General features: G+C 45.0%; 9 protein-coding genes across 21 annotated transcripts; 5 read left to right on the top strand and 4 right to left on the bottom strand.

Moving 5' to 3' along the window:
* Positions 1 to 22,382: 22,382 nt before the first annotated feature.
* LIPE (lipase E, hormone sensitive type) lies at positions 22,383 to 51,984 on the top strand. Of its 9 annotated transcripts, XM_039352204.1 has the most exons (13): positions 29,176 to 29,234; positions 32,691 to 32,772; positions 33,011 to 33,112; positions 33,884 to 33,950; positions 34,070 to 34,602; positions 38,906 to 38,996; positions 39,890 to 40,035; positions 40,792 to 40,977; positions 42,015 to 42,309; positions 44,509 to 44,736; positions 46,248 to 46,418; positions 48,154 to 48,524; positions 51,186 to 51,984. In XM_039352204.1, the coding sequence occupies exons 4-13, from the start codon at positions 33,917 to 33,919 to the stop codon at positions 51,738 to 51,740; spliced, it is 2,610 nt and encodes an 869-aa protein (XP_039208138.1). In that variant the 5' UTR covers positions 29,176 to 29,234; positions 32,691 to 32,772; positions 33,011 to 33,112; positions 33,884 to 33,916; the 3' UTR covers positions 51,741 to 51,984. The 9 variants fall into 9 exon arrangements, with proteins under 9 accessions (XP_039208136.1, XP_039208134.1, XP_039208133.1 ...); XM_039352201.1 differs by lacking the exon at positions 33,011 to 33,112 and having other exon boundaries at positions 29,149 to 29,234; XM_039352205.1 differs by lacking the exon at positions 33,884 to 33,950.
* Positions 51,985 to 57,229: 5,245 nt separating this feature from the next.
* Positions 57,230 to 77,109, top strand: LOC120312010 (zinc finger and BTB domain-containing protein 26-like). 2 transcript variants are annotated; one of them, XR_005557773.1, is made up of 2 exons: positions 57,230 to 57,804; positions 75,088 to 77,109. XR_005557773.1 is itself a non-coding variant. In XM_039352198.1 (2 exons), the coding sequence occupies exon 2, from the start codon at positions 59,712 to 59,714 to the stop codon at positions 60,987 to 60,989; it is 1,278 nt and encodes a 425-aa protein (XP_039208132.1). In that variant the 5' UTR covers positions 57,264 to 57,804; positions 59,702 to 59,711; the 3' UTR covers positions 60,990 to 62,840. The 2 variants fall into 2 exon arrangements, 1 of the variants encoding a protein (XP_039208132.1); XM_039352198.1 differs by lacking the exon at positions 75,088 to 77,109 and adding an exon at positions 59,702 to 62,840 and having other exon boundaries at positions 57,264 to 57,804.
* A 31-nt stretch (positions 77,110 to 77,140) lies between these two features.
* On the bottom strand, positions 77,141 to 132,158 carry MEGF8 (multiple EGF like domains 8). Its single transcript, XM_039352197.1, has 43 exons — positions 132,043 to 132,158; positions 129,919 to 130,123; positions 128,902 to 129,065; positions 128,543 to 128,749; positions 127,207 to 127,387; positions 125,109 to 125,197; positions 123,693 to 123,909; positions 123,057 to 123,237; positions 121,492 to 121,637; positions 120,548 to 120,667; positions 120,044 to 120,210; positions 118,474 to 118,581; positions 118,186 to 118,333; positions 116,755 to 116,918; positions 114,978 to 115,169; positions 113,637 to 113,837; positions 112,539 to 112,778; positions 112,137 to 112,255; positions 111,395 to 111,526; positions 109,908 to 110,021; positions 109,001 to 109,249; positions 107,563 to 107,759; positions 105,521 to 105,731; positions 101,947 to 102,166; positions 101,598 to 101,730; positions 100,194 to 100,408; positions 98,493 to 98,603; positions 97,818 to 97,936; positions 97,521 to 97,725; positions 95,528 to 95,699; positions 94,107 to 94,270; positions 92,636 to 92,780; positions 90,499 to 90,733; positions 89,058 to 89,190; positions 87,729 to 87,939; positions 86,116 to 86,330; positions 85,587 to 85,794; positions 84,559 to 84,721; positions 83,061 to 83,253; positions 81,790 to 81,960; positions 81,081 to 81,211; positions 79,542 to 79,674; positions 77,141 to 78,704 (listed from the first exon to the last, which is right to left on the bottom strand). Exons 2-43 carry the CDS (start codon positions 130,103 to 130,105, stop codon positions 77,502 to 77,504), a joined length of 8,214 nt encoding a protein of 2,737 aa, XP_039208131.1. The 5' UTR covers positions 130,106 to 130,123; positions 132,043 to 132,158; the 3' UTR covers positions 77,141 to 77,501.
* Positions 132,159 to 135,325: 3,167 nt separating this feature from the next.
* On the bottom strand, positions 135,326 to 159,624 carry TMEM145 (transmembrane protein 145). Of its 2 annotated transcripts, none has more exons than XM_039352195.1 (15): positions 159,419 to 159,624; positions 149,945 to 150,019; positions 149,722 to 149,799; positions 146,404 to 146,490; positions 145,087 to 145,188; positions 144,914 to 144,998; positions 144,209 to 144,280; positions 143,659 to 143,727; positions 142,261 to 142,341; positions 141,708 to 141,786; positions 140,311 to 140,404; positions 139,411 to 139,583; positions 138,574 to 138,694; positions 138,164 to 138,364; positions 135,326 to 136,535 (listed from the first exon to the last, which is right to left on the bottom strand). In XM_039352195.1, the coding sequence occupies exons 1-15, from the start codon at positions 159,551 to 159,553 to the stop codon at positions 136,314 to 136,316; spliced, it is 1,674 nt and encodes a 557-aa protein (XP_039208129.1). In that variant the 5' UTR covers positions 159,554 to 159,624; the 3' UTR covers positions 135,326 to 136,313. The 2 variants fall into 2 exon arrangements, with proteins under 2 accessions (XP_039208129.1, XP_039208130.1); XM_039352196.1 differs by having other exon boundaries at positions 136,397 to 136,535; positions 138,115 to 138,364.
* A 4,307-nt stretch (positions 159,625 to 163,931) lies between these two features.
* On the top strand, positions 163,932 to 171,351 carry LOC120312007 (toll-like receptor 13). The gene is made up of 2 exons (XM_039352194.1): positions 163,932 to 164,467; positions 168,192 to 171,351. Exon 2 carries the CDS (start codon positions 168,241 to 168,243, stop codon positions 171,133 to 171,135), a length of 2,895 nt encoding a protein of 964 aa, XP_039208128.1. The 5' UTR covers positions 163,932 to 164,467; positions 168,192 to 168,240; the 3' UTR covers positions 171,136 to 171,351.
* Positions 171,352 to 173,660: 2,309 nt separating this feature from the next.
* LOC120312049 lies at positions 173,661 to 182,931 on the bottom strand. 2 transcript variants are annotated; one of them, XR_005557778.1, is made up of 4 exons: positions 182,823 to 182,931; positions 179,749 to 180,750; positions 175,959 to 176,184; positions 173,661 to 175,337 (listed from the first exon to the last, which is right to left on the bottom strand). XR_005557778.1 is itself a non-coding variant. In XM_039352253.1 (4 exons), the coding sequence occupies exons 2-4, from the start codon at positions 180,734 to 180,736 to the stop codon at positions 174,213 to 174,215; spliced, it is 2,286 nt and encodes a 761-aa protein (XP_039208187.1). In that variant the 5' UTR covers positions 180,737 to 180,750; positions 182,823 to 182,931; the 3' UTR covers positions 173,661 to 174,212. The 2 variants fall into 2 exon arrangements, 1 of the variants encoding a protein (XP_039208187.1); XM_039352253.1 differs by having other exon boundaries at positions 175,959 to 176,131.
* A 6,785-nt stretch (positions 182,932 to 189,716) lies between these two features.
* LOC120312043 (histone-lysine N-methyltransferase PRDM9-like) lies at positions 189,717 to 202,442 on the top strand (the record flags this gene model as incomplete). Its single annotated transcript, XM_039352247.1, has 8 exons — positions 189,717 to 190,271; positions 191,547 to 191,670; positions 192,407 to 192,511; positions 195,456 to 195,596; positions 196,141 to 196,412; positions 197,711 to 197,778; positions 199,790 to 199,971; positions 201,946 to 202,442. Coding segments are annotated over exons 1-8 (1,851 nt in total), but the record flags the coding sequence as incomplete, so codon positions are not given.
* A 1-nt stretch (position 202,443) lies between these two features.
* On the top strand, positions 202,444 to 203,892 carry LOC120312005 (zinc finger protein 135-like). Its single transcript, XM_039352191.1, has one exon. The coding sequence runs from the start codon at positions 202,548 to 202,550 to the stop codon at positions 203,574 to 203,576; it is 1,029 nt and encodes a 342-aa protein (XP_039208125.1). The 5' UTR covers positions 202,444 to 202,547; the 3' UTR covers positions 203,577 to 203,892.
* Positions 203,682 to 219,184, bottom strand: CD79A (CD79a molecule). Of its 2 annotated transcripts, none has more exons than XM_039352192.1 (5): positions 219,030 to 219,184; positions 210,551 to 211,036; positions 207,635 to 207,753; positions 205,334 to 205,402; positions 203,682 to 204,960 (listed from the first exon to the last, which is right to left on the bottom strand). In XM_039352192.1, exons 1-5 carry the CDS (start codon positions 219,082 to 219,084, stop codon positions 204,838 to 204,840), a joined length of 852 nt encoding a protein of 283 aa, XP_039208126.1. In that variant the 5' UTR covers positions 219,085 to 219,184; the 3' UTR covers positions 203,682 to 204,837. The 2 variants fall into 2 exon arrangements, with proteins under 2 accessions (XP_039208126.1, XP_039208127.1); XM_039352193.1 differs by having other exon boundaries at positions 205,334 to 205,399.
* Positions 219,185 to 229,895: the final 10,711 nt, after the last annotated feature.

Here is a 229,895-nt window from a genome sequence, read left to right as displayed (position 1 = left end):
GACTCTCTTGAATAGAGTCTAATTCTGTTGGCTTTCAAAAGCCAATAGGAATTGTCCAGGCTGTCTCTGCCCTGCTGAGCCCGCCAAAAGTCCCATTCTGTAAATGGTGCTGCACCAGTTGAGTAGTCCTCGACTTATGACCGGTTGAGTAGTCCTCGACTTATGACCGGTTGAGTAGTCCTCGACTTAGACCGGTTGGGGGTCGTGGCATTAAAAAGGTTGAGAACCACTGACCTGGAGTAATTTGTCAAAATAATAAAGGTGGGCTACAAATAATGGATAATTAAATTAGGTCGCAACGCCCTTTGAGATGAGCGCCCGGCCTTCCACAAAGTCTGTCCTTTCCAATTACTGTGCACAAATTTTAGGGCCATTTAGGAGGGGAAGAAATGGAGAAACTGGTAGCTATGAGACGAAGGGAAGTGTCCCTATTTTTTCAGGAATGTCACCACCCATCATCCTGCATTGACGTTGACAGTTTCCTTTGTTACACGTGAATCAGTAAATTTCGATCAAGACTATTGACTCTGTTGTCTCTTTGCAGGTGAAGGATGGCAAAGCGTGTCCTACCTTTATGATAATCTATTTGTTTTCCCCTCAACTTCCTGCTTCCCTCTCTCTTCTTCTCCCAGAACGGAGCCGGGACTGCATGTCCCGTCTGTCCATCTTGGCAAATTCCTTCGTAGGCCATTTTCTAGAACTTTCTAATGTTCCTTCATTCCAAGATCCACCGAGATCAGGATGGGGAGGAAGACAACCTCTCCCTCCAGAGAAGACCAAAGTTGGAAACCAAAGACAGGAGAGCTGATACTACTTAGAGTAACTCTGATCTTGCAAGCCTGAATGTGCTACTCCATCTCATCCCTTATCTTTCTGAGAATTAGGGAAAGTCTTATCTGAGACACCTTCTTAAATTGCAGTCCTGGGCCTGACTCAGCTTACTTTAATCTCATTGTTATATTACAGAAGAATACTCTGGCACTTCCTCCTGACCTTCAAAGTTATGGACGGAAACTAACCAAGGAGAGAAACAACCTAGAACTAAGGAGAAATTTCCTGACTGTGAGGACAATTAACCAGTGGAACGATTTGTCTCCAGAAGTTGTGGGTGCTCCAACAACAGAGGCTTTTAAGAAAAGACTGGACAGCCTTTTGTCCGAAATGGAACAGGTAGTCCTCAACGTACGGCCACAATAGAGCCCAAAATTGACATTGCTTCCTGCCTGAGCAAAGGTTTGGACTTGTGGAAAACAAAAAACATTGGCTATTGTTCTTTTATGCAAGGTTTAGGCCCAGGTAAACTGAATCAGGCCTCGTGGGCAGAGTATTGAACCAAAGTTTGTGCTGTGCTTAATTTTGTAGTTTGCCATTGTATTTTATTTAATATGATTTTGTTAACGTTTGTTTGCTTCAAATATATTTAGAACATAAGGACTGGAGCAGTAAGAAATAGGGAACTGAAAGTAGCTGATGGATGTGGCTTCCAATGTACATGGTGTATGTGGAAAGTTATGTTCAGCAGGAGGTCAGCAGGTCAGTAAAAAGTCCAGGAGGTCAGCAGGTCAGTAAAAAGTCATTAAAAAGTTAGCAAAAGTCAGAGGACCGTCTGACAACAGTCTTAGAATGAGAAAGGGTTGGGACTGGACCTGATTGATTTGCCATTAGCCTATAGCTATCCAATGGATTTGCTATGGCAGTGGACCTCATTGCAATGGATTATTAATGTAAGTGATGTTGTGTTATAATAATAATAAAGTGGGAAGGGACCTTGGAGGTCATCGACTCCAGCCCCCTGCTCAGGCAGGAAACCCTACACCATTTCAGACAGATGGCTGTCCAGTCTCTTCTTTAAAACTTCCAGTGTTGGAGCATTCACCGCTTCTGGAGGCAGGCTGTTCCACTGGTTCATTGTTCTAAACTGTCAGGAAGTTTCTCCTTAGTTCTAGGTTGCTTCTCTCCTTGATCAGTTTCCATCCATTGCTTCTTGTCCTGCCTTCAGGCACTTTGGAGAACAGCTTGACTCCCTCTTCTTTTGGGCAGCCCCTGAGATACTGGAGGACTGCTATCCTGTCCCCCCTCGTCCTTCTCTTCGTTAAACTAGACATACCCAATTCCAGCAACCGTTCTTCATATGTTTTAGCCTCCAGTCCCCTGATCATCTTTGTTGCTCTTCTCTGCACTCTTTCTAGAGTCTCAGCATCTTTTTTTACATCGTGGTGACCAAAACTGGATACATTATACATTATTACCAAAGCATTGTAAAGTGGTATTAATACTTCACGTGATCTTGATTCTATGTTCCAAATCATGAGCAAAATAAATCTCCGAATCTTAAAGTAAGAATTATTGTTTTGTGTTGCTGTCTCTTGTCTTTTCCATTGGGTTTTTCCACGACAGACTAGATGACCTCGGAGGTCCCTTCTCATCTGTCTTTCCTATTGATGTTGCTTGTCAGAAGGTTGCAAAAGGAGATCACACAACTCTGGGGCACTACAGGTGTCATAAATATAAATCAATTGTCAAATTATGTCTGAATTTTAATCACATCATCATCATGGGGATGCTGCAATGGTCGTAAGTTTGAAAAACGGTCATAAGTCACTTTTTCAGCGCCACTGTAACTTGGAGCGGTCACTGAATGAATAGGGCTGTATAGGGCTTCCAGCCTGAGCAGGAGGTTGGACTAGAAGACCTCTAAGGTCCCTTCCAACGCTCTTATTCCTTCTGCCCAATTCAACCTCGCACTCGGGATGATTTTTCAACGTTCATTTCTCTTTTTGGAGAAGCGAAAGTGAAAATAATATACTTTCTGGAAAGAAGCTCTAGAACCGTGGTGGCGAACCTATGGCACGGGTGCCACAGGTGGCACTCAGAGCCCTCTCTGTGGGCACGCACCCCATCGCCCCAGTCCTAGGCCTTCAGCTGGGTTTTATAAAACCTTTTCGCTTTCGGCCTCCGCTGCCGTGTGCAAAAAAAAAAAAAAAAGGTTCAATCAATCAATCAATTTCAACTTCTCGCAGGAAAAAAAAAAGATCTAGCAAAGTTGGGATTGATTGATTGAACTTTTTAGTCCTACCCAGTCTGCCATTACCACGGCAGCCACGCCCACCCAATGGCCACACCCACCCGGCACCCGACGATGCATAAGTGGGTTTTGGGTTGCAGTTTGGGCACTCGGTCTCTAAAAGGTTCGCAATCACTGTGCTAGGAGGAAGAGGATGAAAATGCACCAAGAACGACTGATTTAATTATATTTGCATGCTTGTTTGTTTTTTTAAAAAATATATTATTAGGAATTTTTTCATACAATAAAAGACTCAATCAATTTCAACTTCTCGCAGGAAAAAAAAGATCTAGCAAAGTTGGAATTGATTGATTGAACTTTTTAATTCCCACCCACTTTGCCATTACCACCGCAGTCATGCCCACTCAATGGGTGACGCTCACCCAACTGGGCACAGCCACCCAATGGACTATGCCCACCCAGCACCCGACGATACATAAGTATCAATGTCCTCGACTTACGGTGACAGTTGAGCCCAAAATTTACGTTGCTCAGTGAGACATTTGTTAAGTGGGTTTTGCCCCGTTTTATGATCTTTCTTACCACAGTTGTTAAGAGAATCGTGGCGGTTAGCCACACGGTTGTTAAGTGAACCTGGTTTACCCACACTGACGTTGCTTCTCGGAAGGTCGCAAAAGGGGATCACGCGACCCCCGGGGACGCTGCGACCGTCATAAATGTGAAGCAGTTGCCAAGCATCTGAATTTTGATCGCGGGGATGCTGCAATGGTCGTAAGTGTGAAAAATGAACGTAACCAAGAGGAGAGAGACTTTACTTTTTTTTCTGATAGACACCAATCTTTTTCAAGAATTGACTTTTTCTTGATTACCACGGACTTGTATAATAAAGTAAAGAATGTAAAGATTTTTCCTAGATCACTGACGGATCATAGTCCAGTTTGGATGGAGCTGATTCAAGAGAAAGAGGAAAGAAGATCCTGGAGAGTTAATGAAAATTTGTTTAGACAAGAGAAGAATGTTCAAAAATTAAAGGAGTCTTTAAAGGACTATTTTGCTTTGAATATGTACAAGGGGACTTCAATGTCAATGGTATGGGATGCAGGTAAAGCATTTATGCGCGGTGTTTTGATAAAAATGAATAATTTTTATAAGCGAAATCAGATTCAGAAACGTAGAGAACTTGAAGATGAAATTAAATTAAAAGAAAGGGCTTTGATTCTAAATCCTTCTGATGAAAGTACTAAAGAATCTGTAAAGTTATTAAGGTCACAATTTAATATGTTGATAGCAGATCAAGCTGCAACCAACTTATTATTTATGAAACAAAATACATTTTGTAATGCTAATAAGCCGGGGAGATGGTTGGCTTATCAATTAAGAAAGAAACAGAGACAGAGAATAATAGAGAAAATAAATTACAAGGGTAAACTAGTTTCTCAGAAGGAATTAATTAAAAAATCTTTTTTGGATTATTATCAAAACTTATATAAATCTACTAATGTACAATTGTTAGATATAAATAAATATTTAGCTGAGGCAAGTTTTCCTAAATTGACTGAGGATCAGAAATATGAAATTAATGGCTTAATTACTAAGGAGGAAATTGCCTCAGCAATTCAACAATTGAAATTAGGGAAAGCACCGGGTACGGATGGGTTAACAGCTGTTTATTATAAAGCTTTAATGGAGGAGATGATCCAACCATTAAATGATCTTTTTAATGGTATCTTACAGGGTTTAGAGATTCCTCCTTCATGGCGTAGTGCCTTTATATCATTGATTCCAAAGGAGGATCAAGATCTTACTTTACCAAAAAATTATAGGCCTATATCTCTTTTAAACGTGGATTATAAGATATTTGTAAAAATTTTGGTAAATAGGCTTATGAGGGTGGTGCATCATCTTGTGCATAAAGATCAATCAGGGTTTATAACAGGAAGGTATATGAAAAACAATGTTAGACAAATTATTAATCTATTAGAATACTTAGATAAGAACAACCAAGTTCCTGCAGGGCTCATATTTTTAGATGCTGAAAAAGCATTTGACCAATTGAATTGGCATTTTATGCTAAGAGTAATGGAAGAAATGAATTTTGGTGAAAACATATTACAAGCCCTTAAGGTAATATATCAAAAACAAACAGCACAACTTATTGTTAATGGAGGTCTTTCGGAGGTTTTCACAATAGAGAAAGGTACTAGACAGGGGTGTCCTTTATCGCCATTGTTGTTTGTTTTAACATTGGAAATATTATTGATCAAAATTCGAGAGTCTCAGGAAATTAAAGGAATATATGTTAATAAAAAAGAATATAAGTTAAGAGCTTTTGCGGATGACTTGGTTGTTACTTTGTCGCAACCTGATTATTCTGTAGTAAACTTATTACAGTTGATTCATCATTATGGCTTGGTCTCGGGTTTCAAGATTAATGTAAATAAGACCAAAATTTTACCTAAAAATATGTCTAGTCAGGAGAAGCAGATTTTGACTAACCTGACGGGTTTTGAGATTGTTAATAAGGTAAAATATTTGGGGGTGATGTTGTCTGTTTCTAATGTAAAATTATTTAAAAATAATTATGAAAGGTTGTGGGTCAGGGTACAGAAGGACTTGAAGAACTGGGAAAAGTTGCAATTATCCCTCATGGGAAGAATTGCAGTGATAAAAATGAATATTTTACCCAAGTTTCTTTTTCTGTTTCAAATGTTACCAATTTTGAAAAATGAGATTAATTTAAATGAGTGGCAGAAGGGTCTTAATAAATTTATCTGGGCAGGGAAAAAGCCAAGGGTTAAGTTTAAAATTATGCAAGACTTCCGTGAGAGGGGTGGACTTAAGGTACCAAATTTGAAATTATATTATGATGCGGTGGTTTTAACACTAATCAGTGATTGGGTAAATTTGACAAACTCTGAGATACTTTATCTAGAGGGATGGGACTTACTTTATGGGTGGCATGCCTATTTAATATTCAATAAAAAAATGGATTGGACTTTTAAATCTCATATCTTAAGAATCTCTTTACTTAGGATTTGGAGAAAATATTATAAAAGTGATTTCAAAGTACCATTATGGGCTATACCTTGGCATGCGATAGAAGCAATAAAAAGAGGGGTTAAAATGGATATGGTGTCTTACAGACAGTTACTTAAATGGGATGGACAAAACTGGCAATTAAAATCACGGGAAGAGTTAGCACAAGAAAATTTTATTTATTCTTGGTTCCAATATAGGCAATTATTAGACAGATGGAAGATGGATTGTAAGGTGGGTTTTCTTAGAGAAGATGAAAATCTTATTAAGCAAGTGAAGGATTCAAGACAAACCCACATTAAGAGAATTTATGCGGTTTTAGTTGAATTGGATTCAGAAACGGAACTAATCAAAGATTGTATGATAAGATGGGCGCAGAATTTTGGTGAGCCAGTTTCATTGGACACCTGGGAAAAAATTTGGGTGAGAAATGTCAAATTTACACAAGCACAGAATTTAAGGGAGAATTTTTATAAAATGTTTTATAGATGGCACCTTGATCCACAAAAAATGTCTTATATGTACCCTGACGTGCAACCCAAATGTTGGAGATGTGGTTATAAGGAGGCTTCCTATTATCATATTTGGTGGTCATGCAGAGAGATAAAAGCATTTTGGATCAAAGTATGGTGGAATATCCAGAGAATTTTTAGAAGGAGGGTAAAATTTACTCCGCAACTATTTTTGTTAGGTATTGTTACAGATTGTGATACAAAGGAGGTTGTACTGATGTTAAATTTGATCACAGCCGCTAGGCTGTTAGTAGGACAATATTGGAAGAAGGAATCCTTGCCTACATTGCAGGAATGGTTTCTTAAAGTAGCTTATCTGGCGGAAATGGCAAAGATTTCGGCTTTCTTAAAGCAACCAACGCAAGAGAAGTTTTTGCTGTTTGGGACAAATGGATAAAATTTATACAATTTAGATTGGGTATACAAAAATATTATATAGTTTTTTCATAAGTTTTATTTTTATATATATTATAGATAATCTTTTTATATATATAAATATAAAGTTCTTAATTTAATTTTTATTTTTACTTTTTAAGCCTATATTCTGCTCTGGGAAGCTCAGGGGGGGGGGAAGGGAGGGGGGGGGTTTGGGAGGGGTGGGGGGTTTTTTTTTTATATATGTATTGTTTAGTTTTATTTTTTTGTATATGTTGTCTCTTGTTTTGTATTCTTTTTTCTTTTTTGTAAAATTTATAAAACTTTTAATAAAAAAAAAAAAAAATGAACGTAAGTCACTTTTTTTCAGGGCCGTTTTAACTTTGGAGGTCACTAAATGAACTGTTGTAAATGGGAGCTATCTGCAGCTGGTAGATTTGGTAGAAATATCTGTATTTGATTCGGTGTCCCTTTGTAGAAATAGAGAAATAATCGGCATATTTTTTTATATTTGATGTTGGTCTGCCTCCTAGTGGCCATACCTGGACCTGCAGCCTAAAAAAACTTCCTTTCTTAGGGTTTTGATTTTCCTTTTCCGTTCAAAGTAAATGGTTCTGAAACTCCCTTTTTACAGCCTTGTAATCCCTTAATTCGGATTAGAGTCTTTCAAAGCGACTGGGATTTGTCTCTGATAGGAACAGCCTTCTGTTTGGTTTATATTGTGCATTAAACCCCACACTGTAATGAATACCCATAGAGAATCCATAATCTAATCAGACAGCGTGAGATAAAAAAAATTCATAAGAGAATTTTGCTGCTTTGCCCTCTAAGACACGTAACAGCGAGTCAACGAGCTGTCATTCCATATTAAGTGGTAGCAGGTATTCATTCTGCACATGGGATGTATACATATCACAAAGAAGACAGGGTCAAGCTGTTCTCCAAAGTACCTGAAGGCAGGACAAGAAGCAATGGGTGGAAACTAATCAAGGAGAGAAGCAACCTAGAACTAAGGAGAAACTTCCTGACAGTGAGAACAATTAACCAGTGGAACTACCTGCCTCCAGGAGCGGTGAATGCTCCAACACTGGAAGTTTTTAAGAAGAGACTGGACAGCCATTTGTCTGAAATGGTATAGGATTTCCTGCCCGAGCAGGGGGTTAGACTAGATGACCTCCAAGGTCCCTTCCAACTTTATTATTATTATTATTATTATTATTATTATTATTATTATTATATACATACATACATACACACACAGAGAAACAAATGATGAAACTCAGGATTTACTAGATGCCAGATATATTGGAATCAGATCCCTAGAACACCCCCCCCCCAAGGTTTCTGGGCATTTTAGAAGTACAATTGTAAAACATCTGGATAATAATACTTAAATTTTAAGCCTGCCTAGTCCACCTGTCTCCAACCTTTGCAGCTTGGCAGTCCAGCGGGGGAGGGGGGGAGGGGAATTGGACCATGTGAGTGGCAGGCCAATGCACAGGTGGGCATGCATGCAGCTCAACTTGCGCAAGTTGAGTTACATGTGAGCCAGTCTGCCATTCACGCAAGTTGAGCTGCACATGCATGCATGCCGGCCAGCTGCTTGTGTGGCCCGGTTGCAAATAGGCCACAGCCCGGTAGCGGCCCACAGGCCAGGGGTTGGAGACCTCTGTTCTAGTCCAACCCCCTGCTCAAGCAGGAGACCCTGTATCAGGGGTAGGCAACCTTGGCTCTTTTACGACTGGTGGACTTCAACTCCCAGAATTCCTGAGCCAGCATGGCTCAGCTGGGAACCTCTCCCTTTCCCCTCAGCATGGCTGGCTCAGGAATTCTGGGAGTTGAAGTCCACCAGTCATAAAAGAGCCAAGGTTGCCCACCCCTGCCCTAGACCATTTCAGACCAGTGGCTCTCCAGTCTCTTTTTAAAAGACTTTGGGCTGATCGCCAGGAGACTGTGAGTTCAAGTTCCACCTTAGGCATGAAAGCCAGCTGTGTGGGCCAATTGCCAGGAGACTGGGTGTTCTAGTCCCGCTTTAGGCATGAAAGCCAGCTGGGTGAATTTGGGCCAGTCCCTCTCTCCGAACCCAACCCACTTCACAGGGATGTTGTTATGAGGAAAGGCGGAAGAGCATTACGTATGTTCGCTGCCTTGTGTTGTTTCTAATAAATGCAGCATATAAATTTAAAAATACCATGCACTTTTCTTAGAGCAGTGGTTCTCAACCTTTTTAATGCCGCGACCCCCAACCGGTCGTAAGTCGAGGACTATTCAACTGGTGCAGCACCGTTGGCAGAATGGGACTTTTGGCGGGCTCAGCAGGGCAGAGACAGCCTGGACAATTCCTATTGGCTTTTGAAAGCCAATAGAATTAGACTCTATTCAAGAGAGTCTATTCTATTGGCTTTCAAAAGCCAATAGAATAAAAGGGAGTAGCACAGCTAAGGAAAAGGGGAAAAAATGGCGGACTGCGTTGTTTGGCGACCCCCGTGAAATGGTCGTTCGACCCCAAATGGGGTCCCGACCCACAGGTTGAGAACCACTGTCTTAGAGTATAGCAGTTACAGAGCTAGAGAGGAAACCCTGATTCTTATTAATTGCGAAACCGGGTTTGGTTACCTTAATGGTTCTTCTGGTCACTGCTTGGGAGAAGAATCAAGGAAATACTTGTAAATTCTCCTTTTGTGAAAATACCGATTCCTACTCTTAAAGGCAACACCCTATGCAAAATACACAGAGCGGCCTCACCTATTTCCCTTCAGGGCACCTGATCTCACAAAGAGATTGTCCCTAAAGGAACTAAAGGAGGGGTGGAAGAAAGGATTCTCATACCAACCGTCTTTCTCCTCCGTCTTTATCTGAGAACGTCTGCTGGTCCAGGGTCTTAGTGGTCCTCCGTTCTGTTGTTTTTGCAAAATCACGGAGGCTGGACATTGCGCCAAAGGGTGAGAGAAGGACAGCTGCTGTTCCTATCTTCAACAAAGGGAGAAAAAGGAAAGGTGAATACTTATAGATGGGTCGGCTTCATGTCAATACTGGGCAAAAAGTCTTGTACAGTTGGTTTGTGAGACATGATAGGGGGACATGATAGCAGTGTTCCAGTATCTCAGGGTCTGCCACAAAGAAGAGGGAGTCAAGTTCTTCTCCAAAGCGCCTGAAGGCAGGACAAGAAACAATGGATGGAAACTAACTAAGGAGAGAAGCAACCTAGAACTAAGGAGAAACTTCCTGACAGTTAGAACAATTAACCAGTGGAACCACCTGCCTCCAGAAGCAGTAAATGCTCCAACACTGGAAGTTTTTAAGAAGAGACTGGACAGCCATTTGTCCGAAATGGTGTAGGGTTTCCTGCCTGAGCAGGGGGTTGGACTAGATGACCTCCAAGGTCCCTTCCAACTTTACTACTATTACTATTACTAAATTAGGTAGGGGAAAAAGTCAACAGATAAATTATAAAGCCACTCAGAGTCGCCTCAAACCCCGAGATAGAAGGGAGGGAGAAAGAAAGAAAGAAAAAAAGAAAGAAAGAAAGAGGGAGGGAGGGAGGGAGGGAGGGAGGGAGGGAGGGAGGAAGGAAGGAAGGAAGGAAGGAAGGAAGGAAGGAAGGAAGGAAGGAAGGAAGGAAGGAAGGAAGGAAGGAAGGAGATCTATACTGGACAGTCAAAAAAAATCAAACTCTTTTGCTGGATCGTAAGTTTAAAAAACATCAGTAATTAGATCAGAGGAATTACTGAAGTTATACAATTAATGTTCAGTGCAACATTCATTAAAGATAAACCATACCCAACAAGATACATTGAGTTGTTTTGATATCAAAAAGATGCATCTATCTTTGAGGTTAGGGTCAAAATCTCCGTTATATTATTTGCAGATAATAATAGAAGGAAAAGAAAAAAGAAAAACAATGAAGAGAATATAAGTATTTAATTTCTGAGCTTCCCTTCTTCATGCGCCAACAGATTTACAGATTTTTAACGTAAACTTTAGAAAAACCATACCCCGTTTTGAATTTGCCTTGCTGCCTGTTATAAGATAGATAGATAGATAGATAGATAGATAGATAGATAGATAGATAGATAGATAGATAGATAGATAGATAGACAGACAGACAGACAGACAGACAGACAGGTGGGTGGATGATAGATAGATAGATAGATAGATAGATAGATAGATAGATAGATAGATAGATAGATAGATAGGTGGGAGATAGATAGATAGATAGATAGATAGATAGATAGATAGATAGATAGATAGATAGATAGATAGATAGACAGACAGATCGGTGGGTGGGTGGGTGGGTGGGTGATAAGATAGATAGATAGATAGACAGACAGGTGGGTGGATGATAGATAGATAGATAGATAGATAGATAGATAGATAGATAGATAGATAGATAGATATAATAGCTATATAGATATAGATATAAGATAGATGATAGATAGATATAGATATAATAGCTATATAGATATAGATATAAGATAGATATAGATATGATATAGATATATAGATAAATATAATAGATATATATATATAGATATATAGATATAGATGGATATAATAGATATAGATATAGATAGATATAATAGATATATATAGATATATAGATAGATATAATAGATATATAGATATAGATATATTGCATACAGGCTTTAAGGTTTAAGGATTTTTGATCTGGCTTCTCTCAACTTGTCTAAACTGGAGGTAGCATCTGGCCTGATTTAGAAATTCAACAGGGCAGGGTTTGGTTTGTACTGGGTGAGACTTTGCCAGTAAACCCTGGGGATTTAGGATAATAAATGGTTGCTATGAAAACTAAATGGCCATGCCCATAAACTCACCGGGTGTTGAAAGAGGCTGGATTGTTTCTATTGCTGCTTACAGCTCCATAAAACATTTCACGTTTAATTCATGCGTTGAAGTCCCTTCCAAAATCAGGTTGAAGGTCCAACTGTCTTGGAACTAGCACGGCGTCTTCTGTTGGATCAGACTGGCCTCTGACAAGGGACCCTGGAGATCTTCTAGTCTAGCTTTAGACTGTGCCGTTGTAACTTCGAACTGTCACTAAATGGACTGTTATAAGTCGAGGACTACCTGTGTTACTATTCAGCCAGGTACTGCCTCTTCTCTACCTGTGCGTTTGGGGCCTTGCCAACAACTGTCCAAAAACCAACCCAATTATTCTATTGTTTTCTCTCTCTCTCCTCGTCCCAGAAAGTAATATTTGGCAGCCCTGTAAATCAGTAAATATTAAGGTAGAGTTACAGGAAGAAAAAAGCTTGCACAATGGATTGGGGATTGCCCTGATATGATTTTCTTATTTTTCCCCAAGCACTTCCCAGAGGTATTAGCCGGGAAGAAAAAAAAAAATTTTTTTTAAATAAAATAAATACGTCGGTTGGTTTAAGTACAAAAGGTTATTAGCCGAAGCAGTGGCCATTGACGGAGAGAGAGCCAAGGACGTCGCTGGCGAAATGGACAGATTCTTTTTATTTTTGATGTCAGCGCTCCTCGTTGGCCTGGTCTGCAGCTCAGAAAAAGGTAGGAGTTGGAGAGAGTTATTGGGAATTGTTGCACGGGAAGAAAGGAGAGGAAAGTGAGGGAGGTCTCTGGATTGGCACCAGACAAGAAATGTCCCCTCAGCAACATTAACCTGGTCATTAAATTAACCCTTTTTCCTCTAGATTTACACAATACCCTGAGCCATAAAATGGCTAGGAAGAAATAACAACTCCCTAAGTTTAGTATATTGTAGAAAGCCATCATGGTGGGAGTGGAGCTGGTCCAACCTGTGCTTGAACACCACCCAGGTCTTCTCACTGATCTTTGACCAAGGATCTGTAGACTGTCCAGAGGTCTGTAGTGAAGAGGAAGGAAGGAAGGAAGGAAGGAAGGAAGGAAGGAAGGAAGGAAGGAAGGAAGGAAGGAAGGAAGGAAGGAAGGAAGGAAGGAAGGAAGGAAGAAGGGAGGGAGGGAGGGAGGGGAGGGAAGGGAGAGGAAGGAGGGAAAGAAGGAAAGGAAAGGGAGGGAGGGAGGGAGGGAGGAAGGAAAGAGGGAAGGGAGGGAGGGAGGGGAGGGAGGGAGGGAAAGAAAGAAGGGAGGGAGAGAAAGAAGGAAGGGAGGGGAGGGGAGGGAGGGAAAGAAAAAAGGGAGGAGGAGGGAGGGAGGAAGGAAGGAAGGAGGGAGGGAGGAAAAGAAGGGAGGGAGGGAGAAAGGGAGAGAAAGGAGGAGGGAGGGAAAGAAGAAAAGGGAGGGAGGAAGGAAAGAGGGAGGGAGGGGAGGGAGAGAAAGAAGGAAGGGAGGAGGGAGGAAAGAAGGAAAGGAAAGAAGGAAGGGAAAGAAGGGGGAGGGAGAGGGAGAGAGGGAAAGAAGGAGAGGGAGGGAAAGAAGGAAAGGGAGGGAGAGAGGGAGGGAAGGAAGGAAGGAGGGAGGGGAGGGAGGAGAGAAAGAAAAGGGAGGAGGGAGGGAAAGGGAAAGGAAAGAAGGGAGGGAGGGAAAGAAGGAAGGAGGAGAAAGGGAGAGAGGGAAAGAAAGGAGGAGGGAGGGGAAGGAAGGGAGGGAGAAGGGAGGATGAAGGAAGGGAGAGGGAGGGAGGGGAGGGAGAAGAAGGAAGGGAGGAGGGAGGGAAAGAAGGAAAGGAAAGAAGGGAGGGAGGGAAAGAAGGGAAGGAGGGAGAAAGGGAGAGAGGGAAAGAAAGGAGGAGGGAGGGAAAGAAGGAAAGGGAGGGAGAGAGGGAGGAATGAAGGAAGGAAAGAGGGAGGGAGGGGAGGGGAGGGAGAGAATGAAGGAAGGGAGGAGGGAGGGAAAGAAGAAGGAAGGAAGGAAGGAAGGAAGGAAGGAAGGATGGATGGAAGAAGGAAGGAAGGAAGGAAGGATGGAAGAAGGAAGGAAGGAAGGAAGGAAGGAAGGAAGGAAGGAAGGAAGGAAGGAAGGAAGGAAGGAAGGAAGGAAGGAAGGAAGGAAGGAAGGAAGGGGACAGATTGGAACAGTGGGGTCCTTGGGGGTTCCCTGACCTTGCTTGCTTTCTTGCAGACGTTTCATTACCCAAACTAGTTAACATCACCAGTGCTAGATTGAAACAGTGAATGAATCTACGTACCTCACCTAGAATGGAAACTGGTTTTAATTTGATAGCTGGAGGTAAAAGATTTAGGCTGCACTCCTCCGTGGTTCTCTCAGGTCCCCCTTTTCTCACCTGCTCCCCATGGGATGATGTGAAAGGAAGAGGGACGAACTGGGAAAACCACCCCCAAAGAAAGGCACCCCCCCTCCCCTACCTCGGTTGAAGGCAGTGGAGACCATTGGCGATCCTTCCTCCAGGATCATCAAGTCCACAAGAGCTTCTTGAACCTCATCGGTAGAATCCTTCATCCCTCGTAGCCCCTTCTGAGCTGCTCTCACCTTTCGCCTTTTGGGCTTAGGTGGAAGGTCCGACCAAGCGAGTTTGCTGAGCAGGTCGAAACGAAGCAGGCTGGAGCCTCGGTCCTGCCCTTGTCCAGGTGAGTCCCATCTCTTGATCTCCATCGGGGAGCTGGAAGAAAATTTGCCTGCAAGTTTACTTTGGGTTCTTCTGGCATCCAGGATCACGTGGTACAAGTGCAAAGAAGAGCAACTAAGATGATTAAAGGCCTGGAGACTAAAACATAGGAAGAACGGTTGCAGGAACCGGATATGGCCAGTCTAGAGAAAAGAAGGACAGGAGGGGGGGACATGATAGCAGTGATCCAATATTTGAGGGGCTGCCACAAGACGGAGGGGGGGGGGTGAACTTATTTTCCAAATCACCTGAAGGCAGGATAAGAAGCAATGGTTGGAAAGTAATCAAGGAGAGAAGCAGCCTGGAATTAAGGAGAAACTTCCTAACAGGGAGGACAATTAACCAGTGGAACAGCTGGCCACCAGAAAGCGTGGGCGCTCCATCATTGGAGATTTTTAAGAAGAGACTAGACAGTCACTTGTCTGAAATGGCATAGGTTCTCTTGCTTGAGCAGGGGGGTGGACTAGAAGACTTCCAAGGTCCCATTCTATTCTATTCTATTCTATTCTATTCTATTCTATTCTATTCTATTCTATTCTATTCTATTCTATTCTTCTACTTCATTCCATTATTCTATCCTATCCTATCCTATTCTACTTCATTCCATTATTCTATTCTATTCTATTCTATCCTAGCCTAGCCTAGCCTAGCCTATTCTTCTACTTCATTCCTATTCTATTCTATTCTATTCTATTCTATTCTATTCTATTCTATTCTATTCTATTCTATTCTATTATTCTATTCTATTCTATTCTATTCTATTCTATTCTTTATTCTATTCTATTCTATTCTATTCTTTATTCTATTCTATACTATTCTATTCTATTCTTTATTCTATTCTATTCTATTCTATTCTATTCTTCTACTTCATTCCATTATTCTATCCTATCCTATCCTATTCTACTTCATTCCATTATTCTATTCTATTCTATCATAGCCTAGCCTAGCCTAGCCTATTCTTCTACTTCATTCCATTATTCTATTCTATTTTATTCTATTCTATTTTATTCTATTCTATTCTATTCTATTCTATTCTTTATTCTATTCTATTCTATTCTATTCTTTATTCTATTCTATTCTATTCTATTCTATTCTATTCTATTCTTTATTCTATTCTATTCTATTCCATTCTATATTCTATTCTATTCTATTCTATTCTATTGTAAAGGACTGGGGTCACATGATAGCAGTGTTCTGATATTTGAGGGGCTGCCACAAAGAAGAAGGGGTCAACTTATTTTCGAAAGTACCAGAATGCAGGACAAGAAGCAATGGATGAAAACTAATCAAAGAGAGAAGCAACCTAGGAACTAAGGAGAAATTTCTTGACAGGAAGAACTATTAATCAGTGGAACAACCTGCCTCCAGAATATCACTAGAGGTTTTTAAGAAGAGACTGGACAGCCACTTGTCTGAAATGGCATAGGTTCTCCTGCTTGACTAGAAGACCTCCAAGGTCCCTTCCAGCTCTATTTTGATTGATTGATTGATTGATTATGGGTTGTCTCTTTGGGTCTTTTCTCTCTGTTCCAGGTGTCTGACTTAAAAACAGACAAGCCTTGTTGTTATCCTTGTTACTCTTTTGAGGATTGCATTTCTTCAAGGATGGCTTATGGGTCAGGAGGAAAAACCTTGCGATCTTTTTCTGATGCCCCATGTTTTCCTGGCGTCCTTCTAATGCTGGTTCCTAATCATTTTTAGATTTAAGTGAACTGCAATACCCCCACAAAGACAAACATCCTTGCCCCTGTGATGGATTCACCTTAAGTAGTTTGTCAGGTAAGAAAACACTCCCGGGTGTAACTCCTGTGGAAGGTAAATGAAGAAGGGTGTGTGGGTGTGGGTGGCTGTTGTGTAGCCTAAGCATCTTATTAGGCCTGGGTGAGAAGGAAAACTCAGAAATCACCCATTGGGATTTTTCTACCATCCCCATTTATTTTCATTTTGTCCACCCATTAAAATCACTTCTTACTTTGCAGGACACTACAGGTAATCCTCGACTTACGATCACAGTGGATCCCATAATTGCTGTTGCTAAGTGAAACATTGGGTGAGTCTTGCCCCCATTTTACGACACAGTTAAATGAAGTTGGTAACAAAGCTGTTAAGTGAAATTGGCTACCCCATTGACAGAAGGTTGCACAAAGGGTCCCAGGATGCTGCAACCGTCATAAATATGAGTCAAAAATTGGAAAAAAAATGGACTTATTACCGTTTTTCATACTCACAACCCTTAGGGCAGGGGTAGGCAACCTTGGCTCTTTTATGACTCGTGGACTTCAACTCCCAGAATTCCTGAGCCAGCATGGCTGAGCTTGGAAACCTCTCCCTTTCCCCTCAGCGCGGCTGGCTCAGGAATTCTGGGAGTTGAAGTCCACAAGTCATAAAAGAGCCCAGGTTGCCTACCCTAGGATTAGACTAACATCATCTACATCATCATCTAACATCATCAGTAAAATAATAAAATAAACTAGACATATATGAATGTATGTATGTATGTATCTACCTACCTACTATCTATCTATCTATCTATCTATCTATCTATCTATCTATCTATCTATCTATCTATCTATCTATCTATCTATCTATCACAGGGCTAAACAGAAAAACTCTGACACTGACATCCCCTAAACCCAGGGGTAGGCAACCTTGGGTCTTATATGACTGGTGGACTTCAACTCCCAGAATTCCTGAGCCAGCATGGCTCAACATGGAAACCTCTCCCTTTCCCCTCAGCGCGGCTGGCTCAGGAATTCTGGGAGTTGAAGTCCACAAGTCATAAAAGAGCCAAGGTTGCCTACCCCTGCCTTAGGGCATCCCTGTGGTCACGTGATCAAAATTCAGAGGCTCGGCAACTGGCTTGTGCTTATGACAGTTGCAGTGCCCTGGGGTCCATGGGATCACTTTTTATGATCTTCTGACCAATGGGGGAGCCAGATTCACTTAACAACCATGTTACTAACTTAAAAGCAATGATTCACTTAACAACTGTGGCAAGAAAGGTCGTAAAATGGGGCAAAGCTCACTTAACCACTCTCTCACTTAGCAACGGAAATGTTAGGCTCAATTGTGGTTTGTATGTCGAGGACTACCTCTATACCTTTTGGTGTTCAATTGACCGATTAAAAGATTCTTTTTTTTTTCTGTTTCTTTTTAGAACACTCCAGTCATCATCATCATCCTCCTCGCAAGAACAAGCAACTTGTGCTTCATAAGAAAAAATGCAGGAGATTTTTGAGACACTGCGCTTTTAAAGGGATCCATATTCCCTTATAGCTTCTCCCAAGGGAATTATCCGTGACGCCATATTGATTCTTTGCTTATGTACCTTTCTCTTTTTTTAAATATCATTGTTTGCTCTAGCAAACTGCTTGCTCGGTTGGACATAAAGCTCCAGGCTCGAGGCCTTTGTGGAAGTGAACGGCCTGTAAACAACTGTATTAAATAATAATATGTTACTATATGTGGGGCAAGCTGCCCACGCCGCATATTTTGCAATCCCTTGTAAAACCGGGAGAGGTGCAGAAAATAAGGGGAGTTTCAATGGGATTGCAGTCTTTAGCCTACCTATCTCAGGGATTGCCACAAAGAAGACAGGGTCAAGCTGTTCTCCAAAGCGCCTGAAGGCAGGACAAGAAGCAAAGGGTGGAAACTAATCCAGGAGAGAAGCAACCTAGAACTGAGGAGAAATGTCCTGACAGTGAGAACAATTAACCAGTGGAACAACTCGCCTCCAGAAGTTGTAGATGCTCCATCACTGGAGGTTTTCAAGAAGAGATTGGACAGCCATTTGTCAGAATGGCATAGGGTCTCCTGCTCGAGCAGGGGGTTGGACTAGATGACCTCCAGGGTCCCTTCCAACGTTGTTGTTGTTATTACTACTACTACTACTACTACTACTACTACTACTACTACTACTACTTCAGATATTTGTGCTGAAGGTACATCTGAGTCAAGTACAGAGTAGGCAACCTTGGCTCTTTTATGACTCGTGGACTTCAACTCCCAGAATTCCTGAGCCAGCATGGCTCAGCTTGGAAACCTCTCCCTTTCCCCTCAGCATGGCTGGCTCATGAATTCTGGGAATTGAAGTCCATGAGTCACAAAAGAGCCAAGGATGCCTACCCCTAGGGCTAGGCCTGTATTTCTCAACCTTGGCCACTGGAGATGGGTGGACTTCAACTCCCAGAATTCCTGAGCCAGCATGGGGGAACTATGGCCCCCTCATGACTCGTGGACTTCAACTCCCAGAATTCCTGAGCCAGCATGGCTCAGCCTGGAAACCTCTCCCTTTCCCCTCAGCATGGCTGGCTCAGGAATTCTGGGAGTTGAAGTCCACGAGTCATAAAAGAGCCAAGGTTGCCCACCCCTGGTCTAGTACAAGAACATGGATTAACTGCCAGAATTTGCGGTTCCTATTCACAAAAGGAAGTTATAAGCTACCTCAGCCATATCCAAGGGCTTTCTTCATCAAAATATCTGGTGGAGAACACTTGAAATAGCCCTCCTCACGCACTCTGCAGCTCAGTTCATCCCGTTCGAACCGTTGCCACTAGAATAGCATTGCAAGTTAGAACAAGAAGTTAGAAACAGGTTACTCAAAACACCGGCCTGAGTTCCTGATATATACTAAATAGGCCTAACACAATGGGTTTAATCAGACTGATTACAAACCCAGGAATTCACACAGCTAAGGAGGAGCTGAGGAAAACTGTCACAACTGTTTGGCTAGCAATAGCAATAGCACTTAGACTTATATACCGCTTCACAGTGCTTGACAGCCCTCTCTAAGCGGTTTACAGTGTCAGCACATTGGCCCCCCCCCCAACAATCTGGGTCCTCATTTGACTGACCTCGGAAGGATGGAAGGCTCAGTCGACCTTGAGCCGGTCAGGATCGAACTGCTGTCAGTGGGCAGAGTCAGCCTGCAATACTGTATTCTGTGCCACCAGGAAGGAGAATGAGAAAGGGGAAAAGAGAGGGAGGGAAGGAGGGAGGGAGGGAGGGAGGGAGGGAAGGAAGGAGGGAAGGAAGGAAGGAAGGAAGGAAGGAAGGAAGGAAGGGAGGGCAATAGCACTTAGATTTATATACCGCTTCAGTGTTATACAGCCCTCTCTAAGCGGTTTACAGAGTCAGCCCCAACAATCTGGGTCCTCATTTTACCGACCTCGGAAGGACGGAAGGCTGAGTCAACCCTGAGCAGGTGAGAATCGAACTGTTGGCAGTGGGCAGAGTCAGCCTACAATTTACTGCATTCTAACCACTGCGCCAGACTTTTCTTGCCCCAGTTGTTAAGTGAATCACTGCAGTTGTTAAATTAGTAACACAACTGTTAAGTGAATCTGGCTTCCCCCTTGACTTTGCTTGTCAGTAAGTCGCAAAAGGGGATCACGTGACCCCGGGACGCTGTGAACGTCATAACTATGAATCCTCCAAACGTAAATCACATGGTTATGGGGATGCTTTTACGGTCATAACTGTGAAAAATAGTCATAACTTAGTGACTTTTTTCAGTGCCATTGTAACTTCAAACAGTCACTAAATGAACTGTTGTAAGTCGGGGATGACCTGTACCATTTCAGACATATGGCTGTCCAGTTTCTTCTTAAAAAACTCCAGTGTTGGAGAAGCCACAACTTCTGGAGGCAAGTAGTTCCACTGGTTAACTATTCTCACTGTCAGGAAATTTAGTTTTAGTTTTAGGTTGGTTCTCTCGTTAGTTAGTTAGTTAGTTAGTTCTCTCTTTAGGAAAAGGTGTCTAACTGCAAGACACTTCCTTGAGTTCCCCTTCACCTCCTTTAACCTCATCTGTCATGTTTGTCAATAGGCAAAGCCTCTTTCAGTCAAGCTCACCTGATTTATCCTGATTTACAGCAAAGGCTGAAGTGAACTATAAAGCTGGGACAGAAAAGGCAGGCTCTTTGTACAAATATGACCAGCAAAGGAAAAAAAAAGATTCTAGCTGGATACTTCATGAAAAACCAAGGAAGACCCTTGTGAGGGAAGTTAGCCCAGAGAAGGAAATATTAAAAAGGGCAGAAAAATATATTTTTCCTCAAAAGGACTTTTTAAAACCAAACCTGGCCCCAAATCTATCTCTCTGCCCCAAACAAGAGCTAGCCCCATACAAATGCAGATGTAAAACCATCAGAAAGTTGAAGCCAGAGCACTCAAAAAGACAAAGAGAAAATCTGCATGCCCCACCCAAACTCTAGGAGTCATGAGCCCCATCACCTGGGAAGCAGGATATGATAATAGGATTAAACCACAGATATCAAGGCCTGGAAAAACAGAAATAGCCTCAAGGTTCATGCCACAGGAACAGGAAACTATTCCAAACAAGGCTAGAGAAGGTATAAAAACCTACTGCCCATGTGCTCAATTCCTCTTTTTTTCCTCTCCTCTGCTCTTTCTTGCAAGGACCATCTTTCTGCTTCTTCAATAAACTGTAACCTTATTCCCAAAGCAGTCTCCATATTGTTTATTTATTCCCGGCTTGGATGAACCAGGATGAAGATTTACTTCTGACACTTGGAAATGGCTGGCATTTCAAGAGGCCTTTTTGCCCAGATGTGGCATGCGGATCCTTTTGAAAAGAGATGCATTAAAACCGGTTTGATGTTCATTGTCCATTTCTTTTCCTGTGTGTAGGTGGACTCCACAGCCACACACAGGCTAATTTCTATCCTCCCTGCATTCCTGCTAAAGCTAAGTAGGATCTCATTTTTTAATTACAAAATATCACCTCTCACTCTTAAGCGAGCCGTATGGCAGCTAGATGGTCACGATAAACCTGAACATTTATTAGTTTTTTTATGCATAGCATTTTATGCTCAATAACAAGTTTAGCATGTTGTGAGAAACCAAGCAAAGCGGAAGACTGTGTTAGTCTTTAGCAGCAAAAATAAATAAGTAAAATAAAAATCAGTGGTCTAGTAGTTGCACCTTTTCTGACTAACGCATATTAAACTACTTATTTAATTTCAATTATTTTATGAGACTTTATTAAAAAGTAAAAGGTTCCATGACCTGGAGCTCACAAAAGCTTCTGTTTCTTAATAAACTTGATTAGGCAGAAAATATGCTGGTTCTGATTATTTACAGCCCCAAATGCTTACTTCTGAGGGAGGTTGCAATGTTACAATCTTTTACCCCAGAGATTTCCAAACCTGGCAACTTTAAGATGGGTGGACTTCAACTCCCAGAATCCCCCAGCCAGCTTGCTTTAAGATGGACTTCAACTCCCAGAAGTCCCCAGCCAGCTTGCTTTAACATGCATGAACTTCTGCTCCCAGAACTTCCCAGCCAGATTGTTTTAAGATGGATGGACTTCAACTCCCAGAATCCCCCAGCCAGCTTGCTTTAAGATGGATGGACTTCAACTCACTTCAACTCCCAGAATTCCCAGCCAGCTTCCTTTAAGATGGATGGACTTCAACTCCCAGAAATCCCCAGCCAGCTTGCTTTAAGATGGACTTCAACTCCCAGAAGTCCCCAGCCAGCTTGCTTTAACATGCATGAACTTCTGCTCCCAGAACTTCCCAGCCAGATTGTTTTAAGATGGATGGACTTCAACTCCCAGAATCCCCCAGCCAGCTTGCTTTAAGATGGATGGACTTCAACTCACTTCAACTCCCAGAATCCCCCAGCCAGCTTGCTTTAAATTGAGTGGGCCAACTCCCAGAATCCCCTAGCCAGGTTCTTTTAAGATGGGGTGGACTTCAACTCCCAGAATTCCCCAGTCCACCCATTTTAAATTTGCCAGGTTTAAAGCACCGTTCTACCCGAACTCTTAATACCCACCGGGACACGTGTCCCTTCGCCGCAGAAGCCGGAGGGCGCGCGGCCCCTTTAAGAAGGGCGGCCAAAAAAAGAGGAGGAGGCGAGCTCAGGCGCTGTCTTCAGGGGAACTGGCGGGATGACGTTCCAAGGGGGCCCCTCGCCGGCTCCGCCCTCCGCCCATTGGTGCGCGGCTGTCATGTGGCGCCTCCGAATGTTCGGGCTAAGGCGGAAACCGGTCCGTAAAGGGGCCACCTGTAGGCAGAGGTGGACGGCAGCCCCATTGGGTGAGTAGAAGGCGAGGGAGCGGGACGGTTGGGCAGATGCAACCCCCCCAAAGAGGAATGGAACATCCCGCCTTGTCAGCCCTGGATCCGCGGACCAGACGATTCCATTGACGAGGGAGGGGGGGAACTTGACAGCTGCCCCCCACCGCCAAGGAAGCGCGGAAACAAGTGCCTTTAGGAGGGCAGAAGGTGGTGGTGGGGGTGTCGCCCAAAAGGTAGGAGAAAGAAATCGGCGCAGACTTAGCTTAAATGAGTCTGGCACGATTCTTTGCCCTTCGAGGAACTTTTCTGGGGGATTCTGGGAGTTGTCCTAGGGAGATGCAGAGGGAAGCTGGAAGGAGATGAGCCTCTTTAGGACAACAAGTTTGGGGGGAGGGAATTGGAGGGAAGAGATTCATGATAGACCCCACAGTGGGCATAGGGGGTATGAAGATGGGCACTGACCTTCTTGGGAGTTCTCCAGATATTTTTGGACTACTGCACCCATAAGCCGCAGCTTGCAAAGTCTCTCTGCAGGGATTCTGAGAGATGTAACCCAAAGTGTCCTGGGGACATCTGGGCAGACTTGCTAGAAAGGCAAAGAGGCTAGGACAGGAGTGCTGGGGTAGAACTTATGGAGTTCAATTCCCAGAATCCCTAAGCTAGCCAATGCTGGCTCAGGAATTCTGGATATTGAAGTCTACAGGTCATAAAGTTGCCCACCCCTGGGATAGAAGAGGCTGCTATGTTGGAGAAAGTCCACTTTCTCCAACATGGTGCATCCCAGGTGGACTAGACTCAGTTCATAACTTTCTAGGAGTTTGGCTTAGCAAATGGGGGGGGGGGGGGCAGTTAGTGTAAATCAATTTTTCTCAAAAGCTTGACTGGGGAATTCTGGGAGCTGAAATCTGCACATCTTAAAATGGCCAAGTGGATGTAAATGAACTGATGTAAAGGAAGGAGAGATTTAGCCTATAATACACCAGCTGGCTTTTTTGATGTTTTGGATCACAGATCCCATTGTCCTTGCCAATTAGAACAATTAATCAGTGGAACAACCTGCCTCCAGAAGTTGTGAATGCTCCAACACTGGATGTTTTTAAGAAGAGACTGGAGAACCATTTGTCTGAAATGGTATAGGGTTTCCTGCCCTGGGTAGGGGGTTGGACTAGATGACCTCCAAGGTCCCTTCTAACTCTGTTGTTCTATTCTAGTCTATTATTGAAGCTGTGTAACTGGACCAACATTTATAATCATGGTGCTGCACCAACTAAGACAGTGGGATCATTGCTGTCAAAATTACTTAACTGGAAAGATCCCTGAAGGCCACCGTAAATAGAGCTTACTAGATTATGTATAAATCAGTGATTTATTCTTTTAGGCTGCATCAAGTGACGTTGGTAGTTTGAAGGTTTTTGAAAGTGGCCTCTGACTATAAAATGTTAGGAAAGGGGACAGCTTGCTTTTTTTTTTTTAAATGTGCTAAGAATTGTTGGATGACATTTAGCGCAGCTTCCTATGATTTCTGTATTATTTTACACTAGCTGTAGTTGACTCAACAAACACAGATTCTATCTGGGATACGGGAAAACAAGACAATAAAATCATCAAGCGTTAAAAGAACAAATCAAGAAACATAAAAGGAAATTCCACGGGAAGGGATTTGGCCTTGTGTCTTCCTGGAAAAAGAGAGATAAGCTACATCCATTTGAAAATCCAGAGAGAGGTGTATGTGTTTTACAATGTAAAGTTGAGGTTTAGGATTATCTCTCAATCATTCAGGTCATGATTTGTTGTTGTTTTTTTCCAAAAGGCAGCTGGAATTTCGCAGTTTTTCCTCCTTGAAAACATTTTGCTTCTCATCCAAGAAGCTTCTTCAGTTCTTCAGAACATTTTCCAGGAAAAAAAATAAATCAAGAAAGGCCAGTCGCCTTTTGAAAAACACTTTTGGAAGTTTTCAACTTTAAAATTCTGAAATGGGGTTTAATTCCCAAAGTAGTTAGTGATGTGCTACTTGGATGACAACTTGTGTTTCAGCTTCCTGCTCAGAGTACTTTTGATCTTTTATTTGTAAACATACTTAATTAGAATCAAGCCCAGAGTTAATAGAACTATTCCCCACATAGGATTGCACCATAAATATTGCATTGTTGTGGTATCTATGCTCTTGAAGGCCTTCCTACTTGCTCTTAATATTTTGAACAAAGATGAATGTTGGGTGAGACTGCCTCAGAGTCTCAACTTTTGCTGAATTCCTTGTGTGTTGCTTGCTTAGTTCCTTATAAACAAAATTATTAGTCAAGTTATCTGTTGTTAACTGATTTTGCGCAAGAAATAATTGCCACAGAAATAACTCAATTACATAATAAAAGTATTTCTCAGTCAAGTAACCACAACATTTCATTTAATCTTGTCCTACCACACAGCAATACTTCTTCTTAATTTATGTGCTTTTGGATGAAACTGGAGGAAGTCAATCTTTCTGTTGTACGGTATATCCTCTTTTGATGTGTAAGCGTGAAGCATTGTTCCTTGAGAAATTGCTGCTGCCTTAGGATAACAAACTTGCAAATATATCAAGATTGCCACAAACTCTCCATCCAAGCAGATGTTCCCACTACTATTTAATGAATCATTTTTCCACGTCCTTGCATAATAAGGGATAATCTGATATATTTTCTCTCTCCGTCCAAATTCAGAAGGCTGCCTCTCTCTCTTTCAGCCTTCAATTTCAATGCAGTCTTAATTTCTGGGAGACTTCCCTTATCTACCAGGGGTCTCCAGAGGTGGCAACTTTGAAGAGGACTTCAACTCCCAGCAAGGCTGGCTGGGGAATTCTGGGAGTACCCAAGTCTTAAGTTGCCACATTTGGAGACCTCTGCTCTATATTGAACCAGCGTTTTTGAATACGAGCACTGTAAGTCACGCTCAAGCACTCTGTCCCAGAACGAAAATTGGCACCAGTGCTAAAACAAATGGGGTGTAGAAAACCCACACTGGTGCCAGCTTCCTTCAGCATTTGTTTTTCATTTGTCATTCCTGTTGTCATCACCGTGAGGGCAGGAGACTTTTGTGTTTCTGTTTTCAATTGGCAGTTCGGTTTGGTAACTTGCAAATCAGCTGGCAACGGTGTTGTTGCAAGCCTTAATTCCTTTTTTTCCGAGAGACGCGTCCGTCCGTTCGTCCTTTGGGTTTTTGCAAGCTTCCTGCCACTACATCGCAGCTGTGTTTCTCCGCTATTTGGCTGTGGACTGGTTTAAGTGCGTGTTGGGTAAGCTGCGCTCACTCGCAGGTGCCACTAAGTTACCTGCCCTGTTATTATTATTTGCCCAGGTGCTCCATTTTCAAAGAGTGAAGCAGGCATCCTGTATGTTCCCTTTTAGGGAGATCTTGGCTCCCACGTACTCCTTGTTTCTGTGTGAGTCCCACAGGGAAAGTGGAGGTTGATACCCCAGCTGGCAGACACAAAGAACAGTTTGTAGGCTGTGTGCCTGGTACAGCCGGCTTCGGAGGCATCTCCTTGCCATCTGGGGCCTCCTAATTAACGCCAGGGATTAAAGAAAAACAGGCTGAGCCCTAGGAGAGGCTGATGTTCTTTTGCCTCGTATAACCGGCGGGGTGGGAGGGGGAAGGGGGGGGGGCAGAAAATTGGGATGCTTTGAAGGACAGGCGCAGAATATTCACTCCAAGCCCAAGGCTGGGTGGAGCTGACACGACGGCTTGAACCCTGACTCAGAATACAGATAGTCCTCGATTTACAATCATAATTGAGCCCCCGGCACTTCTGTTGCTAAGCAAGACCGTTGCTAAGTGAGCTTTACCCCCATTTGGTTACCTTTCCTGCCACGTTTGTTAAGGGAAGCACTGCAACTGTTAAGTTAGTAATCCGGTTGTTCAACGCCTCCGGCTTCTCCTACCAATTTTGCTCGTCGGAAGACCACAAAAGGTGATCACATAACACACCCACACCCCCACACCCAAGGACATCGCAACCGTCGCAAATAGGAGTCAGTGGCCAAGGCTCTGAATTTTGATCCCGTGAGCACCGGGATGCTGCCACAGTCGTAAGTGTGGGGTCCTTGGTGCTCTCTGAGCTTGGTGGTTTTCTCGCAGGCGTTTCAGGAGCCAAACTAGGTAACATCGCACAAGCTAACACCGGGGCGGATGATGTTACCTAGTTGGGCGATGAAACGTCTGCGAGAAAACCACCAAGCTCAGAGCGCTCCCAAGGACCCCACAGTTCAACCCTGTGCTACGAGTATTCCCCTTTATTGGTCGTTATGTCTGAAAAACTTTAGTGCCGGTTCTTGTAACTTAGAAAGTTTGCACAGTCTTGTCCTTGTTTTGTTTGCTTCCCTTCTTTCCCTTCTTGGCAGCAGAGGTCAAAGGGCAAAGGGTCCCAGGGCTTTGAGGATGGAGAAGCATTGGCGTTAACGTCTGTGTTCTGTAGGTTTCCCAACCCATTGGGCCATCCTCCCTATCAGCCTGTCCCTTGCCCTCTCGCCCACTGCCTGCCTTCCTTTCGGTTTCGCGGGAAATGTGCTGACAGCCCCCTTCGCTGTTTATGGCCCCTGCCCTAATCCACCCCCACCAGCTGTAGAAACAAGAGTTTTCCCCAGTTCCCCGAGATGTTGTTTTCTTCCAGCTGCCAAAGGGGTGACTCAGCCCATGCTAAATTCCACTTCTGGAACTGCCAGGCACCGGTGGAATTCGTCCCCGTGGATGTGTCAGTTCGGGCCAATTGGTCATTTTCCGAGAAAGAGAAATGGGGTCCTTAGAACAATGAACCAGCGGGACCGCTTGCCTCCAGACGTTGTGCAGCGTTGGAGGTTTTTAAGAAGAGATTGGACAACCCTTTGCCTGGAAGGGTAGAGGGTCTTCTGCTTGACTAGAAGACCTCCAAGGTCCCATCCAACTCTGATACTGTGTTGTTTCTCCAGGCGGCCTGGGATCTCCACTTGGGATTTCATCTTGCTCTCCTGATTCTTACATAGCGGATGCCGTGGGAGAGAATTAAGGCAGGGATCAGAATTGTTGTCCGCTTCTGTATGGTAATGTTGCATCTTTCCAGGAAGAGGACACCATCATTAGTTTGTTTGTTTGTTTGTTTATATCCTGCCTTTATTATTTATACAAGTGACTCGAGACAGCAATATATCCAACACACCTTCCTCCTCCACTTTTCTCCACAGCAACAATCCCGTGAGGTAGATTGGACCGAACGAGGGAGGACTGGCTTAAAGTTCCTCCAGTTGGCTTTCATGCCTAAGGCAGGACTAGAACTCACCGCCTCCTGGTGATTGGCCCAAGGTCACCCAGCTGGCTTTCATGCTTAACATAAGACTAGAACCAACAGTCTCCTGGTGATTGACCCAGATGGCTTTCATGCCTAAGGTGGGTCTAGAACAGTAGTTCTCAACCTTTTTAATGCTGCAACCCCCAACCGGTCGTAAGTCGAGGACTACTCAACCGGTCGTAAGTCGAGGACTACTCAACTGGTGCAGCACCGTTTGCAGAATGGGACTTTTGGCGGGCTCAGCAGGGCAGAGATAGCCTGGACAATTCCCATTGGCTTTTGAAAGCCAATAGAATTAGACTCTATTCAAGAGAGTCTATTCTATTGGCTTTCAAAAGCCAATAGAATAAAAGGGAGTAGCACAGCTAAGGAAAAGGGGGGGAAAATGGCAGACTGCATTGTTTGGTGACCCCCGTGAAATGGTCGTTCGACCCCAAATGGGGTCCCGACCCACAGGTTGAGAACCGCTGGTCTAGAACTCCCTGTCTCCTGGTGATTGGCCCAGAAGGCTTTCATGCCTAAGGTGGGACTAGAACTCACCATCTCCGGGTGATTGGCCCAAAGTCACCCAGCTGGCTTTCATGCCTAAGATAAGACTAGAACCAACAGTCTCCTGGTGATTGACCCAGATGGCTTTCATGCCTAAGGCGAGGCTAGAACTCCCCGTCTCCTGGTGATTGGACCAAAGACACCCAGACAGCTTTCATGCCTAAGGCAAGACTAGAATTCACCGTCTCCCAGTTTCTAGTTTGGTGCCCTAACCACTACACCAAGTGGCTCCAGCTATATGCATTCCTTCCTGGGATTTGGAATTCAGTACCCACGACTTTTCATAGCTGAGGAAGCCAACTGTGATGTGTGCAACATCTTCTCCATAGATAAGGTCTCTATTTGTCTACCCGCACAGCACAGTTGTGGCAAATTATCCTTCTGGGTGCTTCTAATTAATGGTAATCATAAACAGCGATGAAGCCTTGATTTTCTGACAGTACCTGGTGTGCCTCTTAAAGGGCGTCTAGCCTTAGGTGACTATCATAGGTTGTGCTTCTGTGGAAGCACACCTGTTGCATAACTGTAGCTTGCTTGGAGGAATCGGCGATCTGTAGCTTTCCGTCTGTTCTGAGACGGCATTGCAACCCACCCATTGGCTCCGTGGAGAAGGATCCGGCGGTTCATTCGTGAATTATGAGAATCTCACCTGGTTGGATGTGGCAGAAGCTGGCTGTCCACAGCGGTGATTGGCCGACACCTGTGACATCACAATTGCACCCATTCCTGGGAGTCTGGCTGTGTTTGGGTTTTGTTTGTTTTTTTAATGGCAGGGTTTCCACACATGCAAAGCAGAAGGAAGGAGATGAACCCCGGCTCAGCTTTCCAGCTGCTGATATATAGGCCTGCGTGACAAATTGGGAAGGTGGGATAAGAAAGCATAATCTTTTCTTTTTTTTTTTCCTTCCAGAAGACCCCCAAGGAATGGCCCGTCCTGCCTATTTAAGGCAAACACACTCTCTGAGTTTGGGTTTGGGGACTGTAGTGGGTGTAGACCCGTGTTTCTCAACCTTGGCGATTGGAGATGGGTCACTTCAACTCCCAGAATTCTCCAGCCAGCATGCTTATAACCCCAACTGTCATAAGCGGAGGGCTACCTGTACAAATCAAAAATCCTTTAAATGGATAGAAATGAATATTAAAGTACGTAATAGATATTGAACCAGGCTTAAAATGTAAATCCGTCCTTTTCTTCCCTCTTCTCCAGATAGCAGCCTTCCAATATTTGAGGGGCTGTCACAGAGAAGGGGGGGGGTGTCAGCTTGTTCTCCAAAGCCCCTGAGGGCAGGACAAGAAGTAATGGGTTGGAAGATCATTAAAGAGAGATCCAGTCCAGAATTAAGGAGAGGTTTCCTAACAGTGAGAACAATTAATCTGTGGAACGGCTTGCCACCGAAAGTTGTGAGTGCTCCATCAGGTTTTTTTTTAAAAAGAGGTTCAAAAGCCATTTTTCTGGAACGAGATAAGATTTCCTACATGGGCAGGGAGATGGACTAGAAGATCTCTAAGGTTCCTCCCAACCCTGTCCTTCTGTATTCTTTATGTTGGGAAGATCAACATGGAGCTTCGAGATTGAAAGCCCAATGAATTAAAAGAATCAGGATCCCTTTCCAAACCTGTCCAATTCTAGAATAGTTATTCCTTCTGGTTAAAAAGCAGTGTGAGGTTACAGGTAGTCCCTTCAAAATTACAACAGCACGGGGGAAAAATGGATTTATGAACATTTTTCACACTTACGACCATTGCAGCATCCCCACGAACGGGGGACCAAAATTCGGATGCTTGACAGCTGGTTCATATTTATGACGGTCGCAGCATCCCCGGGACCATGGGATTCCCTGTTGCGACCTTTTGACCATGGGGAAGCCAGATTCACTTAGCAACTGTGTGCCTCACGGAACAGCTGCAGCGTTTCACTTAACAACGGGGGCGAGAAAGGCTGTAACACAGGACAAAATTCACTTTAACCAGTGTTAGCCTCCGAAACTTTGGGCTGAGTTGCGGACGTAATCCGGTCCCTCTATAAAGGCTCCAATTGCTTCCCCACCATGGGTAGCTGCAGCCCCTCAACTGCAGCTACCCATCCGTGGGGCAGAATGTGCCCCACTTAAAAAAAACCTGATTCCTCTTCATTTGATCTGGACTCGTGAACGGAAGAGGGTCAAGAGCTAAGGCAGCGTGCCAGGTATTGAGAAAGGGCCCTGTTTTGTATAGGGATGAAAACAACACAGTTCCTCTTTTCTTAGAACTAAACTTCATGGGCTTGGAATGCAGGGGATGTGGGGCAAGTGTCTGATCAACTTTCTCTTTGCAAATTAGACTAGAATAAAGCTGGAAGGGACCTTGGGGGGTCTCCTAGTCCAGCCCCCCGCTCGAGTAGGAGAATCTATACCATCTCAGACAGGTGATTGTCTAGTTTCTTCTTAAAAATCTCCAGTTTTTAAGTCTATGATTTCTGGTGGCCAGCTGTTCCACTGGTTGATTGTCCTCGCTGTCAGGAAGTTTCTCCTTAATTCCAGGTTGCTTCTCTCCTTGATTAGCTTCCAACCGTTGTTTCTCGTCCTGCCGTCTGGTGCTTTGGTGAACAACCCGGCCCCCTCTGCCTTGTGGCAGCCCCTCAGATACCTGTGCTCAGCTGATGGGAAAAATGATTGAGCCTTATAGGAGAGATGTGTGTAGGTAGTCCTTGATTTACTAATGGCTGTAAATCGAGGATTACCTGTAGGAGAGTGTTTTCCAAGCCACAGAATTTGAGCTCTCTATTCTCTACAGTACAGGTAGGCCTTGACTTAACAACGGTCCATTTAGGGACCGTTCTAAGTTATAACAGCACTGGAGGGGGGAAGTGATTTAGGACCTATTTTTGCACTTAGGGTTGTTGCAGCCTCCCTGTGGTCACGTGATCAAAATGGAGATGCTTGGCAATTGACTCATATTTATGATGGCTGCAACATCCTGGGGTGGTGGGATCACCTTTTGTGATCAAGCTGTTCTCCAAAGCGCCTGAAGGCAGGACAAGAAGCAACGGAGGGAAACTAACCAAGGAGAGAAGCAACCTGGAACTAAGGAGAAACTTCCTGACAGAACAATTAACCAGTGGAACAACCCACCTCCAGAAGCGGTGAATGCTTCAACACTGAAAGTTTTTAAGAAGAGACTGGACAGCCATTTGCCTGAAATCGTATAGGGTTTCCTGCCTGAGCAGGGGGCTGGACTAGATGACCTCCAAGGTCCCTTCCAACTTTATTATTATTATTATTGTTGATCATCGCACAGTCAACTAGATGTTCAGACTGGATTTGGCATTTTTGTCTACCTATCTACCTATCCTTGCCTATCTACCAAGGACCCGGGATAGGCAGATGTGGATGTTTGATGGTATTACAGATATCGTCGCAGGATGGAAGCATTTCCTAGTAAAGCCGCCTTTTGCAATTGACTAATGACAAATTTGTCAATGCCAATGGTGTGCAAGTGGTGCTCCAGTGGTTTTGGGATTGCACCCAAGGCACCTATTACTATTGGTACCACCCTGCTTGCTTTTACCACAGTCTTTCTATTTCTATTTGTAGGTCTTTGTATTTTGTTATCTTCTCCCGTTCTTTCTCGTCTATACTGCTATCTCCAGGCACTGCCACGTCCACTATCCAGACTTTTTTGTCTTTCTTATCGACAGTTGTTAAGTCCAGGGTGTTACGTTGCAGGTGCTTGTCTGTTTGAATTCTGAAGTCCCAGAGCAGTTTAATTTTACCATTTTCTATGACTTTCTCTATTTTATGATCCCACCAGTTCTTGCTTGCAGGCAAATGATATTTCTTGCAGATCTTCCAATGCACCATTGTTGCTACTTTGTCATGCCGCTGCCTGTAGTATGACAAAGTAGCAACAATGGTGCATTATTATTATTATTATTATTATTATTATTATTATTATTATTATTATTATTATTATTATTTAATCTTCTGACAAGCAAAGTCACTGGGGGGGAAGCCAGAATCACTTAACCATTGTTATACTAACTTCACAGCTGCGGTGATTCGCCTCACAAATAATGGCAAGAACGGTTGTAAAACGGGGCAAAACTCACTTAACAAACGTCTCACTTAGCCACAGAAACGTTGGGATCGGTCGTGGTCGTAAGCCGAGGACCACCTGTTAAGAGTCTGGCGGGTTTTCTTTCCCAAACCGTCTCCCCCATTTGATCATTCCTGATCCTCCTGCGCCCCAAACTTTTCGCTTCCCCTTGGTCCCCCCCCCCTCCCCACAATGGGCACCCAGATTTCTTCTTAAAGACCTGTTGGTGGCACCTCGTGTATTCCAGAAATGGCATTTCAGAGGAAAGCTGATCTCCTGCCCCAAAATTCCTGTCTCCGGAGGAGATGATCGTCTTCTCTGGAAAAACAGTAAGTTCATGTAGAGGAGAGAAAGAGAGAAAGAGAGAGAGAGAGAGAGAGAGATGGATGCCCGTCCTTTCATCCTGTTTATCTCAGTCTCCAGATCTCCTTGTGGTGGGTTAAATTCAGACATCTCCTTTCAGCCTGCACCCCTTCACCCAGCAAACCTGGGGGAGCAGGGGGGGGCTCCTTCTGCTTTCCTCCTCCCCCCCTCTTCTGGACTGACCCCTCCTCTTCGTCCTCCAAGGCGGAGTCAGTTTCTCCAGCGGTGTTTTAAGTCAGCCTCCGGTGCTTGTAAGGCAACTCGATCCCTTCACCAGAAGGCTGGATGCCGGTTAGTTGACACCGGGTGAGTGTCCTGTCCTTGCACAGGATTCCCCCCCCCCCTCCTGAGGTGAGGTGACCTTGCACGGGGAGATTTGTTAGCAAAATGGGGAAGGGTCTCAGCTGTGGGCAGAGATGCCCGCCCTTGCTCCTTTCCCGAACTCCAAAAGGGGAGTCATTTATCTTTGTCTCCTTGGCGGGATGAAGGGTGGGTCTCCCTGGCAGAGAGCTCGTAAATTTCTTTGGGGGTTTGTGAGGAGGGGAACAGAAGGGTCTTCCAGGGTCTGAAACTAGACCACCGTGACTATTGCTGTTCCTGAGGAGCTGAAATGGGGCTGGGAGGAGGACGTGGGGAGAGAGGGGGGGGGTACGTGTGTGTCTCGCACTGGGGTGGTGGGAAAGAGCAAAAGGCAATCTGGCAAAAAAAAAAAAAAATTGTTGTGTGTTGTGGTTTGCGCCTTCCCTCCCACGGGAGGGAAAATATGGTCAGTTGTACTTTTTTTTGTGGAGCGTTGAGGAAGGAAAGTAAAAACAGGTTGAGAAATGTGATTTATAAGGTATGGGCTAAGCCGGAGGCTGCGTCCAAGCTTTGTCGATTTTGAAGACTTGTGGACTTCAGCTCACACAAACACACACACACATACACCCTTGGCCTAAACTTTCCCTCATTTCTGTGACCAATTGTCCTCTCCTGCTTCGTCCTGTTTAGTAGGGTCTCCTGTCTACTCAAAGGGGGGGAGAAGAGTTGGGGGCTGGGGATTGCTGCTGTATTAAGCCATGCCCCCTCCCCTTATAGGGCCAGCAGTCTTCCAGAAGCTACGTGGGCTTTATGGAGTACTTAGCTGAGACAGAGGCGGGAGAATGTAAGTAAAAAGCTAGGAGTTGGGACCACACTGTCCTTCTGCCTCCAAAGTGGCCTCCTCAATCTCTTCTCTCCTTTCTTCTTGGAACGGTTTCATCCTTTCTCTTCCTCCCACCTTAGGCTCCCCCAGTTCCAGCACCATGGACGCCCGGCCGCTGTTCCAAACCTTGCTGATGTTGGCCGAGGATAACGTGGCTTTCTTCCAGAACGTCCCCACCGAGACAGGTCAACGCTTCCTGGCCACCTTCACCACCATCCAAGAACATGCCCGGAGCCTTGAGCCGATGCTGGACCACTTCTCCGCCGTCTACCACGTCTTTGACCTGGACGAGCACACGCCGGCCAACGGCTACCGCAGCCTGGCCCAGACGGTGCGCTGCTGCGTGGCTCACATCATCCACAAAAGCCGCTACGTGGCCGCCAACCGCCGCAGCATCTTCTTCCGGACCAACCACAATTGCGCCGAACTGGAAGCGTACTGTGTGGCCTTGACCCAGCTCCGGGCCTTGGTCTACCTAGCCCAGCATCTGCTGACTCAGAACCGGCCCGGGTACCTCTTCAACCATGAGGATCGGGGCCTTTCGAGACAGTTTCTCCAGGAATACATGACGATGCAGAAGGGCTGTTTTTACGGGCGCTGCATGGGCTTCCAGGTAAGGACCACTGAGGCAGCCATCTTGCAGAATTGGAGAAGTGTGTGGGGGGGGGAGATCCAAGGGTTTTGCCTCTCTTTCTTTTAGAAGACGTGTTTTTATTAGGATTATTGTAGGTAGGTAGGTATGTTTGTGCCCTGCCTTTTATTATCTTTACAAATAAGGGGGCAGGCATATCCAACAATCCTGCCTTTATTGTTTTTACAAATAACTCGAGGTGCCGAACATATCCAACCTTGTGTGTTTTCCCCACACAAACAATTCTGTCAGGTGGGCTGCACTGAGACGGACTGGCCCAAAGTCCCCTAGCTGGTTTTACTTGCCTAAGACAAAGCTAGAACTCACCATCTCCTGGTGATTGGCCCAAAGTCACCCAATGAGCTTTCATAGCTCGGGTGGGACTAGAACTCACCATCGCCTGGTGATTGGCCCAAAGTCACCCAAGGAGCTTTCATGGCTCAGGTGGGACTAGAACTCCAATCGCCTGGTGATTGGCCCAAAGTCATCCAAGGAGTTTTCATGGCTCGGTTGGGACTAGAACTCCAATCGCCTGGTGATTGGCCCAAAGTCATCCAAGGAGCTTTCATGGCTCGGGTGGGACTAGAACTCACCATCGCCTGGTGATTGGCCCAAAGTCACCCAAGGAGTTTTCATGGCTCAGTTGGGACTAGAACTCCAATCGCCTGGTGATTGGCCCAAAGTCACCCAATGAGCTTTCACGGCTCAGGTGGGACTAGAACTCCCAATCGCCTGGTGATTGGCCCAAAGTCACCCAATGAGCTTTCATGGCTCAGGTCGGACTAGAACTCCCAGTCACCTGGTGATTGGCCCAAAGTCACCCAGCCAGCTTTCATAGCTAAGACGGAACTTGAACTCACTGTCTCCTGCTTTCTAATCTGGTGCTTTAACCCAGGGGTCCTCAACCTTGGCAACTTTCAGACTTGTGGACTTCAACTCCCAGAATTCCTCAGCCAGCTGAGGAATTCTGGGAGTTGAAGTCCACAAGTCTGAAAGTTGCCAAGGTTGAGGACCCCTGCCTTAATCACTAAAATACAAGTGAAAATAAAAATAGTGGGGAAATGGGAAAAGGGAGAAAGGGAAAGCGTAGGGCAAAGAAAGAAAGGGGGGGGGGGAAACTTCGTCTTCCAACTTTTTTTCAGCGCGGTAAAATACAAGATAGAATTGCAACCTCAGCTTTTTTTACTTGACCACCTTAACAAGGACAAGCCACGTTTATCGCGACAGACTAGCTTAATCAGCAAAGCCTAAAATCAAAAATGTTATATATTTTTTGCTGTCTCGAAATGCATCCCGATGAGTCCTATTTTTAGACACACACACACACACACACACACACACACACACACACACACACAGAGAGAGAGAGTAATTGGCAAACCCAAAGAAATTTGCACGGTTCTTCCTTCCCTCTCTCCCGGCCTCTGAGCTGATCGCTTTAACCAAGTTTGGGATTTAATCTCTTTGATCTCCTGCCCAGATGGATTTCTTAAGAGAAACTAGACTTTGCTTTCTTTCTGTTGATTCACTTTAGGTCGGGGGGGGGGGGGTGTCTCCAACCTTGGCAACGTTACCACTCGTGAACTTCAACTCCCAGAATTCCGCGGCTGGCTGAGGAATTCTGGGAGTTGAAATCCACAGGTCGTAAAGTTGCCAAGAACGGAGACCCTTGTTTTTGGTGGTATTTTCCTCCAGGAAAGAGCTTCTGTTTGTTCCTTTTTTTGGAACGCACGCAAACATGAGACTGGTTGAGGAAACAAAGCAATTTGCTGAAATAGTTTGGTGGAGGGCAAAAAAAACATCCTGGGGAAGTCAGTTTATTTTAATATTATTATTATTTGTTAAACAAATTTACACAGCCACCCAAGTCATACATAGTAATTCCGGGCGGTGTACAATATTAAGTCATCGTTTCCTGGAGAGAAGACATGTTTATCACTGAACGTTTAATTTGACAGCAGTGTTTTCTCACTTTAAGAGGGCTGGACTTCAACTCCCAGAATTCCCCAGCCAGCCATGCTGGCTGGAGAATTCTGGGAGTTGGATGTCCAGTCTCTTAAAGTGGCCAAGGTTGATAAATCACAGCTCTACAGACGTCAGAGCTCATGTTATTTCCTATCAGTGATGAATCTCCTCCCCAACACACATAGACACACACACACACACACACAGAGAGAGAGAGAGAGAGAGAGAGAGAGTTGCCGCTTGCATTGTCATAGCCTTAGACGTAGCTTCCCTGTCAACCAGACGCAGCTCTGACCTTCCTGTTTAATTTTTTTTCCCCACTTTTCCCCCCGGACAAGTTGCAGCCTTGACCAGCTGGCCCTGAATGGTCAGCCACATTCCTATGTTTTACACACACACACACACACACACACACACACACACACACACACCCCTCCTGTCCCCAACTCTTGCCTGTCACTCTTCAGCCTTGCTGCAGCATGTTGTTTGTGCATTTGTGTGTGTTCCCAGCTGAATTTGGAGCCAGCCCTGTCTCAGATCTAATCCAGCGTCCTGGCTGGCAGAAAATGTCAAAAGGGGCTGTGGGATTTCTTTGTCCAGCTAAACAGCACCGTATCCAGGGGTGGGATTCAAATAGAGGAACAACCGGTTCTCTGTGTGGATGCCGCTTCCGGAAGTCCGTTCTGGGCCTGGGCAACCAAAAATTAGCTACTGATTCTGCCAAAGTGGTGGGAACCGGCTGAATCCCACCACAGGAAGGGAGGGAGGGAAGGACGGAAGGAAGAAAGGAAGGAAGGAAGGAAGGAAGGAAGGAAGGAAGGAAGGAAGGAAGGAAGGAAGGAAGGAAGGAAGGAAGGAGGAGGGGGGAAGGAAGGAAGAGGAAGGCAAGGAAGGAAGGAAGGAAGGAAGGAAGGAAGGAAGGAGTGGTGGGATTCAAATATGGGAACAACCAGTTCTCTGTGTGGATGCCGCTTCCGGAAGTCCATTTTGGGCCTGGGCAACCAAAAATTAGCTACTGATTCTGCCAAAGTGGTGGGAACCAGCTGAATCCCACCACAGGAAGGGAGGGAGGGAGGGAGGGAGGGAAGGAAGGAAGGAAGTGGAGGGAGGGAGAGAGGGAGGAAGGAAGGAAGGAAGGAAGGAAGGAAGGAAGGAAGGAAGGAAGGAAGGAAGGAGTGGTGGGATTCAAATATGGGAACAACCAGTTCTCTGTGTGGATGCCGCTTCCGGAAGTCCATTTTGGGCCTGGGCAACCAAAAATTAGCTACTGATTCTGCCAAAGTGGTGGGAACCAGCTGAATCCCACCACAGGAAGGGAGGGAGGGAGGGAGGGAGGGAAGGAAGGAAGGAAGTGGAGGGAGGGAGAGAGGGAGGAAGGAAGGAAGGAAGGAAGGAAGGAAGGAAGGAAGGAAGGAAGGAGGAAGCAGTGGTATTCAAATATGGGAACAACCGGTTCTCCGTGTGGATGCCACTTCCGGAAGTCCGTTCTGGGCCTGGGCAACCAAAAATTAGCTACCGGTTCTGCCGAACTGGTGCGAACCGGCTGAATCCCATCACTGACTGTATCCCTCCAAAAGGAATCAATCTGTTGTTGGTTGTTTTAGTCCAGCTGGGAGGGAAGAAAAGACTTCAAGGATCGATCAGTTCCTGTCTACAAATAGTCCTCAACTTACAACAGTTCATTTAATGACCATTTGAAATTACAACAGCACTGAAAAAAGCGACTTAAGAACCTTTTTTTACACTGATGACCTCGGGGATGCTGTGTGAAAAATGGTCCTAAAGCACTTTTTTTCACTGCCGTTGTAACTTTGAATGGTCATGAAAGAAAAAGTTGTAAGTCCAGAATTACTATTATTTCAGTAATAAATCAAGGCGTTATTTATTTATTGCCGGGGAACAAGATCCAGGGACTCTCTGAACAAACGGTGCTATCCGGTTGCTTCTGCTCTTTGCAGTTGTGGTGACATACAGACAACAACACATACAACAACACACACATGTGTGCTCTTTGCAGTTGTGTCCTAATCGGTGTGCACTTGAGGACCTCAGCGCAGCGCGACAGGCAACACGATGTTGCTAGTTCCTGGGCAAGACCTGTTTGATTTGTGCACATTTTAATCTTGTATTTTACAGTTTCAGTTTTAGGGTATACCCTGTATTTTGCCTTCTTTTAATGGATACGCTTCTGACGCGAATAAATAAATAAAAGAAGTACATTCAGCTCTTGGCTTGGAGCTGTGGACAGTCTGGGTTCAAATGTCAGGGGAAAAAAAGCAGGATTGCTCACCATTTCTCTTGTCAATTCTTGATCCTGCAGTTTGCTCCTTCGATCCGGCCTTTTCTGCAGACCATCGCCATCAGCCTGGTCTCCTTTGGGGAGAATTACAAACGGAACATCTCCGGCATCGGTGAGTATCAGGACTCAGATGCACCCTACAGTAAGAGTTACGTGTTGGTTGCACTGCCCTTGCAGATCTTTTCCTTCCCCTAATGTGGAATTTCTCTGGATGTAATCAGGCAGGAAGCTTTTCTGATCTCTCTCTCTCTTTCTCTCCTTCCTTCCTTCCTTCCTTCCTCCCTCTGTCCTTCCCTCCCTTCCTTCCTTCCTTCCTCCCTTCCCTGACTGTTCCTTCCTCCCTCCGTCCCTCCCTTCCTTCTTTCCTTCCTTCCTTCCTCCCTTCCCTGACCGTTCCTTCCTTCCTCCCTCCCTTCCTTCCTTCTTTCCTTCCTTCCTCCCTCCCTTCCCTGACTGTTCCTTCCTTCCTCCCTCCGTCCCTCCCTCCCTCCCTTCCTTCTTTCCTTCCTTCCTTCCTCCCTTCCCTGACCGTTCCTTCCTTCCTCCCTTCCCTGACTGTTCCTTCCTTCCTCCCTCCTCCCTCCCTCCCTTCCTTCTTTCCTTCCTTCCTTCCTCCCTTCCCTGACCGTTCCTTCCTCCCTCCCTTCCTTCCTTCTTTCCTTCCTTCCTTCCTCCCTTCCCTGACTGTTCCTTCCTTCCTCCCTCCATCCCTCCCTCCCTTCCTTCCTTCCTCCCTTCCCTGACCGTTCCTTCCTTCCTTCCTTCCTCCCTTCCCTGACTGTTCCTTCCTTCCTCCCTTCTTCCCTCCCTCCCTCTTCCTTCCTCCCTCCCTCCCTCCCTTCCTCCCTCTCTTCTTCCTTCCTCCCTCCCTCCCTCTCTCCCTTCCCTGACCCTCCCTCCCTCCCTCTCTCCTTCCTTCCTTCCTTCCTCCCTCTTTCCCTCCCTTCCTCCCTCCTTCCTTTCCTTCCTCCCTTCCTTCCTTCCTTCTTTCCTTCCTTCCTGTAGGCGTGGCGGCTGGCTCTCTCTTCATGAGTGGGAAGTTTGCCATTGACCCTGAACTGCGAGGATCGGAGTTTGAGCGCATCACTCAGAACTTGGATGTCCATTTCTGGAAGAGGTTTTGGAACCTCACTGAGACGGAATTGCTGGCGGTGAGTCCTGCTGCTGGGAAGGGGCGTCCCTCACCGGATCCCCACCAACAATATTTTCATGGGGGGGAAAAAAGAGAGATAAATCAGAAGAAAGAGCAGATCTGAAAAAGATTCATAAGGATAAACACAACTTTTGCTATAACTTTTACTATGCAGGTATAGTCCTCGACTTACCAACACACCTGAGTCCAACACTTCTGTCACTAAGCGAGACAGTTGTTAAGCGGACTTTGCCCCATTTTACGACCTTTCTTGCCACAGTTGTTAAGTGAATCACTGCACTTGTTAAGTGAGTGACCCGGTTGTTAAGTGAATCTGGCTTCCCCATGGACTTTGCTTGTCAGAAGATCGCAAAAGGGGGTCACATCACACACACACACACACACACACACACCAGGATCTGCAACCGTCATAAGTACATGCCAGTTGCCCAGCATTTAGCTTTGGATCATGTTGCCAGGGGGATGCTGCAGCGGTCGTGGATGCAAAAAATGGTCATAAGTCACTTTTTTTCAGTGCCGTTGCAACTTTGAACGGTCACTAAATGAACTGCTGTAAGTCGAGGACAGCCTGCAAGTGTCAAATAAGGGTCCTCATGGACAGAGAAGGAAAACGTGGAGGGTATCTAAAGTCCATAACCTGGCGCCTTGTTCCTCAACGAGGGACGTGCATCGACTCCTTATGGAAAGATACTGGATATTTGAGGACAGGCCAATGTTTGTTTAATCTCTGCTTTATCTTTCCCTCCCTCTGCAGTCGCTAGCCAGCATGGCTTCCTCTCAGGTCCGGCTGTCCCGAGCCTTGCTGGTCCCACCCCATTCCTTTGACCTGCCTCTGGTTTCTAACCCCCAACTGAGCGTCACCATCACACCTCCGGTGGCCCACACCGGGCCAGGAGCCGTCCAGATGAGGCTCATTTCCCACGAGCTGCGTGAAGGACAGGTATGGACAGGTGTGAAAGTTGTCCAGCAGGCTGAGGAATAGCATGTTCAAAGCGTAGCAGTCTGGGGACTGTTCCCTCCTGTTGACGAAGCCAAAACTATATTTGGCCAATAAGGAAACCTCATTTTGAAAGAATAGGAATAGAATAGAATAGAACAGAACAGGAATAGAATAGAATAGAATAGAATAGAATAGAATAGAATAGAATAGAATAGAATAGAATAGAATAGAATAGTGGAATGGAGGAATAGAATAAGAATAGGATGGAATGGAATAGAATAATGGAATGGAGGAATAGAATAGAATAGAATAGAATAGAATAGAATAGAATAGAATAGAATAGAATAGTGGAATGGAGGAATAGAATAAGAATAGGATGGAATGGAATAGAATAAGAATAGGAATAGAATAGAATAGAATAGAATAGAATAGAATAGAATAGAATAGAATAGAATAGTGGAATGGAGGAATAGAATAAGAATAGGATGGAATGGAATAGAATAATGGAATGGAGGAATAGAATAGAATAGAATAGAATAGAATAGAATAGAATAGAATAGAATAGAATAGAAAATGGAATAGAGTAGAGTAGAATAGAATAGAATAGAATAGAATAGAATAGAATAGAATAGAATAGAATAGAATAGAATAGATGGAAATTAATCAAGGAGAGAAACAACCTGGAATTAAGAAGAAATTTCCTAACAGTGAGAACCAACATTGGGAGGTTTTTAAGAAGAGACTGGGCAAACATTTATCAGAAATGGCATAGGGTTTCCTCCTTGAGCAGGGGGTTGGACTAGAAGGCCTCCAAGGTCCCTTCCAGCTCAATTCTGATCAAATCAGCCTTCCCTGTTTCCCTCCTCTGCAGCTTGTCAAGATGCTTCCCAGAAACAGATGCTCCTCTTTGTCACAAGATCCCTGGAGAGTTCGCCCTCTGGGGCTGGCACCGTAGGGAGGAAGCAAGCGACAGGAGGCCGGCCCTGGGCCTTTGGGATCTCTAGATCTCACCTTGCCATCTGTTTTCTTCTCTCTAGGACAGCGAGGAATTGCTCAAATTGATGCGGCCGGAAGGAACTCTGGCCCTGGAGCTGCCCTGGAAGACCAAGACCTTGCCTCGCTCCCCCTACCTCCTGGTGCACTTTCACGGAGGCGGTTTCGTAGCGCAGACGTCCAAGTCTCACGAGCCTTACCTGAAATCGTGGGCTCAGGAACTGGGGGCCCCTATTCTTTCTATCGACTACTCACTGTCCCCGGAGGCTCCCTTCCCACGAGCGTTGGAGGAATGCTTCTTTGCCTACTGCTGGGCCCTTAAGAACTGCCATCTCTTGGGTAAGGAATTGGGGGGGCGCAGCCCCTCCCTCCGGGGGGGGAGGCCCAGAGGACAAAGCAGTACAGGTAGCCCTTGATTTATGGCCGCAGTTGACCCCCCCCCCAGATTTCTCCTGCTAAGCAAGACAGTGAAGTAAATTTGGCCCCATTTTACAACTTTTCTAAGTGAACCTGGTCACCAAAGGGGGATCACGTGACTCCGGGGAAGCTGCAACCGTCATAAATACATGTCAGTTGCCAAGCATCTGAAATTTTATCAGAGGGATGCAGTGAAAGTCCTTTAATGTGAAAAAAAAAAACGCTCGTGATAAGTCACTTTTTCAGTGGCATTATAACTTTGGATGGTTAGTAAAGGAGCAGTTGTAAGTCGAGAACTACCTGCTGTGTTTTATTTTGTTTTCTACTGCTTTTGAAATAATAACCGAAAAAGAAAAGAACATAATCTAACAAAATGAAATTCAATGGTGAAAAAAGTGAAGTTCTACATTTAGGCAAGAAAAACCAAATACACACCTATAGTATAGGGGATACCTTGCACAATAGTAGCAACTGTGAGAGGGATCTCAGAGTCCTAGTGGACAATCACTTAGATATGAGCCAGCCGTGTGCTGCAGCTGCCAAAAAAGCCAACACAGTGCTAGGCTGCATTAACAGAGGGATAGAATCAAGATCATGTGAAGTATTAATACCACTTTACAAGGCCTTGGTAAGACCACGCTTGGAATATTGTATCCAGTTTTGGTCACCACGATGTAAAAAAGATGTTGAGACTCTAGAAAGAGTACAGAGAAGAGCAACAAAGATTATTAGGGACTGGAGGCTAAAGCATATAAGGAATGGCTGCTGGAATTGGGTATGTCTAGTTTAACAAAGAGAAGGACAAGGGGGGACATGATAGCAATGCTCCAATATCTCAGGGGCTGCCCCAAAGAAGAGGGAGTCAAGCTATTCTCCAAAGCACCTGAAGGCAGGACAAGAAGCAACAGATGGAAACTGATCAAGAAGAGAAGCAACCTAGAACTAAGGAGAAACTTCCTAACAGTTAGAACAATTAACCAGTGGAACCACCTGCCTCCAGAAGCGGTGAATGCTCCAATGCTGGAAGTTTTTAAGAAGAGACTGGACAGCCATTTGTCTGAAATCGTATAGGGTTTCCTGCCTGAGCAGGCGGTTGGACTAGATGACCTTCAAGGTCCCTTCCAACTTTATCATCATCATCATCATCATTATTATTATTATTATCCACCATTGGCCAATTTCAAAAGGCCGATTTACTCGAAGCAGCTTCTATCCCACAACAATACCTCTAAACTCCATCCAACATCCACATCTGCCTATCACAGGTCCTCGGGAAGGACTGAATAGATGGACAAAAATGCCAAATCAAGTCTGAACACATGGCTGACTGTGCAATAAACCTTACTAATAATTAGGGTAGAGGTACATTGTCGAAAAGCAAAGGAGTTTAAAAAGAAGTGGAAAAAAATGCAACAGAAAATGGTATCCTTGCAACAATAGATGGTTTCAATGCTCTATCTCAAGGGTCCTCCAACTTGGCCAATTTTAAGACTTGTGGACTTCAACTCCCATGCATGGCTGGCTGGGGAATTCTGGGAGTTGAAGTCCACAAGTCTTAAAGTGGCCAAGTTGGAGGGCCCCTGCTCTATATCTACTTGTCTAAGGCAAATATGATTCAAGTCTGCATATATTTCTAATGCCCTTGATAGTTCCCTGTTTCTTTAACCTACTCTATTTCGTATAAACGAGTCTCATATTTCATTATATTTGTCCATACAAAATCTACATTCGTTGGGAATCAGTTCATAGCTTGGCCACCTACAAGAGGAAAAAGTCAGTCATAAAAAGTGAGTGAGCCTGGGAGACAGCGACAAACAGGATAGGGGGATGTTGAATGTTGCCCTTTTTTTCCCTGAGAATTTTCTAATTTTGTACATGTGTGTGTGTACTCCAATCGTAAGATTCATCAGACACTTTCAGATGCGTTTCTTATCCTCGAAAGAGCTGGGAACATTACAGCTGATTTTCAGCAGATGGTGAACAACGGTCAGATCGTAACATCCAGGCCACCATTTTGATTTTGTTGATCGCAGCCTGCAGAACGCAGACGCTTTGATCCTTCTGCTTCTTTTCTCTTTTCGTCCCAGTTCTGATCCCTTCTTCCTTTCCGTCCCTTGGCAGGCTCCACAGCGCAAACGGTCTGCCTTGCAGGGGACAGCGCTGGCGGCAACCTCTGCATTACCGTCTCCATGCGTGCCGCCGCCTTTGGGATCAAGATGCCGGATGGGATCATGGCGGCCTACCCCGTCACCCTCTTGGAGATTGCCGCCTCGCCTTCACGGCTTCTCGCCCTGCTGGATCCGCTCCTGCCTCTCAGCGTCTTGTGCAAATGCCTCAGTGCCTACGCAGGTGAGGAAGCTCGCTGGAAAAAGGGGAGGGGGGCCCTTGAGGTTAAGGAGGTGGGCCGAGAAGGGAGGAAGATGGGGCTGGCGACGGGCCACCAGGATGTGTCAGAACTGGAGGATTTTTAGGAAGGATTGGCCCCAGGGTGGAGGAGGATGAGCTATATTTCAAGGTTGGCTTCCAGGTGCAGTTCAGAATGCTGTGTCATGGTTCCGACAGAGGAAACTCTTCAAAGAACTTTGAGGCATTGTTTACCTTAAAGAATCTTGATGGGAGTAGCATAGCTTCGGCAGTAACATAGTTGAAGCCAAAATCAGAATTCCCCTCCCCAGAGCACATAGTATCAAAGCACAATTCCCTCCTTCAATTAACAGTCGTAAATCACATTCTCCAATTCCTTTGAAATGCAGGCTTTCCCTTCTGTTCTGCTACCCGCCAATCCTTATCATCTCTCATTTCACACACTGGTACAATAATGTTATGTCTAACTAACTCCCACCCCATTCCGCCTCCTCCCCCAGCATCATCTAATTCTAAGAGTAAAGCATAAGAAAGAAAAAGGCTGCATCTCCATATGTTGTCAAAGCAAGAACATCCGATGTTAGCAGTGTTGACGTGCTGGTTATCAGCTGTAAAGCTCCTCCCCCCCATTGGCATAGGGCCTGGTTATGGCCATTCAGTCTTCAAAAGTTCTTCCCCAGCTTATGAAGTTGGGCACAGTGAGGGCACTTTGGATCCTATAGATCAGAGGTCCCCAACCTTTTGGGCACCAGGGACCGGTTCCGTGGAGAGAGTTTTTTCCACGGACCGGAGGGTGTGTGGTTTTGTGTGCTGCCTGCATTCCACGGATGGGGCTTTGCTTGTTTGTGTGGACCAGTTGCTGGCATGCCATGGCCCGGTACCGGTCCACAGACCGGGGGGGTTGGAGACCCCTGCTATAGATCAAGTAATGCCATCTTTGGGGAACCAGGAAGTGTGCCTTTTCTTCCCTCTGGCATAGCTTCCGGCCAGAGATCCCGATGGCTCCTGTCTTGATGACATTCAAGAAGATATAATGAAGGCCTAGCTATTTTCCCAAGCTTTGAGGCATGGCCACTTTAAGATCTGTGGACTTCCAACTCCCAGAATTCTCTTCCCCTCCTTTAAGCCACTTGAGGTTCCTTTTTTTGTTTGTTTGTTTTTATTTTATTTTTTCTTACTTGTCATTATAAGCCACGCAGAATTTTTGGGAGCCCTGGTGGCACCCGAACTGTACTGCACAGGTAGTCCTCGGCTTACAACTGTTCATTTAGCGACTGTTCGAAGTTACGACGGCACTGAAAAACGTGACTTATGGCCCTTTTTTCACCTTTATGACTGTTGCAGCATCCCCCACGGTCACGTGACTTACATGCTGCTGGCTGGCTGGGGGATTCTGGGAGTTGAAGCCCCCCCAGTTTTAAAGTGGCCAGGGTTGGATGCTCCTGATCGAAATACTTCCCTCCCCCCCCCTCATTTTTGTTCCTCCCAACCCGAAGGAATGGAGTCAGAGCAGCCTGATGACTCGGCCTTGGAGAAGTTGGACCCCATGAACATGATGCGCCGGAACACGGCCCTCCTGTTCCGAGACTTACGCCTGGGTGCGTCCGCCTTGGTTGGCTCTTTGATGGACAAGACAGGCAAGCGCAACAGGGCGGGTGCCGTAAATGGTAAGAAGGGCCTCCCCCGGGCTCCGTGCTGGCAGCTTCTGTGCTCCTCTGCTCCTGCCTTCCTCTTCTTCTCGCCACAGACATGGCACCTACTGGAGGCTAAAACATACAAAGAACGGTTGCTGGAATTGGGTATGTCTAGTTTAACGAAGAGAAGGACGAGGGGGGACATGATAGCAGTGTTCCAATATCTCAGGGGCTGCCCCAAAGAAGAGGGAGTCAAGCTATTCTCCAAAGCGCCTGAAGGCAGGACAGGAAGCAACAGATGGAAACTAACCAAAGAGAGAAGCAACCTAGAACGAAGGAGGAATTTCCTGACAATGAGAACAATTAACCAGTGGAACAACCTGCCTCCAGAAGTGGTGAATGCTCCAACACTGGAAGTTTTTAAGAAGAGAATGGACAGTCGTTTGTCTGAAATGGTATAGGGTTTCCTACCTGAGCAGGAGGATGGACTAGATGACCTCCAAGGTCCCTTCCCACTTTATCATTATTATTATTATTATAACACAACATCACTTACATTAATAACCCATTGCAATGAGGTCCACTGCCATGGCAAATCCATTGGATAGCTATAGGCTAATGGCAAATCAGTCAGGTCCAGTCCCAACCCTTTCTCGTTCTGAGACTGTTGTCAGATGGTCCTCTGACTTTTGCTGACTTTTTAATGACTTTTTACTGACCTGCTGACCTCCTGGACTTTTTACTGACAGCCGTTTGTCTGAAATGGTATAGGGTTTCCTACCTGAGCAGGAGGTTGGACTAGATGACCTCCAAGGTCCCTTCCCACTTTATTATTATTATTATCAGATTGGAGAACCACCCGGGGCTCCGTAAGGCGCCCCGTGGCCAGCTGGTGGCGATGTTTCCAAACGCCTTACTAATTCCAGCACTTGGTAGGAACTGTCCGTTTTTTCTCTTGCCTAAATTATGTGCTGCTGCTTAAAACATAAATGCAGGTAGTCCTCAACGTACAACTGTTCGAAGTTACAATGGAACTGAAAATGTGACTTACGGCTATTTTTCGCACTCATGACCGTTGCCACCTCCCCGTGGTCACGCGATCAAAACTCCGGCGCTTGGCAACTGGTTCATATTTACGACGGTCGCAGTGTCCCAGGGTGGTGGTGGTGGAGTGTCACGTGATCCCCTTTTGCAACCTTCGGACAAGCAAAGACAATGGGGGAAGCCAGGTTCACTTAACAACTGCTGTGATTCAGTTAACAACCGAGGCAAGAAAGGTCGTAAAATGAGGCAAAACTCACTTGGCTGCCTTCCTTAATTTTTTGCCCGGTGGTGGTTGTTAATAAATGAAATCTTGCAAAAATTGGGTGGCCAAAGAGGCCATGAGCCGGGGGGGGGGGTTCGAAGCAGGGCTGAAGGTCCCTGCCTTTGCCCAGGGGTGAGACAGTAGCAGTCTTCCAATATTTGAACAGCTGTCACAAAGGGGTCAACTATTCTCCAAAGCACCTGAAGGCAGGAAAAAAAAGCAACGGATGGAAACGAATCCAGGAGAGAAGCAACCTAGAACTAAGGAGAAATTTCACAACAGCGAAGACAATTAACCAGTGGGACAGCTTGCCACCAGAAGTTGGGGGTGGAGGTTCTTGAGAAGAGATTGGATGTCCATTTGTCTGAAAAGGTGTAGGGTTTCCTGCTTTAGCAAGGGGGCGGGGTGGGCTAGAAGACCTCAAGGTCCCTTCCAACTCTGTTCCTCTCTTCTTCTGTGCAGAAGCCTTGAGGAAAAGTGCATCGGAGACGAGCCTGAAATTGAAGCCATTTGCCAGCCACAAAGATTCCCGGAAGAAGAGCCAGACGTGTCAAAATTTCTTAGGGTCCTCCGATGTCCAGCGAGACACAAGCTCTACCACTCCGGACTCTGAAGATCAGCCCACCTTTTTCCTCTCTGACCAGGACCAAGAGGCCTTCTCCTCCAGCAGTGCCCAGGGCTTGGTTTTTCCCGACGGCTTCCAGCCGCTACGCACCAGCCAGCCTGCCGCCAGCCTGCCTTTAGAGCTGTCGCCCATCGTCAAGAACCCGTTCATGTCGCCCCTTTTGGCCCCGGATGAAATGTTGAAGGGACTCCCTCCGATCCACATCGTGGTGAGCACACACCTGCCTGTGTGGCTGGAGGGAGGTGTGGTGGGTGGGAAGGGGGTGGGTGGAAGTAGGGTTGAGTAGATCTGGAGGTTGGGGAGCGAGCTCACACATAGCCTCACCCAGGTAGCTCTCCAGTGGGTGGGTGTAATGGCATGTGGGAATGACCTTGGGAGATAGAGGGAAGAGATACTGCCTAGGGCAGGGGTCCTCAACTCCTGGGCCTTGGACCGGCACCGGTCCACAGCATGCCAGCAACCGGTCCGCACAAACAAGCAAAGCCGCATCCGTGGGAGGCAGGCAGCACACGAAACCACGCATCCTCCGGTCCGCGGAAAAACCTCTCTCCACGGAACCGGTCCCTGGTGCCCAAAAGGTTGGGGACCCCTGGTCTAGGGAACAATTAGACAAGGTGGAGGGGAGCCCACAGCTGCATAATGGGCAGAGAAAGAAACTCAGAAAGGAATCTTCTTAACTTAGGTCGTCAAAAGAGACGGCAGCTGATTTGTACTTACAGATTTGCGAGATTCTGTTAATGTAAAGCAGTGGTTCTCAATCTTTTTAATGCCGCGACCCCCACCCGGTCGTAAGTTGAGGACTACTCAACTGGTCCTAAGTCGAGGACTACTCAGTTGGTGCAGCACCGTTTGCAGAATGGGACTTTTGGCGGGCTCCATGGGCTTTTGAAAGAAAGAATTAGACTCTATTCAAGAGAGTCTATTCTATTGGCTTTCAAAAGCCAATAGAATAAAAGGGAGTAGCACAGCTAAGGAAAAGGGGGGGAAAAATGGCGGACTGCATTGTTTGGTGACCCCCGTGAAATGGTCGTTCGACCCCAAATGGGGTCCCGACCCACAGGTTGAGAACCACTGATGTAAAGGTTTCCCCTGTCCAGTCATGCCCGACTCTAGGGGGCGCTGCTCACCTCCATTTCGTAGCCGAGGGAACCAGCATTGTCGGAAGACACTTCCATAGTAATGTGGACGGCATGAGTATATGCCAAGGTGCATGGATGCTGTTGCCTAGCCACCAGAGTGGCATCCACACTATTTATCTGTTTGGATTTGAATGCTTTCAAACTGCTCGGCTGGCAGGAGCTGGAGCAAGGAGCAGGAACTCACCCCGTCATGCGGCACTCGGGTCTCAAACTTCTGACCTTTCGGTCGACAAGCCCGGCGTCTTAACCACTAGGCCAGGGGTAGGCAACCTTGGCTCTTTTATGACTCGTGGACTTCAACTCCCAGAATTCCTGAGCCAGCATGACTCAGCATGGCAACCTCTCCCTTTCCCCTCAGCATGGCTGGCTCAGGAATTCTGGGAGTTGAAGTCCACCAGTCATAAAAGAGCCAAGGTTGCCTACCCCTGCACTAGACTAGGCCACCGCGCCCTCTTTCTGTTAATGTAGCCTTACAATAAAGTAGCCTTAGTTCACTGGTCATGTCTGCTACCTGGGAACAGCCGATATATCAATCTTGCAAGTCTAAAAGGACAAATCTCCCAGCTTTTCTTTTGACAGCCTGCTGGATTAGAGCTTCCTAAGGTTTTTTCTCTGCCCATTATGCAACTGAGGATTTTCCTCCCACACACACACACACCCCTTATCTGCTTTTTCCCTAGGCAGTCTCTTCCTACCAAGTCCCAGGTCATTCTGACATGACATTCTGAGAGCATTAGTGGGTGCTTGCGTGCAGTTCAAAAAAAAAAAATCGCGGCTGTCTACACTGGGCACAATTTGGGCTGAGTGTAGGTGGAGGACAGGAGTGGCTCTGAGGAGAGAAGAGAAATTGGGGAAGGAGAAACAGGGAACTGTCCATGACTTGGTCACAATATGGTGGCAACTAACTTCTGGGGTGGAGATGAAAAACTGGAGAGAGCTGTTTTTAAGAATGGTTTGTTTAGCCCAGGGGTAGGCAACCTTGGCTCTTTTATGACTGGTGAACTTCAACTCCCAGAATTCCTGAGCCAGCATGGGGGAACTATGGCCCCCTCATGACTCGTGGACTTCAACTCCCAGAATTCCTGAGCCAGCATGGGGGAACTATGGCCCCCTCATGATTCGTGGACTTCAAATCCCAAAATTCCTGAGCCAGCATGGGGGAACTATGGCCCCCTCATGGCTCGTGGACTTCAACTCCCAGAATTCCTGAGCCAGCATGGGGGAACTATGGCCCCCTCATGACTCGTGGACTTCAACTCCCAGAATTCCTGAGCCAGCATGGGGAACTATGGCCCCCTCATGACTCATGGACTTCAACTCCCAGAATTCCTGAGCCAGCATGGGGAACTATGCCCCCTCATGACTCGTGGACTTCAACTCCCAGGATTCCTGAGCCAGCATGGAGGAACTATGGCCCCCTCATGACTCGTGGACTTCAACTCCCAGAATTCCTGAGCCAGCATGGGGGAACTATGGCCCCCTCATGACTTGTGGACTTCAACTCCCAGAATTCCTGAGCCAACATGGCTCAGCATGGAAACCTCTCCCTTTCCCCTCAGCATGGCTGGCTCAGGAATTCTGGGAGTTGAAGTCTACGAGTCATAAAAGAGCCAAGGTTGCCTACCCCTGCACTAAGCCTAACTAGCTTGTAATAGGGTACGTGAGGGTTAGGAGTGCACGGATTTCCCGAATCCTAGGATTGACAGGATCCAACCATCTCTTCTCCTTAGGCCTGTGCTCTGGATCCCATGTTGGACGACTCCGTGATGTTTGCCCAGAGGTTGAGGGCCCTCGGTCAGCCAGTCACTCTGCGCGTGGTGCAGGATCTCCCCCACGGCTTTCTCAGCCTGTCCCAGTTGTGCCGCGAGACCCGCCAGGCCTCAGCTGTCTGCACAGAGATCATCCGGAACATTCTGGTTCCTTCCGATGCCGCCCCCCCACAGCCCCCGGCCACCCTCCACAAACATCGCAAACTGGAGCGAACGTCTCAAGTCGTGGCTAATAATGCCGACCACCCTCCCATCCAGGAGAACGGGGTCCCCCCTCAACAGAAAGCCTCGCATAATCCAGCGGCAGAGTGCAGGACCACTAGGCCCAAGGAGCAGATGCAGACCACCAGCAAAACTCCAGACCCCCCAAATGGGGGACATTCCTTGGACCAGCCAAGCAAAGCCAAAAACATCAGCACCCCTTCCACAGCCGATCCCATCTTAAATGCTGCTATCATTCCCGGCCAGGATTCTGGTCCTTCAAATAGCACCTCGGGCAGAGGGGTGGGGGCCTGAGCCCCACCCCCACCCCCATCTATTCCCCCGACCTTGTGGCTTGAAATGGTGTGTCATTTGCAGTGGTGCTTTTTTTTGCTTCACACTCTGGATGGATGCCTCCGAACCTCGTGAGGAAGGGCTCTCGCTGCCGTCTCCGTTGCTAACCGAACGTTGGGGGGGGGCGACCGTTTGTCCCAGAAGTCTCCGTTCTTTTCATCTCCTGGAATGATGCTTTTATATACCTGTTTGGATTTTTTAAAAAGGAAAAAACAAAAACAAAAAGCTGCATCAAACTCTTGCAGCCGATCTCTCTCTGTTTTGTGTTGGGCCCGAGCAGCGTCCAGGGGTTCTCGGCTTTCTTGTTTGCAACTCACCTTTGCACTGCCTGACCTTTTTCTCACATTTTTGATCTCAGTAATAGGGAAACATTTTTAGGGAGATGTATTGGGGTGGGGTGGGGGAGGTATGGGGGGGTGACTTTCTTATCAAATTCTAAGAATCCATTCCTAGCCACCAGAAGCACAATGTTGGCCTTCCTCTTGCCCCCCCACTTCTTGGAGGGGAGGATGGTGTTTGGTCCACCCAGGCCAGCTGAGTCAGTTCTCCAAACACGGAGTCTTCCGCTCATTTGCACAAAAAGTATTCACAGCCGTTGCCTTGCCTCATCGCCACTCTCTGGTGTCGGCCATGTTTTGTTAGAGGAACACGTTGCATTGCACTGAGATTTTTTTCCCGTCCTCACAACCCTCTTCTTTATCCACCTCACCTGGTTTGCCTTTGGGGAGTACTGTTTTTATAAACCAAGGGGGAGGGAAAGTTTTGGGAACTTCACAGGGACAGGGACCTCTCAGAAAAGCTGCAGTTTTCACTTTCCTTCTGGGGCTAAACAGAACAACTGTTTTTGTGAATAAAAGCTGGTTTGATTTTGAATGACGTATTCTCTGTACTTGGAAGCTGAGACGGGGGGGGGGGGAGGATGTTGTGTGGAAGTAAATTCCAGGTAAAATTGAAGAAGAGAAGCTGTGGGCTATACAGGGAGTTCTCGATTTACGACCAAAGTTCCGATGGACCCAAAACAATGGTACTTGTGAACTTATAAGAAGTTCTGATCCACCTCTCCAGGTGCATGTGATCACATTTTGGGCACTTGGCAACTGGCCTGGAAGTTTTTAAGAAGAGACTGGACAGCCATTTGTCTGAAATGGTCTAGGGTTTCCTGCCTGAGCAGGGGGTTGGGCTAGATGACCTCCAAGGTCCCTCCCAACTTGGCAGTTTGCAGCACTCTGCAGTCACGTGACAGGAACTTAATGATGGTCTTTATTTCCAGTGTTTATTTCTTGTTCATATATGTCATTTCCCATTTTCCTGGATCAAGGCTGGTCAAAACAGGGATTTGCAGGGCGAGATGAGCAGTTAACAGTATGAAATATATATAAATAAGTATGTAAGCAGGTTACACCGTAAACATGATATATTTCAAAAATGAAGTTTCTCAAGTCACGGTTGTCCCAAAGATGCTTCTTCAAAAGATAACTGGACTTTCTGGGGTTTTCTTTCTCCTTGAAGACATTTTGCTTCTGACACAAGAAGCTTCTTCAGTTCTGACTGAATGGTGGAGAATGGATTTGTATTCCTTGCAATCATCTGGTCGTTAGCGCTCTTTCTGAGAGTCATCGAGTCATTACAGGGCACAAGATAGGGCAGTGATGGCGAACATTTTAGACACCGAGTGCCCAAACTGCAACCCAAAACCCACTTATGTAGCGTCGTGTGCCGGGTGGGCATGGCCCATTGGGTAGGTGTGGCCCATTGGGTGGGCATGGCCCACTGGGTGGCCGTGGCTGCGTTGGTAACGGCAGACTGGGTGGGACTAAAAAGTTCAATCGATCAATTCCAACTTTGCGAAATCTTTTTTTTTTCTCTTGAGAAGTTGAAATTGATTGATTGATGGAACTTTTTTTTTTTTGTACATGGCGGCGGAGGCCTAAAGCGAAAAGGTTTTATAAAACCCAGCTGAAGGCCTAGGACTGGGGCGATGGCGTGCATCTCTACAGAGAGGGCTCTGCGTGCCACCAGTTTGCATGCCTGCCATAGGTTCACTACCACGGAAATAAGGGAACAAACCCATCGGGACAAGATTCAGCAGCCCACCTGCATTTGAAAGACAAAGATCACTCTTTTGAAGGCAGCCAAATCCACATTCGGGACAGAGAGGACCACTAGTTTGAAAGACTAGGTCAAAGTCTTTAAGACTGAACGGGCCTCTCTCAGCAGAGGGGGAAGTTGAGGACATCATCTATTTCCTGTCTACGACACCATTCTTTTGGCAGTTCCAAAAAAGGTTCCAGACCTATTTGCACCAATTTGCACACCTGTTCAGGTGACCCAGAGGGCACAGATAAATAAGGTGACCAACTTTTTTACAATGAAAAGGAGGACACAAATAAATTGAAGAAAAAAATATCGTAAAGAAAAGAAACATGTTATTCATTGCAACAATAATACAGACAACTTGCATGTGCCAAGTTTGCCAGCCGGGTGTTTTGGCGCGCTCAGCAGCAATTCCTATTGGCTTTCGAAAGCCAATAGCGGGAGTAGCCCAGCTCATGCAAAAGTTGAAAAAAAAACCATTTAAAAAAAAGGTGCCGGAATGTCGTTCTGGGCCTTCTATGAGAAAAAAAAAAAAGCCCTGCAGATTAGTCTTCAAATATCGAAAAGGAGGACATGTAGGAGGACATTTTTCGAGGGAGGACAAAACCTACAAAAGGAGGACTGTCCTCCCTAAAGATAAACCTCCAAGTGGCCTCAAGACTCTCAGAGTACTAAGGACCAGATGATTGTGAGAAATATAAATCTTTCTGTCCTCCACCATTCAGTCAGAACTGAAGAAGCTTCTGGATGAGTAGCGAAGTGTCTTCAAGGCAAAACAAAGTCCAGTTGCCTTTTGAAAGAAAGCACTTTTGACATTGCAGAAAAAGATTTGCACTTTGGAGAATCCCTGAGGTATTGTGTCTTGCCGGTTGGGATGTAAACCCTAAATATAGTTCCCAAACTGACCGTTAATCCAAACCTAGGATTAAGATAAACTTCAGTGAATCAGAATATGAATGCTGGGTTTGGTTAAAAAAGAAAACCAAAAAAATTTCCATTTTCAATCACACCCCATTTCTTTCTGCCTTTTGAAGCTCTCTGCAGCCAAGGACTGCATTCAAAGGCTTTGTAGAACCACAGAAATAGTCATGAATCTTATTTATGGCTGATTTTGGATTTATAAAGATTTATAAGGATTTTTCTCCCCCTAAACAATTTCAGTTCAGGATATCTGGGCTGGAGAGTGAGGAAGGAAGGATCAAAATATGAACATTATCTTCTGTGGGGTGGGGGTTTCACAAAACTGTGCCCGCTATCTTGAATTTTATAACCTCCATGAACATCTGCAGGATACGCAAGCTCTATTTTTTTTTTTCTGAAACATCTGATCTACCAGCTTTTTGTAGGACAGGGCCAGCCCAATAACTATTCCTGCTTGTACAAACCGCACAAGAATTGTGGTTTTGTGCGAAATGGAGAAGGATCTGTAAAGGAGGAAGCATTTAGCTATCTTGTAATTTCAAGCCGGTTGTTATTTCTCAATTCAACATGCCTCACTGGACTGTGATGGGGGAAAAACTGAGGGGAACAGATCCAGTGTCTTGATCTGGTGGTGGGTCAGAACCAGTGGTGCGATTCAAATAGGTGAACAACCGGTTCTCTGTGTGGATGCCGCTTCTGGAAGTTCGTTCTGGGCCTGGGCAACAAAAAAATTAGCTACCGGTTCTGCCGAACTGGTGCAAACTGACTGACTCCCACTACTGGTCAGAACATCAGAAGAAGCAACGGATGGAAACTAATCAAGGAGAGAAACAACCTAGAACTAAAGAAAATTTTCCTGACAGAACAATTAATCAGAGGAACAACTTGCCTCCAGAAGTTGTGGATGCTCCATCACTGAAGGTTTTTACGAAGAGAGGTTGCAAGCACTTTCTTAAATGGTCTACGGCAGTGGTTCTCAACCTTTTTAATGCCGCGACCCCCCAACCGGTCGTAAGTCGAGGACTACTCAACCGGTCGTAAGTCAAGGACTACTCAACTGGTGCAGCACCGTTTGCAGAATGGGACTTTTGGCGGGCTCAGCAGGGCAGAGACAGCCTGGACAATTCCTATTGGCTTTTGAAAGCCAATAGAATTAGACTCTATTCAAGAGAGTCTATTCTATTGGCTTTCAAAAGCCAATAGAATAAAAGGGAGTAGCACAGCTAAGGAAAAGGGGGAAAAAATGGCGGACTGCGTTGTTTGGCGACCCCTGTGAAATGGTCATTCGACCCCAAATGGGGTCCCAAACCACAGGTTGAGAACCACTGGTCTATGGTCTGCTGCCTAAGCAGGGGGTTGGACTAGAAGACCTCTAAGGTCCCTTCCAATTCTGTTGTTCTGTTATCAAGCCAACCATATATTACTATCCTGAAGAACTTAAGGATTCAGGGTTCTGTTTTCTTTCTCATTTGCACTCCTGACTCCACAGATTGCTCCATTATTTAATTTTGTAAGTCTTTCTAGTTCAGGAATCTTTTCAACTAAAGAACAGAAAAAGTGTACAGCATCTCTATCAGTCTGTTTGGCCACGTACAGCCTGATGGAGGTGGCAGGTAACTTTGGGTCTGAATTAGGGACAAAAAAGCTCATATCCGTCCCGTTTTCACCCTCCACTTAACCAGCTCAGCTGAAGAAACGGTGGTTATATTTCCATATGAGTTCTTTTCAACCAGGTTAATTCAGATAGCTCACAGTTCAGCGGACTGGGTCATGCAGAAAAAAAAAAGTTAAGCGCAATCCAGGGAAATCATAACAACAGATTGGGAGGACTGGGGGTGCATTGTGGCCTTCTGTTTATCCCCAAGCTGGTGCCATGCAGTTACATTGGACTGCAACTCCCATCCCGCTAGCTAGGGAGATGGGAGTTGTAATCCAATCCTCTGGAGGCATCGGCTTGAGGGATGTTGCACTAGAGAGACAGGAACAACTGGAGGGGAGAGTTCAGCTTCCCACGGGGGGGGGGGGTGTCAGAAGGCCTGAGTAGATGCCTTGGACTGGAATTCCGAACTCCCATCCTTCTAGCTAGGGAGATGGGAGTTGTAGTCCAGCCCTCTGGAGGCACTAACTTGGGGGAGGTTGCAATAGAGAGACAGGAACAACTGGAGGGGAGAGCTCAGCTTCCTATGGGGGGGGGGGCGTCAGAAGGCCTGAGTAGATGCATTGGACTGGAACTCCCATCCTTCTAGCTAGGGAGATGGGAGTCGTAGTCCAGCTCTCTGGGGGCACCTTGGGGGAGATTGCAATAGAGAGAGAGGAACAATTGGAGGGGGGAGCTCAGATTCCTATGGGGAGAGGGTGTCAGAAGGCCTGAGTAGATGCATTGGACTGGAATTCCGAACTCCCATCCTGCTAGCTAGGGACATGGGAGTTGTAGTCCAGCCCTCTGGAGGCACTAACTTGGAGGAGGTTGCAATAGAGAGACAGGAACAATTGGAGGGGAGAGCTCAGCTTCCTATGGGGGGGTGTTAAAAGGACTGAGTAGATGCATTGGATTGAAGCTCCCCTCACCCTGCTAGCTGAGGAGATGGGAGTTGTAGTCCAGCCCTCTGGAGGCACCAACTTGGGGGAGGCGGCAATAGAGAGACAGGAACGACTGGAAAGGGGGGGAAAGCTATGCTTCCAATGGGGCGTCAGAGGGACTGAGCCTTGGGACTCTTTCCCGCGGAGTGATACCCACGCTTCGCATGACCCTTCACTCCCCCACCCGCTCTCGGAGGTCCCCCTTATGCTGCGCCCCGGAGGCGGGTGGCGGCGCGGAGCAATCCCTGCCCTTGCCCGCCTGGGAGGAAAAAGTCCCGGACCCTTTGAGAGGCGGATTCCAAGATGGCGGCGCAGTCGAGGTGCTGTGAGCAGGCCTAAAGGAGCCGATGCGGAGCGGCCGTCTTGGGGGGCTCCAAACGCGAAGGTGGCCCCTGGAAGGAGGCAGTTAGGTGCCCGAGGCGGCAGTGAGGTGAGTGGCTCCAGAAGCGCGACGTACGTCCTGGGATAAAGAGCCAGCACCCCTTAGGCGGCGAGCGTAAGTGGCGTCTCTGAATAGGCATTTCAGGACCCAGAAGGGACGCAAATAGCGTACTGGGACGCCTCTAGGGGTCGCTCTACGAATAGCTTTGGAATGCAAAAGGACCCCGCGCCAATAGCGCAACGGGCGACGGCTAGCCCCCGCAGGTTGCGTACGGGAGCGGGGATCGTAGCGCAAGGGGACGCGCGCTCGTGGCTCCGACTGCGTAGGTCTCTTTCGGGAATGGTAGTAAGACACGTGGGGGACGAAATCAAAATAATTCGCTGCTTCAGCGAGATTTTAGTCAACAAAAGCGGAGTTTTGGAAAATAAAAATAAAAGGCCCGGTGTAAAATAATCCAAGCCTCCCTATCCAGTTAGGCAAACCCTTCACAGTTATTAACCTTTTGACACTCCTTATTTTTCCTGCTAGATTTGTCCCAAGCGGGAGGACATCTCAGTTTAGTTGTGAAATGAACCAGGATTCAACCTAAACAAGGACCAGATTCGGCTGTTTTGTGCCCACATCAGCCAGGTTTGGCTAAAATGATTAAGACAAGTTCTGTAAAACTTGAGTTTCTCAGGATAGCTGAACTTGGAAAACAAATTACTTTATAAACCCTTGCCTTCATGGAATTGTTGATGGGGAAGTTGTCCATACACAAAAGTTTAAATCAGCCACCTTTATTTCATTTTTATTTATTTTATAGCCCGCCTTGACTTACAACAGTTTGTTTAGTGACTGTTTGAAGTTCATAACGGCGCTGGAAAAAGGGACTTGGGGACCATTTTCCACACTTGTGACGTTGCACAGTCCCCGTGGTCATGTGATTAAAATTCAGTTAGCAGCTGACTCATATTTATGACGGTTGCAGTGTCCTGGGGTCATGTGATTCCTCTTTTGGGACCTTCTGACAAGCAAAGTCAATGGGGAAGCCATATTCACTTAACAATTGTGTTATTAACTTAACAGCTGTAGTGATCCACTTAACAACTGTGGCAAGAAAGGTTGTAAAATGGGGCAGAACTCAACAATGTCCTGCTTAGCAGTGGAAATTTTGGGCTTTGTGGTTGTAAGTCGAGGACTACCTGTGCTCCTTTTTCCTCCTATTTTACCCCAGCACAACAACCCTGTGAGGTAGGCTGGGCTGGGAGAGAATGAATGACCGAAGATCATCCAATTTTTTCATTCCTAAAGCAGGACTAGAATTCACCGTCTCCTGGTGATTGGCCGAAAGTCACCCAGATGGCTGGACTAGAATTCACCACCACCCAGTTTCTCGTCTGATGCCTTAACCACTAGGCCAGGGGTAGGCAACCTTGGCTCTTTTATGACTGGTGGACTTCAACTCCCAGAATTCCTGAGCCAGCCGCGCTGAGGGGAAAGGGAGAGGTTTCCAAGCTGAGGTATACTGGCTCAGGAATTCTGGGAGTTGAAGTCCACCCATCTCCGAGTGGCCAAGGTTGAGAAATACAGGCCTAGGCCAGGGCTAGGCAACCTTGGCTCTTTTATGACTGTTGGACTTCAACTCCCAGAATTCCTGAGCCAGCCGCGCTGAGGGGAAAGGGAGAGGTTTCCATGCTGAGCCATGCTGGCTCAGGAATTCTGGGAGTTGAAGTCCACCAGTCATAAAAGAGCCAAGGTTGCCTACCCTTGCACTAGACCAAACTGGCTCTCCATTGATCAGGCCCTCTCCATCAAATTATTATTTTTTATTCAGCCTACTCTTTTTTTCCCCCTTCCATGTTATCCGTGCTTACTGAAACACTCCTCCAAATAGGCCCTCCTCCTCTGGCATTTCTGCCTGTCACTCACAGTTCTTCCGTCTCCTCCATCTTGTCTCTTCCAGGCGTATCATAATGGCCCCGGCCTGCGAGCGGCTACAGTTCCGCTTTCCCGGTTACGGAGACGATGTGCTGCATCGCATGGACCAGCTGCGGGAGCAACGCCGCTTCTGCGACGTGACGGTACAGGTGAACGAGCTGCGGGTTCCCGGCCACCGCGTGGTCTTTGCGGCCTGCTCCCCTTTCCTGCGTGACCAGTTCCTGCTCAACGATTCGCAAGAGGTGACGGTTTCCCTCTTCCAGAGCCCAGAGATCGGGCGCCAGCTTCTGCTCTCCTGCTACACCGGGTGCCTGGAAGTGCCTATCAAGGAACTGGTCAACTATTTGACGGCGGCGTCCTTCTTGCAGATGGGCCACGTGGTAGAGCGCTGCGCTCAGGCCGTCTCCCACTACTTGGTCCCCAAGGCGGACGCCCTGTTGGAGAAGCAGGAGGAGGAGAGCAGTGAACAGCAAGACGGAGAGGAAGAAGAGGAGGAGGACGACGAAGAGGGGAGAAAGCCACCATCTTCCAATCCAGGCAAAGCAGACTGCGAAGAGAACAAAATGGCTGTGGAGTTCACCCCTCGCGGCTCCCACGGCCCAGCCTCTCCCGCCATTTCCCTCTCCCTCATCAACTCCGCCGTGGAGATCACCCGCAGCTACCTGCAGGGCTGCTACGACGATGAGATGAGCGGCAAAGGGCTCCCCTTCCCCTCCACAACCTCCTCCCCCACTTCTCCGTGGAGGAACTACCCCTTGCACCGCCACCGCCCGGCTATCAACTACCGGGAATGGCGGACGGGCAGCGGGGTGGCCTCGTGGAAGGTTCCGGGCCTGGAGCGCCCCTACCGCTGCCCCCGCTGCAGCCGGGTGTTCCAGCAGCTGGGCCACTTTGTCAGCCACGTGCAGGAGCACAAGCTCTTCCTGTGCCTGCGCTGCGGCAAGGTCTTCTCGCAGAAGAGCAACCTCACCCGGCACATCCGGGTGCACACGGGCTTCAAGCCCTTCCAGTGCCCCATTTGCCGCAAGTGCTTTACCCAGAACGCCACCCTGCAGGACCACCTCAACCTCCACAGCGGCATCAAGCCCCACAAGTGCAACTACTGCGAGATGCACTTCACGCACAAGCCGGGCCTGCGGCGCCACCTGAAGGAACTGCACGGGAAAAGCACTGTCCAGAACAGCCACGAGGAGATTGAGGAGGTCACCATCGGTTTCGACGTGCGGGGGGGACAGGAGGGTGGCTACACCCTGAACAGCAGGTTCTTCTGCGAGCCCAAGGGGGGTCTTCCGGCCCCAACATCCTCTCGATGAGAAACAGCCTGGGGACCTTCGTAGGAGATTTGCAGTAGAGAGTAGTAACGGTTGGGGACAGGCCGCCGACCGACCAAGTTGTTTCTTTGTCGAGTAGTGAGGCAAAGTCCTGGAGTAGTAGGACGTCAGAAAACTGGATGGCGTTGTGTTCTCTGTAGAAGTGGCCTGGCTACCAGGTGCTGTGGCTGCGTTGGCTGCCGTAGGGCATATTTGGTTCTCCAGAGCTGGTCCACCTTTGAGGTGAGATGAAGCGTCCCTGCAGAACCACAGTACTCCTGTCCTGTACCTCCTATTCAGAGCAGTTGGCTTTGTGAAGGAGAACTTTTTGTGGTGGATTGATGGCTGCAGAGCACCCTCTTTGGTTTTCCTACCTCAAGCACTTCAAGGTCTCACGTCAGTCTTAACTTCAGAAAAGCTGAACAACGCAGACATGAGAGAGAGAGAGAGAGATGATGTTGGAGAAGGAGCAGACCTGCTTGTGAATTGACGTCAGCGCGACCACGTGGCGTACAGCACAAACGAGGGTTTGGGGATTCTGAAACGGCTCGTCGCTCTTAATAAAAGGATGCCACTTGTCCCCACGGTTACAAAAGCTTGAGATAGCCAGTGTGATGCTGATTACTTACTGGTGTATTTGAAAAGGGGTTTGGGGGGGGGGAGAAGGCAGGATAGGCAACGGGCATGCTTAATCCCAACCCAATGAAAGATAAAGAGTTACGTGTGAGGGCTTAATCCCAGCCCATTGAAATATACATTTCTCTGAAAAAAAGGGAAAGGGAAGAGGGAGTGTGAGGTAAACTGCTCACTCTTTGCATCTTTCTGGCCTTCTATTCAAGGCTCTGAGGAGCATCTTTGCTCTAGAACAGTGATTCTCAACCTTTCTAATGCCGTGATCCCATAATACAAGTCCCCATGTTGTGGTGACCCCCAAGTGGGTGTGGCCACCAATAAGAGGGAGTAGGACAGCTAGGGAAAAGGGAAAAAAATGGCGGACAGCGTGGTTTGGCGACCCCCGTGAAATGGTCATTTGACCCCAAATGGGGTCCCGACCCACAGGTTGAGAACCACTGCTCTAGAACCAGCACTCCCTTCTCAGGACTCTCGTCCTTCGTTGCTTTCCAAATGACCTTTGTGGCCCGTTCTTACCATCGTCAGCCAGTCTTAACTCTGTCAACAGCTGTATTGGGAAACAACCCAGCATCTGGGGGGATAAATCTCACATCCTATAATCATGATTTCAAGGAATGTGGGAGCTTCTGAAGCCAGTGCCAGGGTGCATTTTAAGTCCTGCTTAAGACATTTTGCTTCTCACCCAGGAAGCTTCTTCAGTTCCGATTGAACAATAGGGAATGGAAGGATTTATACTGAACACATTTATATTTTATAAATGTGAAGGATCTATAGTTATATCAGTGAGAGCTGGAGAAGCTTCTTAGATGAGAAGTGAAATGCCTTCAAGGAAAAACAAAATCCCAATTGCCTTTTGAAAAAGCACCTTTGGAACAACCATAGTCTGGATGACTGAGAATCTCCACAGAAACTTCTAGAAATAGATTAACCTTACAGACGTGCAACATCTCTGTTCTGAGGGAATGTATTTCCCAAGGCCATATTAACTTGTAACTCCTTCCCTGTTTTTGAATTGGTGGTGGGATCTGGTTAAGATTCAGTAGTACGAATCTCCATAGAAACTTCTAGAACAGGGGTGTCAAACTGCCAGCCGGCGGCCTGGACATGTCACGCAGAAGCCGCACCCACCCCATTGTTGGCAATAGTAAAATACATCATGCGACCTCGCGAGTTTGACATGTGTGTTCTAGAAGTAGATCAGTGTTTCTCAACCTTGACAATTTTAAGGCATGTGGACTTCAACTCCCAGAATTCCACAGCCAGCAATGCTGGCTATGGAATCCTGGGAGTTGAAGTCCACATGCCTTAAAATTGTCAAGGTTGAGAGAAACTGAAGTAGATTAACCTTACAGATGTGCAACATCTCTGTTCCGAGGGAATGTAATTTCCCAAGGCCATATTACTTGTAAATCCTTCCCTGTTTTTGAATTGGTGGTGGGGCCTGGTTAAGATTCTAGCAGTACAATTCTCAAAAACGAGGCAAGAACGTGTGAATTCTTCAGGGAACAGACTGAATGCAACCTCAGCTACTTTTAAATCTCCCAATTTGGTATTTTTTAAAAGTCAAGAATTTGCTTTTATAGAATAAAACGAGGCAACCTCGCCCTCTTCGCTCGGCTTGCAAGTACCGCACCTGAAAATGAGTAAAAATCAGTATTTTCTCACCTATCAAGAAAGCTGCTTAGTGCTAGGTCACCCCATTTTTCATAGGACTGCAAACTCGGCATTATTTCCCACCGTGGCTCTTGGGTATTCAAGCTGCTTTCCTGCAAGGGGGGGGGGGGAAGCTTGTTCGGCTGGGCTAGGAAATGTGCTGACATCAACAGGCCGCCAGGTTTTCATGAAACTATTGGTTACAACAAAAGAGTTGGTCTTTTTTTTTATCGTTTTATTTTTTATTTGCTTCCCCCCCCCCCGCCCCTTCCATTCGTGGAAATGCTTCGTTGGTTTTCTTGTTTTTAAAACCTGTTTGGAGTGCCGCAGTGACATCAAAGGGATGAAAAATTTTAATCTACCAGAACTTTTGTGGGATGATAATGTGCAGTCTGAACACAAGATCACAACACACGAAGCTGTATTAGGGGTGCCAAGAAAATCAGTATATTGTACCAGAAAGTCCATCAGCGAACTTTCAAAAGCTGAGAATTAATTTTAGGATTGTGGGGTTTTTGCTAGTTGTGCCATGGAATAAGACCTGCCTTGTAGGAGCCGGGGATGGCGATGGATGGAATGCAGTATTGCAGGCTGACTCTGCCCACTGCCAGCAGTTCGATCCTGACCAGCTCAAGGTTGGCTCAGCCTTCCATCCTTCTGAGGTCGGTAAAATGAGGACCCAGATTGTTGGGGGCAAATATGCTGACTCTTTAAACCGCTTAGAGGGTGCTGTAAAGCACTATGAAGCGGTATATAAGTCTAAGTGCTGTTGCTATTGTATCGTTTCAGAGGACAATGCTGTTTTTCTCAGGCCTGAAAAAAGAGATTTTATCTCCCAAGGATAAAATTTTCCCCTTCCTCAGATTTGAAAGGATCTCCACTGGGGTCAGGAGAGGCAGTGTTAAAAGCACGTCGTTGTGTGATGTGTGTTTAGCGGTGCCTACAGCTAAGCAAGAAAAGCGTTGCCCAATGCTACATCTTCCTTTTGATTTCCTCTTTCAGATAGCCTCAACTGATATCCACATTCTTGCTCAGGGTATATTTTTCTTTATTTATACCTCGCCTTTATTATTTCTTACGAATAACTCAAGGCAGTGAACGTCTTTTCACCACCACCGCAACAACCCTGTGAGGTTGGTGGAGCTGATCCAACATCTCCCAGCTGGCTTTCATGGCTAAGGGACTCGCCGTCTCCTGCTTTCTAGCTTGATGCCTTAACCTCTAGACTAGACTGGCTGGCTGTACTTTGGAAGGTTGTGATGCTGACGGATCTTTTCCAGCCACGAGTTCAAATCTTGTTTGGTATTCCAGGACGGAGAAGTCTGCAATTGGTGGTTCTGCGTTGTGAGTAACTTCCGGATTGCCGTGCGCTGTTAGTCCCAAACAGGCTCGCTAATTTGTGTAGATGACACCACAAGTGGAGTTTAATCACACAAAGCATGCCAGGCAAATGGGAGACACTTAACTTTAGGGCAGCTTGGACTCCCATTTATTTCTGCATGTCTTTTTTTTTTTTAACCTCAGAAGAGAAGATGGTTTTGATTTCCATCCGTGGCCTTTTAAAACGAGCATCATCCTCAATTATGCTGAACTTGACTCTGATGCCCATGTGTTTTGAGCTCTCCTTCCCCAGAGGCGCCTTGGTCCTTTCCAGCAGTCCCAAAGAGGGAGATGCTTAGGCTTAGGAAGTTTATTTTCCTTGGTACCTCAGGTCAGAATAAGCAGCTTAACAACTGTGGCATTGAACAACGATGGCACTCACTTAATGACAAAAGCATTCGCTTAACGATTGCTGCAAAAAGGCCATAAAACCAGGTGGATCATGTGGGTACCTCAAGTTACATCCGTCTTGACTTAACGACAAAAATTCTAGGTTTCATTACGGTCGTTACCTCTAACTGCAAAATGTACATCACATATTCTTGGTCTGATCAGATTCCCCTGTTGAGTTACAGACTCTCTTGAGCTTCTGGTCTTTTATGCTCACAGATGTCTCTCTTCTAAGTTCTGGATTTCTAATATTTAGGTAACTTGCACAATGGGCTTGGTTTAAGACACAGCTTGCCGTATAGGGTGGAAAGAAACACATGCACACACACACCACTGTGCCTGTGTGTGTATAAGGAATATTATTGGCAAGGGATGATTCAAACAGGTGACAACTCTCGTCTAGAATTGGGTAGAGGTGACTGTGGAAATAAGCAAGTTCTATTATTAAAACAGTGAGGAGGGAAATACATCTTAAGTCTGTAACTGCTCAAACCAGAGACCCTTTATCATTTCAGACAGGTGGCTGTCCACTCTCTTCTTAAAAGCCCCAATGATGGAGCACGCACAATTTTTGGAGGCAAGTTGTTCCACTGGTTAATTATTCTTACTGTCAGGAAATTTCTCCTTAGTTCCAGGTTGCTTCTCTCCTTGATTAGTTTCCATCCATTGCTTCCTGTCCTGCCTTCAGGTGCTTTGGAGAATAGCTTGACTCCCTCTTCTTTGGGGCAGCCCCTGAGATATTGGAACACGGCCATCCTGTCCCCGCTGTTTCTTTTCTCTAAACTAGCCATATCTGATTCCTGCAGCCGTTCTTCATATGTTTTTGTCTCCAGGCCTTCAATCACCTTAGTTGCTCTTCTCGGCACTTTTTCCAAAGTCTCTACATCTTTTTTGTAATGTGGGGACCAAAACTGGATGCCGTAGTCCAGGCGTGGCCTTACTAAGGCTTTATAAAGCGGTACTAACACTTCACATGATTTTGATTCTATGCCTCCGTTTATAATAAACGGAGGATTGTGTCGGCTTTTTTGGCTGCTGCCGCACACGGCTGGCTCATGGCTAAGTGATCGTCCACTAAGACTCCAAGGTCTGTCTCTAAGTCGAAGACTGCCTGTATGCTTCCCCGTTGGAAAGCGTGCTACATTTGAAATAGATTTCAGCAAGAAAGGTCTCTGTGCATGGGCGAAATGGGTGACCTGCACACCTTTGGAGACTGCACATCCGGTTGTGGGGCAAAAGGGAAGTGGTTGTGCTTCGTCCTGCTCTACGTGTCACCTGCTGAGGTTCGGCGAGCGGTTGAAGATGGAGGCGAGGAGGAAGTCCTATTAAAAGCACAACCCTTTTGTCCTTCGTAACCACGTCAAGCTTTTGAATGTCTATCAACTAACCAACTGGCGAGTTCCTTTTATTAGAACATCTGTGGATTCTAGTGCTTTGCACCAGGCCTAATTCCTGGAAGATGCTCCAGAAGCCAATTGCTAAGACAATCTTACATGCTTTTTTTTTCCCCCTTCCTTTTTTTTTTTTTTTTTTAGAAAATTGCCTGAGCTGAAGAGTGAGGAGAAAACTGATGTTCAGGTTGGTGAGGCCTTTGCAGGGTCAGCAAAATGCAAATTTGGCTGCAAAGTAGCTGCATTTTGTCGGCTTGAGGTTTATTTATTTATTTATTTTATGAGACTTATATACCGCTTTAAGTGCAAGCACTCTCTAAGCGGTGTACACCAGTAAGCAATGTATATATATATTTACATTGCCCCCAACAATCTGGGTCCTCATTTTACCTACCTCGGAAGGATGGAAGGCTGAGTCAACCTTGAGCCGGTGAGATTTGAACCGCTGAACACAGTCAGCTAAAGTGGCCTGCAATATTTTATTTTATTTTGTCTTTTTTTTTTTTTTTTTTTTTTTAGCTAATCGCTTTGACAGCACGTCTGGCTTCTGGGTCAGCCAGCCTTTGTAGCAGTTAATTAAGATGATAAAGCTGAAGTCCTGCCTTTGAACCATCCTTCCTCCTTTTCAAAGAAGTCAGAAATCCGAAGGGGTGTTTTTAAAGGTAGCTTATTCCCTTTGCCCATCTTTGAACTTGTATCCTGCATAAAAGGCTGGCTTCGAACTAATAAAATACTTGATTGGAAACCACCCCAAAGGACCCAGGCAGGATATTGGACCGGTTGTTGCCTTACTTTGTTAAAAACAAATTTTTCTCCGTTACAGGTGGTCCTCGACTTACGACCACAATTTCAGTCCAAAACGTCTGTTGCTGAGCAAGACAATGGTTAAGTGAGCTTTGCCCATTTTACGACCTTTCTTTAACCACAATTGAATCACTTCAGTTGTTAAGTTAGTAACGTGGTTGTTAAAATGAATGTGGTTTCTCCATGGACTTTGTCAGGTCACAAAAAGGGATCCCACGACCCGGGGACACTGCAACTGTCATAAATATGAATCAGTTGCCAAAAGATCTGAATTTTGATCACGTGATCATGGGGATGCTGCAACAGTCACGTTAAAAATGGTCCTAATTTATGTGCTCCCCAACTCAGGGTGAACTTTTTAAGATTATGCTCCGTGCAATGGATCTGCAGCAGAAATTCTTTCAGCCCAATTCAGGAAAACTACTATACTAGCTGAACTGGAGCCCATTTGAGCAGTAAACAACTCCCCATTCTGAAGATCAGTACAGAACCGGGATCAATTTATGACTAATACATTTCCTGATTTAAAAAAAAATAAAGTTTATAGACCCCACTTTAAAACAATTACTTTAACCTCCCTGTTGTAATTAATTGTATCGCTCAGTATATATTGCACAAGCATATTTCTGTTATCGACAATATTGCTGCATTTTTTTAAGCTGAGAGTAAATTGGCCGGCTTTTTAATAAACATGCGTGGGTGTATAGGTTTTACACACGGGCAGGAGACACATCTCGTAAATCTTGGTGTGCGGACCACAGTCTTCCTCAGCTGCATGTTTACAAGCAATCAAGCAAATTTGCTAAGCCACAAAAGAACCAGAGGTAATATCGAGGAAGCACAGTTGCTGTAATTTCACTGACTTGTTAAGCACGTTGAGTAGGCCGCAGCCTGAGGGCAAAGCTACAGCTGGCCGATGTTTCCTGCCACACAAGCGCGTGCAATTATTTCATACGATCTATTCTGCCTGCACACATCCCTTCGGTGTCAAATGGTTTGAATCTCTGCAGTTCAGCTGCCAAATTAATAAAGCACATTTTAAGACCCAAAGGTGCTTTTTTTTTCCCCCACGGGGGAAATGGGACTTTCTCGATTCTTCCTTGAAGATGTTTCGTTTCTCATCCAAGAAGCTTCTTCAGTTCTGAGGGGCTTTAGAGATTCCATTCACTCAGAACTGAGGAGGCTTCCTGGATGAGAAGCGAAACATCTTCATGGACAAAGTCCAGTTGCCTCTTGAAACACCTATGACCTGGATAATTGAGACTCTCCAGATCAGCGTTTCTCAACCTTGACAATTTTAAGGCATGTGGACTTCAACTCCCAGAACTCCACAGCCAGCATTGCTGGCTGTGGAATTCTGGGAGCTGAAGGCCACATGACTTAAAATTGTCAAGGTTGAGAAATGCTGCCCCAGATATTCATTAAAGACCCTAATTCCAGAGCTAATTCTTGATCTTACAGCTATAGGGGTTATAACCCTGTCTCCCCAATGGGGCTTTTTGCCTGATTCATATATGGCACTAAACCATAGTTTGTAGTTTATTGAACCTGCTCAACAGTAAACTGGCTCAGCAGTATCGGTGAAAGGGATCTTAAGTGTCCTACTAGTGGACAACCATTTAAGAAGGAGCCAGCAGTGTGCTGCAGCTGCCAAAAAAGCCAATGCGGTCCTAGGCTGAATCAACAGGACAGTGTAAAGATCACATGAAGAATTAGCCTTGGTAAGACCATATTCCCCTTCATGGATTACTGCCTTGTCATGGCAAAGGGGCTTGTGCAACTCAAGGAAGCTATGAGCTATGCCGTGCAGGGCCACCCAAGACAGACATAGCAGAGAGTTCTGACAAAAGGTGATCCACTGGAGAAGGAAAATGGCAACCCATTCCAGTATCTGCCATGAAAACTCCATGGACAGTACCAAAGGCAAAAAGATATGATGCTGGAAGATGAGCCCCTCAGATCGGAAGGTGTTCAATATGCTACTGGGGAAGAGCAAAGGGCTAGTACTAGTAGTGCCAGAAAGAGTGAAGCGACTGGGCCAAAGCCAAAAGGACGCTCAGCTGCGGATGCATCTGGTGGTGAAAGGAAAGTCCAATGCTGTAAAGATTTTGGCCATCTAATGAGAAGGAAGGACTCGCTGGAGAAGAGCCTAATGCTGGGAACGATGGAGAGCAATAGAAGAACGGGACGACAGAATGAGGTGGCTGGATGGAGTCACTGAAGCAGGAGGTGTGAGCTTAAAGGGACTCCAGAAGATGGTAGAGGACAGGAAGGCCTGGAGGAACGTTGTCCATGGAGTCCCGATGGGTCAGACACAGCTTTGCAACTAACAAGAAGATGACCATACTTGGAATACTGCATCCAATTCTGGTCACTGTTATACAAAAAAGGTGGTGAGACTTTGGGAAGCGTGCAGAGAAGAGCAATAAAGACGATAAAGGGGTCGGGAGACTAAACTGCACAAGGAATAGTTGAGAAAACGTGATATGTCTACTCTAAGAAAGAAAAGGACTGGAACAACAGGATAGCCATCTTCCAGTTCTTGAGGGGCTTGACCTATTCTCCAAAGCACCTTAGGGCACAACAAAAAAGTAAATGTAGGAAGATCATTAGAGAGAGCTTCAACCAGACCAGGGGTAGGCAACTTTGGCTCTTTTATGACTCGTGGACTTCAATTCCCAGAATTCCTGAGCCAGCTATGCTGAATTCTGGGAGTTGAAGTCCACAAGTCATAAAAGAGCCAAGGTTGCCTACCCCTGAACTAGACTGAAGGAGAAATTAATCAGTGGAACTGCTGGCCTCCAGAAGTTGTGGATGCTCCATTCCTGGAGGTTTTTGAGAAGAGATTGGATCACTATTTGTCCCAAATGAATTGGACTAGAAGATGCCCAAGATCCCTCCCAACCCTGTTATCTTCTTCCATGTTCTAAACTGGCTGAGAAGTCACTGCCTGCCGTCAGGTCACCATGTGGCCACTGAGAAAAGGATGGGAACGGAATTTCTTCCGCTGACCCAAACCGAGGACAGCGTGATCTTAATTGACCTCCGGGTACAGCCAGCAAGCCGCTTCCTCTGAGCTACCCTCCCTTTGGACCAGCTTAATTGCAGCACGCATTCTCGTGTGCTGAAAATAACTAATGAAACGAGCATGAATTTAGGTGTGGGCTGTTGCATTTTAATTTGGTGCTATGTTGCTGTTGTCAGCATCCTAATTCTAATGGATTCATCGTGTAAAAGAAGAGACTGGCGTCCTTGGGCTGCATTCTGCCCAAGCAGGATGGAGAGGACTTTAAGATTACCCCAGTCCACCCACTCACCCCACCTCCAATCCAGTAGAGAGGAGAATTAAAAACCCACCTTGGGGATATTTTGATTTTACTACGTGCAACCAGCTTCACAAGTACTTCTCGATTTACAACTGCTCATTTCGTGACTGTTCAAAGTTGCAAATGGCACTGAAAAAAGGGACCGATGGCCGTTTTTCGCGTGACCGTTGCACAATCCCCACGGTCACGTGATTAAAATTCAGTTAACAACTGACTCATATTTATGACGGTTGCAGTGTCCCGGGGTCATGTGATTCCCCTTTTGGGACCTTCTGACAAGCAAAGTCAATGGGGCAGCCAGATTCACTTAACAGTTGTGTTATTAACAACTGTAGTGATCCACTTAACAACTGTGGCAAGAAAGGTTGTAAAATGGGGCAGAACTCAACAATGTCCCGCTCAGCAGTGGAAATTTTGGGCTTTGTGGTTGTAAGTCGAGGACTACCTGTGCTCCTTTTTCCTCCTATTTTACCCCAGCACAACAACCCTGTGAGGTAGGCTGGGTTGGGAGAGAATGAATGACTCAAGACCATCCAATTTTTTCACTCCTAAAGCAGGACTAGAATTCACCGTCTCCTGGTGATTGGTCCAAATTCACTCAGATGGCTGGACTAGAATTCACCGCCACCCAGTTGCACAATCCCCACGGTCACGTGATTAAAATTCAGTTAACAACTGACTCATATTTATGACGGCTGCAGTGACCTTTTGACAAGCAAAGTGGATGGGGAAGCCAGATTGACTTAACAACTGTTGTCACTAACTTCACAACTGCAGTGGTTCACTTAACAACTGTGGCAGGGAAGGTTGCGAAAACGGGGCAACATTCACTTAATGGCAGTCTCACTTAGCCACAGGACATGTTGGGCTCAATTGTGGTCGTAAGTTAAGGGCTACAAAACATTTTTCCAGAAACCCACCAGTTGCTTTCTCGTTGTGCCTCATCGTTTCTGTCTTAGCAGCTTTAAGTTGGGGGGGGGGACTTCAACTCCCAGAATTCCCTGGGCGGGGCTGTGGCATTCTGGAAGTTGAAGTCCACCCAAATAAAGCTGCCCAGACTGAGAAATACTAGCGCAGAGAGCATTAAAAACAGATAACCGTTCAGTCTTCCACAAAGAGTAGCAGCTCTTCCTAATTCTCTAGTACTGTGCCAGCCACTTTTACTCATATTATGGTTGGTCAAAGTATTGTTTTGAAAGAGGTGTAAATATGGAAATATTAATTAGCTCTCCCAGGGGTAAACAGTCGTGACTAATAGATGTTGACTAAAGAACCATGTTCCGTTGTCTCATTTATCGGAAAGATCTCTGTGGTGAACTTCAAGCTTTGCATGCAGGTAGACTTCCCTTCTTGTCCAGATTCAACCTTATTAGATCATTTGCAAGGGATCTCCTTTCAACCGTGCTTTCCAGAGAGTTCAGAGGCATCACAAGGCCGATCTCTTTTCATACAATCCTTGCCGTCGTTTTCCAGCTTCCAAAGTTATCGCGACGTTCAATACAATTGTAAAACATGTGTCCCGTGATGATTTTGGGAGGACTAAATGTTTGCAAAAAATAGGAAAGTATTCATGGGCCATCCAGCTCTTTGTAGATTCCTTTAAAGCAGGGGTCCTCAACCTGGGCAACATTTAAGACTTGTGGACTTCAACTCCCAGAATTCCTCAGCCAGCAAAGCAAGGAGGAATTCTGGGAGTCGTGGTCCACAAGTCTTAAAAGTTGCCAAGGTTGAGGACCCCTGCTTTAAAGGATGATCATCAATAGAAGAGAATCTTTGTAGCTCAAGGTTGAATGATGAGGTCCTTGGTGCTCTCTGAGCTTGGTTATTTTCTCTCAGATGTTTCATTACCCAAGTAGATAAGATCATCAGTGCCAAGAATCAATACTAGCACTGATGATGTTACCTAGCTGGGTAATGAAACGTCTGCAAGGTGCCCTGGAGAGCACCAAGAACCCCACAGTTCAACCTAAGCTGCAAATGTTTTCTTCCATTGGATCTTTTGCCAAGCTGATTTCTACATATTGGAAATCAGAATAACAGACTTGGAAGGGACCTTGAGGTCTTCTAGTCCAACCCCCCACTCAAGCAGGAAACTCTTATTTCAGACAAATCCACTGTGGCTCTGGAACACCCAGGGACTTATGACTTGGCACCAGGTTTTTGTTGTTTCAGTATTTTTAATGTGCTTAGTTTTATACTTTTACTGCGGTTTTTATGCTGTTTTTACTTTGGATTGGGAGCTAGCCAGAGCTGGTTATAAGAGAGGGGACTATATAAATGTTTGAAGTAAATAAAAAAACCTGAGATAAATAAAACCATAACCAGTAAACTCAAAATTCAATATTAATAAATAAAACTCAAATAAATAATACACCTCCAGCCTCCAACCCCACATTTGCATTGTCTGCCAGTTTTCCCACTCTGGGAAGACACAGGGACCAACCGTGATCTGAGCACAGGCAGCCCTCAACTTATAACCATTTTTTAAGTGATGGAAGTTACAACATCATTGACAAAATGAGCAATGAGCAGTCCTCGCATTTACAACTGTCGCAGCGTCCTTATGAGCATATGATCAAAATTCAGGGGCTTGGCAACCAGCGTGTGTATTCACAATTGTTTCAGAGTCCCGGGATCACGCGGTCACAACTTGTGATTTTGTCAGCCAGCTTCCTACAAAGCCACGGGACAAGCCGGATTTGGTTAACCACCTTGTGACTTGCTTAACAATGGCAGCGATTTGCTTAACAACCAGGGTCGAAGAGATCATAAAATTGGCTGTGATTTATTTAACCGCTCCATGCTTAAGTGGAGGAAATTTTGGTGGCCAGTTTGCGGTCACCAATCAAAGAATACCAGCACTGGATTTCATCGCAGTCATTAAGTAATTACAGCCCACCTCTGCACGCTTTGCAGAAGGGAAGGCAGGGCTTCGGAGATGCACCCCGCCCCTTTCCCCAAAAAATCAGCCATTGATGTTCCTGGACTAAATTGAGCAGAGGGTGTTCCCAAGTTGGTGGTTTACACACCCACTCCGTGCCTACTTTTTCCAATGCTTTTTAATCCCAGCTGCAAGAAGAACAGGAACAGCCAGAGGTTCCTCGCAGCCCTCCACCTCGATTTGATTGCTCGCAGGCATCTTCAGGTTGTTGGGATAAGCACTGGAAGACCTGACTGGGAAGACACCCAAGGACAACTAGCAGCTACAAGCGGTTTAGGAGCCGGACATTTAGACACCAGCCTCCAATTCTCTTGAGCATCACTTAGAGCATCTGTGCGATGGCCTTCAGCTCTTTTCCCGTGGTCTCCTCCCAGCCTTGCACCACCCAGCCGTCCTGCTGCGATCCTTCGACCAACACCACATGCTGCCCGCCCCCATACCGGGACTGGAAAAGCGACCTGACGGACTGCTGTGCAGACAAACAGATTTGTGAGTAACTCCTGAGGATTGGAGCAGGAGGGAGAGGTTCCCAGACACCCCCCCCCCCCAAAACAACTTTTTTCCGTTAGACCAGGGGTGTCAAACTGCCAGCCCGCGTTCCGGATACGTCATGCCGAAACCATGCCCATCCCAGCTCCGGCAATGGGGAAAAAGTCACGCTACGTCGCGACATGTGACATGGCGAGTTTGACACCCCTGCATTAGACCAAAGCCCCCCTCCCCTTCCATTTGGTCTGGCATCCACTTTTGGGCCTGGCTCCACTGGGAGAGTAAGATCAATCTTATCATTGGAGATTCTGCTAAAAGATTCTGCCTAGGCCAGCCATCCCCACTGCAGACATGCTACTACAGCAAGTCCTCAACTTACGGCCCAATGGAGCCTAAGGTTTCAGTGGCTGAACGAGGCCGTCGTTCAGCGAGTCAGTGCTCATCTCACCACCTTTCTTGCCACCGCTAAGCCAAGTGCTGCAGTTAAGCTAATCATTTGGTCATTAAGCAAATCATTTGGTCGGTAAGCGAATCTGGCTTCTGTTGCTAAACGAGGTCGTTGTCAAACGAGTCACGCCTATCCCCTTTTTGCCAAGCGAATCCCTGCAATTGTTAAGTGAATCGTTTGGTCACTCAGCGAATCATTTGGCCCTTACATTTGAATTTGGCTTCCCCATTGGCTTTGCTAGTTGGGAGCCGGCTGGGAAGATTACAAAAGTTGATCACGTGATCCCAGGACTATGCAACCCGCCATAAATACATGCCGGTTGCCAGGTGCCCAAATTTTGACCACGTGATTGTTGAGGATGCTGCAACGGTTGTTGTGAAAACAATCCTAAGTCGCTTTTTTCAGCGCCGTTGTAAACACTGAACGGTCGCGAAACAAATGGCTGTAAGTGGAGAACTACTAATCACTTTCCCCAGACGTGCCCTTGTTTCACAACTCATTATCCAGGAGATGAGATCTGTGTCCTCACAGGAGCATCTTGCTGCTTTACGTCGCTCTCCTGAAAGCGGACGCTAAAATAGCGCGGCGGGGGGGGGGACGAGTGTGGCTTCTCCAAATTCAAAGGCTTCCCTTCTGCCCCCTCCAGGCATCTGCGGGACTTTCGCTCCTTGCGTCCTGGCCTGCCAAGTGGCGGCAGGCCTTGGTGAATGCTGCTGTCTGCCGTGTCTCCCAGGAGCTATGGTAGCCCTCCGGACAGGTCTGCGAGAACAGCTCCGCATCAAGGTACCGTCGGCTTCCGCGGGCTGCAATTTTATCCGGAGAGATTTTTTTGAGCCGAGAGGACTGGGCGAGAAGGCGAGGTTGAGAAGCAGACGGGAGGGAGGAATCGCTCCAGCAAGAGTCGGAAGAGGAGATTTAATTATTTCAACTTTGCAGCGGTGGCAGTTTTCCTGCTGATCTTTAAGTCCTGGGGTGGGGAGGGAGGGATGGCTAAGATCTCTCCTTCCGTCCTGGAGCTGGCTCCGTGGATCGTTTAAAATGCAAAATGAAGCCAGGAAGCTGAGATTGGTTGCTGTTGTTGTTTTCATTTATTTTTAATCGGAGCTGGTTGGAACCGGAAAGGCGGAGGCACTATGGAGCGTAGGTTAACTAGAAGACATTGCCCTGGGTAATTTATAGCAGTCTTATTCAACCTCGGGAACTTTCCGATGGGTGGACTTCAACTCCCAGAATTCCCCAGCCAGCTGTGCTTCAACTTCATTTCTGGGAATTGAAGTTCGCACATCGGAACGCTCCCCAGGTTGAGAAACACGGATTTACGCTCGTTGTCTTTTCCTTCTTTCCAAGGGGGATGTGTGCTGCGATTGGCTTGCTGCGTGCTGTTGTTGCCCCTGTGCCACCTGCCAGATGGCGCGTGAGATAAAGGATTCCTGTTAAGCTGCCTTGGAATCCCGGAAGCCCTCTTCACAATGAACCCAGGAAAGAGAAACTTACACGTCGGGAAGGAATGACAACACCAGAAAGCTGAAAATGAGCTTAAAACAAGAGACACGGGAATACGACGGGAAGCATCAGCCCCATGCTTTGGTCAGAAATGAAACACACACACACACCCAATCTTCCTGCCTCCTCCACACCACCAAGTTTTCGACACCACACCTGGACTCTAATTCTGATCAGTTTAGCTGCCTGGAATTCACACGCTTTTTTCTACCCAGCTTTCCATTCATTTGCTCCCATCCAGCACGGGATTAACAACTTTAATGACCGCACAACCGCTGGTCCGGTGTTGCAACAAACCAGCCGCTCAAGATCAAGAGGCTACGCAAAAAAAACCAAGCGCTGATTATCTCCCAGGCATCAAAGGGACGTCTTCTGTTTCTTCTTCCAATTTGCAAGGGAGATGACTATCAACACAAAAGCTCATTAATGTTAAACAAAACCACAGGCCGGGAAGAAGAATTGCCCAGCATGCATTTCCCTGTTGTTCAAAAGAGAGTTCTTGCTCCTCCACCCCAGATTAACATGATTCTTTCTAAACCAAGTTTTCTCCTTCTCAAACAGAGACATCTGATCCAAGAATGACAGCCATCTATCTTAAAATGTGTTTCAGGGCTTGTTGTATCCAGTGAGTTGGATGATTAGGAGTTCTGGCCAATCTGCAGCAACACCGGGTAAGAAGCAAACGACTGAGATCTAGACAACTATGAACGATCAAGCCGAAACGCCCTCCGTCCTCCATCCTTACACCCACTTTTTGACAAACCTGGCCCAGGACGCAATCAGAGGCTACCTTCGCACAGTCTGCTCCATTGAAACGGCGGAAATAATTCGTCCCCTGGGTTTCCATCATGTACGGAAGCATTAGCTCAACAAACGGGTAGGGTTGACTCATATGAAGACACAGAAGAGCGTACCAGTGAATATTAACCAAGCTTAGCATGTTGCACCAACGCGGACTCTAGGCTTTGGTTAAGCGTGTCGGGTGAACGCAGACATTAAGAGCTAGGCTGAGGGCTAGGCTTCCCCTATAGCGGAGTCGCCAACCTTGGCAACTTTACGACCCATGGCTGGCTGAGGAATTCTGGGAGTCGAAGTCCACAAGTCGTAAAGTTGCCAAGATTGGAGATCCCTGTGGCCTATTCCAGGGGTCCCCAACCCCCGGTCCGTGGATCAGTACCAGTACCAGGCATGCCAGCAACCGGACCGCACAAACAAGCAAAGCCCCATCCGCGGGATGCAGGCAGCACACAAAACCATGGTCCATGGAAAAACCTCTCTCCACGAAACCCATCCCTGGTGCCCAAAAGGTTGGGGGCCTCTGGCTGACCCCAGGACCTTCCCGAGCAGGAGGGCAACGGAACAGGCACGAAAGCCCCAGAGACCAACTGTGGCTTTTCCACTCCAGCTGGCAGGAATGTCTGTACCGAAGATACACAAGCTGGAGCGACTTTTCACCCTTGTTCTACTGAGGGCTCTGCCCTTCTCCGCCCCTCCCCAAGGCAGATGGAGATCGCTGAAGCCCCTCTCAGCCCCAGCAGGGCGGAGTTCTCCGCCAACTCATAGGGACATGCTTGTGATGTTCTCGTGGCTGAGCAGGCCCTTGCGGGAGCTGCTGACGCCATGGCTGCTGCTGCAGTAGTCCTGGAGATTGTGGCGCAGGGTGACCAGAGCAGAGCCAAGGCAAGCGCGGTTGGGAGCCTGCAGCCCACCCGGTAGCTGGAAGAGGACGGTAGCCACACCAGCCATGCCATCGTCCGTTGGCTCCAAGGTGATCGGTCCCACCCGGAAGCTGGAGTAGGAGTAGCCCATGAGATGAGACAGGAAGGGCTCCGAGCGGCGGAAATGGGCCACGGGATAGGGGACCTCGTGGTAGGGTTTCAAGCGACTAGTCAGGGGCTGGGCTGCTGCCAGGGATGGGAGTTTGTGGGGGCGAGCGGGGAGGAAAACCAGCTCGGCAGGCGCCCCCAAATTGTCCGGCTCAAAATAGATGGTCACTTTGGCAAAAGGCCGGCTGGCCATCTTGGTCATCTCCTGCAGGTGGCGCCGTTGCTCGTGTCTCAAGTCCAGGAACTGCTTGACTTTCCAAAGCAAGACGCAGACGGAGAGGAAGAGGAAAAAGCAAGAGAAGAAGACGGAGAAGAAGACGAAGAGGTCAATGTGGGCCTGGTCTTGGCGGAAGAAGAGGAGGCCCTGAGACTCGGTGACGTTGGGGCGGCTCCCGCCGATGCCCAGCAGGATGACGTAGAAGCGGCTGGATTTCAGGGCGTGGATCTCGTGCGGGTAAGTGATGACCACGCGATCTCGGACCCCGCGCACGATCAGCACCGCCTGCTGCTCCCTCACGGTGATGTAGGTGATCAAGCCGTAGGCCTGCGCCTCTCGTACCAGGGGGGAGGACTGGCTCCCGTTGCTTAAGCCGCTGCGCGCCCCCGGGTCTTCTCCCGAGGGGACAATCCTCACCAAGTGGATGCCAGTGGCCCGGTCTACGTCCACCACAAACGTTTCGTAGGAGGTAGAGATGTAGACGTCCACTCCGCCGAAGGTAACATCGATGGTGATCCGGATGTCCACGTTGGTAAATTTGGGCTGGACTCCAAAAAAGACGGAGCGTCCATACGGCAGGTTCTTGATGTTCGGCTCATGAAAGCAGTTGAGTTGGGACATGGGGTCAAAGCAGCTCTCCTGATCAACAATGATCAGCCGATAGCATTGGTGGCCACCCACCGGATTCCCGTGGAATAACTCCCGGCATTTGGCACACTGTGGAAAGGAGAGGAAAAAAAGACCAGCAGGCAGATTTATACGAAGCGATTCCAACTTACCTTAAACTGCTTCTTCCCACTCCCAGTTGGGAGCCGTATTTTAAGACAGGGGTCCCCAACCTTGGCAACTGTAAGACCTGTGGACTTCAGCTCCCAGAATTCCCCAGCCAGCCCCGTTTTACATGTTTTAACCCCAATCTTGGCAACTTTAAGACCTGTGGACTTCAGCTCCCAGAATTCCCCAGCCAGCCCCGTTTTACATGTTTTAAGAGATGCTGGTGAAACGGCATGCGTCATTTCCCACACCCCAGTAATACTCATTAGCGGACCTTATATTTATTTTGTTTCTTTGATCAGTGCAAAGGCGCCTAGCAAGCTGATGCAGTCCCGTAATGTTTGTTTTCTGTGCTTGCAGCAACTGCAGAATACCGTGGCTCCGTTACTCCAGCCACAAAAATGGGTCTAGACACCATAAAAATGTCAGTGTGTCTTTCCCTTCCAGCTACCATTCCCTAATCTTTGAAGAAATGTAACGTGCTCCAAGTTATTGTGATTGTGGGCTTTCAGGACTGTGCATGACTAGCTCCACCAATAAAATATACGTGCTAAGTCGATAAATGTTTGTTGGGAAATGAATGTGTGGTTGTTCAGCTTCCATTTATCCCGGGGGAGGGGGGATCAGGAGGGCGTCCAGAGAAACCGTGTCTGATTTCGTGTGGCCGATTATCCACCCACTGAACGAGGTTCTCTTTCTCCTGGTTTTAGCACAACTGCTTTTCTTTGGGGTCCCTTCCCTATCAGCCTGGACCTAGCGCCCCCCCGCCCTCCCCTTCACCTGTTGTTTGTAGCAGTCCTTCTTGTCAGCTTGGGCATTGTTCTGACAGCCTCCAGTCTCCGTGTTGTTTTGGCATGGGCAACCCGTCCCGTCCAGTTCGTGGCAATAGTCAGCGTGGCCATTACATTGGCACCTGGAAGAGGAGGAGGTGGTGAATGATTGCTCCAGCACTCTTATTATCATTCCATCGGAACGACAAGTAGTCCTCAACTTATAACCAGGATTGGAATGGGAATTTTGCTCACTACACGAGTCTTCACCCGATCAGGCCTGATTTTACAACTAATCACACCGTAGCCATTGGCTCCTGGAGTCATTAAAGGCTTCCCAGGTTGACTTGGCTTGTTGGAAGCTGGCTGGCAAGGTTGCAAATGGGGGTTGTGGGACCACAAGATGCGGCCACCGTCCTAAATGTAAGCCTAGTGCCTGAGTTACAATCACACGACCACGGGAATGGTGCGACGGTCATTAAATCTCTAGACAGATCGTCAGTCGCTTTTTCTGAGACTGTCAGAAAAAAAACTTGGAACCATCGTTAGGTGAACAATTGCAAGGTGAGGGGACTCCCTGTGCTTTGATGGGGACTAGTGCTGAACGGGGAGAAATCTGCAGATGGGGGTTAGTTCAAGAACTGTCCACTTGGCCTCATCTGGACAAACACCATCCACAAAGAACCAGTTTGGTCTAGTGCAGGGGTCTGCAACCATGACAACTTTTAAGACTGGTGGACCATCATAGCTGGCTGAGGAATTCTGGGAGCTGAAGTCTTAAAAGTTGTCAAGGTTGCAGACCCCTGGTCTAGTGGTTAAGACACCAGGCTTAGTGGTTAAGAACCCACCTTAGCCATCCAAGCCCAGTCGGTGACTTTGGGCCAATCACCAGGAGACGGTGAGTTCTAGTTCCGCCTTAGCCATGAAGACTGGCTGGGTGACTTTGGGCCAGTCCCTCTCTCTCAGCCCCACACACCTCACAGGGTTGTTGTAGGAAAAATAGAAGGAGAATGTGTTGGATATGTATGAATGTACATACACATACACACATCCATGTTGGAGGGAGAATAAAAGGACGGTGTCATGGTTCTGACAGATGAAACTTTTCTAAGAACTTCGAGACATTGTTTACCTTAAAGAATCTTTATTCGAGTAGCATAGTATCAGCACGTACATAGGCAAAGCCAAAATCTGAATTCCCCTCCCCTGAGCACAGAGTATCAAGCGCAATGCCCTCCTCTGATTAACTGCCATAAATCACATTCTCCAATTAGTTTGAAATGCAGGCTTTCCCTCCAGTTCTCCAGCCCAGCCAATTCTTATCATCTCTTATTTCAATAATCTTGGTTCACACACTAGGTCTAGTATTGTTATGTCTAGCTAAACTCTCATGCACCTTCCTTTCCTCTGCATCATCTAACTCTAATTCTAAGAGTAAACCATAAGAAAGAAAAGGGCTGCATCTCCATACGTTGTCAAAGCAAGAACATCTGATGTTAGCAGCGTTGACAGAGGGTGCATTTACATACATATATCCCAGAGGTCTTACTTGGTACATTTGCCCTCCAGCAGGAAGTAGCCGTGGAGGCAGCTCTCACACTTGTCTCCAAAGCTGTTGTTCTGACAGTTCACACACATCGCCACGTCCTCGGCAGGACCTTCCGCCACCCATGTGGGAATCTATGAATAAAGAAAGACAACCCACACACATTCTCTCCCTCTTCTCCATATTCCTGAGGAGGTATGAGCCACAGATCCGTGATCAAATTCAGTGATCTCATCTCAGCCACGCTGAAGCTGCAGAGTCTTCCTACTCTCTCTGCCTCTCCCATTCCACCCTTTGGCATGGCTGATGTCCGTACCTCTTAATGCAAAGGAAAGCAGAGAGCAGAGTGATTAGGTTTCACTTAGCGACTGCTTTTTTATTTATTTATTTATTTATTTATGAGATTTATATACCGCTTTAAGTGCAAGCACTCTCTAAGCGGTGTACACCAGTAAGCAATGTATATATATATATATATTTACATTGCCCCCAACAATCTGGGTCCTCATTTTACCTACCCCGGAAGGATGGAAGGCTGAGTCAACCTTGAGCCGGTGAGATTTGAACCGCTGACCTGCTGAACACAGTCAGCTAAAGTGGCCTGCAGTTCTGCACTCTAACTGCTGCGTCACCTCGGCTTTGTAACAACCGAGTTGCCGGCCTCGATTAGGGTCGCTAAAGGAAGACTGCGGTCTATGATCGTTCCACTCACCAAGGCCGGCTCCAGGGGGAAGCGGACTGGGTCCTGCTGGGCTCGCTTGTATTCTTCCCGCGTGATGCACATGTTGCTGTTCCCTCGGCAGAAAACGTGGCAAGGCCGGCAGGAGCCGCCGTTCAGGGCTGACCCGACAAAGAGCGGCTGACATTTTTCACAGTGTGGCCCCTAAGGGGAGGAGCAGAAGGGGGAAGAGTTAAGGGTGAATTTATGGGTCTCTGTGATGGAACAGAGTAGTAAGCAGATGGACTCCCAGAAGGGAGAGTGGGGAGGGGGGCACTGCAGAGGAAGAAGAGGCAACTCAGCCCAGATATTGTGAGAAAGAGGGTGAGGACAGCCCCTCCCTAACAGTTCCCAGAGTATATAGATCCGTGATGGCGAACCTATGGCACGGGTGCCACAGGCGGCACACAGAGCCCTCTCTGTGGGCACACGCACCGTCGCCCCAGTCCTAGGCCTTCAGCTGGGTTTTATAAAACCTTTTCGCTTTAGGCCTCCACCGCCGTGTACAAAAAAGAAGGTTCAATCAATCAGTCAATTTCAACTTCTCGCAGGAAAAAAAAAAATCTCGCAAAGTTGGAATTGATTGATTGAACTTTTCAGTCCCTCCCACCCTGCCGTTACCACCGTAGCCACGCCCACGCAATAGGACACACCCACCCACTGGGCCACACCCACCCAATGGGCCACCCGGCACCTGGCGATACGTAAGTGGGTTTTGGGTTGCAGTTTGGGCACTCGGTCTCTAAAAGGTTCGCCATCACTGGTATAGATAGTTGAATCTGGCAAGATTCCGTCTATAGGTAAGCAACAATAAAGACGTCAAGCTGGAAGAATTACCACGTGCAATTCTCGGTTTGGGGCCTGAGACCAAGAAAGCCTTTGCCCTGCTCCATTTGATGCACCAGCTGGGTCCTTTCCTGGATCGGTCAACTCTTCTGAAGACAGTTTTGGACCATTACATTTGGTCCATAAACTTTCGTCTCAAGGGTGGTTGTTAAGTCGAGGACTGCCTGTACTCTATTAGGGAGGGGCTGTCTACACTCTCTTTCTCTCACACATCATATCCAGACTGAGTTGCCTCTTGCTCCTTCGGAGTGCCCCCCCCGCCCCCGGCAATCCACCTCCTTTACTACCTTCCATCCCAGCCTCAGAGGGAAGAAAAGGGCTGAGAACACAAAACCTGCGAGCTGAAAATCCAGCTCAAATTAGTCCCTTTCGGTCTCTTCCCCTTTGCCCCCACCCCTGCTGTTCTCCGCCCTTCTCACCATGGTGTTGTTGAAACACTGCAGGCACTGGTCTTGGGCCCCCACGCCCCGGCAGTTGCTGTGTTTGTTGCACTGGCACTCCACCGAGCAGTTCTGACCCACGTAGCCAAAATGGCACTGGCACGCATTGGGCTCCACGCAGGTCCCGTTCACGCAGCCTTGCTCGCACACCGGCTTGCACAGTCCTGTAATGCTGCAAAGGGGGGAGGGGAGGACAGGCAGAATCACAAAAGGGTCTTCAGCACGCCGGTGTAACTTTGTCAGAAATAGCAGACCTAACAACACCGATTCTCCTTCCCCTATCTATCCCCATCCATACTTGCGATTGCTTAGGACATTAAATGAAAGCAAGTTAAGCCAAGAGCTGAAACTGGAGCTTAGTAAAGGAAAATCAAATAATTCACTCCCTGGACAGAGAAAGACTAAGTATAAGGAACGGTGGCTGGAATTGGGTATGTCTAGTTTAAGGAAGAGAAGGACGAAGGGGGACATGATAGTAGTTTTCCAGTATCTCAGGGGCTGCCACAAAGAAGAGGGAGTCAAGCTATTCTCCAAAGCACCTGAAGGCAGGACAAGAAGCAACGGGTGGAAACTAAACAAGAAGAGAAGCAACCTAGAACTAAGGAGAAACTTCCTGACAGTGAGAACAATTAACCAGTGGAACAACTGCCTTCAGAAGCAGTGAATGTGCCAACACTGGAAGTTTTAAAGAAGAAACTAGACAGCCATTTGTCCGAAGTGGTGTAGGGTTTCCTGCCTGAGCAGGGGGTTGGACTTGATGACCTCCAAGGTCCCTTCCAAGTTTATTATTATTATTATTATTATTAAGTCTAGACTGCAACAGGCATAGAGATCGCAGAGGGGACTATTCCAGCGCAGAGAGACAAAGCAGGAGGTAGTGCAGAGCGGAGCGGAGCATCAGCAAATCTGGAGGCAAAGCTGTGTCCTTTAGAACAGGGGTCTCCAACCCCTGGTCTGTGGCATATCAGAAACCAGTCCGCGCAAACAAACAAAGCCCCATCCACAGGATGCAGGCAGCACACAAAACCACACACCCTCTGGTCCGCGGAAAAAACCTCTCTCCAAGGAACCGGTCCCTGATGCTCAAAAGGTTGGGGACCTCTGCTTTAGAAGGCTGGGTGTTAACAGCCTGAGATTGTTTGCGTGTCCATGCACAGACATTCCCAGCACCAAAGACTGCCTGAGCACCCCATGCCCATAGGAGACTAACCAGGTTTGCTTAGGCCTCTTAGCTTTGCCGCACGCCCCTTCCCGCTACTTTACACAATCAAGTGAAGGCCAAGGTTTCAAAAGCAAGCCACAGGTGGGGAAACCAGCCCAAAGGCTGGATGCAGGTATGCAGGTAGGGAGAAGGACCTTCAGCCAGTTTAATTTCCCAGGCTGCGGAATTGGGATTTCTTCTCCCTGGTTAAGAGAGGCCTCAAAACAAGAACCAGACGCGAGCTACAAATACAGCTGGGGCATTTCTCATACTGACTTGTCTAAGGTGTAGCCGTTTTTGCAGGTGCATTTGTAACTGTGAGGCAGGTCGCTGCAATTTTGGGTCTCGTTGCAGTCGTGATGCCCATTCAGGCATTCGTTTTCTGGCGGGCACGACATGAAGGCCCAGTCTGCTTTCAGGCCACACAACTCCACCAGTCCTGCAGAGCAGAGAGGAAAAGAGAGAGGGGGGGGGGAGAAATCTGAGCTGCAGGGATGTATTTGGGAAGGAGATCCTCACTTTGGCGCAGAGTTGCTCCATCTTAGAGCTGGGTGGACTTCAACTCCCAGAATTCTCCAGTCAGCATGCAGGTAGCTCCCTCGTAGCCCGGCGAAGGCCCTGTGTATCTGCCCACCCACCTGCTGTACAATCTATCCCTTTACAAAGATTTCAAAACAACTTTGGCCAGAAACACGATACTTCTCCACATATAGATATATAAATATAGATATTTTTTATCTCTTTCTCTCCTGTGGCTAACAAACCTGATGCTCCTTTCCTCTTCAGTCCTGTGAATTGGGTTGGGCTGAAAGAGAGTCGCTGACCCAAAGTCACCTAGCCAGCTTTTATGCCTAGAGCAGGACTAGAACTCACTGTCTCCTGGTGACTGGCCCAAGGTCATGCAGCCAACTGTCCTGCCTAAGACAGGACTAGAACTCACCGTCTCCTAGTCTCCACCGGCTCAAGGTCACCCAGCCAGCTTTTGTACCTAGAGCGGTACTAGAACTCACCATCACCTGGTGATTGGCCCAAAGTTATCCAGCCAGCTTTCCTGCTAAGCCGAGACTGTGACTCCCCATCTCCTGGTGATTGGCCCCAAAGCCACTCAGCTGGCTTTTGTGCCCAAGATGGCACTGGCAATTGGCCCAAAGTCATCCAGCCTGCTTTCCTGCCTAAGGTGAGATTAAAACTCATAACCTCCCAGTTTCTAGCCATAACCACTGTTTCTCACCCTCTGCGTCCCACTGCTCAGCACCCATTCAATACTCCCCTCAGAAGGTGCCAGCCAAACCCCAGGGACCCACCGTGGCGAGGGCCACTCCGCCCGCCCTCCAGACAGCGCCCTTTGCCATTCTCTCCCTGGAAGCTGCACCAGCCACACCGAGGCTGCTGGATGCAAAGAGCGCACTGCTGGAAATGGGAACAGGATGGCGTGCAGTTTTCTGACCCGCTCAGGACCCGGCCACACATCCCAGCCGCGCAGCGCATAGGTAGGTAAGTTGGACTCATACACTGCAGAGAAAGGAGAAGAGAGAGAGAGAGAGAGAGAGAGAGAGAGAGATAGGAGAGAGAGGGAGAGAAAGGAGAAGAGAGAGAGAAAAAGGAGAGAGAGAGAATACATTAGAGGTCTCCAAACTTGACCACTTTAAGACTTGTGAACTTCAACTCCCAGAATTCTCCAGGCAGCCCTGTTGAGGACTTCAACTCTCAGAATTGGACGCGCTGGCCTGGGAATTCTGGGAGTTGAAGTCTCCAAGTGGCCAAATTTGGAGACCCCTGTATTAGAGTCTCCCTGGCAGAGCTGGCGTACGCTGACTGCCCAAATCATTTTACCTGCTGCAGGCTGACACTCCAGACACACTGCTGCCAGCCCCCATCAGCCCCCTTGGAGCTGAGGCAGTCCCCGCAAGTGCTGTGGTTGTGGCAGGGTGTGGGGCAGGCCAGGGGAGGCGAGGACTCCACGGGCATCGGGGAGACATTGAGGAGCGAGTGGCTGAAGCAAGTCCAGTCGTAGGTGGGCTGCACGCTGAGGATGCGGCGGGTCTCCCCTAAACATTGGGGGGGGCGGGGGGAGGAAGAAGGGTGAATACAAAGAGCTTTCAAGGCCAGGATCTGTCAACCGTCTGACTAGCAAATTCAACTAGCCGAAGAAACTCTACGGCTTTGAGGTGCCATAAAAGATAAGCTTTATTGAACACACATCTCGGTATTGAAGAAGCAAAATCAGCTCTAAGTTTCCTACGCGAAAATCTGGCTCGTTAACAACAGCTCTCTATAACCCCCCACCCGTCAAGTGCTCACGTTGGCCAATCGTATTTCTTTGGCTTGTTATGAGAAAGGTCCACTTCTTCGTCAGACACCTGCTTTTGTGACCTTGGTTCTCATGGTCCGTAGACGGCTTCTTTAAAAAAATCCCATTTCTCCCAAGCTTCCTCTCCCATTGCTATGGCAAGTTGAGCAACGACTTGACCAGATCATTCCCCTTAGTTGTCTGCCCCCAACCACTCTACCAGGAGACAAGCATGGTGGGCCACCATATTCAGGAGGAGAACACTGAGAAAGGAAGAAGAGGAAGATTCAGTTTGGGAGAAATGGATGTGTCTTCTCCATAAACTCCACTGAAATGAACAGACGTTCGGGAGAACTTGGGGAGGTGGACATCAACAGGGCTGATGTCTAGATGCTCTCCAGGGACCAAAGCTTCTGGGTCCGAGTCTCTCTTGGTCTCCCAAGCTATGGTGCCCTCAGCCAACTCTTCATGGTTAATTTTACAGTCATTAGCCCCATCTTCCCCAACAATCAAAGCAGACACCAGCCAGAGCATAGAAAAACTCAAAGAAGTACAGGTGGTCCTCAGCGTACGACTACAATTCAGCCCAACATTTCTGCTGCTGAGACGTTTGTTAAGTGGGTTTTGCCCCATTTTACGACCTTTCTTGCACAGCTGTTAAATGAATCGCTACAGCTGTTAAGTTAGTAACATGATTTGTGAGTGAACCTGGCTTCGTTGACGTTGCTCGTCAGAAAGGTCGCCAAAGGGGATCGTATGACCCCCAGGACACAGCGACCATCATAAATAGGAGTCAGTTGCCAAGCATCTGAATTTTGATCCCACGACTGTGGGGATGCGGCAGTGGTTGCGCGTCCCTTTTTTCGGTGCCGTTGTAACTTCAAACAGTCACTAAATGAATCTGTAATGTGAGATGCAAAGAGGTGGAGAGACCTGGTCCACAGATTAGCCGAGAGTCAGCCATGACTGAATGGATATTGTCAACATCATCTCATCATCATAATTACTCCAACAGTTGTCTTTCTATTCTTGTCTCTTTGTCGTCAGAGCTCTCCGCCCCTTGATCCTCACCCCAAAGCTCTTTCCTCCCCCCCTTCTCTCCTCCCTAGCCCCCTCTTCTCGCCCGACCTCCGCCAATCACGGGCCAGTCCCTCACCGGTGCGCTTGAACTGTCTTGTCCACATGCACTTCCCGGAAGCCGTGCACTTGGCGCAGTCGGACGCCTCGCACGAGATCTCAGAGCAGTTGCTGGCCACGAAGATCTCGCGCTGGTTGATGCGGCAGTCGTTCTCCGAAGTGCAGCTGCCGCTGCTGCCGATGCAGGCGCCCTCGGGGCAGTTGGTGCACCATTTACACTGCGGCGAGGGCTGGGGAGCAGAAAGCAGTCAACAAACCTGGCGGCGCTAATGCACCCAAGTGTTTGAATCCTCAAGCCTTCGATTTGGATCCCTCTTTCACGGTTGGGAACCCGTTCTCCCTCCATACTTTATTCCCATAAACCACGCCTGTCTCGAAACCAGGCGATTCTCGATCTCAGCCAATTTAAGATGGATGGACTTCAACTCCCAGAATTGGTGCCTGGCTGGGGAATTGTGGGAATTAACGTCTGCACAGCTTAAAGCTTGTCAAGGTTGAGCAATACTGATCTAAGAGGCTCTGTGGGTTTTGCCAAAATGACCAAATGCTTCCCTGGTTTGGAAAAAGAATAGACTAGAATAGACTAGAATCGACTAGACTAGACTAGAGTGGAGTAGAGTAGAGTAGAGTAGAGTAGGGTAGGGTAGGGTAGGGTAGGGTAGGGTAGGGTAGAATAATGAAAGAACAGAACAGAACAAAACAGAACAGAACAAAACAGAATAGAATAGAATTAATTCCAGGCTGCTTTTTTCCTTGATTACTTTCTATCCATTGTCTTGCCTTCTGGTGCTTTGGGAAATAAAGTTGACCCCTTCTTTTTGGCAGCCCCTCAGATACTGGAATACTGCTATCATGTCTCCCCTATTTCTTCTTTTCTTTAAATTAGCCATACCCAAATCCTGCAGCCGTTCTTATGTTTTGGTCTCCAGGCTTTGATTATTTTAGCTGCTCTTCTCTGCGCTTTTCCCAAGGTCTCAACATCTTTTTTGTAGTCTGGTGACCAAAATTGGTTGCAGAACTGTATTCCCAACAGTTGGAGGCTCTTTATAAAGAGATACTGCCCATACGCAATACACACACCAGCCCATTGTTTCTCAACCACGGCAAATTTAAGATGTGTGGACTTCAACTCCCACAATCCCCCAGGGCCTTTATTCTCCCACCGTCAAATTCTCTCTTTCCAGAGAGGTCCTGGCTACACTGGGCCTACGTGCTCCCATTAACCCATCTCTCTTACTTCTTCTTGGAAAGCCGAGTGCAGGATCAAATGGTTTACGATCCCCTCTCTCTATTCAAGTTCTGCCTCTGCATGGGCTCGTTGCCAGAACATGGGTGAGTGGCTACTTACAGGAATACCCAGGCTGTGGGCCATGGACCGAGGATGCTGGGCGAGGCACTCGCTGCAAGTCCTCAGCCGGCGACACTCGTCTGCAGATCTTGGGGTGGGGAAGCAGGAGATCCCCCCAAAGGCGCAGCCTTGTCTGCAGGAAGAAGATCAGCTGTGAGCTTCAGTCGTGAACCAAACTCCCCATCCATTTTAAACCCAGAAGTCATTTGCCATTGCTGCCTTCCTAGGGCTACGGGAAAGGGACTGGCCCAAAGTCACCTAGCTGGCTTCTAGGCAGGACTAGAATTCATCATTGTCCTGGTGACTGGCCAAAAGTCACCCAGTCGGCTTTGAAGCCCAAGGCGGCACTAGAACCTGAGTCCTTTGGGATTGGGCGGCATATAAATAAAATTAATTAATTAAATAAATAAATTCATGGTCTCCCGAGGACTGACCCTCCCCAAGTCATCTAGCCACCTTTCATGGCTAAAGCGGGACTAGAACTCCCAGTCTCCTGGTGATTGGCTCAAAGCCACCCAACCGGCTTTCATGCCTAAGATAGGACTAGAAGTCACCATCTCCTGATGATTGGCCCAAAGTCACCCAGACAGCTTTCATGCCTAAGGTGGAACTAGAACTCACCGCCTCCCAGTTTCTAACCTGATGCCTTAACCATTACACCACACTGGCTGTTCCCTTTCTTTTACACCTCTCCTTTCGTTATCACAGGTGCCCATGGATTATTCCCAAATTCCTTTGAGGATTGGCTATTTCAAAGGAGAGTTGCAATGGAGGTCCTCTAGGGCAGGGGTAGGCAACCTGGGCTCTTTTGTGACTCGTGGACTTCAACTCCCAGAATTCCTGAGCCAGCCATTGCTGAGGGGAAAGGGAGAGGTTTCCAAGCTGAGCCATGCTGGCTCAGGAATTCTGGGAGTTGAAGTCTGCCAATCATAAAAGAGCCAAGGTTGCCTATCCCTGATCTAGACCAAACACAACACACAGAAAACCACAGAAAGAAGCCCTCCACCACTTGAGGATCATCCTGCCCTCCTGAGAATTAGGTACCCTAACTATAGGCAGTCCTCAGCTTACGACCACAATTGAGCCCAAAAATGTTGTTGCTAAGTGAGACAATTTGAGTTTTGCTCCATTTTACAACCTTCCTGGCCACAGTTAATCACTGCCGTTGTTAAGTTAGTAACACAGTCGTGAAGTGACTCCCCCCCCCAGTCACTTTGCTTGTCAGAAGGTCACAAAAGGGGATCACGTGAGCCCGGGACGCTGCGACCGTCATAAATATGAGTCAAGTGTCTGAATTTTGCTTGTGTGATCTTGGGGAGGCTGTAATGGGCGCTGAGTGTGAAAAATGGTCCTACGTCACTTTTTTCGGTGCCGTTGTAACTTTGAATGGTCACTAAAACGAACTCTCTGTAAGTTGAGGACGACCTGTATGCTCTTGTACCTTTCAGCCGCGTCGGCAGAGACGCAGCCGGCGTGGCACCAGACGCAGCTGGCATTTGAGCCATTGCAGGCTTTCGGGCTGGAGAAGATAAGGCAGGGGTCCACGGGCACCGAGAGGGCCAGCATGCGCCCCAGGGCCACCCCGCTGAAGCCCCCCGAGAGGTAGAGGCGGCCTCCCACGGAAGCCACGGCGTGGGCAATGGACTCGGTCATGGGCTCCCCCACCACGGCGCTGGCTGCAGAGAGGAAAGACAAAAAACTTCAGTGAGAAAAACTGACCGGGGGAGGAAAGGGGGCGGGGGGGGGGAGAAAGAACACCAGCCCCTGGCTGTAGAAAGAATATTCCTTAACTTGCTTTGTAATCAGCACTTTGAGGGGCATGAAGAGAAAGGAAGATATTATTTTAGACCAGGGAGTTCTCAACCTTGGCAACTTTAAGACTTGTGGACTTCAACTCCCAGAATTCCTCAGCCAGCTTTGCTGGGAGTTGAAGTCCACAAGTCTTAAAGTTGCCAAGGTTGAGAATCCAAATGCCCCTCAAAGTGCCGATTACAAAGCAAGTTAAGGAATATTCTTTCTACAGCCAGGCAGTTGGAAATGTTACCCCCAAATAGGTTAGTTAGTGTATACAAAAAGTCCAGGGCAGACCTACTTCCCTTCCCTTCGCAATTATGTGCACATACCTACACGCCCAAGAATATTTCCTTCCCTTCCCTCTTCAGACTCAAGCACCTAGTCCTTAATGTTGCTTCACAAACACTGCCACTTCTTTCATTGGCCCAAACAGTCTCCCGGTTTCTAGTCTGGCTCTTTAACCACGACACCAAACTGGTTATCAAAAATATAATGCAATGCAGATATATAATATTATAATAATATAATAATGTAATGTAATGTAATATATAATATAATATAATAATGTATAATATAATATAATAATATATAATAATATATAATAATATATAATAATATAATATAATATAATATAATATAATATAATATAATATAATATAATATAATATAATATAAATGTTCTATGACAATACATTTAACACTATCAGGCCTCAGCATCTGCCTATCCCAGGTCCTGGGGAAGGATTTGTTAGCTAGACAAAAATGTCAAATCCATTCTAAATATCTGACTGGCTGTGACACGAATCACAATAATAACATAAGCTGCCCAGAGTTCCTTAGGACGGGTGTCCATATGAGGTAGATGAAAAATTGCCATTAAGAGAAATGATAAAGTACTTCTGAATTATATTTTAATTAATAGGAGTGATGTTTAGCAAGCATTAACTAATATTATAAACTGGCTGAATGTGATAGCCTGTGTGCAATTCTATGAAGAAACGTGCCAACCGAAGAGGTGCCAACTGAAAGTCACAAATGGTGTAAGATATTACGCGTGTAGGGGAGTGTTTATTTATTTATTTATGAGACTTATATACCGCTTTAAGTGCAGGCACTCTCTAAGCGGTGTACACCAGTAAGCAATGTATATATATATATAGTTCCATTGCCCCCAACAATCTGGGTCCTCATTTTACCTACCCCGGAAGGATGGAAGGCTGAGTCAACCTTGAGTCGGTGAGATTTGAACCGCTGACCTGCTGAACAGTCAGCTAAAGTGGCCTGCAGTACTGCACTCTAACTGCTGCGCCACCTCGGCTCAGTGTGGTTTTCTGCACATTGTATAAACTTCCCTTTTTCCTATGTGTGTAGTCTCAGGACATGAACGTCTCTCTTTTAGTGTGTTAAAGGTAGATAAGAAGTCATCCATTAGGTTAAGCGTGGGCGGCAAGCTGTATAAGAATGACACCCTGGACATAACCCAGGGTTCAGAATTTGTCATATGAATACTCTGAACCTTTGCGCAAATAAAACCTGTTTTCTCCAACCCTTCGTGGTCTTGTCTTCTGATGTAAGTATCGTGGTTTTTCCACAACACATATATTTTGATCACATAATCACGGGGATGCTCCAACAGTTGTTAAGAGTAAGATTGGTCCTAAGTCCCTTTTCTCAGCGCCGTTGAAACTTTGAACGGTCACTAAAGGAACGAAGGAAGGTGAACGTACCTATCCCGTTGACTAAAGTAACGTTTGTAAGTCAAAGACCACCTGGATGTCCTTTACCTGTGCTGTTGGGAAGGATCCAAGTATTGCAATTCAGCTGGTAGAAGAAAATGTGGTTGGTGAAGTTCTCCCGTTCGTTTCGCCCGCCTATAACCACCATGGTGTCCTTCAGCACAGCCGCCACGTGGAAGAAATGAGCCAGGGGCTGGAGAGGGATGGAGAGATGGGGATGGTGAACACAGCATCCATTTTTGTTCACCGCATTACCAAAAAGATGTTGCGGCTTTGAAAAAAAAAGTGCATGATTAAAGGCCTGGAGACTAAAACATAGGAAGAACGGCTGCAAAAAAATACTGGTCTACAATAAGAAAATGGATCCAAGAAATAATAGACCAACCTGTAGACTGGAAACCAGAGATCTTTTTGTTGGGTATTTTAAATAAAAAATATAGTAAAGAAATATGGTACTTAATTTTACATATAATAACGGCGGCAAGAATAGCATATGCACAGTGCTGGAAAAATGAGAATATACATCAGAGGAAGAAGTAATAAGAAAAATCCTGGACTGTGCTGAGATGGACAAATTAACAAAAGAGATAAAAGAAAAGGAAGACACAGAGTATTATATAACATGGAACAAGTGGTATGTCTTGTTGGAGACTAGAAATAATAGAGGAGAATAAATATGGAAAGGTCAAAAGTGAAAATATGTGTACACATGAAGGAAGAAAAATGTAAATAAGAAATAATGGGGCTATAAGGACAAATATTTAAAGAAGAATAAGGGGGAAATGTAAATATTAGATTACCGTTACGTAATTGCTGCAAAAAAAAAAAGAGGTTTAAAAAAAAAAAAGACCTGGGCGTTTTACGGCCTGCGGGCCACATCCAGCCTGTGGATTGTCCCCGTTTGGCCCACGGGGTCAGCCGGGCGTGGGGGGGGGATCAGTATGATGGTGTTGGGACAGCAGAAGTGGAGGGGGCAGAGCCGTGGTGGCCCTCCACAACAGTCCCAGCACAGGTGGTCCTGGATTTACGACCGCAGCTGAGCCCAAATATTTCTGTTGCTGACATTTGTTAAGTGAGTTTTGCCCCGTTTTATGACTTTTCTCGCCACAGCGGTGAAGAGAATCCCTGCAGTTAGTTAAGCTAGTCACACCGTTGTTAAATGAATCTGACTTCCCCCGTCAACTCTGTTCGCCAGAGGGATGCAAAAGCGGATCACATGACACCCGCCTCCCAGGACACTGTGACCGTCGTAACTGTGAGTCAATTGCCAAACGCCTGAATTTGGATCACGCGACGGGGAGGCGGCGACGGTGTTAAAAGTCTGAGAAACGGTCCTAAGTTCCTTTTTTTCTGTGCTGTGGTAACTCTGAACGGTCACTAATTGAGCTCTTGTAAACTGAGGACTGCCTGTATCTTATACGGTCGCTAGAGAAAACTGAGGGTCCAAAATTCTGTGTCCTCCCTCCCTCTGAAGACCATCCTAGGCCTCCATGTTAGTTCTGCTGCCAGGGGCTCTCACCTTTGGGCCTTGAGATGGGGCCAGTAAACTCCAGGTCAGGTTGGGATAGTAAAGGCTGTAGAGTTCAGGAGAAGCTGAAACCATCTCCACGTGGAAGCGGTGGCCACCAAAGACGTAGATAGCGTCCGTGCTCTCGTGGTACACAGCCGAGTGGCCGTACAGACCTGAAAAGGAAATCTAGAATACCAGGTGTTCCCCTGTATGGCTTGGGGCCGGGGTAGGCAACCTTGGCTCTGATGACTGATAGACTTTAACTCCCAGAATCCCTGAGCCAGCATGGGGGAAACTTTGGTCTCTTCATGATTTGTGGACTTCAACTCCCAGAATTCCTGAGTCAGCATAGCTCAGCCTGGAAATCTCTCCCTTTCCCCTCAGCGTGGCCGGCTCAGGAATTCTGGGAGTTGAAGTCCATCAGTCATAAAAGAGCCAAGGTGGCCTACCCCTGGTCTAGGTCGGTCGGTCGGTCGGTCCGTCCATCCATCCATCCATCCATCCATCCATCCATCCATCCATCTATCATCTAGGTCAGGGGTAGGCAACCTTGGCTCTTTTACGACTGGTGGACTTCAACTCCCAGAATTCCTGAGCCAGCATAGCTCAGCTTGGAAACCTCTCCCTTTCCCCTCAGCATGGCTGGCTCAGGAATTTCAGGAGTTGAAGTCCACCAGTCATAAAAGAGCCAAGGTGGCCTACCCATGGGTTAGGGGGACTAATACATTCCTCTCGGCGAGGTGATTTTCCATGCATTCATTTAAGGAAACGGTAGTTGGTGGAGAATTCTGGGAGTTGAAGTCCACAAGTCATAAAAGAGCCAAGGTTGCCTACCCCTGGCTTGGGGGAACCTACTTAGGCCAGAGTTTCTCAACCCTGGCAACTTGGCTGGCTGGGGAATTCTGGGACTTGAAGTCCACACATCTTCAATGTTGCTAAGGTTGAGAAACGTTGACAAGCTATGGAGTTGTCCACCTTTCTTGCACTGGCTGGTGAATCTGCCTGAAACATGAGAGATTAAAGACATTTTGGGTGCACTCATGAACCTCTACCATGCAGTCTGGGGAATTTGGAGGGCTTCCTTTTTTTGCAAAAAGAGAGCTGGCTTATACTTATAAGAGCCGAGGTGGCGCAGCAGTTAGAGTGCAGTACTGCAGACCACTTTAGCTGACTGTGTTCAGCAGGTCAGCGGTTCAAATCTCACCGGCTCAAGGTTGACTCAGCCTTCCATCCTTCCGGGGTAGGTAAAATAAGGACCCAGATTGTTGGGGGCAATGTAAATATATATATATACATTGCTTACTGGTGTACACCGCTTAGAGAGTGCTTGCACTTAAAGCGGTATATAAGTCTCATAAATAAATAAATAAATTTCAGTAACTGCTAGTCTCTCCCCCGGATTCCCTGCTGACCTTGTCCGGATCATCTACCTGTCGGAGGTGTTCCAGCCTGGTTCCCAGCATGCCAGCTCTCCGACGCCACGTTATATTCCAGCAATTTCTTATTGAAGCCGTTCTCAGGAGAGTAGCCACCGATCAGGATCAAGGACGAGCCGCGCCGCGCTGTGAGGGTGTGACCAGCTACAGCTGGGATCAGAGGATCCTAGTGTGGGAAGGAAGCAAAGATAGAATGTCTGCTAAGCCTAAAGAGAAACACTGGACAGCTCTGTTCTCCATCAGCTGGAGCCGTGTTCAGATGAATGATGTAGGAATGAGGCATTTTCAATTATCAATCGTAAAAGAGCTGGAAGGGAGCCTGGAGGTCTTCTAGTCCAACCCCCTGCTCAAGTAGGAGACCCTGTACCATTTCAGACAAGTGTCTGCCCAGTCTCTTCTTAAAAACTTCCAGTGTTGGAGCCCCCACAACCTCTGAAGGCAAACCATTCCACTGGTTAATTTTTCTCACTGTCAGGAAGTTTCTCCTTAATTCCAGGTTGCTTCTCTCCTTGATTAGTTTCCATTCATTGCTTCTTGTCCTGCCTTCAGGTGCTTTGGAGAATAGCTTGACTCCCTCTTCTTTGGGGCAGCCCCTGAGATACTGGAACACTGCTATCACGTCCCGTCTACTCCGTCTTTTCTCTAGACTAGCCAAACCCAAATCCTGCAGCTGTTCTTCGTTTGTTTTAGTCTCCAGGCCTTTAATCATCTTAGGTGCTCTTCTCTGCACTTTTTCCTTTATAGTGGAGAATCATGTCGCTGTTTATCAATGGAGAAGACTAAGACAGGGCCCAGATTTTCGACTGGATAGGGACACCCCCGCTGCTCAGGAAGATGATGTCACGCAGCGAACCAAGCAGTCTCTCTTCACCCCTTCTGCTTTTCTAGATTATTAGTTGCTCAAGAGTTAAGGGGAAATGAAGAGGGCTCACTCTCTCTTTCTCTCCGGCGGGAACAGCCAGACCTCAGCAAAACAAGCGACTTTATGGTTTTCTGCCTATAATACAGGAATCTCCCCCAGACTGGCAGACCAGATAAGGCTCTAAGGCAGCGGTCCCCCACCTTTGCATCTTTGCGGAACCAGTGGGAAAGGGGGATGATATAGAGCCGAGGTGGCGCAGCAGTTAGAGTGCAGTACTGCAGGCCACTTTAGCTGACTGTGTTCAGCAGGTCAGCGGTTCAAATCTCACCGGCTCAAGGTGGACTCAGCCTTCCATCCTTCCGGGGTAGGTAAAATGAGGACCCAGATTGTTGGGGGCAATGTAAATATATATATACATTGCTTACTGGTGTACACCGCTTAGAGAGTGCTTGCACTTAAAGCGGTATATAAGTCTCATAAATAAATAAATAAATGATTCTGTGTGAGCTGTGGGGGAGCACATGCATGAAGCATTGCTTGAGCAGGGTCCGCAACATTGTCTTGGGCTCTAAACATCCTCTTCACAACCTGTTTTCCTTGTTACGTTCTGGGAGGAGGGGGCTCCGTGGTATCCGAAGCAGAACATCCAGATATTCAATCACTGTTTTGTGCCATACACTATTAACTTTGTGAATTCTAAAGCTTCCTCCTTCCGTTATGTATTCAAGACGGACCGTGATTAATATTTATATGTTACGTATTTGTAAGGGTGCAGGACTACACATAGGTTGTATATAGCATGTTTAAATGTGTGTTATGGATGTGTGCACTGTGAGAGCCAGCAACTAAATTTGATTTTTAATGTGTGCCTTTGTGCCCACGGTAGAAAAATGACAATAAAGGTTACCTCTCTATCTATTCGTGTTTGAAGACCAGGAAGGAGCAGAACCTGGAGAAGATGGTCAGTTCTGGATAGTCTTTATCCAAAAGAGGATTGTTTCCATCATGTTTTGGGGCACAGCTTTCCAGGAGATACTCGTGGAAACAGAAGCAGCTCAACACACCCAGGGACTGACTAAGGAGGGGTGGCGTTCATGGGATCTCACCGAGAAGGGGACATCTTACCGGCAGAAGCCTCCACTGCAAAGTGGTGAGGTTCAGCAACCAGAAATCGCTGGCCACTCCGTCCGCGGTCAGTCCACCGAGGACGTACATGGCTTTGCCCGAGGATATGTAGGCAGCCGCATGGAAGTACCGGGGGTTAGGCCCTGGCCCTCGGTCCTCTGTTCCTGCCAGCATCTGAGTCCAGCGACGTTCAGCGATGGAGTACCTGTGGAGTCACAGCAGCACCTTTGGCTGTCGTGCCAACAAAGGCGTCACAGGTGTTTGGGGAGGCCCTTTGAGGACGGAAGAGTCTCTTACCTGTACACGTTACCCAGCATTCCTTCACGCAGCGACATGCCTCCAAACATCCACAGGGTGGAGTCAGGACCCTCCACCATGGTGTGGCCTAAACGGTGAAGAAAGCGGCTGGCTGTGTCCTTGAAACCAAAAACAGGGAGAGAGGATGAGGCTGCCGTCTCTCACTTTTCAACCCAAGATTGAAAATTGTTGTAGGAAGAGCTTCCACGCCTTGCTCCCTGTCATCCTGGTGACTTCAAGGTTCAGAAGACAGGAGACTGTCCTCAAGCTCCTTTCGTTTATCCATTTAAGGATGTGCGTTTGAAGAGCTCTCTGGGCACCTCACAGATGAAATACCCATAAGAATCTAACTCTGGGACGTTAAATATAATTTAAAACTTTTGAGAAAACAAAAGAAAGAAAAACATTTGTTCTTGGAGCAATTCTGCCTGAAAGGGCTTTCAAGTCTGGCCTATCAAATATCCCCTACAAACTGTACAGTCAATTGTTCAGGAAGCTTACAAAAGGGACTCTAGTTAAATCTCTGCCAGAGGCAATCAAAGAATGAAACAGCTTCTGGAATTGGCAATATGGCAGGAAGGAAGGAAGGAAGGAAGGAAGGAAGGAAGGAAGGAAGGAAGGAAGGAAGGAAGGAAGGAAGGAAGGGACTACTTCTACAGGACGGAAGTAACTTACAGCAGTCAATTGGGTGTCAATCAAAGTTTCCCAAATGATCTTGTCAGCTTGCAGTGGGATGGTGCAGTCAGCCCCAGCAAAGCCATCGCTGCAGATGCACAAACCCAGTCTCTGGAGAAAAAGTGAAGATAAGACAAGGAGGCTCGTAGCAGGAACACAGAGAGGGCTGGTTCTGCTTTGCCTTTGCCTGGGATTTGTGGGGAAAAAGCACCCAAAATGTCAACGTCCATCTCAGATTGGCTAAACACAATTGCTAATGTAACAGACTCTTAGCGTGTCTAAAACGTGAGTCAAACAGCACTTCATTACTCAGACTAGGTAACATCATCAGTGCTAGTCTGATGACGTTACCTAGATAGGTCATGAAACGTCTGCAAAAAACAACCCTGGGAGTAGCAAGGACCCCACAGTTCAGCCCTGAGCTACAAATATCCTCCTTTTATTGATACCCTGATCTTCTAATATGACTTTCTCCACCAACTACCATTTCCTTAAATGAATGCATGGAAAATCACCTCGTCGAGAGGAATATATTAGTCCCCCTAACCCAGGGGTAGGCAACCTTGGCTCTTTTATGACTCGTGGACTTCAACTCCCAGAATTCCTGAGCCAGCCACGCTGAGGGGAAAGGGAGAGGTTTCCAAGCTGAGCCGTGCTGGCTCAGGAATTCTGGGAGTTGAAGTCCACCAGTCATGAAGGGACCAAAGTTTCCTCTATGCTGGCTCAGGAATTCTGGGATTTGAAGTCCACGAGTCATGAAGGGACCATAGTTCCCCCATGCTGGCTCAGGAATTCTGGGAGTTGAAGTCCACGAGTCATGAGGGGGCCATAGTTCCCCCATGCTGGCTCAGGAATTCTGGGAGTTGAAGTCCACGAGTCATGAGGGGGCCATAGTTTCCCCCATGCTGGCTCAGGAATTCTGGGAGTTGAAGTCCATGAGTCATGAAGGGGGCCATAGTTCCCCCATGCTGGCTCAGGAATTCTGGGAGTTGAAGTCCACGAGTCATGAGGGGGCCATAGTTCCCCCATGCGGCTCAGGAATTCTGGGAGTTGAAGTCCACGAGTCATGAAGGGGCCATAGTTCCTCCATGCTGGCTCAGGAATTCTGGGAGTTGAAGTCCACCAGTCATGAAGGGACCATAGTTCCCCCATGCTGGCTCAGGAATTCTGGGAGTTGAAGTCCACGAGTCATGAGGGGGCCATAGTTCCCCCATGCTGGCTCAGGAATTCTGGGAGTTGAAGTCCACGAGTCATGAAGGGGCCATAGTTCCTCCATGCTGGCTCAGGGATTCTGGGAGTTGAAGTCCATGAGTAGCGTAAAAGAGCCAAGGTTGCCTACACCATGCCCTAACCTCTCTGATAGACTGGGAGGGTTTTCTACATTTTGTTGCATCTAAATAAGGTGACCTAGGTGTGGAACTCTCCCCCTGAATATGCATTAATGGCATGAAATTAAACCCCAAGAAAGGACAAATTCCTCAATTCGCAACGGGTCTTGCACGGGTCATAGAAAAAGTCCATGGACATTGCATGCATTGGGAAATGCACCTTTGCAACCATAGGGAGGGAGTTAACTGCAGACCATTATTCAGTACCTCCACGCACTTTGGAAAGCCAGCTCAAGGACATTATGGGAGAAATTATTTCAATAATGGTGTGATCTTTCTCCTGTTAAACAGATGTCCACAGTGACCCACTTACCCTGTTGCAGAGTCCCTGCCCAGTGAGAGCGCTGCAGTTGCCTGGACAGACCTGGAACTTGCAGCTGGGCCCGGTGTAGCCAGGCTTGCAAACACAGCGGCCTTCTTGGCATTCCTGGTTGATGTGACAGCTGGGCCGGCAACGGTGCACCGTGTAGGTGGCATTAAAGCCTGAGGCCTCGCTAGAGTTGGCTTCGTAGTAGATGACCAGGAGGCCTGCAAGTTTGAACAAGGACAAAACCTAACAAGGATCCCATAGCTGTGGGGTGCCGGGAGGGAGAGAGGTTCTTTGAAGGCCATATTTGTCGAAGTCGGCAACTTGACGATGGGTGGACTTCAACTCCCAGCATGCTGGCTGAGGAATTTGGGGAGTTGGAAGTCCACCTGTCTTCAAGTTGCCAAGGTGGAAAAACACCGCATTAAGGAAATGAGCTTAGCAGTGGCCTTCAGACCTTCATCTGAAGTGGGAGAACACAAGAAGCAGAGTGGAGAAGACACAAATAGAGACAAAACTAGCTTAGATTAACTCATCCTGCACAGGATTCCAACCCCTTAGAGCAGGGGTAGGCAACCTGGGCTCTTTTATGACTCGTGGACTACAACTCCCAGAATTCCTGAGCTAGCGTGGGAGAACTATGGCCCCTTCATGACTCGTGGACTTCAACTCCCAGAATTCCTGAGCCAGCATGGCTCAGCATGGCAACCGCTCGCTTTCCCCTCAGCATGGCTGGCTCAGGAATTCTGAGAGTTGAAGTCCACGAGTCATAAAAGAGCCAAGGTTGCCAACCCCTGCCTTAAGGGTAAACACACTTTTCCAAACAAGGCTCTTTTGTCTTTTGCTAACTCCCACCCCCAAATGCCAAATGCCTAAGGATCTGATGAGCCATAGAGACTGAAGGCCGAGTCTGACTGTCATTACACACCTTCCTCAAATTAAGAACAAATTGAAATCCTCACTTTGTCTTTAATTCAAATTTATATGTTGTCAGAACTCCTACTTACAGAGTGGCCTACAACTCAAAATGGTGGACAGCATTGTCCTTCCTCGTACTGTAAAAGCAGTCAAAAGATTCCCGTGTTTCATTCTCCCAATGTAATTTTAATGTTTCTTATATTTTAAAAAAATTACTGTTTTTATATTCTTGTCCTGCATGGACTTTCGAAGGAAGGAAGGAAGGAAGGAAGGAAGGAAGGAAGGAAGGAAGGAAGGAGGGAGGGAGGGAGGGAGGGAGGGAGGGAGGGAGGGGAGGGGAGGGGAGGAAGGAAGGAAGGAAGGAAGGAAGGAAGGAAGGAAGGAAGGAAGGAAGGAAGGAAGGAAGGAAGGGACTTCCATAGGACAGAAGTGGGATGGGCAGGGATATAAATTTAATAAATAAACCAACTTCCACAGAATTCTTTTTCTTACCTGATACTGCTTCTACAGTGATGGGGCAGGGATGACCTTGGCCGCAGAACGCCCCAATGAGGGTCCGATCCAGCTGGATCAGTCCTGTGTCCAGGAAGTCAGGGACTCCATCAAAGACGTAGATATAGTTATGCTAAGGAGGAATTGAGGAGGAGATGAGATCACACCAACAGAGATCCATATAATACCTCTGTGAGATGAGTGGATATGTACAGGTAGCTCTCAACTTAACAACCACCCATACAACCGAAAATTTGTGCCTCTTCGAAGCACAAAGGCAAAATCCACCCCACCGGTCACCACAACTTGCCCGTTGACTCGCAGGTGCGTCATTATCCTTCTGGCTTACCATGCAAAGGGTGTCTGGCTGAATCGTGAGTGTGATTGTTGGGCAGCTTTGTTCTGGCCGGCAAGGCTGGATGTCCGCCTCGGTGGACAAGACCCAGACGCAGTAGGAGAGCCCGTTAGAGGGCGGCCCCCCGACCCGCTGAGAGCTCAAGGAGGAAGAGGAAGAGAGGCTGAGGAGTGAGGTGCGCCCCACACATTCCTGATAGCAAACGCCGCCATTTCTGCGGAACAAAAAGGAAGTGGGCTCAGCTCACGCGCTCCAAGGCTTAGACCAGGGGGTAGGCCACCTTGCCGCTTTTATGACTGGTGGACCTCAACTCCCAGAATTCCTGAGCCAGCATGGCTCAGCTTGGAAACCTCTCCCTTTCCCCTCAGCATGGCTGGCTCAGGAATTCTGGGAGTTGAAATCCACCAGTCACAAAAGAGCCAAGGTTGCCCACCCCTGGCTTAGACAGTTTAAGAGATGGCTGCTGTATCAGCCAAGTTCTTGGAAGACTGCCAGCTTCACGTGGGAAAGAAACAGGCAGGAGACTTAAGGCTTATTCAGGATTAAAAATATTTCTGTATTAGCCAAAGTTTCCATCCAGTCTGACTCGGATTAGAACCGGTGATAAAAGCAAGGCTAACCTATCATTAGCCTCCACCAGATTCCAACCCAGTTGTAGTAGCCGAGTTCAAGTAAAGAGAGCAGAGTTAGCCCTCCTCTCCTCACTTCCCCAATACCTGCAGTGGCCTCGAGCTATATTCAGATGCCATTTCAACTTCCACAGAAGCACAGGAAAAGGCATCCAGTCTCAAAAACGGAAGGTGTTGCTGACTAACCCTGAGCCAGATGGACAAGCCCAAAGAGAGCTGTTCCTTCTTCCTGGCCTCTTGTAGAGAAGGGGAAAGGGAAAGGGAAAGGGGAAGGGAAAGGGGAAGGAGGAAGGAAGGAAGGAAGGAAGGAAGGAAGGAAGGAAGGAAGGGGAAAGGGAAGGAAAGGGGGAGGAAGAAAGGAGGGGAGTTTCCCCTTCCCTTTGCATTTCCCACTGAATTAGAAAGAAATCTCTTCCTGCTCTTTAAAGGCTAGTGGGAGTTTATATTTATTAATATCAAAAACAGGAAAGAAGGAAGAGAGGGAGGGAGGGGAAGTGGAAGGAAGGAAGGAAGGAAGGAAGGAAGGAAGGAAGGAAGGAAGGAAGGAAGGAAAAGGGATGGAAAGGAAAGGAAAGGAAAGGAGGAAGGAAGGAAGGGAAAAGGAAAGGGAAGGAAAGGAAGGGGAAGAGGAGGGGGAAGGGGGAAGGGAAGGGAAAGGAAGAAGGAAAGGAAGGAAGGAAGGAAGGAAGGAAGGAAGGAAGGAAGGAAGGGGAAAGGGAAGGAAAGGGGGAGGAAGAAAGGAAGGGAGTTTCCCCTTCCCTTTGCATTTCCCACTGAATTAGAAAGAAATCTCTTCCTGCTCTTTAAAGGCTAGTGGGAGTTTATATTTATTAATATCAAAAACAGGAAAGAAGGAAGAGAGGGAGGGAGGGGAAGTGGAAGGAAGGAAGGAAGGAAGGAAGGAAGGAAGGAAGGAAGGAAGGAAAAGGGATGGAAAGGAAAGGAAAGGAAAGGAGGAAGGAAGGAAGGGAAAAGGAAAGGGAAGGAAAGGAAGGGGAAGAGGAGGGGGAAGGGGGAAGGGAAGGGAGGAAGGAAGGAAGGAAGGAAGGAAGGAAGGAAGGAAGGAAGGAAGGAAGGAAGGAAGGGGAAAGGGAAGGAAAGGGGGAGGAAGAAAGGAAGGGAGTTTCCCCTTCCCTTTGCATTTCCCACTGAATTAGAAAGAAATCTCTTCCTGCTCTTTAAAGGCTAGTGGGAGTTTATATTTATTAATATCAAAAACAGGAAAGAAGGAAGAGAGGGAGGGAGGGGAAGTGGAAGGAAGGAAGGAAGGAAGGAAGGAAGGAAGGAAGGAAGGAAAAGGGATGGAAAGGAAAGGAAAGGAAAGGAGGAAGGAAGGAAGGGAAAAGGAAAGGGAAGGAAAGGAAGGGGAAGAGGAGGGGGAAGGGGGAAGGGAAGGGAAAGGAAGAAGGAAAGGAAGGAAGGAAGGAAGGAAGGAAGGAAGGAAGGAAGGAAGGGGAAAGGGAAGGAAAGGGGGAGGAAGAAAGGAAGGGAGTTTCCCCTTCCCTTTGCATTTCCCACTGAATTAGAAAGAAATCTCTTCCTGCTCTTTAAAGGCTAGTGGGAGTTTATATTTATTAATATCAAAAACAGGAAAGAAGGAAGAGAGGGAGGGAGGGGAAGTGGAAGGAAGGAAGGAAGGAAGGAAGGAAGGAAGGAAGGAAGGAAAAGGGATGGAAAGGAAAGGAAAGGAAAGGAGGAAGGAAGGAAGGGAAAAGGAAAGGGAAGGAAAGGAAGGGGAAGAGGAGGGGGAAGGGGGAAGGGAAGGGAAAGGAAGAAGGAAAGGGAAGGAAGGAAGGAAGGAAGGAAGGAAGGAAGGAAGGAAGGGGAAAGGGAAGGAAAGGGGGAGGAAGAAAGGAAGGGAGTTTCCCCTTCCCTTTGCATTTCCCACTGAATTAGAAAGAAATCTCTTCCTGCTCTTTAAAGGCTAGTGGGAGTTTATATTTATTAATATCAAAAACAGGAAAGAAGGAAGAGAGGGAGGGAGGGGAAGTGGAAGGAAGGAAGGAAGGAAGGAAGGAAGGAAGGAAGGAAGGAAAAGGGATGGAAAGGAAAGGAAAGGAAAGGAGGAAGGAAGGAAGGGAAAAGGAAAGGGAAGGAAAGGAAGGGGAAGAGGAGGGGGAAGGGGGAAGGGAAGGGAAAGGGAAGGAGGAAGGAAGGAAGGAAGGAAGGAAGGAAGGAAGGAAGGAAGGAAGGAAGGAAGGAAGGAAGGGGAAAGGGAAGGAAAGGGAAGGAAAGGAAGAGGAAAAGAGGGAGTTTCCCCTTCCCTTTGCATTTCCCACTGAATTAGAAAGAAATCTCTTCCTGCTCTTTAAAGGCTAGTGGGAGTTTATATTTATTAATATCAAAAACAGGAAAGAAGGAAGAGAGGGAGGGAGGGGAAGTGGAAGGAAGGAAGGAAGGAAGGAAGGAAGGAAGGAAGGAAGGAAAAGGGATGGAAAGGAAAGGAAAGGAAAGGAGGAAGGAAGGAAGGGAAAAGGAAAGGGAAGGAAAGGAAGGGGAAGAGGAGGGGGAAGGGGGAAGGGAAGCGAAAGGAAGAAGGAAAGGAAGGAAGGAAGGAAGGAAGGAAGGAAGGAAGGAAGGAAGGAAGGGGAAAGAAAAGGAAAGGAAGGAAAGGAAAGAAGGAAAGGGAAGGAAAGGAAGAGGAAAAGAGGGGGGGAGAGTTTTCCCTTCCCTTTGCATTTCCCACTGAATTAGAAAGAAATCTCTTCCTGCTCTTTAAAGGGTAGTGGGAAAACAGGAAAAGGAAGAGAGGGAGGGGAGTGGAAGGAAGGAAGGAAGGAAGGAAGGAAGGAAGGAAGGAAGGAAGGAAGGAAGGAAACGGAAAGGAAGTCTATTCTTCAGAAAAAAACGTAACCCATCAACTTTCAACTACCTTTCACCGCCAGCGGGACTTTATGCCAAGCGATTGCAGAGATGGGGTCCCAGTCCCGCCCTCTCACCTGGGGTCCCCCGAGTAGCCGGGAGCGCAGCGCTCACAGTGCAGCCCTTCGGTGGGCGGGGTGCAGTAACAGGCCCCCGTGGCGCTGTGGCAGTAGCCCCTCTCCTCCAGGCCGTGCTCATGGCAGGCACACTGGCGGCAGCCGCTCTGGGTGGTGGCATTGCCGTAGCTGCCTGGCCGGCAGAGATGGCAGCGTTCCCCATGCGTCCAGTCTGGGCCGGCCGGTCCAGAGAAAGACAATTGCAGAGAGAGAAAGAGAGAAACGGGGAGAGTGAAACACAAAGGAAGGGGACGAAAGACAGAACGAGCCCCTTGCCTAGAATCTGCAAGGGTTGCAGGGCCCTGCCTGAGTCCAAGGCCGCCTGCCACTGCTAAAATTTAGCCCCTGAGGCTTCCAATCAAACTGCAACGATTACAGGAAGGCCTCGACTTATGACCAATCGCTTAAAGGCCGGCCGAAATTTTCACGGACCCACCTGGGGGGATAATTACAACCTGGATTTGACGTTCTGGCGGTCAGGCCCCTCCCCTGCGGTCACGTGACTGCACTGCCGGCACTCAGCAACTTAGCCACTGTGGAGTCCCTTAGTGAGCACAATGATTCATTTAACGACCAGCGTAAAAAGGCCCACCCTAACTGAGTCAGTTGTGCGACTGGTCAGTTTTAAGACTTATCACGTTACAGCCGTGATGGGCAGGCTGCATTAGGGTCTTAACAGAAAGACTTTGTTGTGAGTCCGTGCCAGCCACTGGACCCGGCAGCTGAGTCCAGGGAATCAGAGGAGGAGGAGGAGGAGAAGGAGGAGGGGCCTGGAGAGCCATCAGAGTCGGAGGAAGGCTCTGATGAGCTCCAGGATTTACAATCTGATGAAGAGCCTGGCCCTTCCAATCGTGCTCAGGCTGAGACTCAGCTGTGCAGGGAAGCTGAGTCAGACTCTGAGGACTCAGTGCTGGAAGTCATCATAGAACAGTGGCGGTGAAGCTATGGCACAGGTGCCAGAGGCGGCACTCAGAGCCCTCTCTATGGGCACGTGTGCCGTCACCCCAGTCCTAGGCCTTCAGCTGGGTTTTATAAAACCTTTTCGCTTTAGGCCTCCGCCGCCGTGTGCCCTCCCCCCCAAAAAAGGTTCAATCAATCAGTCAATTTCAACTTCTCGCGGGGAAAAAAAAGATCTTGCAAAGTTGGAATTGATTGATTGAACTTTTTAGTCCCACCCAGCCTGCCGTTACCACCATAGCCACGCCCACCCAGTGGGCCACACCCACCCGGCACCCGACGATGCATAAGTGGGTTTTGGGTTGCAGTTTGGGCACTCGGTCTCTAAAAGGTTCGCCATCACTGTCATAGACGCTCGCAAACGCAGATAGGCAACAAGAGCAGGACAGAGGGAGGCAATGAGGCGACTCCAAGGGAGGAGGAGAAGGCATTGAGAAGCCAGGCCTGGGGGCTGCATAATAAAAAGGGAAGGTGTGGGCGGTGCTGGTTGCCGAAGGCAGCTGTTTGCAAAAGACTCAAGCTTCATGGAATCCTGTTTTGTTTGCCTTGTTTGTGAACGATTCTCCATTTGAATCGTGTTTTGGTTGCCTTGGACAATTCTCCGTTTGCATCGTGTTTTGGTTGCCTTTGCTTTTGGGACATTTTGCAGGTCTGTACCTAACTAATAAAAGAGGTTTGTTTTCCCTGCATTTCCAGCCTACTTGTTAAAAGAGGGGCTTGTCCTTGTGAATTAACAAGAACTCACATAGGTTGGGACAGAACAGACTTGTATAACCCAACGGGAAAACCACACTAAATGCAGACCAGGAGAAAAACCCCGTCCTTCATTTTAATTTTCGTTAAACGTGAATGGAGAGGCGACAGACCCCAAACCATGTTTTTAGGCTACTTATCCATTAGGCCTAGGAGTGTGGGGGGGGGGTCTTCAGCTCTAAATCGCACAGGCCTGTTTTAAACTCCTGTGTCCATTGACGGTGCTCCCTAAAACTAGAAACACGACACAGCCGTGGCTTCCTGAAAGAATTGCTGAGGAGGTTGACACTCACTCTGACACTCATCGCAAAAACCCGGGCCCTTGATGTTGCAGGTGCTGTGGAAGTGGCACCCGCAATCCAGGTTGCACTGCACTCCGCTGGGTGGAGGGGTCGCCCCGGTGATGAGCTCGGTGGTCCAGCCTAAGTCGCACAAACAGGTGAAGTTGGGGGCCCCACTGCATTCCCCGTGGGCGCACTCATCGTAGCACCTGGAGGAGGGAAGGAGAACAGGAAAATCCCCATCAGGCTCTACCTCAATGTTTCTCAGCCTTTGAGATGTGTGAACTTCCAACTCCCAGAATTCCCTAGCCAGCAAGATGCCAAAGGAAAACACAGGAATTGGCAAGCAAATGCATAAAAACGCCCTTCGTTTTTAGATGAAAGGGTAACCTTTGTCATTTTGTTTTTTTTTTTTCTTCCCTAGAACAATCATGCGTGCCCTTACAAACTGTATCCTGCAACAAGCATCTTCTTAACATGCCCATATCCTGATTAAAGCCAGCCAGGCGAAGGACTTAATAAGCCCGAACATTCAATGGGTTACAGCTTGCTACATGACAGCTTTAAAGCTTTTGTGGATAAAACTATCAACGTCAATCTCTCCGAAAACATGGGAAGTAGGAGGGAGGGAGGAAGGGAAAGGGAAGGAAGGAAAAGAGAAAAGAGGGGAGGGAGGAAGGAAGTAGAGAAAGGAAAAAGAAGGAAGGGAAGGAGGGAAGGGAAGGAAAGGAAGAAAGGAAAAGAAAGGAGGAAGGGAGAAAAAGGAAAAGGAAGGAAAAGGAAAGGAAAGGAAGAGGGGAAAGGGGAGGAAGAAAGGGAAGGAGAGAAAGGAGAAGGAAGGGAGAAAGAATGGAAGGGAAATGAAAAGAAGAGGGAAAAGAGGAGAGGAAGAAAGGAACAAAGGAAAGAAAGGAGAAGGAAGGAAGGAAGGAAGGAAGGAAGGAAGGAAGGAAGGAAGGAAGGAAGGAAGGAAGGAAGGAAGGAAGGAAGGAAGGAAGGAAGGAAGGAAGGAAGGAAGGACCTATTCTTCAGAAAAAAGTAAATAGCCAGTTTAAGGCCCTTTCAACTGTCCTGTTCCTGAAGAAAATCTAGCCATGTGGTTACCAAGAATCAATACTAATTTGATGTCACAAAACCATCAACTGCTTTGGAGTTCCTACACAGAAGCATAAGCAGAACAATGCAATCAGCAACTCTCCCAGAAGGAAGGCTTAGCATGATGTTTGCACAAAACCTCCTTCCAGGGATGGCAGGAAACGGACGCCAACGTCCACACACACACAGAGAGAGCCTCTCTCAAACGGGAGAGGCCGAGGGGCCATCCTCAGAGCATGTGGGCACTTTGACCCTTTCGGGGTCATCCTGCTCAGCCACCATCTCTGCTTCTTGCACTGGCCATGTTCAGGGCCTTCCTCCTCCTGTGGAGCCTTCTACAGCCGAAACTACTCACGTTTGGTTGCAGAAAGCCACCCCGTCGCCAGCATAACCTCGGTTGCAGTGACACTGAAACGAATCCGGGGTGTTCTTGCACCGGGCAAAGGGGTGGCAGTTGGCCAAGCCCAAGCGGCATTCATCCACATCAGGACACTGCCCGTACGACCACTGGGCAGGGTGGGAGGGAGGCAGTCCGTGGGATTCCCACAGGGCCACCGAGCAGTTCCAGAACGTTCCGAGACCCGAGAAGTCCCCCGGGAGGCACCTAGCGAGGATGTCAAAGGAAAAAAACACACCATTAATTTACAAAAATCCCCAAATTATTGGGATCTGTTTTAATTTCTAGTCATAAGTCGAGGATTCCCTGTGTACCTTTTCGATGATTTTACCCTAGCAAAAAAAAAAAAAAAAAACCCACAGAATAAAATCAGGAGGAAACAAAAGCTAGGCAACTCTCTGGCAAGAACAACACAAGAGACTAAAACCTTCTCTTTAAGTAGAAAACACACCATTAATTTACAAAAATCCCCAAATTATTGGGATCTGTTTTAATTTCTAGTCATAAGTCGAGGATTCCCTGTGTACCTTTTCGATGATTTTACCCTAGCAAAAAAAAAAAAAAAAAACCCACAGAATAAAATCAGGACCCTGTGCTGGAAACAAAAGCTAGGCAACTCTCTGGCAAGAACAACACAAGAGACTAAAACCTTCTCTTTAAGTAGACCTTCAAAGCCACGAGGACTCGTAAATTGATGTTGAAAGTATGGAAGTTAAACCTGACATTTCAGTTTCCGTGTACGAAAATTGATGGTCCCACATTCTGTGCTAGCTTTCTATGCTCTCGGTGAACAAATCTAAGGCTGGCAACATGGCTGTAAGGTCAAGGAAGACAAAAAATAAAATAAAATATACAGTGGATTCACCTGCCCAAGGTCGGGTTGTCTGAATTGCCACACCAGCCACATTCGAAGTTTTGCAAACATTCACGACAGGAGTTGAAGCGGGTGCAGTCCAGGCATTGGGGCACAGAGTGGACGCTGGGCGAGAAGAGAAACACTCAACTATTGGTGCAATTCTGCGGACGCAAACTAACATCCCAGAGTTGCGAACGTCAGCTTTTCATTCAAGCAAAGGAAACAGCAGATTCTTTCTCTCATCTTTTCGTACTTTCACAGATGCTGCTAAGTACCAAAATCCGCCATTCTGACTTTTTTTTCTTTCAGTCAGTGATAAGTCTCCTTGTCCAGATTTAGTGACCAGAAGGAACAGGTTTTGGCTTAGAGACAGAGAGAGAGAGAGAGAAAAAAAAGCAGCCCGCTCTTTCTTTAAGTGTGTAACTGCGAATGAGGAGAGGCAGACCTAAAGAGGCAGGCAACTGAAGGCCTCCTTCCATTACTGAAAACTTCTTGGTTCAGGTAGATGATTAAAAAAAGTCTCCCCCCCCCAATTTTTTTAAAAAGTGTTTGATGTTTATGGCATTTTATTAATGCCACATGTTTAAAATTTTAAGAATTAATCAAATGAAATCAAGATAGAGCTGTTATAGGAAGGCAAAAAACTAAGTAGGATGGATGGATGGATGGATAGACATAGAGATAAATAGACAGATAGATAGATAGATAGATAGATAGATAGATAGATAGATAGATAGATAGAGATATACTTAGATAGATAGATATAGATTGACAGAGATAGAGCTAGACTGATAGATAGATAGATAGATAGATAGATAGATAGATAGATAGATAGATAGACAGACAGACAGATAGATAGATAGATAGATAAGAGAGAGAGAGAGAGAGATTGACAGAGGTAATTGACGGACAAACGGACGGACGGACGGACAGACAGACAGACAGACAGACAGATAGATAAATAGATAGACAGAGGTAGAGATTGACTGATGGATGGGTGGATGGATGGATGGATGGATGGATAGATAGATAGGTAGATAGATAATAGATAGATAGATAGACAGAAGTAGAGATTGACGGATGGATGGATGGATGGATGGATAGATAGTGCTGCTTCTTTCCACCATTTCCTTCATCAGGGCTTAATAGAGGCTAAGCATCAATACCCCTTCAGGTGAGAATGTCTAAGACGGGGGTCCCGAACCCCCGGTCCGTGGACTGGTACCGTGCCACAGCATGCCAGCAACTGGTCCGCACAAACAAGCAAGGCCTCATCTGTGGGATGCAGGCAGCACATAAAACCATGCACTCTCCACGCACTCTCTCTCTCTCCACAGAACCGGTCCCTGGTGCCCAAAAGGTTGGGGACCCCTGGTCTAAGAGACGCCTGCTTTCTCAACCTGCTCCCTGGCTGGAGAACCCCTTAGATATGTGCTTGTGGGAGGAAAGGAACATGGCTTCTCAGCCTGCCCGTGCTCGCTTTGGACCAGCCGTACCTGTCGTACCACCCACGGCAATCCCCGTAGGGGTATTTCGCCAGGTAGGCGGCAAAGAAGAAGCAGCTCCGGGTGGACTGGCACCAGGCGCACTGGCTGGAATTGGAGAGGCACTCTGAGCAGGTGGTCCGCCTGGAGGGGGGGGAGAGGAGAAAGAAGCGTGATGAGCTTTGCGCCTCTCGGAAACATTTCCCACACCCCCCGTGTTCTTCCAGTCCCAAGCCAACATTCAACATTTGAACCTGGATACCAACCCAACTACCACCCAGGTTGGTTAAGGAGAAGAAAGGTAAGAGGATGAAGCAATGATGCTGGCTTTGGTCCAGACAGACTAGTCCTCAGCCTTTCAGATTTTCTGCAGACACATCCTGGATGATTTGGGGCCAATCACCAAGAGACAGTAAGTTCTAGTCCTGCCTTAGGCATGAAAACTGGCTGGGTGACTTTGGGCCAGTCACCAGGAGACTGGGAGTTCTAGTCCCGCCTTAGGCAAGAAAGCCAGCTGAGTGACTATGGCCAATCACCAGGAGATGGTGAGTTCTAGTCCCGCCTTAGGCAAGAAAGCCAGCTGGGTGTCCTTGGGTCAATCACTCTCTTTCAGCCCAATGTATCTCATAGGTTGTAGGGAAAATAGAAGCAAGGAGTACTAGACAAGTTCGCTACTTAACTTATTTAGAAAATAATAAAGGCGGGATATAAATAAAATAAGTAATAAATCCATCCCAAAGGCCAGCACACTCACTGATTGCAGAGTTTGGGGCATTCTCTTGGGGAGCGGATGGCAGCGTTAAGACGGCCTCGGCGACTACAAAGGAAGTCCCCCTTTTTGCTGCTATTCACTTGCCATTCGCAGAAGGGATCCTGGGGGAGAGAGCAAAGCCGTCCTTCCAAACATCGATCCAAGGGTATCTTTCATCCCATACCACTAGCTCAGGGGACTCCAAACTTGGCAGCTTCAAGACGTGTGGACTTCAGCTCCTAGAATGCTGGCTGAGGAATTCTGGGAACTGAAGTCCAGGAGCCTTAAAAGTGGCCACGTTTGGAGACCCCTGCGCCATCTTAAAGCCAAGAGATATCCCAGTCCCTTCCTTCCCTTCAAAGCAGATTCTTTTCATCCTCTTTTTCGCACCCTCTTTCTTCCTACCTTGCTGCAGGTGTGGCAGTCACGATAGTCTTCGCACAAGATGCAGTTGCTGGGCACCAGGATAAGGCGCACGGTGCTAGGACCGCAGCCGCCCACATCGTCCTGGTAGGCGAGTCGTCGGTGGCAGGTGGAGCTGAGCGGGCACCACCCGCAGCCCTGATCAGCCAGGCAAGCCAGACACGAGTGGTAATTGGCGCACAGCTCGGAGCGATAGGGCTCCAGGAAAAAATAGGAGATTTCCTAGATAAGGAAGGGGGCAGCGTTCTCAGAAAGGAGGACAACCTACGATTAAGCCTCCCAAATCTATCCCCCGATTGGTCTTCTCTTACAGGCCTACATTCCTTCCTCAACTTACTTTCTTTTTCTTTCTTTCTTTCTTTCTTTCTTTCTTTCTTCCTTCTCTTTCTTTTTCTTTCTTTCTTTTTCTTTCTCTTTTCTCTTCCTTCCTTCCTCCCCTTTTCTTTCCTGCCTTTTTCCTTCCTCCTTCCCTTTTCCGCTTCCTCCTTCCCTCTCCTCCCTCTCCCTTCTTCCCCTTTCTCCCTTCTTCCTCCTTCTCCCTTTCTCCCCCTCGCCTTTCTTCCTTCTACCTTTCCCTGCTCCACTCCCCCTCCTTCCTTCCTTCCTTCCTTCCTTCCTTCCTTCCTTCCTTCCTTCCTTCCTTCCTTCCTTCCTTCCTTCCTTCCCTCTTTTTGAGATTAATAAATATAAACTCGCACTAGCCTTTAACGATCAGGAATAATTCAATGGGAAATGCGAAGGGAAAACAAGAGACTTGCAAGATTCGGTTGCTAGAGTCCGTTTCAAAGAAGCCGTCCGTGGCACCTACCCTGTGGAATGTTATTCCACCTGCTGGCTGCTTGCAAGGCCCTAAAGACATGGTCTTGTATTCAGGCCTGGAGACCTAAATGTGTGAAAGATCAGCTACTAGGGGCTTTTACTTTATACTATGCATTTCACTGATCTATTTAGTTTATCTATTCTATTGTACGCCACTCAGAGGTGGACGAGATATAAATCAAATAAATATAGTCTTTCTCTGCAGGCAGTTTCCTGGTTTGTCTCACAGGGCTGATACCAGGCCGAGGCCAAGATACTCACGCTGCCCCCTGGCACCCCTGTGCGATCCCACGTGAGGGTCAATTCGCTGGTCTGTCCATTGCCAGAGTTATTGAGGTGGCCTTCGACCAGCACCGCGTACTTATTCCCTCTCTCAGTGCTGGGGAAGAGACGTTCAGCCCCAGGACGCTGGAGTAACAGCTTCTCTTTCTCCTGTTGCCCTGCCCAACTGCCCACCTTCTCCTGCAGGGAAAGCAACCCGGGATAAGCAAGACAAAAGACTGAGGCACTAAAAAGTGAATTTGGGGGGATAAGCCAGAAGGGATTCACCTTTTGAGAATCTTTTTGGTCTATGGTTAAGCATCTGGCCTAGAAACCAGGAGACGGTGAGTTCTAGTACCACTTTAGGCATGAAAGCCAGCTGGGTGACTTGGACTAATCACCGAGATATGGTGAGTTCTAGTCCCAACTTCAGGCATGAAAGCCAGCTGGATGACTTGGACCAATCATCAGATGGTGAATTTGTCCCAACTTCAGGCATGAAAGCCAGCTGGGTGACTTGGACCAATCACTAGGAGATGGTGAGTTCTAGTACCACTTTAGGCATGAAAGCCAGCTGGGGGACTTGGACCAATCACCGGGAGATGGTGAGTTCTAGTCCCAACTTCAGGCATGAAAGCCAGCTGGGTGACTTGGACCAATCACTAGGAGATGGTGAGTTCTAGTACCACTTTAGGCATGAAAGCCAGCTGGGTGACTTGGACCAATCATCGGGAGATAGTGAATTCTAGTATCACTTTAGGCATGAAAGCCAGCTGGGTGACTTGGACCAATCATCCGGAGACGGTGAGTTCTAGTTCCAGCTTCAGCATGAAAGCCAGTTGGATGACTCTGGGGAAATCACCAGGAGATGGTGAATTTTAATCCTGCCTTACACATGAAACCCGACTGGGTGACTTTGGGCCAATCACCAGGAGACGGTGAGTTCTAGTCCTGCCTTAAGCATGAAAGCTAGTTTGGGTGATTTTGGGCCAGTCCCCCTCTATCAGCCCAACCCACCTCATAGGATTGTTGTAGGTAAAAGGAGGAGGAGGAAGGATTATTATGAACGTAATAAAGTATAAAGTAATATATGCAGGATAAAAACGTATCTAAATCTAATCTAACTCAGCCGGCAAATCCTCGTCAATCGACTGAATCCGTGATGATCACGGATTTCATTCTCTTCTAAACCAGAGCAGGCCTGCAGTTGCAATACGACTCTTTTGCAGTGATGCTTGCGTGCAAAGTCAGCCTTTTCGGTAATCCCCACACTGCTATACATTTCCAAGCTTAAGGAAACAACTTGCTCCCGACAACGCAAGCCAGAGAGCGTGTCCTTACCAGCTCCGATGCGCCAGGGGCGCGGGCTAATTTAGCAACCACAAACAGGCGCTGGATGCGTGCCCAAATGGAGATGTCTTCAGCAGGTCCAGAGCTGCTCACCAGGGGGTGAATGAATCCCTTGTAGACCAGCGAGACGTCCATCTCTGTGCTGGGATTAAGGGTGATGGTGGTGCTTCGGACAATGGAGACCTAGAGTAAGCAATAGCAATAGTTCTTAAGACTTGTATACCGCTTCACAGTGCTTTACAGCCCTCTCTAAGCGGTTTACAGAGTCAGCATATTTGCCCTTAACAATCTGGGTCCTCATTTTACCGACCTCGGAAGGATGGAAGGCTGAGTCAACCTTGAGCCGGTCAGGATCGAACTGCTGTCAGTGGGCAGAGTCAGCCTGCAATGCTGCTTTCTAACCACTGCGCCGCCACACCAACAAGGGTTTGACCAAGAAGACATATAAATAACCCCACAAGAAAGGTGCCAGGCTTTGAACTATTGCGCCAACAATGGGCAATACTGAATAGGATTTGCACCTCACAGGGACTCTGCCAGGACTCTCTGTATTAAATGAGGCATAGTGTCCTCCCCTCAGTGTGACTGCGGTGTCCCACATCAAATTGTAAATCACATCACGACTAGCTGTAAACTGAGGACATCTAGAATAGAATAACAGAGTTGGGAGGGAACTCAGAGGTCTTCCAGTCCAACCCCCTGCTCAGGCAAGAGAATCTATCCCATCCCAGACAAGTGGCTGTCCAGCCTCTTCTGAAAATCCTACAGTGATGGAGCACCCACAACTTCTAGAGCAGTGGTTCTCAACTTGTGGGTCGGGACCACATTTGGGGTTGAACGACCATTTCACGGGGGTCGCCAAACCATGCTGTCCGCCATTTTTTTCCCTTTTCCCTAGCTGTCCTACTCCCTCTTATTGGTGGCCACACCCACTTGGGGGCCACCACAACATGGGGAACCGTATTATGGGGTCACGGCATTAGAAAGGTTGAGAACCACTGTTCTAGAGAGAAGCCGGTCCACTGATTAATTATTCTCCCTGATAAGTAAGTTCTAGATCGGATCTCACTTTGATAAGCTTCCATCCGTTGCTTCTTGTCCTGCCTTCGGGTTCTTTGGAGAATAGCTTGACTCCCTTTTCTTTGGGGCAGCCCTTGAGATATTGGAACACTGCTATCCTGTCACCCCTCGTCCTTCTCTTCATTAGACCAGACATACCCAATTCCTGCATTCCTTGTCATTTATTTGAAGGTTGTTAAATAAAGACAGCTCCTATGCCCGTGGTGGCGAACCTGACATACATGCCACAGGCAGCACACAGAGCCCTCTCTGTGGGCACGCGTGCCGTCATCCCAGTCCTAGGCCTTCAGCTGGGTTTTATCAAACCATTTCGCTTTAGGCCTCCGCCGCCGTGTGCAAAAAAAAAAAAAAAAAAAAAAAGTTCAATCAATCAATCAATTCCAACTTCTCGCGGGGAAAAAAAAAAGATCTCGCAAAGTTGGGATTGATTGATCGAACTTTTTAGTCCAGGGGTTCTCAACCTTGGCAACTTTTAAGACTTGTGGACTTCAAAGCTGGCTGAGGAATTCTGGGAGTTGAAGTCCACAAGTCTTAAAAGTTGCCAAGGTTGAGAACCCCCGTTTTAGTCCCACCCAGTCTGCCGTTACCACCGCAGCCACGCCCACCCAGCACCTGACGATGCATAAGTGGGTTTTGGGTTGCAGTTTGGGCTCTCGGTCTCTAAAAGGTTCGCCATCCCTTGCTTTACCTTGTCCGGCTGGGAGTCGTTGCGTGGCTGCTGATAGGTAATCAGATGAAGGCCGGGCAAGAAATTTTCCCGCTGGCAATGGGCCAAAGAGGTGATAAAGAAGGACTGAGGCCCCCACCAGCCATACGTTCCTGAAATCTTCCCCACTTGGCATCTGGCCTGTTCTGGGGAGGGAACAGGAAGCTGGTTAGGAAAACACAGAGGCAGCCTGGACCTCACACCACCATGGCAGCTTCAACTGTGCCACAGAAGCCCCCAATCTGGTTTTATCTGGGACTCACGCAGCACAAGAGAAGAAAAAAAGAGGCGAGATCTCAATCCTGAGAGTTAACCTCTTCCTTTCTAACAGTGATGATGTTACCCTGTTTGGTAATGAAACGTCTGCAAGAAAATAACCAGGCTTACAGACTAAGGACCCCTCTTTTCAGCCTTTGAAGAGCAAATATTCTTTATTGTAAATGAATGAACTTTGTTAGAGAATTTTAATTTCTCTAATTGGTGAAAAAATAAATCAGAAGCTCTCACAGTTGACTGCATTTAGCTGATTCAAATAACTTTATATTTATATAAAAATATTTACAGTACCATTCTTCTTTACAGCAACATAGCTTAATTGAAGGCTTCTTACAGAGACAGACCAGAGACAGAACTTTGAGACTGGGAAATCCAGCTCCTAACTCAATACCATTTTTTGCACAGGCTCAGTAGCCCTTTCTTCCCATTGGCTGACTGAGTTACCACATGACTCTTCCTGTTCAAGAATATTCCAACAAACCTTTATTATCAAAGTATAACATGTATATGGTGAGATTGGCTGAGCCTCCCTCCGTGCCCTTACCCCCACCACAACTCACAGTGACTACAAACCCCCAACTTATTACACCCTGGGAGCGAATTGCACAGCACACCGGCCTCACGAGTCTGTCATGCATGCAATTATTATGTCCCATTCAAGAGCCTGAACAGCCCATGGATAGAAGCTGTTCTTCAGCCTCTTGTTACGGCTGGCTATGTTTCTGTATCCCCTACCCGATGGTTGGAGAGTAAAAAGGTACCAACCAGGGTTTGAGTCATCCCTGAGAATTTTCCTCACTCTACCAAGGCAACGGGCCCTGGCGAGGCCATCCAGTGGTGTCAAGGAACAGCCCACGATGTGTTGTGCCGTGCTCACCACCGTCTGTAATACCTTCCTGTCCGTGGCTGTCAAGCCAGCATACCAAACCACAATACAGTATGTGAGAACATACTGTTATTGATTTCAATCCTGCAGTGGTGGCCACGTTTGAGGACCCCTGCTTTATAGAATGCTGTTGGGATTCTGGGCTTCGTATCTTGATGTTCTCCAAGCCTACAGCAAAGCCCAGACAGGCTACCATAAAGCTCCATCCTTAAAACGAGGACTTGCGGGGACATGCAGAGCTGTCCAGTTACCTGAGATGGGCATGCAGGTTTCGTTTTGCACACACCAGCCAAAGGGACCTGAAGCTCGGGGCAGGGAACCGTTGGTGTCACCAAAGGCGAGGCATGATTGGCAGTCGACTAACAGCCGGGCCAGGCCCAGACAGCCACTGTTGGGGCACTAGGAAGAAAGACTATCAGTCAGGAAAATGTCTATGGAGATTCTCAGTCCTCCAAATCCTGGTTGTCCCCAAGGTGCTTTTTCAAGAGGCAACTGGACTTTCTTGTTTTTCTTTGAAGATATTTCACTTCTCTACTCACCAGATTGTGGGGCTGGGTGCTCTGGCAACCGCGAGAACACCAGGCACACTCTGGATCCTTGGCACAGGTGTTTTTTTCTATGTAAATAGAGCAGTAATCCAGATGGTACTGAGGCCAGGAGAGAAGAAAAGCTGGTAAGTGGCTGGTCCAAAGTCACCCAGTGGGCTTTCTCGCCTAAGGTGGGACTAGAACTCACAGTCGCCTTGTGACTGGTCCAAAGTCACCCAGTGGGCTTTCTCGCCTAAGGTGGGACTAGAACTCACAGTCGCCTTGTGACTGGTCCAAAGTCACCCAGTGGGCTTTCTCGCCTAAGGTGGGACTAGAACTCACAGTCGCCTTGTGACTGGTCCAAAGTCACCCAGTGGGCTTTCTCGCCTAAGGTGGGACTAGAACTCACAGTGACTGGTCCAAAGTCACCCAGTGGGCTTTCTCGCCTAAGGTGGGACTAGAACTCACAGTCGCCCTGTGACTGGTCCAGTCAAGTGGGCTTTCTCCCCTAAGGTGGGACTAGAACTCCAGTCGGTGACTGGTCCAAAGTCACCAGTGGGCTTTCTAAGGTGGGACTAGAACTCACAGTCGCCTTGTGACTGGTCCAAAGTCACCCAGTGGGCTTTCTCGCCTAAGGTGGGACTAGAACTCACAGTCGCCTTGTGACTGGTCCAAAGTCACCCAGTGGGCTTTCTCGCCTAAGGTGGGACTAGAACTCACAGTCGCCCCTGGTCCAAAGTCACCCAGTGGGCTTTCTCTAAGGTGGGACTAGAACTCACAGTCGCCTGTGACTGGTCCAAAGTCACCCAGTGGGCTTTCTCCCCTAAGGTGGGACTAGAACTCACAGTCGCCTTGTGACTGGTCCAAAGTCACCCAGTGGGCTTTCTCGCCTAAGGTGGGACTAGAACTCACAGTCGCCTTGTGACTGGTCCAAAGTCACCCAGTGGGCTTTCTCCCCTAAGGTGGGACTAGAACTCACAGTCGCCCTGTGACTGGTCCAAAGTCACCCAGTGGGCTTTCTCCCCTAAGGTGGGACTAGAACTCACAGTCGCCTTGTGACTGGTCCAAAGTCACCCAGTGGGCTTTCTCGCCTAAGGTGGGACTAGAACTCACAGTCGCCAGTCGCCCTGTGACTGGTCCAAAGTCACCCAGTGGGCTTTCTCACCTAAGGTGGACTAGAACTCACAGTCGCCTTGTGACTGGTCCAAAGTCACCCAGTGGGCTTTCTCGCCTAAGGTGAGACTAGAACTCACAGTCGCCTTGTGACTGGTCCAAAGCCACCCAGTGGGCTTTCTCGCCTAAGGTGAGACTAGAACTCACAGTCGCCTTGTGACTGGTCCAAAGCCACCCAGCTGGCTTTCACAGCTAACACGATCTTGGACTCCCTGTCTCCTCGTGATTGGCCCAATGTTACCCAGCCAGCTAAGGCGGGACTGGAACTCACAGCCTCCCATTTTCTAGCCTGCTGCCTTAACCACTAAAGCCAACTGACTCACTAGGGATTTGGGGAGCCTGGCCCTGAGGCTGTGGGGATATTCAGGTACCCCCAAACCAGGACCCCAAATGGAAGAGAGTCACTTACCATCTGAGACGGCACCTGAAAGACGAAGGTGGGCACTTTGTAAGCCAGCAAGTCACCCCGTGGCACCCCGCTATAGCCTCCTGCCACAAGAAGCACATTTCCATTCATCACGGTGGCCACGTGCGAATACCGGCCACGCGCCTGGGCCGAAGTCTTCGATTCGTGCTCTAAGGGGAGAGACGTATACAACCAATCTGTCTGCATTTCCGCTACGGGACTTTTCCAAGAAAAACGACAATGACTGCTTTTCTCGCCACCATATTTGCAGAGAGCGAAGTCGAGGCAAATTTCCAAAGCTCTTCCAAATAAAGAATCAATGGAAATAAACTGAGCAGGGGAAGTTTAGTTGTTTATTCGATTTCTGTAGCTGCGCATCTCAGGAAATGACTCTGGATGGGTCGATGTGTTTAATTATTCAATAAATAAATTACAGAAACTCTTCTGCCACGGATTCACACCACGTTTTGTCAGCGAAACGTGTGGGGACCAGGATACCCCCCTTACCTTGAATGATGAGAGGTGCCAGTTCGTGACTAGAGACCCACTGATGGCACCCCAAGTGGTAAAAGAAGATTTCGTCTTCGTAACATTTCTCTTCGTGGTAATGGATGTGAACGTTGCCCCCTGGAAGCAAAGCAGAGGAAGCATAAGGAGGGCAGGAGAAATTCAACCCAAAGACATCATTAACCTTTGCAATTCTTCTTCTTTGTACAGTTTGATGGCTAATTACACCACTTTATTTTGGAGTAGTACCATAAAATCATATATCAATGGATAAATAATTTAATTAAAAACATAATGCCACATAGTTTGTTCAATTATCTGTACTGTATTCTATGAAAAGTTACAGCCAAATAACCAGAAAAAGGAAGCACAACTTGCTTAGGTTGATATCAGGTAGCTTTCCTTCATCTGAATGGTAGCCAATGAGGATGAGTGTTTAAAGAGCCAATCAGGTGTCCTCTTATTTTGGCAATGAGCCAATCAGATCACGGCAGGATTCAGTTACTGATCTCATGTATTGAAGCTGAGAGGAGGACATTTGTCAGTATGTTATGTGAACGCTATCAAGTTGGTTGGGTTTTCTTGGTGTTCTTTCATTTAGTGAGCTTGCAAAATGTAATAAAATTAAAGTCATGGTGCAAAGAGTTGACTGGTCGCCTAGAAAGCGATGTAAAATAGTATTATTAAGTGAACAAGGCTACAGTTATAAAGAAATTAGAAGAAAAATGGGTGGAAATGTAACCAAAGGTGGCACTTCTACTGTACACTTTTCCCAAAAGGTTTCCACCATTTTGGCCACGATTGTACTGTGTACAACCTATGTATACAGACCTACACCCTTACATCACTTTTTTCTGTAGGTAAATCGAGGACCAATAATAAGAATTTCAGGAACTCTTACTTCTCCACTTCCCGGAGCGTTTGACTAGCATGGCAGCACTCACCATACACCACCATGTAATTGCCGATGATGGTGGCAGAGTGGAAGGCCCTTTCTCGAGGGCCCCGGTGTGAGTCTTTGGCCCGCAACGTACTCCAATAACGCAAGTCCACGTGGAAGAGTTCGGTGGTGTTCACTCGGACGCTGAACCTGCAGTGATGAAAGAAGCCGAATCGGCCCTTCCTTTCAGAATCTCTACCAAGTGCCGCTACAGCAAAGGTCTTCAAACTTGGCAACTTTAAGACTGGTGGACTTCAACTCCCAGAATTCCTCAGTCAGCCCTGGGGGTTGAATTCTGGGAGTTGAAGTCCACCAGTCTTAAGATTGCCAAGTTTGAAGACCCCTGTGCTACAGTCATACCTCCGTACTCGACTGCTTCAAAACTCCTCAGATTTATTTATTTATTTACAAATATTTATATGCCGCCCAATCCCAAAGGACTCAGGGCGGCGTACAAAGTTAAAAAGTCATAGAACAATAAAATAATCCAGTCATACCGCGAGTCTGATCATATCCCGGCCCCCCGGGGACATCAGCCCCAGGCCTGCCGGAACAGGAGAGTTTGGTACTTGACGCGTTTTGAAGCAAAAAAAATTCTTCCACTACTTATGGCCTAATTTGTACTTGCACCAAGGGTTAATTGTGCTCACTGTTAGGAAGTTTCTCCTTAATTCCAGTCTGCTTTTCTCCTTGACAAAGGGACAAGTACAGATTAGGCAAAACCTGGCTCAAAAACAGGAACTAGGAAAGGGACCTTGGAGTCATAGCGGACGATCGCTTAAACATGAGCCAGCTGTGTGTGTGCGGCAGCAGCCTAAAAAACTAATACAATCCTTGGTTGTATTAAACAGAGGCACAGAATCAAAATCACGTGAAGTATTAGTACCACTGGATACAACCTTAGTAAGGCCACGTCGGGAAAACTGCACGCAATTTTGGTCACATTTAAAAAGACGTTGAGACTTTGGAAAAGTGCCGAGAAGAGCCAGTAAGAGGATTAAAGGCCCAGAGACAAAAATATATGAACGGTTGCAGAAACTGGGTATGGCCAGACTAGAGAAAAGAAGGACTAGGGGGGGACATGATAGCAGCATTCCAGTATTTGAAGGGCTGCTACAAAGAAGAGGGGGTCAACTCATTATCCAAAGCACCAAAAGGCAGGACAAGAAACAACGGACGGAAACCGATCAAGGAGAGAAGCAACCTGGAATTAAGGAGAAACTTCCTAACAGGGAGGACAATTAACCAGTGGAACAGCTGGCCTCCAGAAGTTGTGGGTGCTTCAACAATGGAGACTTTTAAGAAGAAACTGGACAGCCACTCGTCTGAAACAGGAGGTTGGACTGGATGATGTCCAAGGTCCCTTCCAGCTCTATTCTGATTGATTGATCTTTCTCCCAGTACTCAGCGCGCAAGGTAGAACTTGCTGGCGTCGGCTGCGTCATGACTCGCTACTCCTTCTGGCTACTTCTTCTGGGTCCCATAGTAAGTCACACGGTTTGCTCAGTACTCGTCCCATGTCCCACTGTACCTTTGTTTTTTTTCCCACAATACCAGTTGTCCACATACCGAGCGGTGGAGGGCCGGTGCCCACCATAAACCACGAGAGTACGGGAAGCAGGGTGGAAGACCATGGAATGACCAGCTGCTGCAGGCGCCTTGCCTCCTGAAGGAATCACCAACTCCCAGGTCCATCGTTTCAGATGGAAGCGGTACATGTGGGAGGAGAAGACATCCACCGAGGTGCGTCCTGCAGGGAGGGATTAGAACAGTGGTTCTCAACCTTTTTAATGCCGCGACCCCCCAACTGGTCGTAAGTCGAGGACTACTCAACTGGTGCAGCCCCGTTTGCAGAATGGGACTTTTGGTGGGCTCAGCAGGGCAGAGACAGCCTGGACAATTCCTATTGGCTTTTGAAAGCCAATAGAATTAGACTCTATTCAAGAGAGTCTATTCTATTGGCTTTCAAAAGCCAATAGAATAAAAGGGAGTAGCACAGCTAAGGAAAAGGGGGAAAAAATGGCGGACTGCGTTGTTTGGCGACCCCCGTGAAATGGTCGTTCGACCCCAAATGGGGTCCCGACCCACAGGTTGAGAACCACTGGATTAGAAGGTGTGAGGCTCAATCCTCCACGATGGGGCATTTCTCCTGGAAGAGGGACACCTAGAGACCCCCTGAACCACACAGGTGGACCTTCGACTCACCTCCAAATATGTACAGCCATTCATCTATCACCGCAGATGCGTGGCCAGCCAGCCCAGGAGGAAACTTGGTGGTGTTCACGGGCACCAGCTCCCGCCAATAGCCCTCCCGGGGCAGATACATCCAGACATCGTTGGTTAGAAACCCAGTGGAGAGCTCCCCACCAAAGAGAATTAGGGAGCCCTCCCAGGCCACGGCTGTGTGGGAATGACGAGCAGTCTGCAAATGAAAAGATGGAAAGGAGATCACTGGGCAGGATCTTTTATTTTTTTTGTTTTTTTTAATCCCGCCTTTATTATTTTTGAGGATAACTCAAGGCAGTGGAACATTCTTCCACCTGTTTTCCCCGTGGCAACAACCCTATGAGGTGGGGGTGGGTTCTGAGGGAGGGGCTGGTTCAAAGCCAACCCAACAGGCTTTTGTGTTTAAGGCGGGACTAGAACTCACAGGATCCTGGTGATTGGTCTAAAGCAGGGGGAGGCAACCTTGGCTCTTTGATGACTGGTGGACTTCAACTCCCAGAATTCCTGAGCCAGCCATGCTGAAGAAAAAGGGAGAGGTTTCCAAGCTGAGCCATGCTGGCTCAGGAATTCTGGGAGTTGAAGTCCACGAGTCATAAAAGAGCCAAGATTGCCTACCCCTAGTCTAAAGTCACCCAGACAGCCAACAGGCTTTTGTGTTTAAGGCAGGACTAGAACTCACAGTATCCTGGTGATTAGTCTAAAGCAGTGGTTCTCAACCTTTCTAATGCCGCGACCCCATAATACAGTTCCCCATGTTGTGGTGACCACTTATACATCACCAGGTGCCAGGGGCGTTGCCAAAGAAAAGGGGGAAAAAATGGCGGACAGCCTTGAAATGGTCGTTCGACCCCAAATGGGGTCCCGACCCACAGGTTGAGAACCACTGGTCTAAAGTCAGCCAGACAGCTTTCATGCCTAAAGTGGGACTAGAACTCACAGGATCCTGCCCATTGACTCAAAATCATCCAACTGGCGTTCATGCCTGAGGCAGGACTAGAACTCACAGTCTCCTGGTGAGAGTCCAACCTCACCCAGCCGGCTTTCATGCTTAAAGCAGGGCAAGAACTCACAGGCTCCTGGTGATTGGCCCAAAGTCACCCAGCTGGCTTTTATGCCTAAGGCGAGACTAGAATTCACAAGCTCCTGGTTTCTAGACTCGTGCCTTCACCATTAGACCAAAATGGCACCATCACTACAGCGGGGTGGGAAAAGCATGCTCTCCTCCCCCTCAAGTTCATTTTATGTACTGTAGAATCAGGAAGATACGTGGTACCCTGGGGCCACAAAAGTTTTTAAATTCACACACAGTGTTTTGGATGGATGCCTAAGGATCTCAGACATAACCAGGGCCATAATGTAGTTTTCACAGGAAGAGAGGAAATCCAAGGCACTTACTGGGGAAGGGCTAAGCACTCTCTGATGCCAAGTGTTGGTGGTGAAGTTATAGAAGACAAGGTCCCCCAGAGCGGTGTTTAAATCCAAGCCTAAAGGGAAAGAAAACAGAAATGTCGCGAGATTTAGGAACAGGAGGGAAAGCATTCAACTAAGAATAAGATTTCTGTTAGGACAAGTTCGGAGAAGCAAGAACTATGCTGATCATCAGTGGAACAACCTTCCTCCAGAAGCTATGAATGCTCCAACACTGGAAGCTTTTAAGAAGAGACTGGACAGCCATTTGTCTGAAATGATATAGGGTTTCCTGCCTGAGCAGGGGGTTGGACTAGATGACCTCCAGGGTCCCTTCCTACTATTCTATTCTCTATTCTCTTCTATTCTCTTCTATCCATTTCATAGTCTATTCTATTCTATTCTATTCTATTTTGTTCATTTCATATTCTATTCTATTCTATTCTATTCTATTCTGTTGTTCTATTCTGTTCTATTCTATTCTATTCTGTTAATTTCATATTCTATTCTATTCTATTTTGTTCATTTCATATTCCTATTCTATTCTATTCTGTTGTTCTATTCTATTCTATTCTATTCTATTCTATTCTATTCTATTCTATTCTGTTAATTTCATATTCTATTCTATTCTATTTTGTTCATTTCATATTCCTATTCTATTCTATTCTGTTGTTCTATTCTGTTCTGTTCTATTCTATTCTATTCTATTCTATTCTATTCTATTCTATTCTATTCTATTCTATTCTATTCTATTCTATTCTATTCTGTTAATTTCATATTCTATTCTATTCTATTCTATTCTATTCTATTCTATTCTATTCTATTCTGAAATATTCAAAGCATTCAGAATTGCACCATTCAATCTTCCAGTTTCAGCCTTCAGCCAGTCTGGAAAAGTGCTACATCAAGGCAGCAAATAAAAGCAGTCCTTGACTTACAACCGTTCATTTAATGGCTGTTCCAAGTCACAACGGCACTGAAGAAAACGACTTACATCTGTTTTTCACACTTAAGACCACTTGCAGTATCTCCACGGTCACGTGATCAAAATCCAGATGCTTGGCAACTGACATGTATTTATAACAGCATCCGGGGATTATATAATCAGGTTTTGCAATCTTTTGACAAGCAAAAATCAGCGGGGGAAGGCAGATTCCCTTAACTACCATGTAACTAATTCAGGGTAGGCCACCTTGGCTCTTTTATGACTGGTGGACTTCAACTCCCAGAATTCCTGAGTCAGCCATGCTGAGGGGAAAGGGAAAGGTTTCCAAGCTGAGCCATGCTGGCTCAGGAATTCTGGGAGTTGAAGTCCACCAGTCATAAAAGAGCCAAGGTTGCCTACCCCTGATCTAGGTTTATGCTAACCACACAGCCCAGCTCCCTCTAGGACAGGGGTAGGCAACCTTGGCCCTTTTATGACTGGCGGACTTCAACTCCCACAATTCCTGAGCCAGTATGGGGGAACTATGGCCCCCTCATGACTCATGGACTTCAACTCCCAGGATTCCTGAGCCAGCATGGCTCAGCATGGAAACCTCTCCCTTTCCCCTCAGCATGGCTGGCTCAGGAATTCTGGGAGTTGAAGTCCACGAGTCATAAAAGAGCCAAGGTTGCTCAACCTTGGTCTAGGCCCCACATCCTGAGAGGAAAAAATGCTTCGGCGAGCAGAATAGCCAACATAAACTAGCTATCCTGTATTTTCTGATCCCAGTACAGGAGCAGATGTCTACACTGACAAACATTTACTCCAAACAGCAAGTTGTGGGTGTACATGTTAGGAGAATTTGGAAGAATGACAGCTGTAGTAGTCTCTCTTCCCCCTCAACAGTTTGCGTGGCTGGCTCAGGAATTCTGGGAGTTGAAGTCCACGAGTCATAAAAGAGCCAAGGTTGCCTTCCCCTGAACTAATTTAACAGCGGCAGTGAGTCACTCAACAGCTGTGGCCAGGAAGGTCGTAAAACGAAGCAAAACTCACTCAACTGCCTTGTTTAGAAACATACATTTGGGGGGGGGCTCTATGGTGGTCGTAAACCGAGGATTACCTGATATCGGAGGAAAAAAGACATAAGAAGGGATGGCTGACCTCCAAAAATGTACAGTCCCCCAGTAGAAGGCAGGAAAGCACCAGCGGCCGCTGTGCGGGGCCAGAAAGTGGAATCTCGGATGCTGACGTTGTACCATTTTCCAGCTCCTTGGTTGTCGCTGAGAGCTAAATCACAGGCCTGGCCCACAAAACCCAGTTCACACTGACAGCGCTGGGACTCCTACAGGAAGAAGGAGAAGGAAACGTTACACAGTGTCAAGAGTGACAACTTGGCAGCTACGTATCTTTTTGTTTTCATCTTTGTCATTAGAGTGAAGAAGGGGGGCGGAGATGGGGCTTTGAATGGAATAGTTAGAGCAGGGGTCTTCAAACCTGGCCCTCTTATGACTTGTGGACTTCAACTCCCAGAATTCCTGAGCCAGCCATTCTGAGGGGAAAGGGAGAGGTTTCCATGCTGAGCCATGCTGGCTCAGGAATTCTGGGAGTTGAAGTCCACAAGTCATAAAAGGGCCACGTTTGAAGACCCCTGTCTTAACTCTAACAAACAAAATGGAGGCTGGCTGAAGAAAAGGGCTAAGTTTGAAGACCTGTCTTAAATCTAACAAACAAAATGGAGGCTGGCTGAGGAATTCTGGGAGTTAAAGTCCACAAGTCATAAAAGGACCAAGTTTGAAGACCCCTGTCTTAAATTTAACAAACAAAATGGAGGCTGGCTGAGGAATTCTGGGAGTTGAAGTCCACAAGTCATACAAGGGCCAAGTTTGAAGACCCCTGAGTTAAGAGAAACGAAACCTCTCCTGTTCTGCAGATGTTTGCTGAGAAATTATGTATAGTAACTTTCTAAGGACATTCTAACTCAGTGTTTCTCAACCTTGACAATTTTAAGGCATGTGGACTTCAACTCCCAGAATTCCACAGCCAGATTGCTGGCTGTGGAATTCTGGGAGTTGAAGTCCACATGCCTTAAAATTGTCAAGGTTGAGAAACACTGTTCTAACTGGTGTGAAGAAGAGAGCAGACGGTTCTCAAAATAACAAGCAGGTGTTTACGTCAACTACATGGACATCTGGGAGGTTTGGTTGGAGATGTTATTGTTATATGGTTTGGCTAGATGTCTTGGGATTTTAGAGTTACGTTTTCCTTCGCCCATACCATGTCATGTACTCAATAAACCAGTCAGATTTTCAGAAATGAAAGAAATCCTGAATTTTATCTAAACATATAGTCTGTCACCTAGATTATATGTTTATAACATTGTAGATTTCACACCTCATATTTTATATTTTTGCCCTTTTGTTTTTATCAAAATGGGATGCGAACGTGCCACAGGATAAATATAAATGACCGATGGAGGCACAAAGGCACCATCTCTTACCTGGTTACAAGTGCCATGATTCTGGCAATACGTGATGCAGTCGGGCACTGAGCAGTCCTTCCCACCCCAGCCTTGGAAACAAGCACAACCCCCGTCATTATCACAGATGCCATGTCCAGAGCAGCCCATGGGACACAGCGAGACAGAGTAAGTGGCATTGAAGCCCAGCAAGTTGTAATTGGCATCACTGAAGAGGTGTAACAGCATCTACAAAGAAGGAAAGGATGTGTCCTGAATTTTGGCCACTACTGTACAAGGGGAAAAGAATAGTAGAACAGAGCCGTTCATTTCCAAGCATGGAAGATGCAATTTACTGAATCTTGAAGAAAAAAAAATCTCCCACCACAGGCCTACCATACCTTGCCCGAGGTGGCCTCAATAATCGGAGGCAAGGTGCTGCCACTGAGGCTAGCCAGCAAAGGGCTGCTGGGAGAATCTCCGTCGTAAACAAAGAGGTAGTCATACGTGCATTCCGTGTCCATAAACATGAAGGTCAAGAGGATGCGGTAGCTGCTGGTAGGAGCTGAAACATATAGAAAAGCTTAGCAGTCTGATCCCAAGATCAACAGCATGCACTGCCGTCAATCTTAAGAAAGCTAACTACAACTGTTCATTTACAACTTAGCAACTGTTCATTTAGTGAGCGAAGTCACAACGGGCACTGAGAAAAACTACTTTTATGACCATTTTTCACACTTAGGACCCTTGCAGCATCCCCCTCGGTCACTAAAACTATTATAAGTCAACAGACAACCCATTTATTTTTACTATCCTCAAGAAAGCGCTTATTGTCTTAATAAAAAGCAACGTATCATTGGCATTGCCATGGCAGTTTTAATAAGTATATTGGAATGCAAGGACTTCAAAGTCCCAACCAGCACTCGTTCCTTCTATATTTCTATCTTGTTAACACATTCCTATTCCTCCCAAAACAGGTTTTCCTCACACATACAGGCTCCCAAACTCAATCGGTGAGGAATTAGAGCAGTGTTTCTAATTCAGTCTTTCTCAACATTGATAACTTTTAAGATGTGTGGACTTCAACTCTCCAAATTCCCCAACCGGATTTTGCATTTAGGTCAAGAGCCCTTGACAGATGTTTCCTACAGCTGAGGTCCCCAACCTTTTGGGCACCAGGGACCGCTTCCGTGGAGAGAGGTTTTTCCACGGACCGGACGGTGCGTGGTTTTGTGTGCTGCCTGCATCCCACGGATGGGGCTTTGCTTGTTTGTGCAGACCGGTTGCTGGCATGCTGCGGCCCAGTACCGGTCCACAGACCGGGGGTTGGGGACCCCTGTCCTAGAGAATGAAATGCCTTGGTTTGGAGCCTTCACCTCTAAGCCATCATGGCCCACCATATTACTTCAAATGCTCACCCTCCACCAGCCATTCGCAGTTGCCATTGACTGAGTAGTTGCCAGGTCCATCCGTCACATAGCCAGAAGTGCTATGCAGCACCTCACGGCGTCCCTTACAGTCCCCAGCATCGGTTTGATGGATCCCGCACAGGGCAAGAGGCAGCAGAACCAGCAGCTTTAAGCAATTCGGCTTTAGGAGGTCCATGATGAACTTTGGATATCCCTGTAATTAAAGAGGAGGTTCAGTTAATATAACGAATGGTGTCCAGCCATTGCTGAGGAAGAAATACAGAAGTTACTCAAAGAAAGAAGCAACCTAGAATTAAGGAGAAACTTCCTGACAGTGAGGACAATTAACCAGTGGAACAGCTGGCCTCCAGAAATCGTGGGCGCTCCATCACTGGAAATTTTTAAGAAGAGGCTGGACAGTCACTTGTCTGAGATGGTATAGGTCAGGGATAGGCAACCTTGGCTCTTTTATGACTCATGGACTTCAACTCCCAGAATTCCTGAGCCAGCATGGCTCTGCATGGAAACCTCCTTTTCCCTTCAGCATTGCTGGCTCAGGAATGCTGGGAGTTGAAGTCCACAAGTCATGAAGGGGCCATAATTCCCCCATGCTGGCTCAGGAATTCTGGGAGTTGAAGTCCATGAGTCATAAAAGAGCCAAGGTTGTCTACCCCTGGTATAGGTTCTCCTGCTTAAGCGGGGGGCTGGACCAGAAGACCTCCAAGGTCCCTTCCAGCTCTATTCTATATATAAACCCTGTATTCCTATACCAGATAAATATTATTATTATGGTTCATAATAATACAAGCCACCTTTTATGGCCTTCTCAAGACCTGGAATAAGCAGATATGTTAAAGCAGACATGCCAAACTCGTGACATCACGTCTGCCAATCTTTTCTCTTTATATATCACTCAATTATCTAGAATAGTTGAGGAGACTAAATGTACAAGATATTTTTTTTCCATTTTGAGTTTTGGTTCTTTTCCTTTTTACCACTGTCCATGCTCTAAAATTTTGCTAGATAGCAATTAGGAAAGAAATTAACATAAAATGGACACAGGCATTTATTTTCATAATACAGCTGCACTGAGGAAAAGGAAAGCCATAAGAATGAGAAATAAGCAAATGTACCATTTTTTTTTAAAAAAAAAAAAACCAACCCTGTTAATTAAACAAAATTATTCATTATTTTCCCAGCCCATTTGCACCAAAGAATTTAAAGACAATTCTGCAATGGCAACACCAGCTCTCAATAGACCCCGGTTGAGAATGAAACGTAACATGAAAATGAAGACATTTTAACAGCCTTTTAATTACAACCTGCTCCCATGCTGCTGTTTTCAGGGGTGCCTGCTAGGCAGACCCCCCCTCTTTAAAAAAAAAAAAAAGCTGTGTGTGTCAGTTTCAAAAGAGAACTGGAAAGTCTGTAGTTTTCCTGCCTTCATGCATGTCCTTCCAATGATTTAAATGCAATTCTCCCTCTTGGATCGAAGGTCAGGGTGGCACAGGGGCTGGATCAGAACTGAGTGCGAATCCTCCCCTGGTTGACTTTGAGCCCGTCCCTCCCTTTCATTCTCAGCCCAGCCTACCTTGCAGGGGTGTTGGGGGGGAGAAAGAAGGAAGAAAGCATTATTTGGGCTGCCTCGAGTTTTTGAAATAAAGGTAGGCTATGCATCTCAGAGTCAAATATATGGGGGGGGGAAACAAAACCAACATTAACCCAAAGGCAGGAAGAAACCAGCAAAGGCACAACTCCGGGGGGGGGAGGGGGGGCTGGACTAGATGACCTACAAGGTCCCTTCCAACTCTATTATTCTATTGTATTCTGCACTCTGGACCCCAAGAAGGGGGATCCTCCATTGAGGCCGGGGAGGGGGGGGGGAAAAGCCCAGACATCTTCAGGGGATCCAGGCAGGATCAGACGGACCGAAGGGAAAACAGGGACCAGCAAGAGAGCCCCGGGAAGCCATGCAGCCAGATCCGCATCTCCAGGGAAGCGCGACGGCTGTGCGGAGAAAGAGCCCATCCGGAGGACCGCGGGCCCGGCTCTCCGTTCATAATCCCGGCTCGCAATGGGGACTAATGGGGAGGGGGCTGAAGGAGACCACCAAACATACACGGCTCGACCCACCTCCGCAGCCGCCTGCGGCTCCGCTGCCCCCGCGGCCCATGTAGAGGCCAGTCCGGGACCCAGGGGGGCATCGAGACGAGGGCGCAGAGCGGTTGCGCGTGAAGCACGGAGGTCACCCAATCTCTATGGCGAGGGAAGCCATAGAGATGGTAGGGCTAGAGCGTTCGAGGAGGAGGAGGAGGGACGGATAGGGGTAGGCCACCTTGGCTCTTTTATCGCTCGTGGACTTCAACTCCCAGAATTCCTGAGCCAGCCATGCTGAGGGAAAAGGGAGAGGTTTCCATGCTGAGCCATGCTTGCTCAGGAATTCGGGGAGTTGAAGTCCACGAGTCATAAAAGAGCCAAGGTTGCCTACCCCTGGTTACATAGCCGGGTTTCTCAAGCTTGGCAACTTGAAGACGGATGGACTTCAACTCCCAGAATTCCCCAGCCAGCTAATGTGTACAATTTTTATTGTCCAATTGGTGATTTCTACCCTCCTCCTTTACGTTTCCGTCCTTCTCACCCATGGGAAAAAAAAAAACATTGCATTTTCTTTTGCCAACTCAAATAATGCGTTGGCCAGGGAATAAAGTTGTCTCTTTGTGTTGGGTAGCAGCATCTTTCCAAAGGACCAGTTATTACCGGCTCTTTCAGTGAAGGTAAAAAAAAAAGAGCTGAACCCAAGGCTTTCCACTTTTTAAATGCATAGTCCTGCTCCAATGTGTTCTTTGCCTATTTTTATTTTTATCTCTTTTTTTTTATAAGTAACACAGCAAATATATCTAATACTTCTTTATTCTATTCTTCCCCACAACAACAATCCTTTGAGGTGGGCATTCAGTGCAGGAGTAAAAGCTTGATAACAATTGGAATCAATTCAAATAGGAGGAAGGATACAGGTAGTCCTCGACTTACAATCGTTTGTTTAGTGGCCATTCGAAGTTACAACGGCACTAAAAAAAGTGACTTATGACTGTTGTTCATACTTACGACCGTTGCAAGATCCCCACGGTCACATGATCAAAATTCAGGAGCTTGACAACCGGTACATGTATTTATGATGGTTGTGGCGTCCCAGGGTAATGTGATCCCCTTTTCTGACTTTGTGATAAGCAAAGACAATGAGAAGCCAGATTCACTTAAGAATGCATTACTAACTTAATTGCAGTGATTCACTTAACAACTGTGGCAAAAGGTCGTAAAATGGTACAAAACTCACTTAACGGTCTAGCGTAGTAATGGAAATTTGGGTCTCAACAGTGGAGATTGTGACTAATCATATTAGGTATGTGTGCTGCCTCGAGTTACTTAAAAAAACAAAATAAAGGCAGAGTAAAAAATAAATATTTTTTTAAAAATTGGTCAGGGAAACATCTTCATCATTTAAAAGGTTCATTTGGAAAGAACTCAAATTATGGGAGATGAAAGAGAACATGTAAAGAATTTTTTCCAAATGCAATAAAGATGCTTGGAGCTTCTGCCACTAAGCCGTGTGAACGTGATCTGCTGATGTGTTTGGCATTCTGCTATTTTTTTTTCTAGACCATGCTGCAAAATTGTAAAGGTTCCACCAGCGATTATAGGGTAACTGAGCTACTTTCTAAAACTAAAGCTCAGACAAGTGCAGCTGCCAATGAGATAATTGCTTGTTCTTACCAATTAATGCTACGGTAATCAGGTGGGATTTTGCACAACTGGAATCAGACACCTCTGAATGGGTGGGTTTCAAATAGGTCAACAACCAGTTCTGCGTGGATACCGCTTCCAGAAGTCCGTTCTGGGCTTGGACAACAAAAAATTAGCTACCGGTTCTACCAAAGTGGGGCGGACCAGCTGAATCCGACCATTGCTCTGAATAGTGGTATTTTGTGGCTGACTGGAGGAAACCTTTTAATCATGGCATGAGTGTAATTTATACACCCCAGTAGACGCACCACAGAATGGACATTAGTGGAAAAATTTTACTATGCAAAGTTCTGAGAAAAAAAGAGGAACATTATTGAGATACTAATTTTCCCATGGTTACTGACAGAAAAAGAACCCAAGCATATTGGTTTCATAAGCTCTGCAGAAACATGAAAGTCAACCTGATCCCTTCTCTGCAGTACCATAAATAAAGTTGCTGTTAAAGCAGAATTTCCCAAGCTTGGGCATTTTAAGATATATGGACTTCAATTCCCAGAATTCTCCAGCCAGCCTCCTAGTGAACTTTAAGATGGGCGGACTTCAATTCCCAGAATTGTCTGGCCAAACATGGCTGGCTAGAGAATTCTGGGAATTGAAGTCCACGTCTTAAAATTCCCAAGGTTGGAAAGCGTTGTATTAAATCAGTGGTTCTCAACCTTTTTAATGCCGTGACCCCCAACCGGTTGTAAGTCGAGGACTACTCAACCGGTCGTAAGTCAAGGACTACTCAGCTGGTGCAGCACCGTTTATACACTGGGACTTTTGGCGGGCTCAGCAGGGCAGAGACAGCCTGGACAATTCCTACTGGCTTTTGAAAGCCAATAGAATTAGACTCTATTCAAGAGAGTCTATTCTATTGGCTTTCGAAAGCCAATAGAATAAAAGGGAGGAGCACAGCTAAGGAAAAGGGGGAAAAAAATGGCGGACTGCATTGTTTGGCGACCCCCGTGAAATGGTCGTTCGACCCCAAATGGGGCCCCGACCCACAGGTTGAGAACCACCGTATTAAAGGCATTTGTGTCCCAGTACATGTACTTTTGTTTACTATTGTATTTTTTATTCTTTATAGTGTATGCTGCTCTGAAGTTGACTTAAATCCCTTCAAAATCGGCCAACAAATAATGTATGTTAAGTTGGTAATAATATGATGAATGAGTAAAAGTACTGATTTGCTTTGAACTAAGTACATCTCCGTTACAACGTTCAACCTTTTTTTAAAAAAAAAAATAACTACTTTAACAGATTAGGAAACTATCTCATCCTTTCACAGATCCTTCTTTGAGTGCTGTGTCACACTAAAAATAGGTTTCGTTTTATTAGTTTTGTATATTATCCCGAGGAAGAAAACAAAGGGCGTATTACATTGTCAGTGCCTGTGGTTAACAGGCTATTTTACAAAAAAAAAAAGAGAGCAAATGAAATGTTCCATGTTCAGGTATCTCTTCCTCCTTTTATAAGCAGATGTTTCCCTAACAGAGTCACATGTTTTCTCAGTGAAATAGAAACACGAGAATATTCTTTATTTTGGCAAAACAAAGGGGAAAAAAGCAAAAATGTGCTCTTGTGGTTTTCAGAAATTCACCACGATCAGGGAGGAGAACCCACAGCACCATCATTTTATTTTGTTTGTTTATTTATCAAATGTATTGGCTGCTCATCTTACCATCTTACTGTAGCTTGGTTCCTAGGAACTAACAAGGGCAACGTTAACTACCCTGGGGAACCAGAACAGAGGGACCTAGAAGATTCAAACTATCTTCACAAGGTAAGCAGAAAGAAAAAAAGGTGGTCCAAAAGATGTTAATATGGTGTCATGTAACATGGAGATATAATTACAAGGCGAATCTGGCCTAGCTTGCTTTGTGGTTCCTCTTGTGGGATCCAGACAGGAAAACCACTGAATCACAATGGCCGCTGGGGAAAACTACAGTGATCTTGATCTTGTTTCTCAACCTTGGCAACTTTTAAAGACTTGTGGACTTCAGCTCCCAGAATTCTCCAGCCAGTCTTGCTGACTGGGGAATTCTGGGAGTTGAAGTCCACCCATCACCAAGGTGCCAAAGTTGAGAAACGCTGGTCCACAGGGAAAAGTCAGCCGAAGATGGGCCTGTCGCTCTACGTTTACCACCTGTGGACTTCAACGCCTAGAGTGCCTGAGGCAGCCGTGCTGGCTGAGGAATTCTGGGAGTTGAAGTCCACAGGTCGTAAAGTGCCCACCGTTGCCCAGTCCTGCTTTGAGTGGATTGGAAGAGCGTCTCCACCAATGTTCATTCAATGCTTGGCTTCCCCTCCCAGAAGCAGCCCCAGAAGGGGTGGGAAAGCTTAAGACGGTCCCATGGGGAAGGACTGGTATAGACTAACTGAGTCATAGCGAAGGAGCCAGGAGATGGTGAGGGGAACAGGGCTGAACCCACCCAGCCTATTCTGTCTCCCTGGCTTCCTGATCCCAAGAAGACACGGCTGGACAAAAGGGAATGATGCCACAGGGGAAAGGGGGCCCCAGGAGAGAAACCCAGGATGGGGGGCGCCGCTGTCTGAGAGAAGGAGCCCCAGAAAATGTCGCGATAGGAATCAACCTAGCCAGAAGGAGAGTCAAGAGACTTTTACACGGGCCGGGCGCCAGTTGTATGCATGCTAAAATACTCGGTGTAGCCGTTGTGTTGGTGTAGTTGGGGCGCGTGGAGTTGGTAGGGCGGAGGCTGAGTCTCACTCCCCAGAGATGGCTTCAACAGCACAGGGGCACCGCTGAGCTCAGAGGTGGTGACCACGCAGTTGGAGGTCAGGCTACGATCCGCAGAAGAGGTGTCTTCCATTTGTTTGCGGGTCTGGAGGAGGAAAAGTAGGCAGAAAGTCCAAATAAACACTGGCAGGAAAGAAATAACCTTGGTCTTTGTCAGCCTTGCTGCCTCTACCCCAGCGGTCCCCAACTTTGGTCACTTTAAGACTTGTGGACTTCAACTCCCAGAATTCCCCAGCCAGCATTGGGTTAAGGTTGGGGACGCCTGACCTACCCAATGTAAAGCAATAAGATCAAAAGACTCGGCAGGGGATTGGACTAGAAGACCTCCAAGGTCCCTTCCAACTTTATTATTATTATTATTATTGCAGGTTGACTCTGCTCACTGCCAGCAGTTCGATCCTGACCGGCTCAAGGTTGACTCAGTTTTCCATCCTTCCGAGGTCGGTAAAATGACGACCCAGATTGTTAGGGACAATATGTTGATGCTGTAAACTGCCCAGCGAGTGCTGTAAAGCACTACAAAGCGGTATATAAGTCTAAGTGCTATTACTATTGCTAGCATCTCGGCTAGGCAGGCAGGTGGCAGGATAAGACACAAAAAAGGAAGGAAAACATTGCAAAACAGCTGCCTGCTTTCTTTGACTTCTGCTCAAAGTCACCCTCTGATTATCAGTTATGTGCTCAGAGGATAGGAGTCCAGAGTTGCTGCACCTGGACTGGACAGGACTTACAGAAGAGGAGATTCAGAATGAAGCAGGGGTTCTCCTAACTTGGCAGCATTAAGACTGTGGACTTCCAGTCCCAGAATTCCCCAGCCAGTTCAAGCCCACAAGTCTTAAAAGTTGCCAAGTTTGGGCATCCCTGCTTTTGAGAATCCAGGGACTGTTTGTAGAGAGTATGGAAGATGACTTTGACAGAAATCCATCAAGAAAGATCTTGCGTATCTCCATCAAGGTCATATTTTTTATTCTTTACACCAGGGGTAGGCAACCTTGGCTCTTTTATGACTCGTGGACTTCAACTCCCAGAATTCCTGAGCCAGCCATGCTGAGGGGAAAGGGAGAGGTTTCCAGGCTGAGCCATGCTGGCTCAGGAATTCTGGGAGTTGAAATCCACGAGTCATGAGGGGGCCATAGTTCCCCCATGCTGGCTCAGGAATTCTGGGAGTTGAAGTCCACGAGTCATGAGGGGGCCATAGTTCCCCCATGCTGGCTCAGGAATTCTGGGATTTGAAGTCCACGAGTCATGAGGGGGGCATAGTTCCCCCATGCTGGCTCAGGAATTCTGGGAGTTGAAGTCCACGAGTCATGAGGGGGCCATAGTTCCCCCATGCTGGCTCAGGAATTCTGGGAGTTGAAGTCCACGAGTCATGAGGGGCCATAGTTCCCCCATGCTGGCTCAGGAATTCATCCACGAGCTGGCTCAGGAATTCTGGGATTGGCTCAGGAATTCTGGGAGTTGAAGTCCACGAGTCATGAGGGGGCCATAGTTCCCCCATGCTGGCTCAGGAATTCTGGGAGTTGAAGTCCACGAGTCATAAAAGAGCCAAGGTTGACTACGCCTGCTTTACACCATTCTTAACAAAAAAAGGCCACCTGAGGGCTTCACGTGTGATACCACAGAGGGGTTTTTTTGAGAGGGGGGTTTCAGCTCTAACGTCATACCCATTTAAGGAAGGGATGGGTCTCCGAGGAGACCCTCTCTGATTCTCACATTGCTGGTGTTGCTTCCTGTACTCTGGGGGATGGAGAACAGCTCTGTGAAGTTGGGCACTGAGTCGCTGATGAAAGTCACGTTGCCGTAGACGTGATGCGGAAATTTGGCCCCTGTTGCAGCTTCCTCAACGATCCCGATCTGTGACGTCCGCACGTGGTATGGGAAGTTCTTATTAGCCGCTGAGGGCCTGGTCATAATCTGCAGAAAGAAGGGAGATGGAGAACAGCTGGATGAAGCTGAGCCATGCTGGCTCAGGAATTCTGGGAGTTGAAGTCCACGAGTCCTAAAAGAGCCAAGGTGGCCTCCCCCTGGTCTAGTCCAATGTGCTGAGTATCTCAGCCATCGCATGTGAGCATTTAAGGCTTGCAATAGGAATTAGAAATGGTAGGTAATGTGAAAATTCTTACCAGGAAAACGGCATGAGCGTAGAGATGAATCCCCAGCTGGATACCGTTGACTATTTTCTCTCGGGCCCACTTTGGTATACCAAAGTTAGCGATAAGTGCAGTAACTGGGACAGCAAAGAACCTACAAAAGAACAAGACACTCTAGGGATACAGACCCAGCTGCTCAAAGGACTTGATTTCATTGAAAATAGTTTTTGACTTACAACCATCCCTGTAGTGGCTGTTCAAAGTTACACCAGCACTGAAAAAAGTGACTGATGACCAGTTTTCACACTTCCATGCTGGCTGGGGAATTCTGGGAGTTGAAGTCCACTCATCTTACAGTTGCCAAGGCTAAGAAACACTACATTAAACTAATAACTAAGTCTTCATGGCGGGAGCTCTAGCGGCCAACATAACAATGGTGGAACTAGGACATAGCAATAGCAATAGCCCTTGGACTTATGTACCACTTCACAGTGCTTTACAGCCCTCTCTAAGCAGTTTACAGAGTCCATCTATAGCCCTCAGCAACCTGGGTCCTCATTTGACCAACTTCAGAAGGATGGAAAGCTGAGTCAACCTTGAGTCGATCAGAATCGAACTGCTGACAACGGGCAGAATTAGCCTGCAATACCGCATTCTAACCACTGCGCCACCCTGGCTCTTCATACTCAGTTATTTCGCCTTTTATTTATTTGTTAATGTTTTTCATGTGTTTTTATATTATTGTGAGCCGCCTGGAGTCACTCGAGAAAATGAGACGGGCAGCATATAAACTTAATGGATAAATAGTCTTTGAGAGGACCCCCCCCCAAAATAATTTTCCTGCCCTATTAATCTTCTAAACTTACTGACCAGAGGGTATAAGCAGCAAAGAATGGCACGTAGAACGGCTGTTTCTCCGGGAACTGCTTGAGTGTGATGAGGATGGCATAGCAGAACCAGATGTAAGCCACAAATTGCAAGGCAATCAAGCCATATCCAGCTGGTGATTCATAGGTGTAGAGGACTTGTGCCTGATCAAAGAACTGAGCACCGAAAGGAAGGAAGCGGGTAAAAAACTTGGGGAAGTCATGATTTTTTTAAGAAGCTACACAATTTCCCCACAGCAAGATGATTTCCCCCACTAGTCAGTTATGGAGATTTCTAGACTCATCGGATCATAGTTGTCCAACAAAATAGAGTTTGTGCAACAAAGGTGTGCAGCACACAAAGCGCAACAAAGATAGGCCTTACCCTAATTTATTGAAGATTTGAGAGGAGTTTAGTGCTCTACTTAGAGCTTGGTTGTTTTCTTGCAGACGTTTCATGACCCCTTCAGGTAACACCATCAGTGTTAGGAGGGAGTGGGGTTCTGTTCTGTGTTTATGGATCTTCTAGCACTGATGATGTCACCTAGCTGGGTCATGAAACGTCTGCAAGGAAAGTTCGGGAGAGCACCAAGGATCTCTCATTTTAACCCCGAGCTATAAATATTCCCCTTTGTCAGTTATTGATGATTTGCAAGACAAATTAGACAGGAAATTTACATTAAATCAAATCCGTGACTCATTTTAGCTGAGAGTTGCACAAGCTTCCTTGCAATCAGGAGTGCCAGCACATTGCCGGGGGGGGGGGGGAACCAACTCTTTTTGCAGTTGTGAACCATGACGAGGAAGGACTGTGTGATCTAGGAAATAACCAGAACGCAGAAAGCGCAAACTGAATTTTTGTGGCCCTCAAAGGATACGTAGCTGAAAAAGGAAGGGAACTCACCTCAGCCTCGTAGATAAACAGCACAACATGGGTGATAGTGTAGAGCGTCATGTACACCGAGAGCTTGATGGAGCCCGTGTGGCTGATCCGACCCCTGTCATACAAGGAGCCGTAAGCCAAAATTACAAAAAAAGGAAACACTGCCTCACACACTACAGCTCTTAGCCACCTTTTCTCCTCCTTCTAGCTTGCCAATGACACAGCAGCCCCAATTCCAAGCTGTTCTCCATAATACTCTTAAGTCTCATAACTTCAACTGCGGATCCTTTGTACATCACTCAGCTTCTCAATCTCTGTTACTTTTCCACCACCAGAATATTCTTCATGTATGCTCTTCTTCCTAATTCAACAACCTTTCTTCTGCCCATTTGACTCCTCCTTGGAGTAATGGAGGCCACAGAAGGTGGTAAGAAGTAATATATTATTATTATTATTGTTGTTGTTGTTAATAATAATGTTGGAAGGGAGCTTGGAGGTCATCTAATCCAACCCCCTGCTCAGGCAGGAAACCCTATACCATTTCGGACAAATGGCTGTCCAGTCTCTTCTTAAAAACTTCCAGTGTTGGAGCATTCACCGCTTCTGGAGGCAGGTTGTTCCACTGGTTAATTGTTCTAACTGTCAGGAAGTTTCTCCTTAGTTCTAGGTTGCTTCTCTCCTTGATTAGTTTCTACCCATTGCTTCTTGTCCTGCCTTCAGGTGCTTTGGAGAATCGCTTGACTCCCTCTTCTTTGTGGCAGCCCCTGAGATACTGGAACACTGCTATCATGTCCCCCATTGTCCTTCTCTTCGTTAAACTAGACATACCCAATTCCAGCAACCGTTCTTCATATGTTTTAGCCTCCAGTCCCTAATCATCTTTGTTGCTCTTCTCTGCACTCTTTCTAGAGCAGTGGTTCTCAACCTGTGGGTCGGGACCCCATTTGGGGTCGAACGACCATTTCACGGGGGTCGCCAAACAACACAGTCCGCCATTTTTTCCCCCTTTTCCTTAGCTGTGCTACTCCCTTTTATTCTATTGGCTTTTGAAAGCCAATAGAATAGACCCTCTTGAATAGAGTCTAATTCTATTGGCTTTCAAAAGCCAATAGGAATTGTCCAGGCTGTCTCTGCCCTGCTGAGCCTGCCAAAAGTCCCATTCTGCAAACGGTGCTGCACCAGTTGAGTAGTCCTCGACTTACGACCGGTTGAGTAGTCCTCGACTTACGACCGGTTGGGGGTCGCGGCATTAAAAAGGTTGAGAACCACTGCTTTAGCCCCTCCCCTCCACATAGTCTTTTGCATAATCTGCATAAGAAAAGCCCATTCCTCTCCAATCCAGCCCATCCCTCTGGCTGTTTTATCCCACAATTATCATTATCTCTGTTATTCCACACACCCAAGGGCTGTGCTGGTACCTGGTAACTGTGAATCCTTTTCCCAAGAGGATGAGCATCAAGAGGAATATCAAGAAACTGACGGAAAAAAGGAGCTTGGCTGGAATTAAGGAAAGACAAGAGGAGATAGTGGGTGAATCTAAGCCAGTTAGAGATTTAAAATAATCCATGGTCCTAGGGATGGGTTGAGACACAACACTGCCCTATAAAACTTAATATTGCAGATAGCACATTATCCAACTTTCTCCCCACATACGGTGGATGACAACGTCCATCATCCTCCACCTAATCGGAAATCGTAGGTGGGGCCCGCAAAGTCTTCTGTGGTCTTCAAGTTGATGGATGTTGTACATTCCTGACACAGGTGATTTAGTTCACTTAAACTTCACCAAAACGAAGACCCCCCCCCCAAGCCCCGGCTCTACATGAGGTATTAACTCAGCCATTATGGCTTGTTAATCATAGTTGATGGTTTCATGTTAGGTGTGAAACCAATTTAATGTGGTGGTTCCATAAATCATGGTTTACTAGGAATCCAACTGGTAAATGGGAAGGCCCATCCCTGATAACTTACCCAGGATCTTAAGACTATTGTTTCCAATACCATCACTTGCATACTGGCCCCAGTATATGCAGAAGAACATCAGGCTGAGCACTGGAGAAGAAAAAGTAAACAGGTAACAAGCATGTAGAAGGATTTGCAGAAGAGCAGGCAGAACTGGGGGTGGTGGTGGAGTAAAACGAGTCACAAGCTGAGAATTAATACGTTCCCACAAAAGTCTACATCAAATCCCTCTTGAATTCCATTGATCTTTTATTTAGCGCCAACTTAGTGTTGAACTTTAGTTGACTAGATTCTTGTATATAGGCTTGAGCCATAAATATGCTGAGCTGCAACTTGACAAATGGGCCTGGTTCTTTGCCCCGACAGAGTTTAATCACTGTACTTTCCTTAGTGTTGGTTTCTCTCTTCGTTCTATTATTGGCTCTTAAATGATACCCCTCATATTTTCTAATTTCTTTCTTAATTGCCATCTGTCTCCACCTGCACTCTCCCGAACAATTCTGGGAATCACAATGCTGTCGTTATTTATATAGCTACCAATGTGAATATTTAGCTACAATCTGTTTTTTTGCCAACTCTTATAGAAAATGCAGCTTTTTTAAAAAAGTGAAAGATGTGGACGCAAAATCACAGGCATACAGGTCAGCTCAGAGGAAAATGCTTTGATCTTTTAAATCAAACCTATACTATAGGTGGAAATAATTTTAATAGGAATTCCCTTTCTCATAAGCACCCACTTGGCTTTCATGGCTAAGGTGGGACTAGAACTCACAGTCTCTTGGTGATTGGCCCAAAGTAATCTAGCCATCATTCATGGCTAAGGAGGGACTAGAACTCACGGTCTCCTGGCGATTGGTCCAAAGTAACCTAGCCGCCTTTCATGGCTAAGGCAGGACTAGAACTCACAGTCTCCTGGTGATTGGCCCAAAGTCATCCAGCCAGCTTTTGTGCCTAAGCCAGGACTAGAACTCACGATCTTCTACTTTCTAGCCAGGTGCCTTAATCACTAGACCAGCGGTTCTCAACCTGTGGGTCGGGACCCCATTTGGGGTCGAACGACCATTTCACGGGGGTCGCCAAACAACGCAGTCCGCCATTCCCCCCCCCCCTTTTTCCTTAGCTGTGCTACTCCCTTTTATTCTATTGGCTTTTGAAAGCCAATAGAATAGACTCTCTTGAATAGAGTCTAATTCTATTGGCTTTCAAAAGCCAATAGGAATTGTCCAGACTGTCTCTGCCCTGCTGAGCCCACCAAAAGTCTCATTGGTGCTGCACCAGTTGAGTAGTCCTCGACTTACGACCAGTTGAGTAGTCCTCGACTTACGACCGGTTGGGGGTCGCGGCATTAAAAAGATTGAGAACCACTGCCCTAGACCAAACTGCCTCCCCAGTTCTTTTCATACCTACCCTCTACTCCAGCAGCTGTCATGAACATCTTGTATGTCGTGTGCAGAAGTTGCCGACCTTTCAACAAATCTGGAAAAAAAAAAGACCGGGGGGGGGGGGGAAAGCCTAATTACAATTCAAGGTGTCTTTGTCTGCCACACGTTCCACAATCAGATGACTCATCACACCACCCCTGGGTTCACGTAATCGCAATTCAGGTGTTTGGCAACTGGCTGCGACTTGATTGCAGTGTCCTGAAGTGACGCGATTGTGATTTTTACCTCTTTTTTTTTTTTTTTTTTTGCTGGAAATGCCCATTTGGAAGAATGAGCTACTTAATGGCCCCAGAGTCGCTTAGCAACCCTTGTAAAAAATGGTTTTAAAATTGGATGCGAGTTGGACTTAACAATTGTAACAGATTACGATGAAAATCCCGGTCCTATTTGTGTGGTCGTAAGCCCAGGGCGACCCATGTTTGCTCAAATCTGATGGTCATCAAAAGAGTCACATTCGGTCAGAAACAGGAAGTCGTGAACCGAGTTCATAAGCACAAACATTCTTTAGTACTTACAGCCAAAGTAGCAAGAAATGATGAGGATCAGGATGAATATGAGCAAGAAAGTGATGTCAGTTTCCAGGATACCTAGAAGGGGGAACAGGAAAAAGAAAAAAGGACACACTAAAACAGTGGTTCTCAACCTTTTTAATGCTGCGACCCCCAACCGGTCGTAAGTCGAGGACTACTCAACTGGTGCAGCACCGTTTGCAGAATGGGACTTTTGGCGGGCTCAGCAGGGCAGAGACAGCCTGAACAATTCCTATTGGCTTTTGAAAGCCAATCGAATTAGACTCTATTCAAGAGAGTCTATTCTATTGGCTTTCAAAAGCCAATAGAATAAAAGGGAGTAGCACAGCTAAGGAAAAGGGGGAAAAAATGGCGGACTGTGTTGTTTGGCGACCCCCGTGAAACCATCATTCGACCCCAAATGGGGTCCCAACATACAGGTTGAGAACCACTGCACTAAAAGGACATCTGTCATTAGAGAGGTAATTTTTTTTTCAATAATAGTAATTATTTCCCCTTATTTGCAAGGGCATGGATGCTCAGGAAAATTTCTTGCCCTGTGCTAAAAATCATTTATGTTTTGTCTCTCTGGGGAGCTTGCAATATCTTCTCTCGGGGTCTAGCAACTATTTTGTAGAAGCCATTTTCGCACTTTGAAGGTCAGAGGTGCGCAAATCTGGCTGAGGACTATAGACCAGCAGGGAACCTTACCAAATTCATCGGCAGAAAAGTGACGTGTCCAGAACGATTTGCCATTCGTCAAAATCATCTCGTATTCCAGTTCCAAGCCATCACCCTGTCAGAGAGAGGAAGATGAACATCAGCACGGGCCTTAATGGGAAGGGACCCAGGTCGAGGGGATGAGGGGGTTCAGACAGACTCACCCCACATTTGCTGAGGACCACATACCACCAGCGCTCCCGGACGGAACGGAAACTCCTGCCGCTTGTGCAACTCAGATACCGGATTGAATTTTCGGTCACCAGCTGGATGAGAAAACGCACAAAGTATAGCCAAATATAGCAACAACTAGCTGTTCTGTTTGCATTGTCGTTATCCAGGGGTTCCCACTCACCAACTGTAATATTAAGTCCTCTGGCTTTCAGATCAGTTCAGGTGAATATGAGCATGGCCCAAACTTCTCCTTAGAATGTACAGGTAATTCTCGACTTGTTTAATGACCATTTGAAGTTATAATGGCACTGGAAAAAGTGACTTATACTTTTTTTTTTAAGTGTAGACTATAAATAAACTCTGGTTGCCTTAGATTCAGCGAGTGGCCTGTCCAGAAGCGAATTTCCATCCCTTAGCAAAACTCACATGGAGAGACAGGTGGCAGAAACAAGAACTGAGTTTTTACACTTCCTGTCCCATCGTATCCTTAAATCTGAGTGCCTGTCTGGATTGCTATGATGAACGTTTTAGCCTCGCAAAACGCCCTTTGAAAAATACATTAATTTAAAGAAGACACCTCTTCTGTTAGATTGGAAGGTTACAGAGCAGTATTTCATAAATTGCAAAATCTAGATTGGTGGGTTTCTCAGCCTCAGCATATTTAAAATGGGTGGACTTCAAATCCCAGAATTCCCAAGCCAGCATGTTGCTAGAATTGGGTATGTCTAGTTTAATGAAGAGAAGGACAAGGGGGGACATGATAGCAGTGTTCCAATATCTCAGGGGCTGCCACAAAGAAGAGGCAGTCAAGCTATTCTCCCAAGCGCCTGAAGGCAGGACAAGAAGCAACGGATGGAAACTAATCAAGGAGAGAAGCAACCTAGAACTAAGGAGAAACTTCCTGACAGTGAGAACAATTAACCAGTGGAACCACCTGCCTCCAGAAGCAGTAAATGCTCCAACACTGGAAGTTTTTAAGAAGAGACTGGACAGCCATTTGTCCGAAATGGTGTAGAGTTTCCTGCCTGAGCAGGGGGTTGGACTAGATGACCTCCAAGGTCCCTTCCAACTTTATTACTATTATTATTATTAATATGGGTGGACTTCAAATCCCAGAATTCCCCAGCCAGCATGTTTAAGATGGGTGGACTTCTATTTTAAAACAGGTGGGAGTTGAGGTCCACTCATCTTAAAAACATGCTGGGGAATTCTGGGAGTTGAAGTCCACACCTCTTAAAAAGTTTCTGAAACTGAGAAACGTTGATCTAGAGGACTTGAGTTCCTTTGCAGTTACTGAAATCTCTTACCTTGCATCCAGACCAGGCATATTGGGTTGTCAGGTTGATAACTTGATTGTTTTCTGGGCGGATGACCGATTCTTTCATCAAACAATCCTAAGGAGAAGGGAGAGAAGACAAAAGAGAATCCTAGAACACTTTCCCCTAAGGCTCAGTCCTTCTAATGAATTTGGAATCAGAAACCACAAAGCTGAGTATAAGTTCTCATTTGGCTGCAGCTCCATTTGTGTAGCAAATCACGTGATTGTCTCACAAGAGCCTTTTGTTTCTTAATTTGCTTATTTCTTGTAGCACAGTGTATCAGAAATTCATAATTTTCTACGCAGTCTTCCTGTATTGTGAACCATCAGAGCTACAGAGCAACCACGCATCAGATTTTAATTCATTTTAGGGCCCCAAAATACTCTAAAACCAACCTAGGAGACCGATAGTTCTCCAGATATTCTTAAGGCAGTGGTTCTCAACCTGTGGGTCGGGACCCCATTTGGGGTCGAACGACCATTTCATGGGGTCGCCAAACAACGCAGTCCGCCATTTTTTCCCCCTTTTCCTTAGCTGGGCTACTCCCTTTTATTCTATTGGCTTTCGAAAGCCAATAGAATAGACTCTCTTGAACAGAGTCTAATTCTATTGGCTTTCAAAAGCTAATAGGAATTGTCCAGGCTGTCTCTGCCCTGCTGAGCCCGCCAAAAGTCCCATTCTGCAAACGGTGCTGCACCAGTTGAGTAGTCCTCGACTTACGACCGGTTGAGTAGTCCTCGACTTACGACCGGTTGGAGGTCGCAGCATTAAAAAGGTTGAGAACCACTGTCCTAAGGTGTCTATCCACTCAATAAGGCCAAAGAGGAGGGATGCTAAACACTGAATTTCAGGGGCATCTGGAAGACTTTAGAATCCTCTTCCTCTTTCCTCTGTAACCCTGAGGAAAAGGAGGAAGAAGACAGGATAATAAGGTTGGAAGGAACTTTGGAGGTCTTCTAGTCCAACCCCCTGTCCATGGCAGGAGATCCTATACCAGTGATGGTGAACCTTTTAGAGACCGAGTGCCCAAACTGCAACCCAAAACCCACTTCTTTATCGCCGGGTGCCAGATGGGCGTGGCCGACTGGGTGGTGGCCATGGCAGATTGGGTGGGAGTGGCCAAGGTGGGCGTGATCACCTCGATGTTGCTCATGGGGAGGGACGCCTGTGGGGGCCGGGCAGGGTTGGGGGAGATCCAGGGGGTCTCTGGCAGGTGGGGTGGTGGGCAGGAGGCTCGTCCTGCAGGGTGAGGCGAGACAAGGTGAGGCAGGGCAGGGGTGCCATTGTCACAGGGCAAGGTGAGTCAGGGGCCAGGGCGGCTGCTGCCTGACACCATTGGCCCCTACACACAGAGGCCACTGAGCACATGGGTGCTGGGATGCATCCAGCCATGTGGGACCTTGGCGAGTTAGCGGGCGGCTGGTTGAAGAGGGACGGTTGCCACCTCCGGGGCATGGTGTGCGTGCCCACAGAGAGGGCTCTGAGTGCCACCTCTGGCACGCATGCCACAGGTTCGCCACCACTGTCCTATACCACTGATGGCGAACCTTTTAGAGACCGAGTGCCCAAACTGCAATCCAAAACCTACTTATGTATCGTCGGGTGCCGGGTGGGTGTGGCCCATTGGGTGGGCGTGGCCCTTTGGGTCGGCATGGCTTCAGTGGTAACGGCAGACTCGCGGGACTAAAAAGTTCAATCAATCAATTCCAACTTTGCGAGATCTTTTTTTTTCCCGTGAGAAGTTGAAATTGATTGATTGAACCTTTTTTTTTTTTTTTGCACACAGCGGCGGAGGCCTAAAGCGAAAAGGTTTTATAAAACCCAGCTGAAGGCCTAGGACTGGGGCGACGGTGCGCGTGCCCCCAGAGAGGGCTCTGCGTGCCACCTGTGGCACGCGTGCCATAGGTTCGCCACCACGGTCCTATACCATTCTGGATTTTCTTGGGCTTGATGGGATGAATACATGTGAACATAGAAAGAATAACAGAATAATAGAACAGAATAACAGAATGGGAAGGGATCAAGATTGCAAGAGCAGCAATGAACAGTTAGATAAAAGTAACCTGAATCCAGACCAGAACAGTATCCTGAGACAGACTAACTTTCGTTCTTAGAAATATTTTTTTTTTAAAAAAAAAAAGTGGGGAAGCACATCCAGACTTGCAACATTCTGTTGCTATATCTGTTGAACAGAAGTCGTGTGAGCTTGCATAACTTTTGGTTTTCTAATCTGGATGTCCTTTGAGGCCTGGCTGTTCCTCTTTTCTGCCCTAGAATAGGATCCTGTCCGGGTCAATTATGAGACTCAGCTACTTGAAGCTATTCAGACCACTGGCCCCAAAAAGTAATGTGTAAGCAAAGAGAAAAAGAGAAAAGAGAAAAAAAGAAAAAAGAGAAAAAGATAGAGAAAAAGAGAAAGAGAAAAAAAGAAAAAAGGAAAAAAGAGAAAAAAAGAAAGAGAAAGAGAAAGAGAAAAAAGAAAGAAAAAGAGAAAAGAGAGAAAAAGAAAAGAGAGAAAGAGAAAGAAAAAAAGGAAAAAAGAGAAAGAGAAAAAGAGAAAGAGAAAAAAGAAAAAAGGAAAAAAGAAAAAAGAGAAAGAGAAAAAAGAAAGAAAATGAGAAAAGAGAGAAAAAGAAAAGAGAAAAAAGAAAAAAAGAGAAAAAAAGAATTCAATGCAATAATAGGATCCTATTGACAGCTGTCTCAGATATTTCTCTTCAACGGAAAGGAAAATATACAGGCAGTTAATAACTACAAGTAGTCCTTGACTTACAGCTGTTCATTTAGTGACCATTCAAAGTTACAACAGCACTAAAAAAAGTGACTTATGACCGTGGCAGCCTCCCCATGATCAGGTGATCAAAATTCAGACGCTTGGCAACTGACTCGTACTTACGACGGCTGCTGTGTCCCAGGAGCCGTGTGATCTGTCTGATGAGCAAAGTCAATGGGGAAGCCAGATTCACTTAACAACGAACTTCTTACTAACTTAATAACTGCAGATTCACTTTAATGAGAAAAGTTGTAAAATGGGACAAAACAAATGTCTCAGTAAGCAACGGAAATCTGGAGCTCCGTTGTTGTTGTAAGTTGAGGACTACCTGTATATTCTACCAAAGGTTTTCAGAAGAGCAGTGCTCCAGTTATAGAGTAACTCCCCTGCAAAGGAGCCGTTGGATTGAAGATCCGTGTGAGAAATTAATTGGCACGGCAGAACTAATTGACCCAAAGAAATAACGTTAAAAGGAGAAGAAGGAAGAGGAGAAGCAGAATCCATCTGCGGTGCAACAATCAATACAAACTGACCTTATTTCCCTTTTTGTAAACAGCCGGCCACTGCGAAGGGTCATCAAAATAAAGAAGGATGTTCTCACAACACTTATTCTTCAAAGAGAAGAAGAAAAGAGAGGGTTACGCTGACGGCAGCAAAGTTGCGTAGTTGCAAACTTATCCAGTGCAAGGGGAAAATTTGCAGGCTGTGACTGGTAAAAGGTGCCTCTAAAATGCGGACTGCAATGTTGAAAGATACCTCAGGGTAGCGAAACTGGAAATCCAGTCGTCCATAGTCAGAAAAGAAGCAGAATCTAGTCAAAAAGACCCAATCCTGGAAAAAAAGGAGAGAGAAAAAAAACCATCCAACATGTCAGCATTGATGTAGCTCGGTGCTTTTATTAGTGTTTTTCAATCTCAGCAGTTTTAAGATTTGGACTTCAACTCCCAGAAGTCCCTAGCCAGCAGAATTCTGGGACTGAAGTTTGCATATCTTTAAATTGCTGAGATTGAGAAACACTGGTCTATACCAGGGATAGGCAACCTTGGCTCTTTTATGACTTGTGGATTTCGACTCCCAGAATTCCTGAGCCAGCCATGCTGAGGGAAAAGGGAGAGGTTTCCAAACTGAGCCACGCTGGCTCAGGAATTCTGTTTACGAATCATGAGGGGGCCATAGTTCCCCCATGTTGTCTCAAGAATTCTGGGAGTTGAAGTCCCCAAGTCATGAAAGGACCATAGTTCCCCCCTGCTGGCTCAGGAATTCTGGGAGTTGAAGTCCACCAGTCATGAGGGGGCCATAGTTCCCTCATGCTGGCTCAGGAATTCTGGGAGTTGAAGTCCACCAGTCATGAGGGGGCCATAGTTCCCCCATGCTGGCTCAGGAATTCTGGGAGTTGAAGTCCACAAATCATAAAAGAGCCAAGGTTGCCTACCCCTGGTCTATACAGATGATAAGGAATACTACAGGAGAAACCAAAAAGAAAGCTAAGAACATTTTGTGTTCATACAACCCCAGCTGTTGGGTGACATATAGACAGGCCTTTCTAGTCCATTCCAGCATTGGAAACATTGGTTAAGAGGCACCAAGCTAGAAGCCTGGAGACGGTGAGTTCTAGACCCGCCTTAGACATGAAAACCAGCTGGGTGATTTTGGACCAATCACTAGGAGAAGGAGAGTTCTAGTCCCACCTTAGACATGAATGACAGCTGGGTGACCTTGGGCCAGTCCTTCTGTCAGTTCAACCCAACCTCACAGGGTTGTTGTTGTGAAGAAAATAGGAGGAAGGAGTACTGTATTAAGCATCTTTGCCACCTTGAGTTATTTATATAAAAAAAGGTTGGATAAAATAATAAAATAAAAAATAAATAAAATAAAATAATAAAATAAAATAATAAAATAAAAAATAATAAATAAAATAAATAATAAAATAATAAAATAATAAAATAAAATACAATAATAATAAATCAAAGTCAAAACAAACTTTTGGCATGAACTCTCCCAAGAAAATTAGAATCAGTTGCTGGGTTCACACAACTTACTTAAGCATTATTTGGTTTGGCTAGTTTGATCTTAGCCTATGGTAGCGAGTTCCAAAACATGGTAATGTCATTGATTTAATTAATTGTTTCAGGGAACAACTCTTTAGTTGAATAGGTAATCCCTGGGCATTCATGTTACATGACATCCCCCAGATGACACAAATAACTTGTGCAACATGGCACCAGGCCACAAATAGTAGAAATTAGTCACTTTCCTCATTTCGCACAATGTCAAATGACACAGGCGGGCTTTGCATCATTTCAGCAAGGCCATCCTGACACCCATTTCATCTTGATGTCATGGTGACCACAGATAAATCATCCTGAGAGAATTCCCATCTCTTAAGAGGAAGATCTATTTAGGAAGCATCTTCAGATAAGGCAATCTGTTATCTTCTTCTAGGGCTAGACTATGGCTACTTATTAGAATTCAGATGCAGAAACCTGGAAACACAGCAACGTAAGTCCTTGAACATGCCAATCCACGCCCAGTGGAAAAACCACTATATTCTGGAAATTATTGGCCTAATGCGCAAATATCAGCAGCCTGATCTTGAATCCGGCTAGTTACTCTAAGGCTCATTAATTTAATAGAGTGCAATGGATCAACTAAAGAAATCTAGCCCATATTATCCAGTTTACAGCCCCAAGGGCCTCTTGTAAGATTTATTTTCCTGGAGGTGAATCTCTATGTGCTTAAAACTGACTCTGAAATAAAGTGGACGATGGGAACGAACTTTCTTGTAGCAGGGTGAAGCATCAGAGAATCATAGGACTGGAAGGGATCTGGCAGGTCTTCAAGAGTCCCCCAAGCCCTTTAGTTGTAGGTGTCAGAAAAGATGGAATTAACCATGCATGCCAATAGGGAATCCCCAATGTACTCCCACTAATGTCCATTTTTCTTAATTAAGTAGCATAAAACCAATCATAATGCAGATCAATCAAACACAGAACCCCCTTTGTAGAAATGTACATCAATTTTCCCCATTTTCTTTCAGTCTGAAAGTTGCTATCTCACAACCGTCCTAATGATGAAGCCTACAGCACATCTAAACTACGCTTATTCTACAGATCTGGCAACTCCACTTTGCAGCAGTCTCCAGCCAAATTTTGGGAGGATTATTCCTGTCCAATGCAATGCACGTTTTCCACCCTTTTCTGCCATTTACTCTCTACTCACATTCATCAATAGAAAGAGAAGGAAACAATAGTAAATAAACTCAAATCCATCCTTCAGCTGCTGTTCCTTTTTCAGTGCTGAGCCAATTAACTCCATGAAAAGCCAAGCATTTATTCTAGATTCATTCGTGCTGACTGAAAAGGATCACCCATATTCTAGTTATTTGGCATGCAGAATTTTTAAATTGTGCACATTCGGACAGCACGCACTGGATAACCCTATTCAAGAACATGCAGTAGTCAATAGCAAGACAGTGGTGAGAAGAGTAAGGTTCTACATTTAGACAAGAAAAACCAAAAGCACAGATGCAGGATAGGTGGTATCTGGCTCCACAGTAGTACGTAACTTTGAGAAGGATCTCCAACAATTACTTAAATATGAGCCAGCCGGGTGCTACAGCTGCCAAAAAAAGCCAACACAGTTCTAGGCTACAATAACAGAGGGATAGAACCAAGATCACATGAAGTGTTAATACCACTCTGTAACGCCTTGGTAAGGCCACACTTGGAATGCTGCATCCAGTTTTGATCGTCACAATGTAAAAAAGATGTTGAGACTCTGGAAAGAGTGCAGAGAAGAGCAACAAAGATGATCAGGGGACAGTTGCAGGATCTGGGTATGTCTGGTCTAACAAAGACAAGAACCAGGGGCAACACGATCAGAGTCTTCCAATGGATGGAAACTGATCAAGGAGAGAAGCAACCTGGAATTAAGGAGAAACTTCCTAACAGTGAGAACAATTAATCAGTGGAACGACTTGCCTCCAGAAGTTGTGGGTGCTCCACCACCGGAAGTTTTTAAGAAGAGATTAGACAATCATTTGTCTGAAGTGTTATAGGGTCTCCTGCTTCAGCAGGGGGTTGGACTAGAAGACCTCCAAGGTCCCTTCCAACTGTGCTATTCTGTTGTTCTGTTAAGTCCCTTGATGGGTCAATTCAACAGTCAGAAAGGGCCTATGCTGTGAGACCATCTTGAGCTTGCAAAAGGCCTGGGAATAATTCACTTCTGGGATCTGGGTCAATAAGACTTTGGGCTGAAGAAGAAAAGATACAAAGACTGCCAACAGACTTAATGGCTAGGGCTCTGCAAACAGTTGCCTAACCACATATATGTATTTACATATTTATCAAAGAGAGAAGTTTTTTTTTTTTAAAGAAACTGGCTCCTTTTCACCTCATTGTTTCTTTTCCCTCCAACTCTCAACCCCATCTTCCTGCTGTGGGGGGGAAAAATCCCACTTGTTCCCATGGCAACAACCCATGCTCAAGGTTTCCACGGAAACCGTACCAAAGGCTGAAGTAGGCAGAGGAAAAAAAAAAAAAAGCAAAATCTGGGGCAAATGCGTAGGGAAGAATTTGGGGGGGTGGGGGGGGGTTTACCAGCTCATGCTTTCTACCTGGAGATCAGGCAGCATGCTAAAGAGATCTGCCGAGATTCTGGTTTTTTTCTCTCCCTAAAACCCCAAATTAAAAGCCGCAGGAACTGCATTCAAAAAGATATTAGTGAGGCTTGCTGGATTGCAAAGGATCTGCAGCCAGGCTCCTAGGAGAGCAATAATAGATTTTGGGCAGGAAACAGCAGCTTTTTCTCCGATTCCAGTTCCAAACTTGCAAAGAGGTGGGCAGTTGTGTGTTTTTCCTGCCCTATTAATAGCTGTTTTGTGGGTTGCCATTACCATTGGCCAATTAAAGGGAGGGTGGGACGTAGAACATAGAACAACAGAATTGGAAGGGGCCTTGGAGGTTATCTAGTCCAACCCCCTGCTCAAGTAAGAGAGCTTAGGCCATTTCAGAGAAATGGTTGTCCAATCTCTTCTTAAAAGTCTCCAGAGCCAAGTTGTTCCATTGATTAATTGTTCTAATTGTCGGGAAAGTTCTCCTAGGTTGTTTTCTCCTGCATTATGTAAAAAATCCGTATAATAATAATAATAATAATAATAATAATAATAATAATAATAATAATGTTGGAAGGAACCTTGGAGGTCATCTAGTCCAACCCCCTGCTCAGGCAGGAACCCTATACCATTTCGGACAAATGGCTGTCCAGTCTCTTCTTAAAAACTTCCAGTGTTGAAGCATTCACCACTTCTTGGAGGCAGGTTGTTCCACTGATTAATTCTTCTAACTGTCAGGAAGTTTCTCCTTAGTTCTAGATTGCTTGTCTCCTTGGTTAGTTTCCATCCGTTGCTTCTTGTCCTGCCTTCAGGCGCTTTGGAAAATAGGTTGACTCCCTCTTCTTTGGGGCAGCCCCTTAGATATTGGAAGACTAGTCACCCCTAGTCCTTCTTTTCATTAAACTAGACATACCCAATCCAGTCAATTCAGAATAGAGCTGGAAGGGACATTGGAAGTCATCTAGTCCAACCCCCTGCTCAAGCAGGAGACCCTATTATACCATTTCAAATAGTTGTCCACTCTCTTCTTAAAAATTTCCAGTGTTGGAGCACTCACAACTGCTGGAGGCAAATGGTTCCACTGGTTAATCGTTCCACCATTAGGAAATTTCTCCTTAGTTCTAGGTTGCTTCTCTCCTTGATTAGTTTCCATTCGTTGTTTCTTGACTTGCCTTCTGGTGCTCTGGAGAATGGATAGCCCCTTAGATATTGGAAAATTGCTTAATCGTGTCACCCCTCATCCTTCTTTTTACTAGACATACCCAATTCCTGCATTTTGTTTTGCATTACTTCCTATTGTATGAATCCCTGCTGTAGCCTGTGATAGAGGCCTCGATCTTCCTTCTGCCCTTTTTACCATTACTATGATGTAGAACAGAATGAAGTGACTCAGATGCCACAGTCTGAGTTGAACTACCCAAAGTATTGATTATCATACACCCACGTGCACGTGTTAAGTGTTTTTACATGTTGCCGTTTGAAGTCTCTACAAGGTCCTGTTCATCTGTCAACCCTCTCAAAACATAGATCAATAGATGCCAGCCCTCCGAGACAAGTTACCTGCATAGTCCAGAAGTCTATTATAAATCAGAATTTATTAACATATATACCGCTCTATAATGCCTTGATAAGGCCACACTTGGAATGCTGCATCCAGTTTTGGTCGCCACGATGTAAAAAAGATGTTGAGACTCTAGAAAGAGTGCAGAGAAGAGCAACAAAGATGATTAGGGGACTGGAGGCTAAAGCATATAAGGAAAGGCTGCTAGAATTGGGTATGTCTAGTTTAATGAAAAGAAAGACTAGAGGTGACTTGATAGCAGTGTTCCAGTATCTCAGGGGCTGCCACAAAGAAGAGGGAGTCAAGCTCTTCTCCAAAGCGCCTGAAGGCAGGACAAGAAGCAATGGATGGAAACTAATCAAAGAGAGAAGCAACCTAGTACTAAGGAGAAATTTTCTGACAGTGAGAACAATTAATCAGTGGAACAGCTTGCCTCCAGAAGTCGTGATGCTCCAACAATAGAGGTTTTTTAAAGAAGAAATTGGACAACCATTTGTCTGGAATGGTATAGAGTTTCCTTCCTGAGCAGGGGGTTGGACTTGATGACCTTCAATGCCCCTTCCAACTCTCTTATTCTGTTAATGTTTCTTGGTAAATAATGAACAGGGGTCAAAATAAGACAGCTAATCCCTATTTCAACCTCACAACTCTGCCTTGGATTCAGTAAGGAAGTCAGCTTTGTGATCTTCCAATGTCCCCTAAGTCACAACTTCAGTCCATTTTGCTATTTCCAGGACCAATAATATCCTAGCAGATAAATAAACCCCCAACTTTACTTAATAACGCTTCTATAATATAAAAAATAACAGAGTCTCTAAGTAATTGAAAGATGAAATAAAGAATTAGCTTCGGTATACAAGATCCACTTCATTCAGTCTTTTTAATAAAATTTGCCAGTTGGAAACCGGCAATGATTAGACAGGAAAAGGAAAAAACCCTATATGGCAAGACAATTAAAATACTGCTATCTATCAGTTTGGTGCAAAGTATCTTTCTCCATGACAGCCACCACATCAGAGGGAGTGAAACTTTCCTAATTTCTCACTGGCAAAGCTGGGAGTCATGCTGGCTAAAGGTTACAGTCCTGGAAGGTGTTACATGGGGGGAAAACTGGTGCAAAGTTTGAGTGTAGCAACTCTTCAAATGGTTGAAGGTCTGTCCTGATGGATGAACATGCTCCATACTTCATATCAGGTCTTAACTGATATGAAATAGAAAGGGGGGGAGGAAGGGTGAAATTCTGTTTATCTATATATTACATAGAGATGAACAACTACACACCTTTCAAAAGAGACAATCAAAAAGCCAAAAAGGAAACAAAAAGACATCTCCTTGCTAGCAATCAACGTCCAGATGAGAGATAAACAGCAATAATAATAATAATAATAATAATAATAATAATAATAATAATAATGTTGGAAGGGACCTTGGAGATTATCTAGTCCAACCCCTGCTCAGGCAGAAAACCCTATACCATGCTGGCTCAGGAATTCTGGGAGTTGAAGTCCATGAGTCATAAAAGAGCCAAGGTTGCCTACCCCTCCTTGCCCTAGACCATTTCAGACAAATGGCTGTCCAGTCTCTTCTTAAAAACTTCCAGTGTTGGAGCATTCACTGCTTCTGGAGGCAGGTTGTTCCACTGGTTAATTAATTAATATTAGGCCAACAATCAAACAATACCTCAGTCAAGGAACCACTAACTCAGACAAACAAGCTAACAATAAACAACAACCCAATCAAAGAACCACTGAGATCACTCCCACCAATATTGATAGGGCAAGTCATTAGTATATTAAAAAAATAGTATATAAAATGAGAGCAAACCCCACTCGCTTCTAGCACTGATGATGTTACCTAGTTGGGTCATGAAACATCTCCAAAAAAAAAACAACCAAGCCCAGAGAGCACCAAGGACCCGGCTATGTATTACTGCTGCAGGCTGCTCTGGCTTTTCATTGCCCACCCTCATCTTGTTTGGATGTATGGAAGTGCGCACTCCTGCTGCCAAATCGGGATTAACATTTCGTACATTTAATGAAGTGAAGTCTGCTCTGTGAAGTCAGCCTCCCTAATGATCAACTTGTCCTTAAAGTATCCCAACACTTCAGTGGTTCTCCTGCTCAGATGGGAGGCATCTGTCTCTAAAAAAAGTTGTTTGCATCCTCATTCTTTGCACCAACCATAGCACCATGGCAGACACTTATGCCAAATGAATTAATTTAGGAGAAAGCAGAGAGTGTACTATATGTACACGCACAGAGAGAGAGAGAGAGAGAGAGAGACACGTGTTTATGTGTACGTGTTTGTGTGTGTGTGTATATAAACAGCACATTATACATACATACACAGTATATATAAACTCTATATATATACACAGAGAGATACATGTGTTTGTGTGTGTGTGTGTGTATATATATATAAACAGCACATTATATATACACAGTATATATAAACTATATATATACATTTATATACATGAATAATATCAGTAAATATATATACACAGAGATATATGTTTGTGTGTGCGTGTTTGTGTGTGTGTATATATAAACAGCACATTATATATACACAGTATATATAAACTATATATATATACATATATATACATGAATAATATCAGTAAATATATATACACAGAGATATACGCTTGTGTGTGCGTGTTTGTGTGTGTGTATATATAAACAGCACATTATATATACACAGTATATATAAACTATATATATACATATATATACATGAATAATATCAGTAAATATATATACACAGAGATATATGTTTGTGTGTGCGTGTTTGTGTGTGTGTATATATAAACAGCACATTATATATACACAGTATATATAAACTATATATATACATATATATACATGAATAATATCAGTAAATATATATACAGAGATATGTTTGTGTGTGCGTGTTTATGTGTGTGTATATATAAACAGCACATTATATATACACAGTATATATAAACTATATATATACATATATATACATGAATAATATCAGTAAATATATATACACAGAGATATATGTTTGTGTGTGCGTGTTTGTGTGTGTGTATATATAAACAGCACATTATATATACACAGTATATATAAACTATATATATACATATATATACATGAATAATATCAGTAAATATATATACACAGAGATATATGTTTGTGTGTGCGTGCTTGTGTGTGTGTATATATAAACAGCAGATTATATATACATACACAGTATATATAAACTATATATATATATATACACACACACAGAAAGATACATGTGTTTGTGTGTGCGTGTTTGTGTGTGTGTATATATAAACAGCACATTATATATACACAGTATATATAAACTATACACACACATATACAGTGCATATACATATACAGTACACATATACACATACACATACACACCCTGTCTGCATACCACAACATATCCTTCATCCTTTACAGCATCTTGTCCAGCACAGGACAGCTTCCCATTGTACCCAATTAATGGCAAAAATGGCTTGCAAGCCTGGAAGGGGAGGTGTCAGGCACACCCCAAAGGCAAGTCTAGACTTCCTTCAGCACTCAGAAGCACTGCCAAAACACCTGCGGTCTGGAATTCAGAATTATTAGGCACCATTTTCCCACACCTAAGATCTTTTCTCTGGTCTAACCCTCCTCCTCCTCCTCCGGAATACTCAGAAAAGAGAGGCTGGGCAGAAAACCAGGGGGGGGGGGAGAGAGAGAGATGAAAAGGGAAGGAAGGACCAACTAAAGTGTGTGTGTGTGTGTGTGTGTGTGTGATCTTTCTGGGCTGGTCCAAGGAAGGATCCCAGAGGAAAGGGGGAGGTGGGGAGGGAGAGCTGCTGGGGAAGGGATCTCCAGGGTGGGGCGGGCAGCCCAGGCATCACCCCCAATCACCCCCATCACCAGCCAGCAGGACCGCCGGCAAAGATGCAAAAGGCTGGGATGGCCGCTTGAGAAGCCGGGCTCAGCCGTGTAGGCCCAGGCGAGGATGGGGCACCTCGGTTCTGCCCCCTCCCCTCTTTTGCCCTCCCCCACCCCCAAAGCTGCGGACTCACCTCCTTGGTGCTAAGGTTGCCTTTCACGTACTTGGCCCAGCATCCTTCAGGCAGCAGCAGCAGCAGCGGGAGGAGGTGGAGGATCTGCAGCCTGGGAGACCCCGGGAGCCGTTGCAGAGGCTGGGACGGCTCCATCCTGAAGTCTCCGTCCAGCTCTCCGCCGGCTGGGCTCCCTTCCCTGCGCGCTCCCGTTTAAAGAGATACGGTCCCGGAGCCCCCCCTTCCCTCCCCTCCCCTTTCTCAGCCCCGAGCCTCAGCGAGGCTCTCGCTTTGCTGGAAACGGAGGCGCTGCGTAGACCTGAAGCAAAAACACCCACCTTCTCATTTCCCCCCCCCCTTTTCTTATTTCCTTTGGTGGGGAGGGGGAGAGAGAGGGGAAGTCCTCCCCCCTTTGTGGTGGGGAGGGGGAGAGAGAGAGGGGAAGACCCCCCCCCTTTGTGGTGGGGAGGGGGAGAGAGAGAGGGGAAGACCTCCCCCCCTGTGTGGTGGGGAGGGGGAAAGAGAGAAGGGGGGTCCTATCCCCTCCATTGGAATTTTTTTTGAGGGGGGGTCAAGAAGACATAGCAGGCGGGCGTCTTCACAAAGGAGTCAGGGTAGGTTGTATAAATCTTTATAGAAGTATATACCGAGAAGGTTAGATAAATAGAAGTATTAATGTAAGAGAAAATTAATCTTATTGTATATAATACAGATAGGGAAATTTGGAGAGAGGAGTTGCTCGGACATTACCCCTGAATTGTATCTGAAGAGGGATGAGAGGGAAGAAAGGAGAGGAGAGAGAAAAGAGTGAAGGAGGGGAGAAGGAAGTAGGAAGGTTGGAGGAGAAGAAGAGAAGGAAGGAAAGAGAAGAGGAAGAAGAGGGAAGAGAAGAAAGGGAGAAAGAAGGTAGAGAAGGAGTGTGGATACAGTGAAAGGGGAAATGGGCGAGCAACACCAAAAGTCACGTGCATGTATTTATTTCATTTTATTAAAAGTATCTTATATATGAATGTAAAAAGAATGTATGTTAACATCTGATAAATATCACGGTATATATATGGGGGAGAGTTTGGAAAAATAAAAAATAAAACAAAACAAAACAAAGGAGTCATGGTGCTGCTGTGTCTGCCAAGTTTACAGATGACCCGAATTTCGCAGTCATAAGCGAGAGGGCTGATCATAGGTCACTTTTTCAGCCACCTATGAAAGGGTTATAAGTCGAGGACCGTCTGTACTCAGGTCATGGTGGCCCCTGTGTCCTTTCCCAGGTTGGGGAAACTAGGGTGGATAATACAGATGTGGGGTTGGAGGTTGAGTTTATTTATTTGAGTTTTTATTTATTAATATTGAGTCAAACGGGGTTTTTTTATAGTCAGTGAAGAATGTATTGCTCCCCCCCCCTTTGTTATTCTTTTGCTTTCTCATTTATCCAATGCATTAGCATTGTTCTTTAGTTTTTTCCAAAATCAGCTTGAGCATTCTGAGATCTCCCTTTCCTCTTAGGAAACTCTGATCTTGTTTTGATGGTTTAGATAAGAATTATTTTTTTTCCAGCCTGTGAAATTAGGGAGAGTTGAATGATAGTTTGAACATTCTGTTCAGTTTCGTTTCTTTGAGCTGTTATTTAGACTGACGTTTTCCAATCTGTTTACTGCTGTTTCCTTGACCAGATTTGCTCTTAGCACAATTTACTACTTCTTCTTCGGTTTCGTGCCTTATTTCTACGGCGATTCCATTAATTCTGACTTGGTAATGACCAAAGCTCAATCCTACAGGAGATCAACCCCGACTGCTCTTTGGAAGGTCAGATCCTGAAGTTGAAACTCAAGTCCTTTGGCCACCTAATGAGAAGGAAGGACTCACTGGAGAAGGGCCTAATGCTGGGAAAGATGGAGGGCAAGAGAAGAAGGGGACGACAAGAACGAGGTGGCTGGATGGAGTCACTGAAGCAGTAGGCATGAGCTTGAAGGGACTCCAGAAGATGGTAGAGGACGGGAAGACCTGGAGGAACGTTGTCCACGGGGTCGCGATGGATCGGACACGACTTCGCAATTGACAACAGCAACAACAAATAACCAGAGCATTGATCTAATTCTTCTGATACAAGTTCTGCTAATATAGAATATCTTCTAATCTTTTATAATCAGAGAGCAAAGCCCACTCTCTTTTGGATGTTACCTAGTTTGATAATGAAATGTCTGCAAGAAAACAACCACACTCAGAGAACACTAAGGACCCCAAAATCAACGAGGCAGTTCCCAGAGGCTCTTCCAGAGTAAAGTGCAGAGTTCAGCACAAAAGCTGTCGATACGCCAATTCAATGTAGAAGGGCAACTTTTGCTACAACAGCCAGAAAGCAGTCCCAAGCACGCCAAGCCTCTTCCCAGTTAGGAACTTCAACATCTGCAGAGATGATGTCACTCTCAAATTTATAATACTAATACTAATAATAATAAAGTTGGAAGGGACCTTGGAGGTCATCTAGTCCAATCCCCTGCTGAGACAGGAAACTCTATACCATTTCAGACAAATGGCTGTCCAGTCTCTTCTTAAAAACATCCAATGCTGGAGCATTCACCGCTTCTGGAGGCAGGTTGTTCCACTGGTTAATTGTTCTCACTGTCAGGAAGTTTCTCCTTAGTTCTAGGTTGCTTCCTATTATCTAGGTTGCTTCCTATTATCACATCCATATTCTGCATTCTCAAATCAGTTGACAGGGACTGAATCAGGGTGAGACTTCCCCATTCTTTGATTTTCTAAGAATAGCATCTCTTTGAATTCTGTTGCCAAAAGTCAAAATGCTGCTAGCCTTGCCTTTGGAAACCCACAGCTAACGGTGAATGACATTACTCTCACAATTTTTTTTTTCTCAATAAGGTTGTTTTAAAAAATGAAATACTGTGGATACGGGAAATTCTAGAACAGAAAGGTTTTTTGGGGCTGTTTTGTTAAAACTAAATCAGGTTTGGGGGAAATAAATCAACCTCGTGAGCCAACAGTAGTCAGCCAAGCTTCATTTACTAAGTGCCCTTATTATCTGAAGCCATATAAGTGTTAGCCAATTCCATTAATGTAAGAAAACCGAGATTAAAAAGATGATCAAATGGATCTCTTCTTATTTAAAAGTGGGGAAGGAGTTATATCAGGCAAACATCTCTCGGATGTTGTGGAATCCGTTCAGATAGTTTTGACTAGGTAGCCATGCTTAATTATCACCTTCTGCAAACTTCTGGCACTTAGAATACGCCATCCAATTTTAATCACCATATTATAAAAAAGATGTGGAGACTCTGGAAAGGGTGCAGAAAAAAGCAACAAAGATGACGAGGGGACTGGAGGCTAAAAGATACAAAGATCTTTGCAGCAATTGGGTTTGTCTAGTCTAGTGAAAACAAGCTGCTGAGATATGACAGCAGTGTTCCAATATTTGAGGGGGCCAACTTATTTTCCAAAGCACCAGAAGACAGGACAAGAAGCAACGGATGGAAACCAATCAAGGAGAAAAGCAACCTGGGAACTAAGGAGAAACTTCCTAACAGGAAGAACAATTAACCAGTGGAACGACTTACCTCCAGAATTTGTGGGTGCTCCATCACGGGAGACTTTTAAGAAGAGATTGGAGAACAATTGTTCTGAAATGGGATAGGGCAGTGGTGGCGAACCTATAGCATGGGTGCCAGAGGCGGCACTCGGAGCCCTCTCTGTGGGCACACGTGCCATGCCCCAGAGACGGCAACCGTCTCTCTTCAACCAACCGCCCGCTAATTCGCTGAGGTCCCACGTGGCCGGATGCATCCCAGCACAGCTGGTTTCCCTCCCCCTGTCCCATCCCTCCTGGCCTCGCATGCTCTCCTTTTCCTAGGCACCACCCACTGCATTGCCTCCTCAGGTGTCGTCCAGCCGTCCAGCTCAGAAGCGGCTTCTCTGAACTGCTGGCGGTGGGCTGCGGAGCCCCAGAGTGCGCCAGTCGAGGGGCCGACAGGCTGTGGCTGCTGACGGACACTGTCGCCCCCCATGTGCTCGCTGGCCTCTGTGTGCGGGGGCCGATGGTGTCAGGCACCAGCTGCCCCGGCCCCTGCCTCGCCTCACCCTGCAGCAGTGGCACCCCTGCCCTGCCTCACCTCAGCTCACCCCGCAGGACGAGCCTCCTGCCCACCGCCCCACCTGCCAGAGACCCCCTGGATCTCCCCCAACCCTGCCCAGCCCCCACAGGCACCCCTCCCCATGAGCAACATCAAGGTGACCATGCCCAGCTTGGCCACACCCACCAAGTCTGCCATGACCATCACAGCCACGCCCATCCAGTGGGCCACGCCCACCTGGCACCCGGCGATGCGTAAGTGGGTTTTGGGTTGCAGTTTGGGCACTCGGTCTCTAAAAGGTTCGCCATCACTGGTATAGGGTTTCCTGCTTCAGCAGGGGGTTGGACTAGATGACCTCCAAGGTCCCTTCCAACTCTTGTTATTCTGTCCTATTCTGTTCTGTTCTGATAAGCAAAGTCAGTTACGATAGTTGCAGTGTCCTGGGGTCACGCCATCGTCTTTGGCAACCTTCGGATAAGCAACAGTCCACGGGAAAGGCAGAGTCACTTAACAACCGTGTTACTAGCTTAACAATTGTAGTGATTGGTTTAAAAACTGGGGCAAGGAAAGTTGCCAAATGGAGCAAAATTCACTTAGCAACAGAAATTTTAGGCTCCACTGTGGTCGTAAATCGAGGACTACCCACCTGTGAGAAGAACCTGCAGAGAACTGTGCATAATGATTTGCCCATGTGTGTTTGGTCCCACGGCTTGCCCTTTTCAGCAAAACCCCAGGTCACAGGTTCTGACATTATCAACAGCCTCTTCTCAAGGACCCTAAAAAGAGAACACCCCGGGATTGCCAGAGAAGCGAAAACAGAAACTGCAGCTAGCTCACTTCCCCCTTAGCTACTGTAAAAGCGGGCTGATATTTTTAAATTACACATTTAAACTTTCACACATATGGCAGGAAAAGTTATTTTAGCTTCTGCTCGGCTGAAGCAGAGCTTACTGTATTAGTGGAGACCCGAAGCCTATGGAGGAAACAGGTAAGGAGCTTGTCAATTGCTTGGTAGGTAGCTTATGCTCCCCCCCCCCTTTTTTTTTTTTGTTAAAGAGAGAAAGGATTCCTTCAGACTCCTGGATTCAATCTGTCAATATTTGCAAAAAGGTTGTGATTGAGCTCTTGTCGGTCTGGAAGAATGGTTGTGTTTTTTTAAAGTTGGGCAAAGAGACGCTAGAGCTGGCAGCCCCCAGTCCCTAACATTGCTGGTTTGAGAACAAAGCGTTTGCCAGATTTTGTAATTTTACCCCCCTGCGTCAGACAGAAACAGCTTCCATGGATTTATTCAAGGATCTGGTCTCACCAGGCAAGGAAGCGGGAGAGCGTGAGTTCTAGTTCTACCTGAGCCAGGACAGCCAGCTGGGTCTGTCGCTCTTCTCAGCTCAACCCACTTCACAGGGTTGTCGTTGTGGGGAAAATGGGAGGAGGAAGGTATGTTGGATATGCTTACTGCCTTGAGTTATTTGTAAAACTAATAAAGGTAGGAAATAGGTAGGAAGGTAGATAGGTAGGTAGATGGGTGGATGGATTGATTGAAAGATAGAGATTAGACAGATAGATAGATAGATAGATAGATAGATAGATAGATAGATAGATAGATAGATAGTTGCAAAGTCGTGTCCAACTGATCACGACCCCATGGACAACGTTCCTCCAGGCCTTCCTGTCCTCTACCATCTTCTGGATCAGTGGTTCTCAATCTTTTTAATGCCGCGATCCCCAACCGGTCGTAAGTCGAGGACTAAACCAGTCGTAAGTTGAGGACTAAACTGGTCGTAAGTCGAGGACTACCCAACCGGTCATAAGTCGAGGACTTTCCCTGCCCGGGAGCGCCGCATATGCGTGGTGCTGCCCCCTGCGCCGGCCGAGGCGTAGCTGGCAAGCGGCAGAGACGGAGCAGGCCGACCACCGGCTGGGCCACCAGCTGGCCCAGCCCAAGGGAGGTAAGGCACCCGCCAGAAAAGGGGGAAAAAATGGCGGACAGCCTTGCTTGGCGACCCCCGTGAAATGGTCGATCGACCCTAAATGGGGTCCCGACCCATAGGTTGAGAACCACTGTTCTGGATAGATAGATAGATAGATAGATAGATAGATAGATAGATAGATAGATGGATGGATGGATGGATGGATGGATGGATGGATGGATGGATGGATGGATGGATAGATGGATGGAGGGACGGACAGAGACAGACAGACAGACCAACCAAACTGGCTCTCAGCAAACATCTAGAGCAGGGGTAGTCAACCTTGGCTCTTTTATGACTCGTGGACTTCAACTCCCAGAATTCCTGAGCCAGCCATGCTGAGGGGAAAGGGAGAGGTTTCCATGCTGAGCCATGCTGGCTCAGGAATTCTGGGAGTTGAAGTCCACCAGTCATAAAAGAGCCAAGGTTGCCTACCCCTGGTCTAGAGCCATGTTTCTCAACCTCAACAACTTTAAGATGTGTGGGCTTCAATTGCCAGAATTCCCCAGCCAGTATAGTATAACTGGCTGGGGAATTTTGAGAGTTGAAGTCCATGCATCTTAAAGTTGTTGAGTTTCAGAAATAGAGCTATTAAATTCTTGTGAACTGAGCAAAAACAGTAGAGACAAACCGTAGAGTGAGTGAGCAGTGAAGAAAGAGCGAGACCTCAAGCAGAGATCAAGAAAAATCATGTTTGCCACTTGTTGGGCACCACACAGCGTCAATTGCCATATACGTAAAGCAAGCAAGCAAGCAGCTGGTGTGTTGTTGTTTTTTCTTCTCTTGCTCGTGGGGTAACACAAACAATTGATCAATTGCAGAAACTACAGCTCACGTTGGAAAGAGCCTTGCTGATACCAAGGTCGGGTTAGTTTCAAAAGAGGGGGTCCAGGACTGAACCATAATTTATTTTAATGCATATCACATCCTCCAAATAAAAAGAATTGATGTCAGTGTAAGTCTACCCACTGAATTAAAAGGATTATTTGCCCACTATTAGAAATCACATTTGTTTTTGTTTTTTTTAATTATTTGGAGTATTCAGAGTTTCAGTCCATCTGATGTATAAATATGATACGCTTTATACTCTTTTTAGGCTTTGGAAATGGAAAATCACCAATCTGCTTAACACAGTGGTTCTCAACCTGTGGGTCGGGACCCCATTTGGGGTCGAACGACCATTTCACGGGGGTCGCTGAACAACACAGTCCGCCATTTTTTTCCCCCTTTTCCTTAGCTGTGCTACTCTCTTTTATTCTATTGGCTTTTGAAAGCCAATAGAATAGACTCTCTTGAATAGAGTCTAATTCTATTGGCTTTCAAAAGCCAATAGGAATTGTCCAGGCTGTCTCTGCTCTGCTGAAACCCCCAAAAGCCCCATTCTGCAAACGGTGCTGCACCAGTTGAGTAGTCCTTGACTTACGACCGGTTGAGTAGTCCTCGACTTACGACCAGTTGGGGGTTGCGGCATTATAAAGGTTGAGAACCACTGGCTTAACACTTCCCCTGTCTTTTCCTACTGATTACCACCGACTCAAGGTGTCCCTCACCTGCATGGTTTTCCTTATGTTTTAATTCTGGCCAGAAGAAAAATAAAATGGGTGAGAACAATTAGGAAGTGAGAAGCGAAAAAGAGGAAAAATAAGATTACGCTACCTGCAATTCATTTAAGTTTCCTCCATTAATAATTGCAGCCAATAGGGGGCAGGAGTCAGCCTCTATTTCAGGGGTAGGCAACCTTGGCACCAGTCATAAAAGAGCCAAGGTTGCCTACCCCTGCGTCTATTTCATCAGGCCATAAACACAGGCAGTATTGACCATGGACCATAATATTTAAAATCTTTTTTCAGTACTGTTGTTTTGGTTGTACACCGGTGTAAGTGCTATTTCTGTAATTCATTGGTGTAAATAATCAACTGACATTCATTTAACTTCCAATAAATGCTCTTGCTGCAAAAATTACTGAATGGTATATATCTATTCTGGTGAACCTATGGCACATGTGCCTTCTCTGTAGGCACGCATGCTGTTGCTCCAATCCTAGGCTTCAGCTGGGTTTTATAAAATCTTTTTGCTTTAGGCCTCTGCCGCCGTGTGCAAAATAAATAAATAAATGTTCAATCAATCAATTTCAACTTCTCGCGGTGGAAAAAAAAATATCTCCCAAAGTTGGAACTGATTCATTGAACTTTTTAGTTCCACCCAATCTGCGCCATGCCCATCCAATTGGCCACACCCACCCAATTAGCCACACCCACCCAATTAGCCACACCCACCCAATGGGCCATGTCCATCCAATGGGCCACGCCCACCCGGCACCTGATGATACATAGGTGGGTTTTGGGTTGCAGTTTGGGCACTTGGTCTTTAAAAGGTTCACCGTCACTGGTATATATAAAAAATCTTCACTTTCCATTCAGTTCATTCTTCTTCTTCTTGTGCCATATCTGTTATTGGACATTGGCGATCATGTTGGCGATCCTGTTTTTATCAGCAGCCACACAAAAAAGTGCTGCTGAGTTTTGTCCAAACCAGCCCCTTAGATTTTGAAGCCACGATGTTCTTCTTCTGCCTGGACCTCATTTAAATGGAGTATGCCGTATTTTTCTGGATGTCGCATCACATGTCCGAAATATTCAGTTCAGTTCAGTCATTATCGTTAAAAAAAACGATTCCCTAATTGGCACGCATGGAAATGTTTTTTTTAAAAGGTTTGATTTTGTTTGTTTTGTGTTTTGGTTCTAGATTTCTGCACCGATTCAGGAGGTTAGGAATTGAAAAATCCTATTCAGCCATGGGCCAAATGAACTTTGTACATCTTTTCCTGGCTTTTGTTCTGCTTAACACTCGGGGGACAACCGCTTACGGCTTCAGAAACTGCATCCAAACCATGAAGGATCCTTTGTATTTCAGGTGCATGCAGCGTTTTCTGAACAATATCTCCAGTATCTTAAATGACCTCCCTAATTACGCCGAAGTGGTCAACGCATCCCATAACTCCATTAAAGTCTTGCCTTATGGGAGTTTCCGTCACCTTCCTAAATTGAAGGACCTACAGTTGAGTTATAACAAAATGGAGAAAATAGAAGGTGGGGCCTTTGAGAACCTGACGGCCTTGGAGAGGCTAAATCTCTCCTATAATTATCTCACAAATCTTTCCCAAAGCGCTTTCCTTGGCTTGGCTAACCTCACCTTCCTTCTCTTGCACAATAATCACTTGCGTGTGCTTCATCAGGATGCCTTTAGTCCGTTACCAAGCCTTCTGGATTTGCAGCTGCAGTTCAACAGCTTGAGCAGCATTAACGTGGTGATTCAGAGCATACAGAAGCTAAACCAGCTGAAATACCTCAACCTCTGCAACAATAATCTGACTTTTCTTCAGCCGGAACTGGGATTTCCTCCTTCTTTGTATAGCCTTAAGCTCTGCAACAATTCTCTTCGTAAGATGGATGGGCCAGGACCAGGATTCCTGGGGAATGTCAGGGTGCTGGACCTATCTTACAACAAGTTCTCGGAGACCTCTTCCTTTGCTAATGTTAACCTCCAGGGACTCCAAAGATTGAAGTTGGCGGGGAACAATATCGACGTCCTACAATTCTTGGATGTTTCTAAACTGAAGCCTCACAGCCTCGATTACTCTGGATTGCGTTTAAATAACGTTTCACAGCTGACCAAGGTGTGCCAGCATCTTGGAAAATCCAGCCGTCCCTTCAGCCTACAGCTGCAGAGCAACAACATAAGGAACTTGAGTAGCCAAGCTTTTCTAGCTTGTCCTCCCATCTGGCTTCTAGATCTTTCCAGGAATCGCCTCAGGTCAGTGGACTGCTTGAGGCAAATGTTGAATGCGACAGTACAAAGCCATTTGAGCACATTGTTGGTAGAGCACAATCTGTTGAAACAGCTAAGAAGTTGCTTTAGCACAGCTCCCTTCGAAGCGCTGACGACCATTTCTTTCCGTTTTAATCGCATCCTCTCGATCAGCAGTTTGGCTTTCCACTACGCCCCTAATTTGATCAGCCTCCATTTGAATATCAACAGTATTGCTTTCCTGCATGCCAGAGCCTTGAAGGGTTTGAAACAACTCAGAGAGTTGCGTTTGGATAACAATCTTCTGACTGATATCTACAACAACAGCTTTAGTGACCTCAGCAACCTCCAAATACTCAATCTCAGGAACAACCATGTTTCGGTTCTCTTCCCTGGCACCTTCAATAACCTTGGGAAGCTCCACATTTTGGATCTGGGGGGAAACAATATTCATAGGCTGTCCAACGTGTCATTCGAAGGGCTGAGGAATCTTTCCAAGCTCTACCTGGATAACAACAACCTTCAGTACATCAGTCCTAGTTTTTTCCATCCAATCGAGAGGACTCTCCAAGTGCTAGATCTGATGGGGAATAAGATATGCTTTATCAGCAAGAATCAACTCAAGCAACCTCCCTTCTTGAACCTGCAGAAGGTCTACGATCTCAAACTTCAATTGCAGCGACCCCACGGTTTGAAAGTCATTCCCTCGGGCTTCCTCAAGGGCCTGACCTCTTTGCGCAACCTCTACCTGTCGGAGAACAAAATTCTGTCCATCGCACCCGATGTCTTTGATGACTTAAGGCAGCTGGAATACCTAACCTTGGCCGATACCAGCAACGGCATGGGGGACCTTCCCCCCGGTATCTTCAAGAATCTTAAGAACCTGACAACTCTCGATCTGGAGAACGCCGGGCTTCGCACGATGACCCTAGAGGTCTTTGGCAACCTTAGCAACCTGCGCTATCTTTTGTTAGGCAAGAATGAGCTACAGACGTTCAACAGCAGTGTGGCGAAAGCGCTTCCGTCGCTGAGCTACCTTGACCTACGCAAGTGCCCTTTGGCTTGTACCTGTGACAATGTGTGGTTCCAGAATTGGCTAAGCAATAGTTTGGTGCAGGTGGTCTACCTCTACAATTATTCTTGCAATTCTGGGCAACAGCCTAGTTATGTTTATAGTTTTGACACCCATGTTTGTTTCCAAGATATAGGGCTGTACCTATTCTCTGCAACCTTCCCGTTTTTGCTGCTCTTTATGCTGTTACCTTTCCTTTACCATCGCAGCTACTGGCACCTAAAATACCACATCTACGTCTTGCGTGCTTGGGTCAATGATTACTGGAGGCGGGGCAAAGACGAGCATTACAAATTTGACGCCTTTGTCTCCTACAACTCGGCGGATGAGAGCTGGGTGCTAGAACAATTGGTACCCAGTCTAGAGAAAGCAGGAGCCCCGACTTTTCGGCTTTGTCTCCATCACCGAGACTTTCAGCCCGGGAGATACGTAATAGACAATATAGTCGACAGCATCCACAATAGCCGGCATACTATTTGTATAATCAGCAAGAGGTATCTGCAGAGTGAATGGTGCTCCATGGAGATTCAGCTCGCCAGTTATCGGCTTTTTGATGAACTGAAAGACGTGCTTATTCCCGTTATCCTGGAAGCCATCCCCGAGAGAGAACTTTCCGTCTACCATCGGATGCGGAAAGTGATGCTGAAGAAGACATACATTGCATGGTCCCCAGACCCCGAGGCTCAGAGGCTGTTCTGGGCTAAGTTGAGGACGGCTCTGAAGGCCGGCAATTCTGAGGACAAAGAGGAGAATGTGACAGACTGGTATGATCAAGAAGACACGTCGGAATCCAGCCCGCTGCAACCGTGATTCAATATGAACACGCAGAATATTGAAGCATTGTAAGATGGCCTCTTTTCATAGACTTTTTCCTTCCTCTTCCTGTGTTAATGGTCTTGTTTAGAATATGTGGCAAATATATAAAAACACCTGGATAGACTCAAGCTGGTTGGATCAGAAGAATTTTTTTTTTTTTTGCTGACTGTTTTGCAATGTCCTTAACATTATTGCCTCAGGTTTCTGATGTTCTCGTACACACTTAGCAGTTTAAATTTTAAATTCATTTTCGTTGTGTATTTCCTGCAGAAAAAAGGGCATATGGGCAAATGGACATGCAAAGCATGTCTTCACATATACTGCTTAATATCTTGGTTCACACAATATCTCAACCCCACTTAAGCCTAATCTATCACGATACAAAATTTTTGGAGTACTATACGTTTAGGATGTGAAGTGATTGGACTAGTTTAATTTGATTGTTATTATTATACAAGGACCGAATTAAAATAGTCCAATCATTTTTATTAATATAAGCTTCCATGTGGAGAATTTCTACACAAGATTTTAGCGGTTTAGCAATTCAGTATGCCAACTTCAACAAAATTAAAAGTAGTGGAAATGGGATAATTCCATTTAATTTTCATACTTTTGTGAGAAGGACTAGAACAGGGGTAGGCCACCTTGGTTCTTTTATGACTGGTGGTCTTCAACTCCCAGAATTCCTGAGCCAGCCATGCTGAGGGGAAAGGGAGAGGTTTCCATGCTGAGCCATGCTGGCTCAGCAATTCTGGGAGTTGAAGTCCACCAGTCATAAAAGAGCCAAGGTTGCCTACCCCTGGACTAGAATTATCTCTGTGAGCAAAATTGCACATCCAGGTAAATTCATGGCAATGGCTACCAACGCTCGTCAACTTTCATTTAGTTCTCGATTTACAGCCATTCATTCAGTGACCATTCAAAGTTACAATGGCACTGAAAACAGTTACTCACAACTGATCCTCACCCTTACAACTGACCCAGTATCCCCAGGGTCATGTGATTCAAATTTAGGTGCTTGGCAACCAGCATGCATTGCAACAATTGCAGCTTTCCGGGTCGCGTGACCGCTATTTGCAATCTTCCCAGCCCGCTTCTAGCAAGCAAAATCAATGTGGGAAGCTGGACTCGCATGATTCACTTCAGAACCGTGGCAAATGGGTTACAAAACTGGGTGCGACTTATATAACATCCACCTCGCTTAACAACCGAAATTCTGTTTTCAGTTGTGGTCACAAGTCAAGGACTACCACTATGCTGTACTAAGGATGCCTGAAATAACTTATTCTTTTCCTGATGGGACCCTTTTATCATTTCCTCCCAGCACCCTTTAGCAATGGAGGCCAATTCAGAGATCCTTGCAAGGAAATCTCTACAGTACTGGCTCCCCACAATTTCTATCCAAGACAAATTTGCGTTCTCTTTTGGACTCATCTGCAGAAGATGTGTGTAATCATTTGCAACTGACATATCATCTCTAACCATCCGTGACCTCCAAGGCAGAGTAGTCTATTTCCAAATTCCTTAGCATATAAAATCGGTTTCACTAATGTGAATTAGTACAGTAGTACAATGTGCTCATTATTGCAATTTCCTCTGTTTATTTAGACAGGGGTTCTGCACTGATTCTTTCTCCAGCAATTCCCACTCTGCTCGAAACTTATTGCTGTGGATGTTTACCCATCTAGCATCATTAACTGAGGAATAATCTGTTCAAGTATTCTCCTGGCATAAAGGAGCAGAGGAAAAAAAACAATGAATTAAGAGACCGATACTTGCATACTGAGCAGGAAAAGCAAGAGAAACAAGGCCATCCAGGCAGAATCTTCTAAGGTGGATGCATGAGTGGCCTCAGTGTGGTTGTGTCTAACTTTAAAAGAACTGTATCCTAGTACTCAAGAAAACAAAATAGACAAAGGAAAAATATCAGATTTCTTTGCTAGTACGGGTAGTCCTCAACTTACAACAGTTCATTTAGTGGCCGTTCAAAGTGAACAAAGTGACTTATGACTGTTTTTCACACTTAGGACTTTTGCAGCATCCAAGGGTCACGTGATCAAAATTCAGAACCTGGGCAACTGACTGATAGTTCCAGTGTCCCAGGCTCATTTGTGATTTTCTGACAAGCAAAGTCAGTGGGGAAATCTGGAATCATTTAACAACCATGCTATTAACTTAACAACTGCCGTGATTCACTTCAGAACTGTGCCAAGAAAGGTCATAAATTCGCTTAACAACTTGCCTCACTTAGCAACAGAAATTTTGGGTTCAATTGTGGTCGTAAGTCACCCTATGAAAGTTGGGTGGTTATAAAAAAAGGGTTGCATAAATAATGAAATAAAAGCTTTGCAGGCAGCTTCCTATTTAGCTAGGTCAGCAGTTTCTTCCCCCATCATTTCTCAACTATTTTGTTCCCCTGCATCTTTAGAGTGAAGTAAGTACTTAATTCTGCAAATGCCAACTGTTTTTATGTCACTTCTCGCAACCTGAAATCTCCCCTCCCACCATATCATGAACAGTGTTACAGATCTAACTTGGTGGAAGTAAAGTCAACACCGCCGCACGGCACATAATTGCAAAAGAGATGAAATACATCAGAAGCTTCAGAACAACAATCCAAATCAGGTATCTTTGTGATATGGTGATGTAGGTATTTATTCTGCCCTATAAAAATCATCTGGATTGTTTCCCTCCCTTCAAAAACGGCAAAAGAACAGTATTGTGTTTCTTAGAATGTAATTTAATGAAGGCTGGTAATAGGATTTTGTGCCTCATCATACACAATGGAAGACAACCAACCTTCATCGCCCCTTGTAAAGCAATTGCCTCATGGGGCCGGCTTAGCTGGGGGGGAAAAAGAGACTATAATTCTGTAAGTGACCTGAACAAAAAGGGCTTTTTAAAAAAAAAAAACTGAAGGAAAAAAAAATCACAGAACAAAATGATTGAGAGAGATGCAATTACAGGTCCAAGGTGGCTAATGCTACTTCTGAGTTAATATGTCTGGGTTCTCCTATTCATACTGAGCCATTTTCTGTCTCTTTTCCAAGTCTCTAACGATGCACAGGTTTTCAGTACAACTTCATCCTGGGGAAGGCCCAGGGTTCAGGACTGGGTTGCCCCCACAGATGGCCCTGTAAGGTGCAGAGAGGAGAATTCCCGTTCTCTAAAGCTTCAGAAGGGGGGAAACAAGACATGGGCAGTTGCTGAAAAACCTGCAGCTGCTGTGCGTCTTCCAAATGAAGCAGCCTTCCCAGACCACAAACCTGGTTCCCAGGTCTGGAAGCTCCTTTGCCTCTAGAACCTTGCTTTTTTTCGGAGGCCTCTGCCAGCCCCCAGAGCTGGTGGTCGTGTGAGGCCCTTTCTTGCTGGGAAGATATCTTCTGGTAATAGAGCCGAGGTTTTCCTTGCACAGAGAGCCCATTCTTTAGCTGAGGGTGTCTGCTCGGTGCAGAGACGTCTTGCTGAAAGCACTGCCTATAGAAAGAATGAGGCGGTGGAGAGATGACATCGAGCTGGAAAAATTCCTTGGGCTGCCCTTGTTCGGAGTGCAGTTCTCTGGAAGACAGCGGCAGGTGAGCCAAGGAAGAACAGGCCAGGGCTCCGGAGATTGGGAGTTTGGCCTCCTTACTGGGCAGTTTAGGACTCCAGATACTTTTTAAGACATCGAAAGAAGTCTGGAAGTCTGGGGCAGCCCTTTCCGTAGCGGCGAGCCCTAAGTCGAACAGTTGAGAACTGTGCAGCTCCTGTGAAGGATGCAAGTTGTACACTGGAAGAGACTCTGCCTCCTGTAAGTTCCACTGGTCTGGTCTGGGTTGACAGGCCAAAGAATATGGCTGTGGATCAGCCAAAAGGAAACAGCCAGGGCTTTTGCTAAGGCCGGCTGATCCAAAGAAATCTCGAGCAGCCAGAGGTTGACGAAGTTGGTGATGCCTTTTAGAGATAGCCATTTTTTTCAAGGGCGTTTTCTGTTTGCCTTCAGACCTCTCCTGCCTGCCTCTGGATTCCCCCAGGCTTTGCACCCAGTGCTGAGCAGTTGGGAGAGCAAAGGAACTTCTGGCTGAATTCACACGCTCGGAAGATGTCGACGGAAGAGAGTAAGGTTGAGCTGCCCTTAGAAAAAAGCTTCGTTGGTCACGTGCTTCTGGCTCAGCAAACAATTCAACATCTTCTCTTTGGGCTAGTCTGTCGTCTGCCTGTACAGAGAAACAATCACTAGAGAGTAGTCAAAAGTGAACAGAAGGCAGTGGGATATCTCCAAGGGCCTCTAAACCGGGCAAGTTGAAGATCTGTGGACTTCAATTCCCAGAATTCCCCAGCCAGCATCCTTTACCTTCCATATGTAAGGAGTCTAGCCACGTTAACTGGAATTCTGGGAGCCCTTCAGCAAAATCAGAGAAGCCCAATATGCATGCCTACAACCACTAGGGTACCAGCCAATCTGGGCATTGGGGTTTGCCATGAGTATTGCAAAGATGCCATTAATATAGCACTTAAACTTACTGTATATACTGCTCCGTAGAGCTTTTTAGCACTTTCTGAGCTGTCTACAGTGTCAGCATCTTGCCCCCAACAATCTGGATCCTCATTTTACCGACCTCAGAAGGATGGTGAGGCTGAGTCAAGCCTGAGCCGGTCAAGATCGAACTCCTGGCAGTGGGCAGAGTGAGCCTACAATACTGCATCCTAGCCACTGTACCACCAGGGCTCAGACTAGAAATTTTACAGGGTTACAGCCTTTATGCCAACGTAAGAAACATAAGATAGCACATTAAAATCCAGAATGGGGAAATGGCCTTAGAGTTTACTGTGCTTACCACTCTTACAGCTCTATGTGTAGGTCCGTGAGAGAAACAGGCGAGGAAAATTTGCTCATGCTCTTTTGGGGTTTTCAGAGAGACGGTCTGCTCAGAGTTCCTACTGTTGCAGCTGCTGGATTTCTGTCCCAAAAGCAGCTTTTTCTCTCCTCTGTTATCTGGGCTGTTGAAATCTAAAAGAGGGCACAGTAAGCGAACGCAAGGAATCCCATCAGGAATTGCAAATCTACGAACACAAATCAGAGTAAACGAAGTCAAGATTAACCTATTGTATACTATTATCGACAGATTCACCACAGCGTAGGAAATAGTGTTGCAAAAAGTAAAAAAAGATTCTTGATGTTTCTTCCCCTCCCACTCATTATCACTGATGGAACCCCCCCTTCCACTTCAACGCTGGCCCCTCTTAATGGTGAAAAAAGTAAGGTTCTACATTTAGGCAAGAAAAACCAAATGTACAGGTATAGTATAGGGGGTACCTTGCTCAATAGTAGTAACTGTGAGAGGGATCTCGGAGTCCTAGTGTACAATCACCTAAATAGGAGCCAGCAGTGTGCTGCAGCTGCCAAAAAAGCCAACACAGTGCTGGGCTGCATTAACAGAGGGATAGAATCAAGATCACGTGAAGTATTAATACCACTTTACAATGCCTTGGTAAGGCCACACTTGGAATCCTGCATCCAGTTTTGGTCACCACGATGTAAAAAAGATGTTGAGACTCTAGAAAGAATACAGAGAACAGCAACAAAGATGATCAGGGGACTGGAGGCTAAAACATATAAGGAACAGTTGCTGGAATTAGGTATGTCTAGTTTAACGAAGAGAAGGACGAGGGGGGACACGATAGCAGCGTTCCAGTATCTGAGGGGCTGCCCCAAAGAAGAGGGAATCAAGCTATTCTCCAAAGCGCCTGAAGGCAGGACAAGAAGCAACGGATGGAAACTAATCAAGGAGAGAAGCAACCTAGAACTAAGGAGAAACTTCCTGACAGTGAGAACAATTAACCAGTGGAACAACCTGGCTCCAGAAGTGGTGAACGTGCCAACACTGGAAGTTTTTAAGAAGAAACTGGACAGCCATTTGTCTGAAATGGTATAGGGTTTCCTGCCTGAGCAGGGGGTTGGACTAGATGACCTCCAAAGTCCCTTCCAACTTTATTATTATTACTATTATTATTATTATTATTATTATTATTATTATTATTATTATTATTATTACCTCACTGGCCAGTCAGTCAAAACATTTTGGAAAGGGAGGGGGTGTTGAGAGTTTAACTATTGTCCCTGGAGATCAGTATTCTCAGGTAAAACTCTTTCCTCACAATTCTTGTGAAAGGCCCACCAATCACTCTGATGTGCTGCAGCAGTCATATAGGAAGATGGGATCTTCAGAACATTTTTTAAAATTCGAGCCTTACTATCTACAGGTAGGCAACTTATAACAGTTGGTTTAGTGATTATTCAAAATTATAACAGCACTGAAAACAGCAACTTGTGATCATTCTTCAGACTTATAACTGCTGCAGCATCCCCATGATTGTATGATCAAAATGCAGATGTCTGACAACTAACTCGTATTTATGACGGCCTGCAATGTCCTGGGGGGTCACATCATAATCTTTTGCAACCTTCAACGGGAAAGCCAGATTCACTTAACAACCTTGTTACTAACTGAAGAACTGCAGTGATACACTTAAGGCAAGAACGGTCCTAAAATGGCGCAAAACTCACTTAAGAACCGTCTCATTTAACGACAGAAACTCTGGGCTCAGAATTCCTGGGACCAATGATTTCTTGACTAACTGGAAAATACCACAATAAAAAAAGGCCCTGGTCACATTTTTTTTTTTCTTGTCCCTGTGACATTTCATTTTATCCCCAGCCCTTGAGTGAAAAGGCTCAAATTGTTCTTTGCTATACGAACATTAAAGTAATATTTCTCCCTTATTCTAACACCATCCTAAGTGCAACATCTGTAAGGCTTTGTCATCCATTATCTTGAAGGGAAGTCAGGTGACTACGCTGACGGGGAACAGAGGCAATAAAAGCAGGATAGGGATCAGCAATGGGAACACGCTGGCATTGTGTTTTATCGATTCGAAGATTGGTGGATAGTAAAGCTGTGCCGGGATCTGTATTCAAAGGACAAAATGTGATTTGGGGCATGCAGACAGCAGCAGTTGGGCAATCTTAAAGCAGCTGTCTCTTTTCCTAAGCGTTTTTGCCCCTTTCCAGTTCATGTGAAATCCCAAGAAAAGATGTGGTTTAAGTGGTTCTCAGAGATGCTACTGCATGTCTGTTCTTCTGGATGCTGGAATATACACTGGATGCTGGGATATATACGCTGCATTAACAGAGGGATAGAATCAAGATCACGTGAAATGTTAATACCACTTTACAATGCCTTGGTAAGGCCACGCTTGGAATACTGCATCCAGTTTTGATCACCACGATGTAAAAAAGAAGTTGAGATTCTAGAAAGAGTACGGAGAAGAGCAACAAAGATGATTAGGGGACTGGAGGCTAAAGCATATAAGGAACGGCTGCTGGAACTGGGTATGTCTAGTTTACTGAAGAGAAGGACGAGGGGGGACATGATAGCAGCGTTCCAATATCTCAGGGGCTGCCACAAAGAAGTGGGAGTCAAGCTATTTTCCACGGCGCCTGAAGGCAGGACAAGAAGCAACAGATGGAAACTAACCAAGGAGAGAAGCAACCTAGAACTAAGGAGAAACTTCCTGACAGTGAGAACCATTAACCAGTGGAACAACCTGCCTCCAGAAGTGGTGAATGCTCCAACACTGGAAGTTTTTAAGAAGAGACTGGACAGCCATTTGTCCGAAATGGTATAGGGTTACCTGCCTGAGCAAGGGATTGGACTTGATGACCTCCAAGGTCCCTTCCAACTTTATTATTATTATTATTATTATTATTATTATTATTATTATTATTATTGATCATCGCACAGTCAGCCAGATGTTCAGACTGGATTTGGTATTTTGTCTACCTATCGAGTCCTTACCCAGGACCTGGGATAGGCAGATGTGGATGTTTGATGGTATTACAGATATCGTCGCAGGATGGAAGCAGTTCCTAATAAGGCCGCCTTTTGCAATTGACTAATAGCGAATTTGTCAATGCCAATGGTGTTCAAGTGGTGCTCCAGTTGTTTTGGGATTGCACCCAAGGAGCCTATGACTATTGGTACTACCCTTGCTTGCTTTTGCCACAGTCTTTCTATTTCTATTTGTAGGTCTTTGTATTTTGTTATCTTCTCCAGTTCTTTCTCTTCTATTCTGCTATCTCCAGGCACTGCCACGTCCACTATCCAGACTTTTTTGTCTTTCTTATCGACAATTGTTAAGTCTGGGGTGTTATGTTGCAGGTGCTTGTCTGTTTGAATTCTGAAGTCCCAGAGCAGTTATTATTATTATTATTATTATTATTATTATTATTATTATTATTATTATTATTATTTATTACTGTAAGAAATCTGGGGTGGTGGGGGGGGGAGGGGAAGGAAGGATGGGTCAAAGTTACAGGAAATTGAAACGAATTAGGGTTTCGTGCTGAAGGCTTTAAAATCACTCACTTCATTTGTGAAACAATTACCCAACTGCTTCCTTTTTAAAACGTACCAGAAACCAAAAACAGACCGTCAAGGGAGGTTGGCAAAAATGATGCTTTTGCTGAAGCAGGTCTTTCGTTTCCAGTATTTAGAACAAACTCTGGGTCTGCCTGGCTTGCATCAAACCTTTAACAGGGTTTATATTCACACAATAGTTTCTTACCTATGTCCCCGGCGTCCGTGTTACAACTACCTGCTTTCTTCCTGAGCAACGTCAAAGCAGAAAAATCTGGCAAGCTTTTGTTTTGCTGCAGCACGGCATTGATAACGGTCTGCCGCATTTCACTGATTAAATCACGCCCAGGGAATATTGTCTTGAGGTCCAACAGTTTTTCTAAGTCCTGGGCAAGTTCTTTCGCGGGATGTTTAGGTTGAGTCAACCCAGCTCCTTCTGCGGGAGGTGGGGGGACATTTTCCTTGTCATTCACAGCCACTGTTGTGTTGCTTTGGAAAGCTTCGTCCTCTATAGCCTGTTGATCAAAGGTCGCAGCAGGAGATGCCAATGAAGGCTTGTAGCCTGCCTCCACCACCTCCTGCACCACTGCTACTGGCTGGTGTTCTCTGACTGATGCAGGGGCAGCTGGCATTGCCGTAAAATGAGAATCCTCGTGCACGGTGCTTAAATCTTTTAAAAGGCATTCTCCTTGCTCTCCAGAGACAGATTTCTGATTTGCATCAAGAGGGCTACAGGACTGTATCTCTCCTCCCATCAGCCCTCCACTGGCTTTCTGGATAGGAGTTACATCCATTGTATCATGCTCAGCCCTGGGACTCAACAGTCTCTCAATGTCAGCCGATTTCACCTCTCTGTTAAAGATGCCCAGATGCTGTGTCAGTCTGTTCTGGGTTATGATCACGGAGTTTGCAAGGTGGGTCCCTTTGATGGGGGTCGATTTGGCACAGTTGCTAAGCTGAGAGCTCCAGAAAGGGGGCAGCATCTTCTTTAGGCCTCTGCAGTTGGGCCTTTGTTCTGGAATTTTGCCCGTAGCCTTCCTGCCAAATTTGATGTAGTTGCGTTCCCGTCTCGTTCGACGGCGTTTGACCCTGGTGGATTTTTGTTCAGCGCTTTGTTCTGACAGGGGTACCTTCAGCTCGTGGAATGAAGGCAAACCAGATGGTGCACCTCCTTCTCCCCTGTCACAAAGACTCATACTGAAAGTAGCTCCTAGGTGGAAGCAAAGAACAAACACCAACAGCTTCTAAAATACTAGTTCTCGTTTTTCTCCCCTGAAAAACATTCACCAGGTTTATTTTTAACTTGTCTTTATTTTTCATAAAAACTGTAACTCAAGGCAGAAAAAATACCTAATACTCCTCCCTCCTCCAATTTTTTTCCTCAACAACAATCCTGTTAGGTTGTGGGGTTCAGTGGTGGAATTCAGCCAGTTCGCACCAGTTCGGAAGAACCGGTAGCTAATTTTTTGTTCCCCAGGCCCAGAATGGATTTCCAGAAGTGGCATCCACACAGAGAACCAGTTGTTGACATATTTGAATCCCACCACTCCTTCCTTCCTTCCTTCCTGTGGCAGGATTTAGCCACTTCGCATCACTTCGGCAAAACCAGTACTAATTTTTTGTTGCCCAGGCCCAGAATGGACTTCCAGAAGCGGCATCCACACAGAGAACCAGTTGTTCACATATTTGAATCCCACCACTGGTTGGGTTGAGAGAAAGTGACTAGCGCAAGGCCTTCCATGACTAAAGCAGGACTAGAACTCACCATCTCCTAGTGATTGGCTTAGTTACCCAGCCAGCTTTTATCCCTAAGGCTAGAGCTAGAACTCACCATATCCTGGTCTCTAGCATTCCCTATATCAGGTGTGTCCAACCTGCATCTTGCGGGCTGCATACAGCCCTGGACAGCTAGTAATGTAGCCCCACAAGATATAATAAATATATATATAAAATAAAGGATTTGTTATTTATATACATTAACCGTATATTTTATATGTAGCCCATGACAATTCCTCTTCACTCAATGCGGTCCAGGCAAGCTAAAAGGTTAGACACCCATGCCATATATCATTTTTCTTCTGCTGCTCAATAATGGCCAATTCTCAGAAACTGCATGGATAAGTCCCTGCAGTTTTCTTGGCAAGGTTTATAAGATACAATTATGGAAGACTGATTTCTACCAAAATAAATTAACTAAACATTAAAAGTTCTGCTTTGCTAGTTTTTATTCATAAATCAAATCTGATAGATTTAACGATGTGAAAACATCTCATCCCCATGAAAACAATTTATGCGTGCATAAATTTAACAATAACAGTTCCTTCAAAATGCAAAGCACTCTTATTATTTCATCAGTTTTTATATTATACTGTAAGGTAAATCATTATTAGCGCATAAAGTAACAGATGTGAACATTGGGGTTGAAACCTAAGTATAAATAGTTGCATAAGGCAGCTGGTATTTTTCCAAGTTCAGAATACACACTCTTGGCATTCATATCAAAAAGTCATTTTCAACTACCTCTGACATATTCTGTACCAATAAAGGAGAATATTTGTAGCACAGCGTTGAAATGAGGGATTCTTGGTATTCTCTGAGGTTAGTTCTTGCAGATGTTAGACTGGCTCTGATGATGTTACCTAAATGTCTGCAAGAAAACAACCAAGCTCAGAGAATTTTGGGTAGCAGCCCAAAAAGATTCTCAATAAAACAATAATTCTACTGATGAACTTTCAGGATTTTTAACCAACCAATTAGAGAGGCTATACCAATTATACTATATTTTTTAGAGCTTTGTTTCTTTGGGCCAATTATGAACAGCTTCCAGAAGAATAGCTATATGAGCCTTGGGCCATTTCCACACATAACCAATTGGCTTTAGAGTGCTACAAAACTCTTTGTAATATTTTTGCATCCTGCATCTTCAACACTAGACACTACACAATTGCAAAATGGATTACATTTTGGATTACAGTCAAGCTATTTTCCAAACCGCATGAAGGCAGGACAGGAAGCAACGGATGGAAACTAATCAAGGAGAGAAGCAACCTAGAACTAAGGAGAAACTTCCTGACAGTGAGACCAATTAATCAGTGGAACAACCTGCCTCCAGAAGCGGTGAATGCTCCAACACTGGAAGTTTTTAAGAAGAGACTGGACAGCCATTTGTCTGAAATGGTATAGGGTTACCTGCTTGAGCAGGGGGTTGGACTTGATGACCTCCAAGGTCCCTTCCAACTTTATTATTATTATTACTATTATTATTATTGCAAGTCAGCCTACCTGCAAATAAACTGTAACTGGTTTTAGGATGAGCCTATCTCCAGTCACAGAAAACTGCTCAGCTAGACTTTTCCCCTAACCTCCAGGGCAATTATCAACTCTCCTATGGGACAGATCATAGAACTGCTGGTGTTGTTGTTGTTGTTTTTGTAACTCAAAAACTGCTTTGGCAAAATTATTATTTCTGAAAAGAAAATCAGAAAAAATGGTGTATCTGTCTCAAAGGTAAAAGAGGCAAGAGAAGACAATGGAGAAGTTGCAAGGGGGCTCAAACCCCTTCCTCTTACTCTACACCCTTCCCACTTCCTAGTACTCCTATGCCCTCCATTTTGGACCCCTCCTCACCCCTTCAACTGCCCAAACAGGCCACGCCCTTCGCGGAAGCAGGAAGGGCGGGACAACCCTCTCCACCCTGCGTGTCTCGTGCTCGGACAGTTACTCGGCCCCTCACGCAACAGCCCGAAGCGCGAGGCAAAGCCTTTAATTTTTCGCGCGCCTTCTCAGCTTAGTTAAAAAGCCAGCTCTGCCCGCCCAACCCATTTGTCACGCCCCTGCTGAGCATGGATTGGTTGCAACGGGCACCGGCCCAAGCTAATTGGCTACTTGTGTTAGGGAATTGTTATTATGTCTGTAACAGGAAGTGGGAGAGTGCAGTTCTTTCTGCTCCAGGCATTTATTCCAAAGGGGCTGAATGGAAATTGTGCATACGCAACTTTCTTCCAGCAATGTCTTTCAGACGTGTGGGTCTGCGACGTCCATATTTTTTTTATAGGTAGAGTATGGTGGCTGGGGATGATGGGAGCTGTCATCAGTGAATCTGTAGAGTTTTACCATACTCCCCCCCCCCAAAAGACTTTGCGGGCTGCCACATTCGGAGCTGTCAGCGAATGTGGTCCAAAGCCCAGCAAGCAAATAAATTAACGATAATTATGTCAGGTCAATGTTCATATTAAATCATTAATAAATGGTAGAGTAAGCCATACGCCAGTTTGTGGTGGATTTGTTTTTTATTAAGTCCCAAAAATAGAAAATTCATCAGCCATGCCTTTGTCTCAGAACTTCTAACTGGTGTTCTGTTTGTTGTCAATTCCCAGGCTTACCTGATAGACAATATATGGTAGAATAGTGCAGTTTTTCTGTTTTCCATCCATACTTGAATTTACAGTATTGCACTTTACATCTCTTTAAAAAAAATCTCAGCCTCTCAAAGCTGCAAAGTTCAGTTCCTTGGTCCTAATTTCACCACCTCCCCTCCTCCCCCCCCCCACTTATTAGAAGCAATAGCAAGCAAATTTTCAAGCATAGGTACTACCAAAATGGTCCCCCCAATTATGTGGGGCAAGCTGTTGGGATGGTATTTTTTTCCTCCTCTGAGTTAGTTTAGACATCCTTTCATCTTAGTCTTAGATTGTATTGTTCTCATGCTCATAATTATATGCACAAAATGTGTTCCTAATGTTTGTCATATCTTTGTGAAAAGCAGACCCAGACAGTTGTGAATCTGATTAGAAGAGTATTCTTCTGCAGGTATTTTTAAAGTCGTAAAGTCGTATGTTCTGAACAACTCATTCTTAATTATCCCTCTGTATGTTGCATCATCTCAGAACCAAGGTGAGTTTCTGGAGTGGGAAACTGAGTGGATTGAGCCTGGTTAGCACAGCACTCGGATGGGAATCAACAGGGAAGTAAAAGAAAAAAAAGGCAATGGAAACCCACTTCCGTATTGCTGCCACAAAATTGCAGGGGGTGGTGGTTCTTGATCCTTTCTGAGCTTGGTTGGTTAATGGGGAAGTTTCATTACCCAAAATAGATAACATCAGTGCTAGTTTGAATAATTAAATGTCTGCATGAATACAACCAAGCGCAGAGAGCATCAAGGAATCTGTCAAGACTGTTAACATCGGATGTTCTTGCTTGCCATATATATGAAGAAGCAAACATGTTTTATTTAGCCTGCATATCACTTCTAGAGTTAAAGCAGACATACTAGCCTAGTGGATGCGAAAATATGCTAGCTAACCATAACAATATCTCAGCACAGCATTGCCAAGGTCAGCTGTAATGGGAGAGGCACTTTACCCTTCACATTAATTGGAGAATGTGATTGATGACTGTAAAATGAAGGAGTGACTTATGCTTTGTTACTGGTGATTGGGGGAGGGAGGATTCAGTTTTTGGCTTAACTTTCTATGTGCCGAAGCTATGCAGAAATAAAAGGATTCTTTAAGGTAAATAAGCCTCAAAGTTCTTTGAAAAGCTGTTTCTTTTCTGAACCATGTCAGAATCCTTGTTTCAACCCTGAGCTACAAATATTCTCCTTTATTGGTAAAATTGCAGTCCACTAAAGCTATCTAGTTATCTAGAGCTGAGCTTGGTTTGAAGCAGACTTTGCCTTCTATCAGTATAGCAGCATAGGTAACTTGGTGGTCTTCCAAATATTTTGAACTTCAGTTCCTGTCAGTCCCAGCTTATGCTGCTGATGGTAAGATTGTTTAATGAAGTTTGATACATCTGAAATTGATCTGGTTGCTTGTCTCTTCATTAGACTAATGAATTGCACAGGCTTAGGCTCGCCAGATGCTTGCACTGCTCTATTAAAAATGTAGCAGCTGCATTTAAGCAACATCCTAACCTTGATGAGTCTTTGGGGCCATATCATGTTGGGCTAATCCAACCTGTTTAATTTATAATTCAATGTATTCTGCAAATCAGAAGCGAGTTAATTAGATAAATAAGTGAAATACGATATAAAAACCAAGCCATAATGAAAAATAGGCTAAAAGATTTTTTTTAATGAAACGTCTTATGAAAACACAATTACCTGAACAATGAATGATCCTATATATGCTGTAGTTATTCTAGGACATATATTACCTTTTCCTATGCAGAAGAATGATAAGCAGAAATACATAATCATCTAAGTTATCAGACTGTGAAAATAATAGGTTCTTGTATTGCAATATTCTGCACCATTACTGCACAATTATGCTTGGAGTGGAAAGAAGAAATTTTGATAAAGTATCTTTATAACTCTCTTAGTTGATTCATGTGCTTCTCCTATTGTCATATTTGAATTCAGGACTCTGGAAATAAAACTGTTGTCCCATTTATAGGTTGCTTTTAGCAACAATTTTCATAAAGTGAAAATAATACATTTTGTGATTTTAGGCATTTTAAAAGAATAATCATAAAAAAGGTTTGCTTATAATCTGGATAAGGTCTATTGGAAAGCTATGGCCATTATATTTCCAGAATAGTTTGATTTTTTTTTAATTACATGTTTGTTATCACTAATCTAGTTTGCTGGTACTAAGAAAATATCAGCAACCTTGTCATCTAACCTTTTATCAGTATTTCAGTATTATTTAAACAAAGGAAGTTCATTTATATAGAATTATGAATACCATTATTATCTTTCAGGTAATAAAAAAGCTCCAGGATTCACTATAGGGTGATTAATAAATATTTTATTTGATAGCCCAAAAAGAATTACAATGTTGAAATTAATTTTTACATCCATCATTATCACTGTATATCCCTTCAGCTTCTGTCTTTCTTACCTGTATATCTCAACCTTCATCCAATATTGCCTTATATCAAAATCTAAATTGAAAGGGTCATCATCAGTTTCTCCGAATGGATGACCACCCTATAGATCAGTGGTTCTCAACCTGACTTATGACTGTTTTTCACACTTACGACCTTTGCAACATCCCATCACGTGATTAAAATTCAGACATTTGGCAACTGACTCATTTGGGGTCGAACAACCATTTCACGGGGGTCACTAAACAAGGCTGTCCACCATTTTTTCCCCCTTTTCTTTGGCCACGCCCCTGGGACCCAGTGATGTATAAGTGGTTGGGGGTCACCACAACATGGGGAACTGTATTATGGGGTCGCGGCATTAGAAAGGTTGAGAACCACTGCTATAAATGTTAGATTAAGCCTGGACACAAAAAATATCCTAATTTACTGTTAGACTTTAGGATGATTTGCAGCATATAGGGCAAGATTTCTGAGTTCCAATTATTTAAAATTTACAACAAAAATATTCTTTTTTTCTAAATTAAAAGAGCAAAATGAAAAATGCTTGGAATTATGTTAGTTCATTTTATCCAGAAAGGCTATTGGTTCCATCCAACTCTGGTACTGAAAACAAATGTGTATACAGATAGTCCTTGACTTACAACCATTCACTTATGACTGTTTTAAATTACAACAGTACTGAAAAAGTGACTTATGACTGTTTTTCACACTTACGACCTTTGCAACATCCCATCACGTGATTAAAGTTCAGACCCTTGGCAACTGACTCATTTATGATTATTGCAGCGCAGAGTGATCATCTTTTGCAACCTTCTGACAAGTAAAGTCAATGGGGAAGCCAAATTCACTTAACAACTATGTTACTAATTTGACAATTATGATTCACTTAATAACTGGTAATAAAGGTCATAAAATGGGACAAAACCCACTTAACAACTGTCTTGTTTAGCAACAGAAATTTTGGGCTCAGTTGTGGGACATAAGTCAAGAACTACCGGTACTTATAGGTTAACATATCTGGAAGGCTATTGGTTTTATATTCCTATTTTACAACCAGTGTAGAGCTAATTGATATAGTGATTAAGGTGTCACCAGGTAAGATCTTCAGTCACGCAAGGTCACTGGGTGATTTTCGAACAGTTATGCTTTCTCGGCCCAAGCACTTCTCAGGTTTGTTTTAATGAAAAATATGAAAATCACTATGTATATCACTTTGAATTCCTGAATATAAGACAGAGTATAATGATATCCCTGATATAATTTTTTATTAGTGGCTTTAATGTATTTAGATACTATAAAGTAATTGCACCTACAAAGCTTAGTATTGTGTCCACAAGGTTTTTTCCTGTAACAATCTCTGGATATAAAAATTGGACTTTGAAGCAAAAAATAGAAAAAGTATTGATACTTTTGAACGTTGGTGTTGGAGAATAACAGAGTTGGAAGGGATCTTGGAGGTCTTCTGGTCCAATCCACTGCTCAAGCAGGAGACCCAATACCATTTCATACAAGGGATTGTCCAATATCTTCTTCAAGACTCCAGTGATGAAGAATGGATGGTCAAGAAAACAAGGTGGATAGACTCAGATTAAGTACAACAATAATGAATGTGTCACTGAGAGACCTAATAACGAGCCAGGCTGAGGACCAATCATCCTGGAAATGTCTAGTTTTGTAGTTTTATCAAATTTATATCCTGCCCATCTCACTATCCAAAGTGGCACAGTTGCTCAGGAATTAGCATTAACCTGAAGGCACCTCATCAGTCAATCAGGCTGTCCAGAGTCATGGCTGAGCAGATGGCTCTAGGAATTAAGTGATAGTTAATGGCATTAATTAATACACAATCTAACAAATAAGTTGTATCCCGATTGTGGCCTTGATTGTTATTTGAAATTGCTGGTTAAATGCTTTCACAGTGCTAGTTTTTTCATAATGTTAAGAGGTGGCTTTAAAAAAATGCATCAGAAAGGAGGTTAATTTATTTAGAAATCAAAGAGCCACCCAAGAAATTTCAAAAACTCTACATTATTTGTACTCTCCACTTGTATGCTCATCTTGATGTTACAGTGACACCACATGGTTGTCTTGCAATAGTGTAAATCTGTTCCAATTTCAGTTCAAACAAAGTCCATTTTGGGGACTTTTAATGTTACCCAAAAAAGGAATTGTAGCAAGACCAGCTTCTGAAATCAAGAAGCTGCAGGGCTGACCAAGCCTCTCCCAGATAATTTTGTTATTTTCTTCATTCTGTTTTTGTGTCTTTAAATCTTTTTTTTTTTAATTTCTGCTGGGCATTCACTGGATAAATATTGATACTGATGATCCAAGAGCTTTCTTACTCAAGAGGCCATTTTTATGATGCATTTAGCCATAGTTAACCATAGTTTATCCAACCTAACCCAATTTTCTGTGCTTGAGTGACCCAATAAAGTAGCCACACAAATTAAATTCTTGCAACACACTAGGCAAACATGCAATCAGTGGCTAAAAACACCATTTGGAAGCTGCTTCTGCATAGATGAACAGATGACACCTTTTGCCATCCTCAGTCAACATGGCTCATGGCTTTCCTAGCTGAGTTACAAGTGTTGAAATTCAGTCTCTTTGCAATGCAGCAATTTAAGGATACTTTGTTTAAGGTGAGAAAGCTGCCTTGCAAATCACGTTGTTAACTCATGCCCCCCTAAATAGACAGCTTGGCTGATTTAACATACATTAAACCCAAACCAGAGTGATGCTTCAACCAGTCACCATGACAGGAAAAAAAAATACTCTGGATTTCTTCCAAAGGAACCTCCTTTGTAAATAGCTCACATTGTACTGTATGTCTGAATTCTAGTTTTTGAACTAGGTTGTGGTGATGTATGTGCACGTGTGCTGTACACACACATTTTTTGAAAACCCACTTGTCACCAATGTAATGCCTTTCAGTGTTCCGGATTTCATTCCCCCATTGTCCCCCAGTACGGGCGATGATGAAAGTCGAAATCATTTGGAAGGCAACAAATTGGAGAAAACCGATCTTTGTGATTTATATACATTAGTCACGGATTTCCGTTGGCTAGAAATATATACTGTATCTCATTCTTAATGCTCTGAGGCGAATTCCATCATCCCCGCAGCAGCGAGAGATTCGGATCTTTTTTCCCGCGCTTTTCAATGACTGGCCATAACCTGCCCGTGCTTGGCGCTGATTGGTTGTGCGTCGTTTTAGCGGGCTTCTCTTCGAAGGCGGGAAAGGAGCTGGGAAGGGTCTCTCATTCCGTGTGGAGCAGGGGGGGCTGAAAGGGGCAACTTTGGGTTGGCTTCTGGGTAACCCAGTACTGAGGTGGGGGAAGGAAATCTAACATTTAATGGAGAAAAGCACTTAACAAGACAAAGCCTGATGATTTGATCCCGTATAGATGATTCCGCTGGGGTGAAGTTGGAGGAAAGATGCCAACGGGGACAGAATCTCAGAGGGAGTGGGGGGAATTGCCAATTGGGGCAGAAGCCCACGAAACAGGGCAGGAGAGACCACCTGGGGTTGAGGGAATAGAGGAAGTAAATCCCTCTAGGATGGAAGTTCAGGGGCTGAGGCAAATGGAGGCTGAGTCCCAGGGACAGAGCAAAGATACTTCAAGTGGGGCAGGAGCCCAAGGGCTGAGGGGAGAAATATTAGATAAAAATAATATTGCAGGAGAAAAAGCAGCTGAAAGTGAAGGATGTGTTCCTATAGAGAACTTGGAGACTGATCCAAGGATTTGGGCAGGAGAGTCCTTGATAGGAGAAACTACAAGGTCATCTGATGTTTCAATAAATATTGAGGCAGGTGGGATAAAGAAAGGTACCAAGAAAAAGAATTCTGGAGATAGGAGCAAAAAGCAGACTAATAAGAAAAGTGGACAAAAGTCCAAGGTGAGGGAATAATAAGTGTTTCTAAAACTCCACAGAAACAAACTGATATGCTTACTGCTTTTAAAGATGTCAACTTTTTTTTTCAAGATAGGAAATAAATTTTTATATTTAAAAATTACAAGGAATGTGATAGGGTTTAGTATGCTGTGTTATGTACAGTTAGTTATCTGGGAATAGATATCGTACATTGTAGGAATAGAGCTGTGAGTATGGTCACAAAATCAGGAATCTGGTAGCATTTTTACAGACAAACTTTATTAAAAGACAAGCTTAATTTAGCTGAACTGGAGATTTGAATCTAGGGAAACCTATGTAAACCTTTGCAAGAAAAACTGAGAAATTTCTCTGTTGAAGTTTTATTTATTTACCTTATTTAGGGGAGCATTTGGTGTGTGTGTGTGTGTGTGTGTGTGTAGGTCTTTGGTTACTCAGGTTTTCTTCTGCGTCAAATTGGAAGTGTCTAGAGAAAACCCGAGTAACCAAAGACCTGCATGCAAATACCTGCGAAAACCTCAGAAAACAAATATTGTATCTCTATGGGGAGGATATCCACCACCTGACCCGGGAGAAAACCTGAGTAACCAAAGACCTACATACAAACCCGCGAAAATCTCAGAAAACATATATACAATTATATATATATGCAGGAAGTTTTTCAGACAGATGTCTGATTGATTACACCTTGACATTTTAACTGCTATATTGCAGTTTTACTTTTTACAATCTCTTTTGCCTTGCAGCCCCCCAATTTAATTCTTTAACTCTTTGTCAGAAAAAGAAATTTGTGTATATATATATATATATATATATATATATATATATATATAATTTTGGATCAGTGGCAGTTTTAGTCTTGTGCCATTTGGACTTGTAATTAGCAAAAAAGAGCAAAAATTTTATTAGAGTGTTTGATAGTATCATATACAATGATAGTATAATGCACATTATCCTGCAATTACTTTTCTATTGAAAATGGTCAATTAGAGCAATGAAGTCCAATCAAATGTGAATTCAGATAACGGCTAAGCTGAACCCTATGAGGTGGGTTGGGCTGCAAAAGAGTGACTACCTAAAGTTACCTAACCTATATATCTAGTATTTTAAGAACAATTCCCAATCCTTTGTGTCAGATCCACTGATTAATAGCTCTGTGTTGTTAAATGTAAATTAAAATTTATTCAAAATGGTGATAAATTGTAACCCAACTTTGGCATTTATTTGTTTAAGCAGAAAATGTAAACATGTAATATATATAACTGTCCTCTTTTGTACTAGGTTGAAGATAGGTTTAAAGACATCTCCATCTATTTTCCTAAAGAACAGTGGGCTGAAATGGGAGAATGGGAGAAATTACGTTATAAGAACATGAAACATAATTACGACTTTATGATTCAATTAGGTGAGCAGAATACTAATTATTGAATTGTTCACCCATGTTCTGAAACCATACAAAAGGAGAAACATCAAAGAATTCAGATATACATATGTTAAAATCAAATATTCATGGGAAAATAAGTCACTGGGTGCTGAAATATATTTTCATCCTTTATTACAGTCCTAACTTCAGCAAAGCCATACAATTTAATACATTAAAATGTAAAGTTTCATCTGAATGACGTACTCTAGAGATTATGGCTATGTACACACAACATCTTAAACCACAAACAGCAAATAATATTAATAAGAGGTTAATAAGTGGCCCATGAGGGAAGATACTGAAATTGTCCTTAGGAAGCATGAGCACAATTTCCTTCCAAGTTTGGATACAATGGATTGCCTTCAGCAAATCAATGAATTGATTCACACTATAAGGAGATAGCAAAATAACCATGTCCAATCCTTGAAGAAATAGAGAAGTATGCCAATATAAAACTTAAGGCACAAAACAATAATCCTGTGTTGCATAAAAAGTTAGTCTAATCTGATTGGGTTTTGCTAATTCTGCCACTTTTAGGTGCATTTTAAAAGGACATATGTTGCCCAGAATGAGAAAAATTCCCTATTTTCAATTATCACTATAATTGTGATTATGCCTTATGCTATCCTCAGCAGAACAGAAAAACATGGAATCAGTAAAAAAAAAAGTGCAGCATTAAACACATTCCCTGAGAAGTGATAACTAATATTTTTATTAGGTCTTCCTACTCCTAAACCAGCATTTATGTACTATGCATGCCGACCCTTAAAGACTGCAAATGAATCCTCTGAATCAGATGAGGAATGGACACCAACACTTATAGGTAAGCTATCGAAATAATCTTAATGTAACAAAAATATCTGAAAGTTTGCAAGATATTGAAATGTAATAAAATATAACTCTTGCTTCAGAGGTAATCAACAATAGAGAACTTGCAATCCAAATGCAAAACATCACGAAAATTGACAAAAACACATGTTTAAGTGCTATGCACGCTGTTAATTTTAAAACAGACTTCACGGCTGTTAAGAACTAGTTAAGAAAAATAAATGTTTGTTCATTATAATACCTTTAGTGGCCCTTTAAAGTGGTAACATATAACTAGTGTCGCTTAAAAGGTTGTATTTTATGTAAGTAAAAAAATATCATTGTATCAGTCTGGCAAAATAACTGATTTTATGTTATTTTGTTACAGCTGCTCAAGATGATACAAATTCATCAAGTCACTACAGTAGTACTGTGAAAGATGTGAATCATGTAGCATGGGAGTGGCAGGATGCAACACTTACTAGATAATATTAACTCATATATAGTACCTCAGTCATCCTGTGTTAAGATAGACAAATAACAATGCTGGAAATAATGATAAAAAACATGATAATTGTAATATACTTAAGAGTCTGTTACAATGCAAGATAAGATTTGATTGTAAAACTTCTAATAAAAACTAAAAACGAACACAAACCTTTACCAGAGGTTCAGCATATTAAATTGTACCTGGAGGTATGAGAGGCAAACAATGGCACAAAACTTTGCTATGCTGTTCAAAATACTCAACCTTTGATTTCATAGGAGATGGGAAGCATAGACCAGGGCTTTTCAACCTTTTCACCCATTGTACCATTTTTAGGATATGGCAACATCTGAGTACCACCAGTCGCCTAGCAAGGTGTCAAAAACTTGATGACCAAAAAAGGAAAAAAGTGATAAAGTACAGGTAGTCCTCGACTTACAACAGTTCACTTAGTGACTGTTCAAAGTTACAATGGCACTGAAAAAAGTGCCCCCCAAGCCACAGCCGAGCAAGACACCTGCCTGCCCGCCCAGCCGCACTCTTCCTCCTATCCGAGGTTTTCATTGTTGTGAGCATTTCTGTTGAGGATTGGCAGCAGGGGTGGGGTGGGGGTGTTTGGTTTTTATTTCCCCCGTCTGCTGGGTGGTTGCAGCAGGTTTTGGTCACTTCACATGACCCTGGGACACTGTGACCGTCATAAATATGAATCAGTTGCCAAGCATCTGAATGTAAATCACAAGACCCTGGAGAGGCTGCAACATTCCTGCTGATCGGTGCTTTTTCTGAGCTCAGCAGAAGCACCAGGACCAGTGCCGAGCTCCAGCTGGAGCCTGGCACTGATCCTGGCGCTTCCGCTGAGCACTGACAGCCCCAAGGAAGCGCTGATCCTGGCGCTTCTGCTGAACCCTGACAGCCCTGCAGCTCCAGCCGTCTCTCACTTAGGCTTGTGCGATGCTGCCACTGGTTCAGCTCATTCCCCTCCCCCGCTACCACTTTTCTAGGATGGTCGTGTACCACCTGCCAGGTGCCAATGTACCACAGGTGGTACCTGTACCACTGGTTGAAAAGCCCTGGAATAGAATATGGTTTTGTGACTGGGATGTGATCAGTATTTCCCAAATATCTTTGTAAAATAAAAAACAAAAGAATATGGTTCACTAGCTCCACCTCACTAGTGTCACAGGGCTGACATTGGTCAAGATCAAAGCTGTTATTAGTGGAATCAACATACAATTGATTGGAAACCAAGGTACTGTATTCCTTTGGAATTCATTGTTCAATGTTTTTTTTAAAATGTTTTAAAAATCAAACAATTCAGGTAGTATTCAACGTACAATAGTTTGTTTAATGATCATTCAAAGTTACAACGGCACTGAAAAAAGTGACATGACAGTTTTTAACATGACTGTTGCAGCATCCCCATAGTCACATGATCAAAATTGGCAACTTTCTGATATTTATGATGGCTACAGGGTCATGTGATCATCTTTTGTGACCTTTGAGGTGCTATTGGAAGCTATAAGAGTAGAATACAGAAATTTAGACTGAATTACTGCCAGCTGCCCATTCTCTGTACAGGAACATTTAGGAGCAATAGGGAAACATCTTTGCTTTATACAATTTAAATTTTGCCTTTAAAACTGAATCTGGTAGCAGAGCTTCAGATTCAAAAGAAAAAGGGTAGTGCTCAGCATGTTTGGCCATGCATATGTACATATTGGCTATCCTTTAAAGCAACTATTTATGTTCATATTGCAGCAGCAGAATGCCTTTTTAAAACTATTCTTACTATAAAAATTTTTTTAGTAAAGTTAGTAGACAACATACATCCATGTACAAATATGTTCACATGCCTTTGCTGCAGAACTTAATGTTGTAATGCCTATTTATTAATTTAGCATATGTATATGCAAGAATAGACTGATCTTAATTGTAAGATACATTGCATTTATTGTGTAATTAATTCATGTATGTTTTAGTCCTACAAAGTGAAATTCTTGGGAAAATTGTTTCGGAACCTGAGAAAGTATCTTAATCTACTTCATTCAATGGACTGACAATGCATGTCTATACTTGAAAATCTGATTAATAAAGCAGATAATTTGGTACTGATTTCTGTCAGTGTAAACATGATTCAGGTATTCTGTACACATTTACTGATGTCAATTCTTGTTGCCCTTTAGATGTATTCTCCAATATTGGTACTACATTTTGTCTGTCTTCTTACTTCCCCTATAATATAATGGATCATCCCAAATTTTTTACCAAATCTTCCGCCTTACAGTTTGTTAATCCTAAATTCAATTAATAAAATACAATTGTACTGTATAATTCTTGAACTTCTTACTTGGCATGATACAAATTCTGAGAAAAACAATGATTTAATTCCCATTCTTGTACTTGAGGTTTTGTTGCTTTCCATGGAAATATAGATTACAATATTGAATTTTATGTGCTATACTTTATTTTTCAGATTTCCAAACAAAAGTTGTGCCTGAAAAGAAAAAGGAAAGGAAAAAAGAACAGAACAAAGAAGTTAGCACTTACAGATTACGGAAGAGAGAAAGAAAAGTATACATGGAAATAAATGAACCAAATGATGATGATTACTTATGTGAGAGGCACTTTTTTAATGATCATTTTTGTTCTTCATTTCTCCTAAACAAACATTTATATATGGTTATAGATTTAATATAAATTTAATAAATGTATGGAGGATAGTTCTCTTAAGCATTTGAAAGCTGTTTGCTGTATTGGCAAACATTCTTTCACAATATGCAGCATTTCCACATATATAAATTTCCTATATACAGAAGGAGATTGCCTTTGCCAGGATATTCTTCAGCTTCCCAGTCTAATCTACAGCTTTAGGATTTTCTGGTAATTTTACCTTCAAGTATTAAGTCCCAACCTTCCTTAGTTTACAAGCAGACAAGACTAGCCAGCTGCTGTCACCTCATGAGCTTTGAATATCAACTCATCTGCTATTCTGTTGTTTAAATAATTGGTAGGCATAAAAATGGGCAGGATAAACTTCATTGATATGCAAACAAGTGATATTATTCATAATATATATTGCCTGTAGAAAACTGAATTTAACAAAGGATAATTCATTGGACTCTGGCTCCATATTCACTTATCTCTTTTCACTTTCTTAGTTTGTGAATATTGCCTGACATTCTTTGTTGATGAGTGTTCTGTTCATGGTCCTCCACTTTTCATCAGAGACACAGCAGCTGAACTAGGACTGGCAAATAGAGCCAGCTGCACTTTACCTTCAGGTTTTAGAATTGGCCTTTCAAGTATCCCCAGAGCTGGTTTTGGAGTCTGGAATGAAAGTGAAACATTGCCTCCAGGAATTCATTTTGGACCATACGAAGGGACAAGGACAGAGGAAGAAGCAGCAGCGAACAGTGGCTATTCCTGGCTGGTATGATAACAGTACTTGGATTTTACAGGAGTTTTGTGTAATTTCATTTTCATTGACTGAGCAAACCTAATTTATGTTACAGTAACATGTGGCTTTATAGGTAGTCCCTGAATTATAATTACAACTGAGATCAGAATTGTGATTGCTAAGCAATGTGGTTGTAAGATAAGGTCTCACATGACTACCACTGAGCAAATACAATTCCAGCAGTCCTGGTTACTATCTTTAACTGAGAATTGTGGGTCATTATGGGAATATTCACCCCAATCCAGGCCATACCATATGCCTCATCAGCAATGAGAACAAGAAGATGGTGAAGGTCAGCATGGGTGGTAGATCACAGGGTAGCAGAGGGCCAAAAGGGAATAGATGTAGGGAGAGAGATAGGTGGGTGGGGAGAATTGAAGCATCTGAATTTTTATCTCATGACTGCAGAGGTACTGCAAAATCTATAATTTTGGACACTGGTTGTAAGTCTCTGTGCTTAGTGTTTTTCCTTTAAATATGCTAGTCTAAAAAAAAATGTTGAGACTCTAGAAGAATGCAGGGAAGAGCAACAAAGATAATTAGGGGACAGAAAGTTAAAACATATAAAAACCAGTTGCAGGAATTGGGTATGTCTAGAAGGACTACGGGTGACATGATAGCAGTATTCTAATATCTAATGAGCTGCCACAAAGAAAAGAGGATCAACCTATTCTCCAAATCACAAGAAGGAAGCAATGGATGGAAACTAATCAAGGAGAGAACCAGCCTAGAATTAAGGAAAATTTTCCTGACAGTGAGAACAATTAATCAATGGAACAACTTGTCTCCAGAAGTAGTGGGTGCTCCAATGCTGGAGATTTTAAAGAAGAAATTGGACAACCTTTTGTCTGAAATTGTGTAGGGTTTCCTGCTTGAGCAGGGGATTGGACTAAAAAACCTTCAAGGTCCCTTCCAATTCTGTCATTCTGTTATTCTGTTAACATGAAAACAGCATTTTCTCCATTGTGATGTGTGGCCATGGAAATCCCTCTTTAGAGAAGCTGTGTTGATTTATTGCTTTTGGTACTTTGCACTTTGAATTAAGCAAGTTGCAACCAATATTTTATTAGATATAAAACAGGGAAATGTTTTGATATTATTTTCTTATCATTTACTAAAAAGTGATAACATTTAGTACATTTTCCCCATTTACTAGAGATTAATTAAGACAAGACATGTCATTATATTATTACCATATTACAATGAAATTGTATTCATTATTGTGTCAATTCCCCATTGACATACATAGATCATGTTTATTATAATTACAGATTACCAGAGAGCAGAATTGTTACATTTACGTTGATGGAAAAAATGAAACTAATTCCAACTGGATGAGGTAAAATTTTTTGATAAAATTAAAGAGACTTTTGTATAATAGTATTTTAATAGTATTGAAAAGACCTATAGCACAAACAATCTGCTAACTATCTAAGCCACATTACTTGATTTTAATACCATGCAATACAGCTGTACTGTACTATGTCAACTTTGTGAATATATAAGGATGTTTCATTGATCTAAATGAAATTCCAGGTAAATTAACTTATAGTCACAATTGTACAAGTCTGAATTATAAGAAACAAAGAAAATATTTTGCAAAGCACTTGGTATAATTATATAGTGACAGATAAGTCAAAACTAGAACAGCGTATTTCTGCCATTCAGCCATATTTGCATTATACATTGTACAATGAAAATGGCTTCCAATTTCTTTGATAAGTGCAATATGAGGATCATCAAAAGCTTTCAAGGTGAGAAACCATGACATTTTGCACAAAGGAAATTCCTTTCTTAAAGTGGACTAATGATTAATAATAGAGGTAGATCAATGCAAAGAAATGAACTATGGTGTCAGATAATATGGATAGATATTGAGTAAAAATTTGAAGAAATGTTCAGTTTGTACAATCAGGATATATAGTAGCTTTCAAAATGTACTGGAATTTTAATACTTCTGTCCACAAGTTTTATTGTGTCCTTTTTAATGGAAATAATTCTGTATAACTACAGATGGTCAAAATATTTCACTTCCCATGTATAGAAAACTTTTTCTCTGTTTACAAAAAAGTGATTTTTACCTGAGAAAGTACACAACTGTAAAAAATTATACAGAAATGTTCCAATTTAGCTTCCTTTGGTCTTTCTATAGCTGAAAAGAACAGTTTGACTACAGCTGAATAACAGCTGTTTGTTTTGGCAGGGGTCTATTCTCCAAGCTTGCTATTTAGCTCCCGGACATTTCATTACCAAACTAGGTAACATCTCCAGCAGGATTTTTGGGTGAAGTGTCTTGTTTATATAGGTCAGTTGGTCTTGTGACTGGTTGCTGTGAGATGCAGAATTCAACTGGTGAGGGAGTGGTAGAAGCCAATGGGTCCATCAACAAACACATTGACTAAGAACCAGTGTATGAACCAATAAGGAAACGGACTATCTGAGCCACCAATTGACAAGAATCAACCATCCCCTCATCAGTTGAATTCTGCACCTCATAGCAAGTACTTTGGTAATAAAACGAATGGGAGCTAAACAGCAAGGGAACTGTGCTCTGCCAAAATCTACAACCCGAGCTACGAATATTCTCAACAATTTCTAACAGTTATTTGTAATATTAATGGTAAATAATACAAAATATTAATATTAGTATTTCATATACTATGTATTGTCTTCATTGTTTTCCTTATGAATATAAGTGATCTGGACTTCTAAAAATGTTTGTCCTTCATTTTGGCCATTCCCTAGGCCTAGATTATTCCATATTTACTTTTTAAATAAGTGTAAATAATTTTTAAATAAGTGTATAAATATTCATGCTTTCATGATCTGAGAAGTTCCCCAGAACTTCTTGGTTTCAGTTTTGTTTAAATCATCCTAAATTCAAGCACAAGTTTATGCTATTATCAATGTACATGACAAAATTTAAAAGCAGATTGTCACTTTCCAGATTTGGGAATATTAGAACTGGTCTCAAAAAATACCTCTTTGTTCAATGGATTTTGTCCAGAGACCAAAATCGCTGTAACTCTAAATATACTATTATCTCACTGATACATTTTGCTCTGCAAGGGCAAAAATTAAAAATACAGTTTTTGGGGAGAAACAAGAGTGATAGTAATATTCTAGGGCTGTGACTATAACACAATTGTATGTATACAAGTATGCATTTAATTTACAACATATACCACTTTTCATTTAGTATCCCAAGGTGAGTTTATATTTTCCCCCACTACAATAATATTGTGAGGTAGGTTGGACTGAGAAAGAATGACTGGCCCAGATCTATCTACTTTCCTGGTTTCTTTGATGACAACTTTTTCTTTTAACATCAGTCACCCTCTTAACAATAGGTATGTTAACTGTGCCAGAAATGAGGAAGAACAAAATCTTGTTGCTTTCCAGTATCATGCGGAAATATACTACAGAACGTGTAAAGTAATTCAACCTCAATCTGAGCTCCTGGTTTGGTATGGAGAAGAATATGGAAAGGAACTTGGCATCAAATGGGGATCTAAATGGAAATCGCTAAATGGTATAATGCTAGATGATTCATTACTTAAATTAATAATGATAGCTCTAGACCAGAGGTTCCCAAATTTAGTATCTAAATAAGTAACTAATTTTTCTATGGCCCTTATTTAGTATCTAAATAAGTATCTAATTATTCAAGTAATTTAAGACCCTAGGCTAAAATATTGTCAAAAAACTGGCTTTACAAATGAAATTGTGGCTCTAAGCCATAATACACCAAGGAACAATTTCACATAGTCAGTGTCTGTTGATACAACTGATGTTTTGACATGGTGTTAGTGTGACTTCCAGAATTTTGCCAGTTCTTATTCCACTTTTAAGTAGCACTTTATTTGAAGGATGAGAGATAATTTGTACTTCTACTATTATTGTATAATAACAACATGATTATAGCTATTACATTAAAATTTGGCATTGGTTATATTCATAATATGAATATTGGTCCATGGCTCATATTTTTTCCTTCAGTAAGAGCTTATTTTTAATAGATGAGGAAAAAAATTTAGAAGTCTTGCCCTTGTTTTCCTCTCAAACACAGGTATTGAAAGCTATTTTAATAATGATAGGATAAATATATATTACATTTGTTTGGCCCCACACACTACCAATTTTTGTGAAATCTTTTACTGCAAGTATATTATTTTCATCTTTTCTGCCTTAACCAGATTTGACAACTATGCTGTTAGATATATTGGTTCATCAACACAATAAAAACTAAATAATATTATTGGAGGCTACAGTAGGAATGCCTTTTAATGCCTTTTAAATATTTTTCCATGAAGAAAATAAAACCTAATCAGAAGAAATTCTTGTTCACAATATCACCTTTGGATGGAGATATATTAATACATATATTTTAATGTAGAAATCTTTATAAGAGGGTCTTGCATATTCAGTTTGTTCAGTCCAGTCTATCATTTCATTCTGCTGAGCTCAAATGTAATTTTAACAACTTGTGTAAAATCTTCTAACAAAGAAGTTATGCCTAAAAAGAATTAAAATTAAATTATTAACAATTAACAATTACCTTTATTTCTAAAACCCACTTTTATACTGCATGGATAATTGTTGTTGTTAATTGCGAAGTCGTGTCCGACCCATCATGACCCCATGGACAACGTTCCTCCAGGCCTTTCTGTCCTCTACCATTTTCCGGAGTCCATTTAAGATCACGCCTATTGCTTCAGTCACTCCATCCAGCCACCTCATCCTCTGTCGTCCCCTTCTTCTATTGCCTTCAATCTTTCCCAGCATTAGGCCTTTCTCCAGTGAGTCCTTCCTTCTCATTAGGTGGTCAAAGTACTTGAGTTTCAACGTCAGGATCTGGCCTTCTAAAGAGCAGTCAGGGTTGATCTCCTCCAGGACAGACCGGTTGGATCGCCTTGCAGTCCAGGGGACTCGCAGGCGTCTTCTCCAGCACCATAGTTCAAAGGCCTCCATTCTTTGGCGCTCAGCCTTTCGTATGGTCCAACTTTCACAGCCATACATTGCAACTGGGAAAACCATGGCCTTGACTATATGTACTTTTGTTGGCAAGGTGATGTCTCTGCTTTTAGTATGCTGTCTAGATTTGCCATAGCTTTCCTCCCCAGGAGCAAGCATCTTTTAATTTCTTGGCTGCAGTCCTCATCTGCAGTGATCTTGGAGCCCAGGAAGATAAAATCTGTCACTACCTCCATTTCTTCCCCATCTATTTGTCAGGAATGGAGAGGGTCGGATGCCATGATCTTGATTTTCTTAATGTTGAGTTTCAACATGGGTAATTGCAAATTATCTAACTATATAATGTATTGATATAATAAGAATAGTGAACTCTTTAATGTGAAAGAAAAGTTATAAACTCTGAAGTGTACTTTTTTCATTGCTGGGCTGTCAAAAATAAATTCTTCTCAGGTAGAAATTATAAATCATAGCAGATTCTTCATAGAAATAGTTCTACATGTTTTTGCCAATAATTTTGTTTTTTCTTTTCAAGTAGTTCACAAGCAGAATTCATACTTGGTGAAGAAGCAACAAATAGTTTGCCATCAGTGTCCCAGTTGTGAGACAGCATTTACTTGCAAAGATTATCTCACCCGCCATATGAAAAGGAAGCATTCTGGATTTATAATACTTGCTGAAGAAACGGAAAAAATACTAACAGAAAAATCATTACTCAAAATAAGAACTTATGCTTCCTACCAAGTTACGGTGAAATATAGACTACTAAGCAACATGAACAAAGGTAAAGATAATGAAATTCTTTTTTTGAAAGATAAAAATAAAGAAGCAGAGAATAAGAATCATAAAAACAATGGGAAAAATCATTTTCAGCTGGTTACTCACGATCAGTCATATAGAGGAAAGCCATATTTATATAAAGAACATGTAAAAAAGGTTGATGGATCATTACTATGTCTGATCAGACAGAAGCAGAGTTGTATAGGGAAGAAGTCTTATTCATACAGAAAATATGGGCTAGCTTTAAGCCAATCATCAGGACAATCCACTTGGAAACAAACACATGTAAGACAGGAGCCATACTCATGTAGGGAGTGTGGCAAAGGCTTTAGCCAATCAGTTCACTTGGCCACTCACATGCGGACGCATACAGGAGAGAGGCCGTATTCATGTAGGGAGTGTGGCAAGAGCTTCACTGACTCATCAAGCCTGGCTAAACACAAGCGGACGCATACAGGAGAGAGGCCGTATTCATGTAGGGAGTGTGGCAAGAGCTTCACTGTCTCATCAAGCCTGGCCACTCACATGCGGACGCATACAGGAGAGAGGCCGTATTCATGTAGGGAGTGTGGCAAGAGCTTCACTGTCTCATCAAGCCTGGCCACTCACATGCGGACGCATACAGGAGAGAGGCCATATTCATGTAGGGAGTGTGACAAGAGCTTTAGCCAATCAGTTCACCTGGCCACTCACATGCGGACGCATACAGGAGAGAGGCCGTATTCATGTAGGGAGTGTGGCAAGAGCTTTAGCCAATCAGTTCACCTGGCCACTCACATGCGGACGCATACAGGAGAGAGGCCGTATTCATGTAGGGAGTGTGGCAAGAGCTTCACTGACTCATCAAGCCTGGCCACTCACATGCGGACGCATACAGGAGAGAGGCCGTATTCATGTAGGGAGTGTGGCAAGAGCTTTAGCAGATCAGTTAACCTGGCCACTCACATGCGGACGCATACAGGAGAGAGGCCGTATTCATGTAGAGAGTGTGGCAAGAGCTTCACTGTCTCATCAAGCCTGGCTAAACACATGCCGACGCATACAGGAAAGAGGCCATATTCATGTAGGGAGTGTGGCAAAGGCTTTAGCCAATCAGTTCACTTGGCCACTCACATGCGGACGCATACAGGAGAGAGGCCGTATTCATGTAGGGAGTGTGGCAAGAGCTTCACTGTCTCATCAAGCCTGGCCACTCACATGCGGACGCATACAGGAGAGAGGCTGTATTCATGTAGGGAGTGTGGCAAGAGCTTTAGCCAATCAGTTCACCTGGCCACTCACAAGCGGACGCATACAGGAGAGAGGCCGTATTCATGTAGGACTGTGGGAAAAGTTTCACTGTCTCATCCAAGTAGTGCCCAGTATTCATCAAGCTTGACATATTGACCAACTGTCAAATAGTACTACTAAATATATAAATATAAATTATGAAGTATTTTTGAAATGAGTAATCTAACACATCTTCAGTAAAGAATATATCAAAGCCATAGATTTTGAGTCATAAAATAAAGTTTAATTTATTAAAAAACTAATTGACATTAAGAAACCATAGGATTACAACAGGGCATTGATTAAAACTGTCAAATATTGAAGAATTATCCCATGAAAGTTGTTGGCACCTACTAAAGCCAAAACCCATTGTCTTTGGAATTTATGTTACCACTGCTTGTTTTTGCTATTGTTTGCTCTGTGAAAAAAAAAACAAGGTAGAAGCCTTACTGTATTCACAAGTCTGAAGTATAAGTAAAGCTATGTTTTCCCTTAAAGAATGGGAAAGTATTAAAATAGCAAATAAACAGTGAAGAGAAACATTGCAGTGGCTATTTGTCCATGTCATTCCAGTCTTTTCCTTTTAATTTTTTTTCTTTTTGCAGGTGTCATAAGAATGTTCTTCCAGGGAGTACTGTTGCTGGACATCTAGATTTCTTACGTTTTATTTCTTCATATAGATATCACAAATATTGTTATCCATTTATGTTTTTGCAGGGAAATGAGGCATTTGTTTATTTTATTTCACCAGGTTTATATTTAAAAAATGTTATATACAGCTACTCCAAATGTTGGATGTGTGATGACATTTTTCTTTGTTTCTTTAATGAGAACATACCCACTACCAATTAGCACCATCCACAATAAGACTTTTCTACAAATATGAGATAATCTTTTAAATGTTCAATTCAGAGGAGAAAATGATAATTTGAAATTAATGCAAATACAGTTTATGGATGTGCCTCTTTTTATACAAATTGAGAGGCTGAAAGCAAGCATAAGAAATTAATGAATTGTAAATGTCACCATAGGTAATATTTAATCATTGCTTATATTTCAGAATCTCAGAGAGATGTTCCTTTTTAAAATAATGGCAATCAGGAATCAGAGAATTATGAAATAGCATATAATCAGAGTATTTTCTTCTTTGGGAAATCAAAGGTTTTTGCTTATTTCATTTACGAGATTCTATTCAAGCCAATTTTTGACAGTGCAGAGCTCACTTCTCAAGATTAAAAGTTATACAATTATTCTCTAAATATAGGAAAATACAGAATCGCCATCACATATGTACACATTATCAGCAAGAGATATCAAGGAAGACTTTTAAAATAACCATTTTCAATAAACTAGAAAATTACAACGAGGCATTTTTAATTCATGGTTTCTCTGGTTTCTCTAGCTGTAAATCAATCACTTTGACATTGCCTATGTCTTGGTAAGTAGCTTGTAGACCTCTGGAGATGTCCTCATACATTGAGCAATCATCCAGATTCAGTCCCTGAAGGGAAAAGACAAAGAGTTCATTATTCTGAAAGTCATGTACTGAGGAAGTTAAGGCTAAAATCCTACACAACCTTACTAAGCATGGACTGCAAATACAGTAGATACAATAAAAGTAACACCAAGTAAAAATTAACATCTTTCCAACTGAAAAAAATTCTTCCATTGGTGAATATCAGGATCCTCCTTCTGCCCCCTCCATTTATAGCACCATCATAGCTACACTATCTATGTATTCTTGTACTATAGTTTGGGGTGCGTAGATTATAGTAGAATAGGTCTAACTGAAATCCCTGTTTTCATTGTTATCTATCCCATTATTTCCTCCCCTTGCTTCTGCAATATACTCAGGAATCACTCCATTGACTTACTTCATACAGATTCTCCTCTTCACAAGCTTTCTTCTTGGCTTGCAAGAGGCGCTCGTTTTCCCATCTCTTCTGCAAGCAAGATAACAAGAGGCTAGGATTCACTAAAAAGTCAACTAATATTATGCTTTAAGTCAGGGCTTTTCAACCTTTTACCCATTGTACCACTTCTAGGGTATGGCAACATCCGAGTACCACCAGTCACCTAGCAAGGTGTCAAAAACTTGATGACCCTCCCCCCAAAAAGGAAAAAAACTGATAAAGTACAGGTAGTCCTCGACTTAACACAGTTTGCTTAATGACTGTTCGAAGTTACAATGGCATTGAAAAAAGCGCCCCCCCAAGCCACAGCAGAGCAAGACACCTGCCTGCCCGCCTGGAGGCGCTCTTCCTCCTGTCCGAGGTTTTCATTGTTGTGAGCATTTCTGTTGAGGATTGGCAGTGGGGGTGGGGTGGGGAGGTGTTTGGTTTTTATTCCTCCCGTATGCTGGGTGGTTGCAGCAGGTTTTGGTCCCTTCACATGGCCCTGGGACACTGTGACCGTCATAAATATGAATCAGTTGCCAAGCATCTGAATGTAAATCACAAGACCCTGGAGATGCTGCAACATTCCAGCTGATCAGCGCTTCTTCTGGGCTCAGCAGAAGCGCCAGGATCAGCGCTGCTTTCCAGCTGATTGGTGCTTCTTCAGGGATCAGCAGAAGCACCAGGATCAGGGCCGAGCTCCAGCTGGAGCCTGGCGCTGATCCTGGCGCTTCCACTTAGCCCTGACAGCCCTGCAGCTCCAGCCGTCTCTCTCTCAGGCTTGTGCGGCGCTGCCACCAGTTCAGCTCATTCCCCCCCCCCCACTACTACTTTTCTAGGATGGTCGCATACCACCTGCCAGGTGCCAATGTAGCAAGGGTGGTACCTGTACCACTGGTTGAAAAGTCTTTCTATATTTAACTTCAACTTTGGTGAAATTAATATAAAATGTTTTAGTATTGTACTTTACGCAAATAAAAACACAGTCAATAGAGGATGCTTAAGAGCAAACTAAGTGCCTTACTCCCATGATTTCAGTCTGTTAGGTTGGTTAGGAAGGTTAGATTGGTTAGGAATCCATTCAATCAGGGACTGTCATCTAGCAATCTAGTTGTGCCCCTTCCCCCATCTAGAAAATCATATTGCCCCAGATTAGGTTGATCTCAACCTGCTCATATCTTGAAGACCTGGTTGTGCCCAGGCATGAGGGTCAGGAAAGTAATTGAATCCAGATTCTTTTGTATGACCTCTTAGTCATATGATTTTTATATCTATATAGATGTACTATTTTTGAACCTTTGTTAACTGCCCAGAGTAATAGTAGTGAGATAGGGTATATAAAACAATTTAAGTAAATAAAACCAACCAGGAAAATCTATTCATGTGCAGATAGTAAACGACAACAGATGTTTGAATAGGCCTTGTCACATAGCTGAGTAAATTCAACTGTCAGATATAATGAAGAGTTTGTATGCAGAACTTCATTTTGGACTATAAACTGGAAGAATTTTTTAAAATCCCATTTCATTCAATATTTACTATACTAGGATTTACGCTAGTCATGGCCAACTTCTCTATCAATTATTGTGGAGCTGTTTTAGTATATTGTAGGTAGGTCCTGACTTAATTTCGTAAGTCCAGTTTTAAGTTCTGTCCACTGATTTTGATATGGAAATGGGTATGTAACAACAAATGTTTGACAGTTAATAGGACATAGATTTAAGACACAAGATGCAGCTTGTTTGTTTATGCTAACAGTCTGGGCCTAATTTTTCATCCCCCCTATGAAAAACTGTTTTGAGACTCACATACAATGTTTTGCATTAAATGATGGAAAAAAATAGAAAGATATATGCGATACTGTAGGAATATTCTCCTAAAAGCAGGCATCAATAGAATTTTATTTTGAGAAACCAGCTATAGATTCCTCCTAATGTGTATAGCTAACAACTTGCCTAATCCATGTTACTAATAGTTACTTAGATTACTGCCAATTGGATCTGATGTAATACCCATACTGTGAAAGAAATGTTCAAAAGAAATTCAAAATATAGTTCCAAGAATAACAATCTCCTAATGATACTTTTGAAACCAGTTGATCTTTCCATTACTGTAAACTGTCTGCTAATGCCTCTGCGAGAAAGCAAAATATTCTTTAACATAGTGATCAAAAGCAGAACAAGATCTGGTGACTGGAAACTATGCACAAACAGATTCAGAATGGGTCACACTATATATGCATGTATGGAAATGATATGTGAAGGGAAAAAAACAGCTCACCTTGAACAGCAGAAAAAGGCCAGGACCAATGGCACAGATAAGCAGAAGGAATCCTTCCACAGTGATAATCTTGTTTTTAATGGATTCACGCATATTCAGGAAGGAGATGGGGTGAGGTTCTAGAAGACAGCCAAAAATGGACAATTGATTGGAAACCTCATAAGATTCCTGATCTTCCTATTTACCACCCACTTGGAATTCTCTTTTTCAGAATTATGTACGCTGCCAACTCATTTTGCTGCAAATAACAGATGTGTCTATTAATTCCCTGAGGTCCTTTTATCAAATAGCAATTTTTGCAAAATGGCAAACACATTGACAAAATAAACTGCCACAATAAACATAAGCAGGTCAATTTTAAATCCCACAGTTGGATTTGTACAACATTCTAACCTTAGCTCATTTCAATCTTGGTTCATGACGGGTGATTTACATAGTATAACTACTGGCCATGTAGTAACTGTTGGGTTTATTTTATCACACAAACCCAGAATGTGGGTTCGTTCAGTAACCATTACAGCATGTTAAACGTAGCCAGCTTATGGATGTTAATTGTTTGGCACAGTCTCCATTTTAATGAGCAGAAGATTACATGCATTGATGTATAGTATGTATTTAAGTCTCATATATTTCCCAACCAACTAACCAGACAGCATTATCTAACTCAGATATCCACGGAACCAATTAGACTTATATTGGCCTTGTCGATGCATTTATATACATTTAAATGTCTCTGTGTCCTTAGTGCCTGGAACAGCATGGAGGATACACAATCTCCTGAAACGTTTGCTTGCTCACTTTGGAGTTCTTATGTGCCAAACCAGCTGTCTGGATTTCTCCTATGTAGAAGTCTCTTCCTGTAACAAGTTCTGCAGACACCTCCTGCCTATTTAAAAACTTCAAATTAACATGTGTGGGCCGGAGGTGCATCATATCACAGACAAGCAGCAATTTCGAAAAGGAAATGAAAGTTCCAATTCACAGTGTATTGTGATGGAGCATATTAAAAAAAAAAGACTGAGATACTATAATTTTGAACCAGACAGAAGGACAAACAGCTGTGTTGGGGATCAAAGTTTTGTGGGAAAAGATGCAATAAAAAAGCACCCCTCAATATCTATTCTCTGAATTGATTACATTAGCTACTATTATTTCACAAATACACGTTTCGGTAAGAATTTGGTGCCTGTTATCTTTATCTGGTGAAGACTCTTGAGACAAATTTCTGAACTTAAATACAAGATGAGGAAGAGGCTACTTAACCCTTTGCTTCCATATTCCAACGAATAATTAGTAATTAGTCTATTATTTCCCCATATACCGTATTCTAATTATTCTATAAATGAAACCAGAGACACATAGATACCTAATATTTTCCTGCCAAGTGATGAAGGAAACCAGAAGCGTAGATATTATTAGCTGGTTTTAATTAGTTGGCAAATCAGCAGCATTGGTCCAGTGTTTCTTTCGTGCCCACAATAGAAAGTACTACAATAATTAACAATCATCTGTATTTAGACAGCAATCATTTATATAAGGGAAGAATTTTTCACTCCTACAACCCAACCTTTTTTTCCTGCAGGATTTCTTGTTACAGTATATGAAATCCTCTATTTGTCATTATCCAAATCAGCTTTGGACCTTATATCAACCAGTACTATTTGCTTATTAATTGTAATTTAGCTCTATGCTTTCAATCCTTCCAAAGGCTATTTCTACATTTTTCCACTGAAGGTTCTGTTTCCTAAAAATTGAATAACCAAAGATGTCTTTGCAACTAACTCAATGACTTTTAGGGTAATCCCAGAGCTGAAATATTGTAAGTCTTTGTGTGTGTGTATGTTTGTGTGCACGTGTGCATGAATGGTACCCTCAATCACAGTCTGGTAGGAGACTCTCGGTCAGTCATTCTGTCTTAGTCCCATGTGTCTCACAGTTGAAAAACACGGCAAATAAAAACACTAAATCTAAAAGTGTGCACACTGTATACGTCACAAACTTGTTGGGCTTGTTTATAAACTTGTTGAGTTTATTTACACTTTATAAACTGGAGGATGGAATAGCCTTGAGCTCTTAGAGGTAAGGCATTATCTACATCTAATGAATATCAGTCTTCAGACTTCCTGAATACCGCTGGCTAACCTGTACCTTTTATGCTGAGGTCTAACCTCACTCTAAAAAAAGTCTATAATGCTGAGAAAGTTGGAAGGAAAATAAAAATAAAATGGAAATAGCAAGCTGGATGTCAACGCTGCTAACATCAGATGTTTTTGCTTTGACAACAGTTGGAGATGCAACCATTTTCTTCTTATGTTTTACTCTTAAAGTTAGAGTTAAAGTTAGATGATGCTGGGGGGAGGAATGTACATGAGAGTTTAGCTAGACATAACAATACTAGACCTAGTGTGTGAACCAAGGTTATTGAACTAAGAGAGGATAAGAATTGGCGGGCTGGAGAACTGGAGGGAAAGCCTGCGTTTCAAACTAATTGGAGAATGTGATTTATGACTGTTAATTGGAGGAGGGAATTGTGCTTTGATACGATGTGCTCAGGGGAGCGGAATCCAGTTTTTGGCTTCGATTGTGTTAGTGCCGATGCTATGCTTCCCTAATAGAGATTCTTTAAGGTAAACAATGCCTCGAAGTTCTTTGAAGAGTTTCATCTGTCGGAACCATGACACTGTACATACTTGATTATTAGGGTATTTAACACACCATTGGAAGGCCTGAAGAGCCAGGTTGGGGACAGACTATCCTGGAGATGTTCTGTGTAATCATTAAGAGTCAACACTGACTCAACCAATCAACCAATCGATCAAAAACTAGGTTAGAGATCTGGCACATCATTTGTGCCTCTCCTCTCCATTTGCAAAAGATAACCATCCAACCCTTAATAGTGTTAAGGTTTATACTCACTCCTGACCCATAGATATGTTCCACATGATTGCCCATAACCGGAGTCAGCAACAAGAAAGCAGTAGTACATGCCAGTATCATTCCTTTGGGTTGAATGAAAGAAGAGCTTTGACCAGCCCTGAAAGATGTTTGTAGAGATTTTGCGGTGGCTGGTATCGGAGACGTTAAGACTGCTGCTACAATTTGGGGAGCAAGATTTTTTCCAGAAAACGTTTACCCCAGATGGGGCCTTAAACTGACACTCCAGAGTGGCAGAACTCCCTTCCAAAATGATTCGAGAGGTATCTACGGGTTTCATGGTGATGGACGACAGGGAACGGTGTTGCATCAAAGGCTTGGAATCCTGACAAGTGGGATCCGTTTCCATAGTTGCAGTCGTTACGACGTGATTGTTGGGTTTTGCAGGGTTTTGATCTGTGCTTTTAGCTTGCTCTGTTGCTGGAATAACTGGAGTAGTATCAGTGATTGTGTTGTTACAAATACAACCTGCACATAGGAGAAGGGGGAAAAAATAATCAAATTTATATAGCCACCCATCTCACCAAAGGTGATTCTGGGCGTGGACAATAGATAAAACAGAAAACATGAAAATAGCAATTATAAATATAAACATCATTGCAATCAATATCCTAAAATCCCAACATAGAAATCATAAGGGAAGGAGAATAAAAAAATGCCAACAATGGAGCATCCAGACAGATTTCTGATTCCATTGAAGCCCCAGTCTTGATTACATAAAAATATTGGTGTACAAAACATGAAACAATCAGATTCTCTATTTACATTATGCCTGCCTAGAAGGATTGTTTCTTTAAACATACTTGGGAACATATTACTTTCACAAATGATTGTTGAATGCACTGGATGAAATGGATTAATTCTAACTTAACTATATACTGTCTGCAATTTCATGTTATTAAAGAACAGTTAGTCACAAAAATCCTTTGATTATTGGCTGACTTCTCAAGTGCTTAGCCCTGGTGTCTTGAATCAAAAACTGGCTGTGTTTTACCCAATACAGTAAAGTACAAATTAAGGTTTACAATAGGAGGCATAGAATCAAAATTATGTGAAGTATTAGTACCGCTTTATAAATCCTTAGTAAGACCAAGATAATGGAATCCGGCCCTCTCAATTCCTGGCAAATAGATGGGGAAGAAATGGAGGTAGTGACAGATTTTATCTTCCTGGGCTCCACGATCACCGCAGATGAGGACTGCAGCCAAGAAATTAAAAGACGCTTGCTCCTGGGGAGGAAAGCTATGGCAAATCTAGACAGCATACTAAAAAGCAGAGACATCACCCTGCCAACAAAAGTACATATAGTCAAGGCCATGGTTTTTCCAGTTGCAATGTATGGCTGTGAAAGTTGGACCATAAGAAAGGCTGAGCGCCAAAGAATGGAGGCCTTTGAACTATGGTGCTGGAGAAGACTTCTGCAAATCCCCTGGACTGCAAGGCGATCCAACCGGTCAGTCCTAGAGGAGATCAACCCTGACTGCTCTTTGGAAGGCCAGATCCTGAAGTTGAAACTCAAGTACTTTGGCCACCTAATGAGAAGGAAGGACTCACTGGAGAAAGGCCTAATGCTGGGAAAGATTGAGGGCAATAGAAGAAGGGGACGACAGAGGATGAGGTGGCTGGATGGAGTCACTGAAGCAATAGGCGTGAGCTTAAATGGACTCCAGAAGATGGTAGAGGACAGGAAGACCTGGACGAACGTTGTCCATGGGGGCATGGTGGGTCGGACATGACTTTGCAACTAACAACAACAAAGTAAGACCACACCTGGAATACTGCATCCAGTTTTGATCACCACATTACAAAAAAGATGTTGAGACTTTGGAAAAGGTGCAAAGAAGAGCAACTAAGATGAATAAAGACCTGGCAACAAAAACATATGAAGAGCGGTGGCTGGAAGTCTTGAGAAAAGAAGGACGAGGGGGGACATGATAGCAGTATTCCAGTATTTGAGGGGCTACCCCAAAGTCCAGGGGTAGGCAAAGTTGGTTGTTTCCAACTGTTTCCAACTGTTTTTGCTTGTGCTTTGTCTGGGTCAGGCAGACAGGGCACCTGTGTGGACAAGAAGCGTTTTGGCGACTCCCAACCCCAGTTTTTAGCATGCATTGAATAGGTGGGAGGGGTTCATGATGGAGTTGGCCCCCTTTCCTGACAGTTAGAACAATTAATCGGGAGCAATGGATGGAAAATAACCAAGGAGAGAAGCAACCTAGAACTAAGGAGGAATTTCCTGACAGGGAGAATAATCAGGGGAACAGCCTGCCTCCAGAACTTGTGGGTGCTCCATCATTGGAGGTTTTTGAGAAGAGATTGGACAGCCATTTGTTTGAAATCGTATAGAGCAGGGGTAGGCAACCTTGGCTCTTTTATGACTGGTGAACTTCAACTCCCAGAATTTCTGAGCCAGCCACGCTGAGGGGAAAGGCAGAGGTTTCCATGCTGAGCCATGCTGGCTCAGGAATTCTGGGAGTTGAAGTCCATGAGTCATAAAAGAGCCAAGGTTGCCTACAACTGGTATAGGGTCTCCTGTTGGACTAGAAGGCCTCCAGGATCTCTTCCAACTCTGATGTTCTGTGTATGCTATTAGGAAGAGAATCATCCATTCAGGCATTCAGAGAGTATAAAAAAAATTCAGACAGTGTAATAAAAATAGTTAAAAACAAGAGTAAGATCATCAAAATTAAAAAAAAAATCATTTCTGGAACCCAAAGAAGAGAGGGTCAGCTTATTCTCCAAAGCACCTGAAGGCAGGACAAGAAGCAACGGATGGAAACTAATCAAGGAGAGAAGCAACCTGAAATTAAAGAGAAACTTCCTAAAAGTGAGGACAATTAATCAGTGGAACAGCTTGCCTCCAGAAGTTGTGGCTGCTTCATCACTGGAGGGTTTTTTTTAAAAAAATTGGACAGTCACTTGTCTGAAATGGTATCGTCTCCTGCTTGGGCAGGCTGTTGGATTAGAAGACCTCCAAGGTATCCTTATATAAGGAACGGTTGCTAGAACTGGGTATGTCTAGTTTAACGAAGAGAAGGACGGGGGGGGGACATGATAGCAGTATTCCAATATCTCAGGGGCTGCCATAAAGAAGAGGGAATCAAGCTATTTTCTAAAGCACCCGAAGGCAGGACAAGAAGCAACGGGTGGAAACTAATCAAGGAGAGAAGCAACCTAGAACTAAGGAGAAACTTCCTGACAGTGAGAACAATTAATCAGTGGAACAGCTTGCCTCCAGAAGCATTAAATGCTCCAACACTGGAAGTTTTTAAGAAGAGACTGGACAGCCATTTGTCCGAAATGGTGTAGGGTTTCCTGCCCGAGCAGGGGGTTGGACTAGATGACCTCCAAGGTCCCTTCCAACTTTACTGCTGTTACTATCTTCCAGCTCTATTCTGACTGAACTATATGGTGGGTTCACCCAACACACCAACTCATAAGTCAATAAATCACAACACTGTGAAAACCCAGACTGGGGTTTTTTTATGGCAGCGGGATGCCTGGAAATTCAGTAGGGCCAACCGGAGGAAACCTCGCTGAATATTTGTCCATCAGGTTGAGGAATCAGGCTTGCACAAAAATGAAGGGGGGGGGAAGGTCACTCCCACTCACCGTATCTCCCAATATATCTTGCAATCTTTCCAATAACAAGCCCTCCCCAGGGTGCCTTCCTTGCTGGTAAAGCCACTCAACCACATCTCCATGACAGAATACTACCCCTCTTGACAGACTCAAGGGGCTGCTTAGTGGTTTTAGTTCCTTTTTCCTGCCTCTGTTGACAGGAAACAGAAGAGAGCCATTTTTTATCAGGGGGAAAGTTTACGGCCCACCCTAGCAGGTATGCAGGCAGCTTGCAGAGTTAGCTGGAACCAGACTTGGGGCTGCCACAAAGAAGAGGGAGTCAAGCTATTCTCCAAAGCGCTTGAAGGCAGGACAGGAAGCAACGGATGGAAACTAATCAAGGAGAGAAGCAACCTAGAACTAAGGAGAAACTTCCTGACAGTGAGGACAATTAATCAGTGGAACAACCTGCCTCCAGAAGTGGTGAATGCTCCAACACTGGAAGTTTTTAAGAAGAGACTGGACAGCCATTTGTCTGAAATGGTTTAGGGTTTTCTGCCTGAGCAGGGGGTTGGACTAGATGACCTCCAAGGTCCCTTCCAACATCATCATCATTACTACTACTACTACTACTACTACTACTACTACTACTACTATTACTATTATTATTATTAACAATTATATCTCTAAAACATTAGTCCCAAAGGTGCTTTTTTAAAAAGCTTCTTGGATGAGAAGCAAAACATCTTTAAGGAAAAACAAAGAAAGTCCAGTTACCTTTTGAAAATGCATCTTTGGGACAACCATGACCTGGATGACTGAGAATCTTCATAGACATCTAAAAAATTATGGCTATGGAGAAGTACAGAGATGGCCTTGAAAAAGGAATTCAACCACCATTATCTAAACCCCACTTTTGCCTGGATAGATAGGAGAGGGTGAGGGAGAAACTCAAGATTGTTCTGACTTGATTTTCTTTAATATACTATAAGACACGAGAGAGAGAAAACATCTCTGCAGATTTTCAAGATTTTTATTATACCCTCTGGCCGTAGAGTGCTAATGGTTCATGCGGTGTCTTTTCCAGATTTGGCCTATCTTGGAGGACTGACGGCTTTAGCAAATATTAATTAATTAATTAGATTTCTATCCCGCCTTTATTACTTTATAAGTAACACAAGGCAGCCAACATAACCTAATCCTCCTTCTTCTTATTTTTCCCACCCTGTGAAGTAGGTTCAGTTGAAAGAGAGGGACCGACCCAAAGTTACCCAATCAACTTTCATGTCTAAGGCAAGACTAGAACTCACCGTCTCCTGGAGATTGGCCTAAAGTCATCCAGCCAAGTTACATGCCTAAGGTGGAACTAGAATTCACCATCTCCTGGTTTCTAGGCTAGCGCCTTATCCACTACACTAAACTGGCTCTATCGCTTTAGAGCAGTGTTTCTCAACCTCAACAACTTCATTATGTGTAGATTTCAATTCCCAGAATTCCCTAGCCAGCAATGCTTGCTGGAGTATTCTGGGATTTGAAGTCCACACATCTTAAAGTTATTGAAGACTGCTTTAGAGAAAATCTTAAGAAAAGAGATTATGGACTATGGAAATACCTGGAAGTGGGTCTCATTAACCCAATGGAATGACTGAATCAAAATGCAGAAGGTTGTGTTAAAAGATTATACATAATTATTCAGGATACTCTAAGCACCCTTAAATCCAGTGGTGTATTCATTAGATATATACTTTGGATCAATACAGACATCAATTGTCTTTTCCGAAGTCTTAAAAAAAGTGTTCACATCATATTAAGCCACAATATGTTTATTTTTGACTTAGCATTGGGTTAAATGGGGAGGTTGGAGCAAACTATGGTTTATTTTGACAAGGAACAAGGCTAATTCATTTGTTGATTTGTTGATTGCACTGTAATTAAGTATGTGCAAATAACAATTCATTATGTGTCTTCTTGATGTTCCTGGTTAATTTCTGGACATTATTCAAGCCTCTAGCTAAGCAATAGTTGTGCAATATAACTATTGAAGACATAAGAAAGTCCGGCAAGGCTGTATACTGTCGCCCTGCCTATTTAACTTACATGCAGAGCACATCATGAGAAAGGCAGGCCTAGATGAATCAAAAGTTGGAATTAAGATTGCCGGGAGAAATATCAACAACCTAAGATATGCAGATGATACCACTCTAATGGCAGAAAGTGAAGAGGAACTAAAGAGCCTCTTGATGTGGGTGAAGACGGAGAGTGCAAAAGTTGGCTTGAAACTCAACATTAAGAAAACCAAAATCATGGCATCCGGCCCTCTCAATTCCTGGCAAATAGATGGGGAAGAAATGGAGGTAGTGACAGATTTTATTTTTCTGGGCTCCCAGATCACCTCAGATGGGGACTTCAGCCAAGAAATTAAAAGACGCTTGCTCTTGGGGAGGAAAGCTATGGCAAACCTAGACAGCATACTAAAAAGCAGAGACATCACCCTGCCAACAAAAGTGCGTATAGTCAAGGCCATGGTTTTTCCAGTTGCAATGTATGGCTGTGAAAGTTGGACCAGAAGAAAGGCTGAGCGCCAAAGAATTGAGGCCTTTGAACTATGGTGCTGGAGAAGACTCCTGCGAGTCCCTTGGACAGCAAGGCGATCAAACCGGTCAGTCCTAGAGGAGATCAACCCTGACTGCTTTTTAGAAGGCCAGATCCTGAAGTTGAAACTCAAGTACTTTGGCCACCTAATGAGAAGGAAGGACTCACTGGAGAAGGGCCTAATGCTGGGAAAGATGGAGGGCAAGAGAAGAATGGGACGACAGAGAAGGAGGTGGCTGGATGGAGTCCCTGAAGCTATAGGCGTGAGCTTAAATGGACTCCAGAAAATGGTAGAGGACAGGAAGACCTGGAGGAACATTGTCCATGGGGTCGCGATGGGTCGGACACGACTTCGCAATTAACAACAACAAGAAAGCTATCCAAAAACTGGCTCAACAATGATTGCAAGGTTAACTCTGTTTTGTTTTCACCCTGTTCAGTAGGATTTGTTTTAAACCAAATATCCAGTAGATATTTTACAGTATCTATTTTATCATGTTGTATTAATTTTAATTACCTACTCAGGATACAATTTTGTATCCATTTATATGGGTTCAGGCACCTATTGTCTAAGGTTTATTTTTATATAGGCTGGCTGGGGAATTATGGGAGTTGAAATCCATACATCTAAAAACTGACAAAGTTGAGAAACACTAGAGCAGTGGTTCTCAACCTGTGGGTGGGGACCCCATTTGGGGTCGAACGACCATTTCACGGGGGTCGCCAAACAACGCAGTCCGCCATTTTCCCCCCCTTTTCCTTAGCTGTGCTACTCCCTTCTATTCTGTTGGCTTTTGAAAGCCAATAGAATAGACTCTCTTGAACAGAGTCTAATTCTATTGGCTTTCAAAAGCCAATAGGAATTGTCCAGGCTGTCTCTGCCCTGCTGAGACCGCCAAAAGTCCCATTCTGCAAACGGTGCTGCACCAGTTGAGTAGTTCTCGACTTACGACCAGTTGAGTAGTCCTTGACTTATGACTGGTTGGGGGTCGCGGCATTAAAAAGGTTGAGAACCACTGCACTAGAGACACAAAAGATTGAGTCTTGCATTAGTTAATCACAGATCATTGCCCCCCCAAAAAAGAGATAGAATCAAGATCACGTGAAGTATTAGTAGTGCTTTACAAAGCCTTAGTAAGAACACACTTAGAGTACTGCATTCAGTTTTGGTCACCATATCATAAAAAAACTTTGTTAAGACTTTGGAAAGTGAAGAATAAAAGCAATAAAGACGATTAGGGAATGGGAGGTTAAAACATATGAAAAAGGGTTGCAGGAATTGGATATACCTGGTCTAGTGAAAAGAAGGGCTAGGGGTGACATGATAGCAGTGTCCCAATATTTGGGGGGCTGCCGCAAAGAAAAGACCTTGAAGGCAGGACAAGAAGCCATGGATGGAAACAAATCAAGAAGAGAACCAACCTAGATCTAAGGAGAAATTTCCTGACAGTGTGAACAATTAATCAGTAGAATGACTTTTCCAGAAGTTCTAGGTGCTCCATCACTGCAGGCTTTTAAGAAGAGACTGGACAGCCATTTGTCTGAAATGGTATTGGGGCTCCTGCTTGAGCACGGTATTGGACTAGGACAGGGGTAGGCAACCTTGGCACTTTTATGATTCATGGACTTCAACTCCCAGAATTCCTAAGCCGGAGCTGAAGTCCACAAGTCATAAAAGAACCAAGGTTGCCTACCCCTGGACTACGAGACTTCCAAGATCTCTTCCGACTCTGTTATTCTGTTAATTATAAGAAAAGTCCTTTTTTCTTCCAACTTTTTTTTTTTCATTCCATACCAGCCCTGCCTGTTAAAATTGGTCCATCCTGAATCTCCTTGGAATTACCTATTCCAGATTCAAGAAGAAGATTCATATTTTAGTCTACCATAAAGAGAGAGTAGTTGTGAAAACGCTGGAATATAGAAACTGGATTTCTAACCCTCTCTTAGTTAGGCTGGGTGACTTTCAGCCAATCTCTCTTTCTCGAGAAAATAATGGCAAACCACTTCTGAAAATGTTGCCAACAATATCATGGGACTTGTCCATGTCACCATCAGGAATCAGGGCAGCCCCAAGCTTTTCCCATTTATAAAACCAATGGACCTCTGGGATTCATCTTTGAAGCTAGCACATAGAATTGCCCAGTTCTACACCTGTGTAGCAGCATCCTCATGGCTCCTTGACCTTTAAAGACAGGTTAAACACAAAACAAGCAGCTTTCCATGAAAATCCTTTACCTTTGCTACCGATCTGGATCTCCCCATGTTTTCACAGCTACCGGTCCCTAGATTCCAGCCGCTAAGAATATCTTACCTGAAAGGATTCCCAGGAGAAGCAGAGAGCACAGGTGGCATTGACCAACTTCCATCCTGTTAAACTATCCCACAGAGAAGATTGTCCACCACATCTATGCTGCAGTCACTGCTTGTTTTAGTTGTGCATTGTTTTTACTTTTCCTGTTTTAAGCAGATTTCAGGCGATGCGCCTGGGTGCTCCCTTGCTCCACCCAGAGAACAAGTTGGTCTGTTTTTTGGTTTTTGTTTGCTATGCACTGAAGCTTCAGTTTGAGGTTAGGTTGAGTGTCTTGGGCTTCTGCAGAAGGGACAGCCAGAATTTTGTCCCAAGGACAAAATCAGCTAAAAGCAAGAATTTCATTTAACAAAATTCTCTGCCAGTTGTTACCTGCCTGGCAGATGTGAACATACCTCTGACTTACAACCATCATCCAGCGACTGTTCAAAGTTACAATGCAACTGGAGAAGTGACTTATAACCAATCCTTGCATTTATGACCGTCGCAGCATCCCCAGATCAAAATTCAGCTGCTAGATAACCAGCATGTATTTATGATGGTTGAAGCATCCTGGAATCATGTGATCACCATTTGCGACCTTCCTGATGGGAAGCCCGATTTGCCTAACAACTGCATGATTCACTTAAAAATGAGTGATTCGCTTAACAACTAAGGCAAAAACAATGCCATTAAATTGGGCACGACTCACTTCACACAACTGTCTTGCTTAGCCAGGTAAATTCTGGGCCCAAATTTGGTTGTAAATCAGTGACTACCTATAGTGAATTTGGGAACATTTGGGAACCTGGAAGAGTGTTTGGAATGAACAAGATTTGGCGCTGAGTCTTCTTGGAAGACCAAGGGACTTGGAATCTTCTGGATCTGAAGGGTTTCTTTTGTGTCAAAGTCCTCCACTTCGGGAAAGAGCATCTGAAGATTCGAGACGTAACAGGAACATTGTGACATCGTACCTGAGCAAGGTGGACATCACTGTTTTCTGCCAGATTGCCACGATTCGGCAACTGAGACATTCCAATCTCTGATGCAAAACTTTATTGAGCACACCATATCGGCACTGATGAATAGAAAACCATCGTTGCTTAAATTGGCGCCAGAACAGTAAATTAAAAGTATAGAAACTCCCCTTCCCGCTGACAGTGTAGGTCACATTCCCCAATTATTCTGAGAAAAATCTTCAGTTCTCAGCAAACAATTCTCGTATGATCTTGGTTCTCAAGCTGGGCAACTCGGGATGCACATTCCATTCATCCCCCTTCCCCCCCTGGGTCTGTAGGCAAGCGAAGAAACAGGAATGGCTGAAGCAGCATAAGATTTCTTTGAAGCTTGACACCTTGTGCCAAAGGGAAAAATAGTTCCGTAGTTCTTATGCTCATAGGTTTTCCAGTGCTCAGAGCTACTGGATTCCAATTGGCTGTCTTGCTAATGAATAGAATAGAGCTGGAAGGGACCTTGGAGGTCTTCTAGTCCAGCCTCCTGTTCAGGCAGGAGAACTTATATACCATCTCAGACAGTGATTGTCTAGTCTCTTCTTAAAAATTTCCAGTGATGGAGCGCTCACGATTTCTGGTGTCAAGCTGTTCCACTGGTTGATTGTCCTCACTGTCAGGAAGTTTCTCCTCAATTCCAGGGTGTTTCTCTCCTTGACCAGTTTCCAACCATTGTTTCTCATCCTTCCCTCTGATGCTCTGGTGAACAACCTGACCCCCTCTGCCTTGTGGCAGCCCCTCAGATGCTGGAACACTGCTATCATGTCTCCCCTGTTTCTTCTTTTCTTTACACTAGCCAAACCCAAGTCCCGCAGCCGTTCTTCGTATGTTTTAATCTCCAGGCTTTGGATCATCTTGGTTGCTTTTCTCTGAATTTTTTCCAAACTCTCAACATCTTTTTTGTGATATGGTGACCAAAATTGGCTGCAGTATTCCAGGTGTGGTCTTACTAGGGCTTTGTAAAGCAGTACTAGTACTTTGTGTGATCTTGATTCTATGCCTCTGTTTATACAACCCAGGATTGTATTAGCTATTTTTGTTGTCTTAATTGACAAGAAGCGTTCCTTCTTGTCATAGCAGAGAAGGCTGTCATATCTTGATCATATCTTATGGGGAATATATCTTATAGGAGAAGGGTCTTCTCTGGGGTGACTCCCTTCCTTTGGCCCCCACTTTGTTGCTTTTCCACAAGGCCTTAAAAGGCCTGATTTTTTTCAGTGGGCCTGGGGACCCCAAATGGGGATGGAACTGATCAGGTGGCTGTTCTGATTGTGTTCCTGCTGCCATGGATGGTGGGGGTAGTGTGGTTTTTATGTTGTGGATTTGTAATGTTGTAAGCTGCCTGGAGTCGCTGTATGTGAGTTTGGCTGCTGTATAAATTTGTTCAATTTGTTCTACTTAGAATTAGTAATAGTAGTAGTAAAGTAAAGTTGGAAGGGACCTTGGAGGTCATCTAGTCCAACCCCCTGCTCGGGCAGGAAACCCTACACCATTTCGGACAAATGGCTGTCCAGTCTCTTAAAAACTTCCAGTGTTGGAGCATTTACTGCTTCTGGAGGCAGGCTGTTCCACTGATTAATTGTTCTCACTGTCAGGAAGTTTCTCCTTAGTTCTAGGTTGCTTCTCTCCTTGATGAGTTTCCACCCGTTGCTTCTTGTCCTGCCTTCAGGTGCTTTGGAAAATAGCTTAATTCCCTCTTCTTTATGGCAGCCCCTGAGATATTGGAATACGTTTGATCTTTTTAACATACAGTCATATAACTAATGATATATTGATTGTAACCCTAATTCTAATATTGTTTAAGGACATTTTCCCTAATAGCAAAATAGGAACGAAATAGAATATACCAAAAACGGGGGCAAAGGAAGCTACGCGGCTATGTTGCTCACACAATATACTTTACTGCAGAGTGTGTTCTTCATACAATGAACTAGTTTAATTTATACTGTATGAACCTAGAGCAAGGGTAGTCAACCTTGGCTCTTTTATGATTTGTGGACTTCAATTCCCAGAATTTCTGAGCCAGCTTAGCTGGCTCAGGAATTTTGCGAGTTGAAGTCCATGAGTCATAAAAGAGCCAAGGTTGACTACCCCTGGCCTAGAGAATAAATTTGGTAATCTGATTAAGGTGCTGTTTGAATAAAGTCTTTCTGTTGAATTGAGGACGTGTAATAGGTAAAGCAACCTTAAACATTTAAAAACCAATTAATCAAGACTCTGCTTGTTTTAATTTATTTCCAAACTCTCTTTGCAGAAAATCCTATTTTAAGATGCTCCTGAAGATTGCTTTTTTTTTTTTTTTAAATAGCCTGGCACTGTTTGCATCATTGACTAAGCTGTTGATGTATATTTGAAATGGCGGTACAATGTTCCTTTTTTTTTTCTTTTCTTTTAAAGCAAGTAATACCTTTCCTTTACACAAGCCCTACAGCAAAGGTCTACCTCAGGGGTCCCAAACCCCAACCCGTGGACCACCACCGGGCCACGGCAGAAACCGGGCCACACAAACAAGCGAAGCCCCATCCAAAATTAGAACCAGTCCCTGTTGCCCAAAAGGTCGCGCGCCACTGGTCTACATCGTTGATTAAAATAATGCAAACTCTGTACAAACTGGATCATCTAATCAACCATGCCAATATCCAGCAATTACCGAAATAGCAGAAAAGACCTCCTTTTTTTTTTTTTTTGCATGTAAGGCCAGGAAAGGGCAGAATTAGCAAACATATGCAAAGCAGCAAATTCCACCCTGATCCTTCCCGAGTTAAACCCACTCAGAGAACATAATCTGGCTGTTGCAACTTAAAACATGCTTAAAAATCCCACAGATTTCTCAGTGGAATGTGGCAAGGGAGTTTTTCACTTCACTGGCATCCCACTTGGTGTTGGTCATAGCAATGTTGTTGTTTTTTCACATTTGGCAGTTTTAAGATGGGTGGACTTCAACTCCCAGAATCCCCCAGCCAGCATGTTGGCTGGGGAATTCTAGGAATTGAAGCCCACCCACCTTAAAAATGCCAAGATCGAAAAGTATTAAATAGAGAACGAAATGCAGTTCCAAATCCAAAATGTTGAGACTCGTCTTCCAGGACCCAGTCAGCACGCTGAGAATTCTGGGAACAATACTCCCAATCTAAGTATATACCGGTAGAGCAGAATAATAAGAGTTGGAAGGGATCTTGGAGGTCTTCTAGTCCACCCTCAGCTTGAGACAGCTGGAGTTGCTTCCCCTGGTTTTTCCCATGGGTCTCTCTCTCTCTCTCTCTCTCTCTCTCTTTTCTCTTTCTCTCTCTCTCTGTCTTCTTTCTCATTCTCTCTCATTCTCTCTTTCATTCTCCATTCTCTCTCTCTCTCATTCTTTCTTTCTCTCATTCTCTCTCTCATTCTCTTTTTCTCTCATTCTTATTCTTTCTCTCATTCTCTCTCCATTCTCATTCTCCATTCTCTCTCTCATTCTCTTTCTCTCATTCATTCTCTTTCTCTTTCTCTCTCTCTTTTCTCTTTCTCTCTGTCTTCTTTCTCATTCTCTCATTCTTTCATTCTCCATTCTCTCTCTCTCTCATTCTTTCTTTCTCTCATTCTTTCTTTTTCTCTCATTCTTATTCTCTTTCTCTCTCTCTCATTCTCTCCATTCTCTCATTCTCCATTCTCTCTCTCTCATTCTTTCTCTCATTCATTCTCTCTCTCTCTTTTCTCTCTTTCTCTTACTCTCTCTCTTTCTCTCTCTTCTTTCTCATTCTCTCTCTTTCATTCTCCATTATCTCTCTCATTCTCTTTTTCTCTCATTCTCATTCTATACATTTAGGCAAGAAAAACCAAATGCACAAGTACAGCATAGGTGGCACCATGCTCAATAGTAGTAACTGTGAGAGGGACCTCGGAGTCCTAGTAGACAATCACTTAAATATGAGCCAGCAGTGTGCGGCAGCTGCCAAAAAGTCCAACACAGTGCTAGGCTGCATTAACAGAGGGATAGAATCAAGATCACGTGAAGTATTAATACCACTCTTCAATGCCTTGGTAATGCCACACTTGGAATACTGCATCCAGTTTTGGTCACCACGATGTAAAAAAGATGTTGAGACTCTAGAAAGAGTACAGAGAAGAGCAACAAAGATGATTAGGGGACTGGAGGCTAAAACATATAAGGAACGGTTGCGAGAATTGGGTATGTCTAGTTTAACGAAGAGAAGGACAAAGGGGGACATGATAGCAGTATTCCAATATCTCAGGGGCTGCCATAAAGAAGAGGGAATCAAGCTATTTTCCAAAGCACCTGAAGGCAGGACAAGAAGCAACGGGTGGAAACTAATCAAGGAGAGAAGCAACCTAGAACTAAGGCGAAACTTCCTGACAGTGAGAACAATTAATCAGTGGAACAGCCTGCCTCCAGAAGCAGTAAATGCTCCAACACTGGAAGTTTTTAAGAAGAGACTGGACAGCCATTTGTCCGAAATAGCGTAGGGTTTCCTGCCCGAGCAGGGGGTTGGACTAGATGACCTCCAAGGTCCCTTCCAACTTTACTACTATTACTATTACTATTCTCTTTCTCTCTCTCTCATTCTCTCTCCATTCTCTCTCATTCTCCATTCTCTCTCTCTCTCTCATTCTCTTTCTCTCATTCATTCTCTCTCTCGCTTTTCTCTCTCTGTCAAAAAGGTCACCTAGTTTACACCCACACATAAAAAAAGGATGGGGCTTCAATTGCACCCACCATCTTTCCTTCCTGGACCCCCTCCCTACAGATGCTTCTGTTAAAACACATTTCCTTGGAAATCAAACTTCAGCAGTTCTGTTCCGTCATGTACAAATATTTTTGAAGATGAAAAATTCCTGGTCTCTATCTCGCCAGCAGAGGGAGGTCACTACCAATAGTACTGTACTTGAAGTAACCTCTGCAAAAAAACCCCACAAAAAACTCATTCCCCCCTTTTCCGCCACCCCTGTCGCAATCACGGTTTTCTGCTTTAGCCACCCTTAGTGGCATTGCTGTTAAATGAGTGCTTTCCATCTTATTCCCTTTCCTTCTTTTTTTTTTAAAGAAACTTTTATTGATTTTCTAGTTTTACATTTAAATATTTGAAAAGCAACGTGGCGGCTGAGTTGGTCAATGGGAAACTAAAAATTGGGAAAAACCAACCAGGACAATGATTGTCTTAAAAGATTGAATGTTAAAACAACTAGGATATATATAAACTAAAACTTATTGATGAATGTAAGAAAGTTATTTTGTTATTTAACCTATATAAGAAGAATTGTATTGATTTAAATATGAGACGGTAAATACCAAGGGGAAAAGAGAAGAAACGTTTAATGTAATAGTTTGAGATCTGTACTAAAGATATTTGTACGTTATTGAACTATTGACCAACTCACTTTCCTTCTTATTCGCTTTCCTTTTTCTTCCGACACCATCCAAGGGCAGGCTGAAGGTCTGGGAATGGCTTTATCAGCGCTCTCTTGGAAGGAAGTCAGGTGCCTGGCAGGAACTGGGAACAGAGGCAGAATAAAGATAGGCCAAGGAACCACAAAGGGCATTGCAGCGATATTTGTTTATTCAAAGATAGGGTGGCAGCTCACCTACCTGGCAGCGAGGAACAGCCTCGAGGTAGAACTTTTCCCCTGTGGCTACCTGCCCACTGAATAGGGGATAGTTTTGAACATTCACTTTATCAGCAAAATATAGGTCAGTGGTGGCGAACCTATGGCACGGGTGCCAGAGGCGGCACTCAGAGCCCTCTCTGTGGGCACACGTGCCATGCCCCAGAGACAGCAACTGTCCCTGTTCAACCAGCCGCCCGCTAACTTGCTGAGGTCCCACGTGGCCGGATGCATCCCAGCACAGCTGGTTTCCCTCCCCCTGTCCCATCCCTCTTGGCCTCCCATGCTCTCCTTTTCCCAGGCACCACCCACTGCATTGCCTCCTCAGGTGTTGGCCGGCCATCAGCTCAGAGGCAGCTTCTCTGAACTGCTGGCAGCGGGCTGCGGAGCCCCAGAGTGTGCCAGCTGAGGGGCTGGCAGGCTGTGGCTGCTGATGAACATTGTCGCCCCCCATGTGCTCGCTGGCCTCTGTGTGCGGGGGGCGATGGTGTCAGGCACCAGCCGCCCCGGCCCCTGCCTCACCTTGCCCTGTGACAATGGCACCCCTGCCCTGCTTCACCTCACCTCGCCCTGCAGGACAAGCCTGCTGCCCACCGCCCCACCTGCCAGAGACCCCCTGGATCTCCCCCAACCCTGCCCAGGCACCCCTCCCCACGAGCAACATCGAGGTGACCACACCCATCTTGGCCACACCCACCAAGTCTGCCATGCCCACCACAGCCACGCCCACCCAGTGGGCCATGCCCACCTGACACCCGGCAATACATAAGTGGGTTTTGGGTTGCAGTTTGGGCACTCGGTCTCTAAAAGGTTCGCCATCACTGATGTAGGTAGTTTTCAATTTACAGCCATTCCTTTAGTGACCGATTACAACGGCACTGAAAAAAAAATGACTTATGACAGGTCCTCCCACTTATGATCATTGCAGCATCCCCATTGTCATATAATTTGGGTACTGGCCAACCAGCACGTGATTACAATGGTTGCAGCCTCCGTGTGTGTGTGTGTGTGTGTGTGTGTGTGTCACGTGATCCCCAGTGGAATTTCTTCCGACAAAGTCAATTGGGAAAGCCAGATTTACTTAAGATGTGTGGGCAGGCACTACTCATTTAATAACTGCCTTGCTGAGCAATGGAGCTTCCAGGCCCAACTGGGGTCATAAGGGTAGGGTTCCCTATAAAGGATATTGGTTAGGTATAAAGGTACTTTCACTTGGAGCAGTTTCTCAAAGCTAGCTGGGGAATTCTGGGAGTTGAAGTCCACGTCTCTTCAAGTTGCCAAATTGGAGCAATGTTTGATTAAAAGCACCTTTACGGGTAGCTTTACAAAAGTATTCACTTCGCATTCCTTCCTTTCCTTATCTCTGCAGGCCTAGGTCAAACCTTTCTTGGCTGGCAGCCTTAACCCTGGATGGGCTGAGGATCTGCGGGAGATTTGATCAACAAAGACCAACTTAACCATTTGTACTGTTAACCCCGACTGCTCTTTAGAAGGCCAGATCCTGAAGTTGAAACTCAAGTCCTTTGGCCACCTAATGAGAAGGAAGGACTCACTGGAGAAGAGCCTAATGCTGGGAAAGATTGAGGGCAATAGAAGAAGGGGACGACAGAGAAGGAGGGGGCTGGATGGAGTCACTGAAGCAGGAGGCATGAGCTTAAATGGACTCCAGAAGATGGTGGAGGAACGTTGTCCATGGGGTCGCGATGGGTCGGACATGACTTCGCAATTAACAACAACAACTGTTAACATCCTGTAAATCCGTGGGACTGTTGCTTCCTTGTAGCTCCAGTTGGGGCATGTGTGAAACGAAGGAAACCTCCAGGTGTGCATCTGTGCCCGTCTGAATCAGCTCCAGAGTTACAGGTAGTCCTAAATGAACCTTACAGTTCATTTAGTTTCTGTTACCACGGCACTGAAAGAAAGGGCTTATGATCATTTTTCACACTTATGACCATTGTCAGCATCCCAATGACCACGTGATCAAAATTTGGACGCTTGGCAACTAGTTCATATTGATAAGGAACGGTTGCAGGAATTGGGGATGTCTGGTTTAATGAAGAGAAGGACTAGGGGGGACATGATAGCAGTCTTCCAATATCTCAGGGGCTGCCCCAAAGAAGAGGGAGTCAAGCTATTCTCCAAAGCATTTGAAGGCAGGACAAGAAGCAAAGGATGGAAACTAATCAAGGAGAGAAGCAGCTTAGAACTAAGGAGAAATTTCCTGACAGTTAGAACAATTAACCAGTGGAACAACCTGCCTCCAGAAGTGATGAATGCTCCAACACTGGAAGTTTTTAAGAAGAGAGTGGACAGCCATTTGTCCGAAATGGTATAGGGTTACCTGCCTGAGCAGGGGGTTGGACTGGATGACCTCCAAGGTTTCTTCCAACTTTATGATGATGTTATTATTATTATTATTATTATTACAGTTGCAGCGTCCCCAGATCATGTGATCCTCTTTTGCGCCCTTCTATTAAGCCAAGTCAATGGAGAAGCCAGATTCACTTACAGCAGTGGTTCTCAACCTGTGGGTCGGGACTCCATTTGGGGTCGAATGACCATTTCACGGGGGTTGCCAAACCACGCTGTCCGCCATTTTTTCCCCTTTTCCCTAGCTGTCCTACTCCCTCTTACTGGTGGCCACACCTACTTAGGGGTCAACACAACATGGGGAACTATTATGGGGTCACGGCATTAGAAAGGTTGAGAACTACTGACTTACAGTAACAACCGGGTTACTAACTTAATGGCCGTCATTCACTTAACAACCGTGCTAGGAAAGATGTAAAGTGGGGCAAAATTCACTTAACAAATGTCTTGCTTAGCAACAGAAATTTTGGGGCCAATTGTGGTTGTAAGTCGAGAACTACTTAGCAGCCTTGGCTGCTAAGCCTATTTATTTAGAGCTCAGCTGAGTTACAGCAAGAAAGCAGGATAACACCCACACCCATCTGAAGCACCTTTTCTGCTCCAGATCCAGCTACCTGCACATCTCTGGAATTTGTGCCTCATCCCGCTTTCCAAGTCCTCCTCCTCCTCCTCCCTCGTTGCAAAAATTAAACCACGGAAGAGTCACGCTAAATTTTCTCAGATTTTTTTTTAATAAACTGAATGGCAACTTGGTGGAAACCACAGACCATGAACGGGGAGGAACACCAGCCAGGTGCAATTTTTGCTGTGTTTTATTTGTCACCTAAGTCCAGTTGCACAATATCTATTGGGCTTATACTTATTTATTTCAGATTTATATTTATTTACATGAAGCATCTTCTGCATATTGAGAGCGGGGATAGAAGGCACGACCCTACGGCAATCCGAAAACCTCTTAAAATCTCAGAATGAAAATAGTAAGGAATGAGACCAAATGAGTTAAGTACGGCTGAAACTGATTCCTGATCATTCTTTTAATAATAATAATAATAATAATGATAAAGTTGGAAGGGACCTTGGAGGTCATCTAGTCCAACCCCCTGCTCAGGCAGGAAACCCTACACCATTTCGGACAAATAACTGTCCAGTCTCTTCTTAAAAACTTCCAGTGTTGGAGCATTCACCGCTTCTGGAGGCAGGTTGTTCCACTGGTTAATTGTTCTAACTGTCAGGAAGTTTCTCCTTAGTTCTAGGTTGCTTCTTTCCTTGATTAGTTTCCACCCGTTGCTTCTTGTCCTGCCTTCAGGGGCTTTGGAAAATAGCTTGACTCCCTCTTCTTTGGGGTAGCCCGATACATTTTGATAAATGTAACGTGTAAATGTGGAGATCCTCTACTTCAATGTTTGTCAACATTGGGAAGTTTAAAGAGAAATGGACTTCAACTCCCAGAATTCCCCAGCCAGCCATGCTAGCTAGGGAATTCTGGGAACTGAACTTCACATGTGCTGGCTGGGGAATTCTGGGAGTTGAAGTCCAGACCTCTTAAAGTTGTCAAGGTTGAGAAAGACGGCTCTATCTGATGGAGAATCGGACCTAGGTCTAGAATTCAGAGAAAACAAAACAAATATTTATAACTACGCTTTAGAAATATCCCAGACATCAGGCATTTTATTCCAGGAAATGGGAAAAGCAGAAGCAAATGTAAAAGAACAAGGACCAACTTCAGGGATTTATGCAAAGGGGGGGGGGGAGACAAGAAAGTCAAGATGGCAGCCAACCACCATTCTGGGTTTTAAATCCATCCTAAAGACCTAACAAGCCAGTTTGGAGGATTGGGGTTGTTGGGAATCCAAGCATGCTGGCTCCGGAATTCCGACAAGTTGAACTCCACACGTGCTGGCTGGGGAATTCT

This window comes from Crotalus tigris, unplaced genomic scaffold, assembly GCF_016545835.1.
Source record: "Crotalus tigris isolate CLP2741 ecotype Arizona unplaced genomic scaffold, ASM1654583v1 scf7180000018413.2111637, whole genome shotgun sequence".
Classification (NCBI taxonomy): Eukaryota; Metazoa; Chordata; class Lepidosauria; order Squamata; family Viperidae; genus Crotalus; species Crotalus tigris.
Note: the sequence above shows the minus strand (reverse complement) of the source record. Positions and strands in the feature narration are given on the sequence as shown.

Bases quoted from the DNA above. Each gene is read 5' to 3' on its own strand.
- LOC120312049 (XM_039352253.1), bottom strand. From the start codon at position 180,736: ATGAGTCTTTGTGACAGGGGAGAAGGAGGTGCACCATCTGGTTTGCCT. The intron at 176,132-179,748 runs GTAAGAAACTAT...GCCCTCTTTTAG, and splicing joins CACGGACGCCGGGGACATAG to ATTTCAACAGCCCAGATAAC. The intron at 175,338-175,958 runs GTAAGCACAGTA...TTCTCTGTACAG, and splicing joins CACATAGAGCTGTAAGAGTG to GCAGACGACAGACTAGCCCA.
- LOC120312005 (XM_039352191.1), top strand. From the start codon at position 202,548: ATGCGGACGCATACAGGAGAGAGGCCGTATTCATGTAGGGAGTGTGGC.
- MEGF8 (XM_039352197.1), bottom strand. From the start codon at position 130,105: ATGGACCTCCTAAAGCCGAATTGCTTAAAGCTGCTGGTTCTGCTGCCT. The intron at 125,198-127,206 runs GTCAGCCATCCC...CTTTCCCTTTAG, and splicing joins GGGACTGTACATTTTTGGAG to GCTTGGATTTAAACACCGCT. The intron at 110,022-111,394 runs GTACGGCTGGTC...CTTCTCGCCCAG, and splicing joins TGCCGTGGGTGGTACGACAG to CGTCCACTCTGTGCCCCAAT.
- LIPE (XM_039352199.1), top strand. From the start codon at position 22,398: ATGACGTTCCAAGGGGGCCCCTCGCCGGCTCCGCCCTCCGCCCATTGG. The intron at 40,978-42,014 runs GTATGGACAGGT...TCTTCTCTCTAG, and splicing joins ACGAGCTGCGTGAAGGACAG to GACAGCGAGGAATTGCTCAA. The intron at 42,310-44,508 runs GTAAGGAATTGG...GTCCCTTGGCAG, and splicing joins TAAGAACTGCCATCTCTTGG to GCTCCACAGCGCAAACGGTC.
- TMEM145 (XM_039352195.1), bottom strand. From the start codon at position 159,553: ATGGAGCCGTCCCAGCCTCTGCAACGGCTCCCGGGGTCTCCCAGGCTG. The intron at 150,020-159,418 runs GTGAGTCCGCAG...CTTTTTTTCCAG, and splicing joins GCAACCTTAGCACCAAGGAG to GATTGGGTCTTTTTGACTAG. The intron at 138,365-138,573 runs GTAAGAATTTTC...TTCTTTCTGCAG, and splicing joins ACGCTCATGCCGTTTTCCTG to ATTATGACCAGGCCCTCAGC.
- LOC120312007 (XM_039352194.1), top strand. From the start codon at position 168,241: ATGGGCCAAATGAACTTTGTACATCTTTTCCTGGCTTTTGTTCTGCTT.
- LOC120312010 (XM_039352198.1), top strand. From the start codon at position 59,712: ATGGCCCCGGCCTGCGAGCGGCTACAGTTCCGCTTTCCCGGTTACGGA.
- CD79A (XM_039352192.1), bottom strand. From the start codon at position 219,084: ATGGAAGTTGGTCAATGCCACCTGTGCTCTCTGCTTCTCCTGGGAATC. The intron at 207,754-210,550 runs GTGAGTATAAAC...GCTGTCTTCTAG, and splicing joins AACATATCTATGGGTCAGGA to AACCTCACCCCATCTCCTTC. The intron at 204,961-205,333 runs GTAAGTCAATGG...TTTTCCCTTCAG, and splicing joins AAGAGGAGAATCTGTATGAA to GGACTGAATCTGGATGATTG.